We start from the raw sequence: 225,490 nt of genomic DNA on the forward strand, positions 1-225,490 counted from the left end.
GCCCCTCCCAGCCGCACCGGCCAGCGGTCCTGGAAGGTGCATAGCACTCTGCCCTCCCGCCACCGCACTCTCCGCTGATTTCTTTCGGTCTGTTGCTGTCGCTGCATCACCCCACACCGGTACAGCCTGAAGAAGGGGAGAGCCACCGTGGCGGAATGAAAGATACCGGGGCGCGACGCCGAGGCTTGTTCAGTATCTGGCAGGACCTGGGAGGAGGGGGCGGAGCGCGCGGGGCCGGGGGAGGGGAGGCAAGATGGCGGCGGCGGCGGCGCTGAGGGTGAGGTGAGACGCCGCGCCCGCCCAGCCCCGCCGGGACCCGCCGGCACCCGCCGCCCGGGCCGCCCCCGCGCCGCGCCTCGGTAAGCGCGGGGAGCCCGGCGGGGCGACGTGGTGGGGGGGCGGGTTGTGCGTCTCCGCTGTGAGGAGGAGGAGGAGGAGGAGGAGGAGGGGGAGGAGGGGGAAGAGGCGGGGGCCCAGCCATCCCGTCCTCCTCACGGGGACGGAGCCCTGTGGTCTCCGGGGGCTGTAGCCGGGGGGGGCCCGCGGGGCAGCCGCCGAGGGTGCGGGAGGTGGGCAGATGAGGGGCGGGGGGTGCCCCGTGCCCGCAGGGCTCTCCCCCCATTGACGCTGAGGGTGCGCGGGGGGATGGCTGGGCACGGAGGGGTGGCCCTCGCTGGGAAGTTTTTGAAGAAATCCCGGAGCATCTCTGTGCTGGGTGTTCATCCTTGCGCTGTGGGCAGGAGAAGTGCAAGTTTAAAAAAAAAAAAAAATAAAAAATTAAAAAAGGGTTAGTTCTTCAAAATCGTCCCCTTGGAGGGTCGGCCAGGAGCGCGGTAGTTCCTGAGGGTGTGCTGCGGCCACAGCTCCGTGTCGCGGGAGCATCGCGGCCGCTCTCAGTGCCGGCGAGTTGTTGCTGATGCTGACGCTGAATTATTCATATGGGACCTGTAAACATCCCCGGCTTCTGTCATCTCTGGGCTGCTGCAAGGCACGGTGGAAGTGGCTTTTGCTAGAATTATTCTGACTTGATGGTAAAGAACTTCGTGCTTGCTGATTTTTCTGTACTTAGAAAAACTGTGGGTATCAAGTTGGTTGCAGTTAGGAAAGATTCCAGGTGGATGTATAAACTGTCAGTGTTAGACACTTTCTTACTTACTCAAGTAAGCAAGTAGATATTGCGAACAATCTGTTGTCCAAAACCTGCTTCTTCGTGTTTCACGAACATGGTCTTAAAAAGTCTGTTACCTTTTCATGATTGTAAATACTGGTGTAAATGGTGGTGTAACCTAGGACGACTTATTACAGTGGGGATGTCTAATCTTGAAGACTCGATTTTTGTGGCAGTATTCTTTTATTAATTTTTAGTACAGCACGCTATAGTTATGAACTGTTTGAGCTCAGATAGGGATTTTTATCCTAAGCAGGATGTTTTGAGTGGTAAAAACCAGTGAAATTATAACAAAAACTGGTGGTGGTAAGTGGGATGGCACAATGAAAGTGCCTGAAGAAGTGGACACAATTATGTCACTGCACACGAGGGCCGTGCAGCTCCTGTTGCAGTTTTGCACTGGAATTTTATTCCACAGAATGTTGTTATTCCTGATTAACTAAACAACCTTGACATTTGGAAAGGAAGTCTGGAATATTTGAAGTGGATTTCTAGTTAGCTGAAATGTGTTGGGGTATGAAAGACCGTCGTGCTTAGCCCAGGGATTCAAAAGTTCAGGGGAAAGAAGCCAACTGCAGTGACCCTTTTTTGCGAAAGCGTGGTTAATTTTTCCTTTACGTCGCTTTTCTTTGTGATATGGAATGGGCTGCTGAGGAAAGAGTGTTCTTTTGTGATTTATGTGCAAGGTAATTTGTCTGTTTGAAATATGCTGTTCAATGTTGGTCACTAAAATGCCTAAACTTGTTGCTGAAATGTGGGAAAGAGCAGCATTTTGGAATCTTCCTTCTAGGAGTTATTATGTGAGTTTTTTAATGTGTGGAGAGGATGTTACAAGTGTTTGCTTCCACAAGTGTTGCTTCTCTCTAGCTAGTTAATCATTGCACCCATCAATTAAAAGTAACTCTCCAGACTGAAATTACATGCATAGAATCAGAATATATTCATTTTGCTAGATTGTGCTGCTGCTGTTTTGTTTTGAATACACTTTGTCTCCTAAAACCACTCGTTTTAGTTGCTCTTTTTCCATTGACATGTTTTCCATTGTGATCTAAAAGGATTTACAAAACTCTCCCAAAAACTGTGGTAGAAGTAGGGTCAGACCCTAAAGCTCCTTTCCAATTCCCCCCTCAAGTCCCTTTCCACAGGCCTTGTGCCCCTCTGACTGCATCTACTGAGTTATTTCATTTCTCAATTGCAGCATGAATGAGAGATGCTCGCAGGCAAGGGAAGCTTCCTCTGCTTCATCTGCTGTTAAATGCATGAAAGCAACTGAAAAGAATATCTAGTAGAGAACAATATTATAAATAAGAAATTTATACTCTTTCAAAGCTCTCTGCAGAAGTTCTGGTGAAATATTTTATTCCTCTATATGGCCTTTTGCCTATGAAGTTATTTTGATGGAGGTTTTCTTGCCCGATTGAAAATACTGTTTAGAGTTCTGGTGTGTGTAGTGACTTACACTGAAGATTTTAACAATTGTTGAAGCTGGAAGGGTTCATTTATTGTACAGGTGCAGTGCAGCACAGAACAATCTCAAGAACAGACCTGTAACCAGACAGTGGTTTCATAATGCAAACAAACATTTCCTGGATGCCAGGCTTGAACTCTTCAAGTCATTTATGTTCTTTAGTCAAATCTGAATCAGTGTTTCAATCTTGAGCTATTAACTACACATGGTACCTTCTCTCCCTACTGTAACTGGTCCAGATAAAAATTCTGACCTATGCAGGACTGCTGTCTGTAAATACTTAATTTGTGATACTTCTAAATTATGCAAATAGCCAGGATGGTGCTGAAGGTATCTTCCATTTCAGTGTCTCTCCTCTTCAGTGATTCTCCCTCTAGTAATGAACTTCTGTGAGGTTCCTTTCTCTTCCATGCTCTTTCAGTGCTCTCCTACTATCTTTTAAATCACAGCCTGGGCCTGCTGGGGCTCTGCTCAGTGAGTTGTGTGAGACAGAGGGCTCAGTCTTACCTCGGAGTTGTGTTTCTTCCCAGTATCCTAAGAGATATTCCCATGTCCTTGCCCAGCTCCACATCTAAACCACTCATTATGTTGGCCCTCTCGGGCTGATTTGATAGACCTTCCTTTTTTCTTCAGACTCGAGGAAGATGTTGGTCTATGTGGTTTTAAAGTCAGCAATTTCACCTGCTTAGGATTGCAAAGTTTAGGATATTCTCTTGGTACAAAGATGGTCAAGATCTCTGAAAAATCCTATTCATAACTTTCAGCAGTAAAAAATGTAGAAATGAATGTTTTATGCAGACAGATTATCTGGACAAACTGTTGTCCAGGACTTAAAAATTCTGATCATGTTGAGTGACTGCTCTTGGGTAAAACTGAAAATGAAAATACAGTTACAAAGGTCTTGAGGAAAAGGACACCTGTAAATGAAAGGGGATGATGTTAAGTGTAAAATATGCTTTATTAGCCAGCATTTCCTGGCTGTGAGGCACAGAGCTCCACGTGAAACCTCTGCTGGGCTTCCTGGGCTGCCTGGAAGAGCAAATGCTCTCCTGGAGGGATTAAAATGCATTCACGTTTCAGGGAACACGTCTAACAAATGTGAATATAAATCAGCCGCAAAACCAACTGATTCCTGTCCTGTTTGTCAGTGTTACAGACTTAACACAGAAGTTCAAGACAAGTTCAAGTGCTGTTCAGCAAACGAGGCAGGTATATGATTTCAGATCAGCTGTACTCTTCACCTCATTAATAGTATTTTGAGGCAAAAAAGATTAATTACTGTAAGTCAAAAAAATTGTATATACCCTATAGAGTTTTGTCTCATCAGGTTCATATTTTTCAACCCTTGTTCTGTTTTAATTCTATCTGAAATGCTGGATTTGCAGAGAAGAGGTGTTTGCAAAGTGGGAATTCTCCCATATAATCATTGTAATTTAGTGGTTTAGCTGCCTTGGAATGTTATATCCAGAACCTGTCATAATAAATGTCACTTACCTGTTCCATTGTAACCATTATTTGTATAGGTGCTGGTGTTTCTCTGTGGTCTCTAAGATCAGGCTTAAACATATCTAGAACCCTGAAGTTCTGGGTTGGTTTTGGGTTTTGTTACTCCAGATTCAAAGGATTATTTATACCATCATAGTTCCAAGATCTCTTCCATTCCCTGCCTTTTTCTATGACTTGGAGGCTGTTGTGCCAGTCCCAATTGGAGTAATATCTTTATATATTGTTGCATTTCCTGTGAAATAGCGTTTCTTAAATGTAATAAAAATTGTCATAGCAATAAACTTTGTTTCCAGAAGGCCCCGGTGCATTTCCTGTGGAGTATCAGAATGGATCAAGTCACTGCTCTTAGATACAGTTAAAAAAAAGTTATTTTAGCCTTTCTGTATTTTTTAGTTAAAATCTAGACTTGATTTTATCTGAACCCAGTCAGCTGAGGGGAATTATGAGGTTGATACTTGGTTTGCCCTGACCCTTTTGTTACAAGTGTTTTTTCTTACAATCCATCATAGTTTGTGGATTTAATCAGTATGGATTAATCAATTTTTATTTCCTTTTCCAAACCAAAGCTGTTTTTAAAAGCTGTCACTACTGATCCACTTTTGATAATCAATGAACTACAAGAAGATCCTGGAAACTTAAAACTGACTACAGAATTTCTTGGCTGTTAGATTATGTCAAAAGTAGTTTTACCTGCAGGTGGATTAACAATGAAGGAATAAATTAATGTGCAGGAGCTGTTCTTGAGCTGTCTACACTTTCAGTCCAAAAAAGGAGAAGAAAATTTGTTTTTTTGAGAGAATATTTTGTGCATAGTGTGCGATGCATATGAAGTTTGGGGTACGGCTATATCTAAGTCATAGACGAAATGTGAAGAAAGAGGTGAATTGGAGCAAACCTCAGTGAGTTGTTGGACACTTGTGAGTGAGGATGAGTTGCTGAGGAAGGTTTTTTGCAGTTCTTATCACTGTGGTTTGTGTAGTAACTCTTGAGTCTCTTGCCTGCTGCACTGGAGAATGCCTGGGCTGGTTTCTGTTTCACATTGCAGTTTTCAGAGTGAAGTCTGAATGCTCCAGCTGGTGTTTCAGAACCAGTGGAATTACCCCTGTGGCAGGGATAGGGTCCTTCAAAAAGGGTGAGGGAGATGTCTGGGATTTGGGAACTGCTGGAGTCACCTCAGAAAAAAAGCTGTCTCCTCTTGAGAATGTGAGTCCTTCCCTGTGCAGTGTTTGCGCTCTGTAGGCTTTGCTTTGGACATTCAGTTCTGGAGATTTGGGTTCTTGGCTCCTGAAATTTTTCGTGGTGTGCATTTACTGTGTGCTATTTGCCATATTGGGACATCCAGGAATCTGGTGCTCCTTGGAAAATGTTTTTAGAAAAAAAGCTATCTTTGTTTCTATGACATACTTTTAAAGCAAGAAAACCCTGTAATGTTTGTACTCAGTTTTAAGTCATCACTCCATGGTATTTTTAGTCAAGGAAATGTCTACATCCTTAATTTTCATTTCTGAAGGGAGGACTTCCTCCTACCTTTTTGGCTGGTTTTGGTATTATTGTGACCCTCCTTGCCAGAAGAGATCTGGATAAGCTCCATGGCAGGGTGTAAGAGCTGTTCCTCCCTTAAAATCCAGGAGGAGGTTTTCCCCCTCAGGGATTATCTGTATCCCAGTTACATGGTAACTGGTGAGTGGATGCTGGAGATCTGAATTCTTATTGGAAGTGGATGTGCTCAGCATCCCTCTATTTTTATTCTATTTTTTGGTAGGCAGATGGGTAGTTGATTAGAAACTTCCAAAGATGTTAATGTGATCTTAGTTTTTCTTGTTATTACCCCCCCTATAATGCAGCAAAGTTGTGTATGGCCTGGGTCCTGAAATCATGTATTAGCATACTTTTCTTTAAGATTGTAAATGACAGGAGGGATTAAAATAGAATTTCCAGAAGAGTATCTTGTCAGCTGAATTTGATCAACCCCATTTTGGTAAAGCAGAAATTCTATTTGTATTTGTATCAGGAGAGAGAGAGAAAGAAACTGTTATTTCAAGATAAAGCAACAATGATAATGATAAAATTGATAATGATATAAATGATAAATCACAACAATGTGATCCTGAGATTTGGCAAGAGTTTGGATGTAAATTACACGTGTAAGAACACAACCAATTTTCACCTTTGGAATGACAATAAAAATTGCTTCGAATGACTCTTTAATACTTATTTAATATTTAGTGTTCCAAAAACTTTAACCAGCTGGTAACCTGTGAATGGGGAATCTTCTCCTATTAAAATATGGAATATAAAAACATAATTTAATTTTTTGGCTCCCTTGATGGAGGTGGAGAAGTCTTCACAGCACAGAGTCAATGTGACATATTGAATTGACAGCTGTAATGCTCCTTAACTTGTGTCACGTCTGTAACTGGCCAAAATAAACTTTACCATGTGTCATGGAGAATATGTGAGGAACTGTGGAGCCTGAGTTACTGCTTTGGATGCTCAGAAATAAAATTATATTGTACATTAATGGAAATGTCAGGGCTGAAAAGGGTTGAATTCAGATGTTTGGGCTGTTCTTAGCATCTATTTTTCAAATACTCCTGTAGCTTGATTTATATGATGTTAACAATTAATGGAGAAAATGTTGTTCAGTGTTGTTAGTAAAACACAGCGTCACAGATGTAACTTTTTTACCATGATTCTAGCAGGGATAGAAGTAGTGATTTTACCATCAATAACTTTGTGAGTAGAGGGAGTGCAACTGTGTGAGATTAAATTTCATGGGAATTTATAGTGTATTTGGGAATTTATGGTTCTGTCTGTCACAGAAAAAGAAAAGGCATTTGCACATGTGCAATTGTCATGGAAAATTCAGTAGTGAGTTGCTCTCAACTTGGAGAAAATACATTCATTGTTTCTGTTCATTCCAATAACATATGTCCTTGTGCTTTGACTACAAGTTTTTGAATATTCTGCAGCATAAAACAGAATGAAAAAAAGATTAGAGGAAGTGTGGAAGAGGCCCTGAGCTTTGAGGATGATGCCTGTGTTCTGCAGAAATGGGAAGCACAGTACCCTGGGGCATATTTAAATGACCATTTCTCAGGTTGTCTTTAATTTTAGTTGATCATTGGACAATTTTTTTGCTTGTAGCATGCAAAGAATTTTTCATCTTTTGGAGGGTATGCCCATCAGATTTTCATATTTTGCAATACATCTGTAAGCTTGGCCATTGTACCTGGAATACAGGTCCTTCAGCTTTAAAGCACAGAATTATCTTAAATCTGCTCAGGCATCACCCTTCTGATAGGACAATCCTGAAAAACAGAAGCTGTAGCTTCCATCCCATCCCATCCCATCCCATCCCATCCCATCCCATCCCATCCCATCCCATCCCATCCCATCCCATCCCATCCCATCCCATCCCATCCCATCCCATCCCATCCCATCCCATCCCATCCCATCCCATCCCATCCCATCCCATCCCATCCCATCCCATCCCATCCCATCCCATCCCATCCCATCCCATCCCATCCCATCCCATCCCATCCCATCCCATCCCATCCCATCCCATCCCATCCCATCCCATCCCATCCCATCCCATCCCATCCCATCCCATCCCATCCCATCCCATCCCATCCCATCCCATCCCATCCCATCCCATCCCATCCCATCCCATCCCATCCCATCCCATCCCATCCATCCCATCCCATCCCATCCCATCCCATCCCATCCCATCCCATCCCATCCCATCCCATCCCATCCCATCCCATCCCATCCCATCCCATCCCATCCCATCCCATCCCATCCCATCCCATCCCATCCCCTCCCATCCCATCCCATCCCATCCCATCCCATCCCATCCCATCCCATCCCATCCCATCCCATCCCATCCCATCCCATCCCATCCCATCCCATCCCATCCCATCCCATCCCATCCCATCCCATCCCATCCCATCCCATCCCATCCCATCCCATCCCATCCCATCCCATCCCATCCCATCCCATCCCATCCCATCCCATCCCATCCCATCCCATCCCATCCCATCCCATCCCATCCCATCCCATCCCATCCCATCCCATCCCATCCCATCCCATCCCACTTTGCAGGATTTTGTAGTCAGTCTTCAGGGTTGACAGATCAGTTTGAACCTGAACTTCTTTTCTTTGTCACTAAATTTTGCCATATAAGTGTCATTTGACTTTGCTGACAAGTGGACTCTGAGGAGTGACTGAAGGACTGACGGGTGCTCTGGAAGTGTTTGGTGATTTTTTGGGGAGGATTTTCTAAACTGTTAAGTCAGTGTGATCTTGCAGCCCTACTGGTAACATTCTGAGCACGGAGATTTTAGATGGGAGATGACACTCAGCTTTGTACTGTGTCCAGTAATTCAAATAAGTAACTTTTTATATAGAGTTAGACCCCTTGAGCTATTTTTAGCAATCTCTCTTGAATCATATAGTCATATAGTAATATAATATGGAGATATTAGTGTTTTCTGGTATATTGCATATCCCCAGGATGCAAAGTTGATGTTTTTGTTTGAGTGTTTGAATGGGTTAATGATTACCTCATTAAACAAAATACTACTGGGAAGATTTGTTTTGCAAAGCTAGCAATATACTGAAGGGTTTTGCTTATGTGACTCTTGACTTGTAATTTTGATTTGTTTTATATGACTTGAAGGGTTGTGTCTTGAAGGGTCTGTAACTTGTGAAGTCTGGTCAGTATGGTTTAATAGGCTGGTCCATAAATACCGATAAATACATCCTGATTTTGGTTTTTTCCATGAGGTAGTTTCATTACCTTTTTATGAAGTGAAACCACGGAAATAATTATTCACAAGTATTGTTATCATACCTTGGATAAGGCCTTTCGAACCAGCTGCTGAAACACTCCCTTCACTCTTCATTTTCTCGCCAGAGTAAACTTAGAATAAATATCCCTGAATTAATTTTGTGATTCATTGTAGATCCCCTGTGCAAGGCAGAGCCTCCTTTGCTCTGCCATGGGTTCATTACATCAGAGCTCAATTTACAAAAACTGCTGATTTAAAAACAAAATCCCCCAACTTGGGTTAGACTGTAATCTAATTCTTTGCACTCTTTATATCACACTTAGTTTGCTCAAAAACAAGATGAGGAAAATTCCCAAAAGGATGTGAAATTTAATTAGCAAATGTTGGTTAAGCACCTCAAGATGGCACAAAAATTACTCTAAATGCAGAAATGTCAGCTTGTTTTGGATAGCTGAAGGAAAATTGAGTTTACCCATGAGACTGGTCTTTTATCCATGAAGGTAAGAGTTGGAGACAGGATATTCTCGCAAGTGAAGCAGGTGATGGCCCTGCCCTGGGACAGTTGCTCTCAGATCTGTCTGGCCACACAGTGAAGGGGCTTGGGGAACTGGCCTGCTAAAAATAGTCCCAGTTTTTAACCTGCTGTGTTTTTCCAAGTGAAGAACTGCTTCACTCAGGCAGCGCCTTCGAAGTGCTGCAATAATCGAGTCTTTTTTCTGATTCAGACTTTGACTATTTCCTGGGGAGTCTTTGATAGATTTTTTAACCTTTCTGTGACTCATTTTCCCACATGTCTGCTGAAGATAGTTTGTACTTCTGTTTCTGAAGCATTTTGAGTTCTGGAGATCAAGTTGGAATTACACCATGATTGTTGCCATTATAATATTCAGTTCCAAATTATTTCTAACTTATTTAAAATTCCCTGCATATGGTGAATGTAAGTGTGAACAGCAACTTTTAAGGGAATTCTGAATTGGATCTGTTCAGTAGTTTGAGCTGGCCAAAGACAGAAATATCGTCATACCTTTAGAAATAAATATTGTTAAATCATTTCTTTGCCTGAGAAGCTCAAATTAACACAAGGCTAAGTATCTCTTCACAGTTCCTGAATCTATTAGTCTTGTTGCTTTTCCTCCCCATGTATCTTCACTTAATTGCTTCTTTTTTTGATTCTTTGCTCCTATGTATCCTTTAATTTTTATTTTTTTTAATGTTATCTGTTTGATGCTGCTGGGTTTCCCCATCTGTTTTGCTATAGAGCCTGGGAGTGTCAGTGAAATGGGACATTATAACACAATATCTGGGTTCTGAACTGCAAAACAAGAAATACTTCTTTCTGCCCCTTCTAATTGTCAGTATTTGGTGAGAGAATTTGCCAGCCTGGTTGGCAGCTGTATGAGAATATTCGTGACCTAACTTTATCTTTGTGAGACACGAGGAAGAATTCCAAAGTCTGTAACAACTCTTTTACAACGTTTATATATTTAACCTCTGAAATTTGCAGAATAATATGAAAAGGTACAAAAATACTTGTCTGAAAAATAGAATCTTGCTGTCATTGAGCAGGGTTGGAAGCTGATTTCTGGTGTTGTAATTTATCAGGAGTGCTGAAAATGAAGATGAGCTGCCTCTGTTCTGGCAGGGGAGAGGGAAGCAGTGCAAGGATCAGAGAGGCAGAGAGAGTTAATAAATAGTGAGGAACTTTCCAGGAGGATTCTGGTTGGCTTTGGGTAGAGCAAGAGGAGGTTTGTCATGACTAATGAAAGGATACAGCAGGGAGGAAAGCCCGGATGAGGATGAGGTTGTTTACAGTCTGCACACACAGTTACAGTTTTATGCAAAAGGATGGCTGTATTTAAACATAATCTGGATGTATGGAAATAGGAGAGGTTACAGCAGGAAGCTGTCACTGCCCTCACTGCCCAGGAACTGGACTGATGAAGAATAATCTGGGTCTGCTGCAAATGTGTGAGCAGATGCTGAAGAGAGAGAGGCAGATGCTTTTGGCTGACAGGTCATAAGGCTGCCTGCAGAGAAATAGAAATTGAAGTCTAGTATTTACATCCACAATTGCAGAATTAAGGTAGTAAGACAGGGAGAAATGAGAAGAATAACGGTGGTAATTCTACTGGCAAAAATTGGGAAAAAAATCCCTCCCTTCCCAGCAGAGAGGATAAACAAGCTCATGCTGCCTGGGAGATAAGGGGGTGTGCAGGGCACCTAGAGAGGTCAGATCAGGAGAATATGTGCAGGCATGTGGATGTGTCTGTAACAGGAAAAAGAGGCTTAGAGGGAGGAAATATTGTACTTCGGTGTCATTTTACGTGTTTGTACTCCAGGGTTGATTTTATCTTGAAAGAAATGAGATCCCATATAGGATCCTCATCCTTTAGTTCCCTCCCCACCTTGTAACTGCCAATACACAGCCACGTGTTTTCCTCTACTGTTACCCCCTTATCTCTGCTGTTTTGCCAGTTCCCTCAGGGAGGAGGAACAATGGTCCCCCACCTCTGATAACTGAATGCTCCTTGTTGCCTTCCTCTGCTGGCAACTACCATTTATTCTCATTTAAAAAAAATTCACTATGAACATGATCACACTTGCAGTTTTCAATAGGAAAGTCATCAGATTAAATGTTGTCCTGTGTATTATGTAAAACTTGTTGTTATTGGCAGTTTAAGTTGACATTTTTGGAAGTATGCAGGATGCTCATTCTTGTACTCTGTGCCCTCTCTCTCATCTTTCCATGTCCAGTGCAGAATCTGGAGAGATGGTCAAGCCCTCTCACTGCAGTTGGTTGTGAAAGATTTAAGATGAGCACCAACCTAACACTGCATCCACTGAATTTCTTTGTGAATGGAGAAACAGCTTTTATAGCACCATAGAAAGTGAGTGTGGCTTGAACTTTCAGCAGCTGGGTTAATGATCAACTTGTGGATTTGACTGAATATTGTGGGAATAAGGAGCAGATGTAACTTGAGAGAGAGAAACTAGGAAGGACCGTGAATCATGCAGTGGTTGGCCTGTATTTGTGTGTGATTTCCAAGTGGTTGCTCTCCTGATCCTCTCTGCATCCCCACATTCTTCAGATCTCTGCACATGAAGCTGCTGAGGGAGCACAGGTTGGGGCATCAACAATTCATCAAACTGAGATTTGTACTACTATAACCTTAAAGTATTTGAGCATCTTTATACCATGGAGCCAGTTCATTTAATGATGAATGTGCCCTAGCCTGTGACAGAAGGAGTTATCCCACCAGTAAACGTTGGATTGAGCTGACAGCTACATGCCATAGCTTTCGTTCCTGTGAAAGTCCACATAAGACAAGAAAAACAGAGGTTTTCTTTTGGCTGGGGCTGGGGTTTAGGGGTACTGTGGAATGCTCAGGGACAGCTCTCTGCTCTCACAATGTGTGCAGCTGAACCTGCTGATTTTGTGACACTGCCTTGATTAAATGGAAATCATATGACTCAGACCCAGTAGACCATCACACAGTAGGTAAAGCTGTACTCCAATGAATGCAGTGTGAATGATGAAGTGTAATAAATGTTAATGGTGAAACATTCTGTTACAGCTTGTCACTTGGATATGAATTATAGGTACTATAATAGATGTATAGCTACTATAAAGCACACTACTAGTGATGTGTAGTATTGCTTTGAAAGAGAAACTGTTGCCTTTTTCTTTAATTTTTCATAGCTGAAAATCATGTTTAAGAGGTAAATATAAATTTGTCTCATTATTCTGGTAGTCCAGAACACGTAAAGCTTTGTTTGATGGAGAGTTAAGGAGGAAAAATCCCCTGACCGGAACAGAAATTATAAAATACGTCAGATATACTTTAAGATCTGTTTGTATGGCTTGCTCTTTGCTGAGCTGGTTTTGTCTATTGACTGATAATAGAAAATGCAGTTCAGAGCTATAACTTTATAGGTGATGTCTGTGTGTGGTGCTGTGAATTAATGTGCTGTGAAATGTAGCCATTGAGGCAGAGATCAACAGTTTATTTGAAGGTCTGTTATGTCTGCTGGGCTCTGGGCAACAGGTTGAGAATTTGCTCTTCATCTGATAGAATTTTGGATTTAATACACAAGCTCCCAGGATTACATCTTTTAAGCTATCAGAGAAAAATATTTTCTGTTAAAAGTATATTTATGTCCAACTTTTTTGCTTAGAGACATAATTTACCTGCTCAAAATACTGGTGAGGGAGCAAGGTTGAATCAGTTTATTTGGATCTTTATCAGCTGGACTTATACCCAGCCTCAGGCATGCTCAGACTTTGATAGGGAACTTGTCTGTATTTCTGCAGTATTTAAAATCCTTCCCAATCAGTTTGCAGTTCAGTGTTTGCTCTCCATCTGAAGCAGGAGGATGCAGTAGAGGCAAAGTAGTCATTGGTTGTCAACTAAGCAGAATTGTTTTAAGGCTTTGTAGTATATTCAGTTTCTGGCATCCTGTAGCAGCCAAACTATGCTGGCATTTGAAGCAGAGCTGATTTTCTGCTTTATGAGTGCCTTTTTTACTGACTGCTTGAGTTAAGCTGCTGTTGGACGGTGATGGCATTCAGGGCATGACTAATGCACTGGGATTTAATGAACTGTAGGTGACACTGAGTGCAGCCCTAAGACTACCTGCATCTCAAAGTCAGCAACAGTTCATGGAGTCCAAAACCTCTGTAGATGAAACGAAAGTGAACTTTGTGTTGTGCTAAAGAAATTTACTATAAATGCAGAATCCAGCTAAAGACTTACAACCTCTTTAAAATTTATTTTAAATTACCTACTTTTCTTGTCAAATTCTAACTCAACTGGTAACTGGTAAAAGGATGTATCCCGACAATATAATCCTCAAATCTTTGTGTAGACAATGCTGACACGTCTCATTTTGAGCACATTTAAGACCCGTTAACATGTTTCAGACTGGAGTAACCTATTAAATAAATACATCAGGAAAAAGCTTTTACTGTTAATGGTTGTTTTGCTTAGGTGACTATGGCTGTAATGTATTGTGAGTACATCTGGTACTTCACTGCTTATCAGCGATCTTTTTCCCTTTAGGCGGTTTCCTAGAAACATGATTGCTTGCTGGTCTTGATCTCACAGCTTTGTGGAGACTCCTTCCCTGATAATGTCAAGTTCAGGCTACCCTCCGAACCAAGGAGCTTTCAGCACGGAGCAGAGCCGGTACCCGCCCCACTCTGTGCAGTACACCTTCCCCAGCACCCGGCACCAGCAGGTAAGGGCACACCGATAGCCTGGGGTGGAGCCAGGCTGCAGATCGAGTGTTTGCCATGCCAAAAAGGGATTATTTCTGTTTTTTCAACTAAGATAACACACAAGTCGTTCACATTTGAAAACACATCCATGTGCCCTGCTAGGGAGAGCTGCTGCCAGTCTGCTTAGTTAAATACTTGTGGGGTGGCTTCTTCTGTTTTCCTTTGCCCTCTTGGCCCTTTATTAATATAAATGTCATGGTTTTATCATTGGTTTCCCATGGTTTGAATAAATTCAGTAGGGGTTGTGTTCCTAAATTTCTGTTGCAGTATTGGGCTAGAATATCTGGAAGTTAAATGTGGTACTTGTCAAAATTCTCTGCAAGGTGGAGAATGTGTAAAAACTTGTGTTACACTCATTTTTTTTTTCTGAAGCACCTGTACCACTGCTGCCAGCTGAGTTCTGTTGGCCAGAAAGGGAGTAAAGGATTTCTAAGGATATCCAACTTGCTCATTTCTGCCAAGCTTTTATTCTGCCATCCTGTGCTCTGTGCTGTGGAGGATCACAGCACTGTTTACAACAGTTCAGGTTTCCCTCATTTTAATCACATTCTCCTCCAGCTTCAGATACTTTGGGTGTTTTCTTCTACTTCTGTGTTAGGAAAAGGAAATTCAAAAACTGAATTTCAAAGGAAATTCAAAAACTGAAGCTCTTTGGCTTGCTCTGTGTTTATTTTTAGATAATTTATGAAAATTGAATCTCATGGGTAGTGATCTATTACATGTCTTGTAGAGCTTCTCTTTGGTTAGTGCCAGCTGCACATAATTTTTAAAAGCAAGTGATTGATCAGACAAAAATACAAATAAATAGTCTTGTACCTCACTTTGATTGTAAATTGTATGAATTGGAAGATGCATTTTGTGTGACTTATAGTACTGATTAATAGTGTCTGATATAAAAATGTCTTGAGATGGTAACAAAAGAAATTGCCTCGAGGTTGCTCTCATTTTACCACTTTGCAGTTGGATGTGCAAGACTGATTTTAAAGGATATTTTTTAAAGGCTATTCATCAGCTTGCTGCTGACTCATCTGTGTTTCGTTAGAAGTTGTTAATAAATTAGGTGGAATTCCTAGTACAAATATTTAGTCTCTTTCTTTAAAGTTTATTTGAATTTCAGAACTGACGTTTGCAAACATTTTTTTGAGCTGGAAGAAGACTTTATCGATCTGGTGTTAGTCTGTATTTAATATCTTTGGAAATGATCATGGTCACTGCATGCTTTTGTTCCTATTAACACGAGAGGTGTTCCCCTCAGGAATTTGCTGTTCCCGACTATCGCTCGTCTCACCTGGAAGTCAGTCAGGCCACGCAGCTCCTGCAGCAGCAGCAGCAGCTCCGGCGCAGGCCCTCCCTGCTCTCCGAGTTCCACCCAGGCTCTGACAGGTGAGGAGGCTGAGCTGGAAGGGTGTGAGCACCAATCATGCATGCAGCTGCTCCGAGGACATGCAGGGTGGACAGCAGCAGTGAATCAGATGTTGGAGTTCACTTTTAGTTTGCCAATATCTTCCTTCCCAGTGAAACAGGTCTCACTGCATGGGGGTTGTTGAGGGATGAGCAATGCACACCATCATTGCTGTACTCTGGTAGTTTCAAGAAGGTTTTCAGACAATCTCAAGGATTCATTTGAGGAACACTGAATATTCTCTGAACATCAAATTCAGAGATTGAAATCCCACTATAGATCAAAATAATATTAATTGGATTGGAGTAAGTTAGCAGGAACATGCTTTTGTTTAGGCGAGAGATAAAAATATGATTTACGCGCTCAATTCTTTAGTGTGTTAGGCTGCTGGTATACGGTCATAAGTGTTAGTGCCTGTAACAACCTCTTCTTTTCTTGCACTCACTGCTTGTAAAAACCTTCTTTTGCATTGGACTCTTAGTGAATGTATCTGCTAGGAGCAACTTTATATGCAGGATTACTGCTGGAGGTTTATTTTGGCTGTAACTGACTGATCTGGTTCTGAACAAATACCCATGATGAATGTTATGTAAATACTGGTCTGGCTTAAAATCTCATTAGGATATTTCCAGAAATAACTTGATGATAGTGAAATCTGGGGCTTCCATATTGCCTTCATCTTGTGTCAGCAAAATGTCAGTAAGGCTCTGTTTCAATGCTGAGAACCACAGTAGCATTCAGAGTTCTGAAAATTGAGTTTATAGCAGTAGTAAATCACATTCCCCCCAGACTGTAAATTTGTAAAAGTTTATTTGGTAGTTCTGGCAAACTGCAGGAAACTGCTGCTGTCATCTCTTCAGTGGCACTTCATAAGAAGATGTTGAAGCATATGAGGGTCTTTTATGGACATCCTGTGCAGTGCACTGGAAGTAGCAAGTGATAACTGTTGAGCATTTTCCTGAGAAGGAGGAGTCATTTAAATGACTCATGGATTGAATCAATGACTGCTTCTGTCACAGAGTAGCATTTCAGTAGAGATCAAGTTCCAAAAAGACTCATGGCTCATCTCAAGTGTTCTGTGTATATTTAAAAATTATTTGCCTCCAAAAATTCAGTAATGGAGCTGTTGTGACCATCTTCAGTGGAATATAGTACTGTGTTTTTCTCATGGCTTTTTGGTGTGCTTTTAATTTGAATCAGAACTTTGATTTGAACAATATCCTTGTAGCAGTGCTGAGTTTCTTTAAGGTTGTGTAATGATAGGAGTGCCTTTAATTTGTTCACTTTCTCTTTTCCAATGGATTTTAACTGTTGTATTTTTGAAGATCATACTTAAAAACATTTATCTGCTTTACTCTTTAGAAGGAGCTTCACCAAATGACATCTCCTTTAAAATGAAAAGGTGTTGAATATTTTTTATGTATCAAAAATGCATATTTTAATAGTTTCTCTCTTCTGTATAGGCCACAGGAGAGGAGAACTGGATATGAACAGCAGTTTCATCCGGGTCCATCTCAGACAGATCATGATTCACTGGAATCTAAGCGACCACGTCTTGAACAAGTGTCTGATTCCCATTTCCAGCGTGTTAGTGCAGCCACAGTCTTGCCTTTAGTGCATCCTTTGCAGGAAGGGTTGAGATCTGCAGATATTAAGAAGGTAAAGCCATTTGCTGTTACAGTGCTGAAGGTCTCATCTTCTGTGTTGCAATGAGCTAATCAGATTTTGTCTGTTAGGTAATTTTTTTTGTTTGTTTAGGTTCTTTATTTAATGCAAAAAATTTACTTTTACACGCTATCAGAAGCTGTGATCATGAGTCAGTGTTGCTCTCTTACACAGTCTGACTCAAACAGAGTGAATAGACTGGAATTCTGTGTTGCCACTACTCTTAAGTCACTCAAACTTCAGTTGTAAAATGATTGTAGCACAATGTGTGAAATATTTCTGCTTTTCAACTGAAAGCTGCTGGCAAATGCATGCAAGTCCATTTTCTCCTGTAATTAACATTAGGACTGAATAGTCAAAGTACTTCCTTCCACCCCCTTTTCCCTTTTAAGCATTTGAAGTGAATCTGCTTATTTACATAACACTAATTATACTTGTCACTGTCTCATTTTGGCTAAATCTAGGACAATCTAGTTTGGGGTGGGTGTTTTCTATTTTAGGTATTGAATATTAGAGCTAAATTCAAGAGAGCTTCACATTTATAACCACAACTAACTCCAGATGTGCTTTATTAGGCTGGTCATGATTATTTTCAAGAATATCATCCTCAATGTTGGTGCAGTGTATTGATGATTGGCTCCCAAGTAACCTTTCCTTTAAAAATAAAAGTTACTGTTTACATTTATGAAGATGTGTTTTAAAAGGAAGGTGTTTGGGTCTTATTTTGCTTTCAAGGTAAATGTTTGCAGTATGGTGTTTTTGAAAAAAAAAACTTTGAAATTACATTATCATAAAAGATTTAGAGCATTATGAAAACTTTAATTGACTGCTCAGCAGAGATATAGATAACTGCAAATTGTTAATTCCTGGTTATTTTGTTACTGAACACTCATTCCCAAGTTATGACTGATTTCCTCTCTATCTCCCCTCCATCTCCTGTCCCCATGGAAGGACCCAGCTTTTGGAGGAAAGCATGAGGGACCATCTTCTCCAATTTCTGGTCAGCCTTGTGGGGAGGACCAAAATGCTTCACCTTCCAAGCTGTCAAAGGAAGAATTGATTCAGAGCATGGACCGCGTAGATCGTGAAATTGCAAAAGTGGAACAGCAAATCCTGAAACTGAAGAAAAAGCAAGTAAGCACAGCAGGCACTGCTCTTGTTTTCTACCAGTGAAAGAGGTGTGGAAAAACCTAATTTGGTGATGGCGAATGTTTTGGTTCACGAATGAGATGAAGAAGTTGGAAAGGAAAGGTTATGTGTGCAATTTTGTTTTAAATAAGTGGGACATCACACACTTACAAACATTTTTTGAAAGCAGGAGAAAGCCACATAGGAACAGCAGCAGTAGATGGGTTTATATTTGAAACTGCTGTGAAACAAGGGCACTGTGACTGTAATTTCAGCTTCAGAGCTGCCTGCTGGCTGAGGAGAGGATCATCTTTCTTCTTTCGTAGTCTGTGCAAGTGGAGAATCCCTTTCATGCATCTCCAAAACCAGAGCTTGTACAAATGTCCCTGGATCATCTGCTTTCCCAAGGGCAAGAGATCCTAACATCTGGAGCTAAGGTCAGCCTTGGAAGAAAGTGCAGTAGGAGGGGTGTGAATAAACACAGAGAGCAGAGAAATAAAGGAGGAAATATCACTTTTTTTTGTATGGCCCTGGCTATGCTTTGCATCAGAGAGCTGCACTTCAGCCACTGGAAGCAAAGGAAGTGTTTGCTGGCAGAAGTTGTTGCTTTCCCAGTAGCTGTTGTGGCCAAGTAAACCCACCCTTGAATCAAGGCATCTGTTAGTCATTGACAAAAACAAAGTCCTTGTTTCCTTTTCCTTTTCTGACTTTCAAAGATCCAGATAGAAAAAGTGCCAGCTTTTTTAGTTGGAACTCTGGAATAAATGAGATTTACATTGTAGGAACTGTTAACTTGTAGGTCCAGGATAACAAACAGACAACTCTCAGGAGCTGTGTGTTCTTATCGTCTGGAAGCATTTAATTATGTCTGAATTATAATGACCTGTAAAGTGACCTCCAGCAGAAAAAGAAGGATGTCACTGAGTACCTGTTTGTATGTTAATGTTTATCTCTCTGTGCACTTTTCCACAAAATCAGCAAGTGCTGTGCAGCTCATCTATGAAGGATTATTTGTGCACATTTGTCTGTGATTTGACTTAAAAAAACTACAGAGTTGATGTTGAAATAATTAAGCCCACATCTAAGGGCATTCTGCTAAAATTTTGGGGAATTCTTGCACAGCAATGTAGCGCATTCTAGCCAGGACTGTAAGGCAGGATGGATCTCTGGTGCTGGAAGTTCTTTGCTGTATATTCGTGGCAGACATAGGTGATGGATATTTAAAAAATGAAGATGTCGCTGAACCAGATTTATTTGATGTGAAAGTAAATCACAGCAGTGTAGGAGCTAGGAAAGGATTACAGGGTGGGTTGTTTTTGGTTTTTTTTTGCTTTTGGTATTTTTTTTGCTTGTTTGGTATTGTAATGGTCTTGGAACTTTAATGCATGTGGAGTGGTTTATTTTTGCTGTGAAGTACCTTTAGAATGATGTTCTCTGTGGTGTGTTAGGACTTTTGTACCTTTTGAAACCGTAACACAGCAGTAATGATGACACTTGAACATCTAGAGCACTGAAAGGCAGCTCTGTGGTTTATTTCCACTCAAAGACAGCTCTGATGTAACTGTTCTCCAAAGTTGATACTTTTGTTTAAAGTTAAATAGTGATAAATTACAAAGTGACAGTGGCTTTAACTATCAAGTTGAAACAAGTCTGATTCAAGGCAGGTGAGTCTTGTAAACAGGTAATTGACTTACCACTAGTACAAAAAATAGTCTTGTTATTGTCCCTGTGGGCATTAAAACCATTTCATTCATTCCTTGTCAGTGCAAAGTGAAATAAGAGGCAGTGCTGACTGATCTGCTGTGTATTTTATCTCTGGTGAACTAATTAGTGATGGGGGGAACATGGATGGCTGATTTTCTTTCTTTGGTCTCTTAGCAACAACTTGAAGAAGAAGCTGCGAAGCCTCCCGAGCCAGAGAGGCCAGTGTCCCCTCCTCCCGTGGAGCAGAAGCACCGCAGCATCGTCCAGATCATTTACGATGAGAATCGGGTGAGTGTCCTCTGCACCTCACCCGGGGGGCTCTCACTGCCTCTGTGCTGACATTCATTAGGTCTTCCATCTACTTCCTTGGGGCACATTTTTCTGTTTTACTGATTTGCCCACCCCTCTTTTATTATTCATTTGCTTCTTTAAATGAAAGACATTTTTATGACATTTTTATTCTCAATCACAGGAATCTTCCTTCTATCTTGTAAGCACTCTGAGTCGTGGGTCTCATCCTTAGAACCTTGTACTGAGATTCTTAAATTATAGATATATATAAACACACACATATATATCCTTTTAAGTGTATGATATTAAAAATGCCTCAGAAATTCATCTTGAATTCCCTGTTCCTCACATGAGCTGACAATCTTGGCTGAAGATTCTACTTTTAAATGAGCTGAAGAGAAAAAACTGCTTATATTGTAGGATTTTATGCCTTCTTTATAAAATGTGACTTCTGGCACTTAAGATTTGGATAAATGAACAGATGCGAAGTAATAATATATTGGTGAATTATGAGCTTGTGTTGTTTAAGTGGTGAGAAAAGTTCAGGAGCTCAGTAGTATTGCCAACAGTAACAGCAAAAATGCTTCCTGCCTTTTTTTCCCATGGTAGTTTGAGATTAGGGAGTCAGATATCTGGGGGTTTTGAAAATATTGTGATCTTCTGTGAGAGTGGTATATGTTTGTTTAATTTGAATTTTATTCTGTAGTTTAGAGAAACAGCTAACTTTTGTTACAATTTTTTTTTTTTTGAGGAGGTAAAAACCCCCAACAAAACAATGCTAGATTTTGTACAGTACAACTCCCAGGCATTCCATGCAAGGAGGGGTCAGAGTTACTTTGTGGTCTTCACCAGTGTAAATGAAAGACCTTTGACACATTTTGTGTGTTTATGTACACATGGATTCACACCCCCAGATTTGGTAATTGGAGAATTTTAGTCTCTTAATTCCGTTTTTCAAACCTAATTACACTTTATTTTACTGGACACCTTTCTTCCTCTTTTTAATTATTTGCTGTATTATGAAATGCATGGGGTTTTTTTAACTGCAGAGGTCAGTTTCTGCTTTTATGCTCTATCAGATTCCAGACTTGGAGATCAGAGTCACTACTACACAATTCACGTACTGGTTTCTTTATTTGCTGGGGCAACATTGCAGAAGTAGGTTAAGAAGGATCTCATGTGGTCAGGCAGGGGTTTAGCAGAGAACATAGAGTTCAGATCCACATTTGACATGAACTTCAGAGGATTTACTCAGACTATACCAAAAAAATCTTATTTGCAGAAAAAAGCAGAAGAAGCTCACAAGATTTTTGAAGGTCTTGGTCCAAAAGTTGAATTGGTAAGTTGTGGAATTCTGGTTTTTTTTCTTTTGTACTATTTTCTGTGTTGCCAGTTGCTCTAATTCTGTTGTGCTGAACAGCTGTAGTTCTGTGATTATGTATAGAAGAAATGTGTGTCTAAATGCACTGGTGAGTTGGGGCTTGAGCGAGTTCATTTGCCTTGTAAGTGTGATTTTTAAAATAGATTTTAATCTGTTTAAGAGAACAGTTTGAAGTATGAAGAAATTAAGTACTGTTATATACATAAGTAGTTACAATCTAATTTTAAGTAATGAAATCTGTGCTTTGTGCTGAATATCTTGTAGTCCCTTCAGCTCTGCTGCGTCTCAGATTGAGTGCACTATTCTCAGAATACTAAAATATTGTTAAGTGTGTTGCGTGCACATTTAGAGCTCCATTGCAAAGTGCTAAATATTCCTTTCTCATCCCAAATTGCAGCCACTTTACAACCAACCCTCAGACACCAAGGTCTACCATGAAAACATCAAAACGTGAGTGCTTTTATACCCTCTCATTGTCCCATTCAGGGGATCTGGACTTAAACATTCCCTCACATTTTTCATTGTTGTCATCTCCAGATAGGATGTGTGGGTTTTAATCATAATTAAAAGCTTCCAGTCCACGTAACTTTCTGATTTCTTTGTTGTAAAACAGTTCTGCAAGATGTGCATTATACGTGCTGAAGGCAGAAGGAAGCCCTGTCTTTCCATCTTCATTTAAAAGACAAAAATAAATAATAAAACTTAAGTTGGTTGTCCTTTAAAAAAGTCTCTTAAAAAAAGTAATTCTTGCTCCACCCCATCAAATAAATTTGTACAGCAGTTCCAAAGTACTCATTTCTTGAATAAAATACTGGAAAACTTAACTTTAGGGCTGAATTGCAAAGACTTTTCCCCCATAAAAGCATAATAGCTCCAACCAAATCTTTTCATTCTAGCATATTATCTCTCATGTGGTAAAGGAGAGCAACTGCCTTGAAATTGGAACCTTTTGTGTCTCAATTGCTTATTCCAGCCATCTTCAACAATTTCCTCTCTGAAAAAAGCCAGTATTAGCTGATTTAGGTATCTCGACTTCTTTGGGAATTTTCCCTACTTTTTACCCTGAAACTGCTGTTCATAATAAAGATCTGTCATCTAAAATTGAGATGGGTTTTGTTAAGCAGTTTTGAAGTGATTGATTCTTATCAATCATAATAAAGATCTGGCATCTAGAATTGAGATGGGTTTTGTTAAGCAGTTTTGAAGTGATTGATTCTTATGCAGTTCACTTTTTCCCCTAATTTTGTTTTCCAGAAACCAGGTGATGAGGAAAAAGCTAATCCTATTCTTTAAAAGAAGGAACCATGCAAGAAAACAACGGGTAAGGGTACAATGATTTTCTAAAAGGAGCATGTGGCTGGTTTTCTGTCTGGACCCTTGTCTTGCATTCCCAAATACATTGATTAGACAAATAAGACCTTAAGCTAAAACAAATGTATTTCTGGAAGGCAGTAATGATTACCCAATACCTCTAGGATGTGTAAAGCAAAGAAATAGTGTATAATCAAAATCTACATTTTTGTATCCACTTCCTCACCTTCTCTGTGTTGGAAATTTGGTATAAGTTATCTTCAACATGGAAGGAACTGGAGCAGGAAAAATCCGTGCATTCCAGGAGCCTGCCCATGTGACATGTACTGATCACTTGGTGTATCTTGCTTAGTTCAAGGTTTGCTTTTGGAATTTAACAGGAACAGAAAATCTGTCAACGTTATGATCAGCTGATGGAGGCATGGGAGAAAAAAGTAGACAGGATAGAAAATAATCCACGCAGGAAAGCCAAGGAGAGCAAAACACGGGAGTACTATGAGAAACAATTCCCAGAAATCCGGAAGCAGAGAGAACAGCAAGAAAGATTCCAAAGGTATTACTGGCGATCTGAAATATTCCTGCAAAATATCTCTTCAGTCTTAAGTTTTAAAATTACTTATAATATTTTTTTAGTTAATTTTAAGTTTTATATTCATCACTTTATTGCTTTAAAAGGATATTAGTGTGTCACTGAGTATACATTAAAATGTTCTTCCCTCTGTTCACTGTGTCTCCATGGCAGTGAGCTCAAGTTTCACTTCCCATCCTAAGGATCTCCATGACACTATCTGTCCACTTTCACATATGTCCCCTTTGCTGTCCCTCCCCTCCAGCTGTGCCAGCAGTGCCAGCCTCATCCCTTGATGTCCTCTGAGGCTGCTGTGGTGATGTCCACAGGGTTCCTTTCCCATGTTCCTTTTCACATCTGCTGTCAAACCCCATACTTCCCAACAGGAACACAGGAAAAGGGCCACTTAGCAAAGGCTGCTTAGGTTGTGGTGTCAGTGAGATGAGAGTTAAGCTGCTCAAAAGGGGGTTTGTGGAGTTTTGAAGACAACTGGAGCATCAGCTTCCTATGAGTCTGTTCATTTTGGGCACACACCCTAATTTACACTGGTATTTTTCTGTCACTGTCTGTGTTACTCCTGTGGTTCATGATCCCTGTATTCATTAGCCCTCACACTCAAAAACCATGTATCTTCTTAATTAGCAATTTGACTGATCTTTTGTTGTACTTGCCAGGTAATTTTCTTCCAGATGTTTTAGCATTTTAAAATATTCAAGGTGTGACAATTAAGGCCCTATTATTTAATTTTAATCTATCAGACATTTGCTAGATGGAAACTACAAGGAATCTTAAAAGGAATGAACTCACTTCAGAGTTCACCTTGCAGTGTTGTAGGTAGAGAGATAGGATTTAATTTAGAATTAGGTCAAGTTTGATTCAGTGGTGTTGAAATCTGTTTATCTGATGTTCGAAATCATTTCAATACACCTTGGAGAGTTCAAGCCCCATAAAGATTTAATCTCATATCTTGTAACCATCTGTCTACATCATCTTTTTGTCATAAAACATAGGGAAAACAGAGAGTTAAAAATACATTGTGAAGGCTGCAAGATTTTGTGGAATCAAGAAAAGAAGAAAAGTAAACTGTTAGAATGGGACAACATTCAAACATAAGTTTCACTTTAAGAAAATATCATGTCTTTGTAATTGCAAACTACTTGGAAGGGGGTCATCTCTTTACATTATATTTACATTCTGTAAAATAATGGCCTTTCTGTCTATAGCTGTGCTCTAATACTATTGCTAAGGGTTTTTTCTTCAGATTTTGTGCAAATGGATGAATTCAGTAAAATCTTTATGGTATTTTGTCTCTCCATTTAGCAGTGATTTTTACCTCTGAAATGCTTTTTCAACCACATGGTGTAGTATATTATTATGATGTTCCTAAGGGTAAAGATCAAAAGCTGAAAAATTCTTCCAAATTACAGCTTTCCCCATAATTTTAAAAGTGGGAAATTTTGTTTTCTCGTAAAAAATCTCAGTGCTGTATTAGTTACTTGATCATATTGATAAAAGTCAAATTTAGTGTGGTTTTCTTAAAAAAAAAAAAGGGTCTTTCAAGGTGTATCAGTTGTACTAATTAAGGAGATAATTTCTGTGCCACTGATGAACATTTCTCATGCTCATCAGAAGCAAATTCATTTATCTGAAGCACCTGCTTTGCAGTGGATTTGGTGGTAACACCATTTTTTGTGCCCTGTCTGCTGAGCTTTGCAAACTCACTGCAAAACCAAGCAGGACATGACAGAGTTTATGCTCTGACTCTCCGTAAGGAAGACAAATCAGTCCTAACTGATTTGAGAGACTGTTAACAGCATCATAAGTGATTTTGGAGGTTGTTGTGGTGTACAAAACCTGCAGATAGAGCTCATTTCCACTTTATCCTTTTTCCTTCTGTTTCCCCCTCCTTTCAGAGTTGGCCAAAGAGGGGCTGGCCTTTCAGCAACCATTGCTAGAAGCGAACACGAGATTTCAGAAATCATCGATGGACTCTCTGAGCAGGAGGTGAGGCTGGTGGCTGTACTTTGCTGTAGAAGCACAGCCAATAAATATCCTTCCACTGGCAGTGAAAGGTGTATTGTAGAGGGTTTGTTTCAATTATGAGAAAAAGTTCTTCTCTCTTTAAGAGAATCTCTGTGAAGTGTGGCTTTAAGCAGATCTTACAAACACTTTTCTTTCTAATTGTATCTGCCCTAGATTTTTCTCATGTGGCTGTTCATTGCAGGCTTGCTGCAACCTAGTTTTTTAAAGCTGTATCAAACGTGTGAAAACTTTTCCTTTTCTCAAATCCTCCATCATTTTGGTTTTCCATCAATTTTGACACTGTTTCCTTTAGTTGCCCATAAATGTTCTTTGTGATAGTGACAACTTCTGCAAGAGTTGTGTACAAAAAGAAGTTCCAAGCTGACTGTGAATGTGGAGCTTTGAGAGCTGTGTAAACATCAGTAGCAGCATTTTGTATGTTCTTTACTTTGTCTTTTATTCTGCAGAATAATGAGAAACAAATGCGCCAGCTCTCTGTCATCCCTCCCATGATGTTTGATGCAGAGCAGAGAAGGGTGAAGTTCATCAACATGAACGGGCTGATGGAGGATCCCATGAAAGTTTATAAAGACAGGCAGTTCATGAATGTCTGGACAGACCACGAGAAGGAGATTTTTAAGGAAAAGTAATGGCCTTTCTTATCTTTCCTTTTATTGCATTGAAATGACAGTTAAAGGCCCAACCCTATAGAGCTAAATCAGGAATGCTGAAGCTTTTGTGCAATAATATTTGATAATGTTCTTAGTTGGCTGTAATAAATATTACAAAAAATTTTAGACTTCATTTTCATCTGAGTATGCTCACATACATTTAGTCCTTAATACAGTATTTTCTCAAAAGTACTTTTGTTCTGTGCCAAGATCAAAAGGAGATGTGTAGATATGGAATTTCATTCTATCATTTTAAGTGCTCAGTTCTAAATTTGCACAGTCTGAAAACTGGGCTTTTTAGGCTAATTTCACTTGTGTAAATGAAGGGCTTACTGATGGAACAGATTGTTTGTAAGATTGTTTTGCTTGTTTAATCATGGATTATGTTGTTAAACTGAAATAATTTCTGATTTATAAAAGGTTTGTCCAACATCCCAAGAACTTTGGTCTAATTGCTTCCTACTTGGAACGAAAGGTAAGATGTTTTTTAATATAAATAAAGCTTAGGGTGGGTTCCCTAACTTTCCAATATCATAATAAATAGAAGCTATTTTATTTTAGTATTTTTAATTTTTATATAAAATTTTTAAAAATTATTTTAAAATAAGAACTATTTAAAACTTCAATACTTTTAAGTGTTTGGAAAAATTTAAAAATCAAATCTTCTCTTTTCATGAGGAGTAAACTCTACTTTTTCCTGCTTTTTCACTTTAGAATGTTCCTGACTGCGTATTATATTATTATTTGACCAAGAAAAATGAAAATTATAAAGCCCTTGTGCGAAGGAATTATGGCAAACGCAGAGGAAGAAACCAGGTACATTGAATTTATTCATCACTTGGGTATTGTTATTTTATTGCTTCATGTTTACAACTGTTTCATTATGTGAGATAGCAATGTATTATAAGCATGGGGTGAAAATAATTATTTTTCCTTCATTGTATTGCTGCCCTTTTAAAATTTAAGTGAGCCTGACCTCAAGGGTGTTGTTGGTTGGTTTGGTTTTAATTCTCTGAAATATCTTCTTCCTTTGCACATTTCTTACTTGTTATAATATGGCAATTCATTTTCTTTGAGGACTCTGCCACAGACATTGAGGTTGAATCCATCATTAAATCCTATGTTGGAGCCAAGAGAAATTAGGTTTAGCATGTGACTTGCAGTGGAAAATGTGTAATCAGTTCATAATGTCAGTGTTTGTCAAAAAGCAGAAATTAATAGTGATCTTTATTTGGTGGTCAGGCTCAAAGTCCAACTGCAACTTTAGAGCCAGAAGAAGGAGACCAATTTAATGCATGTGAATTGAAAATCCTCCTGATTCAGGAAGTGTTCCTTTGGAAGTCTTTGGAGAGAAAAAGAACAGCATTTTATAAATGCATTTGCTAGGCTAGCAGGGTTAATGTGGGTATTGGAAAATAAAATAACCCTGAAACTTTGGGACTGCACAAATCTGCTCTGCAGACCAGTAAATGCAGTAAATATTGCACTGAAATACACAAATACTGAGTGTTTTCTAGGAGTCCCAGTAAATGTATATTTTTAATATGAAATTGTTGCAAACAGCTTCAACTGAGGAGTGGATCACGTTCAGTAGAAACAGCCATGGGGTTGTGCCTGTGTGGTGCTGTTATATTTAAACCTTTGGAATTACAGGCTGGTGTCCTACCAGAAGAGTCCTGTCATGGGAGAACACCTTGTCTGTACCCCAAAAATGATGGATTGCTTGGAATTATGTCATTGTCACTGTGCACAGGATTTCACGGAGCTTCTGCTCTGATGGGAGGAATTATTGGAAGTAACCTGTATTTTGACAGGACTTCTGTTAGAATTTTTAAGCCTAAAAATCCTTTTTAATAGGAACGGTCATTGTTGGAGTAGTGATTGAGGAAGGATTGCAGTTAAAGTCTACATGTGTGGCAAATGAAAAGAAGATGGAAATAAACAGGATTGTCCAAATATGAACAATCACTGTGGGCACTTAACAGGGGGAGTGCTGCCATTTGTAGTGGCTCAGTTTCTTGTGCCATTATAAAATGAGGTTGGTGTGATCATGGGAAGTGTCACGTGTTGAGGGGTGCCTTTGCTGGGTGCTGTTCTAAGGGGTGAGGAGATACAACTGGCTCAGCTGTAGTGCAGTGGAACTGGAGATTTTGAGATATTTAGAAAGTCATTACTGTGTATTTAAATGTCTTTTCCATGTTGTTAAACTTCAGAATATTGGAAGTGTTAGAATTCAAAGTTTGGATGGACTTTTCTATCCATAAATAGTTGTTTTCCTTGGATAATGTATATAGAACAGAAAGATTGAATTCCAGCTTTAGACACTAGGGCATGAATTTACATGGTGAGCTCAGTTCAAGGTGCTCTGCCTGACTTTGTACTGCTCCTGTGAGTGCTGATTTATATGTAACTGAATACATCACTTGGAACACTGAAGGTTTGTTCAGCTCAGATTACTTGCTCTTGGAATTGTAGCAGAGTTGTACTCTGTAATTGCTGGTTGTTGATCCACTTTAAGTGCTACAGCAGATCCCTAAACTTTGGGCCACTGCTGGCCAAGCTTAATGTGTGCTCTGGGAAGGATGCGAGAAAGTGCCGGGTTTTTAGCTCTGGAGAGGGTTGAGCTGGACTTGCCAACTCACGGAAATACTCTCAGCACTCTAAAAGGGAAATTCTGGAAGTTTAACTTCAGAAGTATTGCAGTTAGCATGTTAATAATAAAGAACTAATGGTGTCAAAAATCATATTTGTATTTATAAATTTATTAATGATTAATTAGCAGCATATATAACAGCTGGTAAAAAAGAACTTGAGAGGGTTGAACTGCCTGGCTTGCTTGAACTTATCTTACAGTTGCAGAAAGCAGCTCACCCCCTTCCCCCTCCCATGCTCTAGCTTTGTTTGAAGCTGATATTTTTCATATCTCTCAGTAGCAACTTGAAACTTTCTTGCTGATTGGCAAACACAAGTCATGTAAGATTTATGAGGTGCTCCAGGATGGGCTTAGGCTAATAACAGGTGCTTCAGTTTAAACTTTTAATAGTTCATATATTTTTGTAAATTAGAAGGCAAGCAAGTGGAATATTGCAGTGGAGGAGATATTAATCATGGTAAGGACGTTGAAGTCCTTCAGAGAATGCAGTGAGCACAGCTTGACTCAGGTTTCAGTGTGGGGGCTTCCACTTGAAAGAAGCTCAGTGCTGGATCAAAGATGTGAAGAAGTGCAAAGCTAATAAAATTCTGATGTGTGTTTGTCCTCAAATAAGTCTAGAAAGGGCTTTTTATAAAATGCTGCCTAAACTGTCCCAGAGTGTCACAGAGGCAACTGAACAAATGTGTCTTAAACCAAGGCTTGTCAAGCGTAGAGCAAGTTTCTAACATAGAATTGAGAGAAAGTCATGGCTGTATGGTGCTTTAACTTCCCTATCCCTGGAAATGTTGAGGACAGGGCTTGGAGCAACCTGGTCTGGTGGGAAATGTCCCTGACCATGGCAGGGGGTTTGGAATTGGATGATCTTTAAGGTCCCTTCAAATCCAAACCCTCCTGTGAGTCTGTGTTTACAGAGAATTCCTTAAATAACTTGTTGAAAGAAGTTTAAGTGAAGTTTTAAATTAATTTGGTGGCCAGCAGTGGTCAGTGCTGGCTGTGTCCCTGCAGTGAGTGTGTCTGGAGCCCGTGGCCAGCAGCAGGTGGGAGGCCAGTGATGTGAGCAGACAGAAATTCGCTGCCTGTGTGTGACGGGATCACCTCTGGTGACTCCAGGGAGATTAGAAGGTGCTGTGTGAGAGGGGCAGCACTGCTGCAGGCAGCTTAAGTGGCAGAATGACACAATTTCCTGGAATAAACACGTTGCTGGGTCAGGCAGCCTCTGCTAAGGAGCTCTGGGATGTTGCTGCTGGGGTGGGTTTTGTCCTCTTGAGCTGTGCCCTGAGCTCAAGCCCATCCCCTTGTGTGGACAGTAAAAGTTTCAATCAGCAGATGAATGTGCAGGAACATCGATGACCGAGGCTTCGAATCCTTTAAGGTTTGTGTTTATACATTGATTATGCAGCTTAAATAAAATTACTGGGTAACAGAGAACCAAGTGATAAGTTGGCCTGGTAAGAACAGGATTTTCAACAACTGTTTTCTAAATACATTAGATGTAAAATAATTTTCTTTTTTTTTTTTTTTAATTCAATTTTAATTCCTTGTTTTCAGGTCAGTCTATCTAGAAAACAGAAAAAAATTATATTAGCATGTCTTTGACATCTTGTTTGAAGGAAGTCTTTACATAATCAATAACCAGCACCTTAATTGCTAATAATTTGCAGCAAGATGATAGTGGTTAGTGTTTAGAGTTTCTGCTCCAGTTCACATTATTAAAATGTCAAAACCAAGTCAGTTTGTGACTATGTCCAGCCTCAGTTTAGTTAGTGAAACAGTGACACCTGCTGCTGCTGCACTCATAAGGTGGTTGCTTCCTCTGTGAAAAAGGAAAGCCTATTTTGAGGATTTTTTCAGTAGAGTGTAAAATCCAAGTTCTAGGAGTGCTAGAACAGCAATCTTGTAATGCCCTGTCCTTGTCTTGTTCTCTGTCTTTGTGTTTCCATGAATTGCCAGATGTACTCTGGGTATCTATTTGAGACAAGCACGGTGTTTACTGTGCTTGTAAAGCTCCCATCTCAGTAGAGAAAAGAATTTTTGTTGTTTTTTTTAATAATTCTATATGTAAAGTCACTGGAAATGTAAGTCTAAAATTCCCAACCCATTTTTTTTAACAATTATATTTTTTAAATACTAGTGACAGTTTTGAGCAACTTGGAGTTGCTGATAACTTTCATGCTACAAGACCTTCTGCTCCCCAGTTGTAAGATCATGTTTCACTATAAAATTCACAAAGTTAAAAATAAAATTTGAGAGGATCAACACCCTCACTACATGGGTCAGACCTCCCTAAGCACTTTTAAAACATAGCTGTTCGTTTTTAGTGGGGGACACAACAGCCAGTGTGTGATTGTACACAATCACCTCCATGCTTATGCTGCAGACACCTCCTGTACTTCCATGGAATTTATAAGATATAAAGCAGAGTTTTTCTGTTCTTATGCCGACCACCATGCAGTGCCTGTAGCTTAAAACATTATCAAGTGGGAAGTAAGGCAGCATCAGTTTTTGTGCTGCTCTGAGGGCAAGATGCTGCACCTTTGTGTGATCAAGTTATCATCTAAATCCTATTTCATTTCAGCAGCAGATTGCTCGTCCTTCTCAAGAAGAAAAGGTAGAAGAAAAGGTAGAAGAGGAAAAATCAGACAAATCAGAAAAAAAAGAGGAGGAAAAGAAAGATGAGGAGGAGAAGGATGAGAAGGAGGAATCTAAGTAAGTGTGTATGTGCTGAAATGCGTGAATTCACCCTAGATTGCAGATTTTGGCAAAGATCAGAACAGGATTTGCATTAGCCTGGTAATGAAATCTGGACTGAAAACTTCTTTTGTGTATGAAACAATTTTTTTGGAAGTACAAATTTCTCTGTCTTGCTGAGCTAATCAGATCAGTGGAAAAAGTAATGGAATTATTATTTTGCACATGTAATAATTTCCATATCTTATTGGTTTGGGCTTTTCTCATATGTTCTATCACACATGGAGTGTTCATATTTTCTTTGAAGCTGACAAAATCATGTATCTGTGTTACTGTCTGGCAACTGGAAGTTGTGGGCAATAAGTGAATTCTGTTTCACTAAAGGCATCTTTTGGGAGTTTAGTTTGTGGAGTTTGGGTTTTTTTTGTCCCATGATATTCAGAAATATCTGCTCATGATGGCTGTCTGAATGTGATTGAATTATATTTTACCTGTTCCCAGAGAGAATACCAAAGAAAAGGACAAAACTGAAGTTGCACCAGAGGAAACAGAGGAAAGGGAGCAGGCAGCTCCTCGGGGCCGAAAAACTGCCAACAGCCAAGGTCGGCGTAAGGGCAGAATCACCAGATCAATGACAAATGAAGCTGCACAAGCAAATGCTGCTGCAGCTGCAGCTGCTGAAGAACCACCACCACCTCTGCCACCCCCACCAGAACCTTGTGAGTAGCATTTACAGCACTCCCAGGGATCCAGCTGGTCGTAGGCTCCTCGCTGACATGGGGTTGTTTCCAAGCAATCAGTGCACTTCTGTTTTCCTGTTAAATATTCCAGCTTTATTCTTAGCCCTGCTTATAATTTTGTGACTTTGTGGAACTGTTAAACTTCACAAGTGTAACTTCATGAATAGTGCATGTGCAATCAGCTGACTCTTAGGGGAAAAAGGCAGCTCAGCCTTTGTGTGTTAACACCATGTCTGCCTGTGCAGGTTCATGGTGGGTCTGCAGTGGTCCAGGTGCCTGTGACACAGATTCACTTACAGCCTGCAGCTCACAGAGGATGTTGTTAAATAATTGGCCTGATATCTGAGTCCTTCAGGGAGTTTCATAAGCTGAAATAGATCTTGGCAAGTTGTTTTTTCTGCATTAGATAGCAAGAGGCTTTTTAAAAATAAAATGTTACTTTCTTGGCTGATATAGTTAAAGAAGACGACATATTCTCTGAGTGTATTTTGGAAAAGGCTGACCTAATTTGTGTTGATGCAGAAATACCGGAATATCTTGTGGCTGGTAAATAATTATCCAGGATGGCAGGGCAGGTTGTGGTTTTTTTCTTGCAGTGCTCTGCTGTGGCAAAATTTGTTGCTCCTTATGCTTCAGCTGGGTAGTTACAGGCAGCTGCTATTCCAGAGCTTGTAATAACTCTTCTGTTACTCAGATGTTCTGCCTATAAAGAAGAGAGTAAGTGGGCACATCATCAGTTCTTGTATAACTGTAAACACCAGAGATTGTGAGAAACATTCTTGCTCCATTGATACAGTGGGGTTTTATAAGCAGTGGGTTTTTTTAAGTCTGAAGAAATAGTGGGTTTTGCTTTTGTTTTGTTTTATTTTTAAACCATTTATTCTGGTCTTTCTGTAAAATTCAAAGCAGTTTTTCAATGGATCAGATACTTCATAGTGTCCTACTTTTGTGGTTTGTTATTGGAAGCTGTTGCAGGGTCTTTGTTAAATGCTATGTGTAATGGCAGATTTTATGGAAAGGAAATGGAGGCTGGTGCAGCTCAGTGCTGTTCAGAAATTTAAACAGGATGATACAAAATCCAAAGGAGTGAATGAAAAGCACTTTGCACTGAATCATACTTAGTTTTCTGCTTGCTTTTGCTTACTGGGGTTTTTTGTTTTCTTTTCTTTTTGTCCATTTATCTAGTTGGAGACTCAGTTAATGCAGGAACAGTAGATTTCTTGACACCCAATAAATAACCATTCCAACAGTGAGACAGCACTGAACTAGCTTAGAGCATGTTGTATTGCTGCTTTTAGTAGCTGATGGTAATTACAGACATTTTAAATAATTTTTTACTGATAAGTACACCTAAGTTACTTACAAATCTTCCTTGACAGACAATTAATCCAAATTTTGTAGGTAGAATAGTTTTGAACAGTTTTTCTCCACTGAGCTTTTAGTGGCTCCTTCTGTATCTTTGACTTGGTTTAATGGAGATTGACTGCTTCCCTCTGTGGAGAGAGCTTTCCCCAGTGACCTGAGCAAGCCATAATGTAAATAGATTTCTTGACTATGGGATGTATAATTGGTGCCATGACAATGAATCCTGGTCTTTTCTCTGCTCAGTGTCTTTGTTTCTTTTTCAGCTTCTACAGAGCCTGTGGAGACATCCCGCTGGACAGAAGAAGAAATGGAAGTTGCTAAGAAAGGTAAACCTTGTAAAGCCTTTGACTTCCTTCTGGATAGTTACATTTACAAAATTTCAAGGATTTACTGAATCACTGAATATATTTGCTGTGATTTATGCCAACGTTATGCTGATTTGAAAATTGCTGTTGGTTTTTTGTAAAAAAAGAGAAGGCAAGCAGTTTCAACAGACAAAATAATCGTTTGAAACTTATGTTGACTCTTCATTTGGCTTACTTTGAACTGTTTGAACAGCAGTGATTCTCTGTCTTGCCTTCTCTTGTTCCATTTATTGAGGTTTGGATAGCTGAGTTATTGATCACAGTAAATATTGGTTCTTTTATGTCTGACCAGGTCTAGTGGAACACGGGCGAAACTGGGCAGCGATTGCCAAAATGGTTGGGACAAAAAGTGAAGCTCAGTGTAAGAACTTCTACTTCAACTACAAAAGGAGACACAACCTGGACAGTCTCCTCCAACAGCACAAACAGAAGGTGAGTGCTGTGGACATGGAATATCTTGCAGGGGAAGACTTGGATCTTTCTGAAGTCATCCATCACACTTCTCTAAGCATGTTTTGCAATCACCACTCATTTCCTTTCCTACTTGTTTTTGTGTTGTGACATAAATCTCCTAGAAGGGTGATCACTGACCTGTGACAGCAACCACTTCTTGCTTTAAAATGCCATAGATTTTGTACTAAGTAAAACATTTGAGCCTGAAGAGTTCTTCAGTGTTTTGAAAGCCAAGTTCCTCACCAGTGCATGAGTAACTGCAGATGTACAGCAGCTCCTTGAAACACAACAAGAACTGACCTTACCAAACATATCAGGAGATGTGGTAGAAGTCCAGGAACTGAAAGTTTGGGGGCACTGAAAGTAGAATGCTTTATGTTGGAATCCTCTAAGCTGCAGTGCTATCCTGGTCTTTTCTCACTGAGGTGAAGAATGTCAGTGTCTGTTTGCTGCAGCTGTTCTGTTGTCCCCCAAACATGCCGTGAGACCATGGTTTGTTCCCAAACTTGTTTTCAGTCAGGAGCAGCAAAAGTTGGCCTGAAGTTGAAAGAGTGTCCCCTTGTGAATGACTGTGCTAAACAGAGATTATCTGTCCTTCATTTCAACCTTAGATTGGTAAATGAGAATGCAGTAAAAGGCAATAATTGTGAATTTTCAGTACATTGTTAATGCTGTGTCTTCCTCAGTCTTCGCGAAGGCCCCGAGAGGAGCGAGATGTGTCACAGTGTGAGAGTGTGGCTTCAACTGTGTCTGCTCAGGAGGATGAAGATATTGAGGCATCTAATGAAGAAGAGAACCCAGAAGACAGTGAAGGTAGCTTTTCTAGGAAGGAAATCTGTGTGTGCACAGAAAGGAACCCATGTTTTGTGCTAATTATATGCTCAGAAAGCTGTACTCCACTTCATTATGTTGTTGTTGTTCAAATGCTCTTTCAGTTGGATTTTAGCAATTTGAATTCACTCGAGAGGGTGCAGCATTTTTAGAATTTAGCAGCCTAAAGATATTTGCTGCTTAGTATTTTGAGATGCTTTGATTATGCTGTCATCTGGGGTGTTGAAACAAGTTGAATCAAATAATGTAACCTTTGGTGGTTGGTAGTCTCAGTAAAGTTTCAGACAAGCAAATTCAAGTGGTGTTTTTTTTGTTGTGGGTTTTTTATATATATTTGTTGGTTGTAACTGCTTATTTATAGACACTCAACATCAGTCAATCTTGGCTGGTCTTTTGTGGAGCAAAAGGTAATAGAATTCGTAAACAGTGAATGAGAGAAGATGACTAAGTGTTGCGTTTTTAGTAGTTGGTATTTTTTAGTTTCAGTGTTTGTGTAATTCAGCCAATTGTCCATTTCTATAATAAGTCAAACTGAATTGTTTTGCAGCAGGGTTGGTTAAAATTGATGGATCCTTATTGCACCCAATTTGCCAGATTTCATTTAATGAACCTTCATGGTGAAACATTTTTTCCCCAGGTGCTGAAAATAGTTCTGATACAGAAAGTGCTCCATCTCCAACTCCAGCAGAACCTGCTAAACCGACTGAAGAAACTCCATCTGAGCCTGCTGCTCCAAAAGTAACCACTGAGACCCCAGCAGAGCAGGAATCTGCCATTAAATCTGCAACCAGCACATCTCCCTCCTTACCAGCCCAAAGTGTATCAACAGCTGAAACTCAGAACCCCGAGCCACAGGTCAAGGAAGAAATAAACACTGAGGCTGAAGAGCCTATGGAGGTGGACAGTAGAAGCCATTCAGCTGAAGCTAAGCCTGTGATTACTCTTCCAGTTCATACCAAAGTAGAACCTGTAGAGACTGAAATGAGGCTGCCAGAGAATATTCAAGTGAAAATAGAGAGTGATACCAAAGAGAGAGAGATGGAGAAACCCAAGGAAAAGTCAGAACCAGAGGAAATGGACTACAGCCTGTCCCAGCAAGTTACTACAGCCAGACCAGAATCCCATTCAGATAATGACTCCAGTGCCACCTGCAGTGCTGATGAGGAAGTTGATGGAGAACCTGACAGACAGGGGTGAGTAGGGCTTTGACTGTACAGTCTTTGAAGCTGTTTCTCTTTTGGGAATGGCTGACACCACAGAGGGTGTTTGAAGTCTTTTCAGCGTTCTGTTGGTGCAGTTCCTGTGTCACCCCAGCACGGCACTGGAGCCAGCGTCAGTCATATATAATGTAACATATACACAGTGCCAGGGATAGATGTTTAAATGCCAAAAGTATCCAGTCATGGAATGCATGTGGGCTTTGGAAGAGTGCAGGTGATGGTGTTTCTGCACTCTCCTGCCTCTTCAAACATCTTTCCACAAATGTCTTAGCCCTCCATGTGAAATCATTTTGTTGTAGACTACTGTTTCTTTTCTGTAGTCCTTCCTATCTACTGTGTTTTTCCAAAGCAGTCTCTATAGAGAAGGTTGCATTGATATAAGTACTGCATACAGAAATTTTTGATGTGGTTGATTCTGAGCTCATATTTTGGTATTTTTGTGTATTATGAAAATATAGCAGCATCTGTTGCCTCTTCTACCATATATGCTGTGGGACAAAACACAACATGGTTTTGACTTTTCATTTCTTTGTCCAGTCTGATAAATGTGTTGATTCTTGAAGTTTGAATTTGTGTTGTGTCTATATATTTTTTAAGATGTGTAATCTTGGTCCTTTTGGTGATATTTTTCCCTTCTGTCTCTTTTCCCAGTATCTTCAGCAGAGAGTCAAAGCCCTCACTGTTAAATCCCACTGGGTCAATTCTGGTATCATCCACGATAAAGCAAGGGCAGATGGACCTGCAGCAGCTTCACCACCGAGCAGCTGTCATCCCACCTATGGTATGGGTGGTTTTCAGTGCTGTTTGAAGGAGTGTTCTCCTTTTTAGGAAGCCCCCTGTTTAGGGGTCCTAGATTTAGGACCCTTAAATCTAGTCACAACATTAAGCAGGCAAAAAATTGTTAAACAAATAAAGAAAAATATTATTTGCTTTATTATTGCATTTTTCATGGGAAAGTAGGTTAAGTACAACCAAGTATAAACCCTGTAGCTTAAAACCAGGTGTGGACCTTCTGAAACACCCAGTGGAGTGTTGAGCTCCACAGCTCCTCCAGGAAGTGCCCGTGAGGGTGTCCCTGACATTGTCCCCTCACTGTCCACAGGTTTCCTGCAGCCCCTGCTCTGTCCCTGTGGGCACCCCAGTGAGTGGTTATGCACTCTACCAGCGGCACATCAAGGCCATGCACGAGTCAGCCCTGCTGGAGGAGCAGCGGCAGCGCCAGGAGCAGCTGGACATGGAATATCGGAGCGCTGTGAGCCCCTGTGGCACCTCCAAGAGCCCCAGTGTGGAGTGGGAAGGTTGGTGTTCCCACATCTGTACTGGGATAACCCAGTGCTTTGTGGCTGTGTGTTACTCTGCTGCCTCATTGGAGAGTGACAGTTTAGTGTGATAAGGAACTGATAATGAGCTGCTCCTTGCTGGAAGGAACCTGCTTGCTCTGCTGCACTTACTGTTGAAGAGCTGCCTTGTGGCCCCTTTATATAAAGGCAGAAAACTGGTTCCATTTGGGTCAAACCCAAAAATTATTGTTCCTACAGAGAAAGATGCAGCTTGCAGGTGGGAGGAGCAGATGATTCTGTTCTAGGGGAGCCCTTCCAGAAGCTTAAGGTGCAGGTGGGAGTATGTACTCCATGCAGTAAAACATTCGTTTCAACTGTGCTCATATATGGACACTGAGCACTGAAATAGGGCACAAAAGTTTGGTGGAACACATTAATGCTTCTTTTTAATTGCACTGTTTGTACCTAATGGGTGTGTCTGGCATTGGAGTAGTCCGTTCGTTAAAACTGTGCTGTGAACTGGACCTTTTGACTCCAGTTTCTAACCCAGGGTTCTTCTCTTTCTGATAATATCAACCCTTCCAGGGAAACCAGTGGCATATATGCCTTATGCTGAGGTCAAGAGAATAGAACAGGAAGCACAAGTGCAAAATCCAGCCACAAGGTCAGCATCACCCTACAGGTTATCTCCAAGAGAAGTCAATAAAGCCTCTCCCCAGCCTGAGATGAATGCAGCTCGCTACAGTGTCCCTCCAGGTAAAGATTTGGAGGATCATATTATTCCCTAAGCACTTTGTGAGTTGATAGAAGAAAGATATTTTTCTCTGTGTGTGTGTGTGTATGTGTGAATAGGTGCTCAGTGTTTTCCTAGCCCAGTGAGGCTGTACTGTGCTATTTCTGCTCACACTGCAGTGTCTAATGTACAATTTTTCCCCTCAAGTTCTCCAGCCAGCCCCTCACCAGGTGATAACCAATATTCCCGAAGGAGTTCGCCTGCCCACAACCAGACCCACCAGACCACCACCACCACTCATTCCATCCTCCAAAACCAGTGTGCCATCAGAAAAACCTTCCTTCATCATGGGAGGCTCAATCTCACAAGTAAGAGAATTATTATTTGAAAATCTGTCTTACTTTGAAAATCTTCCCCTTTCTCCAGTCTTCAACTTCTTGTACTTAGTTATGAAGTCACAGCATTAACCCTTAAGACCTACCTGTACATATCATTCTAAAAGTCCAGGAATTACAGGAGGTTTAGAAATTGAACATTTACTCACATTTAAGGGCATGGATATCCAGTTTAAGTGACATGTATCTCCAAACTACCAGTGACACTCCGCTGCTCTCTGCTTTGGGATATGGCAATGGGGCACTGTAGCATTTCCAGATGGGATCATAGTTGTTTTAGCATTCTCCTTTAAAAAGAGATGTGAATCTTCATTCCAGAAACGAGAGTTAACATCTGTTTGTTGTTTCAGGGAACACCTGGCACTTACTTAACATCCCACAGTCAAGCTTCCTATACCCAAGAAACTGCAAAGCCATCAGTGGGTTCTATATCCCTTGGGCTGCCAAGGCAGCAAGAGTCGGCCAAATCTGGTAAGGAAAGAAAAGCTGACATGTTTTATACAGTCTATTTAATGAACCCTAATTAAAGGAAATTTTAAAACCTCAATCTTTTTCTCCTTCTTCTCCTCAATAGCTTCCCTGCCCTATATCAAACAAGAAGAATTCTCACCCAGAAGCCAGAATTCCCAACCTGAGGGACTCCTGGTCAGGGCACAACATGAAAGTGTGGTGCGAGGTAAAGAAAGTCACACAGATTAAAAAACTCTTGTCAGAGCCTGAGAAAACCAAGAGAATTAACTGCTGAAGTGTTAGTTTTAAGTATTCTATGATTATATAAGTATCATAGGATTACAGGGTTCATTTGCTCCCTGCTTTCCAAGGCATGTGTATTTGTAGCTGGCTCCTCCTGTCTGCATGGCTCACTTAAAAATATTTGTCACAAGCCATGCCAATGCTCACTCGAGCAAATCCATCAAAAGAAAATAAATTAATTGCCATGAGTTAATGCTGTAAAATACTATAGTCAGTAAAATGCTATGTTAAAAGAGGAAATAGTCTAAGTGCCTCAAATGCCTGCTGTTAAATTGAAATTTCCCCTGTATTTTAATGTAAACTAACAGTTCTCAATAGAATTTTTATTTCAAATGGAGTGGATTTTTTTTTTATTCTCTTATTTATCAGGATGTCTTTAATTCAAATCAGGTACCACAACAATACAGGAGGGGAGTATAACACGAGGAACTCCAACCAATAAAGTTTCAGTTGAGACCATTCCTTCTTTGAGAGGCTCCATAACTCAGGTATTTTACTTTTTAATGCTGGGAAGGCTGTAGCAAAACAGCATCTTCAGACTATTACTGTGAATGTATTTGCATGTCTGAAGAAGTAAATTATGATCACAGGGTGGGAACTGCCTTGAAAAAAGAACTTTCAATCCAGTCAGATGTTCAAACACCACTGTTGCTGAAGTCAGCATTACCATGATTTCATCTATATATATATGAGCTTTCAAACCTTTTAAGTGATACCAGAGCCTTTGGTAAACCTAACTAAGGGCAACTTTCCTGAAAATTGCATCACACCTGAGTTCAAATATTCAAACCAAGTGTAACCAGTCTTGTGCATATTCTATTTAAATCCAAGAAAGGAAATTCAGGCCTTTTGTCTTATCATTTTTATATGCTGCTGTTTTGGTTGGTTTGGCATCCCTTTGTCACAAACAGCCATTGTCTCAATTCTGCTTTGAGATGAGAAGGGGAGGTTTCGTTGCTTTGGACAGAAATAAAACCTAATGCCACCATGTGATTTATGTTATCTTCCCCCCAAATGGTATTTATAGGTTAAATGTTCCAGGCTGTGAAATACACTGCTAATATTGTTTGACAAGGTAGCAGAAATAACCTTACTCATATTTAGGTTAAGTGTCTATAATAGAGGCAGACATTTAAGCCATACTTGATAAATTAGTTGGTTTTATAGACCTAAAAAGTTTTTTTTTGTTTTTTTTGTTGTATTTTCCCTTCACTCCTCCCTATTCTTTAATGACTCAGAACATGTGAATTTATTGATGTTTTGGGTTTGCACACAGGGTACCCCAGCTCTGTCCCAGTCCGGCATTGCCGCCGATGCACTGCTGAAGGGAACCATCACCCGGCTGGCTACGGAGGACAGCAGCCCAGAGAAGTGCAGAGAGGAGGCCTCAGCCAAGGGCCATGTCATTTATGAAGGCAAAAGTGGGCATATTCTATCTTATGATGGTGAGTATTTGTATATTCTACCTGATCTAAGTCAGGTTCTGCTTGGATAATCCATAGCTGAAGTGTTTCTGCTTCCAAGCAGATGTGTGTTTAAAATATAGTTCAGCTACTCCTTTGCCATTTATTTCCTATTTGTCATTGAATGTTTGTATTGTGATAGAGTAAATAACCAGGTTTAAAATGACTTGTACTAAAATAAAAATAAATGTATCATGTAACTTTAAACTTCAGTTGAAATAATGATAAATGAGTAACTTAACAAATAACTTTTTGACAGATTGTAAAGGATCTTTTTAAAATTGATATTTAATGTTACAATATTAAACTGAAGTTTTTGTTTAAATATTAATGACCTGTGGTGTCATTAATGTAATATTCATGTTTCCTTTTTTTGTTGTCCCCGTTTCCTGACCACACTCTTGTACGTTTTGGCAGCTATTAAAAATGTCCGTGAAGGAACAAGGAGTCCAAGAACTGCTCATGAAATTGGTTTAAAGAGAACCTATGATACAATGGAAGGAAATATAAAGCAGGGGATGTCACTGAGGGAGTCTCCAGGATCTGCACCACTGGAAGGTAAAAACAGCTGCTTCCAAGGTGTTTTGTCTTTTATCCATTGATGTAAGAGCATGTAGAGTTATCTTAGGGTGCAGACTAACAGAGAAGTTAGGTTTAAATCACACTGATGACCAAATCAATGCAATAATACCACAGTTAGAGAGTGCTGGAAACAGGACTGGAGTAGATTCCAGTTTTCTTTTCTGTTTTACCACAGCTGCTGCTACTGTAGGTGGCACTTCCTGCTCTCAGCACATCTGACAGATGTCCCTGATTCTCCACAATCCCAGTGGTCCTGTCGAGCTCAAACACTGGGTCACACCAGCACAGCCTCTGCCACACCCTTTAGCTAAACATTGGTATCACATTGCCCTGACCTTTTGCATTCCTGCAATAAACCTCTTTGAACTGCAGGATGCTGCTTCAGGGCATCCCTAGTGCTGTGGTGTTTTAATAAACTATAATCAAACAAAGCCTGCAGAGGCCAAGGCAGGTCATTATATAACTCTTCTGATTGTTTTGGAAAAATACAAATGCAAGAAAAGGTTTCCTGCCTCAACTATGGAGCTTTGCTTCTTAGAAGCATTTTGTCCCATCTTTGGGTAGCCCTTTGAGGCTATTTTGTGGACATGTTCATCAGATGGAACAATGTGAATGTGAGATTTGTAGGCTGCACACAGAAATTCAGTGTTGCCTCTAAGTTGCTGATGCATTTGAATCTTTGGTCTCTTTTGGCATCTGAGAAGCTGCTTTGGTACTTTTATGCTTTGTCTCATCAGTGACAAATTTTCTGTTTTCAAACTGCGAAAAATTATGAGTGTTTTGAGCACTTCATTTAGATTCTTACTGTAGGCACGGTAAATTCATCTCTTCCCTAATGATTCAGTATGAACTTTGATAATTTGGAGGATATTTTGGATTTTTTTTTTTTTTTTTTTGTTCCACTTCCCACCATGAACACCTTTCTTTCTAGGCAAGGAAAGTGGAGTGTGAGAAAAGCAGTGGCTGCTTTTGAAGCAAAGGTTAAGCTTAATTATAAAAAACACCTCCTGATTTCTAAATATGTTAAAACTTGCAACTATGCAGTATCACAAATACTTGAACTGAATGATTATTTTTTTAGGACAGGAGGTGTTTATAACATGTTGCTGCAATGCTTGGCATACTGAGGCTTGGCCCTCTGGGTACTGCCAGGGTACAGATACCATCTCTCATGTGTAAGAAGGAGGGGGTTTGTTGGTTTGAAGGTTAGATTTTTTTTTTTAACACTTGTTTAATTCTCTAAATTACCCTCATTTTAATTTTAGGTTTAATCTGCCGAGCACTGCCTCGGGGTAGCCCACACGCTGAACTAAAGGAGAGAACAGTCTTGTCTGGCTCTATAATGCAAGGTGAGGTATTGCAGGTTTAGAAAGGGGAGTGTTAATTAATCCTCAAAAATCTGAATTTCTGAAACTTAAAGCTCTTATTAACTGTGGGAGCTGTGTTAAAGGTGGAGCTTACTTTATGAAATGTTTTCAGAGCATAAATCAGCAGCTTTTTCATGTGCTGTGTTCAAAGCTAGTCTGTAAACATAGATTTTATTTCTTATTGGAAAATAGGCTTTTTAATATCAATACTAGGTAATTAGCTTTTTTTTATGAGCACTAACAACTCTGCATTTATTTATTTTATTTCATCTGAAATAACATGGGAGGTTTTCCTTAATATATTGATAAATATTATTTTTTTGTTGATTTTTTCAGACTTTGAGTATCTTACCACAGACTACAGCAAACCAAAGTCTCACTGTTAAATTTAATTAGTTACTCTGCTTATGAAAAAAGAGACTTAGCAGCTATTAATACCAATCATGTGACCCTTTCTTTCTATAAAAGGCACACCAAGAGCAACAGCTGAAAGTTTTGAAGAAGGTTTGAAGTACCCCAAACAAATCAAGAGAGAGTCACCTCCCATCAGGACGTTTGAAGGAGCCATCAGCAAGGGCAAACCCTACGATGGGGTCACCACCATCAAGGAGATGGGTCGCTCCATCCATGAAATCCCAAGGCAGGACCTGTTGAGCCAAGAGAGTCGCAAGACTCCTGAAATGGTGCAGAGCACCAGGCCAATCATAGAAGGCTCCATATCTCAGGTGAACACAGAAAGCACTGTTACACTCACACTGGAGTGAATCAGGTCAGGCTGGGGGAGTTTTTTCCACAACATGACCTAACCTGAACTTCTTCCTCTTCAGGGCACACCCATAAAATATGAAAGCAACTCTGGCCAGTCTGCCATCAAACACAATGTAAAATCTTTAATCACCGGACCAAGCAAGCTGCCCCGAGGAATGCCTCAGCTGGAAATGGTGCCAGAAAACGTGAAGGTGGTGGAACGAGGAAAATACGAAGATGTGAAGACCGGGGATGCCGTGCGGTCCCGTCACACGTCAGTAGTCAGCTCTGGTCCCTCTGTTCTCAGGTCAACTCTTCATGAAACTCCCAAATCACAGCTGAGCCCTGGGATTTATGATGATACAAATGCTCGGAGGACACCTGTGAACTATCAGAGTCCAATGTCCAGGAGTTCACCTATGATGAATAGAGTTAGTGAGGGTATGTCATTCTGGTCCACAGTAAGAGAAAAAGTTTTATTACTTTAATTTTTTATGTACTCCATTATTTATTTTATTCTAGTGGCTTGTCTCAATATGGAAGTTGGCTAGAATGAATTTTAAAAGGCTGTAAATTGTTAATTGAAATAAGAAAATGAAAATATGCCATAATAGAAGAGGGAAGTGGGAAGACAATTCAGTCTCAGTTTACATTTGATTATGGATCACATTGATAGTGGTCCCTAAAAGGATAATGTTTTAAGGGCAGAAGCTATTCCTGATTTAAACCTGTCTAGATGAGGAAGATGATTTAGTGAAGTGTAAACAATCTTTTGTTTTAAAGTACAGTTCTTTCAGCAGAAGTGTTTTGTGATATAAAATGTTCTCTGTGCTTTGTTGTATTGCAGTCAATGGAAACCAGTGTATTTTTACAGTTAAATTTTCAATGGAGAAATAAAATTTTTATTAATTTGGGTTTTTCATTGCTTTTAGCTGGAGTATCTTCTGGGAAGCCAGCAAATCATGAAAGGAAGAACACACTCACTCCAACACAGAGGGAGAGTGTGCCAGCAAAATCTCCAGTCCCAGGGGTTGATCCTGTAGTGGCTCACAGTCCTTTTGACCCTCACCACAGAGGAGCAACTCCTGAAGTCTACAGGGGTCACCTCCCTCCACATTTAGATCCTGCTATGCCATTTCACAGGGCTCTGGATCCTGGTAAATAAATTTCTGTTGGCTTTTTTTAGTTTTAGAAATACTGTGAGCCTTGATGCACAGAAAGGATACCTTTATAAGGCAGTTATCAATGGCCAGTTAGCATTTATAAGGTTAGAAGCATTTATTGTGATTTGATTTCAGTTTAGTGGTGTTTTAATATCTAATCAAGAAACTTAGTAAAATAGTATTGTATAATGCTGTAACTTCCGTTCAGGACTTACTTCTGTTTTGTTAAAAAGTTCACAGTATTTTTGTGTAATATATTATTATATATTATAATATTATATATTATTAATACATCTTTTAGTAAGTGGAATATATTAAAAGCTTTCAGGAAAGCTATGCAAAGAAAGATGTGGAAGAGGCTAGAGAATTAGAGTGTAATTCTATATAATTGTATAGAGACTTACATATTTTATATAAGTCCTTTGTTCAGGACTGTGATTATTCTCACTGAGGGATTATCAGGTTATCCTGGTTATATTAAATACAGTAACCTTTTAACCTATCCCTCAGTTTATTTCTGTGAGATATTTTCTACCTTCTTTAGGTATTTCAGTCTTTTACATTTTCAGAATTTCAGGATTTGTAATTTTATGAAAGTAATCTCTTCAATCTGGATTGTTTAGCACTTTCAGTGTGCATGCAGTGCAGAAATTCAATAAAACATTAGCATTAAAATGCTATTTTCACTCATTTGGCACCAGCTAGAGAGACTTGATACCACCTCTCACCGAAGCTTTACAAACACCTGAAAGTTTTATTTAGTCCAGAATCATTCTGCTTCCTAAAGGCCTCCTTTTCCCTCCTTTCACCCTCAGCTGCTGCTGCTTACCTGTTCCAAAGGCAACTGTCCCCCACGCCGGGGTACCCCAGCCAGTACCAGCTGTATGCCATGGAGAACACGCGCCAGACCATCCTCAACGACTACATCACCTCCCAGCAGATGCAAGTCAACCTCCGGCCAGATGTCACCAGGGGATTATCCCCCAGGGAGCAAACCTTAGCACTCCCTTATGCAGGAGCACGAGGTGAGCCTGGCTCTCTTTCTATAATCCTCTTAAAAGTGTGTTTTGGCTGTGCCAGCTGTGCTTTGGATGCACTCATACAAGGCCATGTGTATAAATGTGTTCATCCTGTAGTGATGTCTGACTACTCTTTTGAAACTGCCTTTTGTGGAAAGGAAAACCAACTCTATAATTAATATTTTTAAGGAGGATTCTCTGAGAGTTACTAGTGTTCAAGAACCAGATTGTTTTCTGCTTGTTTAAATTGGTGATCAGAACCATATTTAGCTCACCATCAAACTTCAGAAAAGAGACTTACATGAAAATGATAACTTATTAAAAAAGAATATAAAAGCAACAGCCAGAAGTGTAATGTTTGTGATAACAATGCTGATTGTTTTATTTTTTTGGTAATACCCAAAATTGCTAAAAGATGGGATTATTGAGTAGAGGTGAAATGCATTTTTCCAAGGGGCAATTAAAGGGAGTGCTACAAATGCAAATTCTGACTTGGTAAGTTCCTAATTTGCTGATTGCCAGATCTGAGAGAGTGTAACATCTGGAATATAGCTCTACACTTGCCTTATTCTTGTATTTTCTCCACCAAACATTCAGTTCTAACTGTGTAGATCATGTCCTGGAGTGGCCATTCATGCATGTGTTATCTCCTGACAGGGATTATTGACCTGAACAATATGGCCCCCACTATCTTAGTGCCTCATCCTGGAGGAACAAGCACCCCACCCATGGAGAGAATCACATATATCCCTGGCACCCAGCTTACTTTCCCTCCCAGACCTTACAACCCTGCTTCTCTGTCACCAGGTAAGAGCACTCATGGCTCATGGGACAGCTCTAATTGTCTAACATGCTGAGATAATTGACCGTCTTTATCCAGCTTCCATTAATGCCATGTTTTGATGTTTTCTCAGGAGATGCTTTTTGCATGCACCTCTCACTTGGATAGCAAAGGGGTTTTGATGATATCCTGTGTAGTTACAGTAGAAGCGCTGTCAAATTCTGAATTTGCCTCATTCTGTCAAGTCTTTATGTGTAATAAATTGATTATAATTCACTAACCCCATTTTACATGTGTTGAAGGGTGGAATTTGGGTCTATAAGCTGTGTAGTTTCTAACTGTATAGCAACCACTTTAGTAAAAGGCTTTTGAGCCTTCCACTGTCACTGTATGTTAAGCTTTCTTCTTCCTAGATAAGTGGATAGTTTTGAGTGGAATTAAAATACATTTGGGAAATGGTGTTGTAAGTGTATAGCAAAATATATAGGCAAGTGTTTACAATGCTTCTCTTAAATATATTTTTTTCTCCTTCATTTTACCTTGTGGACCTTCCAGGACACCCCACACACCTGGCAGCTTCTGCAGCTGCAAATGTTGAACGGGAACGGGAGAGGGAGAGGGAGAAGGAACGGGAAAGGGAGAGGGAACGTGAGCGAGAGCGGGAAAGAGAACGAGAACGAGAGAGGGAGAGAATCACCTCAGTCCCTGCTGAACTTTATCTCCGGCCAGGTGAGGGCCCATGGATACACTTGGATCACTTGTCTTGTACACTGTAACTGCTCATTTTATGTAGTCACCATTAGCAAATACCATTTACAGTTTGCTTTTACTCTGCACTTCAGGCAGGTTCCTGTTGCCAAGCTGTTCTGGTCATAACTGCAGCTTCTGCAACTTCTTGAAGTTTGTCTCAAAGCAATGTAGCACCTAAAGAGGAGTGAATCCCAATTGTCACTGGCACAGCTTGCATGTCATTTAGAGTATTGTCAACAGATTTTTATACATACCATCACATCCAGAGTGTTGGAGACAACTGGGGAAGGGATGTGGAGGAGACAGCATTGATTTACAGTGCTACACTGTTGTAAGAGTAATCATTTGTTTTTGTTTGTTCCCCTCCTCTCTGTGTCCTGCAGGTGCAGAGCAGCCTGGCAGACCTGGCAGTCATGGATATGTCCGGTCCCCATCCCCCTCTGTCAGAAGCCAGGAAAACGTTCTGCAGCAAAGGCCAAGTATTTTCCAAGGAACCAATGGGACAAGCGTAATCACACCTTTGGATCCTGCTGCTCAGCTACGTATCATGTATGTTTTAGAAGTTAATGTGGTACAAATGTCTGTTTGAGCTTATTAAAAGGTGCTTTTAGGGTTAAAGGGTATTTCACTACATGATTGCTCTTGGATTTATCAGATCATTTTCATCAGTGCACATTGGGTAGAAATCAGTGCCAGAAAAGCTTTGCTGTATTGTGTTCATGGCTCTAGTTCTTTTCTGTGTGATGTTATTGAGGCTATTCAATGTTTGCCCACAGGCAGCTCACCCCTGGAGCTCCCTCTATCACTCAAGGCTTGCCAGCTTCCCGTTACAACACTGCTGCTGATGCCCTGGCAGCACTTGTGGATGCTGCAGCCTCTGCTCCTCAGATGGAAGTTGCCAAAGCAAAGGAGAACAAGCATGAAGGAACCAGGATAGAAGAGAACATGGGACGCCGGTCAGCTGTGGTGACTGACCAGCAGCAGATGGAGCAGAAGACCCTGGAGGTAGAAAAGAGGCCTGTGCAGTGCCCCTACACATCTGCAAATTACTCTGGTGGCAAGTCCCAGGGACAGATTTCATCAGTAGTCTATTCAGAGGCTGGTAAAGAGAAAGGACCTCCTCCTAAATCCAGGTACGAGGAAGAGCTGAGAACTCGAGGAAAGACCACAATTACTGCTGCTAACTTCATAGATGTGATCATCACTCGCCAGATTGCTTCAGACAAGGATGCTCGAGATAGGGGCTCTCAAAGTTCAGATTCTTCCAGTAGTTGTACGTATCTTAGTAACTCTCTACTTCTTTGCTGTCTGTCTTAGACTTTCAGGGAAATTATGTGAAATCATTTGGATGTTTAATGATAAAATATTCAGCTCTGCAAAGCAGAAATACTTGATAGACAAATACAGTTTTTGCATAGAGTGACTCTTGCAAAATCAGAGTTGTTTGCTTTATTCAAATTCCATGCTACAGCATGAATGCTGTATGTATGTATGCAGGATCATAAAAGAAATCTTATCAGAAGTCAGGAAACTGAAAATTACTTGGTTTATGTTGGAACACTGTTTCATGGAAGTATAGGCAACAAAATTTTTCTGTCATATTTATATCTTATTCCATAACCTTTGCTTGATATTCAGTGTCCTCACACCGGTATGAAGCTCCTGGAGATGCCATTGAGGTGATCAGCCCTGCAAATTCACCTGTACCTGCTCAAGAAAAGCTACAGCCCTATCAACAAGAGACACCCAAACCAAGCCAGGTGGAGAGTAAGTTCATCTGCTTGTGGAAATATTCTCACAGTCACCTTTTTTAGATTTGAAAGCACAGAAGTTTCAAACTTTGAAGCTTAACAGAGTGACCTTTTCTTTTTCAACCAGGTGACCCCAACAGACCATACGAGGGCCCCATTCACCGCTACAGGACACAACAGGAGCCCCCCTCACCCCAGCAACCTCCACCTCCCTCTTCCCAGGCAGAGGGGATGGCACACGTGCCCAGGACCCATCGGCTCATCACCCTTGCTGATCACATCTGTGTAGGTTTTGTAATTATGGCTTCTATTTGAGAGTTTTACAAAATACTATATCTGAATTTATAACCTCATTTGTTGCCATCAGGCTCGTCTAGTTCATGAATACCTACACTGTGGCCAATGTCTAATCAAGATCTCTTTTCTATTTCTTTTGGTGACATCCAGCAAATTATCACACAAGACTTTGCTAGAAACCAAGCAGCTTCTCAGGCCTCTTTGCAGCCTCCCACCACTACATTCCAGAATTCCACCCCTGCTCCAACGCCTGTTTCTGGCCGGGCAAAGACCTCGAACCGCTACAGCCCCGAGGCGCAGTCACAGCCCATGCACCACCAGCGGCCAGGGGCCAGAGTGTCCCCTGAGAACCTCTCTGACAAGGCCAGGGGAAGGTAATGCATGGATTCAGTCTAACTGCAAGTTTAATTGATGCCCAGATATGATGTTGATATAAGATAGTGCAGTAATCTTGGTGTAGGTTGGAAGTAAAGGGGCTTTTTTGCCTTATTTTTAGGCAAAGTCTGTCTCTACTGTTTTGCCAATTGCTTGGCTCCATAACATAACTTATAAGTGGTTTTCCTTTGCTACTTCTCTTAATTTCCAGTCTTTAGAGGGCTGAAAACATTCAATAACTTAAAACTTACCAGAGTTGTTATGGACAATAACATAGTCATCTTTTTAAGATCACCAAGCTTATTAAAGCATGTAACATAACTATACATAAGCAGTTATGTAGGAACTGGAAAATTACATGAGTTAAATATTGCTGTACATGCACTGAGAGTAATTATCTGTCTCTGAATTGTGGATGTAGGCCTGGAAAATCTCCAGAGAGGAGTCATGTCCCCTCAGAGCCCTACGAGCCAATCTCACCACCTCAGGTCCCGGTTGTACATGAGAAACAGGAAAATGTTCTTTTGCTTTCCCAAAGAGCTGAGCCTACTGAACAGAGGTAGGTGTAAAAATGACTTTAAAAAACATAAATCTGAATCTTTGTGCTGCAAAGTGTCTTTATTAAAGAGCACTTCAAGTGACCTTCCTCTGGTGCCACAGGCAAGTTGTTAATCACTGCCAATCCTTCTGCACTAACATCCCAAACTTGCTATTTGAGAGATGCTTTGGGGAGGCTGAGGGAAAGGTCACATGTTGGTGCTCTGTCTTAAGTTTCTTGGTGCAAGCTGAGTGTTCTGTGTCACATCTGAGAGAATGTTAGAGTGAAACTCCTTGTGGTTACCAGTTCTGTAAAACTGAAGTGAGTTTTGAGAAAGGTCAGTTTTTATTAAATCATTCAGTCTTCTCCTGTCTGGTTGGATTCCTGGATACTGTTCTTGTGGAAAGGGGAGGAACCCAGGCTTCCAGCACTTACGATGCTGGAGCAGCTCTCATCACTTGAAATTCCACTGGGCTAAGGAGCTTCCAGGAGTAGTGAAGGTGGGGTGTCCATGGGTCAGGCAGCCCTGTCCCAGTCTGTCAGATCTGCACCATAAAACTTCACAGGACCTTCTTGGGGTCCCTGGCAGTGCTGGTGTCTGCAAACATGTAGGAGATGCACACTGCAGTGGGTGCTCCTGTATTTGCCCTGCTGAAGGAAGAGCACCTAAAGCACTTACTGAAGTCTCGTGCTGGTGAAACCAATTCTAATTTTCTTCAGGTTTTCTACTCTGCAATTGCTGCAGGGCTGTTACAGTCCAGGATAGATGTTAGATGGATACAAAGGAATTTTCATGAACATGGCAGGGGAGATCACACTTTTTAGAAATGTAAGGATCTTGGGCTAGGAAACCTAGATTATTTTTTACTTCATTTTTAGATTATTTTTTAATTTACGTATGAGTTGTTTGCTTTTTTTAAATTCAAGCTCATTTGTCAGATTGCTGCTGCTTAAGCAAACTCAGTTATTATTGAGCTCCCTAGTGTTCATATGATTGTTAGTGGTTTCTGCCTGACTGCTTTTGGGAAGATTTAAATGTGCATCTTACAAGTTCTGTCTCTTTGACACGTGTTGGTCTTGGCAGGACTGACTCTCGCTCTCCAGGCAGTATCAGTTACCTGCCTTCGTTTTTCACCAAACTTGAGAACACTTCACCAATGGTAAAATCCAAGAAACAGGAGATATTTCGAAAGCTGAACTCATCTGGTGGAGGTGACTCTGACATGGGTATGCAGGACTTGCCTTTTCACTCACTTTTCCAGCTTAAGCTTTATGTGACTTCCACCTGCAGATGTCCTGACCTAAATATGATCAAATAATACAAATTAAAATAAATCTATGAATATAAAATACATATAATAATTTATGATCATAGAACTAGAAGGTTAGATTTTTTTTTATGCTATAGTATGTAGGACTGTCACATCATTTTAACACTTAATTTAAGAGATGAAAACTACATAATTAATGAGAGAGTTGTTAAAAAAATAACACTATTCTAATGAACTGTGTCTGTAATTTGTTGTATATCAATACTACACATTTTCCTATTTGGAAAGATGTCTTGAAACTAAATGGCTTGTGTTTTCTTGGCCCTTATGTCTTTTAAACAGCATTTTAATATAGTTCCAGTAATGAACACTGACATGGTGGAATATTATACTAGAACTATGTTTTTGCTTTTTTCTTGTGCAGTAGGGCTACAGCTGATCAGTTAGTGATCATCAATACTGAAAAATTCAGTGAAATGTTGTGTTTTAATTGCAGCAACTGCTCAGCCAGGGACTGAAATATTCAATTTGCCAGCAGTCACTACCTCAGGTAAGTTCTTCAGTAAAAGAAACAACACATGTTCTAGAAAAATGTAATCTCTTTAATATCTTAAATTTATACTCTTTGGCAAGTCCAGTAAAAGAGGAAAATGGTGCAAATTTAAAAGCTAATATCCTTCATTAAAACTTATTTCCTGCACCATAAGGAAAAGCAAAATGACCAAATCTTTGTCCACACCCCTTTTTAATTTCTCTGAGATAATTTTTTTGCCTCCCTTCCCACCTTTCCCTGTGTTTTCTCTTCACTCCCAGGTGCAGTCAGTTCTAGGAGTCACTCCTTTGCAGATCCTGCCAGTAATCTGGGTCTGGAAGACATTATTAGGAAAGCACTGATGGGCAACTTTGATGACAAGAGTGAGGAGCACGGGGTCGTCATGTCCCAACCTCTTGCGGTGGCTCCAGGCAGCTCCGGTGCCGCGGTACCGGCGAGTAACGAGACACGTAGGGAAGAAGCCAATCCATCTCCAAATTCAGGTATTGCAATTCCCAAATATCCCAGGGCCTTAAAGAAAATAAATAAACCAAGAGTTTGTATAATCTGGTATCACTGAAAATCACTGTCTTTCCTCTGTAGTTGGCAGAGGTGGTGTTTGCATTTATTGTCCTGGCTTTTCCAACAACACTGCTGGAACAGGAAGAGGAGAACAGGGTGTATTGGATGCCTGAAGCTTCTCAGTGCTACCTGATAATTTCTAGAAACAAACACACAGAGGCTAAAATGTGGGTGGTGAAATCTGTCCCTTCTGTTGCCAGGTGGGGCGGTCAGCAAGCAGAAGCTCATTGGCAAGTCAAACAGTAGGAAGTCAAAGTCTCCGATTCCTGGGCAGGGATATTTGGGAACTGAAAGACCTTCTTCTGTCTCATCTGTACATTCAGAAGGGGACTACCACAGACAGACTCCAGTGTGGGCCTGGGAAGACAGGCCTTCATCAACAGGTGAGGAATGGGCTTCTTTCAAAGGTGTTTGCAGAGCTCAGATATTGTACTCTAATGCCAGATATTGGCCAGAAGTTTCCAGCACGTGGGGGTTTTCTGCAACAGATTTTCTGCTAATTGTTACAACCCAAGCCACCACAGGTATCTCAGAACAGCTTGTGTTTTTGCCTTTTGATGCAGGTTCCACCCAGTTTCCATATAACCCTCTGACCATGAGGATGCTGAGCAGCACTCCCCCGACCTCCATCACCTGTGCCCCCCCATCCATGAGCCAAGCAACCACTCACCCACAGAACAGGATCTGGGAGCGAGAGCCTGCACCACTGCTTTCAGCACAATATGAGACTCTGTCTGACAGTGATGACTGAACTATGCAGATTTATTTTTTTTTTTTTAATTTGCGGGTCAAAAAAAGAAATCTATTTTTGACTTGTGCCCACAGAGACTTTCCAAGAGAGCAAGGGCCACACAATGAAGAATTGCTGGAGAGTCTGTGAAATGCCTTCTGCACAGGCTGTGTGTTGGAGGATTGTGGTCGAGAAGGTTGACTTACTAAAGATAAATATGTAAAGAGTTTTTAAAAATGTGGACTATTCCTGCTCTACATCTATTTGTAAAGAATACCATAATGTCTTTTAAATCATTCTTCTGTAAATAGAGAGTACTTTTTGCAGTGTTTTTTCCCTTGCTATAGTATCTGGTGTACTTATGTTCAAATCATTGCCTAAACTTTGGGGGTCATTTTGTAATTTTTTTTTAAGCATTTTCTCCAGTGTAGAATACTCTTCATAACCCTAGCCTCCTTCTCAGCCTAGCCTAACCAGAACCCCAGCCTCCCAACCATCATTGCCCATTTAATGCCGTGCCACTTCCTGCAGGCATTGTGCTTTTATATATATTTTTTTCCCTAGACACACTCTCTCAGTGGTGTTCAAGCTCTTGTGAAAATGTTGATTTTTAAGACTGACCCCTTAGTGAATTCTGTACATTATCATAACTCCAGTTTGCTGGAATAAGATGATATATTTCTTTGGAATTTGAAATTCTGCCACATTGTAAATTTTTGGTGCAGTTGTTTTGGTTTTTTTTAGCAACACTGCAGAAATATTATTGCATGGGTATGTTATGGTTCATTTTTAAAAGGTTAAAGAAACAAAAAAAGAACAGCTTCTGGAGGCATACCTCACTGTTATGCACACTGGGAATTTTAACTGTGCCCTAAAAGCCTATTCTTAGTGTTCTCTGTTTCTGCATTGTATGCAGTCAAAACAGGCTACTAAATTTTACTGTCATATTTAACCACAGCAAATGGCTTTTCTGAACAGAGGCTCCGGGTGGGTTGATAAATCCCTTAAGAAGAAAAACCTCCACATCCCAAGTTTAAATAAAAGAAAGTGCTTTTATAGAATAATTGAGCAACACACGAGTCAACTACTTGGCTTCTGTTACAACCAGTTTGAAATAGTACTGTGATTTTTTCCTTCCTCCAATCTGATTTTAAAATCTTTATGTAATAATTATTTTGAAGTCTGCATCCCAGTCCCTGTCCCTCTAAGCAAGCTTTTGGTGGAAGTCCTTACAAATGCTTGGCTTAACTCCTGAAGTGTGCAATACTTGTTAGGGTGACTTTTATTTTTTAATTGTATATGGTACTAGGAGAGTCTCCTTAATCATTCATCTATCAATGCTTGCTATGATATGCTTGTAGCTTATGTTCACCATCCATCTGGCAGTGATGTCACAGGGTGTCCTGCCATCCATCTCCAAAAGCATCTTCATTTTATGCTGCACTGACCTCAGGAAGTGAATTCAAATCTTCTGGGGTAGAAGGACTGATTCACAGATAGCACTGAGCTGGGGGGTGGTGTGGTCTGTCAGATTCCAAACTGGTTTTGCATCTCATTAATCAACAGGGTCTTTGCCTTGGAGTTATTTTCCAGTGAAAAATATTTTGGATTTTGCCACTGTATTTGTGATGCATTGTATGGAAGGTGTAATGCAGTGTGTAACCTTGAGTCATGTGAGCTCTGCATCCCATGGACTGTGATGGTCCATTTACAAACAGGAAGAAGCACAGAACTATTTATCAATAGCAAATTTATTTTCAGTACTTTAAGGAAAGCCTTTTTGCCCCAAGTGTGGGAAACAAAATTCCAAAGGAACTCATTTGGAAACTTGACACTTGAAAATACAGAACTATTTTGCTACTTTTTTTAAACACTGCATCAGAGTAGATCCGTTGGCAGTCTTAAATCTCCTTGCAGTCTTTCTCTGAGAAAGATTTCTCTCATCCTCCCTTTCTTTACCCTTCTGGCTTGAAGCAGTGAAGTTTTCATCCTGTTTGTAGACCTGTGCTTTTATTTTAACTTTCTTTTTTGGTTCCCACAGCAACATATACTGGAAAATTAGTTGATCTGCCCTTTTTGTAGATTTAAATTTAGAGTGGAGAGTTAAGTTCCATTCTTAAACTCACTTGTTCTTACTTTCTTAGTGTAACAAATACAATGTGAAAGAGGCATGTACAGACAAATGTCTTTGCTACCTGTACAGTAAGTATAGCATGTTCATTGCAAAGCTTCATGTTACTGCTGCAGCAGCAGCAGGATATCCAAAGTAGGATAGTCACAATCTCCTGAGATACAGCTTGAGTGGCATTTGCACATAAAATGTTGCTGCTTTTTTTTTTTTTTGTTTGTTATCTGAGTTTAACCTCTCCAGAGCCTAAGTTAGGGTTTACCACAATTCCAGTAATCTCCAAGTATGGAATTACATCTGCCCTGTTTCAAACAGGAAGGTGTTTGTAAGTCATGTTTACAAAGTGTAGTTTACTACAAATTTTTTACCTGATTTCTGATCAGTGCTTTCACAATGCTTTCATCTTGATATGGTTCGTGATTCTGATATGAAATCATTTAAGACTTGAAAAACCCATGCATCATAATTTCCACACAATGTCTTCACTAGACAGTGACTTCTGGATTCAGACCAATCAATAAAGGGGATCAGTTCTCCACTTGCTTTTCCTGTGTCTCCCTTTTGTTTTGCAGCATCAGGCAAGACCCTGGTGCCAGGGTGCTGCAGGTAACACTGCTGCCCTCCAAGCTCTGCTACTTCAAACCCCAAACCCAGCACTTCAGGGAAGGTTGGCTTTAATGTGCCAGAGCCTTTCTGTCATTACAGCCCTATTTTTATTTCCTAGCTTGCTGAGAACAAAGCTCTGAATGTGACTGAAGTTTTCCAGCTTCAATGAACTTCTGCTCTAGCAAACCTGTGTGCCTCCTCCTCTTAGCTCAAAGTTCAGAGATGAATCTGCTACTGTAAGTAAATTAATAATGATGTAATTACATTGAGGATTGTACCAACCAGCTGCAGTTCTGACAACTAAGAGGTTAAAATTGTGCTTGGATAGTGAATTAGTTTTACTGTCTTAACTAAATATGGATTTGGTAATTTATGGTTTAATTCTCCTCTTTCTTTAACATTAGGCTTCCTAGCAGGGCAGAACAGGGAAATTCTGTTGATTCTTTGTTGATTCACACAAAGGCACGTGGCTGACAAAGCTGGATTTGTACACAGCATCTTTTCCAACAGGAGGCTTCAGCATTCTACCACTGACCTGTCCAAGAGAGGAGGACAACTCTGGCACTCTGTGTGCTCTCCACTGGAGCCAAGTGTTTTATTTCCAACAGCAGCTCTGTGTGGTTACAGTCTCTGTCTTTGGATGCTAAATGAAGAAATAAACCTGATCTTCAGGCAACCTGTTGGACCGGGACAGGCAGCTACAGCTCTGTTGCAGGACAGGTACAGGCTGGGTAATGCTCTGCTGAAGTTCAAACACCCCGAGCTGCAGCACTGACAGAAGCACAGCCCCTGTTGTGCTGTGCAGCATGTAAAGAGTGAGACAATTCCTGCCTATTCCTTTTCAAGACTTGCTCCTAGCACAGCCATGTTTTGAACCTGAACACTTTTGTGGGCAGGCAAGAGTAGCAAACTGCTACTCCTTGACTCTAACACAGGTATTAATACCAGGCCAGACTTGCACTTAGGCAGCCAAAATTAAATCACTTAGCACAGTAGGGCAGTCAAACCACAGACTACACAACAAATTCACACACTTCAGATATCACACCTTTATTTTGGGCTTTTTTTTTAGGCAGTGGCAGCCCTTCCTCTTAAGCACTCCTGAAACTCCTCATTGCTGTTTCTCTGGAGAATTGCACCGAGCTGCTCGCAGGCTGTCTGTGCTGACCAGCTCTTGCTGCCTTCAGCCACCTCAAGGTTGGACTCTGTGGCCAAAATCATTTGGAGCCCTTTCTCCTCTTGGCCAGCTCAGCTAGTTCCTCCTGGATATGCTGGACAGCAGCAGCATCTCCCTTCTGCTGTGCCTGCTTGAGAGCTTCTTTGAACACTTGTTTTGCTTGCAGGAAATCTTCTGTAGCAAGAGGGAAAAGAGGCTTGACTACCCAGTTCCACCACCCATTTTCAGAGGCCCCTCCAGATGCTGATCACATGCAAAGGACAAGGACTACTTGGAACACGCCAAGATCTAAGGAGGCTCAGAAAATATCCTGCCAGGTTGTCAACTCTGAGAGCTGGAGAGCAGCAGTGATGATGGGACCTGGTGCTGCTTCAGCACTAAAGTCTCATAGAAGCAAATCTCGTGCATGTCTTCTGTCCTTTTGGAAAAGTTACTGGACACAAAGGATATGGGAAACAAGATCCCCTGGCAACCTTTTGGGTCAGGCTAAATTCAGTTTGTGAAAGCAATTCAAAGTCGTATCTACTACCTAAACTAAAACTAATAACCCCAAACCAGCACTGTAGTTCAGCCCTACAACATAAACCCAGATCTCTGCAGTCAGCACAAGCTCAGTGACAGGCTGGGCATTTATTCACTGACCTTTGTGCATCAGGATTGCTGCCAGATTATTGAGCACCACGTGCTCCTCAGGGTGCTGAGTGTCCCTTGCTAGCTCTGCTGCCCTCCTGCTGTAGGCGAGCGCCTCCTCGTAGTGTCCCTGAGCGTCTAGCACCGTCGCCAGGTCATTCATCAGCACCACACTCTGCACCAGGAGGGAAAAGGGAAGCTTCTGGAGCTGTCTGGGGCAGCAGAAGCACCACATTCATTCCCTGTCACACCAGTTAAAGCAGTATTTCCCAATTTTTTCCCAGAAAAGCATTGAGTAAGGAGGTGTCCTGTATTTCTGTATTTGCATGCCTGCCCTTCCTGGCAGGAAAACAGCCTCAGGTAGTGCTGGCCATGTCTGATGGCAGCAGAGTTGCTCCAAGGCTGCCTAATTCCCTGCAGATCAGCCTTTCCTTCCCTAGAGCCCAGCTACTGCTGTACCAATCACCTGTGGATGAGTCTCTCCCTGAACATCATTTGATATCTGCAGAGCCTTCTCATACACTTTCTGTGCTGCCAGGAGCTCATTGATATTCAGGAGGTAGCGGGCGTAGGAGTCCAGGCTCATCCCAAGCAGGAGCCGGGTGTTGGCCTTTTCTTCAGCTGCAAAGAGAGGGGAGTGAAGTGATCACTGCCACAGGATTCAGCATGAACCTCCACCCTACCACAGCAGGAAACTCAGGCAGTGTGAAGACGATGGGTTGACATGAAGATGGTGCTTAGGTAATACAGAAACAGCATCAAGGACAGGGACATGAAGAACAGATGAGAAGCCTTTGGCAGACAAGGCTGCCCACCTGATAAGACATCCTCAGGCAAGTCCTTCTGCTTGGCAATCTTCTCCTCTAAGGACAGGATGCAGAACTGGTAGCCAGCTACAGCTAATTTATGCCTGCAAAGTGCAAAGCAAAGCTCCTTCCATCCCTGACGGATCCCTCATTCAAGAGCCTCTGCTTGGCCACCCCACCACCACTGCAAAGCTGAGATGGAAGCAGATGACACCTCTGGGAACTCACTGTTTCTGAGCAGCGTAGATACTGGCCAGCTTGAGGGACATCTCAAGGATGGCGTTGTCATCCTGCCAGGACACACAACACAACCGTTACTCTTCTTGTACCTCCCCAACAGAAACATTACTTCGAGTTTAGACCTCGAAAATCCCCATCTTGTTGCCTCCAGTGCTGCCATCCATTACAGTATAGCAAATTTCCAGTAAGAGGCATGACAGCACAAGAAATAAGGTCAAGAGAAGGACACCACTGGGAGCCTGTCTCAGAACATACCTCCTTTGCATCCCCTGCAAGCATATAGCTCATAGTTGCTTTGTAGAGCTTTTCTGCCTGAAACAAGAATTTTGAAGAGGACACTGAGGAATGATGGCATTCAAAACAAAACAGAGGCAAACTACATAGAGGGACCTAGCTCAAATTTGTTGCATTTACATTACACCAACACCAGTTAGAAGTGAAAGGCTGACCAGAGCCCAGCAGTACTGAACCAGTGGATCCTTTCAACTTCTCCTTAAGCACTGCTGCAGCAGCCAGGCCTTTACCCTGTCTGTGAGCTCAGGGGTTTCCCAGATTCTCCTTGGAGCAGCCATCTCTGTGCTCAACTGCAGCATTTCACAGTGAGAAGTATTCCTTCCCTTGCACAGTATTGGAACTCAAAATTTAACTGCAAGAGCATCTTTCTCAACCTGGTGTACTCATGGGACTGCAGCTCTGAGTTGGATCATTCTGCTTTGCACTGGGACATCTCTGCCCCACAGCTCTGAGCCTGCAGCTTGTGCCAGCACCCCACACCTTCAACACTGTGTACAAGATGTCAATCCCTAAAAATACAGAGAGAAAAACCAGAGTTACTCACATTGTCCAGCTGTCCCTGCATGTAGGCCACGTTCCCCATCTGGAAAAGACACACAGTGCTCAAGCTCCACCCAGGCAATGCGGACGAGCCTCAGCCGCTTTTCCTTCTCCCTTCAGCTGTCTCCCGGCTGCTCACCATGCTGTAGGTGTAGATGATGGCCTGTCTGTTCTCCTGCTGGTGCGCCCGGCGCAGGGCCTGGTGCAGGAGCTGCTCGGCCTCGGCCAGCTCCCCCTTCATGGCGCTGAGCTGCGGGGGCACCGGGCCCGGTCAGGGCCGGGCTCCGCGTCCGCACCGCCCGCACCGCCCGCACCGCCCGCACCGCCCGCACCGCCCGCACCGCCCGCACCGCACCTTGGCTCTCTTCAGCAGCAGGACGATGGCGTCCTCGCCGTCCTCCTCGGCGTCCCGCGGGAAAAAGGACAGCCCTGCGGGGACAGCGTGGTGGGTGCCCGGTGCCGGCTGCTCCCTGCCCGGTGCCGGCTGCTCCCTGCCCGGTGCCGGCTGCTCCCTGCCCGGTGCCGGCTGCTCCCTGCCCGGTGCCGGCTGCGCCCTGCCCGGTGCCGGCTGCGCCCTGCCCGGTGCCCGCCGCCCCTCTCACCTCCCAGGAAGGCCAGCGCAGCCCCGGCCGGCCGTGCCCAGCGCGGCCGCGCCAGCCCCGCGGTGCCGGTGTCCCTGCGGTGTCCCCGGTGTCCCCAGGTCCAGGCGGGCCGGGGCAGGACGGAACAGCGCCGGGGGCACAGCCGGGACAGAGCCCGCGGCAGCGCCGCCGCCGCCATCCCGAGCGGGCCCTTTAAGAGCGCGCACGCCGCGCATGACGTCACCGCGGGCACGGGGCGGCGTCGTGACGTTGGGTACGGCACCGGGAGCGGGTCCCACCGGGAGCGGCACCGGGAGCGGCACCGGGAGCGGCACCGGGAGCGGCACCGGGAGCGGCACCGGGAGCGGCACCGGGAGCGGCACCGGGAGCGGCACCGGGAGCGGCACCGGGACCCGGATCCTGCCGCTCTGGCCGCCCTGGTGAGCAGGTCCCAGCCCATGGCCGGCCCCTCAGGACACAGAGCGGGAACAAAGATGAGGAAGGGGCTGGAGCATCCCCCAGGAAAGGCTGAGGGAGCTGGGGCGGCGGGAAGGGGACCCCATCCGTGTGTAAATGCCCCAGAAGGGTGACAGGGGCCTGCGCCAGGCGCTGCTCTCCAGGAAATGCCACCTGGGCATGAGGAACATCTGCTGCCCTGGGCAGTGACCGCTCCCTTCCGCGGGACCTGTGTTTGTGTGGGGGCATCTCAGAGACACCCGTGTGTTCGTGAGGATTCCTGTGTCCCCAGAATGTATTTAAAAAAAAAAAAATTTAAAAGTTGCTTTTAAGACAATTTAAAGGATGCCATTCCTTGGCCTGGTTGTTGGGTTGGAATGGAGTGCCCAGATAACCCTTCCTGATGCTCAGTATCCATGGCGACACTAAAGATTTCCCACTGTCTCCTGTCCTGTCTCGTTTCCAGGGATGATCCCGTGCCAGGGGGATGGACAGGAGTACCTTGCCAGCAGTGGCACAAGAGCTCTTGAGAGAGATCAAAAAGGCTTTCCAGGAGACCTCACAGGGTACGTGAAGGATGCCAGCAGTGGTCAGGAGCCTGTCACACCCTGAGGGAGTGATGAGGGTCCTTGGCCTCCCCTTTTTTACCAGACCCCCTTGTCTCAGGGACAGCCTTCACCTTTGTGTCCTTTTTTGTGACAACAGACGGGTGTGAAGCACAGATAATGAGGAGCAGCCCCTTCTCCAAGTCTAATTGAAAAATCACACCAGTTTGGACTCTTTTTTTTTTTTTTAATGTGAGGTTTCAGGGTAATGCTGCTTCTCAGAACTCCTGGTGCACGTGGTCACACTTGAGGGATGATAAATTAATGCCTCTGGGCAGGAATTCTGCTGTGCCCTCTGCCCTGCTGGTTTTATAGACTCACCAGTCCCAAAAGTGGAGTTGGAAAGGGAAATTTCCCAAAGTCGCTGCCTGGCTGACCGGCAGAGGGGGTGTGCTGGTGATCCCAGCTGGGAACAACCTCCCAGCGCTTCAGGGAAACGAGCACAAGGCAGCAGTGAAATCCTGGCCAGTTCCAGCAGCTAGGTTAAGAACAATTACCTTTGCTGGATCTGTGCGAAGAGAATATTAATGTTTGTGTTTACTGGATGAGTTGCACAGAATGGCTCTTCCCAAGGAAAGTGTCTGCTGAAGGAATATTTTTAACTGCACAAAGGCCAAACAAATAAGAATTCAGATAAATCTGTCTTGAGCACTACGTGGGAGTGAGGAATGGGCAGAAACTTCATGTCTACACTGTCAGAGTGACAGCTTTTTGGCACACTTGCATTATGGCTCCTGTCAGGTTAGAGTAGATCCAAAATCTACATGTGACTTTTAAAAGAGCTTTATAAATCCTGTTGTAAACTGAGCAAAAGAAGAAGTTTACATTCCTTTAAAGATGTCCTTAAAGCAGCAGAGTGATACTAAAGCACACATTTGAGACAGAGCTGTGGAGACAAAATGATTGATCCTTTTGCAGAATTAAATTCAAATAAAGCTGGAAAATTCAAATCAACAGTGCAAAGTCATAGAGAATATTTTGAATTGTTGAAAGAAAAGGATTTTAAAGTCAAAAATTCAGATCTTCCAGTGGGATATAGAGACAGAGTACACTGTGTCCCCTGGGTGACAACAGAAAGATCAGAGAGGACAAGCAGAGCCTGAGCTGTCAGCTACAACAAACACTGCTGTGCTTGAGTGTAACTTTCCATCTTAAGGAGAAGTTCCAATAAATGAGGACACAGTGTTTCAGTGGGCTGTATGGAAAGCCATAAACTGGTGGCGCCCTGCAAGAGTGTGTTGGGGAAAAAAAACAACATTTTTAAAGTCATGATGCCAGAGTTCTCAACTCATGGCAGGAGAGCTTCAGGGAAAATAATAAATATATTTTTAACCAGCTTCTTAAACTGAGAGTAAGATGCTGAGCTTCCTGCCTTTTATTGTGTGCTTTTGAATGTCATAAAAGAAAGTACACTGGGGCTTCTGCTTTTCTTTTTCAAATGAATCCCTGTGGTGATTGCTGTACTTGGTAACTGCCTTAGCACTGTGCATGAGCATTTCACTGCTCCTTGTTGCTTTTTTGGTGGCTAGAGAGGATGTTGAGAGCACTGCAGTCCTGTGTGACCTCTGGGTGTACCTTGGGGGGACAGTGACCCTCCTGTCATGTGAAATTCTGTGAAAACACATTTCCTTTTCTTTCTGTTGCAGTCCCTGATGACCTGCTGCTGGGGTGAGTGTCTTCTGCTTCGGTTCCTGCCCCAGTGTTCTGCTGAAGGGCAGCTGGTGTCAGCTTTCATCACTGTTTTCCCCTGTGTTTGACCAAGTGCTGCTGAAACACAAAAATGCCAGTGGTTTTGGTGGTAGTGGAAATGAAGGTCCTGAAGGGGTTTTTTCGAGATACTCACAAAATTATCTCTGTATCACTGCATCTCCTGTAATGACTTGTTCTAATTTAAACCCTGGATATTTAACCTGATCTCTGAGTCCAGCCTCAGGTCTGGAAGGAGTTTGCTGTGGGAGTGGATTGTGTTGCAGGCTGATTCATCCCTCTGCCTTCCTGCCACTGTGAGCACCCTGAGCTCACTCCTGTTTGAGTCATGGGCACCTGTGATGGAGAGGGAGAAGTGTCCTTATCATCACCCTGCACAAGGGAATTGTTAACTTGGAGGCTGAGAGTTTTCTTTTGTTTAGGGGCAGTCTCAGGTCGGCTTTGTCACCCTTGTGAATACTTTGGTCATTCCCAGCAGTGACCTAAGAGATCCAAGTTTCACAGCTTCAGCCCTCACCAGTTGGTGCTGAAGGTGGAGAAAAGGGACTGTCACTGTGAGACTTTTCAGATCCATCTGTAACCTTGTGGTCCTGCCTGCCAGGGTATGAGATCATTGGGAACCCTTCAGGCCTTAATTACTTTGTGTTAAAGTTATCTGACACGACATCTGTGGAAGGTGTGTTGACTCCCTCTCCTGGGACCACAGTGGCCTTTGAAAGATGGGATTAGATTTGAAAGCTTTTGTTTACTTCCCCTTAGAAAAGAAAAGAGAAAAGAAATTCTCTTGTTAGGTTTAATAATGGTTGGGTGGTAACTCTTGGCAGCCAGATTCCCATCCATTCCCTGCATCCAGGAGCTCAGAAGTATTCTAATTTCCCAATCTCTCCCAAATCTCCAAAGTCTTTGAATTTCCTGTGGGCATTTCCTGTTGAACTGATCAAATTATATACACAAGAAAAGAATTTCCTAAATTTGAAAAGAGTTCCTGAAACTCACTGAACTCATCCCCCTTACAGTCCCAAACCTAATCATTAAGGAATGTATTATGTTAAGCATTCCCCACCCACCTCCTCACAGCCCCCAGACAGAGCCAGCCCTTCTTGCCTTGAGTTTGTGCAAGTTTTGGTCTTCCTGGAATCTGTCTGTCTGCTTGGCTGCTTATCAGTGAGCTTGACTCAGCCCTGCTGGGGCTCTGCCTTGCTCAGTCCTCCCTGCACTTGGAAACTTTCCCCTTTCTCTTGGTCTCCTGCTCGTGTTTGGTGCTATCTCTTCATCACTGCTGATTTTCTTGTTGTTTACCCTTGGAATCAATCTAGACTACACAGATTTTTCTCAGCGGGTGAAAGGTCTGTAAAGTTAACTGAATTGCCCCTGAGCTCTTTGGAAATGCTCAAAGCAGCTGGATTTACTGGTCTAGAATGACTTTGAAACCCATTAGCTGTCTGGACAATAGGCTGAAGGTGTAGATATCCATATTTAACACACACCTTTTCCGATACCCCTGCACAGCACCAGCAGGAGATAAAATCCCCCTTTGGGATGTGCAGTGATCCCCATCCCAGGCACTCCCTCATCCATAAATGCTGTGCATCCCTGCACATGTCCTGCCTGAAAGGGAAAGGGTTTTTAGCGGGAGTGGAGGGACATCAGGCACATGCTGCCCCTGGGTGTTTATCTGTAATAACTTGGCTGTCTCTGAGCCCTGCTCATAGCTGGGTCACAGATGTAAAACTGATGCTATCTGGTGTCTCCATGTGCAGTGGAGTGTCTTTGAGTAATTCCCTGGTGTTCTCCAGCTTCCTTCTGATGCAGTTTGGTGGGTAGAGAAGGGATAACTTTCCCCCAGTTGTGCCTGTGATAGAGATGTGATCGCTACAAAATGACCCACTCATTCCCCAGGGTTTGAGCCGATTTCCAGGGGATGAGGAAGGAGCCCCAGATCCTTTTGCTCCAGGAGCTGTGGATCATCCTTGCTCTCCCCTTTCCCTGGGAGCTGTGTAGTCCATGCCCAGAGGTGGGATTCAAGACTGAGTGATCAGTCCAGGGCAGTACATGCAGGACAGCCTGGCTGCACAGCTGAGGTGGCCCAGAGCACGAAACCCTTTGCTGTGAGTGCTGGCAAGTCTGGCTCCGTGTGCTCCACTAAAATCCCTTTGTGCTCGTGGGACATTTTCAGCAGCTGCAGTAAGGAAAATGTCTTACTTTTGCAATGGGCACCTTCTGGGCTCCTCTGTGCCCTGGGGCTGAGCCAGCTGGTCTCCCTTTTTGCTGTGACATAACTAGAGACACATTCTCTTCCAGGCTGAAGTTCATTTTTGGCCCATCTACAGTCCCAGCTCTGGATCTGGTGGATCAGCGTTCTGTCACCCAGATCAGGTCCCCCAGTGGAAGGACTCTCTACCAGGTACATGCTTCTCTTTGCTCTTGCTTTCTGCTGGTTTCCAGTTGGCATCTGAGACTGTTTTCCTGATTTGCAGAGCATAGATAAACACAGAGAGGACACCAGTGTTTTACAAACTCCTGAAGTGACACTGGAGAGCAGCAGATTTAGAGCAGCACAGTTCAGAACAATTTTCTTTGTGGCTCCCAGCCAGCCAGAGACAATGTATTGTTTGTGGGCATCACAATCAAGAGGAAGTTTTCCAGGGATTGCTAATTTTGCTTTATTACTCTCATCCTATCCAGCAAAGGAAGTTCTTCCTCTTGACCAGTTGTACACAGCTCAGTGTTATCTGCCATCATTGCCTTTCTTTCCTCTCATGACCTCTGCTTGGCAGGGGATCTCTGCTGCCTGGGAGGAAGCAATGCAGGCCAAACCCATGGGTTTCATTCTGGTTCAGTGTGGCCAAGGCTGTGAATCATGGAAACATCCCCATGAAATGGAATTTTGCAGAGAAGAGCTCACCACAGCCCTGAGATCAAGCACAGCACAGGCTGGGTGTGAGGTGAGAAGAGGAGCCATTGATATTTCACTCTCACCTTTCTGTGCTGTGCACAATTCCTTGTTCTGTGGTCCCCCAGCACTGGTGGCATCTCTTTTAGGACAGTCTCTGTGCTGTGAGCCATTGACCAGCTGCATCCAGCCCATGGCTTTCAGAGTCAGAGGGACACTGCTGTGCCCTGCTTGAGCACTAGGACCCTGTGCCCAAAAGATTTTGCTCAAGAAGCACCAATTCCTTCTCAACACTCCCAACCCCCTCAAGTAGCACAGCCCACCTAGGGCTGGGCCTGGCTCTGTGCTTTTCACACACCAGGGAAGGGGGAATGTCTTTGCTCACTGCTGTGGCACTCAAAAGGAACATTTCCAAGTGTCCCCTCTGCAAAGGACCTTTTCTCCTCCCCTGGAGGCGTTTTGGGGTCGTGTAGGGTGAGAAAAAGGCTGTGAAGTCAGGTGTGGCTGATGGCACAAACCCTTCTCACGTGTTCAGAGCTTGCACAGTTTGCACACGGAGCCTGTATCACTTCTGGGGCCACGGAGAGGACACGGGCTCCTCCAGAGGAGCATGAATCATAACCAGGGCTCAAGAACAGCCTTGGGTTCCAGTTGAGGGCTTGCCTGTGGAATTTTGATAAACCTAGGATGCTTCCAGCACCCACAGACAGCCTTGCTGATTAATTGAATGCTCAAAGGCTTTCCCTTTTTTACTGTTTCTTGTCTGAAAATGCCACTGGGCAGAGAACAGTCATATTCTCCTTGCAGAGCTTTGTCAGGCCCTGCAGGCTAAGGCACAGCTTTGCTGGGCATCAGTTAATAATCCACAGATATTAATATTGGGCTCAATTGGTGCACACTGAAAAGGAACAAGTGTCAGAACTGCTCTCCTGCCTCTTCAGGGAGAGGGAGCCTCTGGTTTCCCTGTGGAGAAGGAACCCCTGGACAGCAGGGTCAGGGAGTTAATGCAGGACAAACCTCCAGGAAGGAGGTTCCTGTGTGCCTCCAGCTGCAGTCATCTTCAGTGGAGCTTGATTAAGGCCACACTGATGAGTTCATTAACAGAGGAATCTGAAGAGATATTTTCTCTGGGGGTGTGAGGTTGGTGCCATTGTGAAATCCTCCCTCATCACAGCTATCTGAGATGCAGAAACGAAGAGCAGAGTCTACCCTGGGGCTGGAGCAGCGACAGGAACACATCTGGGGCCATAGAAACTGAACCCCTGGGTGGGTTCTGCACTGGAGTCACTGGCTCTTCATTCCTGTGTGCTGTGGAAATGTTGGAAATGTGTGGAAATGTCCCCAGCTGTGCTCCAGGGGAGAGGGGCATCCATGGCTGCCTGGACACTGCACAATCATCCCTGTTAATCATCCCCCACAAAGTCAGCCCTGCCATCTCCACCCAGATGTGGTTGAGCTGGAATGTGAGGTGGTGCTTCCACTTGCAGCTGGCTCTGGAGAACTCTTTGAGGCCATGAGGCTGGTTCTGTTGTGAAACTCCTTTGGGTCATTATAGCCAAATCTGAGCTGGTGATTCCATATCACCTAGCACATCTCAGGTCCTGCTTCAGGGGAGGAAGGCTCTGCTCAGACAGGCCCTGTTGTGTAGGCAGCTCTTGCTCTCAGGAGCTGAGATGGGAGAAGAAAGAGCCCTCAGTCAAATGAAAGCTGAGATTTGTCTCTCAGTGCCCTTGCTGTTTAACAGAGTAGCACTGATGGAGTGAGGCACGATGCCTCAGAGCTGAAATCATCCCAGGAGAGCTTGGGTGATAGCTGCCAAGCTGATGTCAGGGGTAAATCCTACCTGCTGCAGGGATGGTGGGTCTGGCTGGTGGTGGAGCTGTGCTGGATGTGGCAGTGTTGACCTGGCAGCATTTGGGGCACCCTTTAGCTCTGAGCTGTGGCAGTGCTTCAGCCCTGCCAGCTGGCACTTGCACCGCTCACATCCTGCACCTTCACTGGGGATTTTTTTCATTATGTCCTTTTTTCATTAGTTTCCTAGAACTGTGTGGCAGATGCCCCACTGTGAAGGGTTTGAGCAGCAGGCCCTGGCACAGGCTGTGGTGCTGCCTGTCTGTCTGTCCATGTGCTGGTGCCTCAGCTGACCGTGCTGTGCCCCCATACCCTGGCACAGACACCTCCAGGGGGATTTTTCCTCACTGAGGCCCAGGGATGAGGACAGCAGAAGGAAATCGGTGCCTGGCTGGGCTGCAGCTGGCCAGGAACAGAGGCACCTTTTTCTCCCAGTCTTTGGATTTTAGATTTTGCCTTATTAGGCAGAGTCTCTGTTCTTGCCATCTAGGTCAGGATGGGGGAAGGCTGAGCTCAGCCCAAATCTGGCAGTGTCTGTCTGTGGCTTCCCCCCCTCCCCAAAGAAAAATACTTCTGAAGGGAAGGCACCATCACAATCCTTCATCTTGGAAATAACAATCAAAGGGGCTACAGAAAAACAAACTTATCACAAGTGAAACAAACTCAGCCTGCAGTAAAAGGAGGACCCAGGGGAAAGGCCAGACTGAGAAAAAAAATGGTTTACCCTGAAATGAGAATGTGAGTTTTGTGTCCTGGATCTGCTGGGAGTGAGGGGGACTTTGAGGCATTGGCACTTCTGTGGGAGAGCCTAAACTTCTGGATGTTCCCTGTTGGGCAGAGGGTGCAGGGAGAGCTCCAGGGAACAGGGGAAGGCTCCCCATGGAAGTGCAGCTTTGGACTGTGAGGGACAATGTTCCCCTGGAGGGGTTTGGAATGCCAGGGATGTCCTGGAGGGGAGCAGCACTCTGCAGAGCTCCACTGCCTTTTCACTTTTTGTGTTTATCTTTGGATTTGGGGGTGTGTGTGCCACAAACCCAGCCAGTCTACAGCCTGGGGTGGGTGATGTGACCTCCAAGCCCTGGGCCCTGTGCAAGTCTGTTCTGCTCCTGCAGATCATAAAGTAGTTTCCTAAAAGCTATTTTCCAGTCTTGAAGGGACCAAAAGAGGAATAATAATCCATAGGCTGGCTTTCCTATATCCTGCAGTCAGCTCCAGCAGCTCACAGATTGCTCCGTGCTGGAAAAAAATGCTTCCCTCACCTGTTTGCTCACCCTGGTGCCTCAGTACCAGCCTTGCAAGGAAAAGCATGTGGGAAAAGCAGGCAGTGCTGTTCCCAAAGCAGAGATGGAGCAGGGAGGGCTTCTCTGGAGACTTCAGCTTTGTTTATTCAGGCAGATCTGGATTCCAGTAGCTACAGCTGGTTTTGAGCAGAACAGCCTTCAGTGGTTGGGAAAGGAGAGCAAATGCTCAGTGCTGCTCTCCTGTCCCGGCCCATGGTGGCTGTGGGCTCGTAGCTGGGCTCTGTGTGACTCCTGGAGCTCAGGGAGTGGTGCCACTGCCCCCTTCCCAGCCCTTCAGAATCAGACAGGTCCCTGGGGCTGGGGTCTGCTGCAGGCACAGGTACAGGACACCCTCACCTGCAGGGAGAGAAGCTTGTAGAGAACATGAGAAAGCTGAGGAGCTCCAAGCTTAGGTGGGTCACTTCAGCGTTTGGGGACACTTCGGTACTGTGACATGTCCCCCTCACTGCTGGGTCAGTGCAGACCCAGCCTGAGGCAGAGAAATTAAAGTGAATCCTGCCTCTGACTCCTCACCTGCCTCTGTTTCAGGTCCTTGGAAGCTCAGGCAAACTCTACACCTGCTACAGCTCCTGCCACTTCTGCACATGCCCCGCCTTTGAGTTTTCTGTGTTGCAGAAGAGTGAGAGCCTTCTGGTGAGTTCTCTTCCTCAGCCTGGCATGGAGAGAGGGCCCAAAGCTCTGCCCTGAAATTCCCAAACAAACAGGAGTGTGGAGCTGACCACGCAGGCTGAGCCTGACCCACTGTGTCCCTGGCCTCTGAGAGCCCGATTTTGGGTGCAGGGAGGGGTTTTGGGGGTCAGCAGTGGTGGGGAGGGTGCCAGGAGCCAGGATCTGTGTGGCAGGTCCCTGCATGGCACAACTGGGGACACTGAGCACCACCTGTGCCAGGAGGGAACCACGCTCCTGGGAGGGTTGAGCACTTCATTAAACACATTTTGGCCAGGATGGATTCCTGGTCCAGACAGAGCTGACATTCCAGCCTTGCTCCTGCTGTTAACTTTGCAGTGCAAACACATCCTGGCTGTCTACCTCAGCCAGGCCATGGGGGCCTGCCAGGAACTGGCTGTGTCTGAGGAGCAGCTCACAAACATCCTCCTGGCTGAGGAAGAGGATGAAGGATGAAGGATTTGGATCACTCCTGGCTGTGTAGCTGGCATTTTTAATATCTACAGGGCTGTCAAATGCTCATTGTGGTTAGTAGATTTCTTCCTGTGCTGCAGCAAAGCGTGATGTTAATTATCAGCCTGGTACTGATAAATTAATTAGGCCTGTGTTGACTTCAGTTTCATTTATTTATGCTGTTTTTGGGATTTCTGAAGATGTTCAAACTAATCTGTAATAATTGTGATGTCAGAATGCAAGTAGTTCTACAGGTCTCTGTGATCCACAGATCAAAGAGCTGCTGTGGCTCTTTGCAGGTGGCAGCTCAGAGCAATTTCTGATTTTTCAGTGGCAAACCTGGTCCAGGGACTAGGGCAGGGACCCCTCAGCACTCTGAGGCTGGTGACAGCTCTGTGCTTCCACTGGAATGGGATCTTTGGAAGCATCAACGTGGTTGCTGTGCTTGAAATGAAACATTTTCAGACACACTGACCACCTCAAGGCTGCTTCCCTGGGACTCAGCTCCTTCCTGCTGTGATTCCCTGTCCTTGCTGTCCCCCCTGGGGGCAGTGTGGCCTTTTGTGCTTGTGTGAACGCGTCAACCACAAGAAATAAGAGGGCACAGGCTGAGCCAGGTGCTGGGGATGGTAAATGAAACATTTTGTATGTAAATAACAGTTACTGCAAGTACAAAATCTGAGCAACATGAGGAGAACACGTCCATCCATGTACATCAGAGCAGTGGCAGTGACAGCTGAATGGCCACAGCTGCACTCACTACAGAAACTCCTCTGCTGTTTTTGCTTCACATTTTTATAGAAACCTTCAGTTTTTTATTGAGGGGAGCAAGGGAAGTGTCCTATTTTTATTTTGCCTTGAAATATCTTTGGCTCAGATCCACAAAGGCACTTCATGTGCCCAGTGACCATGACCTGGGCCAGAGTTAATGCCTGACAGCCCAAAGGCACATCTGGACTGCTCCATGTCCATATGCAGGAATTCTGAGCTGCACTGGAAGCTCTCACATGTGGACAAAGGTTCTGGGACCTTCTTTCTTGGTGTTACAGCACTGAAAGTTTCACTCTGTTGCTGCTGTGAGAGTCTGGGTTGGTTTCAGGCAGCCAAAGGGAGAGATTCCATCCTTTGTTGTGAGAATAAATGTGGCTTGCAACCACTTGGCACCACAGCCAGAGCTGCAGGTGAAACCCTGCTTGTCTCCAGCTGTGATTAACAGGAGGAACAGGGCCAAAGATAACACGGGAGGGAAGGAATGAAGGGAGGAGAGAGCCAGGCCCTGCCCAAATGGCAGGAGGTGGCCCCTGTGTCAGCTGGCTGCTGACCAAGGCAGATGCAGCAAAGATGAATGGGGCTGTTAGAGGAGAAGCACTTGGGACAGTGGTTTGAACTGCTCAGACTCATGCTGGAAATACCAATCTCTGAGACACTGAGCTGTAGCTAAATTTGGACATTGCATAAACACGTGCAAACCCATTCAGAGCTCTCTGGTGATTTCACCCAGGTTTGGGGCTGAGCTGCTCCAATGGCACTGAAATCCAGCACTCCCAGGGAACCATTCCCTGTGTATGGTGGGCCCAGAGTCATTCCTGCAGCTCTTGCCTGCTGGCAGGAACAAGATTTCTTCAGCTTTGCAATTGATTTTTACACCATATTTGTCGTTATATGTGCCAGAGTAATGAAACTCTTGAGGTGTGTACCCCCCTTTTAGTGCAACAGAATTTAAAAAAAATATAGAGTTGATTTCTGTGTGATTCAAGTACAATTTTTCAGGGATAAAAATATAAAAATTCCTATTAGGGAGGGGAAAAAAGCATTCACATCTGGAGGTTACAGGGCTGCAGAGGTGCCCCAGCCAGACCAAGCTTTAGGAATCAGGTGAGCTGCAGCACCCACCTCTTAGAGCTAAAACCTGCACTTGAGGAAGCTCTGCAAGGCTGGCAGATCTTGACCTGGGAGCAGAAATTGTAGAGCTCGTGTCCCCAAGGCAGAGTGACACTGGCCTTGATGGCTCTGGTTTAGATGAGCCAAGATCATTGGGGCGCTTCTGCCTCCTGCTTTTTGATAGCTGGAAACAGATCTGCAAGCAAACCTGAAGCACTGGGCTGCACAGTCCTGTGGACCAAAGTGATTTAAAGGCAATAAAACCTCTGCTCTAAAACCTTGGTCAAACCTTTTCTCAAATCTTTCAGTAAATGGGGTTTCCATGCTGGGCTACCTGGTTTTCCCCATCCACACAGTCCCTCCCCCTCAGTGCCTGGAACACAGATTCAGTTTCACATCAGCAACTGGGCTAAGTAAGACATTTTCCCATCAGAGAATACAAGCTGCATCAAACAATTGATGGAATAATTAGGGTATTACCAAAGTGCTGACAAGTTTGGTCTTAGAGAACAACTCAAAAATCAGACACAAAATTATTACTCCTAAATGAAACAAAATATTAAAAAATAATAATAATAATAATTAAAATAAAGATCCTATGACTTGACATGAGCAGCACAACTGGGGAAACACCCCCCCAGGCAGGTGAGTCTTTCCCAGTCAGTGTTTGACCTGGAAACACCTGTAAAGGAAACACAACAGGATCACAGCTCTCACACACCCTGGGGCTCCAGAGGAGGGTGAGCTGCACTCAGTGTCCCCGCTCAGGTCACTCCTCTGTGAGGCACGATGTTAATTACAAAAATTAAAATAAAAACACAGCTGCACAAGTGCATAGTGGTCATCTCTGAGCACTCCTGGGACTGCTGCCATGGGGCAGGGCAGTGCCAGGGATGGGCTGGACACCCAGGGGCAGCAGGGGCAGGGTCATACAGTCACCGAGGCCACGGGGGAGCTGATGTTGATGACAGTCAGGTTCTGGGTGTTGTCAGAGGGGCACTTGGGGAGGTCGTCGGCCTTGCAGAGGATCTTGGAGAGGATCTTGCGGAAGGTGCAGTGGAAATCCCGGATCCTGTAGGCGTAGATGATGGGGTTGATGACAGAATTGGCGTGGGAGAGGATGATGGCCACGTACATCACCCACTCGGGCTTGGATCTGGAGAAGCCCTCGTGGAAGTGCGTGATGCAGTTCAAGATGTGCAGGGGCAGCCAGCAGAAGGCAAAAAGCCCCACAATGATGGCCAGAGACTTGGCTGCGTGCACCTCCTTCTGCAGGGTGGTCCTGGAGTTGCCCATCAGCTCGATCTGGTGCAGCTGCTTGCAGGCCACCATGAATATCTTGATGTAGATCCCCAGCATGATGACGAGTGGGAGCAGCACACAGCCAAAGAAGTTGAAGTAGACCATGTAGCTCATGGTCACCACATTCTCAAAGAGGCATGAGATGAAGCAGCCATGGGGCTCTGTCCCAGGCTCAGCCCCTGTCTCGTTGGTGGCATTGGGACAGCCACTCATGGCTTTGTTCCAGCCCATCAGTGGGGTCAGTCCAATCCCAAAGGACAGGAGCCACAGCACTGCGATGAGTCCCCTCGCCCGCTTGCCGGTCACCAGGCTGTTGTACCTGCAGCCCCGGGACAAAACCACAGTGAATGTTACATAAAGAGCACTGGTGACTTCCCTGCAGTTAAAGTCATCAGTGTTCTGGTTAATGAGACAAAAGCCACACCCACGAGGGAGCCTCACCTCTCTGATCACCCGAGGGGCAAAAACTCTCACCTGTGCTTTCCACCCACAGCCCATGATTTGGGGAGATGATTCATTTACTATTCCTGAGAGGCGCCAGGCCCTGCCCCAGCCCACAAACCCCCTGCAAGGGCAGGGAAGGGACTCGGAGTCTTAAAAAAGGCTTTAGCATTGTGTGATCCTAAACCTCCAGGTGCCAGCAGGGCACGGGCAGGGAGGCTCCCTGGGACTGATGCTCTCTGGCTCTGAGCAGCCACTGCTGGGCCAATTCCTGGGCTGACCCCGTTCAGCTGGGGCAATGCTGGTGCCCATTTCTGCATTGCAATCCCACATGGGTTATGGAGAAGCTCTGCTGTGGCCCAGGGACAAGTTTGTGCAGTGCTGAGCCTGGTGCTGCCCCACACTTTCCTCATCCCACTGAGTCCCTTCATGGCCCCTCCTGACCTCAGATGCTCAGAGACACAAACAGAGCTGGAATGTAAAGCAGCAAAAGTCTGGTGTGGGAGCAACCAGAAAAAAAATCAAAGCATCAGTTGGACCCTTGTCTGGAGATAGGAAGAACCAGCAAGTGCCAGAAGAGAAACCCACTCCTGTCCCCTCCACTGCCACTGAGAATCTGCTGGTTGCCACATGTCCCCTCCTTCCCACACCCTTCTCTCAGTGCTTGTTTACTCTGGCTTGGCTGCCCTGCTCCTCCTTTTCTAAGAACATTTGTTCTGATTTTCTTCCGGCCCGTGAAGCAGGGGAGGGTTTTATTCCCACAGAACTGCAGCTGTGCCTGTGAATCACAGCAATACCTCCGTTTGAGCTGAGCCTCCTGCTCCTCCTGCAAGGACAGGGGGGACAGTGGGGGTCTGCCAGCACCAACTGGGAGTCAAAGATGGGCTGGGGGAGCTCTCAGCTCCTTCTTCAGGCATGAGGTGGGCTGGCTGGGAGGACACAGGAGCTGCTGAATTGTGGACACAGTCCAAGGGTTGGTGTCAGAAGTGTAGATCCAGCCACTGAGGGGCTTCTCCTGCATTTTTATCTCATTATTAATAAGTTTCAATACTTCAGAAGATGAGAAGTTCTCAAAGAGAGCATCAGTGAGGCCAAGCCTGTTGCTTTTGAGACCCCGCATTAAGTTTCCAGGACCTGGAGCTGGTCTGGGCTTGTGGGATCTGAAATCATTGAGATTTGAGCAAGTTGACAGAAATCCCATCTCTTGGCAAAGTTTGAGCCTTGAGCTACAGCCCTGGCCAAGCTCAGTCAGCGCTGCAGAGGCACCAGGAGCTGCTGCTCTCTCAGCTCCACAGCAGAAAGGGAAAACTGCAGCTCTGTGGCTTGTGCTTGCCCTGCTTAGAGGATCTCTCCAAGTGCTCCATCCCAAAAACTGCCATGGTGAGACTGGAAAATGCCAAAGGGCCCATTGAATAGAAACAGAAACTGAAGGAATGGAGGGGTTTGTGTGCTCAGGAGCAGAATCTGCTATGGCCATGCTGAGGTCCCAGGCTGGTGACTTTCGCTGCTGCCTCTTGCTGAGAACGTTTGGCCCCAAATAAGGCTTCTTCCATCTGTTCTCCTGAACTCTTCTGCTAAGATAAGGCTTGGCTTGAAGGTTTACAAGACCAGTCAAGAAGCAACTTAATGTTCCAGTGGCTGTACTGGTGGCCTGTTTATTTTAGAGCTGCTCCTCTTCCCAGTGCTCCCAGCGGAGCTGCAGCTGGGACTGCAGCACGTGCATTTTTATATCCTCTGAGAGAAGATGTAAAAACATTCTGGGCTCCCAGTCTGCAAGAGCCAGAGCTGAGCAATGGGGAGGGCTGGAGGCCCAGGGAAGAGGTGGAGATGGCTTTTTACAGGAAATAAATGCCCTGCTTGGATGAGCTCTTCGTTTCCCCAGAATTTGCATTGCAAAGCCCTCCCACCATCTCAGCATCCAGCTGATGGCAGGTGCTGGTGATGGTCATTGCTGTGGCCAGCCAGAAGAGCCCACGGTGAAATTGAGAATAGCCTGATGTCCTAGAATTGTTCATTAATTACTTTGTTATTACCTTAATACACTCATTTGGTGGGACTCTGCCTGTATTGCCCTTAAGTCAACAGAAGTTAAGCACATACTCAAAAAAAAAATTAATGAATGTCACCAGATCCAGGTAAGAGAAGTCTCACAAGCTCTTCCCTAAGCTCTATAAATAAACAGAGTCAGTGAAGAACCAACAGATTTTCACAACTCAGAATTCTCCCTCCTTCATTCTCTTTTAGGTTTAATATTATTAGGCAAAAACCCCAACCTATTAAAATAAATTTACTCACCTAAGTCTGTTCAACTAATGTATAACAAATATTGAACCACCTCTGCGCTTCCACCTAGAGGCACCAAATGTTGCTTTAATGTAAATAACAGCTGAATATTTTAAAATTATTTAGTGGAATTAAATAACCTGGCAATGCATTAGTTCCTCTTACACCACCAGGTAAATTCTCTTCACTGGTGCAATCACCATGAAGGCTTTAATTATCCTGCCCTCCCAATGGACACATGGGAGCCCTGACGCTGTCGTGGGGTGAGCCAGTCCCCTGTCCTGAGCTGTACACGGGCCACCAGGGCCACTGCAGGAGGACAAGTGCTCTAAGGAGAGCTCAGCTGTCTCCATTGTCCCTGCCCCCCATGGGCCACAAAGGCTCCAGCTGAGGCTCCACTGGGGCTGGACGAGGTGTCCCCTGCTCCTGGTGGCCTTCCCACAGCAGGCATCCCCCCAAAACCCAGAGTTCTCCTGGAAGAGCATCACAGCAAACACCAAAAGGGCGAGTTCTGTTAGGAAGTCCCACTGTGTGTTGGTAGGATGGTTTGGGTTGGGGTTTTTTTGCATTTCTGCTGCCATTTCCTGGGGCTGGGAAGCAGCCAGGTGTCCCAGGCTGGTGCTGAGCACAGCTGGCACCGAGCAGGACACGCTGCCAGCCCGGCCTCAGCAGTTTGGCTCCCAAAGGCAGGAACTGAGTCATGTCCTGCAAGTCCCTGGCATCTGCCCACCAGCCCCTGCTGGGCCCTGGGGAGCTCACCCCAGCCCTGCTGCCCCTGAGCTCTGTCAAACAGGGAAAGCACAGCAGGAGAAATTCAGCTTTTGGGGTGATGGGCTTGGGGTAGGAACAGCAGCCTGGGGGAAACACTCTGGAATGGGACTGTTGTTGCCACATTATTTACCTTAGAGAGCAGCAACAGGAGAATCCTGCCTGTCCCCAAGCAGCCCAAAAGGGTGAACACATCAAAGCCTTGTGGTGCCACACAGCCCTTGCCCTCATCATGTCCCTGTGCCAGAGCAGAGGCTGCTCAAGCACTTTGGGTTCTCCCACTGCCTCCAGAGCAGGATCAGCCTCCGATGAACAATTTCAAACCTTAAATTCCACACTCACACATGGCTTGTGCTCCCTCCCCACTGTGCCCCTGCCCAGGCTGCTGGATGCAGGCAGAGGAGCAGATGGAGTTGGCAGAACTTGGACCAGGCAGGTGCTCTGGTACAAACAACCAGTGACAATTCATGTATTTCTATTTTAAGTGTGAAGGGAAATGCACAGACACCTCCATTCACAAGGGGTGAGAGCAGCTCGGCTGCCAAGCATTGTGTCCTTGTCACCTCCTCACAGCTGTACTTTGCTTCTTGCTCTTTTTTTAAATATATATATATATTTTTAGCTATAATAAAGTGAGCACCATTGCTGCCTCTGTGCTCCATGCACAGCCAGGAATGGAGATCACACACCAGCTGAGATATCCTGGCAGGACATTTTAAATGAATCGTTAATTGCACCTTAGAGAGGAGGGGGAAAGAGAAAAAGAAATAAAAAGCTGTGCTGTTTAACCAGGAAGGAGTTGGCGGCCAGAGATGTGATCAGTGGTGACACAATCAGCTGGGGAAGTGGGACATCTGTGAGTGTCCCTGTCCCGGGCAGACAAATCACTTCCTCCCACATCTGTCCCCATTGTGCACAGGGACAACAGCAGCACTGCCGGCCTTCCGCTGGGCAGGGGCTGTCACAGCCACACTGTCACACTGTCAGTCACTGTCACTGTCACACTGTCACTGCCACACTGTCACTGTCACTGTCACACTGTCACACTGTCACTGTCACTGTCACACTGTCACACTGTCACTGTCACACTGTCACTGTCACTGTCACACTGTCACTGTCACTGTCACACTGTCACATTGTCACTGTCACACTGTTGCCAGCCCCGGCTCAGGTGAGCTCCCGGGGGCAGGAAGACCAGAGAAACAGGCACACCCAGCCCTGGGGATGCCTCTCGGGTGGAAGGTCCCCTCCCCCGGGTCCCCGTGTCCCCAGCACCAGTCCCGCCTATCAAACAAGTTTAAATCCCTGTCCCAGCTCTCCTCCAGGCACTGAACCCTCCGGGGAGCGCTCCTTGCCCGGGGTGGGGACAGAGCCGGGAGAGGGGCAGCGCCCTCGGCTGTGCAGCAGCGTGGGAACGAGGGAAAGGGATCGAACCTGCAAATGGCACTGGGGAATCCGGGAGTCACAGGGGAACAGGCGCTGCCAGGGGCTCGGGACAGCGCCTGCTGAGCGCTGCCAGCACCGGCGAGCTGCATCTCTCGCAGCAGCACCGAGGCGTTCGCGTGTGGGAGGGATCTCGGCTGAGAAAAAGTGACTGAAAACTGAACTCAGACACCGAGGCTGGGAGCGGGGCGGGCTCACACCCTGCCTGGGGCAAACTGAGGCCAACAGAGCCCCGAGCACAGGAAGGAAATGAGCCCGGCCCCCTCTCCCTGCGCGCTGCTTCCACACTCCAGCATCCCCCCACATGCGAACAGCAGCAGCTGCCCCAAAACGCCCCTGTGCCTGCAGGAGAGTGTGATACTGGTGTGATACTGGTGTGACACTGGTGTGATACTGGTGTGATACTGGTGTGACACTGGTGTGACACTGGTGTGATACTGGTGTGATACTGGTGTGACACTGGTGTGACACTGGTGTGATACTGGTGTGATACTGGTGTGACACTGGTGTGACACCGGTGTGCAATCAGAGTGATACTGGTGTGATACTGGTGTGACACTGGTGTGACACTGGTGTGCAATCAGAGTGATACTGGTGTGATACTGGTGTGACACTGGTGTGACACTGGTGTGACACCGGTGTGCAATCAGAGTGATACTGGTGTGATACTGGTGTGACACTGGTGTGACACTGGTGTGACACTGGTGCTTTGTGTTTCTGAGTCTTGAACACCACCCCCGCTCTCCCCTGTTTAAGACCTCAGCCCCACCCTCCCCCGGGGCTCTGCAGCCCAGCCTCATCAACCCGCTGGGGCCCGGGGCTGGGAGTTTTTGTCCTTCCGAGCCTCACCCGGGGGCTGAGTTCCAGGTCCTGGCAGAGGTGAGGTGGGGCCTGGGATTCAGAGGCGGCTGTTTGGGTGCGATCCCGTGTCCCAGACAGCTCTGAGTGCTGCCCCTGCCCGTGCCCTGCTCACTGCGATAGCAGGTAAGGGTGGGAGACAGCAGATCTCTGCTGGATCTCTCTGCAATGAAAGGGGTGCACCCCCCTTCCCAAAGCTTCCAAACCACTGCCTTTCCACCCACCAGCCCCACCAAGCTGCTGCTCAGCTGCCCTCACTGCAGAGCCCTGACCGCCCTCCCCAGGGGCTGGGGGACCTGGCAGGGTCAGCACTGAGCCCATTGTGCCTCATCCCAGCCTATTCCAGCAGCTCCGGGAGCCCGTCCCATCCTCTCCTCCCTGCCTGGCCAGGTTGGACAGAGCACCCAGCCCTGTTCCAGCACATGGGGCACATCCCATGGAAGGTTTGAGCAGTGGGAAGGGGGAACATGGCCTAGAGCTGCTCCTGCAGGGACTGTGCTCTGTCCCTTGTCCCCAGTGGATCCACCAGCTCTGGTCCCAGTGAGACCAGGGCCCAGATGGCACTGAAGGGTGTAAGAGCAGGGACACACACACACACACACACACACACACACAGGGACATCCCCAGGATGCACTCTCAGCTTATCTGTGGCTCATGCCCAGGCCTGATATTATCCATTGGATGAGAGTTAATCCTCTCTTTGCATTGCACACATTCCCTAAACATTTTGGTTTTGTGTCTTTTCTCTGGAAGATCAAAATATCCTGCTTTATTTCAAAAGTTGCTTTTTTAAAAAAAGTTACAGATTGAGCTGGCCAAAACAGAATAAAAACCTTCTAAATCCAAAGATCTGGGCTCTGACTCAGCCTGGAGATCAGTGCCCTCAGCCAACAGCCTGGAAGCGTCCCTGATGTTCCCTGGCATCCCTGCTGTCCCCCAGCTTCTGCAGAAGCTGTGTCAGGGCAGAGGTCCCAAAGAGGTCCAAGTTCCTTTTCCTGTCAGGACTTTTGTTTTTTGGGAGGGAAGTGGCCTCAAAGGTGCAGGAAAGATATAAAAATCTGGAACATGCATTTTAAGGAAAGCAGGCTGCTCACAGCTAAAAATAGCTGTGATTTCTCCTCTCTACTTTATTACCACAAGGGCACATGTTGACTCCTGTGTATTCCTGATTTTTGTTGTTGAGTTTTGGCTGCATCCAAAGGCTGGAGTGAGTGGCAGCCCTGTGAGATCCTCCCACATCCTCTGGGCCCAGCTTGGCTGACATAAACAATGTGACAGCTCCATTGCTCAAGAGAACACCCCAGCCCTCCTGCCCTTGCTGGGTCTGTGGCACTTGCAGTTTATAACTCAGTGATAACCAGGGCCAGGCATAGCATCCTGTGGGATGGGGAGGCTCTGGAAGCAGGGATAAGGATGCTCAGGGAGTGGGCACAGCACAGGAGCCACACAGAGACTATTCCCAGGGGTTCAGATGAAGGGCAGTGCAAGGACCAAAGGAAATGAGGCAAGGGCACAAGGAGGAAGAGCAGCTGCAGTTCTGTGTGCTGGTGGCACTCACACAGTGGCAGCTGAACACCAAGAGGATTTTCTCTGCTCCCCAGTGGCTCCAGCCCTCCCACTTGACATCAAACCCCACCAGTTTGCTTTGCTGAGCAACAAGCTGGGAGTTGACAGGGACTGGGAACAAATCTTTGCTGGGGAAGGCAGAGGGAACCCCTCCTCTGCAGCAGAGGGGAGCAGTGAGGGCGGGCAGAGCCTCAGCATCAGCCACTCTGGAAAGAATGAGGGAAAACCAGCAACAATCCAAATTTAATCTGTCCCACGAGGATAGCAGGAAGGAGCTGCACTGTTGCCTTCCTCATGTCAAAGCCAAGGGGGGGCAGCAGCTCCTGTGGGATACTGGCAGGAGCAGAGGAAGATCAGGGTAGCACCATGAACAGATCCTGATCCCATTAACTGATTGTGAATCCATAGGAGGATCCTCTGTCTGCAGAAGGGGCAGCAAGAGCTCAAAGATGTGCAAAAGGGAGAGAATGTGGCTGGGACCCTGCTCCAATTCATAGCAAAGCTTCCCTGGAACATCAGTCCTGCACATCTGCAAGGGGTAAAGTTGAAGATGGAGAGAACTAAACCCAGGACAAGCAGCAGATCAGCTCAAATCCCAGGGAGCTGGGGATAATTTTCCCATGCTGGGATGTTTGCCAGGCAGCAGCAACATATCCACTGTCCTGCAGGAGGTACCAGTGGACAGGGGCACACACAGCGTGTTGTTACTCACTGTTTCATTCTTCTTTTGCCTTCCAAATACAGATTCTTTTCTCCCTCCCTAATTCCTGACACGTTTGTTCCAGGCATCCCTCCCTAGCTACAATTCTTTGCCACGCCAAAGGATTTGAGTTAACGCAAATAAAAGGAAACTGTTTTATTCCACCTACAAATCTTCTTTGGCTCACAGCTATGGGACAGTGGGGTGAAATCCAGCCCTGGAAGAAGCCAGAGAGCCGAAGTCTCTATGCCAAGTGCTCTCTGCAGGATGGATTTGCTGCTGTTGAGAGATGCTCGATTCCCTGGCTTGGATATTCTGCTTGGAGGAAATGCTGTGGGGGGGGTCAGGCTGGCAGAGGAGAGCTGGGATGGAGCTGTGTCCCTGGGCACAGGGATGGGCACACGGGGGTGGCAGCAGCCAGGAGGGTGCAGGAAGAGGGGACACAGGACAAGGAGCTGCATCCTGGTGATGGCCAAGAGAGAAGGGACCCAGGGAAGGGCTCGGAGCTGCAGCTGCACAGAGTGGGCAGCGTGGGTGGGGGCTTCTCCACAAACAGTAAATTCATCAAAAGCAAACAAGCGAAATACGAGTTTCGAGGGACAGAAAGAATTCATGGCTTCGGGTCAAATTCAGCAATATTTTTAGCCAGAAGAGGGAGGGTTCTAAACCACCATTTTTAAAATAAGACTTTTTGTTCTGCATTTCTCCAGATGAGAAGTTGTCAGTTCCTTCCCCAGTGAAGAAGTCTTGACCTCAAACAGCAGCACAACCACATTGGAAGGGTTGGGCAACTCAACCCAAAATCTGCCAGGTTGGTCAGGATCACTTTGCTTCACTGAAACCTCCCAACATCACTGTTCCAGTTTCACTGAAACAATTTTCCTCTTCCCCACGGGATTTCTTGGTTCAGCCACAGAGCTGAAAAATCCATTATTAGCCTAGCTGTAATGCAAAGTTCTGCTGTACCCCAGCCCACAGGCCTACCCAACCTCTCAAACAGCTCTGAAATGGTATTAAATAATGTGGCATAGCCAGTCCTTAATGTCCCTGCCGAGCTTTCCACAGGGAGCTGATGGAGCACTGGCTGTGACAAGGACACTCATCTGCTCTGCGACAACCACATTATTTATGGTAATTGCTGGACAGGGCAGGGCACAAATCATTTTTGTATGAAATGAGGCCTGGTATCAGCCTCTGCACTGGCCTCCAGAATGGGTGTTTTAATGAGAAAAGCTTTTCCTACAGTCTCCATTCCTAGAAATGGATGATCAGCTTCCCGTTCCCACAGCACAACGCTGATTCCAGAAATGGCACATGCTCCTGCCCAGAGAGGGTGGTGGGAGAAGTTCCCTGCCAGCAGCACCGTGGAGCTCTGCATTATTCCCAGGAATAATGGTGCTGAAGAGAAAACTCCAACCAAGCCTTGCTGGAAAAACCCTGCTGCAGTAGAAAAGGGAGCCTGTGTAGATTTATAACCTCCTCTATCCCCTTTTGGTCTTTGCTGTACAACTGAAAAAAAGCCTTTTGGTATCAGTCCCTAAATCTCCTGTCAGTGGCCTGCCCACTGTCCTGCTCCTCACAGGGAGAACTCGCCTCCCTGGAAAGGACTTTTTTACTCACTGGTTTTTTCTGAGAGCACTGAATTAGGCCTCAATGCCAAGAGGGAGTTTAATCCAAATTTTGCACCTCAGCCAGCCTAGGATGGGACTCCGTGGTCTCCATTTGCGTCCAACTCAAAAGCACTCGTAGGAATAAAGATGTTTGTACAAATGAAATAAAAGATTTGGTGTGAGATGGGGTAAGGAAAACAAAGCTGGGAAAGAATCCTGAAGCAAGGCAAAACTGCCCTGGAATGAACTGCCCTGATGGAGAGTCGAGCAAACCTGCTCAAGACCAGGATTGGGGGAAAAAGCGTGGAGGAAACACTGGCTGTTTTGTCAGTTGGCAAAGCCACTTCCCTTCTGTGAGCACAGGAATGATCCCTCTGAGCATTTCTGATCCTCGGCTTCCCCCTGGATCTCAGCAGAGCAGAAACCCCTCACCACAGTTTCCTCAGCTGCAGAAAGTTGAGTTGCCTGTGGTACAAAAATAGTTATTGCCTGACAGCTTGTGGCCAGGGCTGTGATGAAACTGAACAATCTGAGCTGCTGCTGTGCCGCTGCCCTGCCATCGTGAGAAAGCCCTGGACAAATGGGTGGAAAAGACACCACAGCATTCTCCTGAGCCAGGGTGGGTCTGTGAGCCCGGCTGGGAGGGTCAGAAACAGGGTCAGGGATGCTGGAAACAACCCGTCCCTGTCCCTGTCCCTGCTCTGCTGCAAGTCTGCTCCCGCTTGCACGACATCCCCCGGAATTTCCACGAGCCGTGCTGTGATGATGCACAGCCACGCTTTTCCACCGCTGCCTGATGACTAATTAATGTTTGCTCAACCTATGGGAGGTCTCAGATGCAAGGTGCCAGAACAGGGTGAAAGGGTTTTCTTTTTCTGAGTCGTTTTGGGGTGACTTCACTGCTCGTGCACGAGAGATGCCGGGGACGAGCAGTACCCAGGAAAGCTGCGGCTCTCCGGAGTTCAGCTGAGGTCCCTGTGCCACATCTGCCCTGTTTCCCCACGGCCTCTGCTCTTGGCCAGTCCCCGGAGCTGTCCTGGACTGCCGGGGGTCGCTCCATCAGTGGCTCATTCCCAGGGAAGGACTGAGACATGGGGGAGACTGAGACGAACAAACTCAGGTCGTTCATAATGAAAAGGCCGGGCTTTGGTGCACTTCAGCTTAAGGAAGCTGCTGCACCAGCCCACTGAGAGGTGCCTGTAATTTCTCTTCCATACAGTTTTCCCCATTTTAGTTCAATTCCCACGAATTAGAGGGAAACCAATTCATGTCTTGGATGCTGCACTTGGATGGGACTGAAATGTAAAACTCCAAAATCTGACGTGTGAATCTTTCTGCTCTCCTCTTCTCCTTTCACAGCAGGAATTAGGAAAGAGTGGCTGCTCCTCTATTTAATTACCTGGGAGCTGCCTGGACACCACAATAAAGGGGCTGTATAAATACCTACACGGATGAGCCACAACCATCCCAAACACGGCCTTTCACCACTGCAGGCCCCCGCGAGAAGCCACTGACCCTCCCAAGGCAAACATCTTCAAGAAACCGAACTTCCAGGTGTATTTTGAAGCAAGAGGTGTGATACTGATCCCAGTCCTGCAGCGAGTGCCAAACCTCTGCTATTCTCGTCACCTGTGTGCCCCAAAACTTTGGAGCAGGACTGGAGGTGAGAAGTTACTGCACGCTAAGAGCAGGAAGGTCTGACCCAGGCTGTCAGGGAATGTGGCTGCCCTCCCACTCCAATCTCTTACCTCAGCGGGATCTTAATAGCCAGGTACCTGTCGATGGCCACCGCCAGCAGGCTGAAAATGGAGCTTTGGGTCAGCACCAGCACGAAACAGGCGAAGAAGAGGCAGCTGTGAAAATCCACCTGGAAGCCAATGCTGATGGTGATGGCGAAAGGGATGGCCAGCAACCCCACGGCGATGTCAGCCACCGCCAGAGACACCAGGAAATAGTTGGTGGCGTTCTTCAAGGTGCTGTTGATGGCCACAGCCCAGCAGACCAGCACGTTGCCAGCGATGGAGAGCACGGCGATGATGAGCTCCAGCACGATGTAGGTGGTTTTCAGAGTGTCCATGGCGAGAGCCCAGCACCCGGAGCAGGCGCTGCTCATGGGAAGAAGGGACTTTCCGCCGGGCTCTCTCCCGCAGGTACCGACACGCCACGGGGCAGCCGAACGCCCATGTCTGGGCTCCCCGCGGCCCTGGGGGGCCGGAGGGGCGCGGCGAGCCCCGGGCCGCGGCCCCCCGCTGCCCGCACGGCCCGGCCCCCGCCCGGCATCCGCGGCTCTGCTCAGCGCCCGCCCGCAGCCACCGCCACCCGCGGGGCCATCGGGGCTGCTCCGCCCGGGGCTGCCGCTCCTGGGGCTGCTCCTCCGCCCGGGGCTGCTGCTCCCCCGCCCGGGGCTGCCGCTCCTGGGGCTGCTCCTCCGCCCGGGGCTGCCGCTCCTGGGGCTGCTCCTCCGCCCGGGGCTGCCCCTCCCGGGGCTGCTGCTCCTCCGCCCGGGGATGCTCCTCCCGGGGACGCTGCTCCGCTGCCGCCCGCTCCTCGCGCAAAAGCCGCTGCCGGCGGTGGCGGGGCTATTTCTGCTCGTGGGGCGAGCGGGGCGGGGAGTGCGCGGCGCGGAGCCATTGGCCGGGACCCGGCGGCACCGGCACCGCGCCCCCGCAGCGCCCGGCCCCGGACGGCTCCCCCCGGCCCCGATCCCGCACCCCCGGCCCCGGACGGCTCCCCTGACCCGGCGTGTGCGGCTCCCCGGAGGTTTTGGGCACCGCTTTGCGCAATTCTCAATAAAAAGTTGCCTTCGCTGTCCCCAGACTCGAGGACTCCGGATGCTGCTGCTGCTGCTCCGGGACACCGGGGTTGCCGCAGCAAAAGAAAAAAAAGTTCGCCACCAGGAGAGGCTGATCCAAAGTACGGGATTTCACAAAATCCTGGCAGTGCTCGATCTCTGGATGGTTATGGCACAGCGGGACATTTCCTGATGTAAGAAATGGCAAAATACCACGGATTAGCAAATGCCATTACAGGGCTGAAGCGGTCGAGTTTTGGTCTAAGGAGCTTAAGGAAAATGATATCTGAAGGGGTTCTCTGCTCTGGTGGATCTTAAAACAGCCTGGAAGGTGAAGATATTTAATAACTGGTTACCTTTTCATTGCAGGTTTCACGCTTTATATTGCATTCACCATCAAAACACAGAACAGAGATTGAACTTCCCACCACTGCTGAAACATCCGCAGCACTGAATAGTCCAGGGTAGAAAGTGGAAAAAATTACAAACAATTAAAGAAAAGAAACCTTCCTATAGCAAACAGAAAATAAAAGACATTGCCATTGACTTTTTTTTTTTTTTAAACAAAGTTGTAAACTAAATCCTGTGGAAGGGAATGCTTTCTAAGGATCCAGAGTTAAATCAGAGCAAAAAACATGGGGAAAATAGGACTGAAATGATTCCTTTGGTTGTAGTACAAATGGAAACACTCCTGCTGACCAGCAATGCTTTGGGTCAGACAAATGGGGACTCTTAATTTATATTGAACAAAGTAATTTTTATCGAGTTAAGACATTTCAGGATGCTGAAAGCAAAGCTGTGCCAGGGGTCCATTGAATTTGATGGCAACACACAGAAGGATCTGCACATGGGAGTATCGCTGCCCTTTGTCCTTTGGATTCTAGGCACTGTACTGTCACAGTAAGAACCAAGCCCACAATGGCATTTACAGGGAAGCCCTTAAATCCCGGGATTCAAACCTCAGTGTTTGCCTGGAAGTGCCCTGAAAGGAGCAGCGGAGTTTGAGGTGAGCTCAAGGTTCACAGCCCCAGGTCTGGCTGCTCCATCAGTTCTGACTGGATCCTGAACTTGCCCACACTGGTTTCGTTTATTTATTATTTTGGGATGAGTGCAGTTTCCCTCATGCAGAGCCTGTTCTAATTGTGTAAACTATCATGGAAAAGCACTTTTCTCCCCAAAGGGATGGATTTACATCAGGGTTTTTACACACATTATTTTCCTAGTGCTGGGATGTGCCAACAGCCACCTTCTTCTGCTTTACAGCACCTCAGCAAAACCAGAATTAACTTTCTGCATAGATGGATACATTTTATTAGAGAAAGATCTGCTTTTGTGATCATAGAAGCTATTGTGATCATGGAAGGATTACTACAGGCTGAGCCCAGGGAAACTGTGGTTTATCAAGTCAGTCACAAACAGAGAAAACACTATTTCATGTTCTGATGAATGGGTTGTTTGGGCAAGGTTTCTGTGAGACAGGTAGAGAGGCACTGAATATTGTGGGTTTTGCATTACAGGGAGATTCATGGCTCTCCAGAGCAGCAGATCCTGTGCCAAGGTCCAGTGGTTTGTTCTGGCAGTAATGTGCAACTGAGCTTACTCCCAACACAATTCCTGCGAGGGGAGCCAAGGACAAGTGTGCTCAGCTCTGTTGTACCAAACGTGGTTAAATGCTGCTGGCAGGAAGAAGAGGATGAGCCCAATCCTAGATCCTGACCTCCAGCTGTGCTCTTTGAGCCCTCTTAAAATATCTGGCATTGCACACCCAACCATGAAACACCAACTGAACGTGCTGCCTTGTAGAACAGTGACCTGAGCACTGCCAAACCCTGGGCTCCTGGGGCTCAGGGGATCCGTAGGTGAGAGGGTGAAAATTTATCTTCTGGAATCTGTAAAGGAGCAAGAAAATCACAGAAGCATCGAGGTAAACACATCCCAGAGCCGGCAGGCGGATAGGTGACGAATCCATTCAAGAATTGGAGTGCAACAGTACCACGGCAGCACCGGAGCCCTGCTGGATGTTCAGATGTCAGACACAGATGAATCACCACTACTATTATTTTCCTGGATTCCACTTCCCTCCGGGGATTCGCCTCCCAACACTCACGTAGGGAACAGCAGCAGCCCCAACCTGCTGCTTTCAAGTGCGAGAACTGCCCCGGCTGCTTTGTTCAGAGGGAAACCGATTGAAAGGGATCCCACGTTGTGAGCGGCGCTGGGAGATGGCAGCGGCACCCTGGAGCTGTCCCCGCGCCTTGGCAGGAGCCCTCCAGCCCCGTACGTGCTGTTCCTTCTGTCGCTGCCGTCCCGGGGGAGCGGAGTTGTCGCTTCGGAGGCCGAGCTCTTCCTGCAGCCCCTGTGATCTCTTCTGAGCAGGCTCCGGCTGCTCCGAGGACTTCCTGAGCGAGCTCTGCCTTCACACCTCCAGTGCTCTTGGCCCAGCCACAAAGAGCTGGAGAGGAGCCCCACTAACACATCCCTGCTCACACACCCAGCCAGGGCCCGGCCCGAGCTCTGAGCACAAAGAAAAGCTCCCGAGCCGGCGAGAGCTGAGATGGTTCTTGCTGGTCCCGCAGTCAGATTTGCCAGCTCAGACGCTCCTCAGCAACCTCCACAACAATTTTTCCTCTCGAAGCTCACAGAGTTAAAGAACAAGCACTGAAGCGGGAGTATCTCTGCTGAAAAGGGACACAGATTTCGTCTGGCTATCAAAAATAAAGGTGGATGCCATATAAGAAGTTCATCTCTCTTGCTGCTTCAAGCACATCATCACATCGGCTTTGGCAGCCCTGCATCGACCTGTGAGTGCTGCAGTAGTGGGCAGGGCTCTCTCTGGAGTGGTGCAGGGCATCAGCCCAGCACTGGTGGCTTTGCAAACAGAGGAGCTGCCATCCATCCCTTCCCATGGAGGGCAGCTCCACCCCAAAACTGCCCACGACATGAGGGAATGGGAAATCAGGAGAGACAGAGGCATTGCCACCAACCCGGCAGCGCTGGCACCGCCTCCCATCCCCATCCCCATCCCGACTCAAGTCTCCCCTGGTACTTGTGAGCTGTTTTCCTGGACAAGACACAGCTTGTCCTGAGCCTGACTCCAAGAAAGGATTCCCAAGACACAACACAACCCCTAAACCACAGAGCAGGTACAAAAACCCTCTTCAAAACGCTACTACCATCGACAGGCTGAACTGCTTGGTCTGCCCAAGCCAGGTGAAAGGAATGTATGTTTATGATAACTTGCAGGCAGTGACACCTCTGCATGTTTATTGCCCACATTGTGCTGAGCATTAGCACATCAAAGACTCCTGATGAGCCCTGAATTAAATGATGAGAAGAAAGGCCCAAGGTGAGATCTGTAGATGTAGGGCTGCAGGCGTTTTGCTGGGAGAGATGGAAAGTAAAGAGTGAAATTCCAGGGAAAGCTATTTCCATACTGGAGATTTCAATCATTTGGCAAAACCCTTGGAAACCCAAACAGAAAAACTACGTTAAGATTGTTAAGATTGTAAACTTCGGATGAGCAAACTTGGATTTTCCTAGTCCCCATGGTCATTGCCAGATAATATGTGTATTATCCTGGGATCTCAAACTGGTGCTTTAAATTAACTGCAAGAACTCATCTCACAACAATGCAGGTGTGTAAATTCTTTAGAAATTGTTTCATTAGAAAGCAAAGAAGTCACCACAGGACTGAAAAAAAAAAAAATAAATCATTAACGACTCCACCAAAGCGGTTGAATTAAAAAGGAAGGATTTTGGCTGAGTGGAGGCCAAGGTATGAGAACGTCATTTTGAAGAAACTTTTCATTTTTCCTCTGTGTTTGGTTTTGTGTACTAACCAGCTTCTGGGGTGGAAAGCCAAGTGCCTCTTCCAGCAGGATTTGTGAAACAAAGCTGCTGCTCAAGCCCCTTAGTGCTGAGCCCTCACGGGGCTCCCAGCAGGTACTGGGCCCAGTGTCTCCTTTATGCTGGTGGAGCTGGTACAGCCAATTTCCCGGAGAAATCAATGGGAAGCATTGTGTTCCCAGGCCAACATCAGCTCCGGAGAAGCTGGACAGGCACTGATGCCCTTTGCAATTCAAAGAACCCGTGTTTGCTTCATTCAGAGCTGAGCTGCTTCCTGGGCAGAACCAGGAGTTCATACTCTGAGAACTTGCTGAGTGTCCTCTTCACTCCCATCAACACTTCACAGCAAAAGGAGAAGTGGTTCTGCTCCCTGCTGAGCCCTGACATCAGGGAAATGAATCCTCATCCTGAGCCTTTAAAGCAATTCAGGTTCATGTACAGATGTGACATTTTGAGCTCCAAATGAATGCAATGAAAGGTCTTGAACGGGTGCAACACAACTGCTTTGAATATGGAATTATGCTCAAATACTAGAGAAAAGCAAGATTTAGTTCAAATCCCTCAGCTGGCTTTCTCTATGCAAGATGAGCTCATGATTTATAAATACCTGTTATTACTATTATTGAGATTATCTGTGGCTGTCAGAGAACTTAGACAGAAACCTGTGGTGTTCCAGGTCCCAGCCAGAGCTCTGAAAACCACTTTTGATCCCCAAATATAGGGCTCCTTTCACAGGCAGGGCCAGGCAGGTCACTCAGGGGTTAAAGAGCAGCTTAGCTGTGGTGAAGGGAAACTGCAGAATACACACAAAAATACAAATGAGCAAATGCAGGGGCAGGACCAACCTTCCTGTGCACAGGCAGCTGCCAGCAAACACTGAATCTGCACTCAAAACCTGTCTGAACCCCAGTGTGGTTATAACACAGCCCCTGTTGGACTGCTCCATGAGAGATGAGGATTTTGTTCTCTCCATGCTCTACAACCACTGGCAAAAGGAAACCTGGTGCTGTTAAAGCCCAAGAACTTGGTTATTGTGGTTTCCATCCTTTCAAGACTCAGAAACCCCCTGAGCTCAGTCCCTCTGAAAGCAATGTCTAATTACAGCTGAAGGGAAGAACTGGCCTGCACTATCCCATGGCATATTATTTATTATCAGTATTGTTAACCCCTCTGCAAGCCTCAGACAGAATTCTCCCTTCCCAGAAGGGCTCTCCAGGGCTGAGCTCTGCAGAGATTACTATTTATTAATAAAATGCATTATTATTTATGGATAAATTATTTTTATTCAGACACATTCGGGTTGCCTGGGCTGAACACTTTCACGGTTTTCACTGGACCTGACCTGGTTGTAATTCAAATTTGGGTAAGGAAAGTAACAAATGTTTTATAACTGAAAAAAACCCAAGAAAAGTCATGGTTGCAGCCTTACTTGCCATGAGTTTCATCCTGTTGGGAGAATGTTGGGAATGTCCTGACAAATCGCTCACCTGGGGAGTTCCTTTGTCTCCCTGATTAGAGCCTGGGAGTGGCTTCCTGTGAGAGAAAGGATGAACTAACCGAGGAGGCAAAAGTTACAACACATCAAGGTGGAACACAGGTTTAAACTGCTATAATTATTTTTCTTTTAAATTTAATTTAATTCTAATTCTTTTTCTTTTAAACCAAGAGAAGTTATAACAGGAGCACTGCACAGGTGAGCGGCTGTGTGGAACAGGTTAAGAAAGGCATTTGCTCACACATTAATTCTCTTAATCTTACTTTAACCAGCTTAAACTCTTGCTGAGGGGTGAGAATGAAGCCTCGGTCACCGCTGTGTATTTAAGAGGGGACAACAGTTCACTTTCTGGATATGTGAATAACGTTTACCCACGCTGGCATTTTACAGCTTCATTTTCTACCTGTTATGCTCAATAAAACCAGTGACTCCACACCATCTGACTCTCCTGGGTGACATTTACTCTAGGGTCCTGCTCCATTCCAGTATCAAACTGAATAATTCTGTGAGGCTTCAGCCACCTGGTTCTGACCTTTGCAGCCCATCTGGAAGACTCTATTCTACTCACATTGCTCATGCTTCTCTTCCATCTGTTCTGGTTTCCACCTTTCACCACTCAGGAAGAAAATTCTTCTTTCCACGCCAATCCACGTTCTCCAAGCATCAGGAGTCACTTGGCACTAAAAGCACACAGAGCCACAAAGCAGCCCTGGATCTTGTCCTCTCACCCCACCTACAACCACCCACCAATCACCCTGAGAAAACACCGGCCTCAGCTTTCATTTTCATTTTAGTTTGCTGAACCAAACCTATCCATGGCTATCACTCACTGGCCATCTCCACAGAGAATCCAACTTTCCCCACATAGAAATCAAAGCACCAGGAGTGTATTCTGAAAAGAGACAGCAGAGCCTGGGAGCATCATTTAATGTCTGGCATTAAAAAATCCAAGGCTGAAACACAATACTTAGGTAGGGAAAGGCAAAGTAGTTTGGGTTATGTAAATGACAACTTTTCCCACAGGGTTTTCACCTGCCCAGCTGGACACAAACACACCTGAGAGGCCTGAAGAGTTTTAAATGCCCACTTATTTTAACATCCCGTTTTCTTTTCTGACTCAGCAGATTGATTGTTCTGGTATTTCTGCCACCACCTTTGTGAGACAAAAGCAGCCTCTGTGACAGTGTTCTGGAATTTATCTCAGCCCCTTTGAAAACTCTGTGAGTAGAGGGGATGGTGGCTGGAGAAAACTCCAAGGGATATTTCTGGCACTGTGCACATACTGCTCACCCTCTGCAATGTTCTGTCACTGTCTTCCAAGTGCTTTGAACTCTGGGAGCTTCAACCTCACCTTCCAGATTGCTCAGGGCCCCATCCAAACTGGCCTTGAACTCTTCCAGGGATGGGAGATACTTTGGATTTTGTGTTGTGTGTAGGTAACTGAAATATTTCAACAAACCTCAGAAACAGAAAAAGATTTATTAGAAATATTACACAGATTTTTGCATCATACATTTTAATAATGTTAATATTTAAATATTAGCATGTTCAAATCTGCAATGCTTAGTATGCACACTCTAATGCGCTCTTTGTATAAATTAGATTACAATGTAACATCTGTACCCAGGGAAAGCTAGAACTGTCAGAGGTGATCATCCCATATGACAAACTCAAGCCTGGACCAAGAGTCAATTAAAACATTGTGTCCAGCACTGCCCAATGGGACTTGGCACACATTCAAGTCAAAAATGGAGAGACCATCAGTTGAGGAAAAAGAAGTTACTTGCAGTTCAGTGAGAAGCTGGTTCTGTACCGTGTTGGTGAACGAGCATCGATGGCACTGGAGTTGGTACAAACCAACATAGCTGAGCATAGTAGAACTTATTGCTGGGTTTAAAAATGCTTTAATGCTCCATGCCCTGAGTCTTTTTAGGCAAAAAGCCCTCTTGTGACAGGAAAATGCATAATCTCATCCCATACAGACCCTGCCTGTGATCAGATGCACAAGGCTCAGCTTTGCCAAGAGCTGGCCCAGTCAGATCCTTGCTGCTGGTACCCCCAGCACAGCAGGATGAGGGAGGTATGGACAAACCAACAAGCCCATGCTCATGTGGTCATTGCCAAAGAAGGGGGAAAGTCAGGGAACCAAAATGTGGATTTTTGAGGAGTTCCAGGTCAGGAATCCAACTGGGAAGAACCAACCGTTCTGCCCCTGAGCACTTGGTTCGGTCAGAAAACTTGCACAGAACTGGCTGCGCATACAAAACAAGAGAGAAAATCTGTAAAAACCAACTTCAAATCACAGAGAGAAAACTGCCAAAACTTAAAGGGACCCTGCATAAGCCCAAAATCCCTCTGCTTAGCACGGCTGCCTTGCTGCAGCGCAGGAAGAACCAGGAAGTCTTTGTCCCCTTGGTGTTGCCTCGACTGTCACAGGCACGGGAAGGGGAGCCTGGCAAAGGCAGCCAACTGTGCTGTGTCCTCTCCTCATCTGCTGAGACCCCCAGGCTGCACTCTTAGGAGGAAAGCCCCGCAAGGTGACAGTCCACACAGACTCTCTGATGTCCTTTGCTGTCACAAAGAGCCCCAGGTGTGTCTGTCCTCTGTCCCTCTCCTCACATGCTGGGCTCTCCCTCAGTCTCACCAGGAACTTTCTGAAAAAGCTCCTCAGCCCTTCTAGGAAACCTCCTCACAGGGCTGACTCTGAGCCCGCTCTTCACACCTCTGTACCTTCCCAAGCCATGGAACAATTTGTACCTTCTCTGTCTCACCCAAAATTCCAGGAGCCAGACTGCACCTCCCACACTTGAATCTCCTTTCCTCTCCACCACTACAGTACAACAGACACACGTTGCCATATCCCTCCATGGAATGTCACCAAAACCCCCTTCCTAAGCCTTCTTCTCACGTGCTCATCCCAAATCAGCTGTTTGGGTCCCTGCAGTCCCACAGACTCCCCAGGTACACCCAGAGGCAGGGGCAGGTGGTGCCGGTGAGTGACAATTTAGGGAGAAAGGGACAAAATTTATTTGCCTGCACACCAGGGAAAGATCCATTACTCCTAAGAGGCAAAGTCAGAAAGGATTTAGGCAAACCTACTGTACAATACTATCCTTGTGGTATCATCACATCCAGGACATTTTCAGAGAATTCTCAGAACTTCTATAAAGACTATCCATATATCCTCTTGCTTAACTTAATTAAGTTCCCTAACTTTAAAGGCAGCTTGAACTTTAATTTTGCAGCTCCAATCTGAGATGTCTCACAAGGGCCTGTAGAGTCTCAGAAAACCTGCAGCATCTCATGTAGGATAAATTTAAATTCATATTGAAATTTTAAGGCAGCGTGAAAAAACAACAGCAACTCGTAAAAATCTGTGTCTAGAAATGTAACTGTGCAATGTTGAAAACTAAGAAACACTTCCCCCACCCCAATATTTTAACAGTTGAATGGACAAATAAACAATATCCTTAATTTAAAAAAATAATCTGGAAAACAATGTCTCAAAGTATCAAAATGAGATGTTTTGCAGGTTTGAGGATAGAACAGTAACACTGAAGAAAAAGTTAAACCAAGTATCTTATTCCCTGCTACAACTCTGTGTTCTAACTCCTAGCTAAGTAAAAAAAATTAGGAATACACCACTAGAATTGGGCAGATTTAGTGTTTGGTCTATGCTACTGGGGAGAGCAAGCTGCAAAGAGATGGCAGAAACATTGCTTTGCACAAATCATTTGGAAAGAAAAAAGCTGCTGCATCCCACAGAATGGTCTGTAAGGGTAAAGTGAGCCTTGGAGAGGCAGAGCAGTGTCAGAAGAACCCTGGGAACAGAGGATGCTCACACAGGAGGTAACACACATCCAGCAGACACTGAGCCACACTGGACACCCTTCCAGTGACCACAGGGTTAAAATTCCCTTTTTTAACATCGTTTACTCTGATTTAGAGATGTTTACCAGACACTGGGAATTAGAAGTGTTTTTCTCATCCCTGCAAGTGCCCAATCCAAAGCCCACTGAGGAATATGGAATTTTTTTGTGCTGACTTCACTCCAGCTTTGAACTACAGCTCGTTGGAGAGAACTGGGATCCCTGCCAAGGGACACCTCCAGGGAAAAGAGCTGCTGCATCCATGAGGCAATGGCTCTGCTGTAAGTGCCTCAAGGAACTCTGCTCAGCAGCGTTTTCCATCTTATCCTGTATTTGAGAACATGAAGAGCAGCTCATCTTGGGTTGTCCATGGACACCAGGGTGTGCTGAGAAATCCTGGAGAGTGAATTCCATCTAGAAAGGGCTCCCCTGCAAGTGGAGCAACTGCCCTGTGACAGCACTCACAGCTGCTTTCTCACAGTGCAGGATGACACCCAGTGTGCAGGAGCACTGCCAGTGCACTCCCCTGTCCATTTTTATCATACAGCCTCTCCAAATACTGCAACTGGACTTTCCCAGAAGCAGTGGATTAGAACAGATTTCAGAATAAAACCAAGAGGAAATGATGATTTTCTCCTCCCCCAGAACAGGCACACGTTGCCTTCCTCCAGCATCCTCTCTGTTCAAAGCACTCCCTGACCCTGGGATCCACCATCTATTCCTGAAGCTTGTATTCTGCTGTGAGAACACCAAGTTTGAAACACGTGTTTATTAATTAAAAAGTATTACAAAGTAAAATCAAATCAAACAACAAAGCACTATGGGGAACCAGAGGCTGAGATCAGCTACTTGCAAAGCCCTTGAAAGCCTGAAACCAATTTTGTTCTGTGAAATCTCGTTTCCATTTGATGAGCCTTTTTTCCAGGAGGTAGGAGCAGTGAGCACTATTATTTTTTGCAAGAGAGAAACGATCCCTAGCTCCCTAGGAATAATGTCCACAAAGTATCAGGGTTAAACACAGTAACTAAACACCAACTTTCTCCTACCAGCATGCCCTAAAGCAGCCAGGCAGCCTTTACATGCTCTCCCAGACCTGCTCCTAGAACAAATCCAGCAGCTTCTGGATGCTTCCATCCTTGGAGACAAACACAAAAATTAACTTCATCAGGTGAAATGACGGAAACAAAATAATGGACATTGAACAGTGTCTATCAGACATTTTCCTAACAGTACCACTGAGGTGGGAAGGTGCTCTCTGGTGCCTGATTTCCATGGCACAGACTGGTTCCAGTTATGTTGTTTGTAATTTGTGAAGTTGCACCTTCCTGCATCAGTCATGACTGATACACGACTGTGTTCCTTTACAGTGTAACATCATTTCCAAGCATGTACCAGTGCCCTATGGGCTGTATTTCATGGCCCAGGGCACAGGCTGTCTCTAGATTCCTGTCTCCAGGCAGCAATGACATAGCTGTGCTGACCAGACAGGAGCAACACAGGAGGAAGAAGTTACTCCACTCAATCCACAAAAATATGAGATATGACTATACTGCTCACCTGATTACTGGCACCTTCCAAACTAAAGCTATTAAATTGCATTTGCAATGTTCCTGTGATAACTGTGCCTGCACAGTCAGCTGGGAAACCAAGCTCTGGCTACCCAGAGTAATCAAGTAATGAAGCTGGAGTAATAAACCTATTTTTCCTCAGAGAGATTATTTCTGTTTGAGTTGAAATGAAGTCCCAGCACCTAGCAGGATCTTTCAGAGTTATTTCACTAACTGGCGATGAACACAGAGGGTGGTTTCTGAGTTAAAAATGATCCTGTTACCATCCTGCTGGTTATGCTATGAGTAAATTAGTGCAGTTATGGGGTGAGATGTGTGAGAGTAACTCAGGTTAAGGTTCTACAACTTAAGTGCATCTGTCAAGGAGTTTTATAAAATATATGGAGGCAAGAAAAACAACATGTACTTGGGATGAGTTAAGCATGTTTTGGCAAGAAGAGCATTTTTGTGAGATTTTCTATTAATAGTAATCTCCCAGCCTCTGAGTGCCAGCATAGTTCACATTGACTTAAAACTTCATTGTGTAGCAGGTGTCCTGTCAAGGCAAATGTTGTTAGCCCAAGGGATCCTCTTCAAAAATATCCCATGTGTGCTTGAAATCGCTTTGCCACTTCCACGTGGGAGTAAACTTACCAATGGATTTGGTTTACAAAGGTGGACAACAGGGAATTATTTGGTTGCAGTCCCAGATGGAATCAAAACTACGGAAGAGCTTCCTTTCACACTAAGAGCTTAGGTTGGTTGTGGAAGAGGAGTAAGCAGGTTTTTAAAGTGATCGAGTGCATCTGTAGCATTCTTTGTTTTCTTCCCCACTTCTGTCCACCTCTTGCTCTGCAGCTCAGGTCTCAAAGTACTTGTAGATCTGGGCCACGTACTGCATGACGCTCTGCCAGTCGGGCCGGTCCGTGTACATCATCTCGCTGAGCTCCTGCACGGACACAGCAGCACGCTCAGGTAACCCCACCACGGCTCTCTGAGCCCACTCAACACTTCTGCTTCCACTCCAGAGCCCCTTAAAGCCACACACCTAAAGGACCATTGGAACAATCCAGTGGCCAAGTGCAATTCTGAAATTTGTTAATGCATTCTACAAGCTACAATATTTCTTCTGTCTGCAATCAAAGATCAGTTCTCTAAATAACTTCATTTAAGCTGATGCTTCTTTGCTTCTCAATCTAGCTCATGAACCCCATAATAGTTTTCTCTTCATAATAAACTTCTCTCTCCCTTGTCATACAGTTGATTTTGGAAAAGGTTTTTTGAACAGTTTAACATCTTTCTGTTTCTTAAAGCACTAAAAGAAATGGAAACAAAATGGTGTGACCATTAATGTAATGGTGTAATGGTGTAATATGGGAAGTCTGTCCATAAAATTATGAATAATCAGGAGCTGTCATCCAAGTGAAGGACATAATCCATACCCTCATTTCAATACTGAATGACCTTCAGCAGTTCTTCCAAATTATATTTATTCTGTGATTTTACAAATTCTTTCTGGAAGTTCTCCTACACCATGGGCTTCCTGATGGTGGTGCAGCCTGCCCCAGCACTGTGTGACACTTGGATTGCAAGGTCATTGACTGGCCACATGGCAACAGGGAAAGGTGTTGGAATGGTGTCTGCAGCAAATGTCCCCTTGCTAAAATGTTACTCACCAGACTGGGTTTGATGCCCACACTTTCAGCAGCTTGAAATGCCAACAGCAGATTTCTCTTCTGTAAAAATAAAAGTCCAAAAGGATTAACATCAAGCCAGTATTCCTGAACCTTTCCTTCCATCTGGTTACCCAGTAAGTTTAAATGAGCAGGTGTATTTGAAAACTAAACCCCTGGATTCCATACCTGCATGCAGACTCTTTTTTGAGTCTCAGTCTTTTTCGAGTCTTACTCACTCACAAGTTCTCTGTCTTTGAATAGCTCATGTACTTCTGCCTGAGTGACACCCTCTGGTTTTGACAAATAGGTTGTGAAACTGGTTACAACTGGGGAAAACCCCACTGAAGTTCTGTCTTTACTATGAGTGAAAAGTTTCTGCAGAGGTTTTAATTAAGGCATTCTTGCACATAATGTAACTCTTACTGTAATAGATACTGCCTTTGTGTTTATTTGAAGCACTCACTGGACTCAGCCAACTTGCCACTGACTCTTCACCCAGCAGTCCCTGCATTTCTCTCTGGGAGTTCACTGTTGGTTTCCTTCCCCTTTTCATCCATCCTGCTTACTGTGACTTCTGCAAATGTATGACATAACTTACTTTGTCCTGGCTGTTGAGCTCCTGGTAAGGAATATGTGCAGGTAAATAGGTGTGCAGGAGAGCACAGAAGGCTAGCCCATCACTCCAGCTGCTGCTGAAGTTGGTAATATCAATATTCTGTAAGAAAAAACATGAGCCATCCTTGAACAGCGCTACACAACAAAAAAAAAAAATATCTCCAAACAATAGTTTTTATGCAGCCATGGAACAAAAGCCCCAGAGCTGAGTTAGAAACACCTGTGGTGACCACTGCCACCTTTGGAGGGAGGTAAAGAAGAAAAATATGGAAAGAAATAGTCTAATAGAGTTGGGAATTTATATGTACAGAAATAATCTTCCTTCCCTTGTTCCTAGACACTTGGATTGTTCTTTGCCAGCCACATCTGTTACTATAAGGCTGCACTCAGGTGCACAGAGCAAGCCCAGTTCCCCTGTTCATGACAGCTGAGGTCCAGAACCATGGGGGTTACAGTGACTACAGAAACAGAAAATGGTAATTTAAAGTCAGCCATCTGCAGAGAACTCCTTTAAAATACAAGATTTCTGGGGATCCACAGTTCATTCAGGGATGCTCTCATGGGGCACAGCTGCAGTTAAAACAGGCCCATGGCCCAGTTCTGCTCCTGTGAACAAGGTGACCTTTCTGATGCTCCTGTTTGCACTGCCTGGCTGTACCAGCACACTAAAGAATTCCCATGACTAAGTCTTGCTGCTGTAGTAACAGCTGTAGTTGCAAATAGCAGCTAAAAACAGAACAGTGAACTGATACAGAGCAAGAGCTGCTGGAGCAGGGAGGCCCCAGGACACGATGGAGCTCTCCCACACTCCAGCAGGTGTGGAGTCACCTCCAACTCTTTTCAGCAGCCACATCTTCCTGTGTGCTCAGCTTCAGTTCACACTCCCTGCCCCTGCATTTTCTTTATTTAGCTTTTTCCTGGCTTCTTTCAAGATTCCCCCAAAGATAAGGCTTTTACTGCATCTCTCATACAACAGTCCATGCAGACACACCAAAACCCAGACAGGAATTATTTCAGTATCTGCTCCTTGTTTCTGATGCCTTGCTGATTAGTTATCCAGCCCAGACTTGGTCCAGTCAGACAGGATTTCCAATTAGAAAGAAATGTCCATAACTAAATATGATTCAAATTGAAGCAGTAGAGAATATTACATGTTAAAATCCTTTGGCTGTAATAAATCTACAACTCTAGTAGGCTCAGAAAGCAGCTGACATCCCCACACTGCATCAGCCACCATGTTGTACTGGGCTCTATTAACATCTGTCAGTGGAGAGAATACAAAAATGAGGCACTGGCTGAACACCATCATGAGAAAAAAAAATAAATTTTGCTCTGAAAGCTGCCTTGGCATTGCCTATTCCATAAAGTTGCAACATGGAAGTCCAACTTGGTGTGTATGGAATTGGCTGAGCTGGATTATTCTGCTTTCTTGAAGTTTCAGACAAACAATTTCCTTTCTATTTATCAATCTGCAGTTAGTGGGAAAGGACTGACTGCCAAGTTACAGAAGTGTTTTTACTGAGGCCAATATGTTTTATCAGCAAATAGCCTATCATCAAATGCCAATATTCTCATTTTATACTGTAGGATAGAAATGGAAAATGGAGGTTGTTCCTCCCCTTTCCCAAAGTCCATGGAAACAGGAACAAACAGAACCTTAGTCAAGCAACAGGACTAGACAAAAAGGCAAGGCTTGTTTGTGTGGGAACACTGTATCTACCCTCATTTTCATGATGCTATTATGAGACATGTGAGATACAAAACTGCTCCTTCACACAGTATTTCACTATCCCAGCACCAGTTTACACCTAAAACTCTTCTCCTCTTCCCAAATCACAGTATCTACACATAAGAAGTGCTCAAGTCTACATAAAAACTAGGCTCAAAAAGCTTTACCTCCCCAACAGTATTGTCCAGCCACTCATCCTCAGTAACTTTTGGATCTAAGTCTTACAAACAAGCAAAAGTTCAAGGATGGGATTCTGCTGTCCATATTTGAACCACAGATGAAATCTGCTGCAAAGTGGTTTGCCACAATCAACAGCCAAAATGAACTCAAATCTGAATTTTTGTCCTAAATGCAAACCCAAAATGAACATTCAAGAGGTCAGCTCAAAGTACAATAAAAAATACCTAGGCATATTCAAGCCCACTTAGTTCCCTTTTTACATCTAACAAGAATCAATGAATTTTGGGATTTTTTTTCCTCTAAATAAATGCATTTCTATTTCATATACGGTACAAACCCCTTTCCCTGGCACTTCATCTTGGCTTCTGTGTTAGATACTTTTCAGTTTGAGATAGAAGGACATGGTAAATGAAAAGTGATCTGTGTTTTGCTACACTGCAGCTTTATTTGTAGTACCTCCCCACTCCACCACACCAAGAGGAATTAAGTCAAAATAGAGACAACTCTGATTTCTCAGAAGATCTCTGGCTCCCTTGAAGCCATTAAAAAAAAAAAAAAAAAGGAAAACAATAAAACAATTTAGGGAATGAACACCTCGGAAACTATTCCCTTCTCTTGATTATTTTGGCAGCTGAACCCGTCTCAGTCTTGCTACCACACCTCTCTCCCTATTCCCCAACACACAGTCCCTGAATATATGGGAGCTATTTGTGTCCATGCTGGCTGTTAATGCACAATCCCAAGCTGCAGGAGGCTGATTTCTGTGTCCTGGTGTGCTCACAGCAGGACCCCCATCCTGAGCTCTGAAAAACTGCACGTGGCTTCTCGTGAGACACCCAGAAAGGATGGCAGCACTCAGGGGAAGATGAACCCTCAGAATGAGTGCAGGGAGAAATGGGAAAAAGGAGCAGGGGTTCAGATCAAACTGAGTTGCAGCATTCAGCAGAAAGGGGTGGAAAATGAGCTGCCCTATGGCCACAGTACATCCTGTGGTCACTGGTACCCCAGGGTCTGTCCTCAGCACTCCCAGTGTCACCAAGCAGTGAAAACACTTAATTCTCCTCGAGCTCACAAGTGAACTCCTCTGCATGCACTTGGACTGTTCAGAGACTAGGATCTGGATGCACACAGGGAGCACAGCTATCCAAGTACCAAAGTGCCCAGTATGGTCTGTTTCTATGAACATTAAAGTAAAAAAAAAAAAAAAATTAAAAAAAGAAATATCCAGGCAATGTTATTTGGATAACAAATGGACAATCTAGGATATTGATGTCAGGTCAAGCCTAGAAGACACAAAACACCTGGAAGTGATTGACCTTAGCCCCCCATCCCAGGAGCAGGACCTTTCCTGAAGATAACAGAACCCTCAGTAGACACCCAGGGAAATCTGTGTAATCTGTTCTCACTAAAAACAATTCTTTGTTTGTCTGAGGAAAAAAACACCACCCCATTAGATTTCACTCGATCTTTGACTCCAAGCAAAAAGCAACAATGGCATCATGCACTCTTCATTGCAGTCTGAGGACATTAAAATCCTGACACAAGATATTCCCACTATGCACATGTTACTGTGCCCACAGCAATGGCTCTGTGAGTCATAACTTTCTCCCTGAGACCCAGAATTATTAATTACAGACATGAATCAGCTTGAAGCTAGCCTGGAACTCTGAGGAAGAAAGCCTGCAAGAAATACAACCTGAGCATCATTATTCCCACCCCTCCCTCAGCATCCTGCCTCCTCCAACTTATTGGTATGGAATGGCACACCAGGAATCTGTCAGAGTGGCTGATCATGGAGGTTCAGCCCATACAGAATATAAAGTTAAATACTTTAAAATAAATCTATTGAATAAATAAAAGTGAATTGCTTTGTTTTTAAGAGCAGCTCTTCCTCAAGTGGCTCAGCTTCCTCCAGCTCATCACTACCCAGGCACCCACAGCTCCTCTTGAGCAGCTCAGTGGTTTTATGTGGATAAATTTAAACATGCCTGAAGAGAAGCCACAGCTCTGCACATCTGAACTCTGACCTTTCTAATGCAAAATGGATCAAGGTAACTTGACAGGCAACTTCCAAAGAGGACCCAAACCTACTCATCTTTAACAACAGCTGCACAAAACTGCAGATCTAATTTGATTTATTACACCCTAACTGGCTGAGGCCAGGTTAAACTGGTTTGGGTTCAGGGATTCTATTCAGGAATATTCTATTCAAAGGAATCTTCAGGCTCTCACTGGGCAAGTTCTAAACACTTCCTAAGCAGCAACATGAGGGAAGGATGGCTCTTTTGAGTATGACAGAGCCTTCTCAACAAACACAACACTCCAGTTCATCTGAAATGCTCCAGCAAAGATATGAACCATCTGGGCAATCTACTGGAACTATGGGAGAATGAGAAGTGTGGTCAAGTCCAGTTAACAGGGATGAAAGGCATGAATGCCTGAAATTAAAGGCTGCCTGGATTCTTCTGTAATTGCAGGGTGCACCCAGATGACAATTGCACACAGCTATTTTCAATGGGGAATTGCAAGTCTGAAGTGATTTGTACATCACATTTAGTCCATCTACTACCAGGAACCTTTATGAATTCTCTTACCAACCTTTTTCTCTTAAATGGAATACAGAATTAAGTAATACCTTTTGATATAAAGAGATCAAAACAACAATGCTGTGTATCGAATGGAGATTAAGTGGGTAGCCAGGACTAGGAAGGAAGCCAGGTGACCTCCTATCCTCCAGCCTGTATTAATATCCCTGGTTTGAATGGCTCACCCAACCACAGTCTCCATAAGAATTGCTTTAAATTTCTTTGAAATGTTGTGTTTCTATCCCATAATCTATATTTCTAATGCTTCTCTTAGCATGTCAGCCATGCATCCTATTGCTGATTACTCATGCATGGAACAGCAGAGCTCAGATCACAAAATAGTCTGAAAATGCAGTTAAATCATGTCATAACAGCACTAGGAACTGAAAAGGGACTGATGCCAGCTCTTTAAAAAGTCATGCCATTTACTGCATTTCTTTTTATAAAGAATCCCTGCTTCCCATCACATTATTTGGTTCTGTTTTCTCCTTCCTCCACTGCTGCCACAGGTGCTGCTTTGGGTTTGCCATTCATTATTTGCTTCAGTAAGTGTGAATTAATGAGCCCTTTAGCAAAGACAAGATATTAGAGGATTTATGGCTGTATTTTTTATTTTTTTCAAAAGTATCAAACATCAATTTGCTACAGAATTCACATAGAACAGAGACATTTAAGTAGAGGAAATTTTAAAAGGATAGTATGCAACCTACATAAAGATGTTTCAGCTCCCAAATATTTCAGTCTCAAAAACGAGAGAAGATACAAAAAGTCAGGCAGATCTAATTTTCATATATTAACTTTCATACTTGAGGCAGACTGGCAAGAATAGGTAGAAAGATGCTCTCTAAAATTCTGTGTTTAAAACAAGCTCATCTGGATAGGAGTTGTCCTACAGAGATTGTTCAGAGTAAATTGTAAAGCCATTCTAAAACAATCTGTACACTCTTCAAACTCAGCTCTGTCTTCCTGTGTTTCAGGACCTCTTCAAGGCAGCTTAGTTCTGATATTGTGGTTCCAAGGGAGAGGTGGTGCTGAAATAGCTGAAGCTTTAATGAGAATAAAAAATGAACGTAGTAGCAAATGGGAGGGAGTTAAGGTAATACCGATAAAGCAATTATGTAGCCTCTCACTTCCTTTGCTTGTAAGGCAAGATTCTACTGACACTGAAAACATCCCTCCAGCCACACAGTGAGTAACCAACCTGTCTAAGGAGCCAAACATTGGTGGCCTTTAATTGCTCATTTTATTTGCATTTTTATATATAAAGATCGACTTTTTATAATGAAAAAAAGTTCTAGTGAACAAGAGCTGAGAGTAGCTGCTGGCACAGCATATAACACACAGAGGATGAATTTGAACTTTTCCTAGCAAATAATCTGAGTTGCTTTGAATGCAAATCACCCCATGACAACATCCTCATTACTAAAAGTCACCTACTTCAAAGGTCTCACTAAAGGTCAGTAAAATTACAGGGGTTTGTACATATTCCTCAGTTTGGGTCTTAATTTATTGCTATGCACGAGAGAGAGAGAGAAAATCTATAAAGCCAAGTTCACAGGGAGCTGGTTGGTTGTTAAACATACAGGACCAAATGAGAGCTGGTCTAAGCAGAAGCAATTTTATGGATGTGTCTGGGTCATTTCAGAGATAAGGTAATGGGGACAAGAGATATTTATCAAGTGTGACTGATAATTCTGTAATTTCCAGAGTCACATTCCATGAGAAGGCAGAGCAGGAGTCAGTTCTGTCTGCAGAGGCAGACTGAGGTGGATTACACAGCAAGACCAGGGACTGAGGAGTTCTCCCTCTTGTAATAATCCAATTAGACATTGATGAGTTCTGGGTTTTGTTCTGCATGTCTCTTTTCAGCCTAAATTCCCCTTGTTATGCTCCCTTGCTGAAAGGCAACTCCCTACTTGCCACACAACTGCCATGTCCATGTTTTCTCACCAGCTCCTATAAATGACACCAGTGCTGAATGCCACAGAGAAGAAACAGACTGGGCTGTGTCCCTTCATTCCCAAGGCTGCAGCAGTGAAGATGCAGCAGCACAACTCAAGGACCACACAGATTCTCTGGGGAAGAGGGGAGGGAGAGAGGGTTGGAGGAATTAGCTCCACTCTGTGTCCAAGACAGCAGCACAGCTACTTCCTGCCTGGAGCCCTGGTGTAGAATTGCTAATGACCACACTGGCTGCTCCCACAGCTCTTTTTAATTATCTGTATTGAGAATTCAGAGATTAGGCATGTCCTGGAATTCCTGGGTGGAGGGGCAGGCTGCAGACTGCAGCAGGCTCAGGGTGGAGGATGGAAACAAGGTGGGGACCGGTCCTACCAGCAAAGGTTACTGGTGGACCAGCAGCAAGGCCCAGCTGCCTGCCAGTTAAATTCCCAGTTTGGAGTTGTTCCAGCTGGTGACCAATCAATTAAATGTTTTCACTGAGTGTCAGTGCATCCAGGCAACACAAGGGAAGTGTCTTGGACTTTGGGATGAACAGAATGTAAATGCCATTTTTTAAAAATTACCCAGCAGGATAGAAAGTTATGCATGAGAGAGCTGCATTTATTTTATCCCTCCAATCAAGAGACTTGAATTTGTTTACAGGATAAAGCCCTCTATGTGAAAAAAGGTAGAGCTTGGCTCAAGTTATTTGACTCCACTGGGGAAGCACGTTTGTGCACTGGCATCACTGAGAACGGGTAATTACATTGGTAATCAACTTGGTTATTCCTCACATGCCATGATTTGGCTGCTGCATTTTAATTCCAGACACCAGCCCTGGGTCCAGCTGGGACATACAGAGAAACTGCATGTACACATTCAGCCATAAGTACTTTTATTTAGGAAAAGAGTGCTTTTTCCTGCTTGCTCAGAAGACTTTGATTCTGGGGAAAAAATGGGACCATCTTGACATTTTCAGCCTGCATTTTCATGAATTAAAATATCTCAAGATTTCCTTTTTTATCAGAGTATCTTTCCAAATATTACTGAAGTTTATATCAAATTACATGACTCTGTGATCTACATTTTAACTGTTAGGAAGATCAAGGCAATGCTATAATAATGTAAGATTACCAAGGTCACAAAGATGGTCCATAGGAGACTTGGGAGCAAAATTCCTGACCAATGTATTGTCAATTTTTATTTAAACACAGGATAATCTCTTCTATCTCAAGAGCTATTAGCAAAGCTCCTTTCAACTTTTGTACAGATAGGAAAAGTCAACATCCTCCTCTTCATCAAAGATTGGAGAAAAACAGAGAGAGACAGGAATTTCATCCACTTCTCAGGAGCTCACAGAATATACTAACAACTTCCTGGGAAAAACCCATTGCTCATATATCCTGCTCTAAATGTCAAAATGCAATAAGTGCCTTGGACACAGAGCTCTCTAAGCTTGTGCAGCCTCTCAGGACAGAAGAGCTGGTGCTGGGACTTCAGGGGACATGTCACTGTCCACTAGAGCAAACCTGACTGCATCACTGGTGTGACTCAATGCTTTTTCCTGCTGGCTCAGCAGCCTCTCAGGCATCAGGGAAATCTCCCCAGTCCTGCCCAGAGCAGAGACTCTGCCATGAACACTGCTCAGAATGAATGGATGGCTGCCATGCAAATCTGGAGGGGTTTTGTGCAGTGTTTTTCTTCACCCATATCACACAGCCTAGGAGTTATTTGTTTTGCTGTTAATCTTCACAAGACCACAGTACTGCAGGAATTGCAGCCTTCCCAGGCTGCACATAAACTGTGCAGGACAGCAGATGGGATTTAGTTCCTTGCTTGGAAAATTAAACCTGTTCATCTGCTCCTCAATGCTGTTCTGAATTAGGCAATGCCACTGCCACTGCCTACATCCTTTTCTTGACCACTGAAATATTTAGATAGAAACCCAATTAGTTTAGACAGAAACCTGAGAGAGACTGAAACATTTTGGGAATGTACTGAAGCAGTTTTAGGCTACTTACTGACAAACACACAATGTAATGTAGAAAGTGTACATCTGGTAATTGAGAAACCACTGGGTTCTCTCCTGTATTTCCTTAGGACATGGCACAGCTGTGCTGGGATTCTCAAGGCTTTAAAACTAAGCTCCATTTTATATGGTCAAAGGAAGTATTTGAGCAAGCCAAATCCCAGGTATATTCTGACCAGGTTCAGAGGGTTGATCCTGGTTTTTGTCCCATTTAGCTCTAATTCTGGTGAAGAATCAACTTTTCTGGAAATGGTAGCCTCAGTACTGACCCTGAGGACTTATGAGTGGTAGCACTTATATTTTATTTTTTTTATTTTATTTTTACATTATTTACACAGCTCTGTTTACTCTCTACAGTCCAAGATAGTCCCAGTGAGGTAAAGTGCTCAGCTGACACTTAGAAAAGATTAATGCTTAAATAGACAGAGAATGTCAACTGCTCACACTAATGACATACAAAGAAGTAACAGACTTCTTATTTGTAAGCATAACCCTTATTTTCCAGAATAAAGAAGAAGCCTTCAAATATGGATGTATTAAAGTAAAATTGGCCATGAAGGAGGTTTGGGATCTCCTATAAAACGGGTCCTCACAAACTGCAGCCCCAGGAATGCACCTGTTTGGTGCATCAGCAGTCCAAAAATTGCCATCCTGGCTGTGTGTCCCAGCAGGGTCCATCTCCCAAAGGAGAATGGTCCCATGACCACCTGACCAAAGGGAATATGTTAAGTCCATCTTTGTGTCACACTTAATCCATGCTGGATCTCATCCAGCCAGTAAACCAGGCAAAAAAGCATCAGAAAAAGCAGGGGCTAACAGCATGGAATAGGGCTTGAGAACAAGGTGGATTTGGAGGAAATGCTGCCTGGCCTAAAGAGAAAAGGAATGTGAATTCCTGTGAGAAAAAGAAAGCCACAAATTCGTAAACAAAAAGCTGATATTAGTCTGAGTTTAAATTGAACACAAAAGAATAAAGAGCTTAATATTACATCTACTGCCAAATCACCAGTCAAGCAGTCTCTTGCTGTAATTACTTGACAAACAGAAAATATTGCAACAGCTTTATTTTCCTCCCTAAGCTTTTGTATCTCTGCTCCATGAAGACCTGCCTCAATCCACAGCTGATGCACTGACACTCCCATAGTCATGGAGGTGATACCATGCAATGCTTGAAAGCACAGATCAAGAATACATGAAATACAAACGTTTTCAGAGGTACAGCTGCTATTTCCCTTTATCAGTTCTAGGACATTCCCTGTCTGCTCCTGTTCAGCATTCTTCTGCTTAAAAAAACCACACAGCTTTACTGCAAGGGATGGTGGATCTTCAACAAGTGGTGGGTCCCAAACAGGTCCTGTTAAACCAAACATCACTTTGAGCAAAAGAATAACCACAAAAATGTATTGGAGGAAAGAGCAGTCTCAGATCCTCTTTTCCTCTGGGCCACAGGAAGGGTGTGTAGTGGTCGAAGAGAGCATGAAAATAGTTCCATATTCATTAACATGGTGGCAATTCCTTCTCCTCTCTAGAGAGAGCATGCGTGGCAGAAACAACAATCCTCAGTTCTAATGATCATGGGTTAAGTGCCTCTTAAAGTTCAGTGTTTTCACAATACATCTGTGGATAGCAATAGACTTAATCTAGAGAGGTTTGGCCCCTTGACAAATGGTCTCCACAGAGAGCAAAGAGAATCAGGGCACTTAAATTACACCACAGTCACTAATGACATGATTATGGAAGGTGATAATGCAACAAGAATTACTCTCAGCAGCTTCCAGGAGTTCCAGCTCACAGGAACCAAGCCTGTTAGAAAAGAGGCACCCAATTCCTGCTTCACACTGCTACTAGGATGTATCATCTTTTTAAATAGATTAAAAAAAACCACAAGACAACAGGGAATAAGCTATTTTAACACAAATAGCTTACTCTCAGCAGGCTTCGTGGTTTGAAGGATTTGTGGTAAATGAGTTTCAGAGCCACAAAAGCATTTCTCAAGCCTGGTCACCTCATGGCCCTACATTACACACCATGATGTCAACGAACTCAGAGAGGCAGAAGGAACAGCCTGCGTATCTAGCAGAAAAGAGCCTGTGCCAGTGCACAATTCTTATAGGGAACCATACATTTGTTTTCTTTTTTAAGGTGGAGACTCCACCAGGAAGTTTTGCAGAAAGACACTGAGCCCAAAGCCTGATTTCACCACAATTCTTGTTACTACTGAGACTTTTTAGCACCTCCCCTGCATAGGCCAAAATACCAGATAACATTCATCTGGGCACCAAAACATGGTAATTGAAATAATATGATTGATCACACCACAATTTTGCAATCCCACTTTCATATTCTTTTCTCCTAGTCATTAAACTGAACTACTTTATTTTCACACCAGTGATTCTGTTTCCATGTTCTCAATATTTTTTCTTAGTATGCATATCTTTCTGATATCAAATCATAAGGATCACAAGGATCCTTAAACAAGGATCTTAGAATTGACATAGCCAATTACTGACGGTTTCATGTTTTCCCTCAGTTACTGTAAACTCATGATATTTCTTTTTTTAAAAAGCAAACAAAAACTCTCCAGGCCACTGCTAATTTGTGTTGCACTTCCCCCAACTCCCCCTCAGTGTCCCTGGTTTGTTTTATGAGATTGTCTCCTGGGGAACATGCTGAAGTTCAAAGCCAGGGAATGTTCCCACTGTAGTCCATGCAAGGAGAGTTTATGGTTGGACTTGATCTCAAACTAAATTATTCTATATTTACCAGGAGCAGGATGAACATTTCTATCTACAGCATATGTTTTGTATGAATTAAAGCATTTAAAAAGTGGGATCTTGTGTGCTGATCCTTAGTCTCATCCCCAGACACCTTCCTAGGTCACTCATCCAGCCTTCCTCAGGGAATCTGGGACATGGTGAGTAGCTGTTACTGAGAGTATCAATTATTCTAATCCATTTTGCTCATACTACGTAATGAAATAATAATTTTAACAGAAAGGAATCCCCTTCCTTCCCCCCCAACTCAGATGAGGAACTGCTATCACACATTTTGCCACCAAAAAGAGAAGTTAGGCGGCAAAGCAGTAAGTTTTTCATGCTCTCATTTTGAATCCAAACTTCTCCCAGGTTCTGGGCTTCATGTGAGGAATGACATGCCAGATTATCCTGGAATTTTCACAGATGATGCTTCACAGGGGTGTTATCCCTGGAAAAAAGTCACGCATGTCATCAGGGTTCTGCTCTGTGGAGTTCATTACCTCATTCCATCCTTGCAGTGGCTGAGGCAGGAAGGAGGATGATGTTCTTTACTCCATTTCTTGTACCCAAGAATGATAAAAACTCTCTGAGAAGCTTAACATCAGCCTTACCATGGGAGTTCAAGGGTCTGGGAAAAGCAAGTTCTTGACGAGTTAGTGAATGCACAGCAAAGAGTGCAATGGGAATGGGAAGCTGAGGAAGAATGTCCAAGAGAGAATGCCTCTAAACAAAGCAGTGAAGATAGGTCAAATTCGCACTGCAAATCAATATTGTGGTTGTGCTTTGGTTCTTCTGACTTTAATATCTACCCTGAGATGTCACACAGGCCTCTGTATTTGCAAAGCCACATCTTTTTTTCTAAAAGCAATACATTTAGTTCAACTTGAGTGTAAATCAGAGAAAGAAACCTACAGGGTGATGCTCAGAGAACACTTCTAACAATGAACTTCATCAGAGTTAGACTGCTTTAAGAGTGAAGGAAGCTCCTCATAGGTGTCATCTCAAACTAAAAAGGGCAACACTGCTAGGAGAAAACATTACTTGAGAGATAGGTTTGCTGGCTTAATAGAAGTTAGACTTGGAAAAGTTGTATTTCATTAATTGTTTTCTGAGGACTGCGTGGGAATGTTCCCACATACTTTCAAATCCAAGCCTGGAAAAATTTTAGTAGGGGAGATATAAAAATAAATCAACACAGCACAGAACACACAATTTCAGGGGACAGCACTGTAGCCCTTGAGACAGTATCACAGAACTGGAGGCTAAACACTAACCCTGGCTTTATTCTTTCTAAGCTGTGTCTAAAGTCAAGAGCTGCCTCCAACACCTTCCCTCTGGGAAATTGCTGCAAGCCAGATGAACACAACAGCGCTAAGAAACAACTGAGGGGAAAGCTACTGTCCTCTCTTCCATAAAGAGATGCTTGGGAAGAAAAAATAAAGTTTATTATTGACTTTAAAAGATTAAGTCTGCTTTTATTAGAGACTTACTGCAGGGTGCACATCATGTGGTGATAACTGCTTTTGTCTTCTGCTCCAAGTAACAAACAATATTATTCCTAAGAAGGAAAACTCCCAACATTATACCAAACCAAGATCTTCCTGCACATCCAGCATCTACCACAGGATGAAATATTGTCTGTAACTGCCTTCCTTGCAGAACCAAAGGCTTAACTCAACTGCACACCAACATGAGCCAGGTAAGCACAGCAATGGCCATGGACAAACCTTTATCCCTGATTAACGGTGAAAATCACTCTGCAAAGAAATCAGACAGTCTCAGGCAGTCTTTGTTAAATCAAGCTGCAAAATTCATTTGGTCAAGGCCGCACAATGAAATACTTCTTTAGCTTTGCAGACAGGACTAAAGAAAAAACTCACACAATAATGTACTGCCCACAGAAGCCTACAAAAAAATATTAGAATGTACTTTTAAAAATTGATGCTAAATTGAGACTGCTGCACATATACACTGTGTTTCTCACCATCAGCAACCTTTAGTGAAGTAAATATTTTGGGGTTTGTAAACAAATTACGTATGACAACGCAATACTGGGGACTGCAGTGTTAAAGAAATCTGAAGGAAGATGATAGAAACAGCCCAGAAAAGTAAACATGCAAAAATCAACATACAATAATATTTATATTTCTTCGAAGTGACTGCTTACTGCATAATATAGGAAAAGGATTAAAATAAAAAGGTACCTACTGTCTTACCTGGTAACCTTCAGTCTTCTTTTGGCACCATTTCAACAAAGCATTCCTCTTGGACCCCCCATACTCCCGAGCCAGGGCTGCCAGGGGGTCCTTTCTCTCCACACTAAACCAGGGAAGAAAGGAGAAGACAGTAAATACACTTGAAATCTCTTTCATTTTTACCAGTGTGTAAATAACATCTGTAGGAAAAAGCAGAATGGCAGCACAGAACACGAACATAAGCCAAACTGAATTAAGTTTTGGAGCTTGCATTTATTATTTTCCTTTACATGAGGTAAATTCAGGTGGTGTCACTGCACATGAAAAGCTGAAAAAACAGAACCTGTGGATATCCAGTGGTGTGTGTTTACCAGACATTTCTGCTATTATTTTCATCAGCTTTACTTACACAATTTTCAAGTATCCTCTTTATTTTAAATATTGAAAACTAGGATTTTGGTGTAAAATTTAAAGAAACTGCCTAAAGAATCTCTAACAGTAAATTCACATCCAGCTGAGCTGCTGCAAAACAAAGTTCTTGAATAAAACGAAGAATGTGGAAGTGAAGACATTTAAATGCCAACAATCAAAACACCTACACTGTCTCCACTATACACAGCTTCTACTGGTGGAAATAACAATGGAGATCAGAGGAAAATATATGTTTTTCCTCAAGAGAGAATAAAATTATGTGTCCAATTTCCTTCAGCCCTCAAAGACCCTGGTTTCTAGCTCACCACAACATGCAAAATGACAGTAAGATAATGAAGGCTGACCACATGATGGAATTCTTGTGTACAACTCAGTGGTTCCTGAAAGCTTGCTATCCTCATTTCCCATTTTACAGATAACTGTGATCATTACAATCTCAGTTTTCATATGTGGATCTAACAGAGCCTGGTAATTCCCAAACAGCAGCCAGCAGAGTCTGCTCTGGACACAGGGTTCTCCAGATAAATATTTTAATCCTGGTGCCAGGTAATGCTGTTGGTCTGTCCTGGTTTTCCCAGGAAACTGGGCTGATACCTGAGTTTGCTTTGGGGTTTCAAGCAGCTGGGGGTAGAGGAAAGCATCCTGCTGCTGAAGGCCATCGAGGGTTTGCTGAGGGATTCCAGGGAGGGGCTTTTGCGGAGGTAATGGTCTGGTTTCAGCTCTTCACTTCTCCCCTTCAGAAGGTCTGTGGGAATTTTTTAAAAAAGCTATCAGTTTGCAGCCTGAGGAATTTGATTAATCACTGTCCTGCCACCCCAGCACACAATATGTAGTCTGTTTTGATTCTAAACAAATGTACTCATTTGTTCATTAAACACACATGGGGCTAGGAAACCTTGAGCAGATTAGAGGTGACCACAACAAGGAATGGCTTTGATGATTTCAACAGTACAGACTGCCTGGTTTCCTGTGATTGATACTCCTGCTGGGGGGTAGGGGCCTCAGGTGAATGAAGGGAAATACCAAAATCTACAGTCTTAAAGGTTCAAAAGCTGAGCACCAGATATCTTCACCAGATGATAGAGCAGCCCTAGCACAATGATTTATTTTCTGCCATTAGCAGATTTGTAACAAGAAAGCCTCTTGTCTCCCGAATACAGCCCAGGGAAAGGCACTTATTCCTCATGATGCCTGGCATCCACTCTGACATAGCTTTGAGAAGGCTCAACATATTCACAGTAGATGCATCTATATTTTTCTTACACATATTATGTAATTCATATAATGTATTTATGATATATATTGTTATATAGTCAAAAGAAAATCACCGTGTATCAATACATGAGGTGATGTTAACAAGCCAGGACTGCACATCACATTATCAGAAATTACTGAATGTGGAACACAACTTTTTCACCTTTTTCAGTTACATCCTTATGAAAATTATCAATTAATGCCGTATCACCGAGGTGTGAATTCCTTCTTATCTCAGCTTCAGCTCCCTCTGATTTATTTCTGGGTGCTAGAAAGTCTAGATGGAGCCAGTAAACCTCTGACTCTCAAAGATCACAGACAAAGCCCAGCTCTGGGTGAAGTAATCCATGCTCCTCTCCAACTATGTAACATTTGGGACATATTAGGGACATCACAGAACCCTGACACTGGTCAGATGGAACCAGACAGAAGATTTTTATTATGGAGACTACTTCACTCTGAATTCCCTTGGGGACAATTTTTGATTCAGTGTTGTTTGCATAGGGCTTGGATCAACTGCCTTCTAGAATGATTTAGATTGGAACCAGAGCTGTTACAACTTTACAGTGAGTAAGCCTTTGCTATGGATTATTGGAAGTAAATTAAATCCAGGTACAAAGAGAAGCTGTAAATACACAAACTTGTTAGATAAACAGCCATAAATCTTTACCATACAATGGCCTATAAAATATTTGTTGATTTTAACAGATTTTCACAGAACTCTCTATGGGTAATAACAGAAATTATCCATGACCCAGAGTTAGATATTTAATGTTAAGGACTGGCATCATATTACACAGCTAATAGATTATTTCACTCTACAGTGAACTGGTAGAGATTAAAAAGGTCTTATGTTGTGTTTGGGATCTATACACTCATGCAAGACTTCCTGGAAACCAACTGATACAAGTAAATAAACCCTGTCCATTTCCCTAGACAGAAGCAGACACTTCTGCTTGCTTAGCCAGGTTCTAATTTCTCTTCTGTATTAGCAAACTATTGCAGAAAATCCAGTCCAGCCGTCAAGAAGTTGTGACTGATTGTTCCTTTTTTTCTTTTTTCTTTTTGTCCCTCCCTGCTGTTTCACTACAGGAATATAATATTTCATCTATCCTTAAAAATTCAAGGATCTGTTGTTACTAACTTTGATTCCAAAGCAACAACTACATTCAGGACCAGATAATCAAAATAAAGGGCCCTAGAGAAAATGGGAAACAAACACTGGTAGAAAAGAATATTAAATGACAAGAGAACAAAAGCAAAGTGTGAAATGAAAACAAACTCATCTCTTGAGAACTCTCAAAACAAACTATTTCCAGCCCAAATATGACTGCTCCTAAAACAGTCACATCAGTATCTGAAATGTTTGATGTATTTCAAATGAAGCTCAATTTAAAAACAAATAAACCCTCACAAGACAGTGCTCTGGGCTTGTTCCAGAGACATACATGTTGAACAAAATCCAACCCTCTCCAGTTCCACAGAGTGGATTAGAGAGGTGCCATTGATACTTTGGAATAAAGAAGGGGAGTTTGTGTTGGCAAACCACAATAAATCAGCTATTTTTTAGTTATGATCAAGATGGGAATAGAAGCACAACAAAATTAATAAGCTCTGTAAAGCAAAGACACTGGAAGCACTTTCCATGTTTCCTTTGAAGAGGAAAAGTGGCTCAAGCAGAGGCCAACATTTAAGAACAAGTTTAGTTAACAAAAAGAGGCAGTATTTGTACATTTATCACAACTTACCTGCCAGAGGGAGGTCTGACAGATCTGCATGTCTGGCAATGCCCTTGCTGGCTGGCTTGGCATTGTTATACACAGAATGTCTCTGTGAAACAAAGGTGCAAAAGCTAATTGAAGAAGTATTGGCCATCATGCTTAAACAGGTGAGCAGAAAGAAGAAGTTTCTGCTATCTCAAGACCACAGAGCACGTAGAGGGATACAGAAACCTTTCAGCAGGGTATCAGCTGGACCTAGAGCTAGGTAAATAATCGTGAAAAATAAAAGGACAAAGGGACAATATTTTATCTGGTAATACATTAGTTCTTGAACTACTTTACACTTCTGGTTTTGTGATTTTTCTCTTGCCAAACACAATTTAGTGTCACAACCAAAAGTATGCCTGTTCCCAACACTCTGAGTCATATGTCAGGAGGATTCTTGTCTCTGCAGCCCCAGCACCAGTTTTCAATTAATACCCCATCATCAGGCATTAATACACAGCTCCCAGACCTCACTGGATAACTGGGAGCACACATGTTGGAAACTTCAATCCCATGTCTCCCAACTCACGTGCCAGCTCCCTAGTTCAGTGTGATGTTTCTTCTATCTCACTCCCAATAACTGAAACCTCTTTTCTGGTCCATGGTGATAAAAGCTCAGGACTGTATTCCACAGAGTTCACATCCGTCCACTGAGACCTCTAAGCTGAAGTCAAGACAAACTCACTTTGATCCTTTTTGTTAGGACCACAGCATTTGATGTTCCACAACAAACAAACAGATGAGTTTCCCCTTCCCCCTGTCAGCAGATGCTGGAGCCAGCACTGTGTCCACCTCTTTTGAATCCACAAGGACAGAAAAGCTCCTTGTACCTGCATTGGGGAAACAGCAGCTGCTGGGGCTGTCCTCACTGGAATTCCACTGAGAGGGCTCCTGGGCACCTTGTGAACTGGGATATTTTGTCCACTACTACCTGCAAGGAAGAACCATGGAAACATCTCAATTTCAAACCCAACTATCACTCTCTTGTCAGATCAGGGAACCACTGTGTAGTGACATTCCATATTTATGCACCAAGCACTGACACAAAATACCCATCCAGAAGCAAGAAACAGAGCCTGCTCATTTTTTTTCTACAAAGTACAATATTCAAATACCTGAGCATCCCAAGTCAAATGACTTTATCAGTGACTTCACAGTGGCTGCAGATTCTGGAGGCGTGGGAGATGCTCTGCTGAGGCAGACCCCTTGCCAGCGGCTGGCTGTGTCTGACTCCAGAGAATCCACCTCTTCAGCTGTCAGCCTGCAAGGCACAAACCACAGCAAAGTCAGGGCCAACAGGAAGTGCAAGCACTAAAGATCTTCACTGATGGCAAGGCAAGTAAATCCACCAATGTGCAGGTTTTACTGCAATGCCCAGAGCATGGATCAGTCTTAGAATATTCAGGTCCTTTTCTTGCAGTGCCTGGCAAACACTAAATCATTGAGTCTAACAAATGCTTCTGGATTATTAAGAGTCTCATCCCCATTTCCAAGCCTCACACATGAAGGAGGATTTTCAAAGGGGGAAAAAAAAAAAAAAGGCAGTTTGATGAGATTTTTGAATAATTATCAACAGTTATTGAAGATGGGCTTTCAATACAGCACAGATGCCAAGGGGCTACTGTGGCTCTCAGTTTATAATGAGGAAAGTAACCAAAAGGGAAATACACTTCAGAGTAAAAACTCAACATTTAAAACTTATCAACAGAGACATCTGCTAAATAAGCAAACCCTCAATCACAATTTATAAGCCCTTATACAGGGAATAAAACTCTTAAGTGCTTCGTCCTAGCAGACACAGGAAGGCCAGAATCCAGTGGCTAGAATGAAGACAGATAAACCAAATAGAAAAGGTTTCATATTTTAACAGGAAGGGGAATGAAGTTACTCCTTTGAAAAGAAATTCTGAAGTCAAGATTAGGTGCTGGATTTACAGGAGTTCAGACAGGAAAGCCCAGAGTTGTGTTAAACATCAAATAAAATCACACAGTGAAAGTTGCTTCTAGTCAAGTATTTTATATGGTATTGCTTAGTGACTTACCTTTATTTCTTAGGTAGACTTGGAGTACAATTACCTAGCTTTAGTTTAGGAAAGCTGCAAGTAAATAAAGTCTAGTCATGTAAAAAGAGATTATTTGTACCTCTCTCACCTGCTCAGAACCTTCACATGAGCTGCTGAGCAGCAGGATCTGAGCTATCACCACATCTCCCTGTATTTACCATGTTGGATACACACCAAGAGCTACACAAACACAAAACCAGAAATTATTTCATAAGGTGCCTGAAGGACTCCATCCAGAAAGTGCTTATGGGGTTGAACAACTTCTGTGAGCTAAAAATAAAAGTCAGAGCCTTTCCTTTCCCTTTAGCCATCAGAAAATGAAAGAGGCTAAAGGGTGACAGTGAATAAGAGAATAAGAGTGACTGGAGTTTCTGTTTCTGGCAGAGCTTAAGAAGGTGCTGTCTTTAAGCAGACTTTTGCTATTTCTTTAATTCAGTGAAGCTCCTTGTGGGCCAGGGGAGCCTGCAAAGGCAGATGGCTGGAGAAAAAGCCATTTCAGTTCCAATCTCATTTAATCCAATAAAGAAGAAAGGCAGACTGGGTAAGATTCACTGAGCTCCAAATGAGCCAGTGTTTGGCTAGCCTTAAGTTCCAGCCTTGACTCCTTGTTCTGTGGTTCATAAAGCATAAACAACAAATCAGCAGGTGACAGCATCTGCACTTGAGTTACACAAACCACTAAAGCTAAACAAGTCCTGCTTCTAGCAAAGTAGGAAGGAAGGATAAATTTCTGCCTCAAGATCCCAAACCACCCAGTGCAATCTATTGCACTTTCAGTCTGGCCTTTGACTGCAAAAGGATGCAAATATGTTAAAGAGAGTAGCTAGACCAGCCCCTGTGCCACAGAAAGAGTCCACTGAGAATTCAGGTGCCATCATTCTGTCATTATGAAGATTCAAGTGTTAGAGTTACAACACGTTTCAATTTTTTTTTTAGGATACTTCCTGTAATCTTCCATCTGTATATGTGTAATAGGCAGCCTGAAACAACCTCCCTGATTAAATACAATCACAACAGAAAACTGAGGCCTCCCATGCTGCAAACCTTGGCATAAAAGGTAAGAATGATAGTCCTGAGAGCTACTTGCTTCAGCTAAAACAACACATTCCAGCCAACAAGCAATGGAGAGATGAAATTGGTGAGCACTTAACCTTAAAAAGAAAAATCTGTGTGACAGGGGAATGCACATGTGTGTACAGAGATGGGCTTCTTAAGAGAGAAGCAGAACAGCAAGAGCTTAACTTGCAGTAGCTAATTCAAGGGGACAGAGCACAAATTAGAAAGATTAATGATAAGCCATAACTTCAAACCCAAAATGACTCCTCCTTATGCACAGAATCTCTTCAGCTTAGCACATCTTAGGGCATCCAAGAGACTACACAAGTTCTGCTACAAAAAAATGAGGGATTTGTACAAAATGTCACCAACTGCTGTATGCTTTCTTGGAAACAAGAATGAACGGTTCACACAGATAAATGCTGCATGTGCAGCTGGCTGAAGTAAAGCAGCTCCAGGAGGAAGCAGAGCACTGGAGTCACAAAGGAATTAAAACATGCAGTCCCTTTCACAAAATCACTGCTGAGTTTCATTCATTCACTGGTGAGAGAAGTAGATGCAGAGAGCTTTTCTCTAACAGCAAGAGTGAGTTTCTTTGTTTTCTAGGTTTGAAATATGTGGACAACTGACTGACAAGGTGCAAGTCTTTCTGGTCTTAATGTACAGATTTCTGGCAAACTCAACCTTCTCATATTTGTAAAATCTCTAAACTGCTCTGATGACTGTTACAGGAGGTCTAAGACCATAGAACCACATTTTCAGAAATAATGACTCCCCAGTCTCATCTTTGACATAGTTCCTGTCATTGTGACTCCTCCCCAACTCCAAGGCACACAAAGAAGAGACACACAGAATAGAAGAGAGGCCAAGGGCAGGCAGCAAGCAATTCCAAACACTTAAAACATTTATTTGGCACTTCAATGCATATTTCTTAAACATAAAAAACCAACATTCAACAGCTGCCAGCACAGCAGAGAAAGGCAACACAAGTGTGCATATAGGCAAACACTCCAGTAGCACGGCACAAAGGCGGGGGCCACGTCAAAGCCAGGACATCCTGTGGAATTCTCCACTAGCTCAGCTTGCTCCCACACCAGGCCCTTGCTAGGTCTTCACATTCAGAAGGACAGAAATCCCACAGCCAAAACACAGAATTCCAGTCCTGGAACAAATAGTGAGGAGCTCCTGGTAGAGATGGTAATCTCTGAGTTTCTCCTCAGCATCCATGGAAAGCTGTCCAGGTGTCTCTGGCTGCAGAGCTGAACTTCAAGTTCTCCCTGATCATCATATACTTCACCTGAGTTAAAGGCATGAGAACGACTCCTTTCTGAGAGGGTGTTTACTAGGGGCTTGATATGTTCGTTTCTTTTCCTTCTGCTCTCTCCATGTGCAGTTCTTACAGGAGGACAAACCTCGCAGGGAACTTTCTCCAGGAAGGTCACAGCAGGACATGCTCCATGGTTGTCCCTTCCCAGCACCACCGGGTCGGCCGTGCCACCCAGTGGCGAGTGCCTTGTCAATGCAAGAGGGAAAATCTGAAACCAGCAGAGCAGCTGAGAATGAGTGAGTAAATCCATGTTTCCACTCAGTTTTGCTGCTGGATTTCAGTGACCTATCCCCAGGTGTGTGTGTCTGTACAAACCGTCTGTTCTCTTACATGTATTTAGACACACAGAGATAGATCACAGAATATAATATTACATGGAGAACTTATGTATATGCCATTAAATTTTACAAATCAGACATACACACTTAGTTTAAGTTTTACTTAAAGTTAAAATGGCATGTTTGAATGCCTGTTTCCAGGAAAATAGCCCCATCCCTCAAAAAAAAAAAAGCTCTCAGTTATTTCAGATCCCCAAATCTCTGTGATTACTTCTTATGGCTTAGCTGGATTTAGAGTAATTCAGAACTTCTTCTGCCTTCTGGTGTCTTCTGAAGAAAGAAAACTTCTGAAACAAAGAGAGAGGCTCCTGCCCATGGGGAAGATGTGGACCTGAGCATTCACACTTTGCAACACACTTGAATTTTGAAGGTGCTTTCTTGAATTGAAATTGAATTGAATTGAAACTTCCCTTTTTCAGCTGGGAGTTGAAGGCAAGTCCTGCAGTGTATCACAGGCCTGGCTGTGCATCCTTTCAGGGCTGTTAGCTGGCAGCAATCAGGCACCTGTGGAGAAACAGACAGCAGTCAGGGAGGTTATGGAAAGCCACACCATGCCCACCCTGAGGAACAGCTCTCTATTTTATATCATCCCCTCATCTCTAAATTAGGGAGAGTCAGGGAAACACTAGTGGTGTGGCTAGAATAGTTAAAGAAGTGCCTTAACACTCCACCAATTTGGCTTTGAGATGTGACGAGCAACAACAGTACAAAATACAAAATAAATCTATGTCGCTCAGATAGGAAGAAATTAATTATTTGCAACCAGGGAGTCAATGTAGGACAGGCATGGGAGTGTTCCTGGCTTTCCTCTCCTCTGGTCATTTCAGACTATTCACTCAAAAGGTGTACATGGACCCATCCAGGCAGGCTGCTGCAGGCTGCCCTACCTCAGCCAGAGTTTCAGGGTCCTTGCACTAAAGGGGATGGAATAATCTCATCCAGTGTACAAAGAACCCACCAAGAATTCTCTAACAAACCCAACTCCCCACTCCAAACAATTCTGAGGGGCAAACACTGCTCTGAGAGCCCTGCTCTGCCATCCTCCTATGCTTGCTGTGAGAGCAGAGTGAACTCTCAAACCTCTGTGAGACAGAACAGCTGCAAACGCAGGCACAAATGAGCAGCACATCAGCACATACAGACTGACAGTGGGGTTTAATACACGGAGTACAAGCTCATTTCCAGGAGAAAAGCATGTGACACTGCCATGCTGTGGCATTGGAGACTTTAGAAGGAAAAACAGAAGCATATTAGTGGGATGCATCACAACATTCAGTTTAGGCTTCCATTTGAAGATCTGGTTAATTTTTTTATTATTCTAAGAAGTCGCTCATTTAATTACAGATTTAATTTCTCTGAGTACTACTCCTGGCCCAGCTGTCTTCCCTCCATGTTCTTGGTTCAAATCACATAATGTTTTAGTGCCAAAATCATCTTGAAAATTTGAAGCCAAAGAGTCAAAGCAAGACCTTGAAAACTTTTTTCAACTTCAATTTCCACTACCTATGAGGAGACAGCTACACAACAGTGGATTGTAAGGTTCTGCATTTTACTGCAGAGAAATGACATTAATTAGGATGTAAAATATCATAGAAGACTGCCTGAAGCATGGGTTAATCAATTTGTAGTTTGAACCAGTGCCAACCTGGGACAAGTTAACTCCTTTTTCCCTTATTCTATTTGGTTGTCCATGCTTGTCCAACCTCCCCCCAACATTCTTAGTCATAGAATTAGACATTTAATCTGTGTTAAAGATGCCTTTGGGAGGCTCTTACCTTCATTCAGTTGAACTTTGATGACCTCATCAGGATTTTTTCTGCAAGTTCTTTGGCTGTTCCTAAACCAAAAATGACTTTTTGTCTGATTAGAGGAACGTAACGGTGAAAACAAACTTCGAGGCAGGAACTCAGGCAGTCACAGGCAAACATTAAAATGGCAGGATGTTGTAGGAGATAAACTGGCTTCAAGATGAATTTATGAGGTGGAGTCTAATGACCCTCAAGAGATGGCTGGGATTTTGCCAAAAACCTTTGAGTAGCAAGCTCTTTGGAAGGTACATTTTCCAATAAGAGCTTAAAAATCAGACAGGAAACTTTCACTAGGGACTGTCAGACATTCAGCTGAGCGTGCAGCTGCTCAGCATTAGCAAACATGAGGAATATTTTATAGACTCTGTTAAGGTATCATGCTACAAACTGCTTCCACCAGTGCTGAGAACACATCAAAATCACCACAGGCACCAGAACCTACTGCTCATTCGGAGCAGTGGCATTTGTGACAAGCTGACAAAGTGACAGAAAAAATACCCCCAGAACTTCCTGGGTGAAGGAAGCTGGTGGAGACAGAGACCTCAGGAATGCAAAAATATCTGGAAGTGTAGAACTGGCTCTCAGCAGGAGCTTTGGTGACTTGAGGAATTTGTTTCATAGGTCGGTAGAGCTTTAAAATTCCAGTGTTTAGCTGCTGATCACTGGTTTGTTTAGACAGGGACTTCCAAAGGCTTCATTATGTTTCCCATACTAGCCAGTACAGACATTTTGCACATTCTGAGAGTCAAATTAATTATCCTGACAGATGCAGAATTTGTTTTCATTACCTGCCTTTGAAAGAGAATCAATATTGCCCTCTGCAGACGGCATATCTGGCTCCATGACCAAGGCAATGCTCAAAGCAAGCTACACAGAGAGTCAACATGACACAGAGACAGACACATCCATGTGTGTGTGACACAGAGGGAGACACAAAAGCCAAAACTGACTCCATTAAATACACATCTGAACACTTCCTCCTGGAACTACAGCTGTATGGATTCTGGGGCTCCAATTTAAAAAGGAGTATTTGCAGCTCAGGCTTCTTATACCAAAGAGCTGATAATGTTCCTTGTAGATGGAAGATAAATATTCCAGTTTGCAAATTAGCAGGTCATCTTCTATTCATTTGGTATTAACAAATATATCTGAAAAGCCAAAATAATACAGAGGGAAAGCTATGAGAATATGATTCCCCACCCTCATACAGGAACCTTACTTTCAACAAGAGAAATTTCATTAAGAACAAATTAGGAATGGAAACAGGGCCCAGAACCTTAAGTACTGTCTGGTAATCATTTTGTCTGTACATAGTCTGTAACAGCTTTTCTTTGCATCCACTTGGGACTCTGCTAATGAAACTGGAGCCCAAAAATATTCCTTTATTTTCTGAAAATAACTTTTTCTGTTTGTTCAAGCCAGGCATTCTGATCCACACCTCCTCAAAAAAAGCTCTCCCATGTTTTTAGTCCCTTCTACTGTACAATTGCTGTGAAACTCCTGAGTGTAAAACTGTGAGCAAATAAGTGCAATGCAGAGCTGGACTGTTATTTCACCTGAAAGAAATTACAGGATTCTCCCTGTTCCTGTGGCCATTCTGCCAATGGCCGTGAATTTACCAGGAGAGAGATTAAAAGGCAAAATCTAGAGGGGTAAAATTAATTTGACACATATTTCTGATGAACAGATGACTGCTTGTGTTACTTTGTCTTTCTTCATTGACTTCCTTCAGGTTAAGAAGTTCTCTTCTGGAATATCTGTACCCCAACCAATCTTTCCACAGATAGTTTAATACAGCTGCATGGAATATCTGTACCCAACCAAACCTTCCACAGATGGTTTAATACAGCTGCACAGAGGCATCACCATATTGAGAGCAAAGCTATCAGAGGATATTGGCAATTGTTACTACTTAATATTTGCTGATTAAAACCTTCATGGCTTAGCTGACAGAACTAGATTGCCAAAAAGAAAAAAGAACAGAAACATCTTGGAATAAGAGACAACAAAATCTGCCAGAAGAGTTACAGACGAGATGCACATCCAAGCCAGCAAATAGTTACTGACAAAACACTGCTTGCATGCGTGTTAGCAGGCACACAGATCAAGTCTTGGCTTTGGAAAATGGTAAACAACCAACCTGTTGCTGCCCTTCACTTCATCCAGCTCCTTCTGCAGTCTGGCATTCTTCTCCTCCTCCTCCTGAAGCTTCCTCTTCACCACACGGAGCTCCTGCTGAGCTTCACACTTAATGTCATTGGCTACAACCACTGCAGTCTGCAGGTCAGCCTGGAAACGCCTCCACTCCTCTGTGTCCTCCTGGAAGGAGCAATTAGAACCCCAAATTGCTGTAAAAACACACACACTCGAGTGATCACAAGCAACCAGGATTTCCCCACAATTTTAAGGTGGTGCCAGGTCAAACTAAACACTTGCCTCTTTATACTACCAAAAATTTTGCCTAAGAAACTCATACTAAGCTTTCCACTCCAGTACTGCCAGGAAGTCCAAAGTGAAGAGAATGAAGACTTAAAGGGTACAGAAAGAATTTCTGCTCTTTGTTCTAGGAAAACACAATGCCAGTATCGCAATAACAGCTCAGCTTAGCTTTGTCTTGGAGCTTAAATCTTACCTTCATTTGCTTAGTGAGAGCCTTCAGCTGCCTCTCTGTATCTTGTTTTTGTTCTTCCAGCTTCATTGCTTTACCTAGAAATGATAAGAAATGTAAAAAGATTATTAAACACATAAGGGCAACAGTGAAAGTGAGAAAGGGAGGGCAGAGCAGCTGATTCAGTTTTGCTTCTGGTAATGCCACTAAAATAGACTGAACTGAACTAAGACACTGTCAATGATCAGGAATGGAACCAACAGTAGATCTGGTACTTAAAGATCTCTAAAATATGTCATTATTTTCAGGTATTAAACCAGACTGAAATTTAAATAATCCCCCGTGGATTCACTTACTCAGCACACCCATCCCGAGGGATCACTGATGTGTGGAACAGCCACTGGTTCCACCAGGTGGCAGCTCCCTGTCCACAGCAGCCTCGACTTCACTGCTCTTCCCAGTGCTTTGCCCTAGAAACTCTAATAAAAGTCCACTAAGTCCAATTTCTGGAACGGGCAATACTTCCTTCACTGAAGAATGAGACTGGGAGATGGTCTCTAATATTCCATCTATAGCATTCTCTGTTAAAACAGTACTTTCATGCATGAATGGAGGGAATATCCAAAACTGGAATATTTGTAAAGGACAGACCTCCTCCCACCTGTGCAACCCCCTCCAAATAAGTTCACTTCAATCATTTTTTCCAGCTCCACCTACTTTCTAGGTCACTGATGAGCTGGTTATTGTGGAGTTTGATAGCACGATGTTGTTCCACCTGGTCTTCCAACTCAAAAATGGTCTCTTTCAGGTTTTTGATATCTGCTTCATTCTCTGATGTCTTCTCCTGCAACTTCTGGCTGGTTCTGCTCAGTTGCTCAGCCTGTCGGTCACACACCTCCTTCAGCTGACCATACTCATTCTCAGCCTGGGAGGGAGGAAAAAAGCTGCAAGTTTGTCTTTATTTCTTAGGAGATCTCACTCATTAGAGACTTTACTGGGCACCTTGTGGATTTAAGCACTGTGTACACAGTTTCAATGAAAATGAGAGCCTCAGGAAGCAGAGATGAGCGATGAATGTCAGTTTTCTTTCCTGGCAATAAAGATAATACAAGATGCTGCAAAGGAAATTAAATTTTCTATATGATGACCACAATTCCTAACCAATCTCTGCAGTTAATGAACAGGGAGGAATTATATTCCCAGAAAGTTCCACATCTATTTCTGTAGCACATTATGAAAGTGATATCACTACCTTAGGGCCAAGGCTGATGATCCACATTAACAATTTGCTGCTTTTACCATGTGCATTTTCAATGGACTGTGAAAACACACACAGCAGAGCCAGCTACTGCAGATAAGTGTATTTCTGGATATGGGACATCTGGAATCACTGAAGGAGGACTCTGCTGCACTTCAGTTTGTTGGCTCAGCCCACTGATCAATGCTTCCAGGTTTGAGGAGAGCTCTCTGACTATAAACAAGTTATGGAAAAGGTGCAGGCTGCCAATTCAGTGAGAAGCACTGGCACAACCTCATACTGCAGGGCAGCCTTACAGAAGCCTGTGGTCTTGTCTGGGTGTCACAAATAGCCAATGATTCAAAACAGCTTAATTCGAGGGAAGGGAAAAAGAGTAAAAAGAGGGTAATCTGTGGTTTCCAAACCAAACAATAAAAAGTTTGGTACAGAGTCTGAGCACTCAGCAGTTTTTTACTTATTCTTTGTGAACTGCAGCTCCAGAAGGCACATGGGAGCTTCCTCCACTAACTGCATTTGCTGTGGTCACCTATTTCAACTGAAAGGACATCTGGATTTTCTAAATCACTCAAACCATGGAGGCGCTTTTTGGCAATGCTCTCTTCCTCTGCAGCCAATTTTATCATTCTTCTCATGCTCCCTTCCCCATACAGGAAAGGCTGCACACACTCACTCCTTCCACAGCACCAGGACATAATCACTGCTTCTGCTTTATTAACACTTGTTGAATGACAACTCACACTGCAGCTCCTCTGAACAGCCAGGGCCACACAGAAAACAGGGACAGTAACTTGCTTAAGCTTGTTTGGAGCAAAGCTGTGAATTCACAAATGAGGTAAATTGTTCTAAAATATTTTTTCTGTTACTTTACCTATCCCAAAACAGAACGTTCCCTTTTTTTTTTGGTAAAAATATCTGTTCTATGGAAATGATCTCATCTGAAGCTTGAGTGTGCATCATCAGCCATGTTGCTGCCCCTATCAGCTTCCTTGAGCATTAACTCGTGTCCTTGTGTTTGCATGACCAATGACACCTATACTCCACTGCTAATTAATTGTGATTCATTATTCAGAATTCATTTTTCACAGCTAACTATTTATGCCTTTCTTCTCATCTGATTAGCAAGTGACTTACACTATTTGTTCACGTCATATCAAAGTGACTTTTTATTGATCTGCTCTTTGCTCCAATTCCAATTCTGTTTACTAAAAGAGTAAATATTACAGAAGGTATTAGGACAAAATAGTTATGAATTTATAAATACAGATATGCTAATAGATATTTCTGAGAAAATATGGATATAGCAGCAGAAACTGAGACAATATCATATAATCCCAGCTTCTATTCAGACCTAATCATACAATTAAATCCTGGAAACTTACAATCAATGGCTCAATAACAGTGTAAAGACCAATCCATTTATAAAAGGACATTTTATTTTAGAGCTGTTACTTCTTTACCTTAGAGAGCAGCCCCTGAATGTGCTTCAGATCACTGTTTGCCTTCAGCAGCTCTTGTTTCAGCTCAGTGCAAGAGGCTTCTAATTGAGCTTTTTCTGCATGGGCTACTTTGAGCATCTCCTGCACCTCAGAGTTGTCAGAGGTGCAGCCCATCACATTGATTTCTGCAGCCTTTTGTTTCTCATTCTCCAGCTGACTTTTGAGAGAGCCATTCTCAATTTTCAGACCTTCCAAGGCAATTTTACAGTCCTCCAGACTTTTTGTCACTGTGCTGTTGCTCTGCTGTTCCCCTTCTAGAAGTTTAAGCAGCTTCTCATTTTCTTCTCTCAGGCTTTTTATCACCTGCTGGGCATCCTGATGCTCCCTTTCTAAGCTTCGCAAGCTGCTGGTTAACTGTTGCTGAATGTTGAGTAGTTTCTCTCTTTCAAATTGTGCTTTTTCAAGAACTTCCGCACATTTCTGTTCCAGTTCGAGGATCTTCCCCTCTTGAGCTTCATTCTTGGATCTCTCTTGGAGAAGAGTCATGAGCTTCTCATTTTCCTGGCTCAGCTGCTCGGCTCTATCTCTGTGCTGACGGAAGGAAGTCTCCAGGAGAGCTTTCTCTTCCACCAGTTTCTCATTTTCTGTTGTCAGCTCCTGCACCATTTGCTGCTGATCTGACAGCTCCTGCAAAGTGGCCTGCAGCTCTTCTGCTGTGCTGTGGTGGTTCTCCTCCATCTTTTGTATTCTCTCTGTAAGAGATGCAACAGAGAGGTCACTAATATTGTTTGGAGAACTGCCTGCAGTGGAGCACTTGGAGCCTTTGAAGTGGTTGCTGCTGGCGGATGCGGGCCTGGAAGGTACATCTGCTATGTGCTCAAAGTCGGACGCGTCGGGTGACAGGGAGGCTTTGGTGACATCACTGCTGGAAGAACCAGAATTGCGCAGGGTGCCCCCGTTCACGTGCTGCCTGTGCTCCTCCGCTTCACCCCTCGATACATTCTGGGATGGGCTTCCAAAACTCGACTCTTGAGTAGTTGGGGTTGGGAGGCTGCTGTTGCCTCCACTGCTTGTGGTTGTGTCCGAGAGAGGGGAGTTCTCCAGATAAAGCAATTTCTCTTTCAAAGCACGGTTTTCTTCTCCCAGACTAGCAAGCTCTTTTTGGAAAGTCCTGTTTTTCTCCTGAAGGGTTCTTATTAATGGATCTATGTCAACAGGTGATACTGTTTCTAAATTTTGGTTGGAAGCACCCATTCCGTCAGCATTGAGTGACCCTTTCTCTTTGCATTTCTTCAACTCACAACGAAGTCTGGTAATTTCTGAATCTTTCGTCTTTGCTTCTGCCAGGAGTTCTTTAACCTGAGATTCCAGAACAGCCTTGTCACCAGTTTCATTCTCTTGCTTGGATTTGCTGGTGGGGCGCACGTGTTTGGTAGGAGTTGGTGCACCAGAAGAGGTGGGGCTGGGCTGTGTTTTCCTGGTGTTGGTTTGACCACGCAGCACAGCTCTCTCCCTGGACACGGATGAGGACAATTCCCGGGGTGCTGGGATCCCTGTGCGCTTTGCAGCTGAAACTGCTCCTTGAGGAACAAAGGGTGAAGCAAATTTGAGTTACTGCATGAAGAAAACAAGTTTCACATCAAGAATGCTGGAGCCTAGAGCAGTCCTGGAAAAAAACACCTGAGTGTTTTTGAATAGGTTTAGTCATGACTGATTGTGTGGATTCATGTTTCAAAGGCTTGTATTATTCTGCATTTCTTTCTTTCCCATCCCCTGCTAAGAACACAGCCTGGTAAACTTTTTCCCAGTGTAATAACATAATATGTAAATATTGCAATACATGAGCTACAACCCCTATTAATTATACTGATGTAAAGATATAAGAATATTAATTATTTGAAAGTAAATGTTCTTCACAGTACTTTTTAAAATGCTGTATACGATCCTAATAATTTCTGGGGAACTGTTCAGTAACTTAAGAAAAGATACTACCTTTGAAAAAAACGTACTTTTATCATACATAAAACTATTTACATTATACTCTATTTAAGTGGATCATCACAAAAGGACTGAAACATTTATGTTGAGCACAGATTCAGTAAAATATAAAATTCTTCTGGCACTTCCAACACTAAGACAATTGTGTTGCTGCAGCTTCTTGCACAGATGGATGAGAGATTTTCCAAGTTCTAAATTCCCATCCTCTTATGGAAGAGGAGCAAAAGGAGGTTAGAGAGTTGATGCTGTTCTGCTCGGTTCTTGGCTGGATTTTTTCCCCACCAACCAACAATGCAAAGCATCATGTGATTACAAGGGAAATTAAGTTATGAGTTGTTGATTTTCATCTTTCAATGCTCTCTTGAAACACAGGACCCCGGGCACTGAAGAAACTTAAATGAGAGACATCTGAAGCATGGAAGTTGTAACAAGCTGGTTAAAGAAAAGAAGCTGGTTCAAAGGGAAGGTATGACATGCCACTACAAATGACAACACCATGAATTTAAGAAAATCCTCCTGAAAATTCAGGACCTTATTCAAAAGGAAAAGCCATAAATTACAGGACCATAAGTGTGGGGATAGAGCACAATGAGGAGATGTTGTCCAGCGTAGCCACATAAAGAGGATGCAAGAGTGAGTTATGCAAACAGAAAGGGCTAGTGAGCCAGTGTTTGCAACAAAAACAACTTCCAGAAGGACTCTGGGGGATGAAATCCTAGAACAAATTCAATCTCCCCACATTTTGGAGGCTCTCTGCTGACACACATGTGCAGCATTCACAGAAAATCAGAGCATTAAGAGCAAAGGGGAGCAGACTCCCTGCCTTACACAGCAACCTCATCACCCTCCCACAGCCTTCTCCTGGCTGCAGTGGTGCGGGGCAGGAAGGGTTAACATTAACACCAACCCATTTGCTCAGCATCTCTTTTGAAGAATGCACTGGGTTTATAAAGCCCACACAAACAGGAGCCCCTCCTCCTCCTCCCCCCCCAAACACACACACTCTGCACCCCGAGACAAAGAGCAGCTGAAGAAAAGCCCCCTGAACCCGGCCAGCGCTGGCAGGAGAGCACAGAGAGCCTCTGTCATGGCAGGGGCACGGTGAGGCCGAACACAAAGGCTCCAGTGTTTTTGGGAACAGATCCAGGGACAGCCAGGCCCACACAGCTTCATTCAGACACCTACAGCTGGAGGGGACAGCACAGCTCCAGGATCTCCCCTGGAAAGCACCACAAAAGCAGAGATGGGAATTCTCCTTGTCAGAGCCAAAGGCTCATGGATCATCCCCATTCCCAACCCAACTGCCAGCATCTGGCACCCGTAAGATGTACCCAGAGTGAGCTCAGCACAGGAGCAAAGCTCATGGTGTCCCATGAAGCCAACTCTAGGAGATGAAGGACAGGAGGAAAACAGGAGGAAAAAATGAAAGGTCCATGATGTGATGTGACTTCCAGCAGAGAAATCCCAACCCAGGACAGCCCCTCCCTGCTCAGAGAGAGGCACAGGTGAACCCCGGTGGGAAAGCATTTGAATGCATCCTGACCATGGAGTAGGACGAGTGTCCAGCACACAGAAGCAGTTTTCACACAAGCTGTAACAATATTACAGTTCTAAGACATAAAATCTACATTACAAATGATCAGAGATATTCTTGAATGGAGCCTAAGGGGTGGCTGAAAGGGTTTTCTACCTTTCACACAGAATTTTATGACTAAAGCAAGTGCTCTGAAAAACATTTTTCATGCCCAAACCAGTTCAATAACATGACTGTCAACTGGTCAGCACATGACTAAGCAGTATTCTATAAATAGTGGGTGATATTCTGTACATTACAAGAAATAATGAGGCAATTACACATTAGTACAAATTGCTTGGCCCTAAAGAAACCACCTTTTCCTAGGAGATACTCTGCACTTGTAGTGATGCCAGCGTGTTTCTAATCACCATCAGATGACAACCTGATCCTGAACAATGGTAGACATATGCATAAGGATAACAATTAATGATATTTAACTGGGATTATCTGTACTCCACCAGTTTGCCAACCAGTGCAAGCCTTGAGCTTACTCAATGTGCTTCACGTGTTTTGCAAGACTCCATGCTCTGCTGACTTGTTCTGTCATAAATCACAAAGCATTTGCTAGCCATCAACAACCATTAACCAACCTGGTTTTTTCACAATGTAGAAACACATGTATTTTCTCCACTCCACTCTCCACAAGCACCACACAACACTAAAAAGTCACAAGGAACCCCCAAAAAAGAAAAAGTTCTAAGCACATGTGTTGATCACAAAACACCAAACCAAGTATAAACACTACTTTAAAATCTATTTTATGGGCAAACACCTCCCAATGACCTTGGAACTGAGCAGTGCAGTGGTTGCCAGTGACTGCCAATGCCACAGCCCGAGGCTCCATAGGCAGGAACTGCATTGAGGGCTGTGCAATGGTGACCCGATTAAGTGGCCCCAGTGTGGTGATGGGCTGTGGGAGACTCCAGACAGACAAGTGCCTCCCAGGCTGCTGCATCCAATACAGCCCTGATTTTAGCTGCTGCTTTCAGTGGCTGGAATCACACAGAACTTCATTGCTTGGCAAGTGCTGCTGGTTTGGAGCAGGGGAGAGAAAAACAACCAGCCCTGAATCTCAGTGGAGGTCACCTCATCACTGTGTTCCTCACCTGGCTGCCCAGTAAAAACTTCTCCATTTCCAGCTGTACTTTTCAGGTGTGAGGCATTAAACCACAACAACAGATAGAACTTATAATTCTCTAAGTGCTTGAACATTAACAGCTATTTAACTCAAATTCTCTGAAACACATAATTTACAGGACGGGGAAGCAAAGAGAAATGGAACACTTCACCCAAGGTCACACTAAATCAGGATTAGGACCGGGGTTTGTACCCTGCTGTGCAGCTTTCCACAGCCAGGGAGCACCACCTGACTTCCCACTGGTGTCAAAAGCCAAAGTATCACTTTAATGAGATAAAAGTTGGCCCCAATGATCTTTTGACATTTTAATCCCATTTTCAACACAACTACAAAGTTTCTTGCAGAAGCATCAGGATTACTTCTCAGTTTTTCCACATTATAATCTATTTCTGATCTGACCTCTCAGCACCTGACACAGGGACATCCATAACCAGGAGAAAATGGACTATAGAATGGAGGAAAACATTTCTGAGTCCTCCAAGGTGAAACACACAGGATAGTTGTTCAGAAGTAACATCCAGGCAGCACAGCCAATGCAATTACAGTGGTATCAGGGTAAGGGGAAGTAGGAAGCAAACATTTTACTAGTCATGGGGGACACGTGTGAGATTATGGAAAGAAGATTCAATATATTTATCTGCCTCCACATTCCATGTGCTCTGAGATAGCACATATCACTGCAGTAAAGCCCCAGCTTTGAATTTACATTTATTTTACTAGACCCTTAATTATACTAACAGTTCAAACACCTGCTTCACCAGTCCCAGAGCAGAGAAATAATCCCACTTGGGAAGTGACAACATTTGACTGCATAAACACCTTTAAAAATGTTGTAATTTCTGCCTTGAATCTATTTTTTAGTACTGGGGTCAATACAAAATTATTGCCTCTGGCCTTTGTCCCATTTGTGTCCCACAACCTGCCCTTTTCTTAATCCTTGCCTCCATCAACATATTAATAACCCAAAGGTCAATGCCATGGCTTTCTGCTGTTCCACAGTGGAGTTAACAGGGAATGTTCCATTTAGTACCTTATTCCTCAATTTTAATCCTGTCATCTGTTAAGCAAACAACAATAAAAATACAGTTTCTCCTTCAACATATTCAAAATTCCATGTCAGTAATTCACTGTTCCATAGTTTCAGTAGGCACTAAGCCTCCTGCGATGTGATTTAAGCACTGATCACCGACTCATCTCACAAAGCATTTCAGTCATGTAAGACTAGAACACAGAGACAGATGCAGCTTTGGTGTGATGTTTTTCAACAATGGATACCTTATTTGAATTGCAAGGATGGGATAACTAACGGGAAATAAAAGAAAGCTATTCATAGCACTCTGTAATGTTCCAGTCATACATTTCAGAAAGGCAAACTGTTGCCTGCAGACAAGTTTGTCCTCTCACGAGGGATGTTACAGCTCTCAGTCAAGCTCCTGCTCTTGCAACAAATCAACAGTTTCACTGTCCCATGGCTGTCATCCCTAAATCCACCTCAAAAAGGACAGCAAAACAAGAGATTGCAATAAGAAATTAAGGATTAACTCAAAGCTTCCCTGGCAACAGAAGACTGAGGAGGTTCTGTCATTCTGGAATTCTGTTCTCATGTGCCAGGATATTTTAATAAAATTTCCCATCTAAACAGAACTCCTGAGCCTCAGATAAAGAAGTGGTTCCTTGAGGGAAAGGTCAGTATAAATCAAGTGGGCTGGAAGCATTTAGCACCATGGCTAAGTAAAGGGAATATTAACAGCCCATGCTTGTACAGCAAATAAAAAGAATTATTAAACCACCCCACTGATTGAGAGTTCATAGAGTTTAATAGAGCTCATTTTACTGAGCTCTAGCACTTGTGGTTTAGCTGAAATATGTCCTTTTTATCAATCCTGGCTTTCAGCTCAGCCTCTGGCTGTGACTTCAGCAGATCCTGGACTTGAGAGCACTTCCTCAGGCTTTGCCAGGATGTGCTGAGAATCTGGAGCAGCACCAGGAACACACAGTGACAGCCAGGCAAGGCAGGCAGGTACCCTTGCTCAGTCTTGCCTGGGAAAGCTCCTGGCACTACTTTTAATTTCTCAGTAAAACAAACCTGGGTCACAGGAGTATCCTAATCTCACCTGGTTTATGACACCAAAATACAGCTGTCTAGTGCCATTTCAGATGACCTTTAGGTGTATTTAAAATACCTTCACTGCACTCAAAGATTTGGCAGCACCTGAGAGAGACTTGTCCCTTGCTCCAGAGGCAGACAGAGCAACTGGGATGGCTGAAGACACCTTAAGTGCCACCAGACATTGAACTGAACAGCCAGACCTTCACAGCAGATTTACAAACTACAGATAACAGCAGTTTTTTTGTGCTATATTCAGAATTCCTCCAGTACCCAAGTACCCTTTAGCTGATTTCCAGCTCCACAATGAACAATTTAACACAATGGATTAATATGGGATTCATAACATCATCAACGTGAATTTAGTCACAGCCAAGTCACAAAAGTGGCATTAGCTTGGAGTCACCACACTCTCTGTTGACTCACTGTGATAAAGCACCACATGTTACAGGGAGCCTGTATGTGTCTTCTGACTTCTTTTGTCAACTCAGAGTAAAGTTTTCAAGAACCTAATTAACTTGGTGTTTCAAATCCATTTTTCAAAAGCAGATAAGCCACTAAGATTTCAAAGCTTAACTGAAGGCCCAGGGGACTTGGCAGATTTCTTTCACCCTGTTCCAGCATTGATCCTGAGATTGATACTGAGACTGATTAAGAGTCAGCAAGGGACGTCCTTCGGGAAATGGTGTCTGTACAGCACAGAGGAAGGATTGATGTACACTTGACTCCTTTAAAGTACTTTTTCATTAAAAGGTTTCAGCACACATCTGTTTTATTGAAATGCCCTATTTTCCCCTGCCTTTTTTTGTCCCTTTGTTTAAAGCAAATGAAACAGTTAAACAACTTCCCTGCTGATCAGAGATCTGCTGATATCCTAATGAACAGGAAACACAGTGACACATTTCACGGTGGCATGAGGAAAAGCAAACATTGAGAAGTAGGGCAGATATAACAGCAGCCCTTACCAGCACTGCTGGGCTACTTCATACAAAACCTACAGAGACAAAATCCCTGCACATTCTGACACACTGCTTGATGCCCCATTCTTAAACCTCTAGGAATGGTGGGACAGCTTGGTAACAAATACTGAAGGGATGCACATAACTAAATCAAGCCATGAGGAAGATCTGAATCAGTCCTGAGAGCTTCTGGGGAGCTAAAATGTGAGCAGGAGTGGATGCAAAAGGCTGGATTTTCAAAGAGATGCAGGTGGCAAGAGACACCACCCAGCACCTATGGATATTTTCAAAACTGCTTGAGCTGTTTAGAACTTCATATTTGAGAGTGAAATGCCTGAAACTTCTGCTTCACCATCAGCTTAGGCAAAAGTCAGAATAAAGAATGACACTATTGTACTGTGGCAAAGTATCATGGCTCGATCTGCTTGGTACACAAAGGGAATGAGCTGAACGGGTTCTCTGTCAGCATTCTTCCATGACAACAGCACTGGATACTCCTTTGAATAATCCTCAAAAACTGACAGGAGCACACCATTCTCCATCTCTTTCAGGGCTGTCCTACAGAAAGACAATGCTCCCTGCTACTTGGTTTTTATGCAGGAGCAAACAAAGCAAAGCAAGGCTTGGCCAGTCGTGGTTCTTCCGAATTAATCAGTCTGTTTGCAGAGTGTTAGTCATAGAGCCAACACCTTCACAGGTCAGCAACTCCTTGGGAAGGTTCACTTGTACTCCACCTAGCTTTAAAAAAAGGCAAGGAGATGGCTCCAGAACAACAAATGTGGTTTTAATAATCCAGCACTAATTATATATGGAAGCTTCTGCTCCAGTAGGGCCTTTTACTCACTTCAGAAACACAGACTAAGAGTAATTAAAACATTAACTTTTTTTTCTGAATCATTTTAATGGCCTGTTGGACTGTCTGGCCTCCCTGATTGCTCTGTCTGTGGAACAGACACAAAATGGAACAGGAGGAAAGAGCTAAAAGGCTTAATGCAAAGATTTTGATCTATGTAATCATTGTGGAGAATGTAGGAAAGTGACTCAGGGACTGATATTTGAGATGGAGAATAAGATTAAGAGACCAAAGAGAACTAAAAATTATATTACAAAGTATTAGGGAACAACAGATGACTGTATCGAAAAAGCTACACTAGCAAAGAAAAAGAAAAAGAAAAAGCAGCAATAAGCATCTTGATCTGACTAATTCCTAATTTAAGACTACAGAGACCCCTGACATTTGAGCTGAACACTTGGTAAAGGTTGGCTGATTTTTTTAGTTAGAAATATAAGTCTAGAGATCTGGAGTGCAAAAAGCACCCAAGAAAAGGCACTTTTGGTAACTTAAAGACTAAGTCATGACAGAACTATTCATCAATGGTTTAAATCTGCAGATAAACTATTGGTAGGACATTCTTTTCAAGGGTGGCCACCAGAAGAGACTCTCCCATGGCAGGAATGTAACCCAATAATAGAGATAACCTTATAGTTGAAGCATCACCATTTAGTTCAAATTTCAGCATCTAAACAAGTACTCAGAATCCACAAAAAAACCCAGTAAGCTTCATAGTGGTTTTAGAAGAGAAAAATGTCTGCTGCACAATTAAGGAATGATCACGCACATTTTATTTTCAGCTTGTTGGATTCACCTGATCAATAACTCTGTTGTCCTTGCACAGAAAGTCACATTTAACTCTTCCAGAAAAGTGCTAAAATGAAAACACAAAAATATCAATTGTACTCAGTACCTGGTGGTTCCAAACTCAGCTCAGCCACAAGAACTGAATTTCAAGTCCACTTTGTCACAGCCTAATTCTATTACAGTGGAAACAAGGTTGCATTCAAAAGGTAAATGAGACAAGATCTGATCAAAACCCTGTTCACAAAGTCTCATTGTGAATTTCAGCTGACTTTCTCTGCTCTTTATGGGCCTGTTCACAGACAATTCCTCTCTGAATAATAGCCAGAGTAGTTAAAATCCCTTTACCCTGAGAGACTTGTCCAGTGTGCACACAAGAGAGTCCCTCTGAACATTTTTGATGCTGTTTACTTGAGTTTCCTGGAAGTTTTTAAGCTGAAAATGAAAACTCAAGCCTGGATATCCCTGTTTTGAGTAAAATTTTAAACCCAGAAGTACAAAAGCAGTGCAGACTCTACTGTAAGGGGCAACTTTTGCTCCCAAATCTCAGGACCAAAGATCAGGAAAGTAAATTGGCTGAGCTGAGACAAGAAGTGCTCTGTGCATGCCCAGTCTTTGCTCCCACAAATACAAACCTCCCTTTCCAACCTGCTCACGACTCAAGGAGCACCCAAGGGGCTCCACTGCGAGGTGCTGCTGTGTTCACCCCCAAAATGAGGGACACAAACCCCAAGGAATTAGCAACGCTGGTGCAGGTCACAAGTGGGGTGGAATCTACCCCTGAGCTGCTTTGGATTTCTGGAGTACCCAGCAACCTGGCATAACAAACCCTGAGCCATTCAAAGCAAATGTTCAGGGAAACTCTATATCCTACACTTGCTTGAATATCCCCACAGTAAACTCAACACTACTTTTTTTGGAACTGTTAATACCACTGGGCCTGCCAAAAACTTTAGTCACCTCCAAGTTATACCCCTTGTCTACCCCCCACAAAAGAACTACTAAAATTTTCAGTGTGTAAGCATTATCTCAAAATTAATCTGGTGAAAGTTACAGAAATAGAGAATTCTCCCTTATTTTAAAATGAAGTATCCCTACTTGCTGGTTTTAAGGCAAATTTATCATTTCCACAATCATCACAGACCATTATCAAAAAAATACGTAATTTTTATATTCCTTAAGGGGGGTTTGACTCTATATACTTGTGACATTAGCATAGCAAAATTATTGGGATTTCTATGTACTTCTGTGAGACTTCCTGATTTTTGTTTGTTCTGGAACATTTCCTGCCCATGCACCTGTGAAAACAAGATAGGATCAGGTATAATCATCTCATACATACAACTAAATCAATTTTAAGCCAAACTCTATTCTGGTGGCTTTTTAGACAACAACTGTTAAAAAAAAAATCCATAAATATGAATTTTTCTGTGAAGAATGACAAAACCACCGCTGTTTCACTGAAATAAGGGATTTTTTGTTTGATCTGGTTGGTAAGTTTGGAGTTTCCTTTGTTTTCCTATCTATTAGATCTGAGGCTTCTGCTTTCCAGAAGATTTTTAGCAACTGCTGTAGGGAACATCCTTAGAGTTAAGAATACATCCCCCAGAACGTGCTGTTCAGAAAAAGCAGGGATTTGCTGGAAGATAAAGCAGAGAAATTATCTGTCAACTCCTATGGCTGCACTAGGAATATTCCTGAGATAAATGGCCACTAGCTACACTAAGAATCCCAGGGTTTTCCTTGATTCTAGCCTGCAGACAAGGAGATAATTCTCCTCAGATCAGAAAGCAGCTTCCCATCTAGCCCAGCAGTCCTTCACTCAGTCATTGCTGGGTTAACAGTGGTGATAAAACAGCTGTACTTCCATTTCTAGAAAATACAATTATAATGGATAAAATACCAGTGTTGAGTGTTCTGAGAAATACAGGAAATTAAAAAGCAAACAAAACTAATCAACCCTAAATCTAACCATACCAACTCACTTAACAGTGGCTGACAGTAGATGTGTTCCTCCATGAACAGTGGTTGTCACAACTGATGTGATCTGTGGCTCAACTTAATGAAGGAGTTTCCTAAAACCTCCTGGTCCAAGAATCCAGTTGGAAGGAACAGTGAGAACCCTGCTCCTTCCAGACAAGTCAGGTGCTGTGGATCACTCCTCTAACCATCAAAATCTACCTGACATCTCTCCATAAGCACAAAGGATAACTAAACAGATTAAAAGAGGGGAAATGCTTAATATCTGACATTTTCACAATTAGCAGGTTAATTAAATCAGCCTGTTTAACTGTTCAGGAGGCCATGCAATGGACTGAATCGTGGAATTGACAGAGATACCTGGATGGGGATTTATCACCCTACTGCTTTCTTTGCAAAGGTGGATCCTGCTCTAACTCCTTGTCCTTCCCACTGAGGGAGCAGAGCCAACACAGAGGAAAAGAAGCCAAAAATGCCTCTCCAAGCAGTGCTGTGGAGTGCTTTGTGTCAGGAATCCATGATCCCAACCCTCCAGTTCAGGAATGCTGCCCCACACTTGGCCGAAAGATCAACAATAACCAAGCCAAAAGAACTTCTTTCCTCATGAATTCTCAAACCCTGCTAATCCAGAAAGACAGGGGGAAAGGAATCAAAAATGGAAACATGAAAGGAGGTTCCACTTCCTGCCCTAAAATGGCAGAATTTAAAAGCTATAAGCTTTTTTATTTAGTTGTTTGCTTAATGCTTAATTGCATTAAATGCAATGCAGTTTGCATTGCACTGGTGTTACAACTGCCTTTTGTTTGCTGAAATGTGATGGCCACATAATAAACCCAGTTTTATTGTCATTTCCAGCCTGCTTTTGTGAGGGGGTGGGGAAGGGACTCCGATTTAGTCCCCACAGCTCATCCAGAGCTTTAGCTCAGCCCAGCTCAGAGCTAAGGGAGCTGGAACAGTGAATACTGGGAACTGGGCTGAAATCATCAGAACTATTAACACAGGATGAGACACATCAGGAAAAATGAGACAGAAGGGGAGAGGAGAAAGCTCATAACATAATGAGATGCTTATCTATAAAACACTGCCCACTTCAAAGCAGGGAGAGCTTCAACTCATTGGTTAAAAAAAAAAAGAAGAGCTTTTAATTAAAAGATCAGTCAAAGATTTTCCACAGTCAAGCAGCCTCAAAGAAACTATGTGTGGAGGAGGCTGAGAGTAATTCTTAACATGATTAGTCCATTCTTCAAACTCAACAAGGTTTCATGAAAGCATTTCTCAAGATCTAGAAGACAAGGATTGTGGAAATATCCTCAGCCCCCCAAAGAGGGGCTTTTCCCTTCTGGCACCTCCACCCTGATCAACTTTTGCTCTGGAAAAGCCTGGAAAAAACACATTCACAGCCCTGTGCCTCCCACCTCGTGGCAAAATAGATTGTAATCCTAGGACTCATGGCTTTGGGTTAAGCAAACTTACTGCCATGGCCTTTAGGAGGCCTGACTTGTGTGCATTGCTCTAGTCAGCTGAAAAGGGGCTGTACTGAGTACACAGCCTTCCATTAGACAAAGGTTTAAAAAACTTTGAAGATTTAAATGAATTGCACCACTTTTCTGGAACACTCCATTCAAGGAATGCTTCCAGATGAGGATGGACATTACACCACCACCTTATCATCCCCTCCCAGCATTTCAGCTCACTCTACATGCTCTGGGGAACAAGACTGAACCACTTCCCTTTGGTCACAGAATTTTTAATGCTTTTTCTTTTCCGAAAAAACCCCAGGATTTTGACAATTTAGCCTTAAGTAAGAAAAATGCAACATGTTCTCTACAGGCTGCAATTTAGCAACTATCTCACATTATTACAGATAGACAACACCAGGGCTATTGCACTCTGGAGGAGCTTTTGGAGCAGAGAATACCAGTCCTGGAATGACTCCTGTTCATGGAATTTCACCCCCACTTACCAGCTGTTAATTATGACTAATGAACCTCATGCTGAGTTGGTTCTATTCTGCACAAGCACTGGGAATTACCTCTCTTATTTCAGGAATCATCAGCATTTTTGTCTCTGAGAGTAAGTATTCAGTTATACTTTTGAAGGTCTTTCCCATATTGCAGAGAACTCAATTCCTGCCAACAAATTTATCACTATCCACACCCTTGTGTTAACAACTCCTATAAAAGGGATTATATGAGCATAACGATTTGGTATCATAAGGATTTCTACATCTTCAGTATAAATGCTGCAATGGCAAAATTTGCATTTGCAAAATGCAGAAGACTTTAGGGTGTGAAAAATACAGAAGAATATCCACCAGATGCAGGGAAGAACCCACCATTGCATTCTGCATATTTCAGACTAATTAAAACACATTTCTGTCCTTAATATAGGATGGGACTTCTTAATTCAGTTGGGAAGAAAGAAAAGTCATCCAACATAAGTAAAATGTGTCAGAGGATTAACTGCACCCTGCCCCAAAAGCCATTCTCATTCTGTACATTAATAAATATGATTTCATTGAAGTTGCTGGTAAAATTCTTACTTGCCTGAGTAGCTATGATTTTTAACACTTAGCACCAAAGCATCCATCAGGACAGGAATGTGAGTGGAACATAACTCTTCTCATGGAATATGGACACATTTGCTTTGCTCCTAACAGTTCTCCTAAGCAACTGAAAAATTCCAACCAAGATACAAAGGCTACAGAGCTGGTAACAAATGGAAAATGCATGTCCCTGTTTCAGCCAACACATCCCCTACACATGCTCAGAACTGGACCCTGCAAACTCATGTTTGCCCTCTGCTTTCCCAAAAGCACATTTTTCCAGTGATGAATATCAAATTTGCCTGTAAGAACTTCAAATGTAAATTTTGCTGCTGATAAAAATATAGAGCTTTTTAGCTGTGTGCTCCAGAGCCTGATGAAAAGGGCAGGAAGCTGCAGCTCTGATGTAATTTATAGCCTGAGAGAACCGACTGATGATCACACAGCACAGAAGGGCAGAGTGCTCTGCCTCAGAACATGCAATCTATATCTATTGATGCTTGTGGAAAAACAGTTCATGAAATATAATAGATGGAACATTCCAAAGAGATCTGGGAACACATGCCTGCTTTGGATTACAGGAAGAAAAAAGTTGATGCATGGAAAATCTAACGGTGTGTATTGTCATCATCAGAGATCTCAGTTTTAGATCATCTTCAATCATCATGCTCAAATTGCTTGGAGATACAGAATGGAAAAGTATTAGAAAATAATGAAAATATCAAATATTTGTCCACCTTCTAGTGTCAGTTGTGAGAATCACAGAAAAATCAAATTAAGTTCTCCTCAAGCAACGCAGTACAAATGAAATCACAGAAGTACTCTGTTTTAGTTTTACAATTTCATGTCATTTTGAAAGCTACATTCCCTGTGGAAATCAGATTTTATGAAGAGCAAATTAGTAAAATTGGGGAGAAATTGAAAAGAGAAAAAAATAAAATAGATTACTTTTCTGAAATACTGGTATAAGGTCCAGAATGCAGGACTGCTTCCAAATAAACTCCATAGCTCCAAGGCTCTGGCAGCTTTCAGAAACCAAGGGGCAATACTTGCTCAAATTTCTTTGGGCAGCTTTACAACTTTGAGATCTTGAGGAGCCAAACATAGCCCAAACAAAAAGAAGCAAGCTTCTCTTTTTCTCCAGGGCCAGCATTATTCCCTTCTCCTTTCACCCCTTTCCCTCTTTCAAGTCATTTAATGCTGTGTCAGAACCAACACAATCACAACCATACCCTGGCTGTTTTCTTGTCACTCTGCAGCTGTCAAGCACATTAACTAAACTAATTAAACAATCATCAAGAAAATTAACTTTTACATTTACTATAATGTTAGATCTACTCCTGGTAGGTCCTAAACACCACCAGCACTGGGGCAAAAGCACAGTCCAGAGCTCTGGACCCACAGGACAAGTTCTTGCTGACCAGCTCATTCAGCAGGATTCCCAGAAGCTCCCTGCCTTCATCCAAAAATGGCTTTGTTTTGCTGATGGAAATTAATCTCGCACAAAATGCATAAACCACATCCTGCTGCCTGCCATGCCCTAGAAGTTCTTGTAAAAGCTGTCATCCTGCCCATGGAGAAAGCACTCCCACTCAGCACATCCTCCGAGCCACGGCAGAAAACTGCTGGGAAGGCCCTGTAGCGTAGGAGAACTTACTGATGATCTTTTCCATTAATTTAGCATTCATTAGCCTTTCAACTTGCAATCAGGGGACTTCAGATTATCACTTAATGTTGCCTCAAATAATTCCAGAGGTAAATTACACTCATGACTGAATTCCTCTAAGAGTCAGTCCAGACTGTGACAGTGTCTGGCTGCTCCCATTTCACTGGCCTAGGAGCAGAGGAGACACTGCCACTAACTGACGTGTTTGTCAGTTCTTCTGAAATGATTTAATCATGTCAGTCCCCTCAAGTCACCTCACAACACCAATCAACAGAGCTGGCCCTCACTGGCCTTGGAAGAAAAGCTTAAGTCAAGTAAAAATTACTCTCCAGGGGAAAATAAACTTCTTCAATACCAGTTTAATCAGCAGTGTATTACTACTCTGAAAAATGAGAGCATTTGTAAACCCCCCCATACAAGAATGATTTGTGGGAGGAAGAGGTGACTAAGGAATTAAACTATCCAGTGGAGAGCAAATTGTGGTTTGTTGGCTCCACTGGGAACAAAAGGTCTATGGCTTGATGCCCGAACTCCAAGAGGACATGACTTGCTGTCGGTATTTCCATGAAAGCTATTATGTGATTCATTAGCTTTGCTGGCCCTTCTCTCTTCCCTCCCTTCCCCCCACACCATCATTAAACTCATCTGGTCTCTTGAGCTCTTGCTTGGCAGAAATGGTGTTCTGACATCCAACAGAGTTAAAATCAATGGTTCCCATGTTTGGGAGAGAGGCAGATGAGGGAGACTAAAGAGAGCACCCAGAAAAGATCTGACTACACACCCTGAAAACAAAGAGCAGAAACTACAAGAATGTGTATTTCTACAATAGCATTTCTCTTGAAAGTATCCTATGTTTTACACTGAAAAATCCCTTCCTCAAACTCAAATGAAGCCACCCCTGGGCCAGAACACAACAGATGTAAGAAAACAGATCAATACTGACTCAGTGCGTGCACTGACACTTGATATTCTCATCCAAGCAATGTAAGCATGTTTTACAAATAAACACAATCTCAAAAAAAGCCTAACCCTTGGATAACCCCACCCGTCACCTTGTTCCAACAAGAGAAGTTAACATTTCCCATTCAAGTGATTCTTTCACAAAAGTTTTTGTGGGTATTGAATAATTTTTTCCACCTCTTCCCAAAGATAGTCATCATCCATCACCTGCAGATGTTTAGAGGATAAACAACCTCCCATCACCGTGTCAACCAGTGTCAAAGAACATCAGTGCTCCTGTTCAGAATTAACACAAGGCCTCCCTGTTTCCAAGGCAAACTATGTTTGAAAAGCTTTCTCCCAATAAACACGGTGCACTGGGTAACTCTGGATTCTTCCATACAACTCCCAGGAAATGTTCCAGCTATTCCACAGGTGCTGTGGCCGCTGTATACACTGTTTCCTTTAGCTTGGGTAGCCAGTTTCAAAAGCAGAAATCCAGTTCTTCTTACAGAATGCTGCAATATTCACTTGCCTTTCACATCATTTTCTGTACTACTTTATTTTCATTCTAAAACCTCCACTGGTTTTAAAAACATGAATATTCAGAGCACTGGGGTAACTGGAAAACCAACCACTTGCAAGGAGCAGAGTTTTGGCAAAGAAGTGATGCAAACTTGGGTCACACGCTACAAAGTTCTTACAAATGACTGTAAAAGCTGTTTAAAATAAGTTTTAAATTATAAGATAGGAAAAGCCTATAGAATTTAATGTTATTACAAGCAATCCTCTCAAATCCTTTTTAGGCACTCACTGTTAGGAAGATGGAGATTAATTTGAGATGATACTGAGCTGTTAGAGTCTTGTCTTCTGTTCAAAACATTCCCATCAGAGGATTTCTTTCCTCTGTCTTCTCCTCACCACAGTCCCTTGCTCAGTCAGTCCCAGTTCTTTGATTCTCGTGTATTAATGTGTTAACTTTCAACTGCTCAGCTTGGAGGCAATAATTTCCTTCCTGTTCCTGGACAGCACCGACCAACCCACCCAGAATTCACACTTAACAGAAAAAACCATTAAAGTACATAATACTCTCATAAGTATGTGAAAATAAGTATATTTACTTGAAATGACAACCTTTATCATAACAGGATCAGATTTTTAAAGACTTCAGTGCCCATTGGCACTAAGAGGAGGAACAAAGCTGCCCCAAGTACCCCAAGATGGCAAGTTTGGGGTGAAAGACTTAGAGATAAGCCATAAGATGTCCGTCCATAAAGTTTCTTAAGAAGGCAGACAGACAAGATGACCTTGAATGTCATGCTTAGGGAAACTGGTCAAATTGATTGTCGTCTGTTGCTAAAGCTGGCTCATGAGCTCAGGTACATCAATAAAGCAACCCACTCCTGGGGGTTAGCCTGGTTATTCCAAAACACAAGCTTAAAAGTACCACAGCTGTTCAACATGTTGGTGTTCCTGAATGAGAGCTGAATTAAGTTCACTCAAGCAGAAACAAAACTCAGAGATACCATGGTGTGTCATATTCTGATGTGAGGAGGTTTTTGCATCCTAGCTGTCAAAAACACAAACTCTGAGTTTCAAAGCCAAAGCTCTCACACACAATAAGGAGTATGTTGTCAGAATTCCTTTTCTTTTTGTCAGCAGGAATGTTCCTGACTCTTTTTCATGGTTAAACATTGGTGTTTTGCACCCATAGTTCAATACAAAACACTGGTTTTTAGTCCTACTCATACCTTACAAACAGTGAGGACTTTCAAACAAGACCTAGTACAGCCTACACTTAAAAACTGAAAATAGTTTAAAAACTGCTTAGGTGCAAAAGAAGTATAATTCTTTCCTCTTCAATAAAAAAAAATAAATCAAGAGAAAACAAAGGATGAAAGAGATTTTTCAAAGCCACAAGGGGTCTACACACTCATTTATCATCTGTGTTAATAGCAATAAGCTGTTCAAATGGCCCTGAAAAATCAGAGTCTGTTTGCTCCAACTGATGAAAAGTCGGCAGTGTAACTCCCCGGGCCATTATCCATCTCTCTTTTAGTTTATTATCAGTACAATCCCTCCTAAATGACACTTTTAGCTCCATCAAAACTTCGCTGGCTGGCAGTGGCCAGCAGATTTCAGGGGCTGGGGATGTAGGCAGCCATACTCTGCTGCCTAAAGTTTAACTTTCCCTTAGGGCAGCATTTCTTCTGGTGACTGGCAGCTTTTGTGTTCTTCATTAGCCCAGCGATTAACACAGAGCTAGAGAGTTCTCACTACACCTCACTGCTGTTCCAGCACTCGCGGGCATATCTATTGTGAGAGATCCCTGAGCAACAATGCAGCCCTGGCTAACAATACCAGAGATCAGGTACATTTGTATTTGCTCTTAAAACATATCTACCCGAAGTCACAGAAACCCCTGATCAAGCAATAACAACTTTAATGGGATTTTGTGAATGAAATTCCCATGGCAACAGCAAGAAACAGAGTGGCAGGAAATACAATCGATTGCGATTTTGTGTGTTAGAGAGTTCTAAATTCGGAAAGAAACTGAGAAATAAGCAGCAGAAATTAGTGGACCTACGGGATTTTCCCCTTCATTCAGCATTTGAGAAACAAGCAAAATAAATCGGAAGGCAACGAAAGCAGCAGTACGGCATCAGGAACAAATTAGCAGCCGTGCTGGTGTATGGTGCAGACATTTGGCACACAGGGAATGCGATCTACCTGATAGCAGCTCTCAGCTTTCTATGAAATCTGCTCCTGATTAACATGCAGAGCACTACACTTCTGAAAGGACAATGGTGGGAGACCTTCAACAAAGGCATCATTTTAAATTCTAAGGCCTGGAAAATTTCAGGCCTCAAGCCACGAACAATGGTGAAGGCTAACACATTTAGCCTTCACAATTAGATCGTCCAAGCTGCAGATCCTGACAAGTTTTATGTACATCACTACATCGGCTTTGTAACTTTTTAGCTGCATCATGCAGACTGTGGAGAAAAAAGGAAAAAAAAATCTGTCAGTGAACAGCGTCCCTCCCTTGCAGACATTCTGTTCCAAAGGATTCCTTTCAGAAAAGCTCCCCTAAGGACGGTGCTGTGATCTCAGGTACGGAACCGCAATAAAGCGCATTTACAAGGCAGACAGCAGCAGTGTCCCCAGCAGGCTGGAAGCCACCAGTATTCGCTGTGACAACAGCTCCGTGACGGCTCAGCGGGCGCAGCCCCCGAGAACAAAACGCCATCCCCGCGGTGCCGCCGCCCCGCCGCTCGCACACACCTTGCTCGTGCTCCTCCGCTCTGCCCGGCTGGTTGCCCATCTCCTCCGGCCGCCCGGCTCCTCCCGAGCTCCTTCAGGCCGCCGGCGCCCCGCTCATGGCCGGTACGAGCGGGGCTGCCTCCGCCGTGTCCCGGCTCGGGCGGGGAGCGGCAGGCAGCGCGTTCCTAGCTGCTGGCGGCAGAGCCGCGCTGCGGCCCCCGCCGAGGCGGCTGCGGCGCCGCCTCCTCCTTCATCCCGAGGCAGCTCCCGGCAGGGCTGGGAGGGAGCAGCGGGCAGCGCCGGGGGACACCCAGCGGCCGCCGCGGGAGCTGCAGAGCTCCGCCCGGGCCTCGGGGCCGCGCAGAGCCCGGACAGCTGCGGGCTCCGACGGGGAGAGATGCTCCAGCACCGCCTTGAGCGGAGCTTCCCTGCCCTGGAACAGCCGTGGCACACAGGGAAGAGCAGAGAGCCCCGTTCCGGGCGGTAAGCCAGGGTATTTCTAAGTAAAATGCGGCTGGGGGGCGAAGGAGGGCAGAGAGACCCTCAGCAGAGACCTGAGCAGCCAAATGCCTCCAAAGCAAAGCCAACATTAATTAATTAACACCACTCGGTGTTAGTAAGCATGCTTACCACGGAGCAAACAGAGCTTGCCCACGGATCTAACTACACTGCTGAGCATAGCACTGACGTCTGGACAAGGGCAGCTGCCAACCATCACAAAAATGAGGGGACCCAATTTTGGAAATGCTCAGCATCTCGTGGAAATATAGAAACCCAAAGGATGCTGAAATGGAGACTGGACTCCTCTGAAAACCTGACCGTGATTGTGAGCATGAGCCCCTTCTGACAAGTTCCATCTATCAGATGTGTTCTGATATCCTCAGGGGCTGTTCCTGGGTCAGCCAAGCACCCCCAGCTGCTCTCAGCCTCCACTGGTGCTGAGAACAGCACAACAGGCTCACATCCCTATTATATTAAACAATATACAGGAGTCAATGAACACCATTAAAATCTATTTGTCTTTACTGAAGCAAGGATATGGTTTTTTTACTCCTAAAAGTCTATTACAGTGATTTCTAAATTTCCCCTTATGCAAATAAAACAACAAACCCGACAGCCACTACTACATTTAGACCTGCAGCCACAAACAGGAGCAGATTTCACACCATATCTCTATCATCAATATTTTTGCCTGTGACTGGCACTGCAGGAGCAGCTGCATAGGACAGGCCCACTCAGAGCCTGGCCAACAGCACATCTTTCAAAAAAATCAAGATGCTCCACACTCATGGAGCCCTGATATACATGGGAAACAAGGATATTGAATGACTCCAGTGATCAGTTTCCATTATGTGAATAATTAACAGAATCCTCTTGAGTCTTGGTTTCAACAAGAAGGTTAAAAACAAATTCAGAAATAATAAACTAATGTGTCTCCTAAGCTCAAAACAGCCTGAAAAAAAACCCAAAAAACCATGGAGAATTAATCTGTCTGGTTGTGAATCTATCCCTTCAAATAAAATATCGAGACCATTCAATATGATAGAAGCAGATTTTTACTAATATTTCAGTGTAATAGTATGAGTTCATTGTCAGTCTTAAGCTTTCCATTATTCTTTGTCTGACACTTTATAGATGAAGTAAAAAGTTTTCATACAGCTGTCTATGTCTGGATGACATTAAACAACTCCTGCCTACTTCTGTCTTATGACATGTCAAACACAAAATGCTTTGTTTCATGAATAAGCCATCAAAGTTCTATAAAAAGGAATCAGTGATAGTGCCTTCTTTCTCTAAAAGTCATCTTAGGATCTCTTAAGTCATGTACCTTAATATGGTGGGCACTGAACCTGCTCTTTCCAAGGTGCAGATGCAAACTTCCTCTAACTGCTTTTGGAATGTATCTCCCACCGAGATTTTCTTCCATTATAGACTAAAGAGTGACTTCTGCTTTTCTTCAACAGGACTCATCTGAGGGGCTACATTAGCTGCAAAAGTCTGTTGGGCTGATAAATCCTGAAACTGAACATTTATTACTTCATCACCTGCATTCTATTTCAGAAGGGAATAGTGTAACAAAGTCCCAGTGCAGCAAGCCTGGAGTAATTATAAAATGTAATCACTGACTGAGAGCAAACACACCTGAAATCTGAGCACTGCAGAAGAGTCAGGACTGGAAGAACCATTCTGTTATTTTTGACAGTGGCATGAAACATAAGTCAGAACATTCTAACACCAGGATAGGGAGAATGATGTCAGGCCAAAGACTTTTAGCCCAGGTCCATAATGAAAGATAAAGCAAACATTTTTAAATACAGCTACAGCCTGAGCAGAAGGCATGGATAAGAGATTACTGCTCATGGAGTTTGCAGCTCAAGCTGAGGAAAAAGGAAAAGGAGTAACAGCAAGCATGACATGGGAACCAGGTAATAAATTACAACAGATGCCTGGCTAAATCTTTAGGCAACTATTTGTTATCTGAACATTTTACATGACTTTCCCTTCCTCTTCAGTAATAAAGGTATAAAAATGAATGAATTTCAGCTCTACAAAGCAGATTAGCTGCTCTCTTCCTAAGCATGAAGCTTGACTCATCCCCTTGCTCTTTGTTGAACTGCCAATAAAACTTCACAAACACTCCTTTCCTATATAGTGAGAATGGGAATTCATTATTGAAGGTGTGATATACATAATTCTTTCAACTCTCTAGTCAAATTATAGGACTTGCTTGCCAGGCATAACTTTCTTTGCATCCTACTCCTAATGCAGCAAATGAATGAGTATAATTTCTGTTCAAATTGTAATCTATGCTGATGAGAACAAGCGTGAAGTTGCCACCAAATCTCAGATTTGCAGTGGCCAGGTAGCTGACAGTCTCTCCAGAAGGCTGAGATCTAAAGAAGTTACAGATCCTGATGCTGGACTAAACTGAATGGTCCCTAAGTGTGAACATCACGAGTTCACACCATCACACTCTCCTTCTTCCATAAATGCTAAAGATTTTATGAACACCAGGTACATAAGTAGCAGGGAAAATAAATCTTCAGAATTTGTGTATCATTCCCAATAGTGGACCCCAAAGGATTAGGAATATAACATCTAGAGCAGAATTGCAGATGAACAAAAGCTTTTTTTAACCATGCTAGAAACAAATTTTTTGTGGTGAAGATACTTAGTGAGGTCATAGTTCATGGCACAGAACCACAGCCTTCCAGGAGCTGTCAATCCCTCCCCTCTTGCTCTAGTATTAAAATCTAATGTAAGCAAAGAGCTGCTGAAAAAAAAAAAAACAGTGGACAAAAAATACTACAAGGAATGCCAAGCCCTCCCCTGATCTGCATACTTGTCAAACCAGGCCAGCTTTGCGTTCCTTTCCTTCTCCCTCTCATTCTTTAAGTGCAAACACAGTGGCCCCCTGCCACGGCATTCTGGCTGCAATACATTTAGGCCCAGAGAATTTGTGTTATGGATCATTTCTCCTCAAACCAGCTAAAGGAAAGCTGATAATTAACCTAGGGCAGGTAGTCAGAGCAAGGTTGTATTGACTTCACTGAACAATTTCAGCAAAGAAGCCTGAAAAGAAATGAAAACAAGCTGGGAGATCCCAGATTTGTGCTATTCCTGGAGCATCCAGGCATGCTCCCCTCTCTGTTTAGTTGTCCTTAGCAAGGCTTTTGGGATCACCACAGTTCCTGTACAGCTGTAATGAATCCTCCCTATATGTGATGCCTTGAGCCAATTACCTGTCAACAGTTTAATGAGTTAAGTCATTACAGCCTTTGAGATTCAGCATTTCAGTATCCCAACCACACACTGAATCCTCTTAACTGGCTCAGGTCCCAGAGGGACTCACGTGTGCCAACAAAGTCATTCTCAAGGGAATACACAGAGAAAAGGGTCTCTTTCACTGGTGGTTTTAATAAGAAACTGAATACAGAATCTCAGAATGTGTTAATAGATATTCAGCACAGGAAATGTAAATTCTGCAGTAGATTAGGACAGCAAGAAAACTTGGAAAAGGTACATTCTGCAGAGTGTTGTCAGCAGAAGTGAGCTCCTACTTATTTAATAATGCAAGATGACTGCAGCCAGCCTGTGAATGCCTCTCAGAAACTCTGTTATCCATAACAGGATCAAAAATCCTACCAGACAGCCTCTAAATGCATTGGTCTCACTACACTGCCAGTTATCAAAGAGGAAAAAACTGCCTGAATAACAGTCATGTGAAGCAGCTCTCATTCCCAGCCATTCCAGGATGCACAACTGTCCATGGCCCACAGAAGAGCAAAGCTTCAAAGAACATGGAAAACAACATAGCAATAAATGTAATACAAGAATATTTTCAGTAAAGGCATCAGCAATCAACAACTGTATTTGCAGGCTATGGCAAGAAAAAAATCCTTGTAAGAAGAAGTAAGGGAAACTTGACAAGTAGCAGCCATAACCTAAATCTGGAATGCCAAATTTGATCTACCTCAAATCTTGAGCTTTTCCTTCAGAGGACAGTGGGTGAAATCTTCTAAACTGGTGCTGAAACTAAGTTTGACTACTTGACACCGAGTGAAATCACACACAGAGGATACATTTTGCTAAGGAATGCCAGGGAGGTTCAGGGTCTTACTGTAGCAATATGTTAAACATCCCTGCAGATATTTATAGGTGGGTGTAGATGTCAATATGCATATCCAGCTGCATGTAGAGCTCTGGATGTAAATGCAGACACATTTCCATTGCTTTGCATGTTAAATTTCTGCAGCACTTCTTGCCAATTTGAATGGCAGCCTGACAAAGCAATATTTTGAGTCTTCCTTTCCTTTTTATACCACTTTTGGTGCTAGAATCTCTTTGTAAGAAAGAATAATTATGCAAGAGCTGTGTCTTGTACCTGGAAGGGGGAGCAAAATGGAAGTGTCTTTCCAGATGAGGTTTTGAAGCATATTTACAGCTCCTGGGAAAGCCTAGATGAGCTCAGCCATTTGGTTGCAATGGAGCCCGGTGGAACAGAACATACCGATCTCATTAGTGTCCCTCACACTTGGCACTATCGTTCACAAGAAAAATGAGATGGTAACGAGCCTGAATGCAAAGTGCAACAGCCTCTCCCAAACCTATAGCAGTGCTCTGATGTGACAGATCACAAAAAGCAGGCGCTGTCAAAAGCTGATGTATGGCAGAGTAAAAGGGCCCCAAGGTCAGAGAGCTGTCATTCAACAGAAATCACTTTCCTTTTTCCTGTCCTAATTGGGGTGCATTAGCATCTTATGAACTACTAAATTGTCAGTTAGATTTTTATTTTTCCCAAGGATTTTTTTATTTTTTAAAGAAAACTATTCTTTAAAAGATACTTTCTTGAATTTTTGACCGTGGAGAAACAGCTTCTGGTCTGGTTTAGCTTCACATTAACCTAAATTTTTACCCCACATCAGAAAGTGGCAAACACCAAGCAGAGAAGTTAGCTGAGAGAAGACAGTAAATTTGATAGGGTCCATATATTGCTATCAAATAGCTAGCTGAAAATGACAATTCTGTGAACATGCAGGAAGCTTGGAAATCTGTAGCATGCCACATTTTCAATTCAGAAGCTTGGAAATCTGTAGCATGCCACATTTTCTGGGAAAGAAGCGTACCTAATAAGTGCTATGTGCAATAAGACCACACAGTCTCCCCTCTGGAATCAGCCACAGGTGAACAAGTCTCAGCAGTGATATTCAAGTTTTCCCAGCACTAACACCAGTGCTGGCAGGGATCAGTTGGCCTCATTTAGTTAAAGCCCTTCTTTTCTGAATACCAGCACTATCTACACAGAAAAGCTGCAAGCAGTTGTTTTAGAGAGAATTTGAGAATTTTCTTTCCACATAAACTACATGAAAAAACAATGATAGACAAATGGAGTAATGGTATGTGCTCTACCAGCACTAGGAAGGAACTGAAGATACACAGGTATCATAGTCACTGGGACATTAACTCTGATTATTGGGCAGGAATGTGGATGAGAAATCACAGAAAAACTCATCAAAACAGAGCCCCTCCTTCTTGGAGCTGAAGATTGTTCAACCTAAACCGTGCCACAACAGAATATAAGCCTCAGGCCCTTCTATAGTTTTCTCTGATTATGCTCAATCTCTTGGAATTTTTGTTTCCCTATTTAATTTGCTGGGTTTATTACAACAGCCCATGTCTCAGAGCAGCTTCATTTCCAATGCTGGCAATATTCCATTTTGGGATTAGCAGCTTTTGTCCAGGTAACCTGCAGAGTTCAGAGCTCGACATGAGATGCTGAGGAGATAATTGAAACTCTTAATATCTTTGAGCTCCCCTCCTCTCTATGCTCCTGGATTGGCACCATCTCCAGCCTTGGATGTGGATCAAATCAGCAGGAACACACAGAAAGCAACAGGCTTTTTTTATTTTGTTTGGCTGAAAACTCAAGCCAAGTATTGATTTTCCCATTTTATGCATAGAAGTAAATGGTAATTTCTGATGAAGCAAGGGGTGACACAGCAGGCCACCCCTCACAGTCCTGCTGCCATCTCAGCTTTTCCCAGCCTCCAAAGATGTAGCACACCCCACTACCACTGTGGGAAGGTGTAGCACCTATCTCCTGGTTTGGCCTTTAGAGAGAACTTGAGCCTGTCAGTAAAATAACCAGAATTTCTATAAATACTAAGGTAGGTGATAATAGCATTGTTATTGACAGTTTTCTATTGCTTCTGAGGCAAAATCAAGCCGTCTAGAGAGATTTACCCTTTATTTAGCTATAAAAAATAAGCTGATGAAGAAAACAAAGTACAGCTATTCCAATTACTTTTCAAGGATAACTGATACCTCCTATTGGAGCTGGCAGCACTTGCTATAAAAATCAATATATTTGTGAGAAATGGGAATGGCTGAAATATTCTCAATGCTTTTGGATGATGCGTGACTGGACTGTGCCATGCCCACATCCTGGCTCTCTCTCCTTTCAGATGTTCAGCATAAGACTCTCTTTGGTTCCTGTCCAACCTGACAGATAATAGCAGCTGTCACTGAAATCACATAAAAGCAGCACAGGAACATGATTAAACCAGACAGCCTCCAGGGAAGTTTTCAGAAAGTGCTTGAACTGAGAGTTTGTACGGACTGAATGACAGAACTCAGAGCAAGGATTTGGAATTACTTCCAGGCTCCATTGATAAAGTAATTTCATCTGCCTGAACCTCAAATTTTCCATTTGCATACCAGGTCTCCCATGCAATGCTCTTCCTGTAAGGTATATGATCACATAAGAAGCTTTGAAATTCTCTGTGAAACTGCATTAAAGTTACTTGGCTTGCAGACCTCAAAGGAGCAGAAGCTGAAGTCATTGATTTCCTACAATCCTGAACCTTAGGAGAAGAGTCCTAGTTTCTCATGAATACACAAACTTCTCTATTTATACAATTTACAATATTTTTTTTGCTATATGGCTTCATAGACTGGATGGCTTTACAAGTACATGCATTAAAATCAATGTTTTCCAAGATTAGTGAACTCTTCCTCATGTTTTATAATTGTCCAGCTCCTTTTCATCTACTGAAACATTAAAAACAATGCCAGAGCTATGTAAGCTTGGTTTTAACAAACCCAAATGGTCACTTCAGGACAGCACATGGAAGACATGACACTGTGGATAAGGAAGCAGACATTTATTTCTCCCTGTGCATCATTTCCCACTGCCTGGGATTTCAAAATTGCCAAGGAGTTACAAAACCAAACATCACAGCACAGAACTTCCAGACAGAATCAGTCTCCAGCTCCATTTGCTCAATTCCACTTGCCAAGGATGGATACATGGGCTCGGCCTCATCCCCCTTTAAGTTGTTTATGATTTACTGTGTTAGCTCCCAACAGCGCAGGCAGGGGTAGTTCCATCAATAAAAGGCTGGAATAAATAACCGAAACTCCACCAACGGCAGCATAGAAACAACTCTATTTAAACTACCAGTCTTTGAGGTCAATTAATTATTATCTGCAGCATTTGGAACATGTCTTATTGCTCAAGGTCAACACACAAATGGTGGACAGTCACACCCAAAGAAGAAAGAAACCTAAGCTTTTTTATCTCCATACCTTTTTCCTTTAAATTCTCTTACACAAGAATTTTATACTGAGTACCACCAGAGTGTGGCTGGAACTAATAGAATATCATTTCAGCAAAATAATCAAACCACTTGCTTGAGTAACAGACAAAAAAAAACCCAAACAAGGGGGAGACATAATGCCTGCAGTCAAGACATGAAAGGAAAACAGAACAGATGAAGGCCATCAAAGAAACAAAAGAAAGTGATCTCAGAATAAATTCCTAGATTTACACATTTGGCTATGTACATAAACATCTCCATTTCCCAGCTACTGGAATGTTCTCACTTGGATTAGCTCCACAGTCAGCATTGCATCTTGATCACAATCAGACTATTTGGGATGCCGCTGCAATAAAATACAGCAGCTGAAAACGTTCTTTCCTTTCTTACTTATGTTCCCTAGAACATGCTGTGCCCTCTGTCATGTTCACTGTTAGTTCTCTTAGAAACAATACACCATTTCTGTGGGACTATAAGTATTTTCTTCAGTGTACCAAAGCATTCAGCTCTGTAACCTTGCTCAGTAAGATCAAGCACCTTCCAGTGGCCCTGACATGTTCTCAGAATACAGCTGGATTTCCAAGCATCCTTTTGGATTATGGAACCATGGTAAAAACAGATATATAAGACACTGTACACACACTTAAAACAGTCCTTGTAAGAGCTGGGACAGTTCTCTCTAGGTCAGAGAGAGAGGGGTAGCACACACATTCTTAGTGTTTATCTATACATTTGTTCTCTTTTCATTTAGCATTAATATTCCCATTCAAGCTTCTCCAAATGCTGATGCAAAGCAATATATGAGGTTATATCCAATGATGTAATTTAAAGTGGCAAAGCAATACCCAGATGTAACTTGACCTCCATAAACCATTTCAGCCTTTGTATTTAAAGTAGTCTTCATCATCAATCTCCCTCCTCCAATCCCAGTTATTATAGCTGCATGCAGAAGAGGGCTCTCTATTCCAGTGCTTGTGTTTTGGTATCTGACATATATATTCCATTCTGGACTCCCTGCAGTGCTGTTTCCCTGGCTGCATTCCCAGGATCCTGTGCTGCGTCATCTGTACAGGTTTTCCTCTTCCTGCATGGCTCCTCCCAAGCATCATGCCTCTTTATTGGCTTGTGAATCCCAAATTCCTTTGGAAACAGCTAGTCATTATTATAAATTTGAGGATTTACATGCTGATTAACAGCAGAATGGGATCTGTCTTTAGGTTACTATGAAACATTTGTGCTGTTACAAGACACATCATTTTCTTCCAAGGGTATATAAAGGTTGGGGGCTTTTTTGTTTCGTTTTTTTTTCTTTTAACAGAAATCTCTCTCTCTGGTTAGTAACATTCTTCTGTCACACAGCCAAAACCTACAGAGGCTGTGACAAATAGGGAGGTCATGGTCAAATTTAATAAGAGCTCACATTCCCTTGGAAATGCCAGCAGGGAGCAGACAAAAGCAAGCACTTGCTGAGCTCCTGGGGGAAAGCAGAGCGTTTGCACTGAAGCCCTTGGTATGCAGACGGTGTCGCTGCCTTTCGAAACAGGCTTAGGTTTGAAACCTATGGGAACAAGGTGCTGGGGCTGAGGCTGCTGGGGAGAGCGTGCCCCGGGGTAGCTCAGGAGCAGCACAAGCTGCACATGAGGATGCCCAGGGCTGGCTTTTTGTTCTCACGCCTCTGCCGTGTCCCAGGAGCAGCGGGGAAACAGCTCTGCTCACTCAGTAGAGAGAGACGAGAGAATGCTATTGATAAATGGGAAAACTTCAGACAGCGGGCTCTCCACTGTTGTCCTGCTCTGGGGCTGGGCCCCCGGCTGGATCCACCCCGGACCCGCAGTCGGGACGGGCGCGGCCCACCGGCGCCACCGCCTGGCTGCTGGGGCTGCCCAGGCTCCTAAAACCATCCAGCTTCTCCCTTTTCCCTTCATTTCCTTGGCTCTTGAGGTGTAGGATGCAAGGCACACAGCAGGAAAAGCACGGCTGTGCTGCAAGGGGGATAGGGGACACTCTGCTGGCACATTGGCAAAACAAGTGACACTCACAGCACAGGTCACGGAATCTTTATTCCTACCTGTGCTGGGCTTCAGCCGACTCTCAGCAAGCTCTGAAATGGCTCCTGTTGTGATGGTCTTCTTCAGCCTGGAGACTCCTGAAGCTGCTGCTGCCCCAGGTTTTGTGAGCATGTCCTCACTGCTCGCCCGCTTCAGCTGCAACACAGAGGGAAGAACAGGTCAGGACACTGAATATTCCCATCAGTTAGTTCAAAATGCAACATTCCTTGGAAAAAAATAACATTTCCATAAAGTAACCCAATGGGAATATTGCCTTGATAACTGGAGTACATAGTTTTTGTATTTGTGTTGCATTCTAGGCTCTCGTGAAGTGGGTTAAGAGATAAAATACTAACAGTAAAGAATGAAAATGGGAAAGACTATTCAAAAAGTCAAATAATTGAAAGGCCAGGGGAAAACTTTACTGGAATGGTCTACTGGCAACTTTTTGGGAAGGAATCTCTGGTGATACCAGTCTACTCTAAGTGCCTACTCAAGAAACCGATGGAACACAAGCACAAGGTAAGATTCAAAGAGAAACACAGAAATTACCTTGCTCCAGCAAGCAGAAGTTGCAGTTTATCTCAGAACTTTGGTCAGCTGATTTTGTGTGCCTCTAGTAACAGCCTCTAATCAATTCCCTTTAAGTATTTTAAGACCAAAGCTTTGGAGAGTCTCCCTAGAGCAGTAGTTTTTCTATACTTTTGAGTTTGTGGACACCTAAAATGTTTTCTCAAATGAAAATCCTTCCTTTGAAGTTGTCCAGTGACACCAGGGGGTCCCTGAAGCATAGGCTGAACACCATTGCTGGGTTAAGAGAAAAGAGAGCACACAACAAGCACTGCCCCTATTTAATGGTTCCTGAATGTGAAACATTTAAACGAAATGCAATCTTTCAACTCTAATTCCTTCTCCCTTTCATCTCCTCCTCTGACTCAGAGTCTGTGGTTTCCTGGACCCTGTGAGCCCGTAAGTTTTAATAGCTGAAGTGTTGACATGCTCCAGGATACCAAACAACGAACATTTTGCCTTCTGGCAGAGGTTTTGTCAGCTCACTCTTAGGAGGAGAATGGAACAACCTGACTTTCTGACCTTTAAAGAATTCTGCATTCTCTCTGAAGTAATTTCTTCAATGTGTTCTTTCCTATAGCAGCAACTACAGTGCCTTTTCTACTCCCTTTTTTCAAGGAAACCACTTTGATGATTTTGCATTTGCAGCTGGATGACAATTTAAAGCATTAGCTGTCATTAGGAAGAATTGTCTCCGCAATTAACACTAAATTTAACAAATCAATGGTAGCAGATTTCCTGATTAGTGTCCTCAGTAGCATTCCTTCAGAGATGCTGCCTCAACCACACAGCACAACCTGCCTGGAGCACTGAAATACCCTATTGGCAAGTGCACCTAGGAGTCTACACAGCAAGTTCAACAAATTAATCCTTTAAATAAATAACTGTGACAATGAAGTTTTAATCAAGAGGAGATCTAAATACTGTACCCTGCTATGTATTGTTCATTAAACTTTATTACTGGAAAGTTACAACCTTGGTCTAATTTGGATGATCAGGTTATTTCTCTTTGCTGGCTGCAAGGGTACAGATGCAGCAGCATTTCAGATGTATTACTCCATTTTCTTAAAAACATTACTTGGTCAGAAGTTTCTGCTGTTTTTTTAAATCTATATGTATAGAAAAATAGGATTCATAAAATGCATTTATTACATTGCAGTATCTTCTGTTAAGATATTTTGCCTTGAAGGCAGAGGCATAGGTTTTTAGGAATGCTGGAAATTCATTAATAAATCTCTTTGAGTTTCTTTACATGTGTAGCTATCAGCTGAACTAAGAATTTGCCATTTGTTTTTTTCCATCTTCAAAGTTTAGGCAATTCCCTCACACACAGAGTGTACAGATATAGTACATGTAAAAATACTTTGAGAAATGTGTATTAATCTAATATACAACAAAATTTAAGTCTCCCTACAGTTAATACAGTGAGTGTAGTGGTTTGAGGACTAAACCAAAGCTTTAACCTGGAACAAGACTGGAAAGCTTGAACAGTCTACAATTAATCTCCAAGGATTAGTACCTTGCTGAGCCGGGATTCAAAGGCAAGGGAAGTGGAGGATTTGGAAGTCTTCATTCCTGTGGAGATGGTGGAAAGAGGTTTTCCTCTGTCAATCCCATGGCTCCCTTGCTTTGCTATTACACTCCAAGGCCTGGCACTACTCTTCATTTTCTTCCCAAGTAACTCAGTCTACAGACTCTTAAAACAAAAAAGAAAAGAAAAAAAATAAAATGTTTATATGTATTTATGCACTCATACAAAAATATAACTTATCTTTACGTGACCTGAAAGGACAAGAGAGATACCTGTATCTGGCATGAGTTTAAAGGGCTGAGAAGGCCATGCTAAACTTGATCCCCCCTCTCACATCAACACTAAGCCTAGAGAAACATTCAGAGCAGGTTACAACCACTTTTACTTTTCATACCAACTACAGGAGGAACATTAACTTTTTTGGGGACTGTTTAGGTCCCAAAACCTCTCTCAGACACAGCAGAACACCTGTGAATGTTGAAGGACAATGAAACAGTAACTGAGAACACTGAAACCCACAGCAATTTAAAGCAACCATGGGATAAAAGGAAAATTACTTATTTTACCATTAGATCCAGCATCTTCAACTGAAAAAACACTCACTTTCTAAAAGTCACATGAGAAGCAAGTTTCTTCAGATGGATGGAAAATATATCTTTAACTCATCAGAGTCTTCTAGAGGAGCAGCAGCTGATGTTGCATCAGTGATAAAAAGATGTTTCACAATACCAAGATTCACAAAACATAGTAAAAAAAAAATCAACTTCCTTGCAAAGATCCAGATCCACTATTCCTCAGAGATAAGCTTATGCAAGAGAGAAATCCTGCCAGGAATCAGCAAATAGACGTGATTTCCTTTTTTTGGATCCAGCTGAACACATTTCAGCTGCCAGCAGGAACAACTAGCCTGTCTCCCTCAGTAGGCTGACAGCTGCCAATTAAACAGCTCCCTCCACTCCTGCAGATCTAAACCCATACATTTTCACCAGCCATTGCCCAATCCAAGCCATAAGCAGAATAAAATAATTATTTGGATATTTTTTCAAGTCTCAACAGCCTACTGGGCTGGGAATGTGAAGGAGGGGAGGTAGCCTGATATCTCCTGTCCTCCCCCACTTCATATGAGCAACACTTTTCTTCATTTTCCAAAATAGACACAGGATGTAGCTGGAGCTCAGCCTCATGTAGGCAGAGGGTAACTTGCTCCTCGTCTGTTAAACAGGTAACCAGAATATCCACAGGTTTTTAGGAATACTGGAAATTCATTAATAAATCTCTTTGAATTTCTTTACATGTGCAACTATCAGCTGAACTAAGAATTTGCCATTTGTTTTTCTTCATCCTCAAAGTTTAGGCAATTTCCTCACCCACAGAGTGCCCAGTGCCTGGCAATGTGGTCAGAGGAAGAGTGAGCTTGGACAGAAACACCAAAGCAATTTATTAATTTATTCCTGGCTGAGTCAGGAGTGGCTCTGGTCACATTTTACATCTCATAATTTGCTTTGTACCTGATTTCGCCTTCATAAATAAGAGCATTTGCTGAATTCCCAGGACACAGATCTGTCGGGGGCCAAGGTGGATTTGACAGTGACAGCACCTTCCAGGTGCCACCACGGTCTGTTCAGGGAGCATTTCTGCACGGAGGTGAAGGCAATGTCAAGTGCTCAGCTGCTGTTCTACAGAGAACAAAGGCAGAGAGTGACATTCCCTCCATTTGTCCTTGGTGCCTTTTGCAGGGAGAGCTGTCTGCTCTCTACAGCAGTTCCCTAACAGCTCCTAAATAAAGGAATTAAAAAGTTAGTAGTTGCTAAGTATAGGCATTAGTCCATTAAAATTCTTAACACATCCAGTGAGGAGCCATCCACTGATCTCATTAAGAGTCTTTGGTGATGATTATGCTGATCACTGTTGTAAAGCCCTGACAGATGTGTAAACTATATTACAATAGATGATATTATTTAGCATTCCCACAGCTCATGATCCACCTTAGCAAGCTTTGGTGCTTTACAATATTTAAAAACCTTTCTTTTAACAGGCTCTTAATGCTTTTAACGGGCTTTTAACATTCACATACTTATATGGGTGAACAGGCAACTACACATGCAAACTCTCTTGCTGATTAGATCTCCAAATTATGCAAATTTGGGTTTTTTTGCAGATCCAGTGGTTGTACATACACTGCTTTATTATACCCTCTGGTTTTCTTCATAACTGTACCTCATATTTTCCTGCCTTAAGCTGTACAGATGCTGTCTTGATATCCAAAGGAATTTAATTTTGAGTCATCCATGACATTTTCAAGTTGCAGTGGAGTGATATGCTCATTAGACCATGACGTTAGGAGTAAAAGGAAGAGGTGGTTAAAAAAACCAAGCAAACAAACCAAACCCCAAGTTAAGAAATACAGCCAGTAGCCCGAGGCAAACTGGCTTTTTCATGTAAAGACAGCTGAATTATTTGCCATGTGGATTCAGTAACATTTTACTGCACTAAGCAGATGAAACTAAAATTGAGAAGAAATAACTGGATTTATTAGTGTTTATTATTAGTTTTCCATATATCTATAGGAGAACTGGCATTTGTAAAAGATGGAGTTAAGATTTCTCAGGTATTTGGCTAACCTGAATTTGCCTTGTAGATAAAGATTTCCATCTCTGAAGTGAGATTCCAAGACTTTCCACAAGCCTTATATGTACTTCAAAGCATCAAGCCAGGTTGCACACTTCCTAAGCTGCTTTCATTCCTAAGTAGGTGACACATATTTGAGTTATTAGAAGTACTGCTTCAGGAGTAGTGCAAAATAAAACTACTTAAAAAAAAAAAAAGTCCTGCAGTTCTTTGATGAGAGCAGAAAATCCATTCTCAGAGTCAACATCAGCTTTCTCCCTCCTTCAAATGCAATTTATTGCATTACAATGAAACAAAAAAACTAAAAAAAGCTCCATGGAAGGTGTGAGCAGTGGGGACAATGGAAAACCCTGAAGTTCAGCATCACAAAATTGCTCATGGAAAAAGTTCATGGTAGCAGTGAACCAAAATATTAACTCAGCTGTCCCAAATGTCTGCAGCCAGGCAGCAATCAGGACACTCAACACTGGCAAGGAGGTTTCTCTTACCCTGGTGTAGAAATAGCACATTTATTAAAAACATCAAATCCAGCTCTTATCTACTTGTGTTAGAAGTAACTGCTGTATTTTCACTAAATATGAGCCTTTCCTTCCACAAGGACCCCAGAGAGATTGATTTGATCTCTAGGCTACCCCCAGGGAGACTTGAAAGAGAAGCAGCTTTCCACAAGAGACACAACCAAGCTGTTTCTGCAAACACAGGGACAAAATTTTACACCCATTTTGTGTCAATAAATTTCAAATGAGAATTTTTTCACTTTTTGCACATTTCACAGGGAATTTTCCTTAAGAAGCAAACAGAATTACTGCCATCCTGAGATTCAAAGTCCTTCTTTGGCATCAGCCAAAGCAGGGAACTCTGCTGGCCAAACTAAATCCCTGTAGCATGTCCTGCTTGGAGGTGTACTCTGAAAATGAGGAAGTAACCCCATGCTGAAATAAATGAGGACTGGGCAAGATGTAACTTCAGTAAAATTGTTTACATGGCCAAGCACTTCCCCACTGCAGGGGTTTGGGGTTGGTTTTTAAAAAACCTTACACCCAAAAGTGGTGTGATGCAATGGTAATCAGGTTTACCAAAAATGTAACGTTGGTCCTGACAGAGCTGCTTCTCTCAGTAATCCTCAGAATTCCCTGCAGGCATCAGTCTTTAAAAATTCAGGCCATGCTATACAGTTCATCCTTTCTTACAGGTATTTTTAAAGGATATTTGGAATATGTTGATAAGGACTATTTTGGCAGTTGGCAGAAGTTCTGAAGTCAATTTTACTTGAAATTTTACTGTTTTATTAAAGGCTGAGAACCCAGACATTTCTTTATTAGTAAGTCCACATGCATTTATTAATAAAAGTCTTTAGAACCAGCCTAGGATGATTCCTATTTTATGGCTAGAAAAACTGTACTAAGAATTTATCCTAATTCACAGCAGTCAGCATCAGCAGAAACAACAGCAGGGCTCCAGGATCTTTAGACCTGGCTGTGGATCAAAGAGTTCTGTGGAATAAACTTCTAGGATACACATTCTGTTCACTATTAAAGGCTACTTTATTCTGAAGAACTAAAAGGGATAGGTTGATTTGAATGATGACAAGCAATATTATTTCACCAGTCAAGAAACCTAGGAGTTACACTATTAAATAAATAAAAATTATTAGCATATCTACAGAAATGAAATTACACAGACAAATCTCTGTTGGGGGATGGAAATCATCTGTAGCCCACATGTAATTGTTATACAGTTTAGGTTTTGGTGCCAATGTCTGTGTTTCAGGACTCAGCAGAACTCTCAGGTTAAGCAGAGTCATTCCCAAGATGCTTTGGGAAAAGGAATGAAATAAAGTTACGGAAACTCGCTACAGGATCTGGAGAGGAATGTGCCAATGGCAGCTTCACCAGGACCTGGGAATGCCCAGAAACCCTGAAGGATGAGGCCAGAGTCCCAATTGTGCAGCTACAACTCTCAAAGGATACAAGTGTGACTTTGATGGGTCAAACCCCACAGTCCCCAGTGCCATTTTCCTGTAATTCAGTTATTTTCATTACATCCAAAGGTCAGACCATTCCAGAAGCTTTATTACATGCACTCACAAATTCAAAGCACAATTTTCTTTTTCTTTTTTGTTGTAAAATCTGCATAATGCTTCTACTATTTTCCTTCTAATCAACTTCTGCTATTTTCAGACAAACTATCAACTGGAACATAGAAATATCTAGCAAGTTCAGTAAACTGTAAAGCATTTTCTAGTGGCACGTAGGAAGCTCTATGGCAGGATAGACAGCTGGGCTAAAATAGAATTCTTTTCTGCTTTTCACATCAATTAACTTTAAACAACAATTTTTAGGCTTGACAGATGCTTCCATATGACTCATCTTGATTTCTTAACCAATATTAGGAATCAAAGGTAAGCTGATAGTCCCAATACAGTAATTGGTAACGTGGAGATAAATGGCATGGAGAAGAATCTATTTGGAAATAAGATCAGGCTAAAAGATAAAAACAAATGTGGTCACCTTTAGCAGCTTTCCTCAGGCATCTGTTCCTTTTATCTCAGCAGGATTTCTGCGTCTATCCATTCTCTCTTTGCTTTAATTCCTGTTACCTTGCTTTTAGTATATTTGAGGCTCTCAGTGCAACCTTCCTCCATCACTCCTCTAAGCAGACATTTGCTGGATTCTTGCTGGTGAAAAGCTTAGCTTTAATTAGAATTGGATAAAAAAACCCACCAAAAAAAAACCCCAAGCCAGATCACCTGCTTCCACTCAAACACAACTCAGAAAAAAAATACCCATTTCCCAAAACCTCATCTCTAAGGCTCCTTTTGCTGCCCAGAAAGAATCAATTATAAACCTGACCCCAGACACTTCACAGTTTCCTTTGGTATACTTCAGCAGACTCTTTCCAATCTCATTTGCAGCTGATGTTTTGTGGTTTGCTGGTAGAGAACCAGAAGACAAGACATCACTTGGAAATTTTCATGTCCAGACAGCAGGGCAGATTTTGCTGGCTTTATTCATGCCTCAAGCAAAGATTGTTTCAGTGCTATTATTATTTTTCAACTTCTAAGAGTGAAGAAAATTGTATTATAATAAATCAACTAGGCAGCTGTAGAATCCAAGTGATTTTGCAAGGAGTTAAAAATGCTGTTAAATTTTAGACACAGAACTACAAAGAAATGAGGATACAGACATTCCCAAGGTCACCCATCTAGTCACTCTTTTGGGCTGTAGCTTGCTTTGCATTTTTGTTTTAATGGTTCTTCTGTAGAACTCTTAAACATCAAAAGAGCACTTTTACTGTGGCATTAGATGAGAATTTTCTTTCCAGGAGATTCAGCTCTACCTCTCCTCTATAAGCAACCTATTGCAGAGCTGGTTCCTTTCCTTCTCCTCATGGTGTCAGATAGAAACAGATAATGGAAACTCCCTTGAACTTCCCAAGGACAAAGTTTATCTGTGGTTACAGTGCTAAGTGACCAGCTCACATTTTTGTGTTAAGGCTTTTCTTGCTCATTTCCTTAGTGTGTTTTCAAAAATTCCCTACAAATGATATTTATTATGTAGCACACAAATGTACTAAATGGTTCCAGTGATGTCCAAAGTACACCAGAGATGGCCCAGGCAAGGACAGGTCCTGGCAGCCACACATGACAAGTTTCCAGCCATCAGCTGAGCCTCCAAAACCATCCCAACAAGGCTGCCAGAGGCCAGGCCAGCAATTGCAAAACTCCTTGTCTCAACATCATTCAAAATAAAATCCTCTTCCCACAGCAACCATTAGAATCATTGATGACTTTTTCAGGCATGGAGAGTACTGCAAAACCTTCTGCTCACCCTCCTCCACAGAAGCTCTCCCTGGAGTTTTGGATTTGTCAGCCTTTCACTGTTAGATCACATGAGAAAAATGCAGAAATCACAACAAAATCTTCATGTGTGTGCATGGATAAGGAATTATCATGGATAAGGAATTGATTCAGCTGCATTTCCCTTGTCCTTGTTCCATGCTGCTGGCCATTTATGAGACAGGAAAACACAGCTATCATTGCTGTCATCCAGCACAGTGACTGATGCTGGAAAACTAAGCCAAAGCTGTACTTGGAGGTATCTGGGAACATGCTTTTCCTGTATTTGAATTACACTGTTTGTACATAGATTCTCCATCTCCTCCTCCTCCTTCACATTGATTATCTAACCAGTCACCATTACATGGCTCAGAAGACAAATGCTGCTACCTCCTTATGACCCCTGATCTTATAAATGAGAGGACAAAGAAACAAAAATCCCAACCCAGCTGTAATTTTCTACTTGATGTGGCAATTCTGAATCACAAACATCATGTTACTGAAGGATGCACAGGAAGATTCAAGAAGGCTAAAAATGATGCATTGATTCAAAGCTCCCTTTTTCAAGTCACAACCATGTTATAATCATGAAGAATTAGGTCACTCTTGGCTTTCCCCAATATGACTCTGTCCCGAATAGATGGGTTTAATTCATGTTCAGTAAATTCAGGTTGAGAACAAAAATGTTTTAGAGCCATTTCAAGGCAGCTATTGCTCATTAATCCATGTTCTTTGAACTACTGTCCCAGTGAATATAGCACAAAGCAAGTGACACATTCGGCCACTTCATGTTTTGCTAACCCACAAGAAGGAAGAAAAGGAGCTTTCATTTCAGATAGAGCAAGAGGCATATAATTGCTGAAGAAATTAAGAATAATTACAAGTGGTTTGCCTGATAATTACCTGTCATTACAATTTTCTGTAGGGTAGATGCAACTACAAGAAAGAAAAGGAATGATGACTTTTTTGGGAATAGCAGAGATGCACAGCATGTGGCTACATGGTAATCCTGACTGGTACATACTGGTACAGAGACTGGCAGCTTCCCTGTCCCCTCAAGACCATGGAGGGATGATACCAGAGGCAACACATTCCATGGAATTCCACCCAATTCCATCCTCAGCTTCAGCACAGGGTCATCATACCCCCTCAGCCATGCAGTCTTCCCATGCCTTAGTTTTTCCATTTGTAAAATTGGGATAATAATTGCTCACTAAATAGGATATTTATCAAGATGGACTCATTTGTTTGCCTTGAAAAGGAACCCCACAGAAAAAAAAAGGCAAAAATTAGATAAATCAACATCTGTCATGCAGCACACAAGCAAGCAGCCTCACAGATTGCCACATGCTGGGATGTTTCCCTGACTCCCGTTTTCCATCCATCACAGTGCAGAGAAATAATTGAGATCTGGAAGCTATCCCTTAAGGAGATATTTATCTCCCATTAAAGTGCAGAATAGCTCACTTGAAGTTCATAAACCAGGAACTTTTGAGTGTTTATGAGCAACAGCGTGAACTTCTGACAGGAAGGGCTCTTTGCAAAGATGAGGACATAACTCCGAAGCTGCGGGAGAAACCAGAAGACTTCTGCATTTAAAAAATATTCATAACGAACAGGAACAGAACATACCTAAGCAACAGTACCCAACAGTTTGCAGCTGTGATTCTGGGGGCCACTGACAGACTGAATAACCCACTGTTGTGGGATACAAAATGAAATTAAATTGGTTTACAACTGCACAAGAAAGGGAAGGGGTAACACATAGCCATGTGCATGTTAAGATGAAGAATTTCTGAGGTAGTTACCTGTCCAACTGTGCAAACAACACTGCTTGAGCAAAATCAGGCATCCTCTCTCCTGCTGAGGTTACAGGGCAAAGAACACTTTAATTTAAAAAGAAACATGCAAACCAGAAAGGATCAGTAGGGGATATCTGGAACTGTACACAAGAGAAAAAGGTAGAGAATCTCTGTTCTCAAACCAGTTCTACCACTAATCCTTTACTGTCATATGCACAGGGCTTAATTAACATCTCTACAACTTTGCCATATTGTCTGCTCTATAAATGTTGTTATTATTACAATTGTTTCTATGACCAATCTTCCTCCACAATACAATTTTAAAGACAACAGTTGAGGTGCTGTAATGAAAGGGTTCTGCTGAGAACCTGACCAGCTCTGTGCCATGGGGCTGTAAAGGTACCTGGAGTGCCCCCAGTGCTCTCCCTGCTCCCACAGACATGAGCTGCCAAAGCTCCTGGCTCAGCAGCCCATTCCCTTCTGCCCTTCCTTGACTGGACTCATGCAGCAGCAGAGGAAACTGTGTTTGTGCTCCTGCTTCATTTCACTGTCAGGGAACGACTGTAAATTGCCAGAGGAGAAAGCAAGAACAGAAACAGATTCACCCCTTCCGTCATTAAATCTACGTAGCTGAGCAGGAGGAAAATACAGTAGCCAGCTCTCATAAGGGGACTTCTTTCTGTGGTTGTAATGGGTTTTAGACCACCTCCAGCCCATTTTCAGCTAACACAGTCTTGTTTACCTTATTTTTAATTAATTAAATTTAGTTTTACATTGAGATACTATGAAAAAGGTTTTTTTGAGCAAAGCAGGTTTGTCCACTCTACGAATACATTACTGATCCAAGAATCCTTCTAGAGAGAATACAGTTCCCACCATAAAAAAAATAATAGAATAAAATACTTACAGTAAAAGCTTGTCCTCTTTTCTGCATTAAAAAGAAAAGTGTCTTCCACTAGCTTCTGACAGCATGTGCAAGCCAGACTGAAAATTCAGGGCTTGAGTGCTTCCCTGAGAGGAAAACCACATTGCAGAGAGATACAGAGAGCTGCTTGAGAAATGATTCACACAGAGAAGTGAGCTGGCTCCACCAGCGCCTCGGCATTCAGCACACACACACACAGGCACTCGCTTACTCAGGGGAATGACAAATGTTATATTTTCATCAAAGCAAGGAGGATTTATGCAAGAAAGTAATTTGTAGCCTACGTCAAAAACACTGAGATGCTTCAACCCTTAAAGCAGATGAAGAGCTTCTTTCAGGGTCCCATCATCCCCAAGTGCAGGACTGGACACTGGGCAGAGCATAAACCACAAAATGGTCTGGATGATCCAATCAAGCAAAAACATGCGGCACAGACCACGGAGAAAGGGAAAGGAGGTGGCATAGAGAAAAGGCATTTTCAGAGGAAAACACAGAAGCAGCTTTCAAAAGCTTTTTCTATTCCACAATAATACATCCCCCAGAGTGCCAGGAATCACAGCCAGGACACCTTATGACATTTCCCTTGCCTCCATCATTGCTTCAACAAAGTGGAAAAGCGGGTGTAGGGAAGGAAGATGCACTAAAGCTTTTACAAAACTAACCAGAATCAGTCTCCTGAGCGACTTGAGCTGCCCAAGAGGGTCAATCTGTTCTTTATTTAGAAGAAAGCAAATAAAGGAAAAGAGCAAACAAATGCTTGCAAACATTCCTACTCCTTCAGATTTTTGAAAATAATTTCATGATTGAAAACAGGAAGAGAAAGGCCAGAGGTCTTAACAGAGTTAAAGGAAGCAGAGATAGTATCAAGTTGAAGGAGACAAAGGGGATGCAAATACATCAAATCCAAATTTCAAACAGAAAACCAACATGTTTAAAACAGGGCTTTTTGTCCAATTCTGTTCTAGAGAGGCTCTGATCACCCCCTGGTGTCTCTGACCAAAGACATTGAGCCTGTGACTACAGATCAGCGATTCTCCGTCCCAACAGTGTGAACCTGGTATTTAAGTAATGTTAATACTACAGTAGATGTTTCTAGTAGAGAAATAGGGAAGATTTATAATATTTAAAAAGTGTTGATGGATCTGAATAGTCCAACCTTACTGCAGCCCCCTTACTCGAGGTGCCAAAGAGGCCTGAAGGAAGCTGATGTTATGCCAAGAGTAAATTTGATTCAGCTCAGTGTTGGCACCACTACTATTATCATAGAGTAACCAAACCTTAAAAACAGACTGAGTCCAAGCCATGTCTTCTCTGAAGATTATGGATTTGGGATCCAACTTTCCTTAAGATCAACAAGCTCTTGCCTTATCTTAAAATGACAGAACAAGACAAAAGAGCACACCATGACTTATTTAGCACAGGATAAAGCTCTGTGTTTAGCAGGTCTCAAGCAGACATTATTAGTGTTAAGTGCCTAAATTTGGTCAGGTGCTATTCCAACTTTGCCAACATCCACAATGCATCAATCCTTCTATCCAGCCTATTTTGACAGTTTCTTCAATATCCGAGGTCAGGCTGTGTGACCACTGGTAGAACTTACCCATTTTGTATTTTCACACAACACTCAGAGTTCTTGAGATTATTCACAGCTCAGATAAGGAGGAAGTTCCTGTAGATACTTGATCTGAATGCAGTGTTCCTCCTCCCCCAGGAAGTGAGCCCACACATGATGCAGGCATAGGAAATGCGGTCACTTGGGTACCCAGGGGAGGGAGGGACTGCAGCTCATCCCTCTGCTCTGATCATGGACCACCTTCACAACTCAACAGATGCAGCTCAAAAATACCAGCTCAGGGCAAACAGCTGCAGGTACCTGGACCCTGAGCTCACAAACAAGAGGGACATCAGGTGCAGACACCCTGCTGAGAAGCTTCTTTGGCTGAAGAAACCAAACCCTCTTCAGAGTGCAGCATTCTGCCCCTCTGCCATTGCTGGTGAGTTTGTTTGGGCTCCGAGGGATAACAGTGTTGGCAGCTTGATAGGTTTTCCTGTCCTCCAGCCAAGAGAAATAAAGAACTGAGATGAGGGAGTGGGGAGGCAAGATGAGCTCCTGGATTGCGCTCTCAAATATCTTTGGGATACATTTGATAAATATAACTTGACCGAAACCTGAAAATTAAATGCTTGGCTGTAAGGAGACAGTCACAACATTTACATACTTCAGCTTGGGGAGACAGCCTGGAATAGTGGTGGAGAATTTCCCCAAAGCCAACAAGACCAGACAGTATATTTGTTTATTTAGAGGTTTTCTGGTAGCCCTTATGGCTATAATTACCCAATCTCCTTACTTAGACCAAATAATTATACAGCATAAAACTTTCTGAGTTGATAAATTGCCTTTCTGTTTAATGAAAAAACAGCCCAGAAACAAACAGCTAAAATGAGTTGGCCAGGCTCAAAGAAAGCCAGGACCTTAATCATGATTACTTTCACACAGCCAGGGTGAGAAAACAATTTAAAGTAGCAATATAAACTTTTCTCAAGTATCTGCTAGTTTCTCACCCAGCTGGCAAAATTGGTTGACAGACAAAATAACAGTGAACATATTGCCTGCATTCTGCTCAATGCACTTGCTCCCACAACTTCCCTACAAGGTATGAGAAAATAAGATCAAACCTCGCCATTAATACCTTTAAAATACTGCATTTGAGGAATTTCAAGGCTTTATGTTGAAAACTGCATTAATGGTACAATTCCACCAGAACAAGCATGGATGAGGATGTAATAAAATGGGCAAAGGGCAGAATTTTGAGTGGCACAGCCCATTTGAGAAGCAAATGAATAGTGTGGAAAAAAGGCTCACATAAGGAACGAGGTTTAAAATAACTTTGGATTTACAGATATTTATGCCATATTTAACTGCATTTGTGCATGAAACAATCTTAATTACAAGGGAGAGAAATTCCATAAACAAGGCTATTATGTCAATAACAATGTCTTTTTAAAGCAAGTCCCTAATTCAGCTGTAAGGCTTGGGACATTGCTGTCTGGAGTTAGCAAACCAAAAGCAATTACAAAGGCAAGCCTGCATCAGACAGTGAGCATTAGTGGAATCAGGCCATGGCTTTGGGACAGCATTTACTCTGTGCTTTCTTCCCTTTTGGACATAACTGATCCCAACTTCTTTATTTTCTCAGTTGCAGTGCAGATGTCTGGAAGTTCACGCCGCTGGTGGACGTTTGCAGAGTGAATCATGGGGCACCACTTTCCATTTTGACAAAAACAACTGCTGCTCAGTCAACAAGATGCTGCTGATCAAATGTGTGGATGGAACTCCTGCAACTGCTGCCAAAAGGCTCCACCAGCACAAGCAAGCTGTGTGAGCTGGCTTGGACAACTGGGATTTATTTTTTGTTCACTGTTCTCAAGACACTACTCACATTTTTGTGTTCCTACTCAACACCTGAGGAGCTCAGCCTATGGCTACCAGCTTTGACCTGCAAGTGGAGAAAATGCTTGTTGCTGGAAGAGGCTAGATTAATTAAACTGGAGTGAAAAAAGGCAGATAATGCTTTATGGAACATAGAGTGCTATAGGAGACAAGAAAAACAGCTTCCTCTGGTGTCTATTGCCAAAATTTCAGAAGACCAGACAACAACTTGAGAATTTCCAAGGGAACAGCCACTGAGTCAGTCAAAAATAGAATTAGGAAACTGCCTGTTTCAAAAGTAAGTCTGTAAGATGTGCCAGCATTTTTCAGTATTTCTGTCATTTCCGAGTAGAACACTCAAGAGTTAACAAATATTTATCTACCCCTCCCAAAAAAAAAAAAGCCAATCCACAGAAAAAGGCAAAATGAGGAAGGAAATCTATGTAGCAAACACTCATCATACTTCATGTACTTAAAATAAAAATCACTGATCACTTTTGCACACATTTATGCAAAGTTTATTATTCCTTGCAATTTTCAAATGTCTCTACTTCCTTAGGCATCATCAACAACCAAGAACAGCTTTCCTGCAGTCACCCTATTATTCAAAATGTGGGTAAATCTAAACATGCAAAAAAGGCAATACTAAGCATTCTTCCCCAAAAGAGGACAATAAGACTTAGACTGTTCTGTTTGTTCTTTTTTACTAACCGATTTTTTAAAATTTTATTTCAATAATTAAAAGCAAGAAAGACTTAAGGGAAAGGGAGTAACTCTCTATTTCATTATTCCTTGCTGTTTTCTGCTATATAGGTTATAATGTGGCACTCATTAACAATTCATAGAGAATTACCATATTCAAGTAGCACAGCAAGTTTTTACTGCCTACACCCAGGCAAAATCCTGCACAACCCTACTTGCTCCCTTTACTTGTCTCAGAGGGATCTCATGCTGGAAAAGCTGGCATTTTATCACCTAACGGGAGAGAAATTCCAACAGGTTAGAAACTCCAAGGAGCCCGGAACAGAAAAACATTCCATTAAATCACTGACAATGCAGAGCTGCCGAGCAAGATGAAGTACTGGAGAAGACACATGCTGGAGGCTGCCTTGGAATTAAAAACCCCGATGGGATTCTGGAACAATGTCCCACTGCTTTGAACTTCTTGGTGCGTTTCAGGGGGATGCAAATGACAGACCTGAGGTATCGGCTTTGTTTCCGAGGGATTCGTGCTGGAAGTGCTGACAGCCGGAACGGGAGCGGAGCTGTGGGATCATCACAGGGAACGCAGCAGGAACCAAACCAGGACAAATCCACAGAGGGAGCTCCGGAAGCACGAGGAGTTCAAGTCCCAGGAGAGGAACAAGGCCTCTAATGCAGATCAGGATTGCAGAAAAAAGGCTCTTGGCAATATTTGATTCCCCACACAGCAATGCCTTGGAGTTCCCATCTCGTGTTTCCTCTCGGCATCTTTTACAGACACTCAATCAGAATCACTTGATCATTGCAGTAGTTTACTAACTCATCTATTATCATTATTATCTACATGTCAGGAAATAAAAGCACCTAAATTACTGAATAAATATCACAAATTAGCAAGGGTCTACAGTCTCATTGATTTTAACTCCCATATAAATCAGCAATTTTGACAGACATGTTATACAGAGGCACCCATAAATTCAGCATAGAAATTTGGCTTTGATGATGTAATCAAATCCAGAAAAAAGGGAGGATCTAAATTCAAGTTCAACAATTCCTTTCTTCTAGACATCTTGTATGAACAAACAGGTTTGCTACTGCTTAAACTTTTAAATCAGCTTAGCAGGCTTGAGAAATTGAACCATACAGTTGAAATCTGAAGTGCCCAAACACTGAGATTCTCCCAGCTTTAACCACAATGCTAGAGAAGAACCATTAAGAAACAAGTAGTGGTATAATGCAGGCAAATTCCATTCTGAGACCCAGGTTCTGCTTTCAAGACTTCTTATGAAATTACTTCCTTGGATCTCTAGGTCGGTGATCATAATCACTTCAGATTTTAAACCCTTGGTGCAAATCTGGCACTCAATAAACCTTATAACTAAAATGAATTAGAAGCATTCCTTAAGCTCAGCAAAAAATATCTTGGCACGTGGCTCATGTTGCCTATGAGGCAGGTAAGGACAAATATCAACACATCACCAGCATGAGCTCATCCTGCAGGCACAATCTTCCCATCAAACGTGCTCAGTGCCACTCGTGCTGGCTTTGCTGCACCAGTTGTCCCCCCACACACAAAGTGGATGCAAACTGCTCCTCTCCTCAAGGTCTCATTTTCCCGTGCAGCACAGCCACACCAAACAGCTCATTACCAGAGCAGAAGCCTCCCTTACCAAAAAACCTAAATGCCAGAAGCAGGAGGCACAGGCAATGAAGTGGGAAAGCAGCAGGAATAGGTGCTCAGTTTTCTGTCTTCCTATAAAAGCAAGTGATAATTTAAAATCTCCAGCAGATATTAAAGTAGGAGGGCAATGAAGCAAGAGAACAGACTGCATGAAAAGGAAGAAGAAACTCCTATGGAGTTTGTGACCTGTTTACCATAAGTAAATAAATAAATGAAAGCAAAACAACCCCCTGAGGTAAGAGTTTGCATGAGGGACATTAGTGACTCTGTCATGTGGAAGCCTATAGAAACAGCTGTCATTACAGAGCAAAGGATTGACTGGCTATACAACAGGAGCTCAGAACAGAAAGCAGATGTGAGAGAAGGGAAGAGGAAGATTTGGAAATCAGGACAGCAGGGAAATCACTCTGAATATTGCCCAGCTAACACCACTGCCCTGGTACACAGAAGCTGAAGGCCAAGAGGAAAATGGAGCAGTTTGAGAACACACAAGCCAGTTCAATTTTTTCTACTCCCCATTGAATCACTCAGCAACTTTGCCTGCTCCTGTGGAAGGTGGAATATCACAATTTTGCATCCTTCATTAGGGTTAATTAGTTCACTTGTTGATAGCACTGAATGAAAGGCCAAGTGTTGGCTCACCCGGAGGGAGTGACATCTTCCCATTCCTGCAGGAGCTTGCTGTCCAAGGAAAGCCTGGGCTGTCCCTGCCTGTGGAACTGTCCTCTATTCCTGAGGACAGGCTCCAGAATAAATCTTATTACTTTCAGTCCCACTAACATCCAGTGCTTTCAAAAATCAGGAATATGTTATTTTGTCTTCTTTGATCTCATTCAAACTGTGAAAACAACAGCCTAAGCATTTTGCCCTGCTGTATCTCGGGGAGCTGGAAACCTTTTACCAGCAAGAAACTCTTACAGCAGTTACCATGGTGACTCTGGTAATAGATATTTAAAGGCAGCTCACTCATAATCACATTTATTAGATATCAGGAGGCTTTAGAAAGAGGGGCACAAAAAGCTTGAAACCAGAGAGCAAACCAAACTTGGTGATGGTATAAGAAATTTATGGGACGGGATCTGCTTATCCCATCATTTAGCTGGACACAAAGGGCTCCTGTTCAAATCTGGAATGGCACTGAAGCTTGAAGAATAAACTATTTTTAGTTTGTCATTTAAAAATTGGTTCTGAAAGCCTCATTTCAATCGTGGTACATCAGTAAATCTTTTCAGAGTGGTCATTGCCTTAAACATAAGAAAGAGTTGTGCCACAGCTCCATCCCCCATTAGAGCCAGGCTGCTGGGAATCTCCTGGTCTGTCATCAACTGGAAACTCAAATCTGGATAAAGCTCTCTGAGTTGAAGAGGTATGTTTGGTTATATAAATGTTAAATAATTTATTTCTTTAGGTTTGAGTCCCCAGCTTTCCAATCCACTGGAACACAACCAAGAGAATGGGCAGAAGCAGATCTCCAGATAGGGAGCCACTTCACCAGGCTGGGTAAGCCTGTGTAATAGTCATCAAACTGAGATTTCCTTTCCCTTTTTGCTGCATATTTCCATGACAACTTTCCTGCAGTATCAACTTCTTTCTATTGGAAAGTTCTCTCAAAGAGAATTTAGGCTTCTATAGCAACAGCTGAAAGCTCTGGGAGATGATGATGCCTGAAACTGTTTATAGACAACACAAGCGTGTTTCAAATTTTATAGGTGAAAACAAAAGCATGTACAATATTGGGCAAACTGTGAAGAGGAGGAGTACCTAGCTGAAGTGGAACAAACACAAAGAAACCACCTAACTTTCAAAAGGGGTGCAGACTTTGAGATCTAAAACTTTAGGGAGAGCAGACAGGATGAAACACTCATCTTGAAAAGCCACATCCTGTTCCTTCTCTGAGTTACAGAGCACAGTCATAAGGAACAAGTCTGCTGATTCTAAAAGGGGATTTTAGTCCAAGATCTCTCTCTGCAGTCTATTTTATATTTACCTAAAGCAAAAAAAAAAAAAATCATAAAATCAGTGAGTCAGGATACCTTTTGAGTTTTAACTCGAATATACCTGCCACCTACCTATAATCTAATCTTTTTCTTAGTACTTTAATCTATTTGCCATGGTAGAGACACAGTATTCTCCAACACTGAAAGGCACTTTAGAAGAAAATAAACAACCCAGTTGTCTCAAACAAATAAATTTGTTAAACTCAAAAGCCAAGGAAAGTACAGAGCCTGAAGCACAGCTTTCCTTCACTGAAATTAGATCTATTTCACAAAGCACTTCACTTCTCCAGTGCACTTTCAGACCTAAAGTCTCGTAAAGAAAAAAAGACAAAACACTACATTCGCAAGGTTAGTGAGAAGTAGGAAAGAATTAAATTTAATGTATAGATGAGAACACCATAGCATGGAAACAAAGCCCAGCAGGTCCCAGCACCTTCCCTTTTGCAGCCACTGGAAACCTCTTTGTACACAACAGGTGAGATCAGTAGTGTGACCACCTGCAAAGCCCCACTTTCTTCTGCTTGTGGTGATTAAAAGCTTTTCCTTTTTTCATTAAAATACCCACTAATTTACCTCTTCTTATTCACCCTTATATCATGACAGTTCTGATCTAGAAAAAATGGTGCCCACAGATAGGAATGGTGAAAAAGAATGGATTTGATCTAATTCTTGTTGACTTCCAGCTTCAGTCACTTCTTGCCCAGCTGAATAACTTCAGAAAATACTCTGGAACTGGCAGTTTGACAAAATAAAAGCTGAGGACTGTGAAAACTTATTTTAATTTTTTAATAACACTGCTAGAGTCTATTCAAAACCTGGGAACTCTATAACCAAGACATATGCAAAAGCAGGATTTCTGACAAACCCCTCATTATTTCCAAGATTTAGCCTGTCTGGAGAATACTGAAGTGTGGGAGTCACTGAATCACTGTAAAGGTCAAGTGAAACGCAATTATCCAGTGTCACCATGTGCTGCCCTCTGCTGAAACAGACACCGAGCTCCTTGGAGCAGCACAAAAGCTCAGGATATCTGCGCCTGCTGCTGCCGTCACACTCACTCGAATTCAAAATGTTTCATTTCGTGGGACTAGGCAAGGTTAAAAATAACCTGAGCTTTGCACTGGACGGAACAGCTCCAGGATAAGAGAGTGGCTTTCAGGGACAGCAGTCAGGGAGAAGGAAGAGGGTCGGATGCATCAGCTGCACACTCTGCAGTGATGAAGGTTCACAGGCTTCAAAAAAAGAAACAGCTGAAAGTTTCATTTGAACAACCTGTTTATCAAAGATGTGTTGGACTTTCATATTTCAAATCCTTAATCCTTAATCCTCCATCTGATTTCACCCACACAAAAAATCTGTTCCGGCAGATGAGATTATTCAAATACTCAGGCACCAGAATTTGTTTGTAGAACATGGAACAGCATGAATGGGAAGGGGAGAAAACTATTAAATATCTAGGAGGTGGAATAACATCTAATTACATATTAATATCCATAAATAAGTATAATTTATAGAAACATATTTACAAAATTCTTGCTTAAATATTTTATTTACAAATAAATAGCAACCCAGCATTTTCTCCAAAACTGAGGGAAAGGGGAAAGAAAGCCAAAGCAATATTTCAACTACACATTTAAACTCTCAGTGCTGAAATTCCCAATCCAACATATGTTTTTTTCCCTTTAGGCCTTTGGAAATTATGTTTTGCTATGTGACTCCGAAATCAACCCAGCAAGGGTATTTTGGATCAAGAAGATTGAAATCTTAAGTTGAGGGTTCCTTAGGGAGCTCATCCTGCCAGCAACCTCCCCTACCTTGTCAAGATCCTCCTGTAGTAGATTTTAACCACGTGCTTTTTCACTGGTTTTGACCTTAAAATAAAAGGGGGAAAAATACCCCCAAACAAAAAACCACAACCAAACAAAAACAAAACAACAAAAAGCAAAAACAATTTTAAAAACTCCAAGGACAAAAAAAGAAGGAATAGCAGCGGGCAGGTGGGCCCTGCTGGTGCAGCCAGTAGAGGGCAGTGGGATTTAGAGGAAAGTTGTTGAACTTCGTCTAATGAAGTATTGAAGTAATAAAACCATCCATTTAAATCGTTATTTGAACCTACCTACACTAAGACATAAGCAGGACAGAGAAAAAAAAGACTAAAATAGAAAAGAAAATTTATTACTTTGGGACCTCTAAAACACTGTGTTTTGGGATCTCAGGAAGACTTTATACCAATGCACCATTTACTTATTTTTAAAAGTAGTTTTCAGTCATTGAAATAGAATAATTCCATGCATCTTATTGAAACTAAGACAACTATTTCTCATAGATTTTAAAACCTAGGGTTACTTAAAATAGAAAAGTATCAAATAAGAAGAAAGGTGTTTTTAAGGCACTCTTATTGTCATTTGTGAAGATGAAAACTGCTTCTAGTCCACAAGAACAAGAAAATAAAACAAGTGAAGAAAAAAATCAACACAAGCAAGGAACAGATTTTTTTAAATGCTCATTGCACCTTGTTTGCCAAAAGGGAAAGCAACATTTCTCACCTTATCACCAAACAGAACTCCCCAGAGCTAAGGTTTGTGCCTGATTTCACACGAGCCAAGTTCGAATTTGTGACGGAATATTGTGGATATTTTCAGAGCCCTTTTGAGCTACACATGTCCTGAAGTAACACTGCTGTCCTACGCCAGAGGAGACCGAGCTCTCCCCAGGGAGCGGCCGGGGATGTCCTGGCGCTCCGGTGGGGCCATGTCACAGCGGGGACTCCTTTGCCAGCCTCCGCTGCCTTGGGCCGTGCAGCCCCGCCGGAGCTGCGGGCACGACGCAGCCGGGCTCCCGCAGCCCGCGCGGGGCTCTGAGGGCGGCCGGGCTCCCGCAGCCCGCGCGGGGCTGTGGGAGCCCGGCCGCCCTCAGAGCCCCGCGCGGGCTGCGGGAGCCCGGCCGCCCTCAGAGCCCCGCGCGGGCTGCGGGAGCCCGGCCGCCCTCAGAGCCCCGGCTCGGCTCCGGCGGACGGTGCGGGCACGGGCAGCGTGCGGGACCTGTTGCCCCCAGACACCGGCGCACGGCCGGAGTCAGCCGCGGGGAGGATGCGGGAACACGGCGGGAACACGGCGACACCTCACCCCCTCCCCGCACCTCAGCCAGAGCACAGGGACCGGAGCCCGCACTGCGGCACCTCGGCGCTCCCCCAGCACGGGGATGCCCGGCGCGAGGCTGCCGGTTCTCCCCGTCCCCGTCAAGTCTCCCCGCGCTGCCCTCACCTCCCCGCGCTCACCTGCAGCCGCTGCCGACCGCCGCCGCGCTCGAGGGATGCTCCGCAGCCGGAGCCCTCACCTCACCTGCACCGGCCGCCAGGGGGCTACCGTGCGGCACGCCGGGTAATGTAGTCCCCCGGCTGCCTGGGACGGCCAATCCCCGCGGCGAGCCGCGGAACATGCCGGGAGTGGTAGTTCTCCCTGAAGGCGCCGGCGCGGGGCAGACTGGGAGGTGTAGTCAAAGCTCGGCGGTGCACGGCCGGCTTCTCCCCGCTGCGGAACTACAACTCCCGTGCACCTCCGCCGCGGCGGCTCGAGCGGGCCCGGACGCGGCGCCGAGCGCCCGTGGGTGTGCGAGCCCATCATGGCGGCCCCACCGCCCTCAGCCCCGGGAGAGCCGCCGCCGCCGCCGCCGCCGCTGCAGTACAGCCTCCTGCTGCAGCACCTCGTGGGCGACAAGCGGCAGCCCCGCGTCTGGGACCCCGCCGCCCTCGGCGGAATCCCCTGCCCGCCCAAGAGCGAGGAGCAGAAGATGGTGGAGCGGGTCATGGAGAGCTGTCCCTTCAAGGCGGCGCTGGCTTGTGTGGGAGGTGCGGCGCTGGAAGGACGGGGCAGGCAGCTGTGGGGTGGTTCGGGGGTCCCTGTGGCGTCGGGACAAGGGCAGATGGAGAAGAGGCTGCAGCCCCCATGTTTTGGTATTCCTCCTAAGCCTATTCCAGTGCCTTGGACGTATTCCAGGCGGGGATCTCTGCCTGCCTTCCTTGGAGAGACACAGGTGCTCATGGCCTTTTCTCAGCATAGTACAGGCTTGTCACAAGTGTCCATAGTACCAAAAGATTCCTGCCACTGTTACAGTGCAGCACTCACAGGCAGCAGGAGCAGAGCTGCTTCATTGCCTGCAGGGGAATATACTGTTCCAACCCAGCCAAGTTAATTTAATTCTGTTTATCTTTTACAGGATTTGTTCTGGGAGGTGCATTTGGTATCTTCACAGCTGGCATTGACACCAATGTGGGCTTTGATCCCAAGGATCCCTATCGCATGCCCACAGCCAAAGAGGTGCTCAAGGACATGGGGCAGCGAGGCATGTCCTACGCCAAGAACTTCGCCATCGTGGGTGCCATGTTCTCCTGCACGGAATGCGTGGTAGAATCTGTGAGTAAGAGTCTCTCAACCATTAAGAAATGTGTTCTGGTACTCTTTAAAATCTTTTACTAGATCCAAATAAGTACATAGATCCTCTTTGCAACAGGGCAGTGGAATAGCCTGCTTTTTCCTTTCTTGGCTAGCAAAGCTTTTCAGCTTTGAGATCTGTCTTCAGAGCTGGTGTTCTTTGACAGAATGAATAACTCTGCAATAGCAAAATCCTTTTCAGTTTAAGTCCTGAATGTATTGGCAAGCATAGGCATTACTTTTTAAAACCCTAGCTTCAAGTGCTTGTGTAAAATGTCAAACTGTGAGTTGCAACATGGTAATTTGAATGTCTAAAAATTTAATATGCAGAAGGGGATCCTTTGATGAAAGTTCTCGCATAACAGGCCAGTTTTCATCTGGCCTGTACAGCCAGAAATGACCTTGTGCAGCTCAGTGGTAAATCTATCATCTGCTTTTAAATAGGAAAATTACCCTGTTATGAATTTGAGTCCTGCCTTTTAATTGAAAGGCACAATTACTTCTTAACTCATCTAGAAGAAAAGTGTATCTGCTTGCACAATGGAGCAGAACAAAGAGATCTCTGCACTGGTGAAAATCCAGCATGTCCTGGCTATGGAAATAGTCCATCTTTGTCAGCAGGTGCTGTGACTCTCACCTGTGCCAAGGACCAGCTACATGGCCAGGCTCAGGGCTGCTCTCATGTAATTATTGCACTTTTAGACTCAGGACTGTGTTCTGGGGGCTGTGCTAGCTCACCTGAGGATCCTTCCCACAGCACTGCATTGCACCATATGGATTTGTCTTACCTCTCCCACTCACCTGCTCCTTCCTCCCTTCCCAGCCCTGCAAGTTTGGGAGTGCAGGGCCATCTGCTGAGAGCAGAGGGAAGAACATCCTCAGCTGAGAAGGGGATGGAAGGTTGTTTAATCTTTCTTGCTGTTAGCACAGACACTGTTTATTCCTTATTTACTCATTGACTCTTATTTCTAATTCCACAGTATCGTGGGAAGTCAGACTGGAAGAACAGCGTTATCAGTGGCTGCATTACAGGAGGAGCCATCGGCTTCAGAGGTTTGTGGTGCTTGCTGGGACCTGTTTCTGTGATAACTGTGATAAGATTGAATTTGGTTATGCAGCACACAATGTTCTTAGTGCAACACACACACTGCAAACCTCTTTGCATGGGTTTGTGGTGAAGCCAGTGTGAGTGTGCTGTGGACTGGCAGAACTGTCAGCTCCAAAAATAATTGTGGATAAGGAAGGGTTGGTCATAGAGGAAAATCAACAAAATTCACTTGAAAGAAAAATCAGGAAATGGTGGTTGCTGTCCACACTCTTCTGTGGTGTCATGGGAGAGAGCCAAAAATACATACAGAGCAACTCAGAAGCTCTTGTGTTAACTGAGCTCTAGACAGCTACCACCTCACTGTCTCTGCTACTCTCCTTTGAAATTAGAACTAAAGAACTCTACTCTCTTCTTTTGTACCATGTGTAAAATGATTTTCTCCTTTCTCATGTATCAGAAAATTCATGTATCAGAAAATTCTACTTATATGTGAATGAGAAGGAGCACTGGGGTTTTAATCCAGCAGCACTACTGGGGACTTTCCTTTAGTGGTAACATCTGGGAAAATCCCCAGGTAGGAGAGAGCTGCTCTGTTCATCAGAAATATCAAGCTTCTCTCACTCTCCATGAGAAAAAAAAACCTGTCCTGTTTTATGGAGCATAAATAAAAAGAAAGCTCTTGAAAGTGCTTCTAATTGAGCTTGTTAAATTGTGTCTGTCCTCGACCTAATCCTCTTAGAGCTGTCAGAGCAGTAGCTGCTCTTCCTATCCCTCCCTAGTCCCACCAAGCCACTTGCAGGGCTCAGATGAGAGCACAGTAAAATCAGCAGTGGCCACTGGAGGGTTCTCTTCTGTCCCCTGGGTGAGCCTGAGGACACAGCACTGAGAGAACAAATCCTGCTGGCTCCAGGCAGTGGCAGTGTCCTCTGGGAGAGTAAATGTGAGCTCAAAGAGCTGTGTGAGCTCTTTGAGCCAGCACAAGTTACTGGGAAGAAGAATATTTTTCCTACTTCGTCTCATTGTTTCTCATCCTTGCCTTGCAGCTGGGTTGAAGGCCGGGGTGATCGGCTGCGGAGGATTCGCCGCTTTCTCTGCTGCAGTCGATTACTACCTCCGGTAACAGCCCTGTCCCTCGGGAGCAACGTTCCCTGTTCCAGTGCTGCTGCTGAGAGCCTGCATCACGGCACAAACATCAGGCTTACCTTTCCACTGCCTCTGGAGTCCTGGCCAGTGTGAGCAGGGTGGTGGTGGCCACTTTCTGAATGACTAACAGCAACCTGGCTGCGAGCCCTGGCGAGCTGCTCCAGGCAGGCTTGTGGGAGCATGGGAGGATGGAGCTAGGCACAGAGCAGCATCTCCAGGACAGATCAGCTAACTTCAGTTTCCAGGAAATATGCCTGGACTCTGAGCACTTTCGATCCTTTGGGGCTGATTTTTGATTAAGTCTGTTGCCAGCATCAAAAGAAGGCAGAAGGACTATCTTCTAGGAGAAACACACCAATTTAGGTTACCACATATTTGAAGGTGCTGCAAGTGTTTTAACAGTCACCAGTTTGAAGCTTGCTACTCTGTTGGGGAGAGGTAAGATCCTGTGGAGAAATAAGTTTGTTCCAGGCTTTTCTTAAAATACCATCTGAAGACAAATCTCCATCTGTACAACTTGTCTTATTTCAAGTACAGAGATGAGCGCCAGATTTCTTTACCACGTTTTAAAGGGAAAAGCAGAAAAGAATCCTTAGCCTTTGTGTGGTTACTGGCAGATGAACAAAACAGTTTAAGGGAAAAAAAGAGGTTGTTGCTGAAGTATAATTCTCTGTAGCCACTTGGCTAGCCTGATTTAACCTCACTGTGGGAGTACAATCTTGCTACTGCTTTAATTGCCCCAGGCTCACCCCATTAGTTCCAGCAGTTTGATAGTGAAACTTAGAAAGCAGAGTTGTGAGAATAAACCAGTATTTGACAGATAACCCTGCACACAGCCTGCTTCCCATCACGTCCCTGTGCCACCTCCAAGTGCCCCAGTGTTACACAGGGGGAAGTGAAGTGTTATTTCTGACCAGCATTGGTGCTGAGATCAGAACATCTGTTTGTTAGCTCAAGAAGCTGCTGCCTCTTTGATTGGTGTTCTATCTGCCCTTCTCCTCTTCTAACCAAACTCTGTCCTCAGACCTCAGAGGGTCATTTTTAACCTTTATTGAGCCACTCCATAAAGGCAAACACTACCTCTCATCTTTGAGGCAGTGGCATTTCAGATGCAGTGCACACAAGTAATATGGATTCTCCCACCCACTTCCCCTCCTTTGCATCCACAGTTTGCATCCCAGAACAGTGACAGCCCTTGTTAACCTGGGAGAGCAATATTACCCATGTGTTTTGGCTGATACAGTGGTCAGTTTGGAGGCACATTGGCTCCCATTCCCACATGGAAAGAAGTGGGGAGACAGCACCATGTCATCTATCAGATGATGTTTCCAGATCTCCTGATGTGCCTTCCTCTGCCTGTTCAGTATCCTCAGGCCAGAAGCTGTGCAAGTCAGCTGAATTTTAAGCTTGAGTAATTCTAGGCTGATTAAACAGGCTGGCTCCAGACAGTCCAGGTTTTTTTTTCTCCAAAATGCAAGGATGTAGCCCAAACCATAAGAAGTCTCTTCAAAGATTGCCTGGCACATTGCCTGTGCTTATACCACTGGCTTGAAGTGCAACTAGCAAAAATTCCACAACAGAAAAAAGAAGATGCAATACCAAGGTGATCAGTTAGTGCAAACATCAACACCACAGGGATTCTTTTGTGCAAATATCAGGGCTTTGCATTTTTATTAACATTTTTTTTCTCCTCATGAGGTTTTACAGCCATTTAAAGTTTATAATCTACAGAAATTGAAACAGAACACAAACAAAAATATATCCTTAACAACTTTTGAAAGTCAAATATTAATTAACAGTTCTATTCTACCTGTAGCTGCAAGAGTCCACCCCCCTCTTTTCCTTGCTGTAGGGACAAGCAAAAGCCAGTCATGGGGACAGCCACAGCCCATTGTGCTGGGCCGTGGGGACCGGGCCTCCAGCCACTGTCGTGGGGGGAATTTGGCTGTACAGAGTCTCCATCTGGAATGACAGTGTCGTGGACAGAGACTTGGACACATGTAACAAATCAGACACACACAGGGATCTGTAGTGCAGTCAGATCTAAAGCTCGGCCTCCTTACTGGGTCCAGGGCCAAGACAGATGCCTGGTTATTTTCTGCAATGCTGTTTCCCTTCTGTTTAGCTGGTAGTCAAGAGGAGCAGGGTCTGGAGTGTGAGCCCTTTGGAGGGGGACTGAGACCTCTCCTCCTTGGTTGCTTTGCTGGTGCAGGGCTGGCAGGTGCTGCCTTCCCCAGGGATGTGACTGAGGACATACCTGGTGCATTGGTGGCTGGGCTCTACCTGGAACAGTCCATTAGTTGGGAGGGTAAAGGCAATGCCACTGTGAGGGACACGCTTGGTCACTTCTCATCCATCTCCATTTGGCACAGGAGAGCACAGGGCCAATGCAGTTGGGGAGGTGGGGGGGCTTTTCCCACATGAAAATGGACTCAGCTCACAGAGCGAAAGGTTTCGTGTCCCAACAGGTTCCAACACTTACGTGGGAGTGTGGGGGACATCCCGGGAGCCGGACACTCGGGCAGCCTGTCCTGCCTCGGGACATGGCGTGACAACTCCAGCCATCAGCTTGGGAGGGGTCAAGAACTGGAGCCGCTAACAGACCTGAGCTGGCTGGGCACAGCTAATCCAGCAGCAACCACTCTGGGAGAAAGACAGAACAAAGCATTTCTGCCTTCAGTCACGAGGGCCATGAAGGCTTTCCTCCTCCCATCCTTCTGTGCTGGTTCCCAGGCTGGGTGACCATCCAGCTGCTGCAAAGCACTTGCCTCTGGCAGCCAAGCTGCCTCTGCCAGCCAAGGCAGGGCCATGTGCTGCCATGTGCCCAGTGCAGCAGGGAAGGCCAAGGAGGGGGGAAAAAACATCTCCTTGTCCCCATGGTGATGGGAGGAAAGCTGGTGCCCCAGCAGGCTGTGCCATGGGGTGCATGTAGCGCTCATGGCAGTGCTGGGCTGGCAGGGGCATGAGTGCCTCACTATGGCAGAGATAGAACTGAACAGCAGGTACCATGTTCTCCACCAAATTTCCAAATTGGGAAATTTGGGACCACATCAGTGCCAGAGCAGATATGGGGTCAGCCCATGGTGCATGAAGCAATCCTGCCTGGCTGGCCATCGCTTCAACCTGCTGTGGATCAAGACCACAAGAGCACCTCTGGCTCCAGCCTTGTGTGAGGGGTTACCTCATAATGCTACTCAGAGGTGAAATCCAGCGAGGGGAGCAACTGCCACGCCACACACACACAGGCAAAGCTGGGGCTGGAGAAGGGACTGGCCTGAAAACACCCAGAAGAGCCTTGGCAGGGAGGAAGCAGCACCCTGCTCCTCTTCTCGTGGTCGCAGGTTTGCTCGGGCCGGAGCAGGATCCAGGCACAGGGTCCAACATTTGCGCAGGCAGCGAAGCCAAAGCAGAGCTTGTTGTCACTGTCACCAGGAAGGGAAGCCCGTGAGCTCCCGGCCTCAGAGCAAGCTGGTGCTGCACATGCAGGTGTGGGCAGGGAGCTGGGCAGCAAACAGGCACTCGTGGGGCACTGCAGGCTTCAGGCGACAGGTGTCTGGTAGGAGTGAGCAGGCAGAAAGGAGTCCAGGAGAAAACTAGCCAAGGGGGAAGCCTGTGTCCACAGCTCTTGTCAGTCACTACCTCTTTCGTTGAGCAAATATACATAAAAACAATCCTTGAACACAAGAAGGGACATAAGACACGACTACTTTACAGAGAGGGCCTGGCACCTGGTGGGACCGGGCCACTGGAACGTGATTGTACAGGAGCTGCTGGCAGCACCGTCCTGGGTCTGGGCTGGTCTCCCCTGGGGACTGTGATCCAGTCCATGTCCCCCAGCAGGGAACTGGAGTGTTTGCAGCTGGTGCCTTCTGCCTGCAGGCTACACATCCGTGGAGAAGTAAAGTGTGTTGCGTTTGAGCTCAGTGAAGGAGATGGGAGGATGCTGCAGGTAGTAGAGAAGGACCTGGACCTGTAGAAGGTAAAGGGGGGGGGGGGTTTACTACAGAAATGTATGTTACTACAGAAAGGGGAAGAGCTGCCACCTCCCAGCTTGTCCCATCCAGCAAAGTAACAAATCTACCCAAACAGGCAGGTGAACCCCTCCAGTACCCACCCAGCTCTTACCTGGGCCATCACATCATGGGACCAGATGTCAGAGGCCAAGGTGAGGTGTGTCTTGCTCTCCCCCTCTGAGGGTCTTAGAAGTGTTGGCCCGAAGACTGTGGCCAGATTGTGGAGAGACATTTTGTTGATAGGCTCCTTTTCAGCCACCCTGTGGGGTACAGGGAGAGAGGCGGTGTCAGCCCCTAATGATGTTCAGGAGTGGGGAGCCATGGGGCATTGTGGAGGCCGAGAGCTGCTCTCCCTTCTCCCAGCAGCAGTAAGGCACCTCCAACTTTTCACTGTCCTTTGTAGCCCTCGGAAAACCCAGGTGCAGGGCAGGGAGCTCTGCCCCCTTCACGGCCTCCGTCGGAGCCGCCGGGCCTGGCCGGGAGCCCTGGGTGTGATGTGGCAGCAACCAAGCGCTCACTTCTGCACTGCGGGGCCTCCACCCTTCCCGAGCCTGCAGGGTACCGGGAGCTCTGCACCAGCCTGTGCCCCCTGCACCCACTCCCCTCGAGGCTCCCTGCCCCAACAACCCTGTGGGAGCCCCGCCAGCATCGAGGGAAGCAGGACCATAACATTGCCATGTTAGGAGGCAGCTGTGCTCCCCGGCACAGGCTGCTCGCTTGAGCCCCGGCCAGGGGAGCAGATGTGGGAACTGGCTGTGCCCAGTTCTCAGGATGGATTTTTCCTTCTCCATCCCCCAGCATCAATCACTTTTTCTGTTTGGTTTTAGCCAAACCAGAGGAAAAAAAAAAAGCCTTCATGATGCAAGTAACATGAGCCATAAGCCCCAGTTCCAAGCTCTGGCCAGGCTCTGTGTTCTGCTCTGCTGTCCTTCCACATGCAGCCCTGTGCCTTCCATGGGTTTTGGGTCCCCAGGTTTGGATGCATCTCATCTGGGCCAAGACAAAGCCTGTCAAACCACACACCGACTGCTTCACTCACCCTGGGACAGGTGACATCAGGTGTCACCTGCAGTTCTGGGACATTTCCACAGTGCTGCCTATCATTGGTTTTTGCCAACCGCTGCTGACAGGTGACAGGGATTGTTGCACCTTGTAGCAAGGGCTACTGCTGGACTGGAGGGAAGGGACACAGAGCTGTTTTCCTGCTAAGGGGGACACTGCAGAGCTCCTAATTGATTCCCGTCCTGTGCTGAGGCCAGCTGCTCCCTGCAGAGCTCATCCAACCAGCTGCACACCGGCTGCAGCAGCCAAGTGTTCTCTGTTTCCAGGGGCCGCGTGCTCCCTGCAGAGTTGACCTGGAGTTACTGGCCAGGCACAGCACAGGCCCTGCTGGCACCATGGCCGGTGGTCCTGGGACACCAGGGGCTGCTCTGGAGGAGCAGAACGGCTCCAGGATAGCCCCCAGCATCCTACAGGGCCCAAGGAGAGAAGATGTGGAAAGCCAACACCAATACCAGAGAAGGGTCTGAACAAGCTGCAGCCTGGGAATACACCAGAGCCCAGAGAGATGGGGCAGGTGGGACACACCTGGAGCTGTACCCTCTTGGAAGGGCTGGGACAGGACCGCTCCATACCTGCTGCTGCTGGCCCTGGCTGCACCAGCACAGCACCATCTGCCTCCAGTCTGGGATCAGTCTGCAGCCGTGCAGGCACCACAGGAATCAAACAGCAGCTCAAACTCTGTTCATGTCCCACCCCCACAGAAAAGCAGTGAGACAGACTCGTCCTGCATCTCCCACCCATCCCAGGCAGCCCCTGAGCCATTACCTTTTCAAGTGCTCCAGCAGGAAGAGGAAGGTGATGAGGTTCGGGTCAGGCAGCGAGCGGAGAAGGTGCATCATGCAGTTCTCCTTGGCAGCAGGATCCGAGAGGGCTGGAGGCAGAGGGAGAGGGCTCAGGACAGGATCTGGTGCAGCAGCAGGACCCATCACAGCCAGGTACCTCCCAGCAGCCAGTGTGTGAGCACTGGGGAGCAGCACCACAAGCCCTGAGCTGGCCTGGAGCCAGCAAAAATAGCCAGGACCAAGTGAACTGAGCTGGGAAGGACTCTTGGGAGTCTCAGAGCAAGCAATGCCAAAGAGCCACGTTTGTGCATCAACCTCCTCCCCATCCCTGAGCCCTTACCGATCCCCTCCATGAAGGCGGGGTAGAGTCTGTCAGTGAGGAGGGGCTCGGGCAGCTCACGGAAGTACAGCTTCAGCGTGCCAGCGATGGCATTGATGTCCATGTCACTCAGCATCACCAGGATGTCCTTGTTATCTGTCCAGAGAGCACCCACATGTGAGGCCTCCTGCCCTCTTTCCCCTCTGGGTCTCCCCACTCTGTATCACTCCAGCTATCCAGACAGGCTGCCAGCTGGAGAGCAGAGACAGCACTGCTGGGTTCACAGCCCCATTAGCCAAGCTGAGGCTGGGAAAAGCCGAGTGGTTCCCGCCTGGCTGGGCAACAGGACACAGAACAATTTGCAAATCCATTTGCAACGTTTCCCTGACTCAGTGACTCCCAGGAGCCAGCCAGGAGTGGCGGCAGCTCAGAGGCATCGAGGCACACACAGGACTGGGATCTCTGGGTGTTTTTGCTGTTTTTGTGCCGCCTCACCCCCAGTCCCTTCCTTTGCAGAGTGGCGTATCTGGCACATGCACAGTGCAATAACCAAACCCTGGGCTTGCAAAGGGCTGGGGGGGGCGGTCCCATTGGAACACCAAGCTCCCCCAGGACACTCACTCGCATCAAAGACAGCTTTCAATGCCTGAATGTCAGTGGCGACTCCGGAGATCCTGTAGATGCCGACCTCTTCGATGCCCCTCTTCTCCACCTCCTCGATGCACTGGCGCACGATGTAAGGCACCTTGGAGCGCTCGCGCCTGGCTCGGGAAGTGGAGCCGTCAGCAAAGATTCCCAGGGGAACCCGTGGCAGCCGGCCCAGCCCTGCAAACCCCGGGCCAGGGCCAGGATGGGCATGCAGGAGGGAAAGATGGCAACGGCAAAGGGAACAGGAAAGCCTCCAGCAGAGAGCAAAAGCCAAGCTCCCCAGTGTTGGTGGGAGCAACGGGACACAGTGTAACCCCACACCCACCAGAGCAGATCAGCCCCACAGCCCTGCATTTACTTTGTCACAACACTGATTTTGACCCCGAAGACACCAGTCTGCTTTTTGGACGGGGTCCTCTTCAGGCTCATGTCTCTGCTTGTGAATTTCATGGAGAACTCCACCTTGATCTGTGGGAGACAGGGGGTGAGAACTGGCTGGCCTGAAGGCAAGAAGGGGCTGCATTCCCAGCGAGGGGCTGTGGGTCCCCTGGCCCCACTTACCCCATTCATCTCAATCACATCCATGTGCCAGTTTTTCGTCTGCACGGCCTGTGGGTCCAGCTGTGGAGAGAAATGGTCTGTGAGTTTTGTGGGGACACAGCCTCATGCCAAACCTGCTGTCATCCCAACCTGGTGGCCCCCAAAGCCCCTGATCTGCAGATGGTATAGGGCACAGGACATACGTTTCCTGGGCAACATGCTGCTCATGACTGGAGGATGGAGAGGTTCCCCTTTAGGGTCTGGGGTGCCTCTGGCTGTGCCCTGAAGCCAGGTGAGCTCAGCCCCCCTGTCCTGCCCTCTCCACAGAGCCCCTGCAAGGCAGTGCTCTAACCAACACCCGAGAAGCAAGAAACTTCCAAGAAATTAGGACTATTTCTGGCGGCAGATTGATGAAACAGAACTAGGGCAGCGTTTTCCATGCAGAAAAACAACATCTCCCCATAGCCAAGGCTATTTATAACCCCTGGGAATGACAGGCTATGCTATTTCTGGCTTTGGGGCTAGCAGGGGACTCAGTGACGCTGCCCTGGCGCCCGGGTGCAGCGAGAGGTGTTGGCATTCCCAAGGCCCTGGCACGTGCCGTGGCGGGTTCCGGGCCCCAGGGCTGGGCGGAGGCGGGTGCAGTTCCCTTTTGGGGCTTTTTGGTCCCCAGCTGCTGGTATAGATCCGGCCCCATCGATCCCTGTAATGCACAGGGCTGGCAGCCCAGCACTAATGTCCCCTTGGGGAAGGGGATGGGATATGGGAGCTGGTGGGGGCTCCCAGGGCTCGGGACGTGCAGCTGCCGGGCCACACTTGTGCCAGGCACATGGGGTCACTCTGCAAGGACACAGGAGCTTCCTGCAGCTGCTGGGTCAGGAGATGCTCTGGGCAAGTGTAAAGATGTGCAGAGCTGCTGCTCCAGCCATGGAGCTACTGCTCCCCTGCCTATAAAGTCACTGCAGGTCATGATGGGGGGGCACTGTGGGGTCCATCATGTCCCTTCTTGCACAGCAAGACCCCACAGTCCCAAGGACAGGCTCAAGCTGCCCTGGCTCTTGGCACAGACTCACCACAGTGGCATTGCCACATGCCCAGCCCTGTGTCACAGTGAGCCTGAGCAGCTCTTCAGCCATGGGAAAACAGCAGTGCCCAGCAAGGTAGCAATGCTGCTGTCTCCAGCATGGCCCAGGAATGGCTCCTGACATGGAGCCCTCCCTGGTGCTCCAGCCCAGCACATGGAAGAGCCCAACAAGTGCCACGCTGCTTCCTTCGTGCCAGCCCTGCGGCTTCTGGAGAGCAGGAGGAGAAGGAAGGCTGCAGCTGCCCTAGGCTCCCATGGGACTCTGCAGCAGGTCTGGACACTGGGATCACGAGACTGCAGCCAGACCACAGCCAACCCCAGTCCTGCTGCTCCAGCTCCTCTGTGCTCCTCCCCAGCACTGCATCCCCCACGGCACTGCCATGCAGCCACCACAGCCAACACCACAGTCCCAGGGACTTTCACCCTTTTTCCCACACATCCCTGTCCCACTCATGGCACTGAAGACCCTTCACCCCCCAGCCAGGCCAGGAGCCTCCCTGCTCTGCAATACCATTTTAACTGCAGCCACAATACATGCCTTCCCCATTCCTTGGGTCCTTCTGGCTCTGATGGCTCTGGCAGCTCACATCTGGAAGGGCTTTAGCAGAGCTCTGAAGAACACTTTAATAAAAGCCAGGTTAGCTGCTCCCAGTGCTGTGGACCCTACCCTGAGCATGTCATTTTCCTGCAGCCCCTTCCCCCCAACATGGGCAGAATCATCCCACAATAGCCAGCAGGGCCCATATTTGGGCTAGTTCTGCTGGCACCATGGGCCTGAGCCCCCCTCGAACTAGGGCAGGTCCCTGTGCACTGCTGGGGCAGCGCCTGTGGCCTGGCCCTGCTGCTCTCTAACCCTCCTGATGCTCTCTAACCCTCCTGCTGCTCTCTAACCCTCCTGGCCAGCACCCCGAGCAGCAGCAGCAATACATGACTCTTCCAGTCCCCAGTTCAAGCAAAGCTGTGTCCAACACCTCTGTCCAGGCATGGGAGGATGGATGGGAGCATCCACCCATAGAGCCAGAGGCAGCTCCTGCCCACACAGTGCTGACAAACACCCCAGGCCAGCTCCCACCACCATCTCTTTCTCCTCTGAAGGGAGCTGCCTTGCTCCAGCAGGATGCAGGGACATCCCAGGTCAGTGAGGAACTCCTGGGCTAGGAGAACAGCCTTTGACCCAGCATTGTGCAGGATGAGATGTCAGCATTTCTTTGAAAGGTCAAACGGCTTCAAACACCACCCCAAACATCTCAGCCAGGTCACTAGCATGTCTCCAGGCTGCTCCTTCCTGCATCCCAGGGACTCTCAGCCATGGTGGTATCCATGCCCAGGTCAGCATGTGGTGCTGCTCTCATCCATGGCGAGGTGAGACATCTTCTGTTTGTTGCCACAGGGATGTGCCATCATCCTAGTTTTCCAAATTATCTGAAGCTGTTTGCTTGTAGGACAAGGCCCCAGGTTGTGGAGAAACAGGCAATGAACATCCTGGCAGTCCTGCAGCATTTTGTGTGTTCTGGGGATGTCTTGTTGGCGCTGACCCTCCTCTCCTACTGCTTGTCTTGCCCATGGGACAACTCCAGACTTGAGGTGACGAGGCCACATCCTGGAATTCTGTCCTCAAGACACATCCAGATCAGACACTGTGACAGACCCAGGCAGGGTTGGGTGCCAAGAGCTCCAAGATGAGGAGCTGGTAGGGCTCCCAATCCTCATGGTGGCTTCCCAGGACCCCAAACTGGATGCTGTGGTGGGGCAGGGCCTATGAGGCTGAGAATGTCTCTTCCTCATATCTCAGGCCCATGAGGTCACTCAACCATCAGCCTTGGGTGAAGCAATTGGGAGCACACTGGTGACTCAGTCTGCCAGGTCATCTCTGCCAGAGCCCTGTGGAGCGGGATCCCAGAGGGGCTACTACAGCCAGCGTTGCTTCCCATCAGTGTGGCACCCACAGATTCCCCAGCCTGGCCTCCCGTGGCTGCCCTGGCGAGCAGATCCTCACCAGACCTCCATGCCAGCAGCACCCTCCCCAGGGAACAGACAGTCCCTGAGCCCCCTGGTGCCATGGCACAGCCCCCACACCAGCACACGCTGCCAGTGGCAAAGCACAGCCCCCCAAAAAAGCAGCAATTCACAGCCCTGACTGAGGGTGACCCGAGGAGCAGCAGCTGCAGCACCCAGAGCCCACTGGGACCCTGCACAGACCTGCCGGGGCCACATCCTGCCCTGCAGCCCCAGGGCTCCCAGGCAGCAGCCGGCAGAGGAAATGAAACCCCTTCATGTTTTGACCCAGCAACAGCTGCCGGGCAGCCTCCCCACAAAGCTCTTGCTGCCCCTTAATCCCCTGTGCAAAGTGGCGGCGGCACGGAATCGAGGTTAATGCCGCTGCGTCACATGCGGCCCCGGCGCTGCCAAACCGAACCCCCACGGGCCCAGGCAGCCCCTGCCCACAGCCACAGCTCAGCCCCAAGCCAGCAGCTCCCTGGGCAGGGGGACTCCACTGAGGGAAACCCCCTGAGTCCCCCTTGGGGCTTTTGGGGCAGCCTGCAAGGGTGCTGTCCCCCTCCTTTGTCACCTCTGTCGCACATCCCTGCACTCTGTGCTCCCACAAAGACGGGCTACACTGGCTGATGTGGCTGCGACACAGCTGTGAGCTGGGAAAGCCTGGATTCACCCGGGCTGCAAGAGGAGGGACACAGGCACTGAGTGCTGTGGCACCCCAGGAATCTGGCCCCAGCCAGCCCAAAAGCATCACTGCCTCCTGGGCAAGCTTCCAGGGCTGGGCTGGGGGTTCCGTGCCCTGCCTCTGCAGGACCCCCCGGTGCAAGCAGCTCAGCTCCCAGAGTCTGCCAGCAAGCAGAGGAAGAGGGAGGGAGGAAAACAAACACCTCACAGGCTGCCAACTGCATCTAAGAGCTCCCAGAGCACCCAAACAGCCTCCGTGCACAGATCCCACAGCACTCACTCTCCACACAAACAACACAGCCCCTCACTTCAGCGCCCCCCACCCCACAAAACCACCCGTCAAAAAGCCACGGTGATCACACCCGGCAGAGCCCGGCAGAGCCCGGCAGAGCCCAGCGCTGTCCCCTGCAGCCAACCCCCGCACCCGGAGCACCTTCTGCCGGAGCAGTTTGCTGCGCACCCTGCCCCAGAGCCGGGCTCCCGTGTTCGGGGCTCGCTTCCCCTCGGGCTCCTCCACGCCGGGCTGCTGCTCGCCCTCGGGGCCGGGGCTGCCCTCCGGCTGCACCAACACCTCTGTCATCGCGACGACCGCTTCGGCTCCGGGCAGACGACCCGAGGCTGGCCAGGAGCGTGCCCGCGGCTGGGTTAGCGCAGCAACCGCATCCCTTCTGCCGGCGGGGAGAGCTCAGCGGGGTCCGGCGAGGGGAGCCCTGCTGGGGTGGCGGGGCGGCGATCGGGCAGGGCTCATCTTCAGGGTGTGAGCCGGGCTGGCGAGGCAGCCCCAAAAACCTCCCTCCCCCTGCGAGGAAGTGACTCAATGGCAGCCCCCCCCCCCGGCGGCCCCCACGCGTTTAACTCTCGCCCTGCCGCCCGCCGCCGCTCGGGAGCGCTGCGGGGGCTGCCGGGCCCCCCGCCGCCGTTATCCGCCGTTATCCGCCGTTATCCCCGTGCCGTTATCCCTGTGCCGTTATCCCCGTGCCGTTATCCCTGTGCCGTTATCCCCGTGCCATTATCCCTCTGCCGTTTTCCCTCGGCCCTTTTCCGCCTCGCAGCGCTGGCGGCAGCCGCGGCCCCCGAGGCACCGCCGCTGGCTGCCGCAGCATTCCCGGCTCCCCACAGGAGCCAGGCTGGCTCTCCTGCTCTCAGCGACGGGCACCGGGAGAAGGCTTTTGGGGTCTGTTGTCACACCCGGGGACAGCTGGGTACCCCCATGTGCCCTCTGTGTACCCTGGCCCTTGGCAGCCCCACTGCCAGGGGGTGATGGGGACAGGGAAGTCTTGGAAGGGTTCCTGCCTGCTGCTTCTGACAGGCAGGGACATGGTGAGGCACAGGTTTGGGGAACTTGCATTCTCCCCAGTCCATCCCTCAGCAGCCCCTGGGGTCCATTGGGGTCACCACGGCTCCCTGCAGGTCTGGGGTGCCCCAGTATCGCAAATGTCCCCTGCCAGAGCCTCTGCCAGCCCAGGGAAGGGGACAGACAGACAGGCAGCTATTCCCTGAGGGTACAGCAGGCACCGTGCCCATGACAACACAGGCTTCAACAGCCACATTCCCTCGTGCATCAAATGGGCTGAGGAAGGGGGTCCCGAGACCCCCTTCATGCACCCACTGCCTGTCTCCTCCAGGGCATGGGGGACACATCCAGCCTCTCTCCTCTCACTCACAGCCTGCTTTGTCCACCACAACATGCGTCTGCCATCCTGGCACAGCACCACACAACCCTGCCAGCACCCAGCAGCCAGAGCCCAGCTCCTGGGAACAACTGGGGCAGCTCAGAACAGGGCTGAGCCCTGCAGTGCAGGGGACACAAGACCCTCATGGTCAAGCCAAACAGGGCAGCCCTACCCCGACCACAGCATATTCCAGCTTTAGAAAATGGAGTTAATAACAATGAAACAGGGTTAATGCCAACCAGGAGTCACACATAGCCAGTGCTGCTGTGTGGAACCAGCAACAGCTCATGATGAGCCCAGGGGTGAGGAACATCCAGGACAGCATCTCTGCCTGAGACTCTCCAGGAGAAGGCAGGGGAGCAGCTCTGGGGCTTGACTACAGCCCTGGGAGCAGCACTGCCCATCCTGCTCATTGCTGTCCTGCCCTGTCACCCAGCCCACCCCTGGGGCAGAGGCCAAGCTGTGGCTCTGGGTAACAGCAGGACAGTCCCAACCCTGACACTCCTCCATCCATCCACATCCTCCTTGGGATATGCAGCCCCAGGGCCTTTTCTTTTTCCCTTTCTTCCCCCACAGCTTTTGCACAGCGGGTACGAGCTGTGCTGTCCCTGTCCCGACCCCCGCATCTCCCAGCATGACTCATGTTTGTTGATCCAGGCTATTTCCAAGAGTGCAGCTGGACTGATCCCCGCGGGACACTGAGCCCCTTCCCTGCCCTGGCCTTCCTACTTGGCCCAATGCCACCCCCACACCACTGTTTCCTGGGGGAAAGGGCAACAGACGGGTGATTTCAGGTATGAAGAAGCCACTGGTGAAGCTGAGCCCCTACTTCCCACCTTGTGCACCCTCCAGTGCTGTTTCTCCACAGCATCCCCTTCCCAGCAGCATTTTCATGCTGCTCTCTGCTCCCCTGGGACCTGCCCTCAGTTGCTTTCCCACGGAACAGGCAGCCGTGAGGGGCCCTTTGAAGTGGCCCTGGGTCGAGGGCTGTGTCCCAGGCATGAGCCTCTCCCCAGCACAGCCAGGAAGGCAGCCAGGCTGGGGTGCCCACCAGGAAAACACAGGGACACCCCCAGCCCAGCCTGTGTCCCCCTGCCCCTGGCCAAAGTGGCTCCAGGGGGAATGTGGGGTCTGGGGGTTGCCTGCCTCCCACTCCATCCTCCTGGTCCTGCTCACCTGGGAGCATCTCAGGGCAGCTTGGGCCGCCATCCTCCCTGCCTGGCAACCGCCAATCAGAGGTGGCTCAGCCGTTGCCCTGGAAACACCCGTTGCCATAACAGCAGCTGATGGAGGCCCAGGGAAGGCAGATGGTGGCAGAGGGGGACACAGGAGGGATGGGGGGCTGAACATGCAGAGCCCTCCCTAAGGCAGCTACCAACCCCTCCCAGGGCCATGGCACAGAGAGCAGCAGAACGGAAACACTTCCATCCAGCCCAGATGGGGATGGATGAACCTCTGCAGGTTCTGGCTTTGCCACCCCTCTCACTTTGTCCCACCTTCTCCTGCAGCCACTGTGCCCCAGGACCATCAGCCCCCATGCCTGATGCCCACCCACCTCACTATCTTCAATCCCACCCCCAAAAGCAGAGCTGTCCACCCCAGGCATCACTCCAAGACAACCCTCCCAGCCCAGGTGTCAGGCCCAAAGGGGTCCACCTTCGGGTGAGAGTATGCCCAAAAGCCCCAGTGCATACCTGGATCTGCCCCTTGCCCATGATCTTGTCCACAATTTCATTGTTGTCCTTGTTGAGTTTGGTCTTATCATAGCACTTCTCGTAGCAGAGGATGCGCAGGGACTGGGAGCCCTCCAGTTCGATCTCAAACTCCTGGGGTGTGGAGGGAGGGTGGCTCAACCCCAGCACCCCAGAGCAGCTCCAAAACCGGGGTTGAAGGGAAATGGGGAACACAGTCCCCTCCCTGCATCCCACCCTCCCTCACCTCATTCCACTGCGGCTCCGTGGTGTCCCGGAACACCCTGGTCTTGGCTTTGCTGACAAAGTAGCCAAAGGAGTCCACCTCCAGCGTGCAGTAGAGGTCTGGGGGAGCAGACATTCCTCAGCAGCCCAGGAACACCCTCACCATCTCCCAGATGCACTGTGGGCAGAGCAGGGCCACGTGCTGGACCCCAACTCTTCCAAGCCCACTGGCCCCTCCAAACAGGGTGGGCACCCACACTTACTGGCTGACTGCTTGAAGCCCTTGGCAGAGTGGACGATGACGTGCAGGAACCCATAAAGCCCTGGGGACTCGTCATCTGTGGCAGGAGAGCAGAGGCTGTGTCAGGGCCTGGGGCTGGCCATCCCCAAGGCAGCCTTTGCTACCTTTGCCAGAGTGAGTACAGTGCCTGCAGGGACACTCAAATGCCCCCAAGCCCCTGGAGGGACATCTCTAAGTTCTGTATCCCGCACTGACAGGCATCCCAAGCTCTCCTGCTGCTGGGGGAGGTTCCCAGTGGGGCTGGCTGGGTCTCACCCTGGGCACACTGGTCCTGCCCAACCCATGGCAGGGGCTGGAGAGAGCCCAAAAGCAGTCCTGTGCTGCAGCAGGGATGGGGGCTGCCTGGGAGCCTGACACTGCTCCAGCAGTGCCACCTGGTGGGAAGCTGTCCCCTGCACAGCAGAGTCCCCGCTTCAGCTCAGGGACCCCACAGCTCCTGCCCGGCGTCATCCGGGCAAAGCAGGACCCAGCGGTCACTCACCGTCCTTGTTGCTGGTGACGGGGATGTTGTGGACAGTGCGTAGCTTGAAGCAGGATCCTGTGAGCACCTGCAGCTCCACTGAGCTCAGAACAAAGGCCTGGAGGTCTGGGAGAGGACAGAAGATTCAGAGGGACAGAGCCAGTGCTGGTCATAGAGACTGGAGAGTCCTATGTCCTATAGGACTTCCCTGTGGCTTCTGGGGGGACCATGACCCCCAAGAGCGCCTCAGCAGCCCCAGACTCACCCTTTTTCTGCAGTCTCTGGATGGCCTCCCTCCACTCAGATCGCTCGTAGTCGGAGGAGAGCAGGAAGAGGTAGCTCTGTAAGAGAGAGGAAGATGTGGCAAGCTGTGCAGGCAGGGCTGAGCCCGGCCCCAGCCCGCCCTCCTCACCTTCCCGTTGCGGTTGTGGATGCGGAAGGGAATGGCAGGTGAGTTGAGGAGCAGCCAGAATTCGTTCTCAAACATCTTCTTCTTGAGGCGCTCGATGGCACGGCTCTGCCCCTTGTTGGCTTTCTGCAGCCAGGGAGCAGAGAGGACCTTTCAGAGGTGCCCCTGTCCCCCACATCCCATCCCTGATCCAGAGCAGAGCACCACCCCACGAGCAAGTCCCACAGCCGTCTCACCTCCTTCTGCATCTCGCTCTTGATGGTTGAGATCTTCATCTTCATGTCCTCCAGCTCGTGGTCGGGGATGACGTGAACCTGCGGGCAGTGCTCCGACTCCTCCAGCGAGGGGAACACCAGGTCGGCCAGGGGCACGTACCACTTGCAGTCGTACTGCTGGTGCTTCCTGCAGCCAGGGCACGGGTGCTGACTGATGCCTGACCCCCTCCCTGGCACATCTCCCGGCCCACTGAGGGACAGGGGGATTGTGACACATTCCCCCTGTGCCCAGCGCCCTCCTTACCCCACTGCTGTCTTCTTCAGCTTGGCACAGAGCAGCACGTCGGTGAAGAGGAACACGTGTCGCAGCTTCCGCGAGCCCTCCGACAGCTCCACCAGGAAGCCATCCTTGACAAGCTGCCGGGTCTGTGTGGCAGAGGGGCTGCCATGAGAGCAGGCAGGGAGCAATGGCCAACAATCCATGGGGAAAGGCTGACAATCCTGTCCCCCTCTGTGGCTCAGCCACCAGTAGCATGGGGAGGTCCATGTCCTCTATACTTAGTAAAGGACCAGATAGAGCCCTAATCTTGTACCTAGGAACTGTATCTGGAGGAACCCTTCCAACTCCTACCCAGGCACCAAGGAGCTCTTCAGGGCAGAGACAGCAGCCAGAGGCTGGCAGAGGGCTCAGGCCTCACCCTGTGCCCAGCCACTGCCCACCCCACAGCTCACCTCGCCCTTGGGGGTGGTGACTGCTGTCCTCCGGGGGTCGATGTCCTCATTGATACTGGAGAGGAAATTCTGGGAGATGCGGAGGGCGTCCTGGAGCAGTGGGTAGTCAGGGTGGTCAGCTGGGGTGTGCTTGAGGAGGTCCTGGAAGGAGAAAGGCACAGGTTAGCAGCTCAAAAGCAGCTGGAAACCCCTCATCAGCGCTTCCCACAGCTGCAGATCCCCCTGAGCAGCAGATACAGAGCCCACCACCATCCCCGTGGGACTGGCATCACACTCACGTGCAGGACGAGGGTGCTCCGTGTCACCCGGTCGATGGGTTTGTAGAGCAGCGCTGAGGGGAGAGAAAAAGTGTCAGCAGCCACCTGTGGCTGGAGCCCTGGCCCCTCTCCCACCTGTCACAGAGAGCACAGGGGCAAGGAGGGGAGCCCAGATGCCCAGAGAGTCCCCCTGGTCTGCACAGAGCCCTGGGCAGGCATCTGGCACCTGTCCTGCACAGAGCCAGCACAGCTGGACAATCGTGGTAGTGCCAGGAGCAGTGGGGAGCCACCGCTGCCACTGCCCCATGTCCTGCTGTGGGGGGCACCAGCAGCCACAGCTAGGCTGGTCACGGGTGGTGAGATGGGTTGTCCCACCAAGCCTGTGGCAGCACAGGACTGGGACAGCCCTCTGGAGGGCAGGGCCTCCCCGGGAGGGCTGCACCCACACTTGCTGTGCTGTGGCTGTGCAGCGGAAGAGCCGCTCGCTCGTCACCCTCAGCAGCTTTCTCAGTTTCCCTTTTGGCTCAGTGGTGGGTCCCATCCCTCACCTGGCTCTGCCACCCCATGGGACACTTTGTACCCACCTCTCTGCACCACGCCAGCCAGCCCTGGTGCAAAGGGGATCCAGGCTGCTCCAGCAGCAGCAAAACCACCACCTCCAGAGAACACCGGGTCCAAGGCTTCAGCCCAACCCCATTGCCCCATGTCCCTGCCTGCAGCCCCACCCAGGGCAGGGGGCACAGCTGCCTCACAGACGGGGTAGAGAAAGTACCTTTTTCCTACCACACACCCTCCCAGCAGGAAACAGCCCCAGAGGCTCTCCAGAGGCACATTTCAGTGGAAACTTACAGACCCTTCTCCTCATCCCCACCTCTTTGGGCAAAGGCATGGAGCCCACTCACAGTGCTGCTCTCTGTGCATGGCCCCATTCATGTCTCCTCAGGCTGCTTTCAGCCAGGCTGATGCCTCTGGGTTTTCCCTTCACTTTGGAGCACTTCCCCAAACTGCCAGGACTGAGAGCAGCCAGGTTTCGGGAAGTGGGAGAGGAAGGAAAGGTGCCACCTCCTCACTCTAGGCTGAGTCGTGAGGAGTTCCCATTCCCTGTATCCCAGAGCTGCTGCCTCATAGCACCCAGTCCTGAGACAGAGTGAGGTGATGATGCCAGGCTGAACCCCAACCAGAGGCTGCACCCCCACAACTCCATGCCAGAGGGTAAAACAAGAGCCCTGTTCCCTGTGACAGCCAGCAAGAACGCTGCTCTGGGATAAAGGTGACAGGCAGGGTCATCTGGCACATCCCCCCTTTTCCAGCATCCTAGACCCACAGGTCTAGGTGGACCCTCCTGCTGCATCACTACAGGCATACACAAAGCTTCAGGGAGACCTGGGAGGGCTTGTCCCAGCACAACAGAGGAGCAACAGGCTCCTTGTGCACACAGCCTGGGGCCCACGGGCAGCAGCAGGCAGGGAGAGATGGACATTCCAGCCCCACCATGCTGGGGCAAACGGGGACCCCTCCCCATCACCATCCACACGGCACAGCCCGGGCAGAGGGGGTTCCCCAGCCCAGGATCCCCCTGCCCAGCCCAGCCCCTTCCGTCCCATCAGTGGCACGAGTCCCTGCCCGGCGGGGACGGCGAACGCGTGGCTGCGTGTGCCAGAGCCAAGATGATTCAACCGAGCCTGGAACAAAGCCGTTCCCAACTTCAGCCTGCAGAGCACGACGCAGCCCCCACCCCCCCGCACGGACCCCGCGGCATCACTCCCTGCCGGCACCCCAAACCGGAGCCGCCCCCCTCGCCTCACCATAGGTGCAGTTACAGCAGAGCCGGACAATGACGAGGATTTCCATGGCAGCCCGGTCTCCACGCAGCCATCGCTGCCGCTCAGCCCGGCTGCGGCACAGCTCCGGCCCCTCCGCACGGCTCCCAGCACAGCCGCGGGCGGGGAGGAGCGGTGGGCAGGGGCTGGGGGGCTCCCGCACGCCCCCAGCGTCCTAAAGAGCCACGAGTCCCCCGCCCCGCCGGCTCCAGGCACACAAAGGGCTCGGTAATTCACCCACGCACACCAAAGGCTGCGTCCCCCTCCCCTCGCCCGCCGTACCCTCCATGGTGACGGACGAGTGGCTCTCCTTCGAGTCCTTGGGGCCCTTCACCTTCAGTTCCTAGGGAGGGAAAGGCCCATCAGCGGGGGGCTGGGGCGGGGGGAAGGTCATGGCTCAAGGTCATGGGGGCCCCCCCACCCTTCCTCTTGTACCCTGGTACCTTCCCCTGGCCCCAGCCTGGCCGTGCTGGAGGTCACAAACCGGTGCTGGGTGAAGGAGTGTGGGTTCCTGCCTGGCTAGGAGCAGCTCTGGCTGTGCCTAGCAGCTGGGACATGGTGGTGATGCCACCAAGCTGAACAGGACAAGGGGGACCAGGCTGTAGCCGTAGAAGTCCCCATTTCTGTAGAGGATCCAGGCATGGAGATGCTGGCAGCAGGAGATGAGCCACAGGTGCCCAGCACCCACCGACACTGGATGGGGAGGTGATCGCATAGGCTGAGCCCAACCTGAGCTTGGATAAGGTGGGGACAACCTCCTGCAACACCCTAAAGACCATGGCCCTCCAGCACAGGCCCCGGTGGCCCAGCCTTTGGGGACAGTCCCTGCAAGTCCCCAGGGCAGGGGGAGCATCTCCATGGGGCAGACATGGCCAGCTCAGCCACGAAGCCAGCGTTCTCTGTCCTGTGCAGGGACAGCCTGGGCACAGCCCTCTCCCACTGGCACAGCTCCATCCCAGCTTACCTCCGAGATCTTCTGGAACTGGTAGTTGCTCTGGCTGCACTTCTCTGCCGTCTCCAATGCGATTTTGTAGTTATCCACAAAGGCCTTGTAGACCCCCAGCTGGCTGGCCTGTGGGGAGTGGGGATTAGCCAGGCACCAGCAGGGTGCTGAAGCCCCCCACAGCACCCAAGGGGTCAGGCAGCCCTTGAGGTGACACTGCCCAGAGTTGTCCCCTCCTGGCAGGACACTGAGGGTCCTGACAGCTGAGGGTCACATGCTTGGCTCCTGCTCAGGCCAGGATGGTGTAGCTCCTGCCCAGCCTGTGCCTCCATAAACTTCCAAAATCCAGCAGACACATAACAAGTGCCTGGACAGCAGAAACTGAAGCTACAGCCCTTCAACCTGTCCTCTCCTTCTCCTCTCCCCAGCATGATCATGGCATCCATGGGCACAGCCCCTGTGGGCATCACAACTCCAGACTCATCACAACTCCAGCCCTTCTCATCTTCCAAGTGGAGCAACACCCAGGGAAGGTGCATACCAGCTTCTGGAAGAGGTGGCCCATGGTGACATTGCTGTCCCACTGCTGCACCTTTGGGCACAGGCTGTCGTAGAACTCCTTGTGGATCTCATAGATATCCTGTATCTTGTAGAAAATCGTCTCGATCTGCTGGAGGGTCAGGACAGGCTGCGACGTGGTGGCCGTGGCCTTCAGCGGCTTCATGGGCTGCCGAAGAAGGGAGAGTTTGAGATGAGGGCTAAGAGGGGAACACTGGGGATGAGGAGGAACTGAGCTGGCAGCAAGGGCTGCCCAGGACACTTGGACCAAGGCTGGCAGCTGGCCCAAGGGGCACTCCAGGCTCGTGCATCCTCAGACTTCCCCGCAGCGGCAGTGACCCCGTGTTGTGCAACAGCGTCTCGCCATGAAGGTTAGCAAGTCCACAAGAGGAAGCAAAGCTACAACTGTCCCCAACAGGGACATGGGCAGTGTGGGAGGTGCATATGGGGATAGCCAGGACAGAGCAAAGCTGGCTCTCTGATGTAGCTTCTGGAGCTTTGCTCCCGCTCATGCTAACATGGCTGGGGGAAGCCAGTAAAAAATTACTCCATCCATCCATCCATCCATCCATCCATCCATCCATCCATCCATCCATCCATCCATCCCTAGAGGGGCTGTCCAGTCTGGGGGCTGTGCTCACCAACAAGAGGGCCTCCAGCTGGTTGATGTAGATCTCCTCACTGGCCAGGAAACCAGAGAGCACCAACTTCCGCATCTCCAGGCCTTTGCCAGCGTCCCGCTCACCCTGCAGAACACAGCAAGGAGCCTGGCTAAGCCAGCAAGTGGCACAGGAGGAGACCCCACGTGCCACCAGCCCATCTCTGGCATCCCTCACATGGGCACATGTCCCTGCCAGTGTCAGGGAAGCTCCATAGCAAGGTGAGGGCATGTTCCCAATGGGCAGCAGAGGCCGTCTGGAGCCAGCTGGGAAAGCCATGAGCTGTGCTGGCGTCTCTCCCCTCCCTGCTCCAGGCTGGCCACGAGCCCGGCACCGCTGGCAGCGCTCCAGGATGGCGCACGGCATGGCAGGACTCTCCCAGGGCAGAGTCCAGAGACGCCCAGTGAAATCATGCTTGGCACTGGATGGTGCTCCCACGTGATGTGGCACCACCCTTTCCCTTGGCTGAGGTTTCCCTTGGGAAGTGCCACCCCAACAGGCACTTCCAGTAGCACTGGGACACCCGACACACAGGTCTGCTGCGGCACTGATGCTCCTGTGGCATGACCCTCATGGTTGGGGGGCTGTGGGACCCTCAGCAAGATTCTGCCAGTGGCCAGGCATGGACACCCCAACCCCTGGACCATCCTTGGTCATGCCTTGGCCTCTCCCCTTAAAAACCACACTTAAGCAGCAGGCTTTGCCACCCAGACAAGGGCCAGGCAGAGCCACGGGAGCACCACTCTGGGCCATTCAGGATGGTTTGGGGGGGACATTGGTCGTGTCTCACCTCTGCCCATGCCAGCCCTGGCTGTTGTGCCAGGGGAGGTGGCAGCTGCAAACACCTGGGGGACACAGCCCCAAGACAGGCATGGCTGAGGATCAGCATCTCTGTCCCACTCTAGTGTCCATCAGCCAGCCCTGGGCACTGCTGTGACAACCACCCTGCCAGGCTGCCCCAGTAAGGCTGGGCAACAGTGACTGGTGCAGCAGGAGGGCGTGTGGGGGGGCCAGTTTTATTCACTGGGAGCTCGTGGGCTCTTTGCCACAGATTAGTCACGGGCTCTTCCTGCTTCCCCCAGCCTGGGCCCTGCACAGAGCTCAGGGGATAAGGGACCCACCCACGCTCAGGGCCCACACAGCCCATGGGGACAATGTCAGCTGGACCCCCGTGACTCAGAGCAGTGACTCTTAACCAGGGCCTATTGGCTGCCCCATGCAGGAGACCCCAGGAAGAGCAGGGCCACAGCCCTCTTCCAGCACTCAAGCAGGGTGGGCATGAGAAGGATGCTGAGCTCCACCTGCCAGCACAGAGGCCTCCCCGGGTCCGCCCCCCAGCTCCGTTTTGGGACTGTTTAGGAGTTCCTGGTGGCCGAGCAGTGGGGCACAGTGTAAAACAAGCCCCATTCTGAGCATCCAGGGCCGGCTTTGCTGAGCCATGCAGCTCCCACCCCTCAGCACGGGTGGCTCTACTTCCCCCTGGAAGGACAGCTGGGTGGTCGCCCCACTCTGAGCCCTCCACACCTGGAGCCTGGCACAGCCCTGCCCCACGCCCCTGGCCACAGGCAGTCCTGGGGGTGTGGTGGGGCCGCAGTGATGCTCCCGCTGCCCCCAGCTCTGCCCCTTGCATCGCATCGCCCCAGGAGCTGTTCCAACACCGGGGCACCACCAGCACCAGCAAGATGCCCCTTGTCCCCACACCCAGTGCCCAGCACGGGGGCAGGGTCCCCCCGCTGCCCACCTTCTCGCCGGCCGAAAACGGAGACACGGGGCTGGTGGGGGTTCCTGGCTCAGAGTCATCTTCATCCTCCAGCACTTTATCCAGGTACCCTATGGCCTCCTCTTCCTCCTCCATGGCCGGCAGGGCAGCGGGGCGCAGAGGGGACCCCACAAGGCTCCGGACAAGGGGCTCACGCGGCTGAGCCGTCCCAGGCTGACTCAGCTCTGGTCGCCGGCCACCAGCGCGGGATGAAAGGAGCCATTATGGGATCCCCGGTGCTCCAGCCTGACCCAGCTCCGGCCTCCTGGTCCCCGGCGGCCCGGGCGCTCCCGGCACGGCTGCTCAGCCGCCTGCGAGCGGCAGCTCCGGGCTCGTCAGCGCTGCGAGCACAGGGCCAGCCCCGCTCCCGGCCGGCTCCGCTCGGCGCCGGGGCCGCGGGCGGTGCAGGGGCCGCTGGCCGAGCCCCGCGCCCCAGCCGGCCCCGCCGCTCCGCCCTGCGCGCTCCTACAGGAAATGCTCTCTCGGCGATGGAGGTGGGGCTGCTCCGCCGCCGCAGCCCGCCTGTGGTCGAGGCTGGGGCGAGCAGCAGCCGCCTTCCCCGGCCGGTTTTCCCAACGTGTGTCCAGCAAGAGCCGCGGGGAGGGGTCCCCTGCCAGGCCCCCCGCGCTCCCCCCCGGAAATGGGAGAGCATCTCTTCTGTTGTAGCCCTCTGGACCCTCGTGTTCCGTGCGAAGGCAGAGACCGTGGGGATTGCCACCAGCCAGAAGTGACCTTGGAGGGCAGCAGCATCACCAGGTCCCACACGGGGACCTGGCTGTGCACCCCCAGAAGGTACCAGAGCTCTCCCTGCCCCAGAGGAGACTGGCAGCAGTGTCACAGAGCTGAGCCGTGTGTGCTCACATGTCTGCTGCACATCCCTCAGGTTGTGACAGGATATGGGGACACCGGCACTGCTGTGATACTTGTGAGGGACACTGTGGGCATTGGCAAACAAGACAAGAGCAGGCTGGAGGAGACACTAATGCAAGAGCTGTTTCAGCAGTTTCCCCCAGGCTCCTCAGAAGCAAAAGGGGAACCAGTGACTTGCGTGTGCTCTGCCCACAGGAGCCATCTCTTCTCCCTGCACCCATGTGAGCCTGCAACAAACTCCTGCCGTGAGATGTGGGCAGGGACACAGACACAGGGACTTTCCAGAGCCCGTGTCCAGCCCTGTGTCCATGCCTCAGCTCAGCCTTTGCACCACAACCCTGCCCAACTTGGCTAGGTCCACAGAGTGGGGAATGGTCCCTGGCCAGGGGAATGTGCCCACGCTGCCAACCAAACCCAGCAGTACCCCAGCAGGGGCTGCAACACCAACTCCACACCACGACCTCGTGTTTCCCAGGTGGGATGGGGAGGGTTAAGACGTGTCTGCACACAGCAGTCACAGGCCCCAGACATGGTTACAGCTGCCCCAGGAGCTTTCAAGATTACACACCCCACCAGAAACCTCCTCCAAGGCAGTGACACCAGTCCTGCCTCACTGGAGGAGAGCAGTGGGGTGAACCTGGCACCCTGTGCCATCAGCCACACAAGCACAAGCCTGTGCCCCTCATGGAGGTGGACACACAGCACTGGTATTGGAGGGTGCTCTGCCAAGCCCCAGCACAAGCAGGTCCACATGAAGAGACGGAGGCAGAGCTGGCACTGGGCTCCAACCCAATCCTGTCGGTCACAACCAAGTCAACATCCCTGCCTGTGCCCAGAGCCAGCGTGCCCCACCAGCCCTCAGTGACACCCCTCTGCCAGCATCTCCCCTCAGCCCTGCTTCCCAGAGCCACCCTCTGCTGTCCCTGCTAGCTCGGGCTCAGATCCAGCGCTCTCACCCCAGCACCGGGGTGTCAGGGCTGGGGCTCGAAGGCTGTGCTGAGGGGACAAGGAGCCCGAAGCCCGAGTGGTTTAGAGACAGCGCCGGGAGGCGATGGCAGAGGGCAGCACCCTCCTCTCCCTCCCCAGGGGCGCTGGGTGCCGGGATGACGATGCTGCGCAGGGCAGCCCCGGGGAGGAAGCCACACCTCTCCCTCCTCTGCCTCAGCATCCGGGTCAGGAGCTTAACTCTTTCCATGACAAAAATAAAACTTCACTTCTCCGGGCCCGGGCAGCGGCAGCGCCGGGGGATCCTCCAGCCCGGGCCCGTGCGGTTGCTCCGTGCACTAAAGCCGAGGGGCCAATGTGCCTGCCTGGGCCCCACCGCTCCCGGGCCTTATGGAAACTTTCATTCTGGAAAAACCCCACATTTTTCCCTTTGGATCCCACCCCGCATCTCTGCGGGTATTCTTCCTCTCTTGGAAAACCAAAGGACTTCCCAAGGATGCGCTGCGAACAGCAGAAGTTACATCTAAATAGTCCAGAGCGAGGGGGGGCACCTTGTGTCCCCACCCCTGCTGGTGACTGGTCCCCGAGTGCCACTAGATGGAGCCGGCAGCCCGGCGGAGCCGCTGTCCCCAAGGGCTCCGGGAGCTGGGGACCCCGGGAGCTCCCTGCCCCGGGACCCCGCTCTCGGGCCAGCCCATCCCCTCCTGGCTCTGCCACCGGCACGGCACTGCGGGGCAGGAATACGGCGTGTCCCACGGGCATGGCATCCCCCGAACTGCTGCTCCCCGGCGCCCAGACTGCCACAGCCAGCAGAAATTGGGCTGCCGGGCACAGTCCCCCAGGTCACAGCAGCACAAACACCGCTGACACCCGAGCCGGACACGCAGAGCCCCGAGCCCCCCATCCGCCCCCAGCACCTACCCCTGTGCCGAGGCCATCGGTGGGCGTGGGCGAGACACCGTCCCCGCTCTCCTGGCCGCGGGCGCTGAGCTGGGGGGACATGGTGGGCGATTCATCGATGTAGGGCATGGTTTCCGAGCCCTCTGGAAGCGCCTTGGGCTCCTCGTTGCCCTCGGCGTCGTACTCGTCCGCACCATAGTTGAAGTCTGCCGGGGTGAGAGAGGGTGGCCGTGAGCATCCAGGCAGGGCTCAGGGTCACCGTGTGGCACCAAGGCCACCCAGCCCAGCCTGTGGTTACCCGCGGGCAGCTCCCAGGGCCACTCACGGACGGCCCAGCCCAGCCTCGCTGCCTGCTCAGCCAAACAGGCAAGAAGACATCACACCGCGCATCCTCGGCCCCGCAGGCATCCTCTGCTCGACACACTTCCCTATATTTGAATAATTAACGGAACCGAGAGCCCGACGGCCTCGTCTGCATAGGGACAGCTGCTCTGCCAGACGCTCCAGCCCCATGCAAGTGGCCGTGCTCTGCCTGCCCGCCGGCCACCATCCCTGTGCCATCCCCTGGGAGACAGGAGCTGGGCTGGCAGCCATAGCCGCCGTCCTCCTCGCTCGCCCATGCCCACACTCCTGGAAGCGTGGAAATGCGTGCCAGGCCGCCTGGATCCACAGCACGGAGGGCAGTGCCAGCCCCCTGGCAGAAGGGCTCCACTGCCTCCCGGTGGGGGCCGAAGCGGGGCTGCGTTCCCAGCGCAGGATGAGGCCCCCGCCCCAGAACAGCACCCGTTTTGGGGTGCCCCACGCTGAGCAACAATCCCCCACCACCCATGGCCCAGGGGAAGCCATTTCGGGGAGACAGAGCCCCAAGTGGGAGGGCGGGGGGGACTCCAGGGTCTGCAGCGGGGCCCTGGAGAGCAGCGGGGGACCGGGGTACATCCTAACCTGTTACCATGGGAACGGCAGCAGCACGGTGGCAGCGGGAAGAGGTGGCTGCAGCAGCCCCTAGATGCTGACAAAGGGGAGGGGGAAGGGAGCCCGGCTGCGGCAGGGACGGCCGAGGGGTGCAGACAGCCCCCCCCCCCCCCCAGTGCTTGCAGCCAGGAGCCCCTTGGCAGCTGCCAAAGAAGTGGGGGGGCTCATCCAACACCACCCTGATCCCTCGCCAGCCCCTCACTCCCCTCCCATCCAGCAGCCCCATGGATCCCCGGAAGCCACATCCCCACAGACACTGGGCACAGACATTGGGGAGACCCCAACTAAGATCCCAGCTGATAACCTGGCCAAAACGGGGTGCACTGGTATCAGAGCAGCCACCCCAGATCAAACCCCACACCTCTGCCACTCCATATGCCCACGGCCCTGGCCATCCAGACTCCCTGGCTCCCACCAACACTGCTCAGCACATTAATATTACATCCTGCTTCCTAGGGAAAGTGGATAAATCTTTAAATCAAAGAGCGCTGCAAAGTATGCTCAGGCCAGGAGTCCTGGCATTTCCAGTGGGGAGGGATGGGGAGTCCCATCCTGCACCTGAGGGGGGCTGGAGGAGAGCTGTGACATGGGCCAGATGCACCCCATGTCCGCTAGGAAACCACAGCTCCTCTCAGACCTTACCTCTTTAGCAATCCCTCAGAGGCTGTGGGGACACCCTCAGTTGGCCACCACAGCACAACTTCAACCCAGGAGCTGACTGGATTGGGCCCCCCACCCATAACATCCCCTGGTCCTCAGCTTCCAGAAAAAAAGAATCCCTGGCTCTAACCTGTCCTGCCTCCTCATGGTGGGATGTCCATCGTCTCTCCTGTCTTGGACAGGTCCCAGCTGCGATGTGTCCAGCACCATCCAGGGGCATGGCAGCATAAGGCTCATTAGTACTGGTGTCCCCCGTGATGGCCACTCCCCAGGACAGCCACCCCACACAGCTCCCCTGACCCCCTCAACAGGTACAGGGACTGTCCCTAGGCTGGAAATGCCCCAGAGCAACCCAAACCTCTCACCCAAGCACCTTTTCCCATCAGGTGGGGTCTAAGGAGGAGCCAAGTCAGCAGAGAGGGGCCAAAGCTGATGGTCCCCAGCAGTTCGGAGGCCATCAGACACCATTGCAGACCTTCACCATGGCCAAGGTCTGCAGCTCCAGGCTTAAACACAGGGACACCCAGAGTGGCACTGTCACTGTGGCAGTCCTGGCAACCCAGGCAGGGTGGCTCAGCATCCAGGTAATGAGGAAACAGCGTTAATGAGGCAGCTGGGGACCCTGGGAGGTGACACCTGCAGCAGTGCAGGGAAGAAGGTGGCATGGAGAGGGAAGGGACTGGGCTGCAGGGATGCAGGAATGACCTGGCTCCTGTTGCTACCAGCTGGAGCAGATCTACATGCCAGTCCCTGAGATGAGATGAGATCCACAGGCATTGCCCAACAGGCACCCAAGGAGAGGAACCCTGTGCTGCCCACAGGACAGAGCCAGGTCCCCACGGCAGAGGAACCTCCCCAGCACCCCCAGAAGCTGCTACAGGGAGGGGAGCAAGCAGCACCAAGCACCAGGACAGGCATGGGAAACACTGAGGGGCAAGGGGGCACAGAGAGGTTGTCCCCTGTGTCTCCCTGCCTGTGGGGTGCTTGTGCCACCCCGGCAGCCCAAACCCAGCGCCTCCCTCCCTCCTCCCCCCACAGCTGCATTGCCCCTGCAGCCTGTTCTGTGCCCGTGCCAAAACCCAGTGCTATTTTTGCTCCTGATTTTTAGCAGCAGTGGAAATCCTGCTGCACCCCAGGCATGGAGACCGAGGGGAGGGAGGAAGCCTGGCCCAGGGGAGCCACTCTGGGGGGCAAGGACACCCCGACCTGAAACAGCCTTGTAGCCCCAACCCCACAGGCAGCCCCGGGGCCCTGAGCTGGATCCAAGCCCGAGCTACACTGAGGGATGCTGACACCCATCAGGGCAGAGGCCCTGTGAGCTGGCACATGGCTCCAGCAGGGTGACAGGGCCAGGAACACGTCTCCATGAAGGATTCTTTTTCCCAGGAAAATGTTTTTGCTCTGCCACATCTTTCCAGGCTGACCCAGGTTACTGCCAGGTCCCCATGAGGGAGCTCAGCCAAGGGCAGCAGATGGCTCCTGCCCAGCCTGGACAGAGCACAGTCACAGCAGCTCAGGATGGCATTTCCATCTGGACACGTGCTGTTCCCTGACACCCCATCAGTGTGTGGGCACAGCCCAATTCCATCCATTCCATCCCACTTCCAAGAAAAGCCCAACATCCGCACAGAGCCAGTGAGATTTTGGGGAAACGCCATGGTTTCCCTGTGCCTGGGTGAAAATTCACCATGACAACACAGATGTGCGAGCTGGCCTCGGACCTGCCTCTGTGGGCCTCTGCTAAACAGTGTCTCAACACATCAGCATCTCCTCCACACCATCACTGCCTTGCCCAGTGTGATGGACGCTGGACCCTGCCCTGCATCCCCTAAAACATGGGCATGCCAAGCAGCCTCCCCCACACCTTGGGGAGGGCAGCTGGAGCAGGATTTGGGATGGCAGAGGCACGGCTTTGCAGAGATGCCGTGGCTGGGAAGGAGGGTGCAGAGGCTGGGGCTGGATGTGGCCCCTGGGCTCCAGCCCAAACACCTGCACAGCCACCCCAGCCCCCGGGGCTGCTGCTGCTGGATGTGGCCTCTGGCTGGGGATGTCAGAGGCTTTGGGCTGGAAAACTTGGGGAGGGGGCTCAGCCCTACACAAGGCGCCCCTTGGTGGCCTCTGCTCCCTCTAGGGCATGACAGATGCCAGATCCATGCATGGAGCATGCTCGGGAGCATCCCACCTTCCCACGCACCCGTGCCAAACCTCGCTGCCCCACCAGCACCAGGCTCCGAGCTCTACACCGCACCCCCAAACCCCACCCCGGGGTTCAGAGCTCAACGCTGCCCCGAAATAACAACGAGGACCCTGTGACCGAGCCCCTCATCCCCTGGCCACGTCCCTGGCTGCCGTGAGACCAGGACCGGCACGGCTGCGGGGCTCACTCCTCCTCCCTGCTGCCCGAACGTGGGATCGGGGGATTCGCACCCCCGGGGCTGCTGCAGGACGCCCCCGGCCCCGCCGGTACCAGCCCCCGGTACCGACACGGCGTTGCCACAGCACCGGCACAGCGCCGGGAGCTCGCTGAGAAAATCAGCCGAGGGAGGGAGAGGAGCCTTCCCACCGCCGAGCAGGGACGGCAGCGGGACCTGGGGCCAAAAAACACCCCCATGCCCAAAGCCTCAGCGGGCAGTGCCAGCTGCCAGGAATGACCTGCTGCAGCCTCAGCGAGCCCCACCGCGCCGGGGCCACCGCCACCGTCCCCATCCTGCTCACGCAGCCCCCCGGAGCAGGCAGCGGCTCCCCAGAACCTGGGGGATGCCGGACCGATCCTGGCCAGCGCCGTCCTGCTACCAGGGCATGCGGGATGCTCACGGAAAGGAGCACAACTCCCCGCCGGCATCGTCAGCCCCGTGCCCGGGCTCGGCTCCGCCTGGGACGCCCAGCCCAGGCTCCCCCGGCACAGCATCCCTGCCCAGCGTTACACAACAGGTAGGGGCGACCCAGCCCCTCGTCCCCCTCGCCTCCCCCGCCGGCCCAGACCACGTACTGCTGTAGAGGGTGTCGATCCAGGAGAGGCGAGGCAGGCCGCGGTGGCTCAGCGGCTCCATGCTCGGAGGGCTGCGCTCAGCCCGCTCTCATCTCACAACAAAGGCGGCGGGCGGGAGGCGGGGGCCGCGGGCCCGGGGCTGGATGGCAGAGCCGGACACGGACGCCTGGCCGGGCACACGGCACCCTTCTGCCAAGGGTGCCCAGGGAAGGAGGTGCCGCCTGGCAACGGCGGCGCGTCCCGCCTCCCGCCCCTGCCTCGCCGGGGGGAGCCGAGCTCAGCGTCCCCCCGCACGCAGCCACGCCGACCCTCCGCAGGGGTCTGGGGACCGCCGAGGAGGAGGAGGAGGACAGGGAGGGGATGGTGATGGCACAGCAGCATATGCGGCTGCCCCCCGGCCACCGCAAGGAGAGCGGGGGGAAAAGGGGAGCTGGCTCCATCACCCCTTCCACCACGGTCTTACTTCCTTGCTGTGACCTGGCGATGCTGTGCCCACTTGACAGCAAAACCTCCCCAGCCCCTCAAGTCACTACGGCTGAAGGACACAGGCTCTTCCCAGCCCTGCTCCTCCTGCTTCAGGGAACCACAGCCTGCAGGAGCCGGGAGCAGCCCTGCCCCACGCTGGGGCTGCCAGAGCAGGACGTGGGCAGGCAGGGGTTAAACCGCCCTCCCCAGCCGCATGTAGCCAAAGGAAATACGAAGTGCCAGAGTCATCGACCCCAATATGTCAGGGCGCCAGCCAAGCGTTCAAGTGCAAAGAGTGCCCTGGTTCAGGCTGTGCCGGCACCGCTGCCCCGTCCCGGCAGTGCGGGCACCGTCCCCTGCCAGAGCCCCCGACCGCATCCTGCCCTCGGGGCCCGGGAGTGGGGCAGGGCCTGGAGCGGGCACCGGGGCCAGATGGGAGCCGGGCAGGAGGGATAATGCTCTGTCGGGCACACGGGGAAGGCAGAGCCATCGGAGAGTGAAGTGCCAAGACGCGGGTGGGAGACCTGAGGGGATCCTGCCAGAGCACTGCCACCACCTGATTCCCGCTCCCAGGGATGTCCATGACAGGCTCGGATGCAGCATTTTGGGGCAGCACGGCAGTGCCAGTGCTGTGGTTCAGCGTGGCTGGAGAACAGGGAGCTGTTGGCACCTGGCATCCAGGATGAGGAGCCACTGCTGCCTCCAGCACAGCTCTGCCTGCCTGGGGGCTGCGTCCAGCCCTGGCACGGCAGGGACATCCAGAGCCTCCTGTACCCACGGGCTGTGAGTGCTGAGTTAGGGGCACAGGGTGCAGCCCTACAGCTGCCATTTCCCACCCTTGCCCTGCCCCATCCCAAGCACTTTGGTGAGATGAGGCTCCCCTTGTCCCCAGGACATTGGCACAGGCAGTGCCTGAGATGTGACAGTCTTTGCTGCTGACCATCCCCCACCAACTCCCCCATTCACTCCTGCTTTGGCTCAAGCTGAGCATGTCCTTGCTTTGTCCCTTAATGGATGGAGAGTTTCCTCCACACTCCACAACAAACCCCACACCCCTGCACCCCTCAGCCCTCCAGAGCCCGAGGCCCTGCCAGGAAGGTGACAGTAGCTAAACTGAGAGCATCAGCCTTGCTCATGGCAGGAAACCACACTCCGCTGATGCCTCGGGGAGCCCCGCAGCAGCACCAGCACAAGATGCAGCTGCTCATCCTCAGCGCGATGGCTGCAGAGCCGCGGGGGCAGCAGGCAGCTGATTTTCCATGTACAGATCCCTGCATGCAGGCAGGGAGGGGCTTTTCCACATTTTTCCCCCAGCCAGAGACACTTCCTGGCCACTCCCGCCCATGGCACCAGCCTCTCCTTTCCCACTTTGTACATCCGGCTCTTTATCCAGCACAGGGCATGAGCTGAGCACTTGGATGAGCTGCCAGACCTCCTGGAGCCCCTCCCCAGGCTGGCCACCCCCAGGCTGACACCAAACAGTGACACACAAAGTGCCACGGCCAGGAGGACAACTGCCCTGAGTGTCCTGGGAACGCCAAACCAGGCCCACCCTGTGGTGCACCACCAACCCAGGCAGGTGGTCTTGCACAGTCCACACTAAAACTGCTGGGCTGTATTTTTAGTTTGGTTTTCATATTCTTTTCACCTTTCCAAAAAAAAAACAACCAACAACAAAACCTCAAAATCTGCAAAGCAGCTGCACTTTCCTCCTCTGCCCGTGGTTGGGGGAGCACCCACCCACACCCTGGCACCCTTCAGCCCTCGGTGACAGAGACCAGTCCTGGGTGAGGAGATGCTGCCAACCCTGTTCTCAACCCCCGCCAACCGCCCCCAGCTCCAGCTGGGAGCATCCCTGCAGCAAGAGCCGGGAGCTGAGTTCCACCATCCTCCCCACCAGCAGCCAGCCCTGCACAGCCTGCCTGGTGTCTGGCTGTCTGCCTGGCATCTGCCCAGCCCCTACCCACCAGCCCATGCATTGCTATTTCTGGGCTCTTGTGCAAGAGTCCTCCAGTCACCGCCACAGGAGCTGCAGGAGCCCCAGTGCTTGCCAGAGCTGGGCAAGGGCTGGTGCTGGGCACCCAGGGCTAGTGCTGGGCACCCAGGGCTTGTGGCAGGCACCCAGGGCTAGTGCTGGGCACCCAGGGCTTGTGGCAGGCACCCAGGGCTGGTGCTGGGCACCCAGGGCTCACAGCAACCAGAAAGCAGCTCCAGAGCCACACCGGCACCTCCAACACTGGGGGTGTTTTCCCACAGGAAGAGTGGAATGGGAGAGTGAGGCTGGGGAGCACTGTGCAAGTGGCTAAAGAAGCCAAGGACTGAAAGAGCAGCCAGAGTGCTTTGGTTTGGGAGAGGAAAATCTCTGTGTGCTGGAGCCATGGCAGGAACACAGCCAGGGCTGCAGAGTCTGGGGCTGAGGTGGGAGACACCAGAGGAGAGCCTGGCTTCCCCAGCTCCACCAGTGCCTGCCCTGCTGGGCTCTCAGGAGGTCCAGGCTCTCCCTCACTAGTGCAGAGCAGCAGCTCTCCCATTGCCAGAGGCTGCACAGAGGGAAGAGGAATAAATGAAAATGTTTCCAGCCTTCCTGCCAAGGAGCACAGCAGGTCCTCAGTCCAGCACTAAATGTCTCTTCCTGTATCACTTCCCCGTGGAATCGAAACCCTGAGGTCTGTGCTGCATCAGCCCCAAGCTGCACTCCCTGGGGCACAGCTGAGAGGTGCCTGGAGAACAGGGAGGTCACTTGGAGCATCCTGCCCTCAGGGCAGTGCCAGGCACAGTGCCAGAGCCAAGCTAGTGTGGGGAGGAGGGCAGAGAGGCAGAGGGGCAGCACTGCCCCTGGCCTCTCAAAACACCAGATGGAAAGGGAATGAAAGGTGGTGGCTGGTCAGAAAAAACCTTTCACTTCAGGTGAAGGCCTGGGCCAGCTCTTGCATTGTGGTTCTTCTCCAAGAGGGAGGCAGCTGTGGCTGTATCTACCACAGACCCCAGCTGCTCCTCTTGCCCCAGCCTGGTGCTCAGTTGGTTGGGCCAGGTTTGCTCCCCAGCACAGGAGGAGGAGGAGGTGTTGATTCACAGCCAAAAATAATCACCCATGGAAAAAAAACTGTCCATGGCAGAAAGCCCCGTCCCAGCACAAAGGTCTCCCTATCTGCCAGATCTTCAAAAAATCCAGGAACTTTAGAGCTGGGACTTTTCTGGAGGCAGATCTGCAGGAGTGCTCTGGGATTCCGCTCAGGCTGGCCAGGGTCAGCTCCAGCTCCAGCCAAGGAAGCCAAGAAGTGCTGCTGCTACTGATCTACACATGCCAATTATCCTGCTTAGCAAACACTGATTAAGTAATTTGGGGTGGGAAATGAAGCCTGCTCGATGATGACTCTTGGGGATAGGGTGAGTTCTGTGTGTTCCCTCAGGCTGGCTCCCAGCCACTGCTCCAGGTGAGCTCAGTGGGAGGAAAATCCAGAAATGCCACAAACCAAGGGGGCAGAGGTGCCACTTTCTGGAATGGATGGATGGACACTGTCCTAGTTTAGGGCAAATTTGGGAGAGAACCTCCAAATACAGTTCCCCCAGGAAAGCAAAATTCAAAAGGCCTCTCCCTGTAACTGGTTTGGTAAAAAGAGATATCCTTGGAGAGAAGTGGAAAAAACTGTTTATTTAACAAAAACTGAATAATATTAAACAATAAAACCTCTCATTCTTCGAAGGGATGGCAAATCCAGGAAGAAAAGTCCTCTTGATGTGGTGTAGCTCAGCCTGCTCAGGTTCTGATCAGTTCCTCTGGTGCCGGACAGTGCCGAGGCCCAGGCCCCGGTGGGCCACAGGAGTGAGCTCCAGGGGTTTGTCTGGGTTTTCAGTCCAAAGCAGGTTTGAACAGATCCAGGAAAAAAAGGGAAAAAAGTCCAGAGAACTCCTCTGCCTCAGCTAGCTAAAACTAACTAAAAGCCAAAGAGAAGCTCTGTCCTGCTGTCTGTCCGTGCTGCAGACACTACAGTCCAGGAGCAGGATGTGTGGGAGTGATGTTTTCCTTCAACACAAACTGCGGCTTCTTCTTTCCCCCCTTCGCTCTCAGAGCCAGTCTTAAAGGTGCAGAACTTGATATATAACATAAACCAGGTGATTTGGGATACCAGTGTCATAAAGTCACCCCAGGACAGACAGGCCCCTTTCTCTGAGCCAAGAGAATATGAATTCCCTTGCAGCACAGAGGAAAGCTTCTCCCTGTGATCACTGCTGCAGGGCTGGCCACAGCAGACAGCATCCAGCAGGAGACAGAGCAGAGCCATCCACTGGGATCCCGACTGGCATCGCTGGCCAGGAGGGGAGGAGGAACCCCAGGAACAAAAAGCCCTGATACACAGAAGTATCTTCCCAGGGAAACAGAAAGAAAACAAACCCCAGCCAGATTTCAATAGCCTTACAATGCAAATGTATTCAGGCCCTGCAGGGCACTTCTAGCTCTATCCAGCCACCTAATGAGGGTTTCTTGCCTGAGCTGCTGCTGCCATTGCTTCTACCTGGGGCTACTGATTACCCACAGTCAGCCACTGTGAGCCTGGGGGCCACCTCCGTGCTGAAGTACTCGTCCCCACGATGGGCACAGCCCGTGGCACTGCTGGAACTGAAGGGCAAACTCCATCCCCTCCTTCCCTTCCACAGGGAAGGAGCAGCCCAGCACCACCACCCAGCCCTGAATGCTGCCGGGCTGGGGGAGCTCAGCATCAGCTCTGCCCCAAATTCTGGGGGTCAAAAGCCAGCCAGTGGGGCTGTGCCCAGCTGACAGAACCCAGGGGTGCTGCATCCAGACCCACCTCCTCCAGGAGAGATCTCTGTGCTAGTGACAGCAGCAGCCTGCTGTGCCAGGGGGTACCCCTGCCCACCAAGACAGAGAGGGACCCCCAGCCCTCTGTGCACCCATCCTGCTTGTCTGTGGGGCCCTGGCACCTGGAAGGGCTGTTCCTCTACCCAGAAGATGCAGCTGCTGCCATGGTGGTGGCCACAGGCAGAGCTGATCACAGGTTTCCCCTCTGCTCTTGCAGCTCCAAGTCCTTCACTATTTGCCCATCACAGGGAAAACTCCAACAAGCAGCACTTACTGCTCACTTAAAGCTTTTAAACATCAACTCTTCTACTCAAAGGCTTTTCAGCCTCATAAACTTTGCATTTATTTATGATCTTCTTTAACAGTGACAATCTGTCCCAGAGTTAACCCTGCAGTCCCCATCTCAGGCCTCACATCACTCAGGGGCTGCTGTCACAATGGCATCAGGAGGGTTTGTGGAGAGAAATCACCTCCCCAAATGCTGTTGGGCCCCAGATCAGATGGAGACAGTTCAAAGGTCCCCAGCAGGCGTGCACACACAAACAGACACACACATACACACACACACACACAGTGGTTTTGTCCTTGCCTGAGCAGTTAAAATTCAATGGGAAAATATAAAGAAGTAAAAATTTTAAAACTAAATATAAGGACACAGAGGTGGTAGATGGACTCTTGGGGAGACACAACTGGAGGACATTGCAGCTCCCTGCTTTGGCACCAATATCCCACCCTTGTGCTAGAGGAAGGGAGATGAATGCACAGACCATGCAACATTTTACCTTCCTTTGGCTGTGGAATCACCCTTCCTTCCCCTCCTGCACACTATGACCTGCCCCAGGCAGAAAGGGATGCTCCAGGACAAGCTCTGGACTCTGCTCACTATTTTCCATTCTGCTTCTGCAGAATATTCCAAGAAAGGGACGAGGAACCAGCAGGGTCTAAGTGCAGCTTGGGACAACAGGACAGGGCTGCCCCATTACTTCCATAGCTGCAGGGAGTTTTTCTGGGACAGACAGAGGTGCCACTTTCGCAGCAGCAGCAGAAGCTGAAAGCAGGATGAAGTAGCAAGAACAAAACCCAACTTTACCCAAATCATGTCAGGACCCCCCAGCACAACACCCATGCCAATCCAGCCCCCATCTGGGCATGCAGGGGTGAGGTGGCCAATGCCCCAGGAACTCCAGATGCCCAGGGTCCCTCCCCCATTTCAGCCCTCTGCTGTACACCCTCCCACCGCCGCCTTTCTGTGCTCACCGCCCTCTGAGGCAGGACCCCGCCGCTGCCAGCAGCTCCCTTCCCATTTCCCAAGGTACCAGTGAAGGCAGTCCAGTGGAGCAAGGAGAAGAGCCCACGTGACTCCAGAATCTTTCCTTGAGAGAAACTGTAATTCCACCTAAACAGAGGGCTGGGGATTCACTTACAGCACATCTCGCAGCTGCAGCATCCTGCCGTAACCAGATCCACTCCATCCATCCAGCCCTCTCCATCATGGGCTATTCCAGCTATGCCAGTGCTCCCCACCCCAGAGCTCACATTTCTAGGGTGTAGGGCACAGCACAGGGCAGGTCAGGGGCTCCCAAACCCCACAGCCTTCCAGAGGAGCTCCAGCTCCATGGCAAAGCCAGCCTCTTTCCCCACTTGCCAAGGACAAAGCGAGGAACCCAGCACTGAGTTGGTTCCACCTCTGCGCTACCTGGCTGCTGGGAACAAAGCATCTCCAGTGAGCATCACCACATCCTCCTCTCAGCCAGCAGCACCATCTCCTGCTCAGCTCACCCTGTCCTGCCTGCCAGCAGCCCTCAGCCCTCCATCCCTTCCGTGGCAAACAGGAGGAGAAGGCAGCAGCACCCAGCCCGAGTGCCGCTGTGCCCTGGCACCGCGCGTCCTCAGCTGCAAGGCCAGCTGTGTGTTTAGTCACAGGGACAGGTGATGGCCAAGATGAGGGGAATTTAAGTCCTCTCCACGCTTTGTTTTGAGCCATCTGCTCGCTGACTCTCAGATTTTGTTGGTCCCGGGTGAGCTGGCACAAGCGTTATCTCAGATGCCAGGATCATGTATCTGGCTGTCACACACGCCGCTCTCATGTGATAGCCACAGACAGGGGCATCTTCCAGATTTCCCCACTTTTAATCAGATTAATCACAAGCTACTTAAAGGAAAACACTGTATTTCCCTGGTAATTCCCATAAAGACGATATTCAACACTTGCTGTCCAGAGGGTGCTTCCCAAGGTGGTTACAGCTGGGGACTGACTGCGTTCAGCCACAGCCACAGCACCACTGAGCTCCAAAATTCACATTAAAATACTGAGGGGCAGCACTGAATGGGTTACACACCACCAGAGTGCTGGCAGGAAAAGCAAACAGCACCACAATCAGGAATTTTCAATTACATCTGAAACATAGAGAAGTGAGAAGGAAACAACAAGAGGACCAGGTTAACCAACTGTCCATGAAAGGGGGATCCAGACAACAACCACACACCTCTTACTGCGCTCTCAAATTCTGCTCTTGAATGTCAGCGCAGTCAGTGCACACAGGGGCCCTTATAACACCCAACAAAGAAAATGCTGATGCCTGGGAAAGGCTCAGGACAGGCTCAGGACAAGGCTGGGGAAGGCTGAGCCCAGCCGTGTCACAGGGCAAGGAGCCAGGCACTCAGCAGAGGGGATGCTTCCTCCTGGAGCTGCTGACCCTGAGGAAACCCATTTAGGGGAGGAGGAAGAGGCCACACTGAACCACAGCACATTCAACCTTGGACTTCAAAGTCTTCCCAAAAGACTCACCCCCACCAGCTGCAAAGGTCTCAAAGGGTGGTGCAGAGCTGGATCCCTCCAAGTTACAAAGCCAGGACCCTCAGGGGTTTGTGCTGTGCTTCAGGAAAGCCCCTTTAACATCACCCACCAACCTGAGAGCAGCCTTGCACCATCCTGGCTTTGGAAACATCCAAGAGCATAACCCAGATATAAACAAAACACAGGTCTCAGTGTAAATCAAAAGGATTTACACTTGGTCACTCTGCTGCACTCCAGCCACTTCAGCCACGGAGCAGCTCTCCAAGAACCACAGCCCGTGCCTGCTGCTGGGAGCTGGAGAGGGGCTTGGGGCAGCCCTTTGAAGGCAGCATTCCCAATGTCCTTGTTCCTGGCTGCAGGGCTGGGCACAGGCTGCCACGGGGAGCGGGACAAACACATGTGCAGCCCAGCACAGCACGGTAACAACACTGAGAGCAGCCACGTACTTTGGACATTTCATCTCCAGGCAGCTCAGGAAGGTGAAGTGGAAACTTCCTCCAGCACTGCAGACTAATTAAATAAATATAAATGAACTAAATATTAAGCATAATTTGACACCAGAGGACTTGCTCTCCAGGCAATCTCAAACCAGCACGAGGGAAATCCACCACCCCAAACAATCGAGCAAGAACAAAATTAACTCAAATCAGCTGCAGAATTAGCAGCATTAAAAGTGACATTTCCTAGCTGCCAGGACTGTGTTTGAACCGGGTTTAATGCTGATGCAATAACAACTTCCAGGCCGCTGGAAGTAGGACAGTGTGACGGCTGACGGCGCTAGCTGGCTGTGCCTTCAGTGTCACCACACAGCCAGGCACTTGCGAAATAACATTGTCCTCAATCCACCTAGAAAAACGCCCCGGGACATGTCACCACCCCGGAATGCTTCTGCTTCAGAGCCTTCAGGACTTCCCCGCAGGAGGTCACAGGGTGTCACCTGAGCTGAGGTGTTCCCAAGAGCCGGGTGACGCCGGGAGGAAGTGACTCCTCTGCAGCGACCCAGCCCCAGCGGTGGCTCGTGGTCCAGTGGCCCATCACCAAGGGCCCAGCTGCAGGGGACTGGCCAGCCGCACACCCAAGGATGGGGGCTTGGCATGAGATGTCCCTGCGGATGGGACAGGGAGGAGACGGGGGCTTGGGGTGACCTTGGTGGTTGGTCGGGGACTGCACAAGGTGGCATTAGCTGTTTGATGGGGATGGCAAAAGGAGTTTGGGCGTTCTCCGCTATGTTTCGGCCTGGGGTGCTCCTGGCTGAGTGACGGGGGTCCCGTGCCGAGTCCCAGCACGGACTCACCAGCTGCGTGGCAGGGATGGCACAGGGGCTCGGGATCGCCTTTACCCCCGGCACGGGCACGGGGGCACGGGGAGCGCAGGACGGGCAGCGGCAGGGCCGGGGATGGCACAGGGGTTGGGGACACCCTCGTCCCCTGGGGCGCGGGGTGGGGACGGCTCCCCCTCACCCACCTGCCGAGGAAGCGTCCCCCGCGCCGGAGCTGCCGGCGCTGCCGCCCTCGGGGGAGCTGCCGGCGGGGCGGGGGGCGGCGGGCGGCGGCGGCGGCGGCGGGGCCCGGGCCAGCGCCGCCTCCAGGTACCCCACCTTGAATCGCTCCTCGGCCAGCGCCCGCTGCAGGCGGCGCAGGTGGCGGCGGCAGCGCTCCAGCTCCCGCTCCATGGCCCGCACCGAGCCCAGCTCCATGCGGGGCGCCGGCTCCCCCGGGCTCTGCCCCTGCCCGTCCCGAGCGAAGTCCGCCCGGCCCGCCCTGCCCGCCGCCATCCCCCGCCCCAAAGCCGGGCTCCCCCTCCCCACCCCCCGGCACGCCGCCTTCCGCCCCCCGCCGCCGCCGTGGGGCCTGACGTCGGTGCCCGCCCCCGGCCCGCCCCGCCTCGGCTCCGCACGGCCCCGCCGGGGCGGGGGCAGCGCTGCCACCGCCCCCCGGGCCCGCCACGGCTGCGGCCCGCGGAGACAACCGGAGGGGCCCCGTGGAGGGAGCGCCCCGGGACACCGAGGGAGGGGATGGGGATGGGGATGGGGATGGGATGGGATGGGACGGGGACGGGGATGGGATGGGATGGGATGGGATGGGATGGGATGGGATGGGATGGGATGGGATGGGATGGGATGGGATGGGATGGGATGGGATGGGATGGGATGGGATGGGATGGGGACACCAGTGGGGTGTGGGTGCTGTGGTCCTGCAGCTCACAGGCTCCCACCACCCTCTCTGGGTCTCCCCGAGGAGCTGTGAGCAGGGGGATGTGGGTGAGGGAATGCCCAGTGCCGGCAGCTCAGGGCAGTAACAACATGACAATTAATGCCAGAATCCATCCCATGTGCTCTGGGAGATCCCCAAGCAGGGAACAACCGAGCCTTGAAGGCTCCTGTACCACGGGGTGGCTCCTGTCCCTTCCACAGCTGCTACGTGCCCTGGCTTTCGCTGCAGAGCTCTGTGTGTCCAATCCTCATCCTCTGGCCAGTGAAACTCTGCCAGCCGTGTTGGTGTCAGGATGGATGAGCCATTCCTGGCACATGAAGCAGCAGGCACAGCCTCCTGTGGTGGGCAACAAAGGTCTGCAAGTCCCTGAAAGGAGTTTGTAACCTGGTGAGGGTTTGTCTCTGTTCCCAAGGAACAAGGGACAGGACGAGAGGAAATGGCCTCAAGGCTTAAAGTGGATATTAGAAAAATGCCTTCACTGAAAAGATGGTCAGACATTGGAACAGGCTGCTCAGGAAAGTGATGGAAATGTTCAAAAAACATGGATGTGGCACTTAGTTGTTCCATGGTGACAAGGCAGTGCTGGGTCAATGTTTGGATTCAATTTGGCTTTTCCTACTGGAATGACTTTGGGATTCTGTGAAGGCCCCAGATAGGCCTTTTGCCCACTGCCTCCCATATGTGCTGTGTTTATGCACGTGCCCATGGCTCACCCCTGCTCCACAGGATGTGGCTTTCCAACCTGTGCCCAGGGCAGGGCTGTTCCCTGGTGCTGTGCTGGGTGCTGGAACAGGATCTCACCCACAGGCATCTCCAGGCAGCACGAGTGCCTGTCGCTGCCTCCTCCTGTGCCCTGCAGGGTGGCTGCCTGGGCACAGATGACTCACCAGCCCACGTCCCTGTGTCCCTTGTGCCACCTGGTCGTGCCCCAGCAGGAACAGAGCGCCCTATTTATTTACCCTTACCCGCGGGCCCAGGCAGTGTCGCAACAGCCGCCTCCTCCTTCCCCTGAGCACCAGGAATGGGCACCTCCCTGCATGCCAGTCCTGGCTCTCATCCTTCCCTGCTGCAGGCTCCCTTGCTGTGCCCTGGCACATCCGTGCCTCCCGGTGCAGGAGGGATGGTGCTGGGGCAGTGCCAGGAGCTGGGCAGCCCTCCCAGGCCGTGCCAGCTGCCTCTTCACTC

The 225,490-nt window shown here is 46.5% G+C and overlaps 7 protein-coding genes and 1 long non-coding RNA gene across 25 annotated transcripts; 4 read left to right on the forward strand and 4 right to left on the reverse strand.

The window, feature by feature from the left end:
• The first annotated feature begins 284 nt into the window (after positions 1 to 284).
• NCOR1 (nuclear receptor corepressor 1) lies at positions 285 to 54,852 on the forward strand. Of its 4 annotated transcripts, none has more exons than XM_014254962.2 (47): positions 285 to 359; positions 13,996 to 14,173; positions 15,469 to 15,596; positions 17,079 to 17,274; positions 18,232 to 18,414; positions 20,287 to 20,400; positions 21,686 to 21,742; positions 22,182 to 22,234; positions 23,039 to 23,105; positions 23,476 to 23,648; positions 25,577 to 25,667; positions 26,153 to 26,331; positions 26,777 to 26,831; positions 27,071 to 27,172; positions 31,585 to 31,715; positions 32,199 to 32,416; positions 34,066 to 34,128; positions 34,460 to 34,599; positions 35,307 to 35,433; positions 36,089 to 36,644; positions 37,323 to 37,452; positions 37,774 to 37,969; positions 38,537 to 38,707; positions 38,892 to 39,052; positions 39,430 to 39,550; positions 39,654 to 39,755; positions 40,223 to 40,320; positions 41,109 to 41,277; positions 41,713 to 41,853; positions 43,143 to 43,226; positions 43,713 to 43,969; positions 44,072 to 44,432; positions 44,924 to 45,148; positions 45,970 to 46,179; positions 46,831 to 46,980; positions 47,510 to 47,683; positions 48,088 to 48,253; positions 48,481 to 48,977; positions 49,343 to 49,471; positions 49,583 to 49,740; positions 49,903 to 50,126; positions 50,549 to 50,686; positions 51,750 to 51,892; positions 52,433 to 52,486; positions 52,750 to 52,971; positions 53,251 to 53,433; positions 53,614 to 54,852. In XM_014254962.2, exons 2-47 carry the CDS (start codon positions 14,066 to 14,068, stop codon positions 53,799 to 53,801), a joined length of 7,593 nt encoding a protein of 2,530 aa, XP_014110437.1. In that variant the 5' UTR covers positions 285 to 359; positions 13,996 to 14,065; the 3' UTR covers positions 53,802 to 54,852. The 4 variants fall into 4 exon arrangements, with proteins under 4 accessions (XP_014110437.1, XP_014110438.1, XP_087922150.1 ...); XM_014254963.2 differs by having other exon boundaries at positions 31,588 to 31,715; XM_088066024.1 differs by lacking the exons at positions 285 to 359; positions 13,996 to 14,173; positions 15,469 to 15,596; ... (9 more) ...; positions 26,777 to 26,831; positions 27,071 to 27,172 and adding an exon at positions 30,269 to 30,381.
• Positions 54,853 to 57,548: 2,696 nt separating this feature from the next.
• Positions 57,549 to 61,003, reverse strand: TTC19 (tetratricopeptide repeat domain 19). 3 transcript variants are annotated; one of them, XM_005525740.2, is made up of 10 exons: positions 60,804 to 61,002; positions 60,557 to 60,630; positions 60,341 to 60,451; positions 60,206 to 60,244; positions 59,623 to 59,679; positions 59,356 to 59,417; positions 59,137 to 59,231; positions 58,788 to 58,942; positions 58,334 to 58,496; positions 57,549 to 57,865 (listed from the first exon to the last, which is right to left on the reverse strand). In XM_005525740.2, the coding sequence occupies exons 1-10, from the start codon at positions 60,979 to 60,981 to the stop codon at positions 57,732 to 57,734; spliced, it is 1,068 nt and encodes a 355-aa protein (XP_005525797.2). In that variant the 5' UTR covers positions 60,982 to 61,002; the 3' UTR covers positions 57,549 to 57,731. The 3 variants fall into 3 exon arrangements, with proteins under 3 accessions (XP_005525797.2, XP_087922191.1, XP_087922190.1); XM_088066065.1 differs by lacking the exon at positions 58,334 to 58,496 and having other exon boundaries at positions 60,804 to 61,003; XM_088066064.1 differs by lacking the exon at positions 60,341 to 60,451 and having other exon boundaries at positions 60,804 to 61,000.
• Positions 61,004 to 61,034: 31 nt separating this feature from the next.
• ZSWIM7 (zinc finger SWIM-type containing 7) lies at positions 61,035 to 85,319 on the forward strand. Of its 5 annotated transcripts, none has more exons than XR_015774417.1 (8): positions 61,035 to 61,056; positions 61,705 to 61,804; positions 63,490 to 63,511; positions 65,852 to 65,954; positions 70,124 to 70,228; positions 81,666 to 81,795; positions 82,668 to 82,768; positions 84,927 to 85,319. XR_015774417.1 is itself a non-coding variant. In XM_005525744.3 (6 exons), exons 2-6 carry the CDS (start codon positions 61,726 to 61,728, stop codon positions 70,715 to 70,717), a joined length of 426 nt encoding a protein of 141 aa, XP_005525801.1. In that variant the 5' UTR covers positions 61,041 to 61,222; positions 61,705 to 61,725; the 3' UTR covers positions 70,718 to 70,872. The 5 variants fall into 5 exon arrangements, 1 of the variants encoding a protein (XP_005525801.1); XR_015774416.1 differs by having other exon boundaries at positions 61,041 to 61,222; XR_015774418.1 differs by lacking the exon at positions 63,490 to 63,511 and having other exon boundaries at positions 61,041 to 61,222.
• On the reverse strand, positions 71,017 to 85,820 carry ADORA2B (adenosine A2b receptor). Its single transcript, XM_005525745.3, has 2 exons — positions 85,316 to 85,820; positions 71,017 to 74,216 (listed from the first exon to the last, which is right to left on the reverse strand). Exons 1-2 carry the CDS (start codon positions 85,678 to 85,680, stop codon positions 73,523 to 73,525), a joined length of 1,059 nt encoding a protein of 352 aa, XP_005525802.1. The 5' UTR covers positions 85,681 to 85,820; the 3' UTR covers positions 71,017 to 73,522.
• Positions 85,821 to 93,159: 7,339 nt separating this feature from the next.
• On the reverse strand, positions 93,160 to 180,576 carry SPECC1 (sperm antigen with calponin homology and coiled-coil domains 1). 4 transcript variants are annotated; one of them, XM_088066043.1, is made up of 15 exons: positions 180,503 to 180,576; positions 160,211 to 160,387; positions 158,142 to 158,277; positions 128,188 to 129,746; positions 126,190 to 126,397; positions 125,497 to 125,570; positions 125,005 to 125,183; positions 117,389 to 117,534; positions 117,104 to 117,204; positions 116,256 to 116,337; positions 113,848 to 113,998; positions 112,843 to 112,945; positions 99,390 to 99,506; positions 98,792 to 98,851; positions 93,160 to 98,064 (listed from the first exon to the last, which is right to left on the reverse strand). In XM_088066043.1, exons 2-15 carry the CDS (start codon positions 160,355 to 160,357, stop codon positions 97,975 to 97,977), a joined length of 3,153 nt encoding a protein of 1,050 aa, XP_087922169.1. In that variant the 5' UTR covers positions 160,358 to 160,387; positions 180,503 to 180,576; the 3' UTR covers positions 93,160 to 97,974. The 4 variants fall into 4 exon arrangements, with proteins under 4 accessions (XP_087922169.1, XP_014110445.2, XP_087922170.1 ...); XM_014254970.2 differs by lacking the exon at positions 180,503 to 180,576 and adding an exon at positions 169,398 to 169,790; XM_088066044.1 differs by lacking the exon at positions 180,503 to 180,576 and adding an exon at positions 160,826 to 160,840.
• Positions 171,192 to 174,444, forward strand: LOC148182628 (uncharacterized). The gene is made up of 2 exons (XR_015774442.1): positions 171,192 to 171,409; positions 172,613 to 174,444. It is a non-coding gene; the product is annotated as an uncharacterized LOC148182628 (long non-coding RNA).
• Positions 180,577 to 180,812: 236 nt separating the features above from the next.
• Positions 180,813 to 184,351, forward strand: TIMM22 (translocase of inner mitochondrial membrane 22). 2 transcript variants are annotated; one of them, XM_005525747.2, is made up of 4 exons: positions 180,813 to 181,072; positions 181,441 to 181,637; positions 182,636 to 182,708; positions 183,747 to 184,351. In XM_005525747.2, exons 1-4 carry the CDS (start codon positions 180,847 to 180,849, stop codon positions 183,821 to 183,823), a joined length of 573 nt encoding a protein of 190 aa, XP_005525804.1. In that variant the 5' UTR covers positions 180,813 to 180,846; the 3' UTR covers positions 183,824 to 184,351. The 2 variants fall into 2 exon arrangements, with proteins under 2 accessions (XP_005525804.1, XP_014110455.1); XM_014254980.2 differs by lacking the exon at positions 183,747 to 184,351 and having other exon boundaries at positions 182,636 to 182,833.
• Positions 184,352 to 185,484: 1,133 nt separating this feature from the next.
• Positions 185,485 to 223,866, reverse strand: ABR (ABR activator of RhoGEF and GTPase). 5 transcript variants are annotated; one of them, XR_015774462.1, is made up of 24 exons: positions 223,557 to 223,866; positions 209,412 to 209,596; positions 204,899 to 205,003; positions 204,241 to 204,426; positions 203,721 to 203,828; positions 203,039 to 203,099; positions 200,958 to 201,010; positions 200,680 to 200,820; positions 200,252 to 200,373; positions 199,969 to 200,134; positions 199,736 to 199,858; positions 199,589 to 199,664; positions 199,345 to 199,449; positions 198,826 to 198,900; positions 198,585 to 198,682; positions 198,341 to 198,472; positions 191,232 to 191,291; positions 191,029 to 191,138; positions 190,644 to 190,783; positions 190,044 to 190,178; positions 189,687 to 189,792; positions 187,972 to 188,119; positions 187,575 to 187,816; positions 185,485 to 186,489 (listed from the first exon to the last, which is right to left on the reverse strand). XR_015774462.1 is itself a non-coding variant. In XM_088066377.1 (23 exons), the coding sequence occupies exons 1-23, from the start codon at positions 223,864 to 223,866 to the stop codon at positions 187,727 to 187,729; spliced, it is 2,835 nt and encodes a 944-aa protein (XP_087922503.1). In that variant the 3' UTR covers positions 185,485 to 187,726. The 5 variants fall into 5 exon arrangements, 4 of the variants coding, with proteins under 4 accessions (XP_087922503.1, XP_087922504.1, XP_014110454.1 ...); XM_088066377.1 differs by having other exon boundaries at positions 185,485 to 187,816; XM_088066378.1 differs by lacking the exon at positions 223,557 to 223,866 and adding an exon at positions 214,012 to 214,204 and having other exon boundaries at positions 185,485 to 187,816.
• Between the last annotated feature and the right edge of the window lie 1,624 nt (positions 223,867 to 225,490).

Source organism: Pseudopodoces humilis, chromosome 23 (assembly GCF_049639895.1).
Source record: "Pseudopodoces humilis isolate 2021_Gansu_Grassland_sample_001 chromosome 23, ASM4963989v1, whole genome shotgun sequence".
In the NCBI taxonomy this organism is placed as follows: domain Eukaryota; kingdom Metazoa; phylum Chordata; class Aves; order Passeriformes; family Paridae; genus Pseudopodoces; species Pseudopodoces humilis.

Excerpts from the sequence above, each read along its gene's own strand:
- TTC19 (XM_005525740.2), bottom strand. The coding sequence starts at position 60,981 with ATGGCGGCGGCGGCGCTGCCGCGGGCTCTGTCCCGGCTGTGCCCCCGG. Across the intron at positions 59,680-60,205 it reads TGCAGGGACAGCTGGACAAT|GCAGAAAAGCTCTACAAAGC; the intron begins GTGAGTAACTCT and ends TTCTTGTTTCAG. Across the intron at positions 57,866-58,333 it reads AGCAATCCTGATGCACAAAG|AAGATTTCCTGCAAGCAAAA; the intron begins GTCAGTGAATAA and ends CTCTTGCTACAG.
- ABR (XM_088066377.1), bottom strand. The coding sequence starts at position 223,866 with ATGGCGGCGGGCAGGGCGGGCCGGGCGGACTTCGCTCGGGACGGGCAG. Across the intron at positions 198,683-198,825 it reads GGGCTTCAAGCAGTCAGCCA|ACCTCTACTGCACGCTGGAG; the intron begins GTAAGTGTGGGT and ends CTGCTCCCCCAG. Across the intron at positions 190,179-190,643 it reads GAAAGCTGTCTTTGATGCGA|ATAACAAGGACATCCTGGTG; the intron begins GTGAGTGTCCTG and ends CTCTCTGGACAG.
- TIMM22 (XM_014254980.2), top strand. The coding sequence starts at position 180,847 with ATGGCGGCCCCACCGCCCTCAGCCCCGGGAGAGCCGCCGCCGCCGCCG. Across the intron at positions 181,073-181,440 it reads GGCGCTGGCTTGTGTGGGAG|GATTTGTTCTGGGAGGTGCA; the intron begins GTGCGGCGCTGG and ends TATCTTTTACAG. Across the intron at positions 181,638-182,635 it reads CGGAATGCGTGGTAGAATCT|TATCGTGGGAAGTCAGACTG; the intron begins GTGAGTAAGAGT and ends CTAATTCCACAG.
- ZSWIM7 (XM_005525744.3), top strand. The coding sequence starts at position 61,726 with ATGGACAGGAGTACCTTGCCAGCAGTGGCACAAGAGCTCTTGAGAGAG. Across the intron at positions 65,955-70,123 it reads GTGGAAGGACTCTCTACCAG|GTCCTTGGAAGCTCAGGCAA; the intron begins GTACATGCTTCT and ends CCTCTGTTTCAG. Across the intron at positions 70,229-70,600 it reads AGAAGAGTGAGAGCCTTCTG|TGCAAACACATCCTGGCTGT; the intron begins GTGAGTTCTCTT and ends TTAACTTTGCAG.
- ADORA2B (XM_005525745.3), bottom strand. The coding sequence starts at position 85,680 with ATGAGCAGCGCCTGCTCCGGGTGCTGGGCTCTCGCCATGGACACTCTG. Across the intron at positions 74,217-85,315 it reads GCTATTAAGATCCCGCTGAG|GTACAACAGCCTGGTGACCG; the intron begins GTAAGAGATTGG and ends CCGGGGCTGCAG.
- SPECC1 (XM_088066043.1), bottom strand. The coding sequence starts at position 160,357 with ATGAAGAGTAGTGCCAGGCCTTGGAGTGTAATAGCAAAGCAAGGGAGC. Across the intron at positions 125,571-126,189 it reads GCTCATCAGTGACCTAGAAA|GTAAAGCAATGAAGCTGGAA; the intron begins GTAGGTGGAGCT and ends TATCATTTCTAG. Across the intron at positions 117,535-125,004 it reads GAAGTGAAGGGCAGCAACAG|GCTGACAGCTGAAGAGGTGG; the intron begins GTTGGTTGTTTA and ends TGTGCCTTGCAG.
- NCOR1 (XM_014254962.2), top strand. The coding sequence starts at position 14,066 with ATGTCAAGTTCAGGCTACCCTCCGAACCAAGGAGCTTTCAGCACGGAG. Across the intron at positions 14,174-15,468 it reads CCAGCACCCGGCACCAGCAG|GAATTTGCTGTTCCCGACTA; the intron begins GTAAGGGCACAC and ends TGTTCCCCTCAG. Across the intron at positions 32,417-34,065 it reads GCCACCCCCACCAGAACCTT|CTTCTACAGAGCCTGTGGAG; the intron begins GTGAGTAGCATT and ends TTTCTTTTTCAG.